The sequence below is a fragment of the Homo sapiens genome, chromosome 22 (assembly GCF_000001405.40).
Source record: "Homo sapiens chromosome 22, GRCh38.p14 Primary Assembly".
Lineage (NCBI taxonomy): Eukaryota > Metazoa > Chordata > Mammalia > Primates > Hominidae > Homo > Homo sapiens.
Window position 1 is genome coordinate 17,016,117 of NC_000022.11, and position 206,723 is coordinate 17,222,839.

Genomic DNA, 206,723 nt, shown 5'->3' on the forward strand with positions numbered 1-206,723 from the left:
CTACAATATCTCCAATTAATATTGATGCAAAAATCCTCAACAAAATGCTAACAAACCTTTAAGCAATACATTAAAAATATCATTCTTCATGATCATGTGTGATTTATCACAAGGATGCAAGAATGGTTGCAAATCAATCCAAATGATACATCACATCAACAAAATGAAGGAAAAGATTATATAATCATTTAAATTAAGACATTAAAAAAAATTTGATAAAATTCAACATCCCATCATGATTAAAAACCCTCAAAAACCTGGGTAGAGAAAGAACATTATTAACATAATGAAAGCCATATATGACATACCCACAGCTAGTATCATACTGACAGGGGAAACACTGAAATCCCCTTCTCTAAGATCTGGAACATGACCAGGATGCCCACTTTCACCACTGTTATTCTCCGTAGTACTGGAAGTCCTAGCAAAAGCAATCAGACAAGAGAGAGAAACAAAGGGCATCTAAAGGGAAGAAGACAAATTATCCTTGTTTTGCAGATGATATAATCTTATATTTGTAAAAAACCTGAAGACTCCACAAAAACTACTAGAACTGATAAATTCAGTAGAGTTTCTGGATACAAATCAATATATAAAAATCAGTAGCATTTTTTTTTTTTTTTGAGACAGAGTCTCGCTCTGTCACCCAGGCTGGAGTGCAGTGGTGCAATCTTGGCTCACTGCAAGCTCCGCCTCCTGGGTTCACACCATTCTCCTGCCTCAGCCTCCCGAGGAGCTGGGGCTACAGGCACCCACCATCACGCCTGGCTAACTTTTTTTGTATTTTTAGTAGAGACGGGGTTTCATCGTGTTAGCCAGTATGGTCTCGATCTCCTGACCTCAGCTTCCCAAAGTGCTGGGATTACAGGCGTGAGCCACTGCGCCCAGCAGGAATCAGTAGCATTTCTATATGCCAAGAGTGAACAATCTGAAAAAGAATTTAAAAAGAAATACCATTTATCATAGCCACAAATAGAACTAAATACATAGAAATCAACCAAAGAAGTAAAGGATTTCTACAACAAAAACTATAACACAATCATAAAATAAATTGAAGACACAAAAATTGAAAGATATTCCATGTTCATGGATTGATAGTGTTAGTATGTTAAAATCTCTATATTACCCAAAGCAATTCACAGATTAAATGCAGGAATCACATTAACTGACTTCAAATTATATTACAAAGCTATAGTAACTGTAGCAGCCTGGTACTGGCATAAAAATAGACACATAAACCAATGGAATTGAACAGATAACCCAGAAAAAAAATTTATACATTTTCACTGAACTCATTTTCAACAAAGGTGCCAAGAACTTAAATTAGGGAAAAGACAATCTCTTCAATAAATCGTGCTTTGAAAACTGGATATCTACATGCAAAAGAATGAAATTATAACCCCAACTCTTGCCTTATACAAAAGTCAAATCAAAATGGATTAAATACTTAAATCTAAGACCTTGAATTAAAAAACTACTGCAAGAAAACATTGGGGAAAGTCTCTCCAGGTCTTGGCAAAAATGTCTTGAGTAATACCCCACAAGCACACGCAACCAAAGCAAATATGGACAAATGAAGTTACATCAAGTTAAAAATCTTCTGCATGTCAAAGGAAATGATCAATAAAGTGAGGAGACAACCCACAGAATAGGAGAACATATTTGCAAACTATTCACCTGACAAAGGATTAATAACTAGAACAGATAAGCAGCTCAAACTACTGTATAGGAAAAAAATCTAGTAATCTGATCTTTAAAATGGGCAAAATATTTCAATAAACATTTCTTAAAAGAAGACATATGAATTGCAAGCAGTTATATTATCAGAAACACGCAAATCAAAACTACAATGAGATATCATCTTATCCCAGTTAAAATGAATTTTGTCCAAAAGTCAGGCAACAGCAAATGCTAGTGAGAATGTGGAGAAATGGGAAGCCTGGTACACTGTTGGTGGAAATGTAAATTAGTACAACCACTATGGAAAACAGCTTGGAGTTTCCTCATAAAACTAAACTAGAGCCTCCATATAATCCAGCAATTTCACTGCTAAGTATATACTCACAAGAAAGGAACTCAGTATGTTGAAGAGATGTCTACATTCCCATGTTTGTTGCAGCATTGTTGAAAATAGCCAAGATTTGGAAGCAACGTAAGTGTCAATCAACAGATGAATGGATAAAGAAAATGTAGTATGTATACACAGTGGAGCCAGAAAAAAAGAATGAGATTCTGTCATTTTTAACAACATGGATGAGGGTTATTATGTTAAATGAAATAAGCCAGGCACAGAAAGACAAACTTTGCATGTTCTCACTTATTTATGGGTGCTAAGGATCCCATTGAGTTGAACTCAACGGAGATAGAGAGTAGAAGGATGGTTACCAGAGGCTGAGAAGCATAGTAGGGGGGCAGTTTGGTAGGGCCATGGAGGGAAGTGAGGATGGCTAATGGGTACAAGAAATAGTTAAAAAGAATGAATAAGAGGTAGAGGTACTATTTGATGGCACAACAGGGTATTTGTGCTGATAGCACAACAGTAGTATTTGTACTGATAACACAGTTTGTACTGGTAGCACAACAGTAGTACTTGATACCACAACACTGCAATTGTCAATAATTGACAATTATTATAATCAATAATAATTTAGTTGTACCTTTTAAAATAACTGAAATCATATAATTCAATTTTTGTAATACAGAGTAAATGCTTGAGGAGATGGATACCCCATTTACCATGCTGTGATTGTTACACGTTGCATGCCTGTATCAAAGTATCTCATGTACCCCATTTATACACACAACTACTGTATACCCACAAAAAATAAAAATAAATGTGATATAATAATCAGGTATGGTTTTGCTGGGGTATATATTACATCGCTGTATTTTGCCTAGTCTATAGGATTAGGGGGAATAGCTGTGGTAAATTCCCACAGAGGCAGTTGCAAAACTCCCTACACTTCTCTCTCCCATTTGCACTTTAGTTTGTTAAAATCTGCTAAAGCTGTTTCTAATTCACCACTTTGTAGCATTCTTTGGCTTTGTTTTGGAGGACTAGTAAATCAGTTAGCTGATACTGGTTTGAAAACCCTGAATCATAGGTCTTAAGCATTATTTGGAATTCCTTGGCAAACCTAAGGTGTCTTGAGTCAGATCAAGAAATCCAAACATCAGAGCACTTAATTCTGACTTGGTGTAAGGTGTATATCTTATGTTTGAACCCACTCTTCCTGTGGGTTTTGTTTTAAAAGAAATGACTACTATTTTGTCTTCTCCTGTAGCTATTTCTGGACCCTTTGTGGTTTAAGAAGGAATACGGGAGGAGAAAGAGAAAAAAAATGAAATCATCCAGGCAAGGAAGTTTAGAAAGCAGAGGTTTAGGAGAAGAAAAAGAAGAGAGTTTCTGGCAGCTTCCTGATTTTAGAAGCTGATTTTGCTACTTTTCTTTAATTCTGAGGTAGTTTCAAGTATTTTGTTGTTACCTTTCTGGAAAGAAATAAGTTTATCGTTTCTACTTTTGGATGTTTTTAGGTGCCAGCTAAAATACAACCCTCATTTATTTTCCTTGATGCAGAAACCTAACTTCTCTAATTTAGCATACGAGAAGACCAGTTTGGGAATATTTAAAGTTCTTCACTTTGGGAACCTTAGATGTTGGTCGTCCTTAGTAAAATCCTCCCTTTACACAAATGTTTGCAAGAAGAGGTGCTATAATTATCAGCTATAAAACCAGCTGGGGTGCCCAAAGGGGGACACTCTCCTTGCCTGTCCTCGATTTTAGAGATTTTTTTTCTCATTTTTCTTTAAAAGGAGTAGTTGAACTGTGGCTTGTCATTTGATTAGAAGATCAGAGTGTGCCGATTGTGGATGAGACTCCATGGTGTCTATCACTGAGTCGTTTCTGTCCTCTTGTATCTCCCAGTTTCTCTGTCTTGGTGTTTATCACCTCCAGGGAGATGCAAATCAAAACAATACCAGACATTACCTTATCTTAACTAGAATGGCCATAATCGAAATGACAGAAGAGAACAAGTGTTGGCAAGGATGTGGAATAAAGGGAACTCTTATAAACTGTTGGTTTGAATACAAATTAATACAGCCACTATGAAAAACAAGTATGGAAGTTTCTCAACCTGAAATGGAACTACTGTATGTTCCAGCAATTCCACAACTGGGCATATAGCCAACAGAAATAAAATCAGTATGTTAAAGAGATAGCTACACTCCCATGTTTATTACAGCACTATTGACAATGGCCAAGATATGGAATCAATCACAGTGCCCATCAAAGAATAAATGGATAAGACAACATGGTATGTAAACACAATGAAATGCTATTTGGCCACAAATATATGGCATAATAAAATAAATGGCAGAATAAAATTCTGCCATTTAAGACAACATAGATGAACCTGAAGGACATTGTGTTAAGTGAAATAAGCCAGACACAGAGAGACAAATAACACAGGAATTTATTAAATGTGGAGTCTAAACAAGCTTATCTCTTAGAAGTAGAGAGTAGAATGGTGGTTACCAGAGCCTGCGGTGGTTAGTGGGGAGGACAGGATGGAAAGATGTTGGTCAAAGGAAACATAATTATTATTAGATAGAAGAAATATATTTTACAAGATCTGTTACGCAGCACGGCAGCCATACTTAATTATGATATATTGCAGTCCTGAAAAATGAAAAGGTAGTTGATGTTAAGTGTTTTCACCACAAAAAATAACTTTTAGATCATGCATTTGTTAATTAGCTAGATTTAATCATTTTATAATCTATATGTAATTCAAAACATACATAATAAACTTACACAATGTTATTTTCAATTAAAAACAAATTTTAAAATTATGCTTAAAAAATTTTTTATTCAAGCTAGAATTTGAATATAGCTAAATATCTTCAATAAACAAGAAAAATTAAAATAATTTCAAAAATTAAAACTAAGAGATTTGCTTGCCAATAGGAGCCGCGTAAGAGTGTACTCAAGAAGAAAATAACATTTTCCTGTATACAGGTTAAAATTAAAATGAAGGGGTGAGAGACAGACCTTGAGAATACAAAATCATAGTGGACATTGAACTGAGGAAAGCACATAGTTCTTGGCACCAAAAAATTAAAAGATATTGAGATATTATAAAAGTACAATTCACATGTTTTATTTAAATCAGAAAGAAAATTATGTGTTTTGTATAATTTAATTGATTACAAGGAAATAATTTTTAGAAAATTTTATCACCAACTTGTTAAAAATAGATGGCACTTCCATTGAAACTTTTGCAGAATATTGATGATTCTTTTATCAGATCTGATTAGCACCAGAGGACTGACAGTGGCATAGGCATTGACCACAAACTTGTGGACACCATAGGTGACAGGGCCAATTACCCATAACAGCATTGTGGATGATGAGAGGATGAAGTCCACTGAGTACATCAGCACAAAGGAATTCACCAGCATCAGGATGGTCTTGGTGGCCATTTTCACTAGAGAGGTCCTTAATATAAGGCTGCTGCTGTGAAAGTGCTGGGAGTGCCTCTGATGCCTGGACAAAAGAATGACCATGTATACACTTGAGAGCAGCGTGATTCCTATGAAGAAGGCATCTCTGGATAATGATAGCATAAGAAATAGCGCCCTGATGAGGACATTCATTGGGAAAAATGTGCAATATTTGCTGATATTCAAAATTATCTGGGTCATTGGAATAACCTACAGTGTAGATTATCATGTCGCTACTGAAAGACAAATTGCTAAACCAAAAAACGAATAAGCCCAGGATATCGTATTTTGTAAATTTATGTTTAAATCTCACCAACCAGGAGGTGCTGGGGCTGATGGTAATGGCCTGGAACATGCTCAGGAGGCAGGTGGTGCAGATGGAGAGGCCCCTCATCACCTTCTGCAAATAGAAGAAAGCTTTAGGCCAGGTGCGGTGGCTCACGCCTGTAATCCCAGCACTTTGGGAGGCCGAGGCGGGTGGATCACGAGGTCAGGAGATCGAGACCATCCTGGCTAACACGGTGAAACCCCGTCTCTACTAAAAAATACAAAAAAAATTAGCCGGGCGTGGTGGCAGGCGCCTGTAGTCCCAGCCACTTGGGAGGCTGAGGCAGGAGAATGGCATGAACCCGGGAGGTGGAGCTTACAGTGAGCTGAGATCGCGCCACTGCACTCCAGCCTGGGCAACAGAGCGAGACTCCGTCTCCAAAAAAAAAAAAAAGAAAGCTTTACATCTAAAGTTATTCTGAAAATTCAGTGACTCAAACATGTCTGGAGACAAAAACTCCATTGCAGTGAAGAGCATTACTAGGTGGAAAAAGGCCAAATGACAGGTGACCAGGTCATGGGTCTTAGGCCTATGATCCTGAAAGAATGTAAAAATGTGGAAGAGAAGATGGAAGATGTTGGCTGAGATTCTAATGCTAGCTTGACAATTAAAGGCATTTTTAAAAGATAACGTAAGTGAAAACTGTGTTCATCCTAATGGCATAGAAGAAACATATTTTGTAGATCTGAAAAAAAATGACTCATATCATCAATGTTCTTTCTTCAGTGTTTGAAATTATTACCATCATTATTATTTTTATTTTACTCACTTATTCTTGATTAACCTTGATGCTAAATTCTTGATAATGTACCCCCTGCACTCTTTTCTAAGCCAAATAATTATATATATATAATTATTACTCTCTATATATAATGAATACATTTACAATCATGCCTGTATAGGGTGCACACTATCTATATTCCTAATGCCCTTTGCCCTCCATCTTTAGAAATCAATTTTTGTTATTTTGTGTTCTCTCATTTTATTTTTAGCACCCAATTCAGTGACAGGCATATAAAATGAATCACATTTGCACAGTCGAATTGAATAAAATGTATGCTAAAGTGGAAAGACTCACTAAAGCAAACAATTAAAAATATATCCAATTGAGTCTTTCTCATGATCTATCACTTTGATACGGTTTATTCTTCACTCTTCCATGGTTTTTGATGCTTATGATTCTACTGGGCCCACCATGATAATTCATAATAGTCTTCTTATTTTTCATCAGCATATCAGCAATTTTGATCCCATTTGCAACCTTATATTCTCTTTGCCATGAATTGTAATGTATTTCCAGTATCTAAGAACTTGGATGTAAATATCTTTTTTAGGGAGTGGGGAACATTATTCTGTTTATCCAAACCCTGATTAACTGTATGTCTTAGAAATGGTCCTGGTGCTTTCCCAGTTTACTTCACATCCCAGAGACTTATCATGTGAACTCTCTTCATCTCAGAACAAAATTTTTAATATTTGCTTCTCAGTTATCAACAAGATAAACACTACTTTTAATCATTTTATTTCAACCAAGAGGTTGCATTAAAATAGTCACACATAGTTCTTTTTCCTGAGACTTTACTTGATACAGGAATATCAGTCTCCAATGAGAAAGATAATGCCTCTCAAGTTTTCTTGGGATATCCTCAATACCATAATACCTTGTAAAATTTTGCAGAACAATTTTGCAGTTGCCATTTCATGTTATTTGGCCAGGATTCAGGTATCATTGTATCATTTTGCTTTAACCCATGGGTAAAAACAATTTAGCTTCATGCATGAAATATAAAAAACAGTAAATTAGCACAGATTTGGGGGGGGATGAAGGTGTGTCTGGTTATATATTCAAAGTCATTTATCATTACACTGTCCCCTAAATAAAAATATGAAAGGCAATGCAAACATCTTGACACTTAGTATTCTTGTCTAATAAACACAAGTGACTGAGGTAAAAAATATTGCTCTAAAACCACCAGATATGTTTGATTTTATAAAGGAAATATCATCTAGGTGATTAAATAGTTATTACTCTCTCTACAAAACTTTAGTAAGTGAATCCATTTATCATAAATGTCAGAATCAAACAATGAAAAGTTCCTACCAACCTGCGTCTGCACCATCAGCATGGTTGAGTTCTGCTGTCAAGTTGAAATCAGAAGAAAAAAAAAACAAGGGGAGGCACAAAGATGGCCAAATAGGAACAGCTCTGGTCTACAGCTCCAGCACTATCAACACAGAAGACAGATGATTTCTGCATTTCCAACTGAAGTACCTGGAACTGGTTGGACAGTGGGTGTAGCCCACGGAGAGGGTGAGCTGAAGCAGGGTGGGGCATCACCTCATCCAGGAAGTACAAGGGGTTGGGGGATTTCCCTTTCCTAGCCAAGGGAAGCCATGAGAGATGGTACCTGGAAAATCGGGACACTTCCACCCTAATAGTGTGCTTTTCCAACAGTCTTAGCAAATGGCACACCAGGAGATTATATCCCGCACATGGCTCGGAGGATCACATGCCCATGGAGGCTTGCTCACTGCTAGCACAGCGGTCTGAGATCGAACTGGGAGGGAGCAGACAGGCTGGGGGAGGGGCATCCGCCATTGCTGAGGCTTGACTAGGTAAACAAAGCCACCAGGAAGCTTGAACTGGGTGGAGCCCACCACAACTCAACCAGGACTGCCTGCCTCTGTAGACTCCACCTCTAGGGGCAGGGCATAGCTGAACAAAAGGCAGCAGAAACTTTCTACAGCAGAAGTTTCTACAGCCTTAAACTTCCCTGTCTGACAGCTCTGAAGAGAGCAGTGGTTCCCACAGAATGGAGTTTAAGCTCTGAGAATGGACAGACTGCCTCCTCAAGTGTGTCCCTGACCCCCAAGTAGCCTAACTGAGAGACACCTCCCAGTAGGGGTCAACTGACACCTCATACAGCCAGGTGCCCCTCTGAGACAAAGCTTCCAGAGGAAAGATCAGGCAGCAACATTTGCTGTTCTGCAATATTTGCTGTTCTGAAGCCTCTGCCAGTGATACCCAGGCAAACAGGGTCTGCAGTAGACCTCCAGCAAACTCCAACAGACCTGCAGCTAAGGAATCTGTTAGAAGGAAAACTAACAAACAAAAGCAATAGCATCAACATCAACAAAAAGGACATCCACACCAAAACCCCATCTGTAGGTCACCATCATCAAAGACCAAAGGTAGATAAAATGACAAAGATGGAGAGAAACCAGAGCAGAGAAGCTGAAAAGTCTAAAAACCACTGCACCTCTTCTCCTCCAAAGTGTCACAGCTCCTCCACAGCAATGGAACAAAGCTGGATAGAGAATGACTTTGATGAGTTGACAGAAGTAGGCTTCAGAAGGTTTGTAATAACAAACTTCTCCAGGCTAAAGGAGGATGTTCGAACCCATCGCAAGGAAGCTAAAAACCTTGAAAAAAGATTAGATGAATGGCTAACTGGAATAAACGGCATAGAGAAGACCTTAAATGACCAGATGGAGGTGAAAACAATGGCACAAGAACTACGTGATGCATGCACAAGCTTCAGTAGCCGATTTGATCAAGTGGAAGAAAGGGGATCAGTGATTGAAGGTCAAATGAATGAAATGAAGTGAGAAGAGAAGTTTAGAGAAAAAAGAGTAAAAAGAAATGGACAAAGCCTCCAAGAAATATGGGGCTATGTGAAAAGACCAAATCTACTTGTGATTGGTGTACCTGAAATTGACGGGGAGAATGGAACTAAGTTGGAAAACACTCTTCAGGATATTATCCAGGAAAACTTCCACAACTTAGCAAGGCAGGCCAACATTCAAATTCAGGAAATACAGAGAACACCACAAAGATACTCTATGAGAAGAGCAACCCTGAGACACAGAATTGTCAGATTCACCAAGGTTGAAATGAAGGAAAAAAGGTTAAGGGCAGCCAGAGGGAAAGGTCGGGTTACCCACAAAGGGAAGCCCATCAGACTAACAGCGGATCTCTCAGCAGAAACTCTACAAGCCAGAAGAGAGTGGGGGCCAATATTCAACATTCTTAATGAAAAGAAGTTTCAACACAGAACTTCATATCCAGCCAAACTAAGCTTCATAAGTGAAGGAGAAAGAAAATCCTTTATAGACAAGCAAATGCTGAGAGATTTTGTCACCACCAGGCCTGCCCTACAAGAGCTCCTGAAGGAAGCAGTAAACACAGAAAGAACAACCAGTACCAGCCACTGCAAAAACATGCCAAATTGTAAAGGCCATCGATGCTAGGAAGAAACTGCATCAACTAATGGGCAAAATAACCAGCTAACATCATAATGACAGGATCAAATTCACATGTAACAATATTAACCTTAAATGTAAATGGGCTAAATGTTCCAATTAAAAGACACAGACTGGCAAATTGGATAAAGAGTCAAGACCCATCAGTGTGCTGTATTCAGGAGACCCATCTGACATGCAGAGACACATATAGGTTCAAAATAAAGGGATGGAGGAAGATCTACCAAGCAAATGGAAAACAAAAAAAAGCAGAGGTTGCAATCCTAGTCTCAGGAAAAACAGACTTTAAGCCAACAAAGATCAAAAGAGACATAGAAGGCCATTACATAATGGTAAAGGGATCAATTCAACAAGAAGAGCTAACTATCCTAAATATATATGCACCCAATACAGGAGCACACAGATTCACAAAGCCAATCCTTAGAGATGTACAAAGAGACTTAGACTCCCACACAATAATAATGGGTGACTTTAACACCCCATTGTCAACATTAGACAGATCAACAAGACAGAAAGTTAACAAGGATATCCAGGATTTGAACTCAGCTCTGCACCAAGTGGACCTAACAGACATCTACAGAACTCTGTACCCCAAATCAACAGAATATACATTCTTCTCAGCACCCCATCTCACTTATACTTAAATTGACCACATAGTTGGAAGTAAAGCACTACTCACCAAATGTAAAAGAACAGAAATCACAACAAACTGTCTCTCAGACAACAGTGCAATCAAATTAGAACTCAGGATTAAGAAACTCACTCAAAACTGCACAACTACATGGAAACTGAACAACCTGCTCCTGAATGACTACTGGGTACATAATGAAATGAAGGCAGAAATAAAGATGTTCTTTGAAACCAAAGAGAGCAAAGACACAACATACCAGAATCTCTGGGACACCTATAAAGCAGTGTGTAGAGGGAAATTTATAGCACTAAATGCCCACAAGAGAGATCAGGAAAGATCTAAAATCGATACCCTAACATCACAATTAAAAGAACTAGAGAAGCAAGAGCAAACACATTCAAAAGCTAGCAGAAGGCAAGAAATAACTAAGATCAGAGCAGAACTGAAGGAAATAGAGACACAAAAAGCCTTCAAAAAATCAATGAATCCAGGAGCTGGTTTTTTGCAAAGACCAACAAAATAGATAGACCGCTAGCAACACTAATAAAGAAGGAAAGAGAGAAGAATCAAATAAACACAATAAAAAATGATAAAGGGGATATCACCACTGATCCCACAGAAATACAAACTACCATCAGAGAATACTATAAACACCTCTATGCAATAAACTAGAAAATCTAGAAGAAATGGATAAATTCCTCGACACATACACCCTCACAAGACTAAACAAGGAAGAATTTGAATCCTTGAATAGACCAATAACAGGCTCTGAAATTGAGGCAATAATTAATAGCCTACCAACCAAAAAATGTCCAGGACCAGATGGATTCACAGCCGAATTTTACCAGAGGTACAAAGAGGAGCTGGTACCATTCCTTCTGAAACTATTCCAATCAATAGAAAAAGAAGGAATCCTCCCTAACTCATTTTATGAGGCCAGCATCATCCTGATACCAAAGCCTGACAGAGACACAACAAAAAAAGAGAATTTTAGACCAATATCCCTGATGAACATTGATGCAAAAATCCTCAATAAAATACTGGCAAACCAAATCCAGCATCACATCAAAAAGCTTATCCACCAAGATCAAGTTGGCTTCATCCCTGGGATGCAAGGCTGGTTCAGCATACGCAAATCAACACACATAATCCAGCATATATACAGAACCAATGAAAAAACCACATGATTATCTCAATAGATTCAGGAAAGACCTTTGACAAAATTCAACAACGCATCATGCCAAAAACTCTCAATAAATTAGGTATTGATGGGACGTATCTCAAAATAATAAGAGCTATCTATGACAAACCCACAGCCAATATCATACTGAATGGACAAAAACTGGAAGCATTCCCTTTGAAAACTGGCACAAGACAGGGATGCCCTCTCTCACCACTCTTATTCAACATAGTGTTGCAAGTTCTGGCCAGGGCAATCAGGCAGGAGAAAGAAATAAAGGGCATTCAATTAGGAAAAGAGGAAGTCAAATTGTCCCTGTTTGCAGATGACATGACTGTATATCTAGAAAACCCCATTGTCTCAGCCCAAAATCTCCTTAAACTGATAAGCAACTTCAGCAGTCTCAGGATACAAAATCAATGTGCAAAAATCACAAGCATTCTTATACACCAATAACAGACAAACAGCGAGCCAAATCATGAGTGAACTCCCATTCACAATTGCTTCAAAGAGAATAAAATACCTAGGAATCCAACTTACAAGGGACGTGAAGGACCTCTTCAAGGAGAACTACGAACTACTGCTCAATGAAATAAAAGAGGATACAAACAAATGGAAGAACATTCCATGCTCATGGGTAGGAAGAATCAATATCATGAAAATGGCAATACTGCCCAAGGTAATTTATAGATTCAATGCCATCCCCATCAAGCTACCAATGACTTTCTTCACAGAATTGGAAAAAATTACTTTAAAGTTCATATGGAACCAAAAAAGAGCCTGCATTGCCAAGTCAATCTTAAGCCAAAAGAACAAAGGTGGAAGCATCACGCTACCTGACTTCAAACTATACTACAAGGCTACAGTAACAAAAACAGCATGGTACTGGTACCAAAACAGAGATATAATCCAATGGAACAGAACAGAGCCCTCAGAATTAATGCCGCATATCTGCAACCATCTGACCTTTGACAAACCTGACAAAAACAAGCAATGGGGAAAGGATTCCCTATTTAATAAATGGTGCAGGGAAAACTGGCTAGCCATACGTAGAAAGCTGAAACTGGATCCCTTCCTTACACCTTACACAAAAATTAATTCAAGATGGATTAAAGACTTACATGTTAGACCTAAAACCATAAAAACCCTAGAAGAAAACCTAGGCAATACCATTCAGGACATAGGCGTGGGAAAGGACTTCACGTCTAAAACACCAAAAGCAATGGCAACAAAAGCCAAAATTGACAAATGGGATCTAATTAAACTAAAGAACTTCTGCACAGCAAAAGAAACCACCATCAGAGTGAACAAGCAACCTACAGAATGGGAGAAAATTTTTGCAACCTACTCGTCTGACAAAAGGCTAATATCCAGAATCTACAATGAACTCCAACAAATTTACAAGAAAAAACAGACAACCCCATCAACAAGTGGGCAAAGGATATGAACAGACACTTCTCAAAAGAAGACATTTATGCAGCCAAAAAACACATGAAAAAATGCTCATCATCACTGGCCATCAGAGAAATGCAAATCAAAACCACAATGAGATACCATCTCACACCAGTTAGAATGGCGATCATTAAAAAGTCAGGAAACAACAGGTGCTAGAGAGGATGTGGAGAAATAGGAACACTTTTACACTGTTGGTGGGACTGTAAACTAGTTCAACCATTGTGGAAGTCAGTGTGGCCATTCCTCAGGGATCTAGAACTAGAAATACCATTTGACCCAGCCATCCCATTACTGGGTATATACCCAAAGGATCATAAATCATGCTGCTATAAAGACACATGCACACGTATATTAATTGTGGCACTATTCACAATAGCAAAGACTTGGAACCAACCCAAATGTCCAACAATGATAGACTGGATGAAGAAAATGTGGCACATATACACCATGGAATACTATGCAGCCATAAAAAATGATGAGTTCATGTCCTTTATAGGGACATGGATGAAGCTGGAAACCATCATTCTCAGCAAACTATAGTAAGGACAAAAAACCAAACACCACATGTTCTCACTCATAGGTGGGAATTGAACAATGAGAACACATGGACACAGGAAGGGGAACATGACACACCGGGGACTGTTGTGGGGTCGGGGGAGGGGGGAGGGATAGCATTAGGAGATATACCTAATGCTAAATGACAAGTTAATGGGTGCAGCACACCAACATGCCACATGTATACATATGTAACAAACCTGCACGTTGTGCACATGTACCCTAAAACTTAAAGTATAATAATAATAATAATAGTAATACATTTTAAAAAGAGAGAATTTCTTTGTTAGTTTTCATCACAATGATTGATCTGTCTAAAGCTGTCAGTGGGATGTTCAAATCCCCCACTATTTTTTTTAAAATATACTTTAAATTTTAGGGTACTTGTGCACAACGTGCAGGTTAGTTACAGGTTAGTTACACGTGCCATGTTGGTGTGCTGCACCCAGTAACTCGCCCCCACTATTATTGTGTGGCTGTCTAAGTCTTTTTGCAGGTTTAGAAGTATTTGTTTTATGAATCAGAGTGCCCTAATGTTGGATGCCTATATTTTCAGGATTTTTAAGTCTTCTTGTTGAACTAAATGCTTCATCACTATGTAATGCTTTTTATTTATTTATTTTTTTTACTGTTGTTGGTTTAAAGTCTGTTCTATATGACATAGCAATAGCAACCTCTGGTCTTTTTGTTTTTCATTTGTATGAGAGATCTTTCTCCAACCCTTTCCTTTAATCCCATGGATGGCATTACATATTAGATAGGTCTCTTGAAGACAGTATATGGTTGAGTCTTCCAACTTACCACTCTGTCCCTCTTAAGTGGGGTGTTTGAACCATTTACATTCAAGGTTAATATCGATATGTGAGATTTGTATCTTGTCATTGTTTTGTTAGCTGGTTGTTTTGTAGATTCAACTGTGTAGCTGCTTTACAGGGTCTTTGGGCTATGTATTTAAGTGTGTTTTATATTAGCAGCTTTTATTTTTCATTTCCCTAAAGAACCTCTTGTAAGGCTAGTGTAATGGTAACAAATTCTCTTAGCATTTGCTTGCCGGGAAAGGATTTTATTTCTTCTTTGCTTATGAAGCTTAGTTTGGCAGGATATGAAATTATTGGTTGGAATTTATTTTCTTTAAGGATGCTGAAAATAGGCTCCTAAGATTTTAAGGATTGTAAGGTTTCTGCTGATAGGTCTACTGTTAGCCTAATAGAGTTCCCTTCGTAAGTGACCTGACCCTTTCCTCTAACTCCTGTTAAGGCTTTTATTTTCATGTTGACCTTGGAGAATCTGATAACTGTGTCTTGGTGATTGTTGTCCTGTATAGTACTTCACAAAGGTACTCTAAATTTCTTGAATTGGCATGTTGGCCACTCTAATGTGATTGAGGATATTTTTGTGTGGATTATATTCCCAACAATTTTCCAATTTTTTTTTTTTTTTAGATGGAGTCTCTCTCTGTCCCCCAGGCTGGAGTTCAATGGCACAACCTTGGCTCACTGCAACCTCCACCTCCCAGGTTCAAGCACTTATGCTGCCTCAGCCTCCCAAGTAGTTGGGACTACAGGCATGCACCACCACACCTGGCTAATTACGTATTTTTAGTGAGACTGGGTTTCTACATGTTGGTCAGGCTGGTCTCGAACTCCCAACCTCAGGTGATCAGCCTGCCTCAGCCTCCCAAAGTGCTGGGATTAGAGGCATGAGCCACCACGCCCAGCCTGTTTTAACTCTTTGATTATCTGAATCTTCCAATTCCCCCCAACCACCAGTGAATTATTTCTGCTAATTTTTTTTTTTTTTGAAAAGAGAATGATGGAAACCCCACCCTGTTCCAGTGGGAGAGTACAGGGATTCCCTGGAAAGACTCTGGCTTGGAGCCCTCAAACCAGAGTTTAGGTCCAGGGGTCCACTTGGTGACTCAGGAGAAACCCTGGACCCCACCTCAAGGAATCTTGGATCCCCCGGTGGGGGTCTCAGAAGTAGGAGGCTGCTGGGCCACGGCAGGGACAAGGCTTTCTCTGGCACCCCCATGCAAGGTTCCTCAATAGAAAGAAATCATGTTGCCCGTTCCGCAGCAGGCATGCCATCCCAGGCCCCTGAGACCCCCAGGGGACATCCCCGCTCTGCCAACTGTGTGAACACACTCCACCTCCCAGCCTCTGCCATGTCACAGATGACTTGAGGCTTCAGATGAGTGACTCCCCAGAGTCACATGGGCCTATGCTTGGGTCCCAGCCTCTTCTATGACCCTTGAGGTGGCTCTCAGCATAGGAGGCTGATTTCTAGGCCTCTATGTGCTGTTCTGTGAATGGGACAGGTAACAGACCTCTATGGCAGGCATGAAATGCCAAGCGCCCACCACAAGGCCTGGCAACAAACTCTCAGGAAATTCAGGTCATTCTCTGGGAGTGGCCACAGATGCTTCTCAGAACCCCAACCCCTGGCACTGCTCCAGCCCATGCTGGACCCTTCATCATCCAGGTGTCCCAGGCCCACAAGTATCTGACACCTCAGGTGGCACTTGTGGCCCACTGTGTGACCCCAAGCATACCTCCATGTTCTCTGGGCTGAGTCTCTGAGCCGCCACAGCTCTGCAGAGCCCAGGCTGTGGGCTCCAGCCCCTGACTTCCAGCTTGACTTACTAAATGTAATCTCCAGGGCTAATTTTAATCCTGGGCAGGAATTGGACACATTCCCATGGCTAGGATGGGTCCCTGGAGGCTGGAGGTGACACCATCCCACAGGACCCAGTGCCAAGATAATCCCCCAAATGACCCCTGTGCCTGTGGTCTCATGAGAGCAGGGACTGGGGCTGAGCTTGGGCCTGAGTCTCTTGAGCATAGAAGGCTCAACTAAGCCCCTTCTCAATCTGTCTCAATTTTAGTTATAGGGACACTATGGCTAGTGCAGAGGTCACGAGACAGGGGAACCCCGAGAGGCAGGAAGTTGGGGGCCTTTCTGGACTGATGTCCTAGAGCTGAGACAGGAAGTGAATTCCATGCAGAAGAAACAGCAGGTACAAGGATCCCAAGGGGGAGAGAAACAGCAGTGAGGTTGGAGTGGGTGGGGAGGGCCAGAGGCCACAGAGGCTGGGCCACACTGGGTCTTCTGAGCTGCAGGAGGCTCTGGGTTTTAGCCTAAGAGCAAAGACGAGCTATGAGAGGGTTTTGAGGAGAGAAGGGATGGGGCTGATTTATCATTTTAACACGCAGCTCATGGCTACCATGGAAAGCAGGACTATCAGGGCTGGGGTGGAGATGGCAGGAGGCTGGAGATGAGGTCAGGGCTGTGTCCATCTGAGCAGAGCCTGGGGCGGTACCCTCTCTGTGCTGGTCTGTACCTCACACTGTAAGTCACTGGATCCCACGGCTTATTTGGCCCTCCAGAACATCAGGAGGTCCCCCACCAACTCTGGTGCGAGGTGACAGGTGCAGATGAGTTGATGCGGGGCTTAACTCTCCTGACCCCCCATGACACTGGAACTCTCCTGATCCCATCACCAAAGAACCAAGCTGTCCCCCACTCTGCCCCTGAGAGATCAAGCTCTAATCATGGCCTCCCTTGCTCACACATTCTCCATGGTTCCACATTGGCCTTGTGAGAAAATTTCTGCATCCAGCCTGACGTTCAAACACCTTGCCCTAATCAGCTCCTGCCTACTTCTCTCTATCTTTGACAAATATTTCTGTCTAGAAGGTCCTTTTTTCCCTTCCTCACCTAGCCAACTCCTATTCACACTTCAGAACTCAGCTCAGGTCAGATGAGGTGGTTCATGCCTGTAATTCCAGCACTCTGAGAGGCCAAGACAGGAGGATTGCTTGAACCCAGGAGTTTGAGACCAGCCTGAACAACATGATGTAACCCCATCTCTACAAAAAATACAAAAATTAGCTGTGTGTGGTGGCATGTGCCTGTAGTCCCACCCTGAAGTAGGAGGATCAATTGAGCACGGAAGGTCAAGGCTGCAGTGAGCAGTGATTGTGCCACTGCATTTCAGACTGAGCTGCAGAGAAAAAAAAACTCAGCTCAAGAACAAGCATTCCTCCAAGAAGCCCTCCCTGTTGTTCCTCTGGAATCCCACAGTCCCCATCCTTCCCCTGTAGTTCTGACCCCATGGGGCTGGCAGTAGATACATCCAACTTTGTCTCCCCTAGACTAGACAGCCCTCTAGATCAGGCCTAGGAGTGGACAGTAAAATTTAGAGAGTGCAACAGGTGAAGAGAGACGTGACTGACTCCCTCCTCTTTAGCTTCCCTTGACAGCTTCCTCTCAGACTGCCCCAGCTGATATCCTGCCCAGAAACACACATGCTTGCAAATCCAGCCACTAACCATTGACCTGTCTTGGACTCAAGTGTGAAGAGCCAGCCAAGGAATGCAGACCCGGAAGCCTAGGGTGTGTGTGTGTATTTGTAGTCAAGTGAAAATCCCACCCAAGCTCCAGACAGACCCTGGCGGCCCATTCTGCAGATGTTGGTGAGGTTGGTATTTCTGCGGAGGTGTCAGCAAAGGTTGAATGTGCCAGGCATGAGGCAAAGGCCAAGGTTTAGGGGGACTTCTACACACACACCTGCCCCCTTGCCTTGTCCAGCCAGAAAGCAGAGAGCAGTGGCATCTGCCCAGCACAGAGGCAGATGGGTGGATCCACTCATCGGAGGATAGAGCAGGGAAGACAGGACAGGAGAAATCCAAGAGGGCTTCTCAGGGGAGGAGGCGTGTAGTTTGGCTTAGATGCAGAGGCTAGACAGGGGCCTGAGCAGATGAGTAGGGGACTGGGCATTTGAAGCCAAGAGTCTTGCACCTCCCTACCCCTTTCTTTGCACCCTCATACTTGAGCATTTATTAGCAACTTGTGCTAACCACTGAGCTAAGCTGACCTCCAAGTAATTAGAAAGCTTAAGTAAACCAACATCTGTAGATGAGAAAGGTGACTGAGGACCTACTGTTACAAAGGCAAGGTAATTTGAGGCTGCAATGAGCTATGAGCAACTGTGTTCCAGCCTGGGAGACAGAATGTAAAAAAAATAGTAATAACAGAAAGTATGCATCAATCTCAATTTTTTTAAAAAAAGGCAGATGATTTTACAGTTGTTTTATCAAAACTCAAAGAACAGGAAAGCCCAAATTATTTCAACAAAGTCAGACCTTTTAAACAGATGATAGCTGCCCAAGTCATTTTTATGAAACTTCTTTATATCAAAACGTAAGTCTAAAAAGAGAAAAGTGTTGACCTTGATACAGGCTGTGTTAGGCAGAGATTTCAAGGAAATCCTCTCTGAAGAGGTGACATTTGATCTGAGACCTGAAGCACCGGAAAGAGGCAGCCAAGCCAGGAAGAGGCAGGAATGGGAAGGTCTAGGGAAAGACTGGTCCTGGCAGGCAGAACTGCGGTGGCAAAGGCCCAGCGGTGATCAGGAGCTTGGCATTTGGAAAAATAAAGAGTGTGTGTGACTGGACAGCGTGATCAAGTGGGCAGAGGAGGAGATGGTGATAGGGTGTGCACTGGTCAGGCCACCTAGCTCCTGGAGCCCACAGTGAGAAGCATGGGCTTGACTCTGAGGGCAAAGGAGAGCCACAGAGAGTTTGGGTAAAGGGGAAAGTTGGCATTTAATTTTATAGCTTTTTGAAGTTTGTTTTGTTTTCTTAGAAACAGGGTCTCAGTCTGTTACCCAAACTGGAGTGCAGCTCAAAATATTTTCCAATTTATCTTGTGATTTTTTTTTGATCCAATGATTTAGAGGTGGGTTGTTAAATTTTCACATATTTTCAGATGTCCAATATTTCTTACTGTTGTTAGTTTCTAATTCTGTTTCAGTCAGATAACTTATTTGTTTTCCCTGTCTCTCCTGTCTTCTGATCCTGTTTTTCCATTGACTACCATTTTTAAAATAAACTTATTTCAGTGTGTCATTTACAATCCTATTTTAATTTTTTGCTCTATCTCTGACGTGGTTGTTCCAGGGATTATAATGTGCTTTTAAATTTTTCCAACGAATGAAGAACGAAGTGATCGACTTCTTGCCTCTGCCGGGGCTCTGAAGCGCTGCCCCGAGGCGGTGGACGGAGGGTGCCAGGCGTGACATCAAGAGCTCTGCAGCCAGGGCCTGGGGCAACCTCCCGCTCCACCTCCCGGGAGCCTCGCAGCCAGCATCCCCAGCGGCTCGTGCTCCCCGGCCAGGCGGGACCTCAGCGCTGTGGCGGCCGCAGACCTCACCTGGGCAGGCCCCGGGCCGCATGCGGACCCTAGAGGCAACCAGCGGGCTGGATCCGCACAGCGGCCCTGGGGAATGGATCGTGTACAGGGGACAAAGCTACACATGTCTTTCATTTTGGAGGGGGGAAAAAAGAAAAAACGGAAATGAAAGATTGAAAATGTGTGGGCTCTCCGTCCTTTCCTTTGCTCCTGCGCGCTCTCTGGGGTGGGGGGCTCAGCGAGCTTCAAGAGGTGGCCGAGATTCCCCCACCCCGCCCCCAGATCCCCGGGAGAGGTCAGCACGGCCCCTCCCGTGGGTGTCACAGAGACCGATACCGGTCCCGCTCCCCGGGAAGGAGTGGGTCTGGGTCCAGTCCGCAGGACCCCCTCGCGGATGCTGACGCAGAATGGAGTTGAGGTGGGGGCAGCGCTGGACCCTAGGGCCCCTGCCTGCCTCCTGGGGAGCCCGGTGACCCAGGCAGCCCTGGTGAGGCCGCAGGAGTCTGGGCCCTAGCGACGCCCCCGGGCTCCCACAGGACGAATGTAGACGGTGAGGCCAAGGACGCCCTGCTGCCCTCGGGACTGTCCCTCCAGCCCCCAGCTTTCCGTGGTTATTGGGCCCCCTCTGCAGAGGGGCAGGGGAGCCCACCCTGGATCCTGAGGCGCCGAGCTTGAGGGACCCCAGAGCTCCAGCCAGGCCGCTTTCTTTGCGGATGGTGAAGCTGAGGTCCCGAGGAGGGCAGGGGCAGGTCCCGGGCGCTCCTCAGGCAAAGGGAGCCGATTTAGGGGCTGGGGTCACAGGAGGCGCTTCTGCGACCTCTAGGGCCCTAGAGCCCGGGAGGATGAGAGACTGGGGGCCTTTCGTCCACCCCTGGGGCTGGGCAGACGCTCAGCCTGTGCAACCCGAAGCTGCTTCTGCCCAGTCCCAGCCGCGGCCCCTTTAAGAGGGGGTGGTGCTTCAGCCTGGCGCCAGGGACGCTGCCAGCATGCAGGCCCCGACGGAAGCCGAGACTGCGCTTCGTGCGAGGCCCGGGCAGCATCGGCGGCGTGGTCAGAGCGAGTCTCGGAGAAGATGTGGTGGCTTCCGTTTGTTGGTGGAGGAGGTGGCAGGCCTCGGCGGTAAGTGGAGGGGGATGAACCCCACCTGGAACCCTCTGGGTCTCCCTACTCCTTCTCGGCCGCTCCCTGCTTTCGGGCCCTGACTTCTAAGTGGGCATCTGGGCCCGAGTCGTCAGCGTCGGGGCGGTTGTGGGATCCTGGCCTCGGCAGCGTCCACACCCCCGCCGGGAAGGCTATGCCCCTGTCCGACCCGCGTCCAGCCTATAGGAGCGCCCTGGCCCAGAGGCGGCGGTGAAGCGCTGGACTGGGTCCCTCCGAGCCCCACGGGCCTCTGAGCTGGGGCCTAGGGTTATTTTTTATGCCTCGGGACCTTTAGAAAGAGACCTCGCTAGAGCAGGGGACATCTGTAGTTTCAGTTCTTTGAGGAGTTTCCAGCTATTTAGCTGTTTTCCATGGTGTGTACCCTAATTTTCATTTCCACCTACAGTGTATGAGTTCCCCTTTCTCCAAAACCAAACCCCCATTCCAATTTGTTTTTGTTTTTTTGAGACGGAGTCTCGCTCTGTCTCCAAGGCTGGAGGGCAGTGGCGCCATCTCGGCTCACTGCAACCTCCACCTCCCGGTTTCAAGCAATTCTCCTGTCTCAGCCTCCTGTGTAGCTGGGACTACAGGCGCCCGCCACCACGCCTGGCTAATTTTTGTATTTTTATTTTTAGTAGAGACGGGGTTTCACGATATTTGTCAGGCTGGTCTGAAACTCGTGACCTCAGGTGATCCGCCCGCCTCGGCCTCCCAAAGTGCTGGGATTACAGGCGTGAGCCACGGCTCCCAGCCCCTCTTATTTTGAAAAATTTTTTCTAGGAATATTCAATAACTGTGAGATTATCTGCGTGTGGTTTTGAATTACAGTATTCTAATGAATAGTTAATTTTGAGGACCTTATCTCTTATCTGTTGTTCGATTTTATATCTGTGCAGAATTGTCCGTTCAGGTTCTTTGCGAAATATTAGATTGGATTCTTTTTCTACTTTGTAGTGTTTTTTGTGTACACGTTAGTTGACAACTCCTCGTGAATTACATGATTGCCTGAAATTTTTGCGTAATCTATAGGATGCTTTTTTATTTGGAAAGTAGTTTTCTTTGCTATGCAGAAACTTTTCACGTTGATGTAGTCCCATATGTTGTTTTTTTTTTTTTGCGTTTTATGCGTGTCATTGTGGTCACCCATATTAGAAAATATGCATCAGTAACAAAGCATTTAATTGTCAATGAGGTTTTTCTTCACAATTATCTAAGGTATTAGTTTTCTATAAGAATTGTTTTAAAATATTTTTGTTACCAGAGCAGTTGTATTATATTTCAAAATGTAAGATGATTTTTAAAAGCCTGAGTACCTAAGATGCAATTATATGAACTCTACTCTGGAGGGAGAGAAGGATGTCAGTGGACATTGTAAGACTTTTATGTTTTTGTGCCATCAAATATAGGTAAAAATATCAATAGTGCAATTCTGCTGTTTAAACAGGAACTATTGGCCTCCCTGGCCCTAAATGGAAGGGCTGATATTTTATGGTTGATTATTTTATGGTAAATTAATCCAACCTAATTCTTTTTAATTTGGTTGAATGTTTTTCTTGTTAAATAATGTTTAAAAAATAAAAACTGGAAGTTCTTGGCTTGATTTAAAAAAAAGAGAGATTCTGGTTGAGCTGAAATGGGAGTAGTCCAAAGCAATTATTATTATTATTCTTTTTAGACAGGGTCTTGCTCTGTCACCCAGGCTAGAGTGCAGTAGTGTGTTTAAAGCTCACTGAAGCCTGGACCTCCTGGGCTCAAGTGATCCTCCCACCTCAGCCTCACAAGTAGCTGGGACCCAGGCGTGCACCACCACACCCAGCTAATTTTTTATTTTTTGTAGAGATGAGGTCTCACTATGTTGCCCAGGCTGGTTTCAAACTCCCGGGCTCAAGCAGTCCCCCTGCCTCAGTCTCTGAAAGTGCTGGGATTACAGGCCTGAGCCACTGCAGCAGCTAATTTTTTTTTTTTCTGATTGAGTATAACATATTTTTTTTCCAAAGATGTCCTAACATATACCCATACCTATGTATCCATGAAATGTTGGCATGCCTCCATTGAGACTTGTTTTGTCTCCTTATTTATGTAAAATATAAAATGTACTATTTTCACCATTTTTGAGTGGTATCAAGTAAAGTCACAGAGCATACGATATTTGGTTTTCCATTCTGGAGTTACTTCACTTAGAATAATGGCCTCTAGCTCCATCCAAGTTGCTGCAAAAGACGTTATTTCATCAGTTTTTATGGCTGAGTAGTATCCCATGGTGTATATATACCACATTTTCTGTATCCACTCATTGGTTGATGGGCACTTAAGTTGTTTCCATATCCTTGCAATTGCAAATTATGCTATAAACATGCATGTGCATGTGTCTTTGTGTCTTTTTCATATAACTACTTCTTTTCCTTTGGGTAGATACCCAGTAATGGGATTGCTGGATAGAATGGTAGTTCTACTTTTAGTTCTTTAAGGACTCTCCATACTGTTTTCCATACTGGTTGTACTAATTTACATTCCCCCCAGCAGCGTAAAAGTGATCCCTCTTCACTACATTCAAGCCAACATCTATTGTCTTTTTACTGTTTAATTGTAGCAATTCTTGCAGGAGTAAGGTCATAGCTCATTGTGGCTTTAATTTGCATTTCCTTGGTGATTAGTGATGTTAGTGCCCTTTAAATAGAGACTCCAATAGTTTCTTTGTTCCATTCTCCATATGAGGCCACAAGACAGGTATCTTTTTATTTTATTTATTTATTTATTTATTTATTTATTTGAGATGGAGTCTCACTCTGTCACCCAGGCTGGAGTGCAGTGGCTCTATCTCGGCTCACTGCAAGCTCCGCCTCCCGGGTTCATGCCACTCTCCTGCCTCAGCCTCCCAAGCAGCTGGGACTACAGGCACCTGCCACCACACCTGGCTAATTTTTTGTATTTTTAGTAGAGACGGGGTTTCACTGTGTTAGCCAGGATGGTCTCGATCTCCTTACCTTGTGATCCGCCCACCTCAGCCTCCCAAAGTGTTTTTCTTTTTTATTTTTTTGAGACGGAGTCTCAAAAATTGAGCACAATTTCAGCTCACTGCAACCTCCGCCTCCTGGGTTCAAGCAATTCTTCTGTCTCAGCCTACGGAGTAGCTGGGACTACAGGTGCCCGCCACCACAGCCGGCTAATTTTTGTATTTTTAGTAGACATGGGGTTTCACCATATTGGTCAGGTCAGTCTCAAACTCCTGATCTCAGGTGATCCACTCACCTCGGCCTCCCAAAGTGCTGGGATTACAGGTGTGAGTCACCGTGCCCGGCCGAGGCCCCAACAAGACAACTATCTATGAACCCTTGCCAGACACCAAATTTGTTGGTGACTTGATGTTAAATTCCCAGCCTCCAGAACTCTAATAATGTCTGTTGTTTATAACCCACCCAGTTTATGGCATTTAGTTACAGCAGCCTGAATGGGCTAAGACAGTATGTGTGTAAATTACTTTCTTAGCACTGTGTTTGCTGCAATCTGTAAGTTTTGGTGTGTTATGTTTTTTATTTCTTTTATCTCAAGATAATTTCTAACTTCCCTTGTGATTTCTTTTTTGATCCATTGGTTAGTTACGAGTATGTCGTTTAATTTTTCTTTTTTTTTTTTTTCTTTTTGAGACAGGGTATCACTCTGTCACCCAGGCTGGAGGGCAGTGGTGCGATTTCTGCTCACTGCAACCTCCCTCTGACTCCCAGGTTCAAGCAATTCTCCTGCCTCAGCCTCCCAAGTAGCTGGGATTACAGGTGCCTGCCACCATGCCCAGCTAATTTTTGTATTTTTAATAGAGACGGGGTTTCACCATGTTGGCCAGGCTGGTCCCGAACTCCCAACCTCAAGTGATCTGCCTGCCTCGGCCTCCCAAAGTGCTGGGATTACAGGTGTGAGCCACCATACCTGGTCTAATTTTTCAAACATTGGAAAAATTTGTGATTTTTTAAAAAGTTTTCTTCTGTTAATTCATTTCATATGACTGGATATATGCCTTATATAATTTCTGTCTTTTAAAGTTGATTAATTCTTCTCCTCTGGCCTAATATATGGTCCATCCTTGAGAATGTTCCATGTGCACTTGAGAAAAATGTGTGTTCTTCTGCCATTGGATGGAGTGTTCTATATATGTCTGCTAAGTCCAATTGGTTTATGATGTTGTTCAAGTTCTTTATTTTCTTGGGGATCTTCAGTCTAGTTTTTCTACTCACTGTTAAAAGTGGCATATTAGAGCCGGGCTCAGTGGCTCACACCTGTAATCCTAGCGCTTTGGGAGGCCAAGGTGGGTGGATCACCTGATATCAGGAGTTCAAGACCAGCCTGGCCAACAAGGCAAAACTCTATCTCTACTAAAAATACAAAAAAAATAGCCAGACATGGTGGCAGGCACCTGTAATCCCAGCTACTTAGGAGGCTGAGGCAGGAGAATCACTTGAACCTGGGAGGCAGAGGTTGCAGTGAGCCAAGATGACACCATCGCACTCCAGCCTGGATGACAGAGCAAGACTTTGTCTCAAAAAAAAAAAAAAAAAGTGCCGTATTAAAGTCTCCAACTATTTTGTAGAACTGTATATTTCTTCCTGAAATTCTGTCAATGTTTGCTTCATGTATTTTGGAGCTCTGAAGTTTATTGCATATATGTTTATGATTATTATATTTCCTTGATGAACTGACCCTTCTATTAATATATAATATCCTTCTTTATCTTTTGCAATTGTTTTTGACGTAAAGTTTATTTTGTCTGATATTAGTATAACAACCCAAGCTCTCTTTTGGTTACTATTTGTGGGGAATATATTTTGCAACCTCTAACTTTCAACCTATTCATGTCTTTAAATCTAAAATGAGGCTCTTGTAGACAGTGCATATTTGGATCATGTTTTATTATTCATTTAGCCAATTCCTGCCTTTGGACTGGAGAGTTTACTCCACTTAACTATTGATAAGAAAGGACCTCTGCCATTTTGTTATTTGTCTTTCGTATGGCTTAATATTTTCTGGCCCTCATTTCCTTTATAACTGCCTTCTTTTATGTTTAGTTTCTTTTTTTTCCCCAAGACCAAGTCTCACTCTGTCACCCAGGCTAGAGTGCAGTGGCACGATCCCAGCTCACTGCAATCTCCGCCTCCTGCGTTCAAGTGATTCTCCTGCCTCAGCCTCCCAAGTAGCTGGGATTACAGACGCACAGTACCATACCCAGCTAATTTTATGTATTTAGTAGAAACAGGGTTTCACCTGTTAGCCAGGCTGATCTCGAACTCTCAACCTCTGGTGATCTGCCCGCCTCGGCCTCCCAAAGTGCTAGGATTACAGGCGTGAGCCACTGCAACTGGCCTATGTTTAGTATTCTGTTTTTTTGTTTGTTTGTTTTTTGTAGTGACATATTTTGTTCCCCTCTCATTTCCTTTTGTTTATATTCTATAAATATTTTCTTCATAGTTACTATGAATATTACATACAACATCCTAAGGTTGTAACAATCTAATTTGAATTAATACCTACTTAACTTCAATTGCATACAAAAACTTATGGTGGCTTATACCTATAATCCCAGCACTTTGGGAGGCCAAGGTGGGCGAATCACCTGAGGTCAAGGGCTCAAGACCAGCCTGGCCAACATGGTGAAACCCCATTGCTATTAAAAATACAAAAATTAGCCAGGCGTGGTGGCATGCGCCTGTAATCCCCGCTACTCAGGAGGCTGGGGCAGGAGAATCACTTGAAACCAGGATTGAACCCAGGATTGAACCCAGGTTTCAGTGAACCAAGATCTCACCACTGCACTCCAGCCTGGGTGACAGAGTGAGACTCTGTCTCAAAAAACAACAAACAAACAAAAAAAAACTCTACTCATGTACAGTCTTCCATTTATATTGTTGATGTAATCTTGTGCCTACCAACTTAGTCCACAAAGGCACTCACGTTGATCTAGTATCACAAGTGGAAAACAGTATTACTTGCCATAAACAGAAGGCAATTATAACTATAGGTTTTTTTAAAAAAACAAACAATTTTCTCATATTCTACCTAAATCCTATTCCCATTGAAAGCTCTGATCCTGAAGTGTATCTTCCTCTTGGGACTTCCAGAGAGTTCAAAGCATGTCAGCACTAAACTAAGAGTCAACCTGATATACTCAGAATAATTGGAAGTGAATCCAAAAAGGGAGGTGATTCAATGTTTTTAAAATGATTTTTCAGATAGCTCTTAAAACCATTTCATGTTCCACAAGAGATATTGCTTATGGTTCAAGTGAATAGGTTGTGAAGCAAGAATTAAATTTAAATACCAACCCTCTCAGTGAGCAGCTGAGTGACTTTGAGGAAGTGAATGTGCCTCTCTGAGCATGAAGTTTTTCTTATTTAAAATGGGCTACAAAAAAGTGCCAGCTTCACACAAAAACATGTATGCAAATGTACATAGCAGCTTTACTCAAAATAACCAAAACCTGGAGACAACCCAGGTTTTGAAAGGCCTAGAGATGCCTTTCAGTAGGTAAATGGTTAAACAAAAACTGAGGTACACCCACAACATGGAATACTGTTCTGCAATAAAAAGGATCAAACCATTGATGCACACAACTTGGATGAGTCTCTAGAGAATTATGCTAAAAAAAACCAACAATCCCAAACAGTTGTACACTATTAAATTATATTTATATAACACGCTTGAAACAACAAAATTATAAAAATAGAGAACAGAGTAGTTGTTAGCAAGGGGTTAGGGATGGGGAGAGGAGAGGAAAAGAGAAGAAAAAGGAGGTGGATATGGTTATAAAAGAGCAACATCAGAGATCTTCCTGATGTGCTGGTGAATGCACAAACCTATATATGTGATAAAACTGCATAAAAATAAATACACCCATACACACACACAGGTACAAGTGAAACGGGAGATCTGAAGATTGGTGGATTGTATCAACATCAGGATTCTGGCTGAGATACTGAACTATAGTTTGCAAGATGTTGCCACTATGGAAAACTACTAAAGAGTACAGGGGCATCAATCTGTATTATTTTTTATAACTGCATGCAAGTCCACAATTATCTTAAAATGAAAAGTTAACTTTAAAAATACCACCCTCATAGGCTCTCTGTGAGGATCAAATGAGATAGTATTTAGGGAAGAAAATTCACTCAGCAAATGTTTATTGACCCCTCTCATCTGTCCAGACACTGTGTGAATGCTGAGCTTACAGCAGGGAACAAAGTTCACACTATAATAGAAATTTTATTCTAGTATAGTGTCACATAAAAGCGAATTGATATTTTTTAATTTGTCATTGAAATTGGTATAATCACGACCACTCATAGAACAGTAGCATGCATCGTGTGCCTACGTGTAATGAAAATAGACTCAGAGAGATGGCAAAATTTGCCCAGGTACCAGGTAGAACCAGAGGCAGAATTGAAACCCAGATTGGAACCCGAGGTTGTGGCTCATCATCTCTAAATTCACTGCCTTCAACAAAGAAGTTCTCTCCCCTTTGTAGGGTAACCCAGAGAACACAGCCGAAGTGGAATGTGGGGACGTCTGCGACACCGGGGACAGAGCAACTGTGGATGAAGAGGGCTACATCTGGTTCCTGGGGAGGAGTCATGACACTATCAATGCCTCTGGGTAGGTGTGACTGATGCCAGGCTGGCTGTTGTCATCCTCATATGCCTCCTGGGATCTTGCTTGCCCAGACAGTCTTTCATGCATTGGTGACAGGACCCTCAGCCCAATTTGAATAGAGCCATGTCTACAATGCCCTGATCCCAGGTTTTGGTGCACCTCCCTAACCCCTGCATACAGAAGAATCAATCAAAATGAAATTCAAGAGTGTCTTGAAGACATAATAAGACACTGTGCAATTTAGAGAAGGGCCTTGGAATGAGACTGAGAAGGAAGACTCTGTTTTGGTCCCCATAGGTTCAGGGAGCTTATTTCATGTGTGTGCTCCTCTAATGCAGCACAGGATGTCACAGAACAAACATAGTAATAATAACAACTAACCTTTAGCTATTGTTTATTTTTTATTTATTATTATTATTAATCTATTATAAATCTATGAATACAACAAATCTATTAAGATAGATTATTATAAATCTATTATTTGTTATAATTATTTAGCTAACCTGGAGTACTTACTATGTGAAAGCACTGTTCTTAATGCTTTATATAACTCACCTCTCAATGCTGGAAGGGAGATGCGATTATTACCCCTATTTTACTGGTGAGGAAACTGGGTGGCTGACCAGTGAAGAAATTTGCCTGAAGTCTCAAAGATAGCACAGGGTGCAATCCAGATTTGAACTGAGGCAGGCTGGCTCTGAGACCCTGTCCGTAACCCCTACATGATTTTTTAAAAAGATACATTACACTACAGTAACAATCTCTCTTGGATATTTTAGAGAAATGGATGTGATTTTTTTAAAATTTCTGAAATGTGATGTACTGGAAATTTGCAGAGAGTAGATTTTAAATGCTCTTACCACAAAAGAAAAAAAAAGAGGTAATTACGTGAGATAATGGATATACGAGAGCCTGAGTGTAGTAATCGTGCTACTATGTATATGTACATCAAAACATCATGTTTTATGCCTTGAATATATTTAATAAATGCCAAAAATCATGCTGATTCAATGGGAAATAGTGTGCAGAATTTGCACAAATGTTTAAGACCAAGTTTGAGGCTTCCAAGAGATTTCGTGTCTGGTGAAGCTGCATGGGCCAAGGGCCCAGGGAACTAAGCATTCGCCCTTCTTTGTCAATAAAGGCAGTGAGGCGAGAAGCCCTGGGAGCACCTACAATGTCCAGGTCTTCAAATTTTGGGCCCGTGGCACAGACAGATCAGGAGTCTCTGGGTCCCTATGACCTCTGCCCTCTGTGCCAAGGGAAGCTGTGACTCTCCAAAGCAGGAGATTTGAGGACTTGGTTCACCCCAGCCCTGGCATCTACCCCAGAACCCTTCATCCTCCAGGTACGGCATTGGGCTACAGAGGTGCAGCGTGCTTTGGTGGACCACCCAGTGGTGGCAGAGTCAGCCACGGTGAGCAGCCCAGACCCGATTCAAGGGGAAGTGAGGAGGGCACAGAGATCATTGTGTCTGTACATGGGCACTAGGAAAGCAAACGCCCGGGAAACTTCCAGGCCTTACCTGGGCAACCTTGGGGGAAGGAGGGCATAGTGTGCCTGTGCACTTACACAGTATAGTGACTTGGGGGCACTGCGGCCTCTCTGTGGCTCTGAAGATAAAGATGACAGATTATATTTAGTGAGCACTTAATACATGCCAAATAATTTAACTCTCACAAAATGGAATAATCTAAGAGCTCTTCTACTCTTTGTAGATGAGGAAAGAGGAGCAGAAGGAAGTTAAGTAATCTGTCCACATCACACAGCTACTAAGGGGTGGAGCCAGAATGGCATTTCAGCAACGTGGCTGAAGAACATACGTGCATTTGTTTATTAAAAAGTGTTTATTGAGCACCTTCTATATGCAAGGCCTTGTACAATAAAATGGGGATAACACTACTAATATATGAATAATAAATTGTCAATAATTATCAAATACCCATTGGGTTACAGGCACAGGGTGGTATATATAATAATAGTAAAAATAATGATGAAAGTACTGATGACAGGGATAATAATGTAAACTACCTGGATGTTTTATATGTATTATCTCATGGAAGCTTTAAAGAAACCAAATGAGGAATGGAATCTTTATTATTCCCATTTCACAGAGAAGGAAACTGAGGTTAAGGAGAGGTCAAGTAACTTTTCAAGGCATGGAGTGGACATTGGAAGTACAGGCATTTGCACCTGGTCCTCTTATTTTCCAAAACTACTGTAGGGTCCAACGTCACCTTGTTTTTCCACTCATTCAATAAATACTGACTTTTTATGCTATGTAATAGGTTGACACTCATCATGAGCCTCTGCCCTCGTTCTGCAGGTGGTGAAGGCATTGATTGTCCTGACCCCACAGTTTCTGTCCCATGACAAGGACCAGCTGACTAAGGAGCTGCAGCAGCATGTAAAGTCAGTGACAGCCCCATGTAAGTACCCGAGGAAGCTAAGTGAGGGCAGATGGAAGGGGTCAGTTCCCAGTACTCCTGCCCCATGTCTCCTAGGGTGGCTGTGCAGGGGGAAGCTTGGAGACTCACAGTAGTGGCTTTTTTTTCTGCATAAGAAGCAATTTGGCTTAGGGATGGGGTGTTCTCTTAAAAATGTATTTAAACTGACAAATTAGAAAATGATCTATTAAAAGCAAGGAGACATAGATAAATCCTAATTCAGGTGATTACAACAAATATTTCTTAAGCACTTTCTATATGCTGGCAATTTATAAGAGTGTTTAAGATAAATCTAGTATAAATGCTGAACTCAGGAGAGTAAGAAAATGACAAATACTTATAGGACAGCCCATGCGATATTACAAGCACATGCAATGTTGTGAAATAACACAGAGGAGGGCATAATTAACTCTGCAAGAGTTAGGAGGAGGTTCAAAGAGGAGGGCCTAGTGAGTAGGCATTTTCAAGATGTAAAGGAATAGAGGGGATGATGTGGAAAGAGGAAGAACCTCTCAAAACAAGACAGGGCTGGGCTTGGTGCCTCACACCTGTAATCCCAGCACTTTGAGAGGCTGAGGCAGGATGATCAGTTGAGCCCAGGAATTTGAGACCAGCCTGAGCAACACAGCAAGAACCCTGTTTCTATTTAAATAAGTTTAATATATTAAAAAAAGACAACAGAGTAAACAAGAAGCACTGAGGCATGAGACAACATGACATGCAAAAGACAGTAAAGTTGAACTAGTAACATAATTTCTAATGTCTCCAAATGACGAAAGTAGCATACAGCTCTTAAAACTGACATGAGAAAGTGCATTTAGTGACTTCAGTCTTTGGTGGAAGTTCCTAGTGTATGAAATGGAACAGATGAGAAAAGGCCTTGGTTCCCATGCTGTGGGAATAGGGAACTGGTGAAGGGCTAAGTATCAGAGGACGTGTAATTCAGATAAATCACTCCGTTGGTTACCTGGAGGGTGAATTTGAGGAGAATGAGACTGGAGGCAGGAGCAAGGCAGTACCAGTGCAGGTGAAGAAAGAACATAGGTAGAACTTGGCCACCAATTAGAAAAGGTGAGAGGAGGAGCCAAGGAGAGGGAAACATGTGGGATCACGGCCAGGTTTCAGGCTGGAACAGGACAAATGGCAGAAGCATCCAATATTGAAAATAGAGTCAGAGGAGCCTTCTTGAGTGGAGAGGGATAACAGGGCATTCTAGGACAGGATGGGTTTGAGATTTCTTGACATATCTGAGTGGAAAAGTCTTGGAAGCATGAGGCCACACCAGAGCTCAGTGAGGGCAAGAAGATAGGGAGTGTGGAGTCATCAGCTTGCAGGTGACAGCTGAAGCCATTCTCCCACTTCAGGAGAGAAGCACATGAGCAAAGAGCTGAGATTCCTGGAGAACACCAACATTCCCAAGTGAGCTGAAAGAGAGAATTCGGAGGAGGGCCAGAGGGAAAATTAAATGGAAGAGTGTGCTGTAGAGATAGCACTGTGATCCAGGGCTTGATCTTTGAAGGCAGACTGCCTGAATGACAGTTTCCTTTTCTGTAAATGAGAGTGAAATTATCTACCCATGCATGGAAAAAAACCCTCAACAAACTAGAAACAGGAGGGAACTTCATCAGCATGATGAAAAGCATCTGTGAAAACCTAACAGTTAACAGATTTAATGGTGCAAGACTGAATGCTTTCCCCTAAGATTGGGAACAAGACAAGGATGGCCATGTTCAGCAGGTCTATGCAGCCTTGGTTCTGACCAGGATGATTAGGCGATTGATATATAAAAGGATCCAGATTAGAAAGGAAAAAGTAAAACTGTCTTACTCCCAAATGTCATGATCTTGTATACAGAAAATCCTAAGGTATCCAGTTTAAAAAAAAAACAAAACTAGAACTAGTTCAGCAAGTTCACAAAATCAGCATACAAAAATCAATTGTATTTCTGTACACTAGCAATGAGAAATCCAAAAATGAAATTCAGAAAATTATTCCATTCACAATAGCATCCCAAAGAATAAAGTACTCACTGTGGAAAGAAACTAAAAAAGAACTAAATAAATGAAAGATATTCCATGTTCATGGATCAGAAGACTAAATATTATTGTCAGTACTCATCAAATTAGTCTACAGGATCAACCTGATTCCTATCAAAATCCCAGCTACCTTTTCTGCAGAAATTGACAAGGTGATCCTAAAATTCATATGGATATGCAAAGGACACAGAATAAGCAAAATAATCCTGAAAAAGAAGAACAAGATTGGAGGACTTATCTTCCTAATTTCAAAACTTGCTACAAAGTAATCAAGAGGGTATGGTACTGTCTTAAGGACAGATGTATAGGTCACTGGAATATAGTTGAAAGCTCAGGCTGGGCACTCATGCCTGTAATTGCAGCACTTTGGGAGGCTGAGGTTGGGGGATCCTTTGAGGTCAGGAATTCAAGACCAGCTTGGGCAACATAGACAGTGAGACCTGTCTAAAAAAATAAAAATTAAAGACAAATTTGATTAGCCAGGCATGGTGGTATAGGCCTGCTGTCCCATCTAGTCAGGAAGCTGAGGTGGGAGGATCTCTTGAGCCTAGGAATCTGAGAATGCAGTGAGCTATGATTGGCTACTACACTCCAACCTGGGGAAGAGAGAGAAAACGTATCTGTAAAAGAAAATAAAGCCAAGTGTGGTGTCTTATGCCTGTAATCCCAAAACTTTAAAGGGCCAAGGAGAGAGGATCCCTTGAAACCAGGAGTTTGACACCAGCCTGGGCAACATAACAAGACTCTGTAACTATGAAAATTAAATTAAATTAAATTTAAAACTATGGCTGGGTGTGGTGTAATCCCAGTACTTTGGGAGGCTGAAGTGGGTGGATCACCTGAGGTCAGGAGTTCGAGACCAGCCTGGCCAACATGGCAAAACCCTGTCTCTACTAAAAATACAAAATTAGCCAGGCGTGGTGGTGTGTGCCTGTAACACCAGCTACTCCAGAGGCTGAGGCAGGAGAATCACTTAGAACCTGGGAGGCAGAGGTTGCAGTGAGCTGAGATCACACCACTGCACTCCAGCCTGGGTGATGGAGGGAGACTCTGTCTCAAAAAGAAAAAAAAAAAATTAGCCAGGTATGGTGGCACACACTTGTCGTCCCAGCTACTTAAGAGACTGAGGCAGGAGGATGAATTGAGCTCAGGAGTTTGAGGCTGCAGTGAGCTATGATCACACCACTGCACTCCAGACTGGGCAACACAATAAGACCCTGTCTCGAAAAAAAATGAATTGATTAACTGAAAAATAATTGAAATCCCGGAAAGAAACCATTACATTTAAAGTCAATTGATTTGACAAAGGGGTCAAGAAACTTCATTTGGAAAGGAATAGTCTTTTCTTTTTTTGTTGTTTTTCATTTTGTAGAGACACATGTCTCACCATGTTGCCCAAGCTTATCTTAAACTCCTGGAGTCAAGCAATACTCCTGCCTTGGTCTCCCAAAGTGCTGGGATTACAGGTATGATCCACTATGTCCAACCATGAATAGTCTTTTCAACAAATGGTGGTGGGGCAATTGGATATTCATGTGCAAATAAATTAATTTGGGTCTCTGCCTAACACCATACACAAAAATTAACTGAAAATGGATCACAGACCTAAATGTAAAAACTAAAACTATAAAACTCTTAGAAAAAAACACAGGAGTAAATCCTTGTGATCTTGTGTAAGGCACTGATGTCTTAGATGCAATGTCAAAAGCACAGTTCAAGACCAGCTGGGGCTAAATAATGAGACCTGGAAAAGGAGGAAAGGGAAAAAGTGAGAAAATGAAAAATGGCAAATTGAACATCAGCCAAATTTAAAACTTTGGCACATCAAAAGATACAATCAAAAAAGGGAAAGACAGCCCACAGAATGAGAGAAAATATTTATAAATCATATGTCTAATAAGTGATATATCCAGAAGAACTCTTACAACTCAATATTAAAAGACAATCCAGCTTAAAAATGGGAAAAGAACATGAATAGACATTTCTCCAAAGATGATATATTAATGTCCAATAAGCACATTAAAAAGTGTTTAACATCAGTCACTAGGAAAATGCAAATCAATCCACAATGGGATGTCGCTTTACACCCACTAGAATGAATACAACCAATCAAGACAGATAACGCCAAGTGCTGGAGAGGAGGTGGAGAAATCGAAACCCTCATACACTGCCAGTGGGAATATAAAATGGTGCAGCCACTTTTTTGGAAGATAGTATGTCAGTTTCTTAAAATGTTAAAAATAAAACTGCTTTAAACCCAGCAACTTTACTTCTAGGTATCTACCCAGGGAAAATAAAAATGTATGTCGACACAAAGACTTGTATGTGAATATTCACAACACCATTCACAAGAATCGAAAGGTGGAGACAACTCAAATGCCCATCTACTGACAAAGGGATTAAAATGTGGGATATACAAAGGAATACTACTCAACAATCAAAAGGAAGTTCTGAGGCACACTACCACAGTGGTCACCCTCAACAACACAATGCTTCATGAAAGAAGCCAGATGCAAAACAACACACATTGCATGATTCAGTTTATATGAAATGTCCAGGACAGCCTCGTATAGGGACAGAAAGCAGATTACTGGTTGTCGAGGGCTGGGAATAAGACTGAAAAGTGACTCTGATAGGCACAAGTTTCTTTCTTGGGATGACAAAATGTTCTAAAACTAGATTTCGGTGATGGTTACATAATTCCATAAATATACTAAATATACTAAAAATCGTTGAATTGGACCAGGCACAGTGGCTCACACCTGTAATCCCAGCACTTTGGGAGGCCAAGGCAAGAGGATCACTTGAGCCCAGGAGTTCAAGACCTGTCTGGGAAACATAGAGACTCCATCTCTACAAATAGTTTTTTTAAAATTAAACAGGTGTGGTGGCACAAGCCTGTAGTCTCAACTACTCAAGAAGCTGAGGCAGGAGGATCACCTGATCCCAGGAGGTTGAGGGTGCAGTGAGCCATGATAGCACCATTATGCTCCAGCCTTGGTATCAGAGTGAGATCTTGTCTCTCACACACACACACAAAAATCATTGAATTGTACACTTAAAATAGGTGAATTTTAGTATGTAAATTAGACCTCTATAAAGCTGTTAATTTTCTTAAGGTTTTTTTTTTTTCTTTTTTCTTTTTTTTTTTTTTGAGACAGAGTTTTGCTCTTATTTCCCAGGCTGGAGTGCAATGGCACGATCTCAGCTCACTGAAACCTTCGCCTCCCAGGTTCAAGCGATTCTCCTGCCTCAGACTCCCAAGTAGCTGGGATTACAGGCTCCTGCCATGAAGCCCAGCTAATTTTTTGTATTTTTAGTACAGACAGGGTTTCACCATGTTAGCCAGGCTGGTCTCGAACTCCTGACCTCAGGTGATCCACACACCTCAGCCTCCCAAAGTGCTGGGATTACAGGCGTGAGCCACTGCACCAGGCAATTTTTTTAAGTTTTAAAATTACAATATTTACCCCTAGCACCAAGATTGTCTCAAAATACCACTAAAAGAAAACAAGCCTTCCTGGAGAGAGTGCTGATTCCAGGTCTAGGCCAGAAATGTATAAGATAAGCCTGGAACACTGTCACTCTGGATAGCAAGGAATCTATCAAAGATTAGGATGCTTTCAACACGTCTGAAGAGCCAATCTGAAGGGACTCCTTCTAACCAAAGATAGGACATTTTATACATTAATAAGGATAATAATTGCAGTGGATTGAAATACATCAAATGTGTTTGAATGTCTGCATTCATAATGATTCTTTATAAAAAATAAAAGTGGGTTGGCCAGCCACAAGGGCTCATGCCTGTAATCCCAGCACTTAGGGAGGCCAAGGCAGGAAGATCACCCGAGGTCAGGAGTTCGCAACCAGCCTGGCCAACCTGGTGAAACCGCATCTCTACTAAAAGTACAAAATTAGCTGGGTGTAATGGTGCATGCCTGTAATCCCAGCTACTCAGGAGGGTGAGGCAGGAGAATCACTTGAACCCAGGAGGTGGAGGTTGCAGTAAGCCGAGACCTCGCCATTGCGCTCCAGCCTGGGCAACAGAGCAAGACTCCATCTCAAAAAAAAAGAATAAATAAATAAATAAATGTGGGCTGGGGACAGTGGCTCATGCCTTTGGGAGGCCGAGGCAGGAGAATCACTTCAGCCCAGGAGTTCAAGACCAGCCTGGACAACACAGGGGGACCCTGTCTCTACAAAAAATGTTTTAAATTACTCAGGCTTAAGGGCCCATGTCTGTGGTCCCAGGTACTCAGGAGGCTGAGATGGGAGGATTGCCTGAGCACAGAAGTTTGAGGCTGTGGTGGCATGATTGTCCCACTGCATGCCAGCCTGAGCAACAGAGCTAGACCGTCCCTGTCTAAATAAATAAACAAATAAAAGTAGTCACCATCAAAGGATATAAATGAAGCAGACCATCATTTTGAAAAATGGTAAACAAAAAGAACAAATCAAGCCACTAACTGGCCTTTTCTATATAAATTGTACAACTGGGTAGCACAATAATTTATAAGAAGCTGCATCTCTTTTTTATATTTACTTTTTTTTCTTCATGGAAGGCCCTTCTCAGGGTAGCAATATTTCTTTCTGGAAGTATGGCAGCTCATAAATGAAGAAGGAATGATATAACAATACCATCATTGTTCAATCCATAATTGATCACTGGCTGTTAACATTATAAAAAAAAAAAGGTGGCCAGAGAGTACACACCTCCTGCTGGAAGAACTTAGCACAGTCTTTTTGCCTTGACCCCTCAAATCCAACATGAATCTGATCAAGCTTTCAGATCAAACTACTAATTTATCAAAACTAGAACAAAGTGAAGAACAAGTTAATCAACATCACAAGGATACAATTAGCCAAATTCAAACTACCAGAAATAGCATAATGAGAATACAGTTAGCATAATCCAAACTATGGGGAAACTGCCTAATTTATTAAATAAACTGCAAGAGACAAAAAAGAGATCAAGTGGGGAAGCTTTCAGGATCAAAAAAAAGCTAAGATACGAATGAAGCAATCCAAAAGAGAGACTTTATTTGGATCCTGATTCAAACAAACAAAAAAAATATGAAATTACTGGAAATTTGGAGCTAGCAGGGGAGTTGACAATATTAAAGAGCAATGGTGTGGGATGGTTGGTTGAACATGGTATTGGGATTATGTTTTTAAAAGAGTTCTTGTCACCAGGAAAGTGGTTCATACCTGTAATCTCAGTATTTTGGGAGGCCGAGGCAGGAAGATCATTTGAAGCTGGGAATTCTAGACCAGCCGGGCAACATAGCAAGACCCTGTCTCTACTAAAATAAAAATTAAAAATTAGCTGGGCATGGGGGTGTGGGTCTATAGTCCCAGCTACTTAGGAAGCTGAGGCAGGAGGGGTCAAGGCCACAGTGAGCCATAATCGTGCCACTGAATTCCAGCCCGGGCGACAGAGGCCTTGTCTTGAAAGAACAAAACAAGAATCCTTATCTTTTACAGACATATACCAAGACATTCAGGGAGGAAATTATATGATATGTGGGATTTGCTATAAAATAACGAGAGGAAGAGGAGAAGCATGCAGGAGTGTACATGAAACAAGATTGGCCACGAGATGACAAATATCTGAATCCGCTGATGAGTAGGTGAAAGCTCACTACGCTAGCCTCTTGTTTAAAATGCTCCAGAATAGAAAGTGTGTCTGAAAATCCACTTCATGGGTTTGTAGCAAGCATTGAATAAGATCATGTATACAGAGTGCTTTATAACCATGGCTTACAGGTAGTCAGTACACATTGTTTTTAGTTTTGTATACTCCCCGTCCATTAATCACATCCAAAAAAGGTATGTTATTCACACTAAGAGCTCTGGCCCATGGACCTTTGTCCACTTGGTGGTAATTTATTGAAATTTGGGGTTTAGAATGAGGAAATGCCAGCCTTCAGAGCCCCAGGCTTACTATGCAACAGCAAAGCCAACAGTCCCAAATGCCTTCCTAGCACACCTAGTAAGTAGGATCACTTTCCTCTCACCTTGTAGGCATACTTGAGTTCATTCACTCATTCATTCACTATTTTTCATTCATTTCTTATGTGCCAGGTATTGGGTGTTAGGAATCCATAATACAGTGAACCCATAATTGACTGCAAGCATCACTTTCAAAGCATCATTTCAGGATGAGAATTTAAGTGCCAAGTGAATTCAAGGAACAGTGCAAAGGATCCATGGCCTCAGTCACCATGAAGACCCTCCCAAGAGCCAGCCCTACTGGGCACATATAAATGAGTGGAGACCTGGAATTCACCCTTACAAAGCCTAGAACCTGACAGAGCACACAAGACAAAAGCCCAAATAACCAAGAACAGGGAGCAGAATGTGAGAGGTGGGCCCCAAAGGATTCAGCCACCAAGGTGGAGAAAGTAATGTGTGCAGAGTGGGGAGTAGTCAGGTTTGGCTGAAGCAAGCAGGCATTTGGGGAGAGGTGGAAACTGAGGCTGGAATGGTCTCCTAGGGCCCTGTATGGAGAAGGTCAGGTTCAGGCATCTGAATCCCATTCAGTAGCAAGAGAGTCACTCCATGGTGCCAAGCAAGGGCTAACAGGCTTAGGACAAGATTCAGGAAGAGGCCTCTTGCAGCAAGTGGTCAAGCCCAGGGACCACTCATGGAAGGCCTATCCCCGCCTGGCACTGCACCTTCAAGTTCACATCACATGGCCATGTGCACATTCATACACAACCATGTGCATGTTCACACACAGTCATATGCATGTTCACACAACCATGTGCATGTTCACACACGACCATGTGCATGTTTACACGTGGCCACATGCATGCTAATGCACAATCATATGCATGTTCACACATCACCATGTGCACATTGAAACATGACCATATGCATTTTCACATGCTCAGTGACTCACAGATTCATAAGACCTGAGACGGACGTGCATTTTGGGAGATCCAACTTTAGGATATGGGCTCACTGTCTCAGCACATGCAGACCAGGCCTGAACTCTATTCAAGAAAGCTGCCTGCCAGTTTATAGCAGGGGTTAGCAAACCTTTTCCATGAAGAGCCAGTTAGGAAATGTTTGAGGCTTTGCAGAACATGTGGTCTCTTGCAACTACTCAACTCACTAAAGCAACAATGGACAACACATCCGTGAAGAAGCATGGCCGTGTTCTGGTAAAACAAAACTTGGCTGCAGTTTGCCCATGCCCAGCCTAGAGTTTGTAGCCTCTTCCCAGAGAGAGGGAATCTGACAGATTCCCAAATCTGTCAGAGACTAGGAAGTCTCCTTCAGAAGGACACCCCTCCAAGCCTGAGGATCCATCCACCCACAGGAGGCCTGGCACAACTCATTCCCCACTCAGCTTGGTGCAAGCTAACCCTATCAGGCCCTGCCACTGTTATCCTTGCTGACCACCCCCAGTGTCCTCTCAAGTGGAGGCTGCCTGCTTCTCATGTCCTCCGCCACAGGGTCAGGCACTGCACCCACCCCTTCCAGCCCCACAGGAGCCCCTCTCCCCAGCCCTGGCCTGCTGCCACCCGACCCCCTCACCAGGGAGCCCCTGCACATCCAGTTGAGCCCAGATGGCATTCCTTTAGGAAACCTCCTCGACACTCCGAAGTCCAGATCGCAGGCCCCACCTGGAATGCTCTCCTTGCAGCCTGTTCGAAGACTCATGAGACCGTGCTGCACACTGGACTTCAACCATGAGCTTCACCGTCTGTCTCTTCCTTCACTACCTTCGCTCTGCACTAGGCCATAAGCTCTGTAGGAGAAGGAACTCATCACAGTGCCTGCCCCAGACAGGTTGTTCATAAGCACGTATTGAAATATAGAATTCCCAGGCACCTCCAACAGAGAGACTGGACCTTGTGAGACCCAACAAGAAGCCAGTATTTCAGAACTGATGAAAAATAGCAAGGATCTAGATTAGGGGGTATAGTGGGAATGAAATGGGGGACTGGGTGATGCCCCATATTTGTCAACGACTCATAGTCTTTCTCCAGAGATGTCTTCCTCCCCTGTGTTCTTTGTCTCATCAGCTGCCACCAGCACTCACTCCAGCCACTAAAGCCAGAAAGTTGAAAGACCTCTGCCCTCATCCGGCCCAGCCCCCATCCAGCCAAAGACCTGTCATTTCAACCTCACGCCCACCCCGCTTTCCACTCCCACTGCTCCTGCCTTAGTTCAGACCACCACCGTCGCTCTCCTACCCAGTTCAAGCCAAGCTGACCTGGCCAGTGGCCTTCAGGCCTTCCCTTCTCCATCCTGCCATGTCCATCCTCCACAGGCAGAACAGGAAGCTGTCATGTAAAAGTGCAGGTCTGCTTTGGTCCTTCTCCTAAACCCTTCAGTGGCTTCCCGGTTCCCTTTGGGTCCTGGTACAGATTCCTTAGCATGGCCAGGGAGGACAGCCCTCCATGATCCTCCCCTCCCTGAGATGTTCCTCCTGCCCCAGCACCCTGTGTTTGAGCCCAAGCCCGCCCTGTGGTGTCACGGGAGGCCCAGCTCCTCTGCCTGGGGTGCCTTGCCTGGCCTAGGAACTGGGAAAACTTACCTGCTTCCAAGACTCAGCTCTAGCACCTCTTCCTGCTGGGTGTTTTCCGATGCCCCCCCTCTCGCCACCTCATGGGGACCCCACAGTCCCCTGAAGAGCCTTCTGCCCCAGTGCCTCACCCCACTCTTTAGACCTGTTTCTGTTTCCATGGCTGCCTTGCCTTCTTAGACCACGGGCTCCTGCAGAGCGGGACCCCATATCTCAGTCGGCTTTGCATTCCCAGTGCCTGGCCGAAACTGAGGCTGGAATGGTCTCCTATTCCATAAGCTCTCAATAACCCTTGAAAAATGACTGGAATCCTGGACAGCGCCAAGGCAGCAACTGGGATGGGAGAGTGATCTGCTGCCCTCTCCTGGCAATGTGAGGAATTGTCCTAAGCACAGACAACTCCCTCCCTGCCTTGCACAAGTGCAGGATGGGGGAAACTGGAAAAGGAGCTGATGGAGGATTGGGGAGGTGGATGCTGTCTAAGGAGACAAACTGAATTGAGGGGTTGCTGGGACTCGGCCGGCTCACATGCTATTCCCATGTCATGGGCCCAGGGGCCAAGTCAGTGCTTCCAAAGGAGGGTGCATCCTGAGAGAGGCTCTGGCTCCCCCAACAAAACCCTAAACTCTTGAAGGACATCTTCCTTCTCAGTATACCCTATTGCTGTGTTGTTGTAACTATCACTGTAACTTTTATTCACTTCAGTGGGCGATCACTGAGTTTTTCCTCCATTGTTGTAAAACATGTGTTTTGCTCTTGTGTGTAAAATGACTGTGAATTTAGCCACTGCCTTCTCCTGATTTTAACTCAGCTTTCTACTGCTAGGAGGTTATCTCTGTTCTGGGTTTCTCAGCTTTCTATCAAAACCCAAATACTGTCATTCCTCGGTATCCGTAGGGGATTGGTTCCAGGAACCTCCCTTGAAGATACCAACATTGCAGGTGCCCAAGCCCCTGATAGAGAACAGCGCAGCATTTGCAGACAACCTATGTACACACTGCATGCACTTTCAATCAGCTCTAGATTACTTCTGATACCTAATTCAATGTAAATGCTGTGTCAGTAGTTGTCTAGGGAATAATGACAAGAAGAAAATTTTGTACATGTTCAGTACGTAGGAAAAAGAAAGAGAGATCAGACTGTCACTGTGTCTATGTAGAAAGGGAAGACATAAGAGATTCCATTTTGAAAAAGACCTGTACTTTAAACAGTTGCTTTGCTGAGATGTTGTTAATTTGTAGCTTTGCCCCAGCCACTTTGCCTTAGCCACTTTGACCCAACCTGGAGCTCACAAAAATATGTGTTGTATAAAATCAAGGTTTAAGGGATCTAGGGCTGTGCAGGATATGCCTTGTTAACAAAATGTTTACAAGCAGTATACTTGGTAAAGGTCATCGCCATTCTCTAGTCTCAATAAAACAGGAGCACAGTGCACTGCGGAAAGCCGCAGGGACCTCTGCCCTTGAAAGTGGGGTATTGTCCAAGGTTTCTCCCCATGTGATAGTCTGAAATATGGCCTCGTGGGATGAGAAAGACCTGACTGTGCCCCAGCCCGACACCCATAAAGGGTCTGTGCTGAGGTGGATTAGTAAAAGAGGAAAGCCTCTTGCAGTTGAGATAGAGGAAGGCCACTGTCTCCTGCCTGCCCCTGGGAACTGAATGTCTCGGTATAAAACCCGATTGTACATTTGTTCAATTCTGAGATAGGAGAAAAACCGCCCTATGGTGGGAGGCGAGACATGTTTGCAGCAATGCTGCCTTGTTATTCTTTACTCCGCTGAGATGTTTGGGTGGAGAGAAACATAAATCTGGCCTACATGCACATCCGGGCATAGTACCTTCCCTTGAACTTAATCATGACACAGATTCTTTTGCTCACATGTTTTTTGCTGACCTTCTCCTTATTATCACCCTGCTGTCCTACTACATTCCTTTTTGCTGAAATAATGAAAATAATAGTCAATAAAAACTGAGGGAACTCAAAGGCCGGTGCCAGTGCAGGTCCTTGGTGTGCTGAATACTGGTCCCCTGGACCCACTGTTGTTTCTCTATACTTTGTCCCTGTGTCTTATTTCTTTTCTCAGTCCCTCATCCCACCCGACTAGAAATACCCACAGGTATTTCTAGGGAGGGGCAGACCACCCCTTCACAGTAAAGCCACAATATTTTTCAAATATTTTTACCCCAGGTGGTTGAATCCCCAGTTGAATCCAGAACCCACAGATGTGAAATCCATGGGTGAGGAGGGCCAGCTGTGCCTGTTAGCATCCCCTGACCCCCACGGTGCCCACTGCTTCAATGGGTCAGGTGATGTCATGCACCCCTCCTGGCAAAGAGAAGCATTACCTCAGCTCCTCTTGGGGCTGCAGGTCTAACCGTCTGCATCTTAACGTTTGCAAAGGTTGCCTAACCCCTAATATAGGAAATAGATTTGGGGAAGGAGCTTGAGTCTGTAGCTGGAGATTTGTGATTGATGTTCACAGAGATAGTTAAAGTCTTGGAGTGGCTAAGATAGCCACCTGCAGAGAAAAATCACCTGTCATTCACCATTGAATCCTCCATCTCTATTGCACAGGGCATTGTATAAACATCAGGTGTCTATGGAACAAATGCAAAGAGAGTACACAAAAGAAGCAAAAGGGACTGTCTTTGCACGATGCAGAAAATTAGACCTGCATGGCACGTTTAGCCCTAAATTTAGGAATCTACCCCACTAGACAGGAAATATCTTTTCAATTAACAAATGGCCTCTCCACTCCTTCTTTCCTTGGAAAGTTTACTGAACAATGATTGGGCACCGTAAACTTTGTTTTCATGTCAAACAGTACCTGCCCTCCAGTGGTTTATCATCTATTTTGTGGGACATGGCACAAAGGAAGAAAAACTGTTTGGTCCTCAGGAAGTCTGTAACCTCACCAGACGAGGCATCCATCTCACACTTGCTTCTCCGGGACCACTAGAGAGCCACATGAGACCATGTGCAATGAAATGCTGAATTCACAACCACTTACCACTGAAAATGAGCAGCACAGAAAATCAGTGTTTTTAGTTAGGTGGCGCTATCAGGGCAGGCTTCCTGAAAGAAGCTGGCTTTGAACTGCCCTAGGCTGGGAAGAAGTAGAAAACAGAACGGAAAATTCATTGTCCCATGGTCTGGAGGCATCCTGAATCCTTGGACCAGCATCAGCCAGAGATCCCAGTGGCGAGACAGGGGAGTGAAGCCATTGACAATCCTGCCCATGTTCTCACTCTTGAGAGTGTGGCACTGGGGCAGAAGCAGCAAAGACGACCACTGCATACTTTGCAGCTCCCAGACAGAGGCGCACTTGGCTTCCAATGCACAAGGCCCCCTTCGATAACACCTTTTCAGGGTGCAGGATAATAGAGTAAAGTGTGGGTGGACTGGAGTGAAGTGCAGCCCAGGATGATAGCACCAGCTCAGAACGTCCTCAGCGAGGCCAGCAACAATTTGGAGAATATTGAGATGGAGCTGTCCAATGAGCCAGAGGGTCCCTGAGAGATGAGATGGCCTTGGCCTGGATTCCCCACCCCTCACTCACAAAAGCAGCTTGGTCCATGGAGCTGGGGAGCACTGTTCAATAATAATGAACAGCCCACCAGGCAGGCCTCCCATCAGAGCCCAGTGAGGGGGCAGGTGAGCGCTGTCTCCCCAGCACCTGCTCCTGCCTGGGCCAGTGGCCCTGACCCTTCTGACAAATCCCTAAGTGCGCCAACTGCTACGTGGTTTCTCACCATCTGCAGCCCAAACTCTGCCTCCAAAGCCTAGTGGATCCACCCAATGGGCCTTACCTCCCACTCTCCCCACACATTCTGCTGTAACTGAGACTCGCCTGCTCCCTGGGCTGCAACGCTCATGTTTACCTGGACTTCCTCACACCGTCCCCACCACCTGAATTATCCTGCTCCTTTCCACCCCGAACAATGGTAGGAACAGAAGCAGCACAGAAGAGATAGCTTCAAGTCCTCCACTAAACAGAGAGTGCCTGCATAATCCCACAAACGAACATAAAGTTAACCATCTTACAGTTACAGAGGCCCGACGTCCACAGTTAGCCTCAGCCAGGCTGAAGTCACAGTGTCAGCACGGCTGGCTCGTTCTGGAGCTCCTGGGAGACGTGGCTCCCTTGCCTTTCCCAGCTCCTAGAGGCATCATGAGTTCCTTGGCTTATGGTCCCATAGCACATGGACTTCTGCTTCTGTGGCCACATCTCCATCTTTGACTCTGGCCCTCCAGAGTCCCTCTTTTGAGGACTCCTGTGATTACATTACCAGAGCCACGTAAGTAATGCAGGATAATCTCCCCCCTCAAGATCCTTAGTTGAATCACATTTGCAAAGTCCCTTTTGCCAGGTAAGGTCAGAAATTCACAGGTTGTGGAGATTAGGATGTGAACATCTTTGGGGGACCATCATTCAGCCTGGCACAGTGAGATACACATGCATTTTTAAATTTTTTGTTTATCTTTTATACACAGAGTCTCACTATGTTGCCCAGGCTGACCTTACACTCCTGAGCTCAAGTTTCAAGCAATCCTCCTGCCTTGGTCTCCCAAGTAGCTGGGACAAGAGGCACACACCACTACAGCTGGCTTATATCTTATAAATCAATAAGAAAACAGTTTAACTTCTTTTTTTAAGACTCAGTTCTGCTCTGTCGCCCAGGCTTGAGTAGAGTGGTGCAATCTTGGCTCACTGCAACCTCCACCTCCTGGGTTCAGGTGATTCTCCTGCCTCAGCCTCCCAAGTAGCTGGGACTACAAGCACGTGCCACCACGACCGGCTAATTTTTGTATTTTTAGTGGAGACAGGGTTTTGCCATGTTGACCAGGCTGGTCTTGATCTCCTGACCTAAAGTGATCCACCTGTCTAGGCCTCCCAAAGTTCTCAGATTACAGCTGTGAGCCACCGCACCCAGCCCAGTTAAACTTTTTTTTTTTTTTTTTTTTTTTTTTTTTTTGAGACAGAGTCTCGCTCTGTTGCCCAGGCTGGAGTGCAATGGTGTGATGTCAGCTCACTGCAACCTCCGCCTCCCAGGTTCAAGCGATTCTCCTGCTTCAGCCTCCGGAGTAGCTGGGATTACAGGCATGCACCACCACACCTGGCTAATTTTGTATTTTTAGTAGAGATGGGGTTTCTCCATGTTGGTCAGGTTGGTCTTGAACTCCCAACCTCAGGTGATCCACCCGCCTCGGCCTCCCAAAGTGCTGGGATTACAGGAGTGAGCCACTGCGCCTGGCCCCAGTTAAACTTTTTTAATGGTAAAAGGTTTGAGCAGACACTTGACCAGAGAAGACAGACAAAATGGCAAAAAAGTTCATGAAAAGATGTGGAACATCGTACTTCATTAAGGAAATGCAAATTGAAACCACGATGATACAATAACTGCATCCCCACTAGAAGAGGTGAAATCAAAAGATTTCTGGTAAGGCTGCAGGGCAGGCGGAACTGTCACGTGCTGCTGGCAGACACACAAAATGGCACAGCTACTGTGGAAAGCAGTTTAACAGTTCCTTATAAAGTCAAACATAGGACGTAGTAATACTTCCCCTAGGTGTTTATCCAAGACAAATGAAAGCAGATTTCTACAATACAATGTGTACAAGAATGTTCCAGCAGCTTCCTGTTGGGAGAAAAGCTGAGTGTTGGGAGAGAAGCTAAGGCAGGGCTTGCATGTCTGCTAGACTTGCTGGCTCCTTGCTTCTAGCACTCCCATTATCTCAAGCAGTCATATGTTTCTCATTCACTTGATATACTGTTTCCTTTCAACCTCCACATTCTCACCACCTGTTTCTTTGTTTGAGCACCAATAAATAGTGTGGGCTCCCAGAGCTCGGGGCCTTTGCAGCTTCCACCCTCACGATGGCTCCCTGGTCCTACTTTCTCTCTCAAACTTTTTCTCATTCCTTTGACTTGATTCAAGATTTCAAAATCTTGAAATCCAGCCCTGCCAAGGGAAGGATGGGGGGACATGTCAATGACAAACAACGCCGGACACTAGTAAATGACAAGGACAGATTTTTGCCAGTAATGCACTATTGCAATCAGGAAAGGAGTCCAGCACGAGCTGATTTTGATTTGTGCAGAGGTGACTGGGTGCTTTCAAGGGAGAATGAGGGGACCAGGTGTGGTGGCTCATGCATGCCTGTAATCCCAGCACTTTGGGAGGCCAATGTGGTCGGATCACTTGAGATCAAGAGTTTGAGACCAGCCTGGCTAACATTTTTTTTCCCATCTCTACCAAAAAAAACAAAAAACAAAAATTAGCCAGCTGCGGTGACACAGCCTGTAGTCCCAGCTACTCAGGAGGCTGAGGTGGGAGAATTGCTTGAACCTGGGAGGCAGAGGTTGCAGTGAGCCGAGATCCCACCACTGCACTCCAGTCTGGGCAACAGAGCAAGACTCCATCTCTAAATAAATAAATAAATAAAGAATGAGGGGATAGGGAGAGGGTAAGCAAGTCATGGAAGTGAGAAATTATAGAATGTGGGGAGAGGGCTTTGTCCATGGGAAACCCATCTGGGTTTGATGACGGGCTTATTGAAGTTAGGCTCCTGTATTCCCAGAGACTGGAAGACAGGGGCCCTGTCTTCAGTTGTTGGCTGGAACAAACAGTAAATTCTTCTGACAGCCTTGAGTTTTCTCAAGTAGGCACTTTAGGCAGGCGGTGACAGGGGCCCTCAGGTCATCACAGGGGTGAGCTGTTAGAGACTATGATAGTGTTTGTTCAAGTCCTTATAAGCCAAGGTTGAGGCCTAATAGAGAAGGGGGCTCAGAGGAGCCCGGCCGAAGTTTGGACAAGGAGAGAATCTTTGGCAGAGGAGATGTCACCAGGCTCTCGGGAGGAGGCAGTAATATTGTTGCACAACCAGAGGGAAGCCTGCAAGCCCAGCCTGTGGAAACAGAGGTCCTGAGAGCACAGCCCAACACTACGGAACTGGCCTGTGGCAGAGACTAGAATGATTAGGTGGGCACCTGCTCCCCTGAATAAGACCACACTTCCCACTCTCTCTCACAGACAGAAACATTCCTCAATGGGATGTGAACATAAGTGCTTCGCACCACTTCCAGGTCACACACTCACAGGGAAAGTGTTCTCCTTCTCTTTTTCTTTCCCCTTCCCACTGGCTGGAATACCACCCCCACACACAGACAAGGACATGACCCTGGAAAGGTGGAATGGAAAGATAGAAGGAGCCTGGCCCACTGATGGCTCTGTGAAGCAGAGCCTCCATACCAACTCAAACTTCTACACACAGAAGAAAACCAGTTCTCTTGTTTTAAACCAATTTATTCTGGGTCTCTTTTGCCCCAGCCAAATTTACATCCAACTAATGTAATGCCTATCCTCACCAAAGGATGGGCAGCCTGACAGGTCATTTCAGAGCATCCAGAGAACAGAGTGGGTGGCAGAAAGAGATCAAGGACAAGGCCAGGCACAGTGCCTCATGCCTCTGATCCCAGCACTTTGGGAGGCTGAGGCAGGCAGATCGCTTGAGGCCAGGAGTTCATGACTAGCCTGTCAGCATGGCAAAACATCATCTCTAAAAATAAAGAGAGGGAGATCAAGGACAATACAAATTGCAATCTAATGAAGATATTGCTGCAAGGGGAGTAGACAGTCATCCGTTGGCCTCTGCAATCAAATATTTCCCCAGAGAATCAGGGAGGGAGGAGTCTCATGCTGGGTGCCGGCCCTGTGCCACTGCTGAAAATCTCACTGCCACAGCGTCCTGAGCTGGCAGTGGCTTCCACGGTATCTGGGAGCCAGGAGAGCGTGAACCTGCGAGCCCCACCCATGAGGGCTGATTAGGAACACTGGAAGAACTGCAAGAGGGGCTGGGCTCGGTGGCTCACACCTGTAATCCCAGCACTTTGGGAGGCCGAGGCGGGTGGATCATCTGAGGTCAGGAGTTCGAGACCAGCCTGACCAACATGGTGAAACCCCATCTCTACTAAATAAAAAATTATTGGATGTGGTGGTGCATGCCTATAGTCCCAGCTACTTGGGAGGCTGAGGCAGGAGAATCGCTTGAACCTGGGAGGCGGAGGTTGCAGTGAGCCAAGATGGTGCCATTGCACTCCAGCCTAGGCAACAAAAGCGAAACCCTGTCAAAAGAAAGAAAGAAAGAAAAAGAACTGCAAGGGGATGAAAAAAAATCTTGCTAAGGGACATGATAAGGAAACTGTCAGTCAGATATAAAGGCAGACCACATAGCTGTCACCCCATAGTCAGACACTCTGAGGGGAACCACACCCATGCATCCCACCCATCTGGAGAGCTGCAGGATGGCATGCATCAGGTTGGGGAAGGTTTGGTCCCCACAGCCCTGACTGAGAAGTACATTCACTAGAGATTTGTACAAAATAGAAGGCTCTGGGTTTCTGGTACCTGTTAGCCTAAAAAAAAGTGTGTGAAAGGCAGCAGGCCTATGCTTCTGGTTCCCTGGCCTGGAAGATTTCTTGCTCTGTACAGACTGCATATAATAATGAATTTCATTCAAGACTGGCCTGGCCAACATGGTGAAAACTCGTCTCTACTAAAAATATTAAAAAATTAACTGGGTGTTGTGGTGGGCACCTGTAACCCCATCTACTCAGGAGGCTGAGGCAGGAGACTCGCTTGAGCCAGGGAGGCAGAGGTTGCAGTGAGCCGAGATCGCGCCACTGCACGCCAGCGTGGGCAACAGAGCGAGACTCCGTCAAAAACAAAAACAAAAACAAAAAAAACAGAAAAGGAGAATGAACTTCAGCTGTGCTTCTGTAAGGAGCAAGGATGCACCAGGTAGCCAGGTCCTATCATGTAGGCCATAGCCTTGATCTCACATATGTCCTTTCCCCATCTTGTTTACTGGTTCCAGAAAGAGAGAGAGAGAGAGAGAGAGAGAGAGAGAGAGAGAGAGGAAGGAAGGAAGGAAGGAAGGAAGGAAGGGAAGGAAGGAGAGAAAGAAGGAAGGAAGGCAAGAAAGAAAAGAAAGAAAACGGGGAAGGGGAAAGGAAGAGGGAAGGAAGGGAGGGAGGGAAGGAAGAAGGAAAGAGCCTTGGCAGGGACCTGGCATACAGGGGCTTAGGCTGTAAACTGAATAACGCCAGGAGATGCCATTCACATGGACTACATCAGTGATGGCATTTCCTGGAATTGTGCACTGTGGAACCCCTGACCCCAAGGGCTCCCAGTGGGCGTTGTCACAGTCCCAAGCCCCAGTCAGCAGAGGTGGTCTGCCTGGTTTGACACTGGTGAGAGTCCCTGTCACCAACCTTGAATTTAGGCTGGGTAGAAAAGGAAAAGAGGCCAAAGCGGGCAGTAAGACTGGGAGGGAAAAAAAAAAAAAGGAAGGTTCAAGGAACTGAAGACCTCCAGGAGATCCAAGAATAGGAGTAGTGCAGGTGTGGGAAAGTGGGAAGAACTTTGCCATCTTCCTCAAAACATGACCTTGGGCAAATTACAGTCCCACTCTGTGTTTTGGTCAATGAGGGACCCATCTGGTGGTCCCAGAAGGTGATAATACCGTATTTTGTTTTTTGTTTTTTGTTTTTTGAGACACAGTCTCACTCTGTCGCCCAGGCTGGAGTGCAGTGACGTTATCTCTGTTCACTGCAACGTCTGCCTCCCGGGTTCAAATGATTCTCCTGCCTCAGCCTCCTGAGTAGCTGGACTACAAGCATGCGCCACCACGCCCAGCTAATTTTTGTAACTTTAGTAGAGATGGGGTTTCGCCATGTTGGCTAGGCTGGTCTCAAACTCCTAACCTCAAGTGATCCACCCGCCTCGGCCTCCCAGAGTGCTGGGAGGCGTGAGCCACTGGCCTAGAACCGTATTTTGACTGTGCCTTTTATATGTTTAGCTATGCTTAGATACCTGAATACTTACCACTGTGTTGCAGCGGCCTACAGTATTCAGCACAGTCCCATACCGTGCAGGTTTGCCACCGGGGAGCAGTAGGCTATGCTGTCTAGCCGGGGTGGAGTAGGCTCTACCATCTAAGTTTGTGAAGTACATGCTGATATTCCCACAACAGCAATGCATTTTTCAGAACCTATCCCTGCCGTTAAGCAATGCGTGACAGCACTTCAACTCCTCTGGCCTGTTTGCTCTTCTATAAAATGCCCACCTCACAGGGGGTTGTAAGGATTAAACAAGACAACCAGGACCTGGCATTTGGTCGGTGCTCAGCAAATACTGGGTTCCTCTCCTCCCCTGTCACCTGGGCTTCAGGTTTCCTGAGCTTATCTGCAAACCTGTGCTGAACAAACAGAGCTACAGCCTGAGTGGCTAAAAAACATGAAGAGAGGACAAGAATGTGATGTGTGGGAGGCAGAGGAAAGGGTCATGGCCACGCAAAACTCTACTCAGAATTGCAAGGGGGTTCCTCTGCTGCCCCTTCGAGCCCCCACACTGAAACTGGCTTTTCTGCTATTTTTAAGATTTGTTAAGTCAGGCCTGCTTTGCATGGGAGCTCCACCTCCACAATAGCCACTTTCTCCTTGGGATCTGACTTGGATCCCCACCTCAGCATTGTCAAAGGCCCCGTGGAGCCTCTGAAGCTCTCCCTCCTGTGGCCTTTTGAGTCTAGTGCCTGTGCTGTGCATGGCTCATCACGCTCCATAAGTATTTGTGAAATCAAAATGTCTCCTTCTTGCCCAACACACACCCATGGCTCCTCACAGCCCAACTCCCCTGCTGTAACCCATCAGCCAATCCAGTCACATTAGACCTCTTGCATCCCCTGAAAAAACTCTATGCCTTTCCTTTGCCTAAAATGCCCTTCTCCCCCTTCACCCACTGTCTCATTCCTCAGGACCCTTCTCAAAAGTCACTCCATCAAAAAGCCTTTCAGATTCCAGCAAACACAAGGGAACTTCCGCTTATCCCCATTCCTCAAATCACTTTGATTGTGAATTAATTAATTAATTAATTAATTTATTTATTTATTTTGAGACGGAGTCTTACTCTGCTGCTCAGGCTGGAGTGCAGTGGCATGATCTCAGCTCACTGCAACCTCCACCTCTAGGGTTCAACAGCTAATTATTGTATTTTTAGTAGAGATGGGATTTCACCATGTTGCCCAGTCTGGTCTCAAACTTCTGACCTCAGGTGATCCAGCCACCTTGGCCTCCCAAAGTGCTGGGATTACAGGCATGAGCCACCACACCCAGCCTGAAAATTTTTAAGTTTTTAACCTTAGCAGCTAACAGCAGAGTTCTTTAAAAGGTATTTAACATCTGTTTTTGGAAGATATGTTAATGAAATTGGATAACTGGGTTTCCTGGGCACGTCAAACCATAGTCATCAACATAATGTACCCTACCTTCTCATCAAAGTCCTAATAAGACAAGCTTTCGTTTCTTTATGACAGAACCACCCTAAGCGTTTAAATTCCTTACCCAGAACTTAAGTCTTAATTTAAAATTTTCATAAATCAAATTATTTGGAAAAATCTCAATACTGATTACAAAATAATCAAATTATTTTACACATTTAAAAATATTCGAATCTATTATCATTCAACTTTTTTAATATTTCAAAATAAGTCACAAGATGAATATCAAATCCTCTTAACTATTTCAAATTAATATCACAATCATAATATGCCAGATTCTCTAACATGACATTCTCCAAAATATTTCAGATGCCTTAAGAAACAAATAATACATACAAATTACCATGATGATTTCAGTTTTTTTCTAAACCTAATGCAAAGTAGTAATATCACGGATTTGGTAGACATTTTTCTTATCACAATGCTTATTTCTACACCTTCACAGCATTTTCCTATGCTTACCACTTTAAGGAGATCAGAATTACTGTCTCAGTTTGGCTGGGGCTGCTCAGTCCAAAATTTGGAACTGAGATGAGTTACAGATTTCAGTTTAGTTAGAGTTTCTGAATTGCATCAGAACAGCTGGGTCTACTTCCAGAGTGGTCCCTCCTGAGGTTTATTTTGACTCATGGTTCTACAGGTTGTAAGGGAAGCATGGCACCAGCATCTGCTTCTGATGAGGGCCTCAGGAAGCTTCCCATCATGGCATATGGCAAAGAGGGAGCAAGCAAATCATGGTGAGAAAGGAAGCAAGAGTGAGCGGGAGGAAATGCCAGGCTCTTTTGATCAGCCGGATCTCGCATGAAGTCATAGAGTGAGAACTCATTCATTACTGCAGGACAACACCAAGTCATTTGTGAAGATTCCATCCCCGTGACCCAAACACCTCCGGGTAGGCCCACCTCCAACACTGGAGGTCACATTTCAACATGAGATTTGGAGGGGACAAACATCTAAACCATATCAAGATTTTTCATTTATTTGTCTAAATTGATTCCTATGTATTTCATATTTTTGTAGCTATTGTAAATGAGATTGCTTTCTTGATTTCTTTTTTCAGATTATTCACCATTGACATATATAAATGCTACTAATTTCTGTATGTTGAGTTTGTATCCAGCAACTTACTGAATTAGTTTACCAGTTCTAGCAGTTTTTTGGTGGAGTCTTTAGGTTTTTCTAAGTGTAAGTTCATGTCATCTGTGAACAAGGCTATGATTTCTTTCTTTCCAATTTTAGTACTCTTTATTTTTTTCCCTTGCCTAATTGCTCTTCCAGGACTTCCAATATTATGTTAAATAAAAGTGGTGAAAAGTGAGCATCCTTGTCTTATTCCAGATGTTAGAAGAAAGGTTTTCAATATACAATGTTAGCTGTGTGTTTGTCATCTACGGCCTATGTTATTTTGAGGTATGTTTCTTCTATACCCAGTTTGCTGAGGATTTTTACTATAAAGGTATGTTGAATTTTATTGGATGATTTTTCAATATCTATTGAAATGGTCATATGGCTTCTGTTCTTGGTTCTGTTAATGTGATGTATCACATTTATTGATTTGCGTATGTTGAATCATCCTTGAATTCCTGGGATGAATTTTACTTGATCATGGTGAATTATTTTTTAACATGTTGTTGAAGTTCACTAGTATTTTGTTGAGAATTTTTGCATCTATGTTTATGCTTGATATTGGCCTGTGGTTTTCTTTTTTGTGTGTATTTATCTGGTTTTGGTATCAGAGTAATGCTGACTTTCTAGAATAAGTTTAGAAGTATTCCCTCCTCTTCAATTTTTTGAAGCACTTTCTTGAATATAATTAGTATTATTTCTTTTTTTTTTTTTTTGAGACAGAGTCTCACTCCATCGCCCAGGCTGGAGTGCAACGGCGCCATCTGGGCTCACTGCAACCTCCACCTCCTGGGTTCTAGGGATTCTCATGCCTCAGCCTCCTGAGTAGCTGGGACTACAGACATCCACCACCACACCCAGCTAATTTTTGCATTTTTAGTAGAGACAGGGTTTCAACATGGTGGCCAGGCTGGCCTTGAACTCCTGACCTGAAGTGATCCACTTGCCTCAGCCTCCCAAAATGCTGGGATTACAGGTGTGAGCCACTGTGCCTGGCAGGATATTATTTCTTCTTTAAATGTTTGGTAGAATTCAGCAGTGAAGCCATCAGGTTCTGGGCTTTATTAATTAATTAATTAATTAATTAATTAGACATAGTCTTGCTCTATCACCCAGGCTGGAGTGCAGTGGGGCAATCTCGGCTCACTGCAACCTCTGCCTCCCAGGTTCAAGTTATTCTTGTGCTCAGCCTCCTGAGTAGCTAGGATTACGGGCATGTGCCACCACGCCCAGCTAATTTTTATATTTTTAGTAGAGATAGGGTTTTGCTATTTGGCCATGCTTGTCTCGAACTCCTGTTCTCAAGTGATCTGCTTACCTCGGCCTCCCAAAGTGCTGGGATTACAGGCGTGAGTCCCCATGCTTACCTGGCTTTTCTTTGGTGAGAGAGTTTTTATTACTGCTTCGATCTCGGTACTCATTATTGATTTGTTGAAGTTTTCTATTTCTTCACGGTTCAATCTTTTTTTTTTTTTGAGATGGAGTCTCGCTCTGTCACCCAGGCTGGAGTGCAGTGGTGTGACCTTGGCTCACTGCAACCTCCGCCTCCTGGGTTCAAATGATTCTCCTGCCTTAGCCACCCGAGTAGCTGGGATTACAGGTGCCCACTACCAAGCTTGGCTAATTTTTGTATTTTTAGTAGAGGTGGGGTTTCATGATGTTGGCCAGGCTGGTCTCTAACTCCTGAACTCAAGTGATCCACCCACTTTGGCCTCCCAGAGTGCTGAGATTACAGGCATAAGCCACTGTGCCCAGCTGTCTTCATGGTTCAATCTTGATGCATTGTATATGTCCGGAAATGTATGCATTTCTTCTAGGTTTTTTAGTTTGTTGGTGTATAGTTGTTTATGTAGTTTCTAATGATTCTTTGTACTTCTATTGTCTCAGTTATGTCTCTTTTTTCATTTCTGATTTTATGTATTTGAATTTTTGCTCTTTTTTTCTTAGTTTAGCTAAAGGTTTATTTTGTTTATCTTTTCAAAAAGCCAACTTTTTGTTTCATTGATTATTTGTAATTTCTTTAGTCTCAATTTCATTTAGTTCCCTGATCTTTATTATTTCTTTCCTCCTAATTCTGGCTTTGGTTTGCTCTTGCTTTTCTAGTGCCTTGAGGTGCATCATTAGGTTGTTTATATGAAGTCTTTCTACCTTTTTTTTTCTTGATTTCACAGTGTTTGGAATCTACTTTTTTCTTATAGGCATTTATTGCTATAAACATCCCTCTTGTTACTGCTTCTGCTGTATCCCATAGATTTTGGCTTGTTGTATTTCCATTTCCATTTGTTTCAACTTTTTAAAATTTCCTTCTTAATTTCTTTATTGACCTATTGATTGTTCAAGAGCATGTTGTTTTGTTTCCATGTGTTGTGTATTGTCCAAGGCTCTATAGTGACCTTCTTTATCTCTTTTTACAGTCTTTTATTTGTAGTCTATTTTATCTGATATAAGAATAACTACTCCTGCTCTTTGTTGGCTTCCAGTTGCATGGAATGTCTTTTGCTATCCCTTCACTTTCAGTCTTGGTGTGTCTTTATAGGTGAGATGGGTTTGTTGTAGGCAGCATATAGTTGGGTCTTGTTTCTTTATCCTGTCAGCCAACCCATGGCTTTTAATTGGAGAATTGAGTCCATTTACATGCAGGGTTATTATTGATATTATTACTACTGCCATTTTGTTGCTTGTTTTCTGATCGTTTTGTAACTCCTTGCTTCCTTTCTTTCTTTCTTCCTATCTTTCTTTAGTCCTGTCTTTCTTTGAGGTTAAGTGATATTCTCTGGTAGTATGTTTTAACTCATTGCTTTTATTTTTAATGAATCTATTTCAGGTTTGTGCATTGTGATTACCATGAGGCTTACCAAAAACATTTTATAGATATAACAGGTTATTTTAAAGAGATAACAGCTTAAAGAAAATAAAAATGAACACGGAAAAAAGAGTTTAACTTTACAATTTAACTCCATCCCCCACATTCTGACTTTATGTTGTCTCAATGTATGTGTATTTCTATAATGTCCATCTCCTAACAGATTGCTGTAGGTATTGTTGTTTTTGATAGATTTGTCTTTTGGGCTGCATACTAGTTATGAGTAGATTGCACATTGAAATTATAGTATTAGAGTATTCTGGGTTTGTTCATGTACTTAATTTTACCAGCAGGTTTCATACCTTTACATATTTTCTTTTTGCATGTTAGTGTTTTTTTTTTCTTTCTTTCTGATTGAAGAATTCTCCTTAGCACTTCTTGTAACACAGGTCTGGTGGTAGTGAACTCTCATCTTTTGTTTGTCCAGAAGAGACTTTATGTCCTCTCCATATTTGAAGGGACACTTTTCCAATACAGTATTCTTAAATGGCAGTTTTTTTCTTTCAGCACTTTGAAAATGCCATCCCATTCCCTTCTGATCTGTATAGTTCCAATTGAGAAATCTGTTGCCAGACAAATTGGAGCTTTTTTATATGTTATTTGCTTCTTTTCTCTTGCTGCTTTTAGAATCCTTTCTTTACCCTTGACCATTGAGCATTTCGTTATTATATGCCTTTTGGTAGTCTTATTTGGGTTGAACCTGTTTGGTGTTCTCTGATCTTCTTGTATGTGGCTATTTGTCTCTTTCTCAAGTTTGGAAAGTTTTTTGAGTGTCCGTGTTTGATTTTGAATAAGCTTTCCACCCTTTGCTCTTGCTCAACTCCCTTTTGAACACCAAGAATTCTTAGATTTGGTCTTTTGAGGTAATTTTCTATATTTAGGAGACAATTTTTATTGCATTTTATTCTTTTTTTGTTTTTGCTCCTCTGTGTATTTTTTAGAAGCCTGTCTTTGAGCTTGCTGGTTTTTTCCCTCTGCTTGATTCATTTCGCTGGTTGAGAGCCTCTAATGATTTTTTTTTTTTTTTTCAGAGACAGAGTCTCACTCTGTCGCCCAGGCTAGAGTGCAGTGGCATGATCTTGACTCACTGCAACCTCCGCCTCCTGGGTTCAAGTAATACGTCTGCCTCAGCCTCCCGAGTAGCTGGGACTACAGGCGCATGCCACCATGCCCAGCTCATTTTTTGTATTTTAGTAGAGACGGGGTTTCACCATGTTGCCCAAGCTGGTCTCGAACTCCTGAGCTCAGGCACCTTGGCCTCCCAAAGTGCTGGGATTACAGGTGTGAGCGACCACGACTGGCCATGAATTTTTTAGTTGAGTGAATTTATTTCTCAGCTCCAAGATTTCTGTTTGATTATTCAAAATTTCAATCTCTGTATTAAATTTCTCTTGTAAATTTCTGAATTACTTTTGTATGTTATCTTGGATATCACTGAGTTTTCTCAAAACAGATATTTTGAATTCTTGGTCAGAGGTTCACAGATTGCTGACTCATTAAGGTCAGTCACTGGTTCCTCACTTTGTCCATTTGGAGTCATGATTCCTTCTTTGCTATTGTTTCCTGTGATGTGAGTCTATGTCTTTGCATTAAAGGATTTGTTATTTATTTCAATCTTCTCTGTCTGGCTTGTTTCAGTTTTTATTTGATATGTTTGCTTGGGGTTTTTATTTTTAATTTACCTGTTGGTTTTATTTATTTATTTATTTATTTTATTTTTCTTTTTTTCCAGCTAGGTCACTGCCTCCTTTTTGACACTAGATGGTGGCATAAGCCCAGGTTTGCCTTGGTTCTGGAAAGCAATTAGTGCCACCCGGCCTGGCGCTGTGGCTCATGCCTGTAATCCTAGCACTTTGGGAGGCTGAGGTGGGCGGATCACGAGGTCAAGGGATCAAGACCATCCTGGCCCACATGGTGAAACCCTGTCTCTACTGAAAATACAAAAATTAGCTGGGCGTGGTGACACGCGCCTGTAGTCCCAGCTACTCGGCAGGCTGAGGCAGGGGAATCGCTTGAACCCGGGAGGCAGAGGTTGCAGTGAGCCAAGATCGTGCCACTGCACTCCAGCCTGGTGACAGGGTGAGACTCCATCTCAAAACAAAAGAGTGCCACCCATCAGGATAAGGGAGGTCTCAAAGGGGACATTTCAGTAGTGTGGGAAGGATGGTTAGGGGTTGTGCCCAGGGGACCTGTGGAACAAACCTACCACATGGTGCTGCTTAACAGCCACGCTGATTTGCTGTCTCCTTTGGCCAAATTAGAGCAGAGTGTCCAGGGCTGGGGATGGTGGTCCTGCCTCCCTACTCTGTCTCTGGCTGTCCTCTGGGATATTTCTTATTCCAGGCACACTTTCTTTCTGTGCCTTTCTGTGGGTTGAGTTTCTGTGGGTTGAGTCAGGGACTCAACCTTTCTGTGGGTTGCTTTCTGTGGGTTGAGTCAGGGACAGGTTTCCTGCCAGTGAACCCACGATGATGGAGAAGCTGGCTGGCCATCTCGATCTCACTTTTTCCAGTGAAGAATGCATGAGTCAGCGAGTTTTCTGCACGCTTGGTGTGGGGCAGATTTGAGGGAGGGGCATGATGGATATAGAAGTCTGAGTCTCAGCCAGGCACAGTGGCTCACACCTGTAATCTCAGCACTTTGGGAGGCCGAGGCAGGCAGATCACCTGAGGTAAGGAGTTCAAGACCAGCCTGGCCAACATGGTGAAATCTGTCTCTACTAAAAATACAAAAATTACCCACGCGTGGTGGCGCACACTTGTAACCCCAGCTACTCAGGAAGCTGAGGCAGGAGAATTGCTTGAACCCGGGAAGTACAGGTTGCAGTGAGCCACTGCACTCCAACCTGGGCAATAGAGCGAGACCCCGTCTTTAAAAAAAATTTTCTTTAAGTCTGATTCTCTTGACAATGTCTCAAAGTTTTTTTCATATGTGGCCCCAGGAACTCTCATCTTCATATTTGAGTTCTGGAACATTGCTGGTGATGATCTTGGTGCTATGTGTTTCTTTTCAGTTTTCTGTTGGGGAAGTAAAGCCAGCTTGCTTCCGCAGCACCATTTTAGAACCCCTAGTAAAATTTTCGATTGAGAAATATTCTGCAAATGTTTTTATATTTTACCTCCTTTTCAGTGATCACCATTCTCTAGCCATGTGATTGACAAGGACTTTCTCATAGTTCTATACCCTTCACCACATCATTCACTCTTCCTCCCGTAACATTATTTCTAGTCAGTCACCTACAACCCTCTCCTCTGTTTCTTCAAATCTCAATGTACCTTTTCTTTTCTTTTCTTTTCTTTTTTCTGAGACGGAATCTCACTCTGTTACCCAGGCTGGAGTGCAGTGGTGTGATCTTGGCTCACTGAAACCTATGCCTCCTGGGTTCAAATGATTCTCCCGCTTCAGCCTCCCGAGTAACTAGGATTACAGGCACCCGCCACCACGCCCGGCTAATTTTTTTGAGATGAAGTCTTGCTGGGTCACCCAGGCTGGAGTGCAGTGGCGCGTTCTCAGCTCACTGCAACTTCTGCATCCCAGGTTCAAGCAATTTTCCTGCCTCAGCCTCCCGACTAGCTGGGATTGCAAGCGCCCGCCACCATGCCACGCGCTCAGCTAATTTTTGTATTTTTAGTAGAGACGGAATTTCATCATGTTGGCCAGGCTGGTCTCAAACTCCTGACTTCCTGATCCGCCCACTTTGGCCTCCCAAAATGCTGGGATTACAGGCGTGAGCCACCATGCCTGGCCAATTTTTACATTTTTAGTAGAGACAGAGTTTCACCATGTTGGCCAGGCTGGTCTCGAACTCCTGACCTCAAGTGATCTGCCCACCTCAGCCTCCCAAAGTGCTGGGATTGCAGGTGTGAGTCACCACACCCCACCAATGTACCTTTTCTTTAAAATATAAATTTAATTGCTATTCCTGCATGTAATTATTCTCAGTCTGGCTTCATGCAACAGGAAGACCCCCTAGCCTGAGAGCTAAAAACTTCTAACTTCTTTACCAAGCACACCATCTGGCTCTCTTTATCCTGGGCTCTGCCACTGACTACCTGTGTGGCATGAGTCACAAAATTTCTCTATCAGAGCCTCAGTGTTGTAGTTTGGTTGTGTAGTGGTGGTGGTTTGGTTTAGTTTTGTTAATGCCAAAACTATTTCAAAAATCTGATGAGACTTATGAACTCTCTTTCCAGAGAAAAGCACACTCACACAAACATTTTTCAAATTATTTCCAAGTGTTTACAAACTTCCTAGAGCCTATCTATGGACTTCAGTTTAACAATCCTTGGACTGGCCTCCCATCCTTTTAATTAAATAGCTCTCTCTGGCTCTAACTCTAATTCCTCTTAGAAATAAAAATAGAAAAGAAACAATTTCTATCTCTGCTAAGAGCTCACCTCTCAGAAAAATGGCGCTGACATCTCTCAGCCACATTCTGAAAATCAGGATTCTGGAAAGTCCTGTGTTCTAAGATAAGTGGTCTAGGCAGGCCGGGCGCGGTGGCTCACGCCTGTAATCCCAGCACTGTGGGAGGCCGAGGCGGGTGGATCAGGAGGTCAGGAGATCGAGACCATCTTGGCTAACACTGTGAAACCCCATCTCTACTAAAAATACAAAAATTAGCCAGGCATGATGGCGTGCGCCTGTAGTCCCAGCTACTCAGGAGGCTGAGGCAGGAGAATTGGTGTGAACAAACTGAGGGCCATTACTTTAATAACTTATTACAACTTGTTAACAGTTTGATTTATTAGCTTTTTCAGGTGTTGTATAGATGCTTAGAAATATTTTTGTATTAAATTTGTAAGTCTAGCAGTCAGCATTTGAAACTTTTAAGAGAAACATGCACATAAAATTTGCGATGTGGTTTGAAATGTCTTAGGAAATGTAATGAATCAAGTTTGAAGTAGTGTTAAGTGTTTAAGGAAGATTTAGTCTCTTACATTTATGAGTTAATAGCACATGAATTAAAGAACAAGTAAAAGTGATTGTTCTTATTTTATACCAATATTACCAGATTAATAAATGGACTGGAGCTGGGCATGGTGGCTCATGCCTGTAATCCCAGTACTTTGGGAAGCTGAGGTGGGAGGATCACTTGAGCCCAGGAGTTTGAGGTCAGCCTGGGCAACATAGTGAGACCCTGTCTCTACAAAAAAAATATAAAATTAGCCAGGCATGGTGGTGCACACCTGGAGTTCCAGCTACTGTGGAGGCTGAGGCTAGAGGATCACTTGAGCCCAGGAGGTTGAGGCTGCAGTGAGTCGTGATTGTGCCACTACACTCCAGCCTGCATAACAGAGCTAGAACCTGTTTCAAATAAATAAGTAAGCAACTAAATAAATAAATAAACTAGCAAGCTTTGTAAGTTGAATTTAAAAGCTTGAAGACTGGATATGGTGGCTAGTGCCTGTAATCCCAGGTATCCAGGAGGCTGAGGCAAGAGGGTAACTTGAGGTCATAGTTTGAGATCAGCTGACCGGCCTGGGCAACATAGTGAGACACTGTCTCTAAAAAAAAAAAAAAAAAAAACAAAGGCCGGGTGCGGTGGCTCACGCCTGTAATCCCAGCACTTTGGGAGGCCGAGGTGGGTGAATCATGAGATAAGGAGTTCAAGACCAGCCTGGCCAACATGGTGAAGCCCCCTCTCTACTAAAAATACAAAAAATTAGCCAGGCGTGGTGGGGGGCACCTGAATCCCAGCTACTCGGGAGACTGAGGCAGGAGAATCGCTTGAACCTGGGAGGTGGAGGTTGCAGTGAGCCAAGATCACGCCAGTGCACTCCAGCCTGGGCGACAGAGTGAAACTCCATCTCAAAAAAATAATAATAATAAATAATGCTTGAGAAGAACTACAATTTAAGTGTTGTAACTCAATGTAAGAATAAAAATAAAAGTTGTCATAAAAAAAATTTCTGAGGCCAGGCGTGAGAGGATCTCTTGACCCCAGGGGTTTGAGGCCAGCCTGGGAAACACAGATATTACATATTACAAGTAATAAAAAAAAAATTAGGCATAGTGGCGCATACCTGTGGTCCCACATACTTGGGAGACTGAGGCAGAAGGATCACCTGAGCCCAGGAGGTTAAGACTGCAGTGAGCTGTGATGGAGCCACCGTACTCCAGCCTGGGTGACAGAGTGAGACTCTGTCTGGGGAAAAAAAAAAAAAAAGGAAAAAAATTCCGCCCACAAAAACCCCTCTTGAACTTAGTAAATCTCAGTTGACACGTTTATTCAACAGTTTATTCAAAACACGTTTATTGATCATCTCCTGTGAGACAGAGGCTGTTCTAAGCACTGGGAATATGGTTGTCTTAGTCTGTTTTCTGTTGCTATAAGAGAATACCATAGATTGCGTAATTTATAAAGAAAAAAAATGTTATTTAGCTCACAATTCTAGAGGCCAGGAAGTCTAAGAGCATGGCACCAGCATTTGGTGAGGGCCTCTTTGCTGTGTCAAAACACGGCAGAGGCGATCATAGGGAGAGAGGGTAAGAGTGTGCAGGTCAGCTCAGGTCTGTTACTCTTTTTTTTTTGAGACAGGATTTCACTCCCATCTCCCAGGCTGGAGTGCAGTGGCACAATGTCAGCAAACCACAACCTCTGCCTCCCTCCCAGGCTCAAGCCTCAGCCTCTCGAGCAGCTAGGACTACAGGCACGTCTGGCTAATTTTTGTATTTTGGGTAGAGACAGGTTTTCACCATGTTGCCCAGGCTGGTCTATGAACTCCTGAGCTCGAGTGATCTGCCTGCCTCGGCCTCCCAAAGTGCTGGGATTACAGGCATGAGCTACCGTGCCCTGCCTATCTTCCTCTTCATATAAAGACACCAGTCCCATTATGGAGGCCCCCACCTTGATGATCTCATTCAAATTACTTCCCAAAGGCCTCACCTCCAATCAACATATGAATTTGGGGATTAAGTTTGTAACATGTGAAATTTGGGGGATACATTCAAAGAATAGCAATGGTGAAAAATGATTTGCAGTCTCTTCTTTCACTGAGATTATATACTAGCAGAGGACACAGAGGAAAAGTCAAATAAACAACATCATTTCAGAGAATGGACACAGAAAGCTCAGTCAATCAGAGACTAGCTCCTAACCCCATCTTTCTCATGGCAAAGGATATTCTGTCCCCTCTCTCACTGTCCTGGAATGAAATCCGTGGCCATTTCCCTTTTCTCATAGCCAAAGACACCACCAAGTTCTCCAATCCCTGACTCTGATTCCTGACATCAATCTATTGCTCCTTGTATAATCAGTCAATGAATCAAAAAAAATTTTTTTGGATATCTACTATCTCCTCAGGATGAGGCTCTGTCAGGGGAAAAGTAAGAACCCAGAGAACAAGCAATAAGCAAAGCAGCCTAATGTTGACATGCGCTTGGCAAGTATTCACAGACCACCTCACACCCAGCCAAGCACTGCAGGTGAGAGCAACACAGGAGTGAGGAAGCCGGGGTACTTACCATCAGTGAGGACCAATCTTACAGATAGGGAAAAACTATATTTCATCCAGTTGAAGACACCCATTTTCTACATTTTAAAATTCCTAAATTAGGCTTTATCTTTCAATGATTTTGGATCATTGGATGAAATACAGTAACAACAGCACAAAGCAGCATTGTGCCCTGAGAGGTGTGCAGAGCCTATAGCAATTAGAACAGTGGTCCAAGGTCAGGCTACACATTAGATGTATCTGGGAAACTCAAAAATACTTATGCCCAGACCCCATCGCAGACCAACAGAATCAGTGTGGAAGGGTGTGGCTGTACACTGGTATTTCAAAAAGCACCTCATGGGATTCTAATACGTAGGCAGAGTTGAGAACCAGGATAGCAATTTCAAATGAGAGTACACATTACCCTGAGGTTACATGAAGACTTTCCAAGGGGCACGCCTTGGAAAGTTTAGGGCACACATCAGTAAACTAGGGCCTATGGCCCAAATCTGTTCTACTGCCTGTTTTTGTACCCTCCGGGGAGCTAAGTTGGTTTTTACAGTTTCAAATGGTCAGGGGAAAAAATCAAAAGGGAAATAATATGTTTGGACAAATGAAAATTATATGAAATTTAAATGTAAGTGTCCATAAATAAAGTTTTATTAGAACACAGACACACTCCTTTGTTTACATATTGTCAATGGCTTCTACAAGGGCAGAGTTGAATAGTTGGGACAGAACTATATGGCTGGCAAAGCCTGAAGTATTTACTATCTGATACTTTCCAGAAAAAAAAAACTTGCTGGCCCTGGCTTGAAGGGAATAGATTTGAAGGGAATGGACCTCCAGAATCTCAACATCCCCATGTCCTCTTCCAGACACTTGCCTGCCAGGAAAGGTACCAGCTGTGAAGATGTCAGGTGTGGGTGGAGGCTCCCTTCCTTCCCCACACTTTTGTTTCCTACTTGTCCTTCTCCCACTTTCAAAAGAAAGGTAGGCCTCTCATCAGTCCTGGGTATTAAGTTTCTAACATGTGAAATTTGGGGGACACATTTTAGAATGTGTAAAAAAGCCCCTGGGGGCCCAGAGCAGTGGCTCACCCCTGTAATCCCAGCACTTTAGGAGGTTGAGGAGGGCAGATCACAAGGTCAGGAGTTCGAGACCAGCCTGGCCAACATGGTGAAACCCCATCTCTACTAAACATACAAAAATTAGCTGGGCGTGGTGGCATGTGCCTGTAATCCCAGCTATTCAGGAGGCTGAGGCAGGAGAATTGCTTGAACCTGGGAGGCGGAGGTTGCCACTACACTCCAGCCTGGGCGACAGAGCAAGACTCCATCTCAGAAAAAAAATAAATAAAATAAAATAAAATTTAAAAAGCCCCTGGGCACTAGACATAGCAACAGTACCAGATACCATTGTGTAATAGGACTCTGATCACAGGATAGGTATATACACATATCGATATACAGAGATAGATAGATAGATAGATAGATAGACATCTATTTTTTTGCAAGTGAGGTAGGTTCCAAATATTGCCTTACTAAAATTGAAGGAGGACCCAATCAAGTTGTCAGTTGCCAAATCAAAAATATTTGACTGGGCACAGTGGTGCAAACCTGTAATCCCAGCTACTTGGGAGGCTGAGATGAGAGGACCTCTTGAGCCCTGGAGTTTGAGTCTAGCCTGGGCCGTTTAGTGAGACCCTATTTAAAAAAAAAAAAAGGTGACAAGATGGCTATGTGATCTTTGCATATGACTGAAAACGGGTTCAAAGAATTGATGAGACAAATATAATTATTTATGTAAGCAATTTTTTAAGGCTTACATCTAAAATATTTTTAGCCTGGGGTGGTAGCTCGTGCCTGTAATCCTAGTACTTTGGGAAGCTGAGGCAGGAGGATGACTTGAGCCCAGGAATTCAAGACCAGCCTGGGTAACATAGTGAGACCCTGTCTCAATGTTTTAAAAAGAAGAAAAATGGTGGCTCACGCCTGTAATCCTAGCACTTTGGGAGGCCGAGGCGGGCGGATCATGAGGTCAGGAGATCAAGACCATCCTGGCTAACACGGTGAAACCCCGTCTCTACTAAAAATACAAAAAATTAGCCGGGCGTGGTGGCAGGTGCCTGTAGTCCCAGCTACTCGGGAGGCTGAGGCAGGAGAATGGACTGAACCCGGGAGGCGGAGCTTGCAGTGAGCCGAGATCACGCCACTGCACTCCGGCCTGGATGACAGAGCAAGACTCCATCTCAAAAAGAAAAAAAAAAAAAGAAGAAAAATAAAATATTTCTTAAATGCTGAATGTTGCTTTGTTCTATGAATAAGCAATATTTGTTCACAGATACATCAACTAATTAGGAATAAAATGAATTTCAAGTAATTCATGTTTAATTACTTATTAACATGTATTATATTTACATTATTTTTTATCAATTATGTACTAATAATGGCAATGATGAAATGAAGATCTCAGTGTCTTGCACTGGGCAGAGGCCTTTCTCATTCTCTGCCACTTGGGCCCCAGCATGGCTTCCCTAAGAGCTAGGAGCTCAGAGGGAGGGGCTGGGCAAGACAGAAGTCAGGATCTTTTTGTAACTTAATCTTGTAAGTGACATCCCATCATTTTTGTCTTCTTCTATTCATATTCTATTGTTAGAACCAAGCCTCTGGGTCCATCCCACACTCCGCGAGGAGGATTCAGAAGGTCGTGACTCCCAGGGGGTGGGATCCTAGAACACATCTTAGAAGCTGCCTACGACAACCGCTGATTTTTAAGTAACAGTTACATCCTCTACATCTATTTAGACTTAGGATGGAGAATTTTAGATGTCATCTTTAAAATGCATGAGAGGATGCAGTTTTCCAAAATTCTTTTAGAAACAGACAATTTGAAGGCCACTGAGCTTCAGGCTTCATTCAGCTGGGTCGTGTCTGCGGGCGGGGCTCATAGAGATGTCGCTGGGGGTCAGCGGGTGCTTCGGGCAGCGAAAAAACCCACCTCTCGAGGGCAGTGGAAAATACAGGGAAAAGCCACTTGAGTGTAGACTCCGTGCGTGTCAAGGCCAGGCAGAGGCGCACTTGATAGGCAAGGAAAAGCGGACGGTGGTGGTCTTGGGAGGAAGAGAGGAGAGGCGAATGGGCAGGAGCGTGTGGATGCACTAGGGCAGGACGGGCTCGAAGCAGGAACCTAGGATAGAGGCAGCGCGGGCCGGCTTGGGAGGGTCCTCCAGGGTCCGGAGAGGAGAGGACGCAGGCTGCACGCGTGCTAAGAAGGAGACTCATGAAATGTGTAATTCGCTGGCGACAGCTTCCGCGGCCGTGGAGTGAGCCTCTGGGAAGTAACGACTCTCTTAGGTGCGGCTGGGACACAGTCTCACAGACCAGGTAAGTTGCCTGCCCTCCAGGAACTCAAGTGTCCCCGAGTCCGAGCCAGGAGGCTGGAAGTGACTGCTGTCCCATCCTCCCTGGAGCCCGGAGCTGTCCTTGTCTTGAGAAAGAGAAAGCAAAGCCAAGGAAAGCAGAGCGAGCAGAACCAGGCAAAGGGGTGGGGACAATAAAATGGGATATGGCCCGCGCTTCCATCTACTCAGGAGGCAGAGGCAGGAGGATCGCTTGAGCCCGGGAGGCCGAAGCTGCAGTGAGCTGCGGTTGCACCACTGCACTCCAGCCTGGGAGACAGAGGGAGACCCTGTCTAAAAATAAAGTAAAATAAAAAACAAAAATAAAAGGGACAGAGACTAAGAAAACGGACTTCCTGAAATCCCAAGTTGGGATTTCACGTCCAGTGACCCACAAGAGAAGCAAGAAGTCTGAACAGGGCCAAGAATCAAGTGAGTGGGGGCGGAGGATTAAAATCGACAGTTGCTGCGGCACGGCCAGGGTGGAGGGTGCATGTGGGGCAGGCGAGGCTCCAGCTGGAGTTGACGCTAGCCCGACGCGGGTGCAACTGGAGGCGCGACGGGCCAGGCCCAGGAGCAGCGGGAGGAGCGCACCTGGGGCGCGCGGGCGGAGGAGGGCCGGGGAGGGACGCCGGAAGGACTGGGTAGGGACGCCCGGAGGACTGAGCGTAGGGCCGAGAGGAGGGGCGCAAGGAGGAACGGGGGGAGGGCCCTGTCTCACCCTAAACCCCTCCCCGTCCCAGACTAAACTCCTCCCCTCGGCCCGGCCCGCCCCTGGGCCCGGGCTGGAAGCCGGAAGCGAGCAAAGTGGAGCCGACTCGAACTCCACCGCGGAAAAGAAAGCCTCAGAACGTTCGTTCGCTGCGTCCCCAGCCGGGGCCGAGCCCTCCGCGACGCCAGCCGGGCCATGGGGGCCGCACGCAGCCCGCCGTCCGCTGTCCCGGGGCCCCTGCTGGGGCTGCTCCTGCTGCTCCTGGGCGTGCTGGCCCCGGGTGGCGCCTCCCTGCGACTCCTGGACCACCGGGCGCTGGTCTGCTCCCAGCCGGTGAGACTCGACGTGGGGAGCGGTAGCCGCCAGGATGCTGCGGACGCGGGGCAAGGTCGCGGAGGGCCGGACGGTCGGGACTACGCGCCCGGGCTGGGGAGGCAGGAAGTCCGCGCCGCGGGCTTAGAGGGGCTCAGAGCCTTGGGCACAGATATCGCGGCGCCTGGGGAGGACCCTCGGAGCGGTGGGAGTTGCGGTGTGGAATACGGGGGGGGTGGGTGGCACATCGCGCGGCGCGTGTTGCACAACCTGGCCCGCCGTCGTGACTGGAGGCGGGAGTGACACCTCCGCCCGGGCCGCGGAGTTCGGGGAAGGAGGGCGCGGCGCTGGGCCAGGCCGGAGGGGCGGCCAGGGCTGATAGAAAGGGGCTGTGGAGAAGGGGCCCGGGGAGGAGCCAGGACGGGTCTGGACCCAGCTCCACGCCTTGCGCCCCTCACGTACCCCGGCGGGGCACGGTCGGCCCTCGGGAGGCCCATCGCGCCCTCGGGAGCTTCCCTCAAGCCGTGCCCTTCATGCCGCCGACGGAGCCGGGCGAGCCCACGTCGTCCGTGCGGAAGGTGGAGTCCCTCACCCGCGGCCCCCAGAGGGACCCCGCTGTCGTAGAGCCACGCGGGGGCCGGAGCGCTGAGACGCGGCACCATGTTTCGGGGAGAGCTCTGCCGAGGGCGGCTGAGGGCCACCTCCCCAGAGGCGCGAAGCCCTGAGGATGGGCAGATGGTTCTTAAGACGGCGCCCTTCCCGCCACTCCCACCCCCGACTACCACCACCTGGGTCTGGGAACCCGGTGAGAGCGCAGTCGGAGGGTCGAACGTTTGTAGCTGTCAAGTCGTAGCCCCGCTGCGCCCACAGGAAGTGACCCACCCGCCTGCCGGGTAGTGGCCTTTCTGTGAGCCAGGACCATCTTAAGGAAAAAAACAAAAAAAGAGCAAAACGCCGTGCCCCTCCACAATATACTCTCCTCTTCCCCGCATCCCCGAGGGGATCTTTCCTCCCCTCCACCTCCACCTCCACCTCCACCGCTGACCCCAAGGAATAATGCTCAGTATCTGAGTCAGAGGATGTAAAACAAAGGGATATTTCTCCTTATGTAGTTTTATGGAGGATTTACCGAAAGAAGGTGGAGGGTGAGTGACTATGTCGCAGAAAAAAAAAAAAAGATGTTTTTATCGTGAATGATGTTGAGAAATGTCCTGTGACTTCCACTATTGGGCAAAGCAGGTCCCTCTGCCCTGCTAGTCCCTCCTGCAGGCTGTGTATGAAGCGTTCTGATATGGAGGGTTGGTGCGCCTGGGTTGACAGCCATTGGTCAGGTGCCTGCAGAGTACAGGGCGCCATACTGGGAACTGGAACTATAAATAAATACTCTGGGGACCCTAATATCCAGAGACCTAACCCATCTACGGGAGGAACAAGGCTTGAAGTTAGGGAACTGTCTAGCAAAGCTGCTTGCACAACTGCTAAGTGTACGGAATTCCAGGAAAAAGAAAAATTGCTTCCAGTTGGGGTGTCCTTCATGGAAAAGGCATTTGGGCAGCCCTGTGGGGGTAGCAGGAGCATTCCAGGTGGTGGAAAGGGCCTGAGCCAAGGTCCTTAAGTGGGACAGGGTACGGTGTGTGGCCGGAATGGAGGGTCTGTGTAATAGGACAGTGAGAAAAGATGCCAGAAGCGGGGATGGGACTCTGCTGTGCGTGGCGTGGGAGCCAAGCTCTGACTTTCACTGCACAGTGAAGCAACTGTAAGTCAGGAGCAGAAGCACGGCCTGGCTCCAGGGAGGGCTGAAGAGAGACACTTGCTGTTCATATTTGTCTGCAGTCTCTCGTTCTCTTCCTTCCTCTCTCTCTCTTCTGTATACACCTGCCTCACAGACAGCTCTTCTCCAGAGATAGACAGCTCTGGGCTCCATTGACTAGTTCTTTTAAAAAGAAAGAAAACACATCCTTCAAATTTCTGTCCCTCACTGGTGTTTTAGTGGATGCAATGTGGTATAGTGAGGGGAGGGAAGGCCACAGAGGTGGCCAGAGGACCTGGATTTGCAGGCAGCATCGCACTTACTGTCTCTGCAGTCGGGCTTTGAGGCTGCCTGGGCCTGGGTTCCCTCATTTCCACAAAGGCAGGACTGGGTGAGCCTTCTCAAAGTAAGTCCATGCCACCTTCCAGAATGTAAGTGTCTGTCCAAAGCCCAGTTCGATTTAGCCTTCCATAACTATCCTCAGACAGGGAGGAGGCTTCTGCACACCTGGCCTGTTCCTAGCTCAGTGCTGGAGCACAGGATGCGGGGGCTATTTGATACATATGTGTTGACTGAACAAAAGAATGCATGAATGAAGGAAAGAACGGTCAGCTCTGCTTGGAAGGTAGTGGCAAGCTGAGACCAACCATAGCAATGGTTCCAGATGCTTGGGGTTAGCACCTCAAAACCCAGATGACTGATTTCCCCACAGAAATCATTACACGAGAAACCATCAATAATTGCATTTCCCTGGGAGTTTCCTTTTGGTTAGCCGTTCTCGCTGCCTAGGCTTCATGCAGGTTTCCCATGACCGCCAGCCTGGAGGAATGCCCATAGGAAAGACAGCAGCAACTTAAGAGTTGGTCAGGGTAAATGTTAACACGTAATTTCATAGACAGGATGTGTATTTCATTACAGAGTCTTTTTTCCTGAGCGTTTGCGGTTTTGACTTGTGGTTGTAGAACAGCTGCTCAGTTTAACCCCTTTATCTTTTGCTTGCCAGAAGCCACTTTCATCATGCCACTCTTCCAGAGGCTACAAAGTTGTGTTCTTTGTGCCAGGCACTGTGCCGGTGGCTCACAAGTATTCCTTCATCCCATACTCAACGACAGCTTACAAGGTTGGCAGGATGAACCTGCTTTTGAGAGGCTGGGTTATTGGCCCAAGGTCGCACAGCTAATGAGTGCTAAGGTGAGATTGAAAGCAGGCTGTGCTTGTAAGTTCAAAGCCCACTTTCTCTGTCAGGCACTCAGTAGTGTTCACTGAGGCACAGAATTGAATACAATCTTCCATTTCTTCCTCTTAACCTTCACCTTGTGGGTAGAGAATAGTGGCCTATTGGAGGTATCCCTTATTTATTTATTTATTTATTTATATTTTGAGAGAGTTTTGCTCTGTCGCCCAGGCTGGAGTGCAGTGGTGCGATCTCAGCTCACTGCAACCTCCGCCTCCCGAGTTCAAGCAATTCTTGTGCCTCAGCCTCCCGAGTCATTGGGATTACAGGCGCCCACCACTACACCCAGCCGATTTTTGTTTTTTGTTTTTTTGACACAGAAAGACACTGTCGCCCAGGCTACAGTGCAGTGGCATGATCTCGGCTCACTGCAACATCCACCTCCCAGGTTTGAGCGATTCTTCTGCCTCAGCCTCCCAAGTAGCTGGGACTAGCAGGCATGCACCATGATGCCCAGCTAATTTTTGTTATTTTTAGTAGAGATGGGGTTTCACCATATTGGCCAGGCTGATCTGGAACTCCTGACCTCAAGTGTTCTGCCCACCTCGGCCTCCCAAAGTGCTGGGATTACAGGTGTGAGCCACCGCACCTGGCCAATTTTTTTATTTTTATTTTTATTTTGAGACAAGGTCTCACTCTGTCATCCAGATTGGAGTGCAGTGGTGCGATCTCAGCTCACTGCAACCTCCACTTCCCAGGCTCAAGCGATTCTCCTGCCTCAACCTCCCAAGTAGCTGGGATTACAGGTGCGCACCACCACTCCCAGCTAATTTTTGTATTTTTAGTAGAGTCGGGGTTTCACCATGTTGGCCAGGCTGGTCTCGAATTCCTGACTTCAAATGATCTACCTGCCTCGGCCTCCCAAAATGCTGGGATTACAAGCGTGAGCCAATGCGCCTGGCCAATTTTTTAATTTTTTTAGTAGAGACAGGGTTTCACCAGGTTGGCCAGACTGGTCTCGAACTCTTTATCTGCCCACCTCGGCCTCCAAAAATGTTGGGATTACAGGTGTGAGCAACCACACCTGGCCCCTTTTGTTATTTAGAGAGACAAGGCAGCAGAGATTAAGATCATGTATTCTGGAGCAAAACTTCGTCATGCAAATGCCAGCTCTGTGGGACCTTGAGCCACTTACCCAACCTCCCTGGGTCTTAGTTTTTTCATCAGTACAATTGGGATAAGGGTGCTTAGCTCATAGGATTGTTGTCAAGATCAAATGAGATATATGTACAAAGTGCTTAGCATGATGCCAGACACAAAAGAGGAGCTCAATAAACATCAGCTGCCATCACCTTCATTGTCATGACAATCCCCCCTCTGATTTCTGCAAGATGCCTCACGTAATGCCATTCACAAGCAGGTAGCTCATAGATAATATTCTGATTCTGCTAGTTTTAAAGAATGGGCAGTGGCCCCACGCCTGTAATCCTAGCATTTTGGGAGGCTGAGGCAAGGGAATCACTTAAGCCCAGGAGTTCAAGACCAGTCTGGGCAACATGGCAAAACCCTGTCTCTACAAAAAATACAAAAATTAGCCAGGTGTGGTGGCGCATGTCTCTAGTCTGAGCTACTGAGGAGGCCGAAGTGGGAGGATCTCTTGCGCCCAAGAGGTCAACACTGCACTGAGCCCTGAGCATGCTGCTGCATGACAGAGTGAGACCCTGTCTCAAAAAACAAACAAACAAAAAAAAAAACGAATGAGAGGTTTGAAATTAGGGATGACTATTGGAGAGGAATTTGTTGGACAAGACAAGATATGTCTTAGTAATATCCTAAGAAGATCCCGAACACTTTTTTTTTTTGCTTTATTTAAAATGTTATGTAATTCTATAAATTTTTTTTTTCTTAGAGACGGAGTCTCGCTCTGTCACCCAGGCTGGAGTGCAGGGGCGCAATCTCTGCTCACTGCAGCTTCTGCCTCCTGGGTTCTAGCAGCTCTCCTGTCTCAGCCTCCCGAGTAGCTGGGACTACAGGCGCACGCCTCCATGCCTGGCTAATTTTTTGTATTTTAGTAGAGATGGGGTTTCACCGTTGTTGGCCAGGCCAGTCTCGAACTCCTGAGCTCAGGCAATCCACCTGCCTCGGCCTCCCAAAGTGCTAGGATTACAGGCGTGAGCCATGAAATTAAATTATAAGGAAAAAAATGTCTACTCTTTCTTCCACTAAACAAATTAATGTTTTCATTCATTTATCTTACTTTTCAGTCCTTTCATTTGTTTGGCATTACATCATAGATAAACTTCTATCTTTTAATTAATTTTTGTCAAGTTACGTATGGTGATCCTCCTTTAAAAATGGTACTAAGATGTTTAAAACAAAAAACAGTAGATCCCTGCGCCACCCCTAAACCTGCTCCCCAAATATGATTCCTTTAGTTAATTCTTCTGAGATATACCTCCATATTTCTAAACATGCTTATAGTGTTAATTCATGATTTGTTAATTTTAGATATTATCTATTGACTTCTAATAGATGAAAATTACATTATCTTTCTGCCACCACTTCTCCCTGTTTTTTATTACAGTTAAATCATGATTTTAGTTAAATTAATAGTCAGCATTTATATAACAATTAAGTAATCTTCACTGCTGAGGCAAGTAAGTGTACTTTGATTATATATTTTTTCTGGTACAATTCCCCTCCCCTCCTGCCCCAGAGATAATAATTGCTTTAATTCTTCACTTGCATAATGTTTCATGTAACTAGTCTTAGTTTTGTTCTATCAGACTTGTCATATCATTTCCCTCCAAATCATCAGATATTCCATCAATTCCATCCCCCGCTTTCCCCAGAGAACTTCCTCCTAGAGCACACTGTTCTCCAGCCCCAGCAAGGTCTGTGCTCTCTAGACCTGTGGCACAACAGGTCTAGACCAGAACAGACATCCTGTCATGGTCTAATCTCCCATGTCCTGGATCCTGTGTCTTCTTCCTCAGGGGTTACTCCCTCATTTTGCTGGAGAATATCATCCTGTAATTTCCTAAGCATATGTATGAGGGATGGATATAGACATATATATCAGGAACATATATGTTAAGTCTTTTCATGTCAACATATCTTTATTCTACCCTCATACCTTTTTCTGATAATTTGGCTGGGTGTGAAAATTATGTGTTAAAGATAATTTTCCCTCAGAATTGTGAAAGCATTGCTTTATTGCCTTCTAGCAAACAGTACAGATGCTAAGAAAGTCAATGTTATTGGCCGGGCGCCGTAGCTTACGCCTATAATCCCAGCACTTTGGGAGGCCGAGGCGGGCGGATCACGAGGTCAGGAGATTGAGACCATCCTGTCTAACGCAGTGAAACCCCGTCTCTACTAAAAATACAAAAAAAAATTAGCCAGGCGTGGTGGTGGCGCCTGTAGTCCCAGCTACTTGGGAGGCTGAGGCAGAAGAATGGGGGGAACCTGGGAGGCGGGGCTTGCAGTGAGCTGAGATCGCACCACTGCACTCCAGCCTGGGTGACAGAGCGAGACTCTGTCTCAAAAAAAAAAAAGTCAATGTTATTATGTGTCTTATTGGTTTATATGACACTTATTTTTTTCTCTCTGGAAACTTTTAGGATCTTCTTTTTATTCCTGATATTACAACAGTTTCAAGATTTGGGGCCTTGGTCTGGGTCTTCGTTGTTGTTTTTGTGCAGGCCATTTAGTAACCTTTTTAATTTGGCAACGTGATACTGTGAAATATGTATTTAGTCTTCAACCCCTTTTTCTGGCATAGAACTCCTAAAATCCTTAGAATCTCCAAAATTGTATCTTTTATATACTAATGATTCATTGGTGGCTGGCAGCCTCTAGGCAGCTTCAGGATGGGGGCTGGTCCCGGGAAGCAAGTTAGGATTAGAGGGCTGGGACGTTTAGCCCCACCCCTTTACCCATCACATCTGGGAAGGGGAGAGGGAACTGAAGGCCCCCTGAAGTTGCAATGGCCAGTGGTTTAATCAGTCATGCTCACATGAAGCCTCCATAAAAACGGGGTTCAGAGAGCTTCCAGGTAGTGGAACATGTGGAGGTTCCTGGAGGGTGGCACACCTGAGGAGGGCATGGAAGCTTTGTACTCCTTCTCCTATACCTCACCTTTTCTTCTGTATTATTTGTGATATCCTTAAAATAAACTGGGAAATGTGTTTCCCTGAGTTCTCTGAGCAGCTTTAGCAAATTAATTGAACTGAAAGAGAGGAGCATGAGAATCTCACGTTGAACCCGGTTGGTCTTAGAAGTTCTGGAGGCCCAGACTTACCACTGGTGTCTAGGGGGTGGGCGGTCTTGGGGACTGAGCACTCAACCTGTGGGATCTGATGCTATCTCCAAATAGTGTCAGAATTAAATTGGAGGATACCCAGCTGGTGTCTGCTGCCGAATTGATTGCTTGCTTGGTGGTGGGAAGAAACCACCCCCCGCCAATATGTAGTCACAGAAGTCTTCTGTGACTTCTGTTGATTGTTGTGGTGATGTGAGGGCAGAGGAAAAATACAGCTTGAGTTTTTCCACACTCTCGGGGAATATGTGTCCTTCTCTTCCAGAATATTTTCTTTCTTTCCTTTTTTAAAAAATAACTTCTTCCTTCTGTTTTTTTGTTAATCTCCTTCTAGAAATCTAGTCAATCATATTTTGTTTCCTAAATTGAATCTCTAATGATCATATATTTTTTCCTATTCTATTTGTGCTTTCAGAGAAATGTCCTCAATTTCATAGACTAACCCTTCTATTGAATTTTTATTTAGTAGAACTTCTATTGAGTTTCAAGGTTCAGTTTTCATTCTCTGCCTGCTCATTTGTCCATGGTGTCCTGCCCCTGTCTTACAGATGCAGTGTTGTATCTCTTCGGGGCTATAATAATTTTACTTGTTTGGTTTAATTGTGTTAACAGCATTGTTTTTTTTTTCCTTCCAGGAGCATTTTTTAATTGTTTTGATCTATTTTTCATACAGAAAACCTATCTCAAATATCTGGTACTCCTTGGCTGTCTGAGAATATTTTAAGAATGAAGTCCTAAAAGCTGATTAAATGCTCTGTGTAGTTAAGGTTTATTGAACATTGGACTTCACTGTATAGGAGGTCAAGCTAATCGTGAACCTGGCCTATTGGGTGACCTCCAAATGCTGAAATCTGGAGGTGTTTTTTTTGGGCCTGGCTGCCAGCATTCTGAGATCAGAGCACGGAAAGAGAGGATAAGGTTCCCAACACTCCATATGTAGACCTTCACTTAATTCTCCCTGCCCCTAAGCCCTGAACGTTATAAGGTTCTGAGGGGCCCCTGGCCTCCTTATCAATAACTCCCTTTTGTAGCATTCAGACAGAAGTTCCTCCACTCAGCACAAGCCAGCTGCCTACTCTGCTGCCACTTGGACAGTTATTTATTTATTCATTCATTTGTTCATTTTTGAGGTTTTATAATTTTATTTGACATCAACAGTTTGTTCTCATCCACAATGTCTGACTGTCAGTTTCTGAAAGTGGTAATGGGTACACAGGTAACCAAAGTATAGAGCTTGCTTGGTGAATCTTCATCCTCATGCTTTCTGGACAGCTGCACATGGACACAGTATGGAACGTTCCTTATTCCTTTGGTCCAGACAGCTTTGTTGAGCCTGGTGTTAGCATATCTGGAGTCCCCATCTCCTTCATGGCAAAGTTCTGGGACTTTTTGAGTGACCAAGGGGCACACTGCTTGACGTCCCCTCCATGGGTGTGCTTGTGGATGCTGATGGCATATTCTGGTGTCACCACCTCATTGGTGGCAGGTGACAGAATAGCCCTTTTATTTTATTTTATCTTACTTTATTTTATTTTATTTTATTTTATTTAGACAGAGTCTCGCTCTGTCGCCCAGGATAGAGTACAGTGGCACAGTCTTGGCTCACTGAAGCCTCTGCCTCCCAGGTTCAAGCAATTCTCCCACCTCAGCCTCTCAAATAGCTGGGACTACAGGCACATGCCACCACACCCAGCTAATTTTTGTATTTTTAGTAGAGACAGGGTTTCACCATCTCTTGGCCAGGCTGGTCTTAAACTCCTGACTTCAGGTGATCCACCTACCTCAGCCTCCCAAAAGTGCTGGGATTACACGCATGAGCCACTGCGCCCAGCCAACACTCTTCTTTACAGGAGCTATGCTGCTGGGGCCAAGTTGGAAAGGACTTTTAAAATTTTGTTCACATCTTTTGTCCACTGAGTTTGGCTCTTTGAGTTTGAGAATTTACAAAAAAAAATGTTCTTTCCTATAATTGTTATATTGTTTGGAGAGAGGGAGAAAATATGTGTATATGGTCAATGCGCTATTACCTCTAATAGAATTGTTATTCTATATTTCACCTATATGTATATTTTTCAGTTTTGATTAAATCTTTTTTCCCCTTATCTTCCCTCATGCCATCTCCTCTGCTTGTGTGCCCTTTGCCCCCAGCAAACTGTGTTAACACCTGTTAACATGTTTCTATTCTCATTTAGTCATACACACACTCTCTCTCTCTCTCTCTCTCTCTCTCTCTCTCTCTATATATATATATATATATATATATATTCAGGGAGATCTTTTTCATGACTTATTTCCATAGAAATTGGGATCATACTATAAAAAGTTATTTGAAACTTATTTTCCTCTCTCATCAACACATTCCAGCCATCTGCAGGTCAACAGATGTCTATGCAACTAATTCTCATTCTCTTTAATATTTGCATAATATTCCATAGTAGATAGCAATCTATTCAACCATTTCTAGTTTGATGGACATTTAGATTTAAACTAGATCTCACCTTAATTCAGCCATTCTCTATTGATGACCATTCAGTACCACAGAAAAAGAGGGAAAGCTGTCCATTTTTTTTAAAGCTAGTATAAGCTTAATTCTAAAACTTGACAAATCTTATACAAAAAGAAAAACTATGGACCAATCTCATTTATGAACATAAATCCATGCAATTCTAAATAAAATATTAGCAAATGTAATCTAGCAGAATATCAAAAGAACAATGCACCATAATCTAGTGGTGCATTAACAAACTTTGTTTGTTAATCAGTGCTGGAGAGGTATATGATGAGGTTCAGAGCTGTTTTGAATGAAAACTATAAACCTAATAGTAACTGAAGGAAAAGACTTATATGCAACCACAACTATCAGAAACCAAGACCAAAAACAGTATTCCATAGGGCATACCAAACTATTTCCCTCCATCTCGGGAATGAGAGGACACCTGCCTGCACCACTGGGAATCAACCAAGTGTGTTGTCAGACCCTTCCACTTTCCTTGTGGTCTTCATGAAGACAAGAGCTTTTCATCATGGGCATCATCCTGCAGTGTTATTGAGTAGCTCCCAGTGGCTAGTAGGAAGTTACTCCAAATGATGTATCTGTTTGCCTTCTCTAGAAGAGTTCCCCATCTCAAGGTGAAATAACCGCTTTTTTTTTATCCTCCACATCCTAGGAATTTTAAGGGAGAGGAAAAATGAGAGGACTCAGGGGAGTTAATCTTCTCGCCATTTAGGAAAGAGTGACATTTATTAGTGTGAGCCTAGGCAGCCAGATGGATTTTGTTGGGAACATGTGCGGAGCCCCCTAGTGGGGTGGTGATGCTAGCCCGGGACCTGTAGGGGAGAATTCAGGAGCTGAACAGGGCGAGAAGCACTTATGAACTGGGGTCCCAGAGAAGGAGGGTCCAGGTGAAATAGCTTGCTAGAGTCAATCCTAGGTGCGTGCAGATGTCATCCTGTGTGTGACCACTCTGTAAATGAACCCTGGTGGCACGGGGTCTTCTCCTGTGCTTAGCCCTACCTCTCTGTTCCCTCTCAAGAGAGAGGAGGGTGTCAGCCCTGGCACCCTACTCACACCAGTCACTTTGTTGGCCTTGAGATTGTGTTTCTGGTCTGCCTCAGCATCTGACTTTCCACCCCGGGATGCGTTTGGTCTGTTTTGCCAGTTAGAGAACTGGAGACACCTGAGCCTGAGCTCCTTCCTAATGGTTACATTTCCCTGGTAGCATTTGTCACTAGGGCTTCTAAATTTGGCCATCAGGATTTCCTCAGGCTTGGAAGGTTAACACATACTGCCCAAGAGGGAGGCAATATAATGTAACATGGGTGCCTCAGCTTCCTCATCTGCAGAATGGGCTGAGGATAATACCTCGTCACGATCACCCGGAACAGGGCCTGGCATACTTTACCTAGCGACTTTGTAGGGACTTAGTGAATGTTCCCCAACAGATCTGTCACAGAAACTGTAAATATTGCCCTTCACCCCTTCCGCACCTCTTGCAGCAGTGTTATCCAGGAAGGTTGGAAACCTTAGGAGATGAAGGGGCCCTTTTCTCAGGGCACTCCAAGAGAACCCTCTCAGTGTCTTTTAAAATTGTCAAGGTCCCAGCTCATAGCAGTTCCTCATAAAATACCATTCCTGTGCCGGGCGCGGTGGCTCACGCTTGTAATCCCAGCACTTTGGGAGGCCGAGGCAGGCGGATCACGAGGTCAGGAGATCGAGATCATCCTGGCTAACACAGTGAAATCCCGTCTCTACTAAAAACACAAAAAAGTAGCCGGGCGTGGTGGCGGGCGCCTGTAGTCCCAGCTACCTGGGAGGCCGAGGCAGGAGAATGGCGTGAACCCGGGAGGCGGAGCTTGCAGTGAGCTGAGATCGCGCCACTGCACTCCAGCCTGGGCGACAGAGCAAGACTCCATCTCAAAAAAAAAAAAAAAAAAGCACCATTCCCTTTGCCATCCCCTGGACTCACTCCTCATCCTATTCCCCAAAAAGTGAGAAGGGCAGGCTGTGTAGATGGCATTCCTGAGAATGAGCCAGTGGAGAGCATCTGGCCCTGGCATGTGAATTCAAGCCTTTTCCCAGCTGTAATAACCACCCTCTTTTTTCCACAGGGGCTAAACTGCACGGTCAAGAATAGTAAGTCATCTTTTTCTGTTCTTCTTCTTGTTGCCTTCTTAATCAAGTGAGAGCCTGCTGCCAACTTCTGACAGAAGTCTTGCCATGCCACTCCAGGTTCAGGCTGTGAGCTACAGCCATCCGCAGGAGGGTTCCCGGAGAATTGTGGATGCGTGCACCTGCGCTTCCTGTCGAGAACATTCATTATGCAAAAGTCAGGAAAGGAGAAACAGAACTGTCATTTGGATTGTGAAAGTATTCTCTGGGGAGCTGCCCTACTGTATCTATAATATAATTTGATTTGCCACAGCTTGTCACTGTAAAGTGAGAGACATCTGTGCTGTTGATTTTGTTTTGTTTTAATTCAAAGAGGCACATATTCAAGTGTCTGAGCCAATTAGAGACCCCTGACATATAACAATAAAGCAGCTCTTACTACAACTGCATCCCTCCTGTGCCCTTATTCCCAATCACAACTTCTTCTCAAAATCAACTTGTGTACTTTGTCTTCTCTCCTAAAATTCCCTTTAGACTTGAGAGGTTTGCAGTGACCCCAGTAAACATTAGAGAAGAGGGAGCAGGGCAGTAAAGCTGAGGACGCGGCCAAGGGCCACAGGCTGGAAGGCCGCGGGCCCCTGAGCTGTTTGCTGTCTAGCTGTCTGTACCTGCTGCTGGGGCATCTCAGGGTCTCGGCTATAAGTCTCTGAATGTTGCTTTTCCCTGGCTGCCAGGTACCTGCCTGGATGACAGCTGGATTCACCCTCGAAACCTGACCCCCTCCTCCCCAAAGGACCTGCAGATCCAGCTGCACTTTGCCCACACCCAACAAGGAGACCTGTTCCCCGTGGCTCACATCGAATGGACACTGCAGACAGACGGTGAGTGGGCATGCCAGCAGGGCCCTGGGGGATTCTCCCTGCCTCCAAGTGGCTCTCCCAGTCAGGCTCAGGATTGGGCTCCCAGTCCTGTGCTCAGACATGGGGGTTCAAATTTAGTGCTATAAGGATCCGTCATTTCATGCAGTCAAATACTTGTTCAGCATTTTAGATATTAACCCACAGTGATACCTTCTCATCACACCATTCTTCATGAAAGGACTTCCTTCAACCTAATATTTTTAGCACCCTGAGGGGAAAAAAAAGCAAGCAGTTAATTTTGTGACTACAGTACCAAAAATGAAGTGGAAAATGGTAACACATTTGTCAACCTGTTCCCTGAATTTAGGGGCCAGCACTTTTAAAACGTCCCCCAAGCCTATTCAGGAATGGAGAGTTTATGTTACAGAATTGGGACGATTGGGGCTTATGAGCACTAGCCCCAGATTTGTGAACGGGGCATGGGGGAAGTTCTTTTTGGAAGTCCCCGCCCTCAGTGCTCCTGCTGACAGCCACAACCTCGTGAGGATGGTGGGGATGGCTGTGTTTGACACCCATGCCAGATTGTCAAAGCCCTCACCACAAGTTTGCAAAGCCTTTACTTCTAGCCCAGTGTAAAGTGTCATTTTTCCTTGCCCAGCTGGGAAATAACTGTCTGCAAGGCGGTAGGCTGAGGCCAGAGAGTGAACTGAAAGGAACAGGATGTGGAGAGTTGGGTAAGACGGCAGATTTTCTTTTAGGAGTGAACAACCGCAACAGATAGGGAAGTGACACACCCAGCACTTGTCTTGGCTGATCTGCATCTGTTTGTCTTCTCTTCTCCCTCTCCTGCAGCCAGCATCCTGTACCTCGAGGGTGCAGAGTTATCTGTCCTGCAGCTGAACACCAATGAACGTTTGTGCGTCAGGTTTGAGTTTCTGTCCAAACTGAGGCATCACCACAGGCGGGTAAGAACACAGCTCCTGAGTGGATTATGTTCCACTGATGACACCAGTACAGACTTCTTGTCCCCAAATTCAGACCCTGATTTAGAGTGGGGGAGACCCAGAGGTGCTGAGGGAGTCTGTGGAATTCAGAATGGCAGCCTGAGATGGGCAGAAGTCAAAAGAGAAGTGGTGTGGCCGCCGTGAGCAATAGTGAGGGACAGAGCGTATTTTTGAAAGCGTCCCTCACCTGCTCACCCCTGGTTTTTCTTCCCACTTTACCTAGCTATTCGTTCGGAAAGGAAGTTGAATTGGAAGGCAGCTTCCACAGCCCTACCTCCTGCCATCTTTGTGTAACTTTGTGTAACATCTTTTATGTGTAACTTGGATTCAGCTGGGGCCTACCTTCAGGAAGAAAAAACCGCCCAGACCAAAGAACTGCTGTAGGTGGGCAAATGAGCACTACAACAGCTTAGTCTCATTTTGCTGCTCACAGCTAAATGGTGAAATGTTGATTCTTGTTTAAGTTTGTTTAAAGCAGTGGGTCTCAAAGTGTGGTCCGTAGACCAGCAGCCTCAGCCTCACCTGGGAACGTGGTAGAGATGTTTGGCCCCACCCCAGACTTCCCAGGCCAGAAACTCTTAGGGTGGGGTCCAGCAACTGGTGCTTAACCCTTAAGTCATCACGATGCGAGCCTTAGTTTGAAGACTACTGGTTTAAATCTGCAAATGGTCACTTGAAAACAAGTTAGATCTCCCACAAACTCAAGCAGCAAAGGCAGAACCCCTCTCCGATGTTAAATTAGGACCCCCAAACTTGACTGCTATGCGAATGGTGAGAACCAGGTTCCTCCGTCCACTTAGAAGCAAAGGACCCCGGCCCCTCCACCAGGGTAACTAGAATGGGGGTTGGAGTCGATGTCTGTAATCTCTAACACCCAGAAAATAACTTAGCACAAATTCAAATATCATTGCAACTGAGGTGCCTGCTGGCCCAGGGTGAGTGGGGGTCTCTAGCTTGTCCTTTGCACCTTTTTACTCCATAATGGTCTCAAGAGGTTCCTGGCTTTTCCGTTTGAGGAGGAAGAATCATTTGACAAATAGTTTTTACCTGCCTGGCGTGTGCCAGATCTCCATAGCCCCAAGTCCCCTGGCTCCGCCCTCTCATACCCATTGTCCTAGAATTTGAGAGGGCAGGTGGGAGGGGTGGGACTACTTCCACTTTCCCCAAATTCTTTTGCCTTATTCACTGTCTACTGATGAGGCCAGATCCAGGTTTAAAAAAAAAAAAAAAAAAAACAGGCAGAAAGGACCAGAGGAAACAAAAAACAAAGATACTGATTTCCCTGACCTTGGATTTTGCTGTGGTTGTTGCTTTGTTCTTATTTTTGGCTGAATATTCGGGAGTGGGTGGGAACGGGGGTCTTTGGGCATAGATGGGTGACAGAGGTGTGTGTAATCCATCCACCTTCCCTTCCTCCCTTCTCTTCAGTGGCGTTTTACCTTCAGCCACTTTGTGGTTGACCCTGACCAGGAATATGAGGTGACCGTTCACCACCTGCCCAAGCCCATCCCTGATGGGGACCCAAACCACCAGTCCAAGAATTTCCTTGTGCCTGGTAAGAGCATCCTCCCAAGACATTCCCTCCCCAATGGCCTCTGTGAGAAGGAAGCACCAGGTGGCACAGATGCCAGCCCCCCTGCTCAGCAAGACATTGGCTGGCATTGCCAGCACCTGGGACCCACAGAACAAACAGAGGCCAAGACTGGGAGTGCTTTGGTGTGTGCTGCAACCTCCATTCCCTGAGGCAGAGGCCATTCTCTGTTGGCACAACAGTGGACGGTGGCCCAAGATCCCAGGAGTTTTATGGGAACCAGAGCACCTCCCTCTATCTAGAGAAGCACCCAGCCTGCCCAGAAAATAGCATAAAGGCAAGCCACAAGCCACTCGTGGGGAAGTTGCAGCCTCTGCCCCCAGCCTGGTCCCAGCCTCCGTGGCTTGCTCTTCTCCTTCCACCTTACATTCTGCCTGCATCATCCAACGTTCATCCCATGCATGGCGCTCTACTCCCCATGCCTATCCACACTGCCTGTGATTACCGCCAGGCTTTTCTTCTCAGGCATCCTTTGATGTACATGTACCTTCTACTTCTCTGTCCTCCCCAGAAGCTCAGCTATTACCTACATTTCTCTCTTTTTGTTTTTAATAGAGATAGGGTCTTGCTTTGTCACCCAGGCTATAGTGCAATTTTGCTATCCTAGCTCAATGCAGCCTCGAACTCCTGGGCTCATGCGATTCTCCTGCCTCAGTCTCTCTACAATTCTCTGTCCATAGCCAGCTATGTCAGGAAGCCCACTTGAAAACAAAGCCTGGGTCTTCTGCCCATTTTTATAATCTCCAGAACCTCACGAATTGCCTTGCATATAGTAGGTTGGTCAAGAAATGCTTGTTAAGGATGGTGTTGACCTTCTTCATCCTGGGACCACCCTGCACACACGCGTGCACACACACTCTGTGCTTACCCTGCTTTATGTCACCGCGTGTGGCTCATCACTCCCTGACTGGTACTGCATGCTGTGTGTTTGCTTTTATTGGTCTCTTCTACTGGGTTGCAATCTCCAGGGGGCAGGGCTTTGTCTTGTTTACCACTGTACCTCCAGTGCCAAGAACAGGGCCTGGTGCATAGTTGGTGCTCAATATGTATTTGTTGAAGGAGTGAATCTCCTCAGTTCTCGCTTCTGTTCCTAAAGTTGACTGACTCAGTCCCTGTCCCTCCATGGTGATTCACACCTGTCACATGTCTTCTCAGCCTGTGCAAAGACAGGGGCAGCCGGGGACAAGAAGCTGTGGGTGGGCAGAGAAGGAACTGGAGGGGACCAAGATTGCTTGGTCACCCACAGCAAGCTCAGGAGGAATGCACTTGCATCAGGAGGGTTCCCCGAGAGATGAGGATCAGACAGGCAGGCTGGCACCCATGCCAAGGTGGGTCCAGCCCTGGAGCTCACTCTGAAGGGGCCACCTGCGGACAGGCTCCCAGTGGGGAAAAGATTGTTGTTCTTGGTGTCAGGAGTCTGGAAGAACAGATTTCTGAAGGCAGAGGCTTAATGAGTTTCCTTTTTTCTGGGTCGACAGACTGTGAGCACGCCAGGATGAAGGTAACCACGCCATGCATGAGCTCAGGTAACAGCTGGCCCGGGAGAGCTTTATTTGGATGCATACACATGCACATGTGCGTGCCCCTCCTCACTCCCAGCCTGCGTGTGTGACCTTGGCAGGCAGCCTGTGGGACCCCAACATCACCGTGGAGACCCTGGAGGCCCACCAGCTGCGTGTGAGCTTCACCCTGTGGAACGAATCTACCCATTACCAGATCCTGCTGACCAGTTTTCCGCACATGGAGAACCACAGTTGCTTTGAGCACATGCACCACATACCTGCGGTAACTCTGCTCTTTTTGACCCCTCTAGCATAGCTCAGGACCACCCCTCCAAGCCCTGAGTCTCTTCTCTGCTGGTCTGACAGAACCGCGTTGCTAGAAGCTCGCGACTCAGGGCTGTGCTTAGTCCATAGTGATCATGGCGCCTTGCCCTTTTTCTTCCCCAGTGATCTTATGCTTGATAGAAAGGCAGTTGACTGTGTCCTGCCCATGACTCAGTCCTTTTTGTTCTTTCCTCCCCCACACGCCCCCTTGTTCTCTTTTTGTTTTGCTTTGTTTATTACAAAAAGGATTTGAGGATTTAAAAAAAAGAAGAAATGTGAAAATAGAGACAAAGGGGAACTAAAGATAAGGAAATAAGGCCAGGTGCAGTGGCTCCCACCTGTAATCCCAATACTTTGGGAGGCCAAGGCAGGAGAATGGCTTGAAGTTGGAGTTCGAGACTACAGTAAGCCATGATGGCACCACTGCACCCACTCTGGGGGACAGAGCGAGACCCTGTCTCTAAAAAAGAAAATAAAAATTGAAAAATAAATAAAGTACATTAATGACATAAAATATGCCAGGCACAGTGGTTCACGCCTATAATCCCAGCAGTTTGGGAGGCCAAGGCAGGTGGATCACTTGAGGTCAGGAGTTCGAGACCAGCCTGACCAACATGATGAAACCCCATCTCTACTAAAAGTACAAAAATTAGCCAGGTGTGCTGGCACACGCCTGTAATCCCAGCAATTTGGGAAACTGAGGCAGAAGAATCACTTGAACCTGGGAGGCAGAGGTTGTAGTGAGCTGAGATTGTGCCACTGCACTCCAGCCTGGGTGACAAGAGTGATACTCCATCTCTAAAAAAAAAGAAATAAAGGTAATACGATGAAGCCAGCTCAGTGCAGGAAACGTGTGCTGTGTGGTTCTGTACAACTGGTGTCCATGAACACAGATTTGTTGCCCCAATTCCCAGCAGCCAAAGCAAAGAGAGACTTACCAGTTACTACACGTACTTAAGGATTTACAATAAACCAGCTTCCATGCAGAAACGGAGTTTTTTTCTGGAATAGAAACCTGAAAAGCATTTCTCCCCTGGCCTTCCTAAGGGGTGCTCTGGACAGCCTCTCCATGGCAGTGCCACAGCGTGTTCTTACCCAACTAGCCTTACCCATCCCAACTAGCCTTACCCATCCTCGCCTCTCTCCTCAGCCCAGACCAGAAGAGTTCCACCAGCGATCCAACGTCACACTCACTCTACGCAACCTTAAAGGGTGCTGTCGCCACCAAGTGCAGGTGGGTGAGTGTGGTGTGGACAGGTGCAGGGAGCAAAACAGGTGGCAATTATAGAGTGGACAGGAGTGAGGAGTGTGCACAGGTGAAGAGTGGTGTGGACGGGAGTGGGGAGTGTGCACAGGTGGAGAGAGTGGTGTGGACGGGAGTGGGGAGCGTGCACAGGTGGAGAGTGTGGTGTGTCTGGGAGTGGGGAGTGTGCACAGGTGGAGAGTGGTGTGGACGGGAGTGGGGAGCGTGCACAGGTGGAGAGAGTGGTGTGGACGGGAGTGGGGAACGTGCACAGGTGGAGAGAGTGGTGTGGCTGGGAGTGGGGAGCGTGCACAGGTGGAGAGAGTGGTGTGGCTGAGAGTGGGGAGCGTGCACAGGTGGAGAGTGTGGTGTGGCTGGGAGTGGGGAGCGTGCACAGGTGGAGAGAGTGGTGTGGCTGGGAGTGGGGAGCGTGCACAGGTGGAGAGTGTGGTGTGGCTGGGAGTGGGGAGCGTGCACAGGTGGGGAGAGTGGTGTGGCTGGGAGTGGGGAGCGTGCACAGGTGGAGAGGTGTGGCTGGGAGTGGGGAGCGTGCACAGGTGGAGAGAGTGGTGTGGCTGGGAGTGGGGAGCGTGCACAGGTGGAGAGAGTGGTGTGGCTGGGAGTGGGGAGCGTGCACAGGTGGAGAGTGTGGTGTGGCTGGGAGTGGGGAGCGTGCACAGGTGGAGAGTGTGGTGTGGCTGGAGTGGGGAGCGTGCACAGGTGGAGAGAGTGGTGTGGCTGGGAGTGGGGAGCGTGCACAGGTGGAGAGAGTGGTGTGGCTGGGAGTGGGGAGCGTGCACAGGTGGAGAGTGTGGTGTGGACGGGAGTGGGGAGCGTGCACAGTCTGGCATTCTTGCTGGTGGACAGGGGAAAGCTTGTCCTCTCTGTGGCACCAAGCACCACTACCAGTCAGGATTCCTTGCCTGGTAAGGCACTGCCCCTGCCTTTCTCCTGTCTGGTTCTCCCACCCTCACCTGGGCAGGGGTTCGCTGACCCGCCCTTGCTGGAGGGAGATGATGGTCACCTGGAGATCGTGGTGTAGCCAGCCAGGATCCCCTCCTCTCACATTGCCGCTGCTGGCTGGAAGGCATGGGCGCTCTACAGTTCTGGAGCCCTTTTCCTGCCCTCTCTGCCCGCAGATCCAGCCCTTCTTCAGCAGCTGCCTCAATGACTGCCTCAGACACTCCGCGACTGTTTCCTGCCCAGAAATGCCAGACACTCCAGGTAGGGGACATGCGGCTGTCCTAGGCCATACTGGGAGAACAAGTGGCTGAAGGCCCCCAGCCTGTGCTGCGTCCTTACCTGGTTCTGAGGGGTGATTAGGGAGGAGAGTTTAGTTTAACTTGGAGTCCTTCAGGCCTGAAGTGTGGAGTGGGGCTTTAGAGTGTCACTCCCTGGGGCTGGACTCCTGGCTGTCTTTCATTAGCTATGTAGCCTTAGGCAAATTACTTAATCTTTTTGATTCTCAACTTCCTTGACTGGAAAATGAGGTGGTTTTTATCCTAGAGCCCTAGTTCTGTGCCATGCACTGAGCGCAGTGCTCCAACATGCCGTCCATTTTTTCATCCTCACTCATTGTGAGTCACGGTACTATGCAGTAGAGGATCCCCCCACCCCAAACCCCAGGTTCCTGGATAAGGAAACTGAGGCACAGAGATGTTGAATAACTTGTCCAAGATCACACAGCAGGGACGCTGTTTTCAAAAGTCGCATGCCCTAATGCACGGGAGGCTGCAGCCACGTGCTCACCAGAAGGCAAGGCGCAGGCATGGAGCCAGGCTGGAAGGAGAACCCAGCCTCCCAAGGAGGAGGCAAGGTGTCTCTTCTTAGACCAGCAACTCAAGTGTCTCTTGTAGATGGTTTCATTAAGTTCAACCTGGATCTAGAGTGCCTGGTGCAGGGCCAACATCATTAAAGCCCTCAAGGGACGTCAGTTGTGTTTCTTGTGATGACTGGGAAGGGTTAAGAATGCTATTTTCCCTTTTTCCTCTGTTCTCATTGCAGAACCAATTCCGGGTAAGCTTGGATCTCTCTCCGACAGCACTGCAGCCCTCAGGGGACATTCCCCAGTGGCCACTTGAGAAGTCCCTGCCTCAGCCAGGCAGACAAGGCTGAACCGAGGCCAGCCCGGGGTGGGGGGTGAGACCATGGTTTGTCGTGGTGGGGCCAGAGAGGACAGAGCCTGGGGCTGGGGAGCAGGGCTGGGGGCCTCAGGGTGGGCAGGGCAGGCCCCGCCGCATCACTCACGCTGTTCTGCTCACCGCAGACTACATGCCCCTGTGGGTGTACTGGTTCATCACGGGCATCTCCATCCTGCTGGTGGGCTCCGTCATCCTGCTCATCGTCTGCATGACCTGGAGGCTAGCTGGTAAGCGCTGGGGCTCTGGCTGTCCTGGAGTCAGGCTCTAATACCAGCACCACCACTCACTACCAAGGCAAATCGCTTTATTCTCAGAGCCTCAGCTTCTTGCTTGAGAACCACGTCATAAAGCTGTTGTAAGGACTGAGTGAAATAAGACACATGAATTCTTAGCACAGAACCTGGCATGTGCTATTTGCACAGTATCTGTTAGCCACGATTATATTTGTTGTTATCAAATGTAGTATTATTAAAATCAATAGTTTGGAAGGAGCCGGAGTAAAGTTTCCCTGTGTCAGGAATGATCATCCAGGCAGGTGGAGCAGCCTGAACAACCCCATCCTGCAGCCGCCAGACGTGGACGCCTGGGGTCAGGGAGAATAGTGAGGGTCAGCATCGGGTGATAGAGAAGGCTCCGGCTGCCCTGAGCCACAGGGGTGGACCCCAGCCCCACCTCATTAGCCTTGTAGTCACAGGCCAGTTACTTAATACACCATGGATTCACTTTTCTGTAAAATGTACTGATAATGCCTCCCTCTAAGGGTGTGACGAAGGTTAAATGAGTAGCTGAGGAAGGTGCTTGCTGGTGGGGATTAGTACATACCAGTGTCTTCTCCCACCTGCAGCCCTCTGCTGGCCAAGTCCTAAGCCGGGAGAACACAGGCCTTCCGGTTGGGGCTTCAGCCCTTGCCTGCCCCACCATGACCCTAGGCTGCTCCTTCCGTCATCTGGGAAGCTGTTTCCACCCTTCCCTAGGCTCGTCAGGATTAGGTGTTAATCATTATTAATTATTATGTGGTAGAAAGAAAACCAGCCAGGCATGGGAGGACCTATGGGAGGTTCCAATAACATTCAGTAGCATCTCGGCCAGTGCTCCACAGGCGGTGCAGCTCTCTAAAGGTTTGGGGCTGGGCGGCGGCGGCGCTTTTGGTTTCCTTTCTGCTGTTGCGCTTCTGTTTTCCGAAGTGTCCTGCACCACAGGGTGAAGGCAAGAGGAGCCTCGCTGTTATTTGGCTGTCTTGTGACAGTTCTGGGGAAGAGCTGAAAGGGTTAGGATTGAGATTAAGGTTCTAAGTCGTTTGCTCAGTCATCTGTGGATCTCAATCCTCCCAGCTGTCACTAAGGAGTTAACCCCCGCAGAGCAGTTTTTTCATCACATCTCTGAGGGGAACAATTGCTTAAGTATGTGGGTTCCCCTTCCTCACCTCAAAAATACCAGGAGGAAATGTTGCAAGCAGCCTGGTGGGGCTGCTTCTGGAAAGAAGTGTGGTAAGATGCATGTCTTCTGTAAAGACACTTCTGGGGAAGAGCTTTTCCTCATGTGGAGTCAGTTTGGGGTGGCCAAATTTCAGGGAGACAGGGCAGACCAGGACCGTAATGAGGAACCAGAATGGACACCACCCCCTGCCCCCCGGCACTGGGGGTCCCAGCTGGATCAGTGCTACAAAATAACTGTGATCCCAATTGATTATGTACAACGTGCCAGGCACGTCACATACACACACTCATTTAATACCCATTAAACAAGAGCAAATACAGACCCACCTCACAGAGGAAGAAGCTGCATTTCAGAGGCACTAGTAACTGCTCCAGGTCATAGTGCTCGTAGTGGCAGACCCAGGACTCATGCCTGTGCGACCACCTAGCACGGCCTCGCTGCTCAGTCTCGGGGCTGCCCCCTTACCCTTCACCCTTTGTCAGGGATGGGGCAGACACCCTGTGAGCTGGTTTCTATTTCTCTTCCCAAAGAACCACTCCAGTGTATTTCTTTTCCTTTCCAGGGCCTGGAAGTGAAAAATACAGTGATGACACCAAATACACCGGTCAGTATTTCCTGGTTTGCATGTTTGCTTATTTTTAAAGCAGTGGAGGGTTCTCCTGGGATAAGTGCGTGGGTCGCCTCCTGTGCTCTAACTCCCAAGTCCCTTCAGGAGACCCCACCTTAGAAACCCCCTTCCAGTACCCCACTCAGAAGGGCCCCCAATAACAAGGCCTGGGTGCCATTTTTTGAATCACTCAGACAAGGAAAGAAAGGTAAGTATTTTGTGAACAGAGGTCCTCCCTGGAGCAGACCAACAGAGCTTGGTGCCTCTTTTTCTTTTCTTAATTAAAGTATAGGCTAAAGACCAGCTAGGAACGTTGAGAGATTCTTTTTCCCACAAGGCAGCAGACTGATTTTTTTCAGGCAGCCAAAGGTGGAATAGTAACATCTGGGTTTTTCCAACAGGCCTCAGTTGGGTTTCTCAGCTTAGGGAGGGAGCCAAGCTCTGTGTCCTGGTCCAGGCCCCTCCTGGGCTGGCAGGCACAGAGCTGCCCTGGGCCCTGGGGTGAGGGTCAGCATGTGTGGTCTTGTTTCCTTAGATGGCCTGCCTGCGGCTGACCTGATCCCCCCACCGCTGAAGCCCAGGAAGGTCTGGATCATCTACTCAGCCGACCACCCCCTCTACGTGGACGTGGTCCTGAAATTCGCCCAGTTCCTGCTCACCGCCTGCGGCACGGAAGTGGCCCTGGACCTGCTGGAAGAGCAGGCCATCTCGGAGGCAGGAGTCATGACCTGGGTGGGCCGTCAGAAGCAGGAGATGGTGGAGAGCAACTCTAAGATCATCGTCCTGTGCTCCCGCGGCACGCGCGCCAAGTGGCAGGCGCTCCTGGGCCGGGGGGCGCCTGTGCGGCTGCGCTGCGACCACGGAAAGCCCGTGGGGGACCTGTTCACTGCAGCCATGAACATGATCCTCCCGGACTTCAAGAGGCCAGCCTGCTTCGGCACCTACGTAGTCTGCTACTTCAGCGAGGTCAGCTGTGACGGCGACGTCCCCGACCTGTTCGGCGCGGCGCCGCGGTACCCGCTCATGGACAGGTTCGAGGAGGTGTACTTCCGCATCCAGGACCTGGAGATGTTCCAGCCGGGCCGCATGCACCGCGTAGGGGAGCTGTCGGGGGACAACTACCTGCGGAGCCCGGGCGGCAGGCAGCTCCGCGCCGCCCTGGACAGGTTCCGGGACTGGCAGGTCCGCTGTCCCGACTGGTTCGAATGTGAGAACCTCTACTCAGCAGATGACCAGGATGCCCCGTCCCTGGACGAAGAGGTGTTTGAGGAGCCACTGCTGCCTCCGGGAACCGGCATCGTGAAGCGGGCGCCCCTGGTGCGCGAGCCTGGCTCCCAGGCCTGCCTGGCCATAGACCCGCTGGTCGGGGAGGAAGGAGGAGCAGCAGTGGCAAAGCTGGAACCTCACCTGCAGCCCCGGGGTCAGCCAGCGCCGCAGCCCCTCCACACCCTGGTGCTCGCCGCAGAGGAGGGGGCCCTGGTGGCCGCGGTGGAGCCTGGGCCCCTGGCTGACGGTGCCGCAGTCCGGCTGGCACTGGCGGGGGAGGGCGAGGCCTGCCCGCTGCTGGGCAGCCCGGGCGCTGGGCGAAATAGCGTCCTCTTCCTCCCCGTGGACCCCGAGGACTCGCCCCTTGGCAGCAGCACCCCCATGGCGTCTCCTGACCTCCTTCCAGAGGACGTGAGGGAGCACCTCGAAGGCTTGATGCTCTCGCTCTTCGAGCAGAGTCTGAGCTGCCAGGCCCAGGGGGGCTGCAGTAGACCCGCCATGGTCCTCACAGACCCACACACGCCCTACGAGGAGGAGCAGCGGCAGTCAGTGCAGTCTGACCAGGGCTACATCTCCAGGAGCTCCCCGCAGCCCCCCGAGGGACTCACGGAAATGGAGGAAGAGGAGGAAGAGGAGCAGGACCCAGGGAAGCCGGCCCTGCCACTCTCTCCCGAGGACCTGGAGAGCCTGAGGAGCCTCCAGCGGCAGCTGCTTTTCCGCCAGCTGCAGAAGAACTCGGGCTGGGACACGATGGGGTCAGAGTCAGAGGGGCCCAGTGCATGAGGGCGGCTCCCCAGGGACCGCCCAGATCCCAGCTTTGAGAGAGGAGTGTGTGTGCACGTATTCATCTGTGTGTACATGTCTGCATGTGTATATGTTCGTGTGTGAAATGTAGGCTTTAAAATGTAAATGTCTGGATTTTAATCCCAGGCATCCCTCCTAACTTTTCTTTGTGCAGCGGTCTGGTTATCGTCTATCCCCAGGGGAATCCACACAGCCCGCTCCCAGGAGCTAATGGTAGAGCGTCCTTGAGGCTCCATTATTCGTTCATTCAGCATTTATTGTGCACCTACTATGTGGCGGGCATTTGGGATACCAAGATAAATTGCATGCGGCATGGCCCCAGCCATGAAGGAACTTAACCGCTAGTGCCGAGGACACGTTAAACGAACAGGATGGGCCGGGCACGGTGGCTCACGCCTGTAATCCCAGCACACTGGGAGGCCGAGGCAGGTGGATCACTCTGAGGTCAGGAGTTTGAGCCAGCCTGGCCAACATGGTGAAACCCCATCTCCACTAAAAATAGAAAAATTAGCCGGGCATGGTGACACATGCCTGTAGTCCTAGCTACTTGGGAGGCTGAGGCAGGAGAATTGCTTGAATCTGGGAGGCAGAGGTTGCAGTGAGCCGAGATTGTGCCATTGCACTGCAGCCTGGATGACAGAGCGAGACTCTATCTCAAAAAAAAAAAAAAAAAAAGATGGTCACGCGGGATGTAAACGCTGAATGGGCCAGGTGCAGTGGCTCATGCTTGTAATCCCAGCACTTTGGGAAGGCGAGGCAGGTGGATTGCTTGAGCTCAGGAGTTCAAGACCAGCCTGGGCGACATAGTGAGACCTCATCTCTACCTAAATTTTTTTTTAGTCAGTCATGGTGGCACATGCCTGTAGTCCCAGCTACTCGGGAGGCTGATGCCAGATGATCACTTGAGCCCAGGAGGTAGAGGCTGCAGTGAGCTATAATGGTACCATTGCAATCCAGCCTGGGCAGCAGAGTGAGACCCTGTCTCAAAAAAAATAAAAAAGTAGAAAGATGGAGTGGAAGCCTGCCCAGGGTTGTGAGCATGCACGGGAAAGGCACCCAGGTCAGGGGGGATCCCCGAGGAGATGCCTGAGCTGAAGGATTGTGGTTGGGGAAAGCGTAGTCCCAGCAAGGAAGCAGTTTGTGGGTAAGTGCTGGGAGGTGAGTGGAGTGAGCTTGTCAGGGAGCTGCTGGTGGAGCCTGGAGGGGAAGGAGGGAGGCAGTGAGAGAGATCGGGGTGGGGGGTGGGGGGATGTCGCCAGAGCTCAGGGGTGGGGACAGCCTTGTGCGCATCAGTCCTGAGGCCTGGGGCACCTTTCGTCTGATGAGCCTCTGCATGGAGAGAGGCTGAGGGCTAAACACAGCTGGATGTCACCTGAGTTCATTTATAGGAAGAGAGAAATGTCGAGGTGAAACGTAAAAGCATCTGGCAGGAAGGTGAGTCTGAAGCCCTGCACCCGCGTTCCGACTATCAGTGGGGAGCTGTTAGCACGTAGGATTCTTCAGAGCAGCTGGGCTGGAGCTCCCCTGAGCTCAGGAAGCCCCAGGGTGCAAGGGCAAGGAAATGAGGGGTGGTGGGTCAGTGAAGATCTGGGCAGACCTTGTGTGGGGAAGGGGTGCTGCTGTGACTTCAGGGTCTGAGGTCCAAAGACAGCATTTGAAAAGAGGCTCTGAAGCCAGTGTTTGAAGAATTTGTTCCTGAAGTACCTCCTGGGGGTAGGCTAGAGGCTTCTGGCTTCAGGGTCCTGAAGAACACATTGAGGTGCCGTCTGACACTGGAATAGGGTGCCCTTCATTCCTATGCCTGAGTCCTTAACTATATTTCCAACCTCCAGTGAGGAGGAGAAGATTCGGAAATGTGACAGGAGAGCAAACAGGACAGTTTGCATGTGTGTGTGCGCACACATACATGTGCGTGAAAGATTATCAATAAAAGTGCATAAATTTGTTGATCTGGTAAGAGTTTCTAGCAGGAAGGTCGAGCCACTTACTGTAGGTCAAGAAGTTGCTAGTTGCGGAGTTTTTTCTTGCAGTTAGACTTTACCTAGTGGTAGCAGGGCCACCAAAGCTCTGTGTCCCAGATGGTGTATGGCCCATAATCCACCCAACAGCAGCAAAGGACCAGGCAAAGGAGAACAGGAGCAGAAGCCTCCCAGCCACTAGCCTTTTGGGCTCAGTCTCTCCAATAATCCTGGAGAGGGGCTTCGTTGGGTCTGGACACCTACCATGCATTCTGTGACCTTTCCCTAGCTTCCAATAAATAACTGTTTGACGCCCAGAGTACAGGATACCACAATGCACTCTTCCTGCGTAGAGCACATGTTCCCATCTGCTCCCATTCCTCAGGAACCTTGAATTCTAGCTCTGCTGGCCTTTGAGCCCATGCCAGTAAATGTCCTGATGGGCATTGCCTACTATCTCCAGGGCAGCTGCCTTTGTCCTCCTAACAGCTTTATTGGAGTACAGTTCACTTACCATACAATCCACAATTGACCCTGCACAATTTGATGCCGGTTTAGTATAGTCACAGTTCAGCAGCCATCAGCACAGTCAGTCTTAGAGTTTACTACCCCCAAAAGAAATCCAGCCCCCCTTAGTCACCACCCCAACCTCCCCATCCCTAGGCACCCCTAGGCTACTTTGATCTCTGTAGACTTGCCTCTTCTGGACATGACATAGAGAAAGGAGTCATAAATTCTCCAAGGTGTCTGTTTCTTCTTTAATGTCATTCCCTGTTTCTCCTCACATTCCCTCCCCATTTCCTGGGCCCAGTCTCACACTGGTCCTTGCTTACCCTAAATGCTATTAATTCCATCACTCTGAGTATGGTGTTTGCTGTCCGCTGAATGCCAAGAGCTTCAAGAGTGTGTGTAAATAAAGCCACACCTTTATTTTTGTATTATTCTGAACCATGGCTAATAAATTGTTTCACCAAGAAATGTCTCTCTAAGAACAGGTGCCCTCCACGCTGTGCCCCTCCCACCTCTTCAGCTCGTCTCCTGAGTGTGCAGAGGTGGTTCCGGTTGGGAAAGAAGCAGCGGAGCATCTAACCATGCCTGTGTCCAGGCCGATTATGCACGCAGCCACCAACAAGCTCCCAACTCCCGCGTAGAGTTTCATGACTTTTTCCTGCCTACTATCTTGATCCTAGTTTTTTTTTTGTTTTTTTTTTTTTTAAGGAATAATTACTTTGATTCAAAACCAGTTTCTCTTTTCTGCATAGGAAGGTCCTTGAAGGTGTTTAGGGTCTAAAAAGGGTGGTGTTCGGTCTCTGAAACATCCATTCAGCAGTTTGAGCTGGGATCTCTGAATGCAAGGGTATGATGGATATACTTCTTTCTTGCTTTTGTTGTGTTTTGGTTTTTTGTTTGTTTTTAAGTCAGGGTCTCTCTGTCACCAGGCTGTATTACAGTGGTGCAATCATGGCTCACTGCAGCCTCGACCTCCCAGGCTCAAGCCATCTTTCCACCTCAGCCTGCCAGTGGCTAGAACTACAGGCGTGCACCACTGTGCCCGGCTAATTTGTGTGTATATATTTTGTAGAAATGGGGTTTCACCATGTTGTCCAGGCTGGTCACGAACTCCTGGGCTCAAGCCATCTGCCCGCCTCATCCTCCCAAAGTGCTGGGATTATAGGCCTGAGCCCACCGTGCCTGGCCTTTCCTGTTTATCTTTGAAAATTAAATAGGGCATAAGAGAGAAGAAGATGTACTTACAATGCAGTGGGTGGTTTTAACTCTATAGCCTTTGGGCTCTGTGGTTGGTGCTCCCCTTCCTAAATAAATGAGGTGTATGCAGGGCCCTCTTCTGCCTTAGCGCCCTGCCAGCTGGGACTCCAGCAAGGCCCGGGGCACCTGAGGACAGAGTGAGATGGAGGGCCGCTGCTCCAGCAGCCGGGCCTGCATCCCACAAGTCAACTGTGTCGGACAGAGGATCCTTACAAAGAAGAGGCAGCAGGGTTGGGGGCTGGCCAGCTGCTCGTCCGCCCTAGGTAGCTTGCTCATCTGTAAAGTGGGTGGGGCAGGAGTTCCCACCTCATGGGGTCCTGGCAAGCCTGCAGTATCCCCGAGTGGCACCAGCCTGCTTCTGGGGCAGAGCAGTTTGTGCCCCCTGAGGTACCACTGATCCTCTTTCCCTGCTATTAGGTATTGCTCTCTTCCTCCGGTGTTTGCCTTTTCAGATTATAGAAGTAATATGTGTTCCCATATTTGGCGTCTCTCAGGAGCTCAGGAAGTACTTGGCTGAGTGAACATGTCCATTGTGGAAAAATGGCAACAATATGGATTCCATGGGTATATTTTATAGAAGAATATGAAGAAAAGCAGCTACCCCTAAACCCATTGCACAAGCTGTTCATGTTAATTCTGTACCCGACGCTTTCCCCACGGGGCCTCCCCTCACTCTGAAATGGCATCCAGGTCCATCTTGCCCTCCACCTCTGCATGGCTCTCCATGCCCCATCGCCTCTCCCAGATCCTAGCACTGGGTCCACACTCTCGCCCTGTCCATTTAGGTTGATGAAAGCAGGCAGTCACCCGGGTGGGCCAGTCTTGCCTGTGGGAGGAACATGCAGTCTCCTGTCTCATGGTTTGAAGTGTGCCAGGAAGCCTGGCCCAGCCCACCTCCCCCTGGAGTCCTTCCCAGGAGGAATAACCCCTTAGGTCATTGACTATAAGATGAGTTCGCTCACTGGATCCTTCCTCTCTGATGAGACAGGAAGAAGGTACACAGTGACCAGGTAGGAGGAGGAGAGGGAGTAGAAAGGAGGGATGCGGGTGGCTGGTCCCTGCATTTGCCTGCTTCCCTGCACGGGTGTCCCACTGGCCGCCTCTGCTCACCAGTGTCATGGGATTCTCTCAGAAGATGAAAACAGCCCCTGCTTTTTTGCTAGAATGGCTGAGCTTTCATGGAAAGGAAGCTGGACCCAAGCAACAGCCGACTACCGAAGGTTGCCTGGAGCAGTGCAGATGTGGGAGGAAGAAGGGCCTTGGTGCACACTGGCTTTTCTTCCTGACTGCAATGTGGCATTGTGCCAGCTACCTCCTCTTTCTCGGCCTCAGGAAAATGGAGAGAAAGCAGCCCTGAAGGTGGCTGTGACGAGGGAAGGGGCAGAGGGCCTGACAGTCAACCACGCGCTATATTTTCCTGTTCTTCCTTAGGGCAAGAACTGCATGGCCAGACTCAGGCAAGGCCTAGGTGTGGGCTGGGCATTGCCTACACGTGAAGAGATCACTCCGCGTCCCTACTGCACCTGTCACAAAGTGCCTTCTGATATGCCTGGCAAACCAAAATCGGTGAGCGCCAGCTTGCTTCCCTAGAAGACATTTCTAAATATTCATAACATGCTTGCTCAAATCAATCACCTTATTTTACATCCGCTCCAGGGAGAAATGAAGACATGGTCCTACGTTGTTCTGTAATTATTTTCTATGTAAATTTTGTTCCTTGTTACAATTATATATGTCTTAGGGGAAAGGACCATTTCACATGTGTCACCTCATGTGATTCTCACCACAGCCCTGTGATTGCTCCTGTTTTATAAATAATGACATAGTTCCAGTTGATGGCCAAAGCCACAGCTAACGAGAGGCAGAGAGAGCTCAGGCTCCCAGGAGCTTCCACTCTCAGACCTTGCCTCCCGGGCTGCCCTGAGTGAAACGCCTGCTTAGCATTTGGCACAGCCAGAAGCAGCAAGCTAGGGTCACAACACAGAGAGGGGCTGTGTAATACTGGCTGCCTCTGTGCTAAGAAAAAAAAAAAATCACTGTGTGTTTGTTTATTTTGGTGCAGGCCCAGTGTTCTTGCTTAGACTTAATACTACCCTTCATGTTAAAATAAAACCAAACAAAAACCCATGGCCTTGTTCTTCTTATTCATACGTAAGAATTTGTGCTTCTGGCTGGGGCAAGAGTGATAGAGGAGGGCACAGTATTTAAAAATTAGTTTCTCAAGATGTTCCCCCTTTGGAAAGCTACTCTTTTAGAAAGAAATGGGAAGCCGGGCGTGGTGGCACACTTCTGTAGTCCCAGCTACTTGGGAGGCTGAGGCAGGAGGATTGTTTGAGCCCAGGAGGTTGAGGCTGCAGTGAACTATGATGGCGCCACTGCACTCCAGCCCAGGTGACAGAGTGAGACCCTGTCTCAAAAACAAAGAAAAAGAAAGAAGGAAGGAAAGAAAAGTGAGAGAGAGCCGAGGGTGATGAGAAAAAATCGTTCTCAGGCTGAGTCCATTAGAGCTGAGCTGGCTGTGCCAACAAAGCATGTCAAGACACTCACCAGCTCCAGGCCACAGCTTCACTGCCTCCCTGAAAAACATGCCAACTGCCTAGAAGGGCCAAGGTGTACCCATAATGTTAACACAAACTTATAAAATAATGGCGAATGTCACAGTGACATTTAAGAATTTTGTAAGGAAACCAGGACAGAAAAGATCTTAAAACAAACCACACAGGAAGCTTGTCACAAGTCTCAAGTTTTTTATTTTCAGAACAGAGTCTGGTTTTATTTTTAAAAAGAGAAGGAAAAAAGTGATAAATGCTAGTGAGGTGCCACTTCCCTCCTTCTTCCAGGCTCTAACCGCCAGCTAGCTCTCTTTCACAAAACCCACGGATGCAGAATCAGGACATGTTAAAATGGAACAGTCTTTAGAGAGGGTCTAGTCTTTTTAAAATAAGTAAGGATTTGGGGACTAACAGAGAGGAAGCCCCTGACTTGCTGAATTGTTAGGAGCAGGCGGTTCTCGAGATTCTGAGCCCAGGATCCTTTTCTGTGAACCATGCACGTGCTGGCACTGGCCTCAGGAGACAGTGCCCTGCCTTGGCTGTCAGGTCCACGGAGAAATCTCAGGTTTGCCCCTTCACTAGGGATGCCCTAGAAAGCAAGGGCAAAGGAAGCTTTAGGGGTCATCGTGACTGGGGCAGGGGAAGTGAGTGCAAGGACTCAAGAAAAACACAGCAGAGGAAGGGACTGACCCTCTGAGCACACAGTGGTTGACCCACATGTGTAAAAGAGGGTGACTGGGGCTGAACTGGGGGCCTGATATCTGCCAGAATTGGCCAAGTTGCCATCAGCTTCTTGACATATCCAGGGAAGTGGCAGCTCATTGGAACTTATCACAGCCTCCCACCAAAAACCTAACAAACAGTACAGAGATTTTACAGTCAGGGAGGCCCAGCAGGAGATGGCCATCCAAACAATAGAAGGGGGGCAGATCAGGGGGCCAGCCAGCGGCTGGCCATGGCTCAGACACAATGTCCTTTCACAGTCACTGAGATTAGGTAGCAGAGAAACACAGCAAAGCTGGAGAGAGGACATGGGAACAGCGAGCAGCTGTTGGTACCCACCCAGGGCCCAGGCCCCAGAACCTTGAGTACAATCAAAGGGAGAGGAGAGGAGTCAGTGGGGGCAGGGGAAGAAGGCAGAAAAAAATACCAATTAAGTGTGAAATCCAGCCAGCTATTGGGCCACATAGGGTGAGGGACTGGAAGCACAGATTGTGCATGGAGTGTAAACATTTTCCCCCGCTGTTCCCTGCTCTGAGAGCATGAGGAGGCTCAAGAGAACTCTGGTCAAGCCTTCTGCCCCTCTTATGTCTGTCTACAAGGGTGTCTTCTGCTCCAAGCCCCCAAAACAGTTGTAAGAGGGGGCTTCAAGTGGGAGGCGGGGGCTTGGCCTGGGTGCTGAGTTAACGGCCAGTGACTTGGCACTTCTGACCCTCCCTGTGCACTCTGCAGCTGTGCCAGGCCCTGCCCCACACCCAGCCCAGGCACCCAAGCCCTCCCTCCGGCCTTCTCTGCTGGGGCTTCACACACCCAGTACAGAGCAGGGAATGTTCTGCAAGTGCAGCCTGGCTGGCTTCTCTCCCAGCCACCTTTACAGGGAGCATCAGGACCAGGGCTTTCAAGAGCCACAAACTCAAAAGAATGTGAGAGCTGAAATTACCTTCAACCTTAGAGATCACTCATCTAACTTCTACTTTTTTAATGTGAGAAAACAGGCCCAGGAAATAAAAATATGTCACTCAAAGCCAATGAGTGACAGAATCAGAACTAGAATCCACATCTTCTGGTAACTCGTCTAGAGTTTGTTACACTACATAAAACTTCCCAAACGTAAGAAGGGAGAAGGGGAAACAAAAATTCTTCAAGTTTCACCCCCACCACATCCTGTTGAGGGTGGAGGGAAGTGAGTATTTCCTGGCCTTGTTAGCTGCTGTCCTCCTGCACCCTTAAAATATGTAAAAATACTTATCCTGCCTCAAAGACTGCAAGAGTGACATTCCACACCGACTGTAAGTGCACAGTCCCCGGATGTCTCTTGTCATCACCCTCAATGAGAGGAAGAGGGAAAGTTCTGCAGCCTGCCTTGGCCCTAGTGAGACTCTTAACCAGACCAGAGGTGGGAGGTCACCACCTCACTTTCTGATCTACACTTCCTAGAGGAAGGACAGGTGGGGAATGGGGCTTCCTACTCCCTTGGGCCCATGGGAGGCCCAACTTCACATCCATCCAGGAAACCCACCAAAGCTATTACTCTAAGCCCAGATCCGACCCAGTCGGCACCAAACCACAGGAAGGATAAGAGTTCTAGGTGCAGAGGGAGGAACAGAGAGAGGCCAAGCCAATGGCTGATACTCCGCAGACCCTGTAATAACACTGGCACCAAACCCCAGCTGGAGCCAGTGGCCATGGCAAATGCAACTTCTGAGTATTTTGTCTTCATTTTTTGCAAGCAGCATCAGTGCATGATGCAACAAAAGTTGAAAGCACGGAGGTAGAAATGCTCACTCACCCAAGAAAGGGTGCAGTTTGGTCCTTAGAGAATGGATCCCCTCCTCTCCCTGAGCTGAGAAGAGAGGAGCAGTATTGAGGAAGATCCTGGGTGAGATTCTCCCTTCAAGGGGAGTACCTGGGCAGCTCCCAGGGGCCCAGCTCTTCCTGGGAATTCATGGTCACAAATCCAGGCAGAAAAGAGGAGGGTGGTGATAAGTATGGTGTAGGGGGCAGGGCCTCCCCAGATCTCCTACCCATTGCAAAGGGCCACAGGGTGGACACGAGAAAACAACACTACACACACAGAGACATACACTTTGTATCTATCACCTGGAAGAAATCCAAGAGACACATCAGTGGAAAGTGGGTTCTGGGTCAATTTCAAGGCATGGGACAATGGCCACTAACCACAGCCTAAAAGAGGCTGGCACTTCTAAGCAAGGGAGAAGGTCCAAGGCCCAGCACCCCTCTCCTCCTAATGGATGGGAATTAGAGTGGAGGTGGGCAAAGCAAGAAGCAGAGGTACCAGCCCCTTGGAGGTCAGGATTGGGGTAGGATAGGAGAAGAGAGGAGAGGGTAAGTGCACCTACCTCCCTCACCGTTAACTGCTGGTCTCCCTCCAAGCCGTCCTCACCCCAGGGTGCAGAAGAACACCCTGGCCCTTAGCCCTGAAAAGGGTTACCTCTTCCAAATAGACCCTGATCAAATCTAGGTGACAGAAGGTAGAAGACAAGGGGGTTGGGGACTCTCAACCCAAAAACAAGGACCCGTGCCCTTCACCCTCAATTCTGAGAGGCCACAGCCAGGGTGTTGACATAGCCATGAGCACCCCCCTCGTTCTCCGAGATGCAGTGGCCCAGCTGGGAGCCTCCCTGAGGTGGTGGCGGAGGTGGTGGAGGGGCGGAGGGCGGAGCACCGTAGCCCCCTCTGGCCCGACTCGGGGAGGCCCGATTGCCCCGGTCCCAGCAGCCCTCCAGGGCCTCCAGGCCCCGGCAGCCGAGGAAGAAGAGGTTCTTGAGCATGAAGATGGAGAGGGGCTGCTGGTAGCTGACCACCAGGAGGCAGCGCAGCGCCAGCAAGGGCACGTCCACCAGGCAGCCGCCCAGCAGGCGCAGAAGGCGGCTGCAGCTGCCAGGCCCGGAGGCCTGGCCCCAGGATGCAGCCGCTGCGGCCGCGGCGTTGAGCTCGTAGAGCCAGAGCACCGGCGAGGCGAGGGTGAGGAAGTAGACGGCGATAAGCAGGTAGCGCAGGTGCGCGGGCAGCGGCACGCGGCCCTCCAGCATCAGCTCCACCAGCGTGAAGCTGTCGAGCAGGTCCAAGCACGTGCCCAGGAAGCATCCGGCCGCGCGGTGCCGCTGGGGCTGCAGCAGCAGGGGTCCTGCCGATCCCGGGGGCGCGCCCGCCTCGCTGATGGCCCGCACCAAGCTGTAGAGCAGGGGCACCGACAGCGCCATGGTGAGACGGAAGCCCGTGGTGCCGAAGGGCGCGCGTAGCTCGATGAGGTCTAGGATGGACGTGCCCAGGATCAGCACCACCTTGGGAGTGAAGGCGATGGAGTAGATAAGCCAGGCCAGGTAGGCGAAGGCGAACTCGCCCGCTGCCGCGGCCGCCCCCAGGCCGCCCCCCGCGCCGCCGGCGCCCCCGCGGGCTCCGCGTGCCTTGGCCCCAGCGGTAGCGGCCGAGGGGGCGGGCAGATGCAGGGGCGGCGCGGCGTGGTGGTGGTGCAGGTGGTGGTTGTGCGCGCCGCTGGCTGCGCCGCCCCGACGGCCCCGGCTGTTCTTGGCGAAGAAGATGGCCCAGCCCACCACCACCACCAGGTCAGTGGCGATCCAGGAGCACCAGTACAGGTCGGTGACGGCGATGAGGTACAGGTCCAGCAGGCCGCCCTGCGCCAGCAGCAGCACCACGGACAGCGCCTGGTAGCCCCAGCGGCACCTGGGACTGGGGGCGCAGCCGCGGCGCCGACCTCTGCGGCCGGGGCGGTCTGGGCAGCCGCAGCAGCAGCAACACGGGCAGCAGGAGGCGCCGCTGCCGGTCCCGGTGCCGCCCGCGCCCCCCGCCGAGCGGCTCCCGGGGCCCCCGACGGCCCCGGCCGCGGCGCCCCCGCCGAAGTCCGCGGCTGTCATGCTGCAGGAGGAGGTGGGCGTGGAGGTGGAGGAGGAGGTGGCCGCTGAGGAGGAGAAGGCGACAGGCGCGGGGCCGGCGGGGGCGCCCACCTGAGCCGGCGGCCCCAGGAGCGCGGCGTTGGGCACCAGCGGCTTGCTGACGCTGAGGCTCTCGTCGTCGTCCTCGCGCTCGGCGCCCGTGCTGCTGCTCGGGGAGCCGCCGCCCCCGCCGCGTCTGCCGCCGCCTCCCCCGCGGCTGGTGCTGGTGCTGGTGCTGCTGTCGCCGGAGCCTCTCCGGCCGCGGAAGGAGCCCCCGCGGAGGAAGAGGGGCTGCAGCCGGGCGGCTGCCGGGGGCGGCGGGAAGGAACCGGACGCGGAGGAGACCGAGCGAGGGTGGCCGAGCGCCGGGCGCATTGTCCTCCGAGGGGCTCTGGGGCCGCCCAGCTGTTCCCTCCCCGCCAACCCCGGGCGGGCGAGGCGGGCTAGGCGGCCGAGGGGAGCCGGGGCCCGCCGCCTCCCCAGCAGTGGGGACTCGCACCTGGGCCGGGCGGCGGCGAGATCCGGACTGGAGCCACTGGACTGGGCGAGCCGGGCCGGGCGGCAGGGAGAGGGGGCAGGCGGTGAACCGAGCGGACCGCGGTGAAGACAGGCGAGGCGGGGGCGGGGCGGGGCGGGGCGGGGAGCGAGTCCCGCCGGGAGGGAGGGAGGCTGGCGGCGGGGAAACCAGGACTGGATTCGAGGGGGAGAGGAAGCAGCGAGACCAGAGGAGGAGAAAGCGCGGCGCGCTGGATCAACGGGAAGAGAAGGGGCGGGGGTGCAGTGCGTCACAGTCGGGTCGGGAGCCCTGTGGCCTGGAGGAAGCGGGAGGAGGCGCGGGCAGCCGCCAGGGCGAGGCGACCCGGTGCGGGGGGACTCCCATGGAGCGCGGACTCCTAAGGAAGTCGCTGGGAATCCCACCGGCTGTACCGCAGGGCGTTAGTACCTAGATGGCTTCGGTGCCCCCAAGCGATGGGCTCAAGCTACAGGGCGGGCTTTGCACCTGGCCTTCTCAGCTCTGAGGCAGGCAGTGGGCAGCTTCGCCTCCACCCTCCGTCCAGCGCCCTTCCCATGGGGCCATCCGCCTCTCCCTAAGGCACTAAAAACCAGTGGAGGAGTCAGGCCATGTTGGCAAAAAGGGCTCGGGCAGCAGCCCCAGACCTATAGTCCTAAATATCCATGTACCCAGCCCTGGGGTCGCGAGCCATCTCAGGGACGACCCGATTCCAGCGGATGGAGAAGTTCCCTGAAAACACCTGCCTGGGAGGAGAGACGAGGGAACGAGATTGGGCAAGTGGCATCCGCCCAGCGGGCTTCTCAAAGGTTTTTAAAGCAGAATGGGACGTAATAGGAAGATGTGTCTAGCAGAGAGTAAAATAAAGGGGCATTTAGAGGTGTGGGCACCTGGATGAAAACAAAGGCTCCAAAGGGATGATGGTGAGGGTTACAGCCCACCACAGTAGACAGAGACACCAAGGAAGGAATGCAGTCAGTGGCCCTGCGTAGACAGTCTCAGGAGAGAGCACACCAGCTCACCCCAGGACTCATCCAAGGCTGGGGATGGATGTCGATGCAGCAACTCTGGAAGGCAGAAGGTAGAGTGCTGCCTTTAGGGGTTTAAGGGAGAAGGAAATGACTAGAGCAGTTGGGGCTCAAAAACAATCTGAGGTTCACCAATAATGGAAACATCCCATTCCCAGCCCCATGAAAACAAGGCAGAAAGCTTGCCTGCCCTATTGGCCTCTGCACCCTTGTGGGGCCTGTGGGCTCCCTGATTTCATGACCTTTGAAGCTGCTGCTGCGGGCTCATCTCCCCTAGGTAACAGCTTGCAGCGTGATAACACCATGCAGTGTGAGGGAGCTGTATGCAGTGGAGCCGCAGGGGTTAGTCAGGCCTCGCCCCTAAATCTGCCTCTTAAATAAGAGTCCGTTTCAGCCAAACCTGCCTTTTCCAGTTCCGTGGAGGTCAGTCTGCACAGCCAATCCCTGGTAAATATACAATTTAGAACCTGCACCATCTCCACCTCCCCCACACACACCACTTTTGGAAAGCTGGCATGGTGGTGAGGGCAGGAGCTCTGGGGCCGCCATCCCACCTGTGCCACTTAACACCTTTGTGGTCTTAGCCTGAATATTTCACCTCAGAATGTTGATCTGTAAACAGGACCCCACCCCAGCCGGGCGCGGTGGCTCACGCCTGTAATCCCAGCACTTTGGGAGGCCGAGGCGGGCGGATCACCTGAGGTCGGGAGTTTGAGACCAGCCTGACCAACATGGAGAAACCCCATCTCCACTAAAAGTACAAAACTAGCCGGGCATGGTGATAATCCCAGCAATTTGGGAGGCAGAGGCGGGCAGATCACCTGAGGTCAGGAGTTTGAGACCAGCCTGGCCAACACAGTGAAACTCCGCCTCTACTAATAATACGAAAATTAGCCAGGGGTGGTGGCACGCACCTGTAATCCCAGCTACTCGGGAGGCTGAGGCAGGAGAATCGCTTGAACCCGGGAGGCAGAGGTTGCAGTGAGCCAAGATTGTGCCATTGCACTCCTGCCTGGGCAACAAGAATAAAACTCCATCTCAAAAAAAAAAAAAAAAGGACCTCACTCCTACCTTAAGGGATTGTTGTGAGTATGAAGAGAGATCATGTGTGTAATCTCTCTTCGATGACAGAGCCAGTCCCTGGCTCAGAGTCCATGCTCAGTTAAAGGTCTCTGTGTTATCATCATTCCATTAGCCCATGCCTTAGCCTCCCAGGGAACATCGACTCATAGCAGGGGCCACCAATGGCTGTTTTCTGCCTGGACTCTTGAGTTCTGCTCCCCAGTAGCGTTGCACTTTGGTAAGTGCCCAGGAACAAAGCTGCCATGGTTAGGAGCACTGATTCTTGGAGCCGGTCTTCTCAGGCTCACAGTGTGAGACATTCAGGGTGCCAGTTGGGGCCAGGGTCCACCCATGTGGGGCAGGGTGAGGTCAGGAGTTCAAGACCAGCCTGATCAATATGGTGTTTCACCAATACTCCGTCTGGGGGGAAAGCAAACAAACAAACACTTCAGTCCTACCTGAGGTGCCCAAAAATAAACAAACAAACAAAAAACCTGGCCGGGCACATTTGAGATCAGCCTGGGCAAGATAGCAAGACCTCATCTCTAAAAATAATTTTTTTTTTCAAGACAGAATCTTGCTCTATCCCCCAGGCTGTAGTGCAGTGGTGCGATCTCGGCTCACTGCAACCTCCGCCTCCCGGGTTCAAGCGATTCTCATGCCTCAGCCTCCCAAGTAGCTGGGAATACAGGCGCCCGCCACCACACCTGGCTCATTTTTGTATTTTTAGTAGAGACAGGGTTTCTCCATGTTGGTCAGGCTGGTCCCGAACTCCCGACCTCAGGTGATCTGCACGCCTCAGCCTCCCAAAGTGCTGGGATTACAGGCATGAGCCACCACACCTGGCCATAAAAATAATTTTTTTTTTAAGTAGCCAGACGTGGTGGCATGTGCCTGTGACTCCTAGCCACCCAGGAGGCTAAAGTGGGAGGGTCATTTGAGGCCAGGAGTTCGAAGTTACAATGAGCTATGATCATGCCACTGTACTCCAGCTTGGGTGACAGAGCAAGACCCTGTCTCAAAGAAAAGAAAAGAAACCTTTAGATTTCAAGTATATAGTAGTCCTCCCTTTATCCATGAGGGATTCATTCCAAGACCTCCAGTGGATGCCTGAAACTGAAGATATACATATACTATGTTTATTTTCCTATACATACCTATGATAAAGTTTAATTTATAAATTAGGTACCATAAGAGATTAAGAATAGTAACTAATAATAGAACAATTATAACAATATATTATAATAAAAGTGTATGTGAATGTGGTGCCTCTCTATCTCAAAATATCTTAATATTTTCAGACAGTGCTTTACCATGGAACTGAAACCATGAAAAGTGAAACTGCAAATGGGAGAGACTGCTGTATAGTCACTGAAAAATTAATGGATGAGCTCAACAGCAAATTAGACACAACTGAAGTGAGTAAATTTAACAATATATATGAAGACATTCTCTAGAATGTAGTACAGAGAGCTAGAGACTGAAAATATCTAGGAGACAAGAGACATGAGAGATAGATTGGAATATCCAAAATATGTCTAACAGAAGCTCCAGAAGGAGAATATAAAACAATAAGGGAAGGACAATACAGAAATTTGAACTGAGAATTTTCCAAAATTGGTGAAAGAACTTCTCCAACCCACAGATTTAGGAATTGCAATGAATCCTAAACAGGATGAATAAAAATAAACATGCTCCGAGATGTTTTCAAGTAAAATTGTAGAACTCTAGACAAGAAAAAGATCTTAAGAGAAATCAAACAGTAAAAAAAAAATTACTTACAACAAACAACAATTAGATTAATGGCAGACTTCTCATCAGAAATAACAGAAGTCAGAATGCAGTGGATGGTAGAAATAAAGCTAAATAATCAGTAATCACAATAGATGTCATATTAAACGACACATGATCAGATGGATTTTTTTTAAATGTCCAGTTATAGGCTTTTATAAGAAATATCCCATGGCCTGGCATGGTGGTTCACGCCTGTAATCCTAGCACTTTGGGAGACTGAGGCAGAAGGAACCCTCAAGCCCAGACTGGGCAACAAAATGAGATGCCATTTCTACCAAAAAAAAAAAAAACCATTTTTTTTTTTGAGGGACGCAGGTTTTGTTTTTGTTTTTGTTTTTTTTAATGGAGTTTCACTCTCGTTGCCCAGGCTGGAGGGCAATGGTGAGATCTCAGCTCACCACAACCTCCTCCTCCCAGGTTCAAGCGATTCTTCTGCCTCAGCCTCCCGAGTAGCTGGGATTACAGGCATGCGCCAACACACCCAGCTAATTTTGTAATTTTAGTAGAGACGGGGTTTCTCCATGTTGGTCAGGCTGATCTCGAACTCCTGACCTCAGGTGATCCTCCCACCTCGGCCTCCCAAAGTGCTGGGATTACAGGCGTGAGCCACCATGCCCGGCCTTCAAAAAATCGTTTTTAATTAGCCAGGTGTAGTGATACATGCCTGTAGTCCCAGCTAGTCAGAAGGCTGAAGTGGGAGGATCCCTTGAGCCCAGGAGTTGGAGGTTGCAGTGAGCTATGATCACGCCATTGCACCCCAGCCTGGGTGACAGAGCAAGACCCTGTCTCAAAAATAAATAAATAAAAGAAAAAGAGAAACATCCCTAAAATATAAAGACAAACAAAGTAAAAAAGGGCTGAAGAAAAAATACACAAATATAATTTAATGCATGTATATAATTAAACTAGGCAAATATCAACTTTAAAAAGTGGGTTTGGCAATATTAATACCAAAAAAATAAACTATATGACAAAGAATATTCTTAGGGATAAAGAAGTTCACTATGTAATGATAGAAGACAGTACACCATAGTAGTGAAGGGCACATACTCTATAGCCAGACTACCTGGATTCAAACCCTGACTCCACCATTTAGTTTTATTTTATTTTTATTTATTTTTTTTATTTTTTGGAGACGGAGCCTCACTTTGTCACCCAGGCTCGAGTGCAGTGGCACGATCTCGGCTCACTGCAACCTCTTCCTCCCAGGTTCAAGCAATTCTCCTGTCTCAGCCTCCCAAGTAGCTGGGATTATAGGCGCCCGTCACCACACCCAGCTAATTTTTTTTTGTATTTTTAGTAGAGACAGAGTTTCACCATGTTGGCCAGGCTGTTCTTGAACTCCTGACCTCAGGTGATCTGCCCACCTCGGCCTCCCAAAGTGCGGGGATTACAGGCATGAGCCACCGCGCCTGGCTGACTCCACCATTTAGAAGCTGAGTGACCTTAGGCAAATTACTTAATCTCTCTTTCCTTGATTTTCCCACTAGAAAATGGGGAAAATAATAGTACCCACTTCACAGAGTTGTTATGAGGAGTAAATGAATTAATAGATAGAAAGTGCTCAGCACAAAGTGCTATATACATATTTGCTGCTGTAAAAGGACCAAGTTCCAGAAAGACCATAGTTCTGAATGTGTGTGTATTCAATAACATTGCCCTAAAATATATAAATAAAAATGGGTAATATTTATGAGACACTGGCAAATAACCTAATGATAGTAAGAAATATAAACACATCTCTCAGTAATTGATAGTTCACACAGATAAAACATTGGTACAGATGTATACAAGTTGAACCATATCATTAACAAGCTTGATCTAAATGGCTGAATTTAGAGCTCTGTACCTCCAAAACTAGATACTACACATTGTTTACAATTTTACATGCAACATTTACAAAGCCTGACCATGTACAGACCAATCCTTTGACCTCACAACAATTAGATTAGAATAAAATAACAAAACAACGACCAACCACCCCCCACATATTTGGAAGTGTAAAGACATACTTCCAAATGAATCATCCAAAAATTAGAAAATATTTAGAACTAAATGAACATGAAAATACCACCTGTCAAAATGGATGGGACATAGCCAAAGCAGAAGAAGAACATTTATAGCTTTAAATGTTTGTGTTACAAAGGAGAAAATTGAACATTTAATAAGGTAAACATCCAACTTAATAAATTGGCTGAGCACAGTGGCTTGTCATTCCAGCACTTTGGGAGGCTAAGGCAGGAGGGTCACTTGAGGCTAGTAGTTTGAGATCAGCCTGGGTAACATAGCAAGACGTTGTCTCTATAAAAAATTAAAATATTAGCCAGGCATGATGGTACATGCCTGTAGACCCAGCTACTTGGGAGGCTGAGGTGAAGACCTCTTGAGCCCAGCAGTTTGAGGCTACAGTGATCCATGATCACACCACTTCCAGCCTAGGCAACAGAGTGAGATCCTGTCTCAAAATAAGTAAATAAAAGTTGGAGAAAGAAAAGCAAGTACAATGAAAACACAAAGAAGGAAATATGGTTGGGCATGGTGGCTCATTCTTGTAATCCTAACACTTTGTTTTTTGTTTGTTTATTTGTTTGTTTTGTTTTGAGATGGAGTCTTACTCTGTCGCCCAGGCTGGAGTGCAGTAGTGCGATCTCAGCTCACTACAACCTCTGCCTCCTGGGTTCAAGCAATTCTCCTGCCTCAGCCTCCTGAGTAGCTGGGACTACAGGCACACGCCATCATGCCCGGCTAATTTTTGTATTTGTAGTAGAGACGGGGTTTCACCATGTTAACCAGGATGGTCTTGATCTCCTAACCTCGTGATCTGCCAGCCTCAGCCTCCCAAAGTGCTGGGATTACAGGCGTGAGCCACCGCACCTGGCAATCCTAGCACTTTGAGAAGCCAAGGCATCAACTTTCAAATTGGGTAACAGGTAGAGGCTGAAAGAGTTTTGAGGTGTATGCTAGAAATGTGGACATTAAGGGTGATCCTGATGAGGACTCAGAAAGAAAAGAGGAGAGCTGTAGCGAAACCTCAATCTTCTTAGAGAATACCTAAGTAATCCTGAACAGAATGCTGGTGGGAATATATAGTAAGGCCATTCTTTATTTTTTTTTAATTTTTTTTTTTTTAACAAAGTCTCACTGTGTCGCCCAGGCTGAAGTGTAGTGGTGTGATCTTGCTGCAACCTCCACTTTCTGGGTTCAAGTGATTCTCCTGCCTCAGCCTCCCGAGTAGTTGGGACTACAGCTGCATGCCACCACACCCGGCTAATTTTTGTATTTTTAGTAAAGACGGGGTTTCACCATGTTGACCAGGCTGGTCTAGAACTCCTGACCTCAAGTGATCCACCCGCCTTGAGCTCCCAAAGTGCTGGGATTACAGGCAGTAAGGCCATTCTGATGGGGCCACAGATGGAAATGAAGAACATTTACTGGAAGCTGGACAAAAGGCCATCCTTGTTAGGAAGAAGCAAAGAGCTTAGCTAAATTGTGTTCATGTTCTATCATTTTGTGGAGGTAACAATTGCAAGCAATGAAACTTGCAATTGGATGTTTGGCTTAGGAAATCTCTAAACAAAGTATTGAAGGAGTTACCTAGCTCCTTCTGACTGCTTCCAATAAAATTCAAGAGAGACATAAATGACTTAAAGACAGAACTGTTAAGCAAAAAGTAATAAGAACTTGAAATTCTGAAAAATGATCAGCCCATCCATATAGAAAAGAACGAGAACCCAGTTTGGAGAGAACACTAACGGTGTTGCTCTGTTGCCAAGCTCCTTTAGTAAGAGTAGTATGGATCAGCCATTGCAACAGAAGCTAGGAGCTGTTCTCCAAGATAATGGAAGAAGGACCCTGAAGGCAATTCAGAGATCATGAGAGTTGGCACTCCCATCACCAGCCCAGAGTGCAAGGACCCACAGTGCAGAGCAGATTCAAAGGCTGGCCACCTCTCTGGTCCAGGCCAACCAAGGAGCAGGAATTAGGCCCTCACCAGACACCAAATCTGCTGATGCCTTGATCTTGGACTGTCCAGTCTCCAAAAGTATGAGAAATAAATTTCTGTTTTCACAGGACACCCAGTCTATGGTCTTCTAATAGCCTGAATGGACTAAGACATAGACCAATTGCACTTATGAACATAGACAAAGAACTCCTGAACAAATTACCAGCAGTAGCGGCCAGCAACATGTAACATAACCAACTTGGTTTTATCCCAGGGATGAAAGAAAGAGTTAAAGATGACAACAGGCTGGGCATAGTGACTCACGCCTGTTATCCCAACATTCTAGAGGCCAAGGTGGGAGGAGCGCTTGAAGCCCAGGAGTTTGAGAGCCGCCTAGGCAACATGGCAAGACCTCACCTCTACAAAAAATTAAACAATAAAATTAGCTGGGGTGTGGTGGCACATACCTGTAGTCCCAGCTACTTGGGAGGCTGAGGCGGGAGAATTGTTTAAGCCCGGGAGGTCGAGGCTGCCGTGAGCCAGGACTGCACAACTGTACTGCAACCTGGGTGACAGAGAGAGACCCTGTCTCCAAAAAAAAAAAAAAAAAAAAAGATAAAAACAAAATATATTAATATGGTTTACCATATTAACAGATTAAAGGAGAAGAACACTTAAGATCAACTCAACAAATACAGAGAAACAAACATTTAATATCTATTCATGAATTTCAACAAAAATTGAGCAAAACAAAATTTTTTGCTCTATTGGTCTTGCTCTGTTGTCCAGACCAGAGTGCAGTGGCACAATCATAGTTCACTGCAGGTTTGAATCCTGGGCTCAAGCAACCCTCCTGCCTCAGCCTTCCAAGTAGCTGTGACTACAAGCATGTGCCACCACGCCCAGCTATTTTTTTGTTTGTTTGTAGAGAGAGGGTCTCCCCATGTTGCCCAGGCTAGTCTCAAACTCCTGGACTCAAGAGATCCTCCTGCTTCTGCCTCCCAGAGTGCTGGGATTATAGGTGTAAGCCACCAAGCCTGGCCAGAATTTCTTTATTCCTAGTAAATAGTAATATGGCAACAGAGACAGACTAGATGCTGTTCAATCCCATTTCCTCTTCCTAGACAGAGAAAGACCACATTTCCCATCCTCTTTGCAGTCACATTAGAACCATGTGGCTAGCCAATAAACATGCACACATGTGGCACCCACCACAGCCTGGTTCGGCCATAAATCCCTTCACAGTTATCCATTCACACTCTCTCCCACAGACCTTGGACCCATGTGTGGAAGATGACAGCATCACCAACTGGAGGGTGCCTGGATCCCTGAGTCACCACTTGAAGCAAAAAGGTCAAGAGTAGCCACCTGACCCATATCAGGCTATGAAATGAGTAAGAAAGAAAGATTTTGTGAGGCCACATTTTCATACATGTGTAGGTCTGTTTCTGGGTACTCTCCTTTGTGCCATTGGTTTGTGTCTCTCCCTCTGCCAGTAGTACAGTGTCTTAATTACTGTAACTTCATAAAAATGTTTGATATCTGATAGGCAAGTCCAGGGTCAAGACAGGATGAATTCCTCTAGAACAAGGGAATTTCTCGTTTCTTTTCTTTCTTTCTTTTTTTTTTTTTTTTTTTGAGATGGAGTCTCACTCTGTCATCCAGGCTGGAGTGCAATGGTGCAATCTCGGCTCACTGCAACCTCCGCCTCTCGGTTTCAAGTGATTCTCCTGCCTCAGCCTCCCGAGTGGCTGGGACTACAGGCACGTGCCACCTGCCTGGCTAATTTTTGTTTTGTTTTGTTTTGTTTTTAGTAGAGATAGGGTTTCACTATGTTGGCCAGGCTGGTTTCAAACTCCTAACCTCAAGTGATTCGCCTGCCTCGGCCTCCCAAAGTGCTGGGATTACAGGCGTGAGCCACCGAGCCCGGCCCTCATTTCTTAACACTGCATTTGGTAGGAGAGCAACAGTCATTTATATGTGAATAAATGAAGCCGAAAGAGGAAGTTAGAAAGACCAAAGGGGCCGGGCGCGGTGGCTCCCGCCTGTAATCCCAGCACTTTGGGAGCCCGAGGCAGGCGGATCACGAGGTCAGGAGATGGAAACCATCCTGGCTAACACAGTGAAACCCCGTCTCTACTAAAAATTAAAAAAATAAAATTAGCCGGGGGTGGTGGCGGGTGCCTGTAGTCCCAGCTACTGGGGAGGCTGAGGCAGGAGAATGGCGTGAACCCGGGGGGCGGAGCTTGCAGTGAGTCGAGATCGTGCCACTGCACTCCAGCCTGAGCAACAGAGCGAGACTCCGTCTCAAGAAAAAAAAAAAAAAGAAAGACCAAAGGAAGAAGCAGACAAGAAAGGAAGAAGGAACACCCCTCCCCTCTCCAAAGAGACAGCTCCAGGAACGCCAAGGCTGCTCGCCTAGGGATGCAGAGCCAGAAAGCTCAAATCAGAGGGGGAGGAGGTAGGGAAGGAGTTTCAAGCTAGACTCCTATTCTCTCTCTCCATCCCCTCTCACCCCAAAAAGAGAGAAAATGACACGAGGCTTTGGAACCAAGAGCTGGAGGAACCTGGAAGCGAAAGCTGAGGCTGTCGGCTGCCCAGCAGTTAACACCCTGAGACCATCTTCCCACTTCCAACACCCACAGAAGCTGCCACCCAAGGGCCCCTGTGTCCCCGCATGGCCCACCTCAGCAGTATGATGCAGCACTGGGGAAGTGACAGAATGTGAAAAAAACTATTATAGCTGAGATATTTTAAAATTCCGCCCTCCAGGCAGCATCTGGTTGCTACAGCAACCCCAGCTCTGCAGGGTGTCCCGATTACCAGCAGGCTCCCTGCACCTGCCTCAGGCTGAGAGCAGGCGGCTGCCGCCAAGGGGAACACCAAGGAAATGCCCATGTTCTGATTCCAAGGTAATGGCTCAGACCCAAGGGGATTTTATCTGTTCAATGTGCAACCTGATGAAGTTTTGTCCCATGTTAATAATTTCATTAAAAATATGGCCTTACATCCTATTCGATGCACTCAGTCTTTTTTTTTTATTCACTCGGCTCCATCAAAACACAAAAAGATAACATTGTCATTCATTTGGGATTGAGCAAATGAAAGCAGCTGGATGAGTTTTGGTTCCAGGGTTTAGACAAAGCCCCTAAGGGACAAAATTGGAATCAGAGCTGAGTGGCTGGCCCTGCTCTCTGGATTTGCATAAGTCATGTGGCAGGACACTTGCTCTTTTGCACCCAGCCTAAAATAGCTTATGATATCTTTAGGAAACCCAAACGAGTAATAAATAGGGGGCTGGGCACTGTGGCTCACACCTGTTATCCCAACACTTTGGAAGGCTGAGGCAGGGGTATCACTTGAGCCCAGGAGTTCCAGACCAGCCTGGGTAACATAGCAAGTTCCTGTTTCAATAAAAAAATTACAGGCTGGGCACGGTGGCTCACGCCTGTAATCCCAGCACTTTGGGAGGCTGAGGCAGGTGGATCACCTGAGGTCAGGAGTTTGAGACCAGCCTGGCCAACATTGTGAGACCCCATCTCTATTAAAAATACAGAAAATTAGCTGGGTGTGGTGGCGGGCGCCTGTAATCCCAGCTACTCGGGAGGCCAAGGTGAGAGAATCACTTGAACTCGGGAGGCAGAGGTTGCAGTGAGCCGAGATTGCACCACTGCACTCCAGCCTGTGCGATAGAGCGAGACTCCGTCTCAAAAAAAAAAAAAAAAAAATTACATTAGCTGGGTGTGGTAGTGCACACCTGTAGTCCCAGCTATTTGGGAGGGTGAGGTGGGAGCATCACTAGAGCCCAAGGAAGTCAAGGCTGCAGTGAGCCATGATCACGCCACTGCACTCCAGCCAGAGTGTGTGGTGTGTGGTGGTACACACCTGTAATCCCAGCACTTCAGGAGGCTGAGGCGGGAGAATTGCTTGAGCCCAGGAGTTCAAGACCAGCTGGGTCAACATAGCGGGACCCCATCTCAAAATATAATAAATAAATAAGTGAAATTAAATGAGAAAGAATGAATGGTTTCTGACTTTGTGCCTTCATTTCTGAAAATGGCATAGATAAGAATTCTCTCTCCATGAGGGGCTTTGTGAGGCTCTAACAAAGTAGGAACGGATGACACCTGTTTCAAAATGCTTTGGAAAATGCTAACCACCATGCAAATGTGAGCCAGCAAGACTGGGTCCTGGCCAGCAGCTCAGATGGCCAACACAAAGGTGCTTCGGAGGCCAGGGCTGGTCTTCAGAGACTCAGAGACTTGCGTCATGTCCTGGAGCAGCTGCTCTGGGTGCAGCCCAGATGAGCTCAGGTCAGATAGGTCAACAGGTCAACCTCACCACCCAGATTGACAGAATAACCCAGCTCAGTGCCTTGGTGCTGTTGGCGCCACGAGGCACCTGCCCAACACGCACCCCATGAGCCTTTCACACACAACCCGAATTTTGTTTGAGCGACAATGTGCCAGTCCCTGCCTGTCACTGGGGGTGTCTGTGTGACCCCCTCGTCATCACCTGCAGAACTGGAGGTCAGAAGGGGGCACTCCTGGGGATGAAGCTCCATGAGCTCTGCTCTGGGCCCTTCCCTCCCTCCCCCTTCTCAGTGGGGCTGAGGGGCTTGCACGTGTAAGGGGGCCACCTTGCCACTGGACAAAGCATGCGTGCTGAGGATGGTGGGGTGGGCACTGAGTCCTCCAGGATAGCCTGGCACTGCTCCCAGCCCTGACATGCCACTTCTGACCTTCCCATCACTTAGAAAAATAACCTCCTGTTGGGTCAAGCCACCAATCAAACTTCTGTTAGAGGCCAGGTGCAGTGGCTCATGCTTGCAATCCCAGCACTTTGGGAAGCCAAGGTGGAAGGATCACTTGATGCCAGTTCAAGACCAGTCTGAGCAACATGGTGAGACCCCATCTCTAAAAAAAAAAAAAAAAAAAAAAAAAATTAATTAGCTGGGTGCAGTGGGGCACACACCTCTACTCCTAGCTACTCAGAAGGCTGAGGTGGGAGAATCACTTGAGCCTGGGAGGTAGAGGCTGCAGTGAGCAGTGATTGTGCCACTGCACTTCAGCCTGGGTGACACAGCAAGACCCCAGACTCTAGAAGAAAAAGACCAAAAAGATTTCTGTTAGGAACAGAACATAATCTGAAATGATACAGAACTGTACTTATAACAGCTCATTTATTTCTCAGATAGTCCTATGAAACAAACATTGCCAATGCCAATTTCACAGGTGAGAAAATGGAAGCTTGGAGGAGTGAAGGAAGTTGCCCAAGGCCCTATAGCTAGTGGATGGCCGGGCTGGGACTCCATCGCCAGGCCTGCAGTCCTTTCACTTCTGCCACGCTCCCTGGGGAGTGAAGGCAGAGGGAGGCGTTTTCATGTCCAAGGGCCCTGTGGAGGACTCACCATAGGAGGGTCTCAGGGGCCATCTACTATCATCTTTTGAAGCCTGCCAAGTGCCAGGCATGCAGGTGTGGGGACAGGGTTATGAACCAATATGGACAGAGTCCATGGAGTAGTAGAAGACATAGAATCAGCAAGTATATGTGGGTCATGGGGCGGTAGGTACCATGAAAACATTAAGTAGGGTAAGGATGATGGTGCTATGTTTACAGAAAGTCAAGGAAATTGGAATGGCACATCCATCCATCAGACCCATAAGTGGGTCTGGGAAAAAAAGAAAGATGCTTGGCCAGGCACAGTGGTTCACACCTGTAATCCCAGTACTTTGGGAGGCCGAGGCGGGCAGATCACGAGGTCAGGAGTTCGAGACCAGCCTGGCCAACATAGTGAAACTCCGTCTCTGCTAAAAACCAAAAAATTAGCCAGGTGTGGTGGTATGCACCTGTAGTCCCAGCTACTTGGGGGGCTGAGGCAGGAGAATCACTTGAACCCAGGAGGCAGAGGTTGCACTGAGCCAAAACCTCGCCATTGCACTCCAGTCTGGGGCACAGATCGAGACTTCATCTCAAAAAAAAAAAAAAAAAAGGAAAAGGAAGGGATGGCATGTGCCACATGGACACCGTGGCCCGGCAGAGGGGCTGCGAGAGGCCCTAGGCAGGAGTGAACGTGGAGAAGGGTGGCGTGTGTGAATGATGATGGGGAAAGCAGCAGGTGAGGTCCCGGGGGTAGCGGTGGGACAGGATGAAGAGGCATTTGTGCCATGGTAAGAAATCACTGCTTTTGCTCTGACTGAGACGTCACTGGAGGGCTTTCATCAGAGAACAGACCACGTGATCTGCCAATGAGTGAGCAGAGCAAGTGGGAAAGAAAAGGGCGGAGGCAGGGAGGCCATGAAGTGTGGCTGTAACAGCTCAGGTGAGGCCAGGGGCCTAGTTGGGGCGGGGCGTGGTGGGTAGCAGAGCTCACTTGGGAAATTAAGAGGAGCTCAGCAGGACGCCAGGCCCTCGGCCTAGACAAGGAGAGGAAGGAGCTGCTGCAGCCACCTAAGCTGGGGAAGACAGTTAAGCAGGAGGTGTGGACTGCGCTCAGTGTCTGGTCGTGGACACAGCAACACTTACACCGAGGGAATGAGCACAGCTCCTCAGCACTCAGCCACTCAGCCTCCAAGACACCGGCTCTCCTGTTTCATAGCCACTCTCTCAACCTCCTTTGCTCCCTAACCTCTAAACACCTCTGAGGCATCCAAGCAAAGGTGTCAAGAAATCAGCTGAGGGCCGGGCGCGGTAGCTCATGCCTGTAATCCCAGCACTTCAGGAGGTCAGGCAGGCGGATCACCTGAGGCCAGGAGTTTGAGACCAGCCTGGCTAACAGTGAAACCCCATTTCTACTAAAAATACAACAAATTAGCTGGGTGTGGTGGCACGTGCCTGTAATGCCAGCTACTCAGGAGGCTGAGGCAGGAGAATCGCTTGAACCCGGGAGGTGGAGGTTGCAGTGAGCCGAGATCACGCCATTGCACTCCAGCTTGGTAAACAAGAGCAAAACTCCCGTCTCAAAAAAAAAAAAAGAAAGAAAGAAATCAGTTAGGCCGGGAGCAGTGGCTCACGCCTGTAATCCCAGCGCTTTGAGGGGCCAAGGAGGGTGGATCACTTGAGGTCAGGAGTTTGAGACCAGCCTGGCCAACATGGCGAAACCCCGTCTCTACCAAAAATACAAAAATTAGCTAGTCAGGCGTGGTGGCGGGCGCCTGTAATCCCAGCTACTCGGGAGGCTGAGGCACAAAAATTGCTTGAACCTGGAGGTGGAGGCTGCAGTGAGCCGAGATCATGCCACTGCACTCCAGCTTGGTAAACAAGAGCAAAACTCCCGTCTCAAAAAAAAAAAAAAAAGAAATCAGTTAGGCCGGGAGCAGTGGCTCACGCCTGTAATCCCAGCGCTTTGAGGGGCCAAGGAGGGTGGATCACTTGAGGTCAGGAGTTTGAGACCAGCCTGGCCAACGTGGCGAAACCCCGTCTCTACCAAAAATACAAAAATTAGCTAGCCAGGCGTGGTGGCGGGCGCCTGTAATCCCAGCTACTCGGGAGGCTGAGGCACAAAAATTGCTTGAACCTGGAGGTGGAGGCTGCAGTGAGCCGAGATCATGCCACTGCACTCCAGCCTGGGTGACAGAGTGAGACTCCATCTCAAAAAAAAAAAAAAAAAAAAAAAAAGAGTAGTCAGGTGGAGAGAGCCAAGAGGGCTTTAAGAATGAGGGAAGGAGGCCGGGCGTGGAGGCTCACACCTGTAATGCCAGCACTTTGGGACACCAAGGCAGGCAGATCATTTGAGGCCAAGAGTTTTAGACAAGCCCGGCCAACATGGTGAAACCCTGTCTCTACCAAAAAAAAAAAAAACATTAGCCAGGCGTGGTGGCATGTGCCTCTAGTGCCAGGTACTCAGGAGGCTGAGGTGGAATTGCTTGAACCCGGGAGGTTCAAGTGAGCCATGATCGTGCCACTGCACTCCAACCTGGGTGACAGAGCAAGACTCCGTCTCTAAAAAATAAAAAAAGAACAAGGGAGGGAGGCATCAGCTATGTCAAACACAAACAGCTACTGGAGTAAAATGAGGACGAGAACTGACTGGGGGATTTGCAGATGCTGAGGCCATGGGTGACACAGACAAATGAAGAAATGAAGTTGGTTACTCCTAGAGGAAGGGATGCAAGAAGCGGCATGTTTTCTAGAATCACTGCAGGAAGAGCTGCTTCCTTTAGAACAAACCAGTAACAAGATCCCTCTTCTTTTCCACACCAGGGAAGTTGCTAAGTATATGCCAAAGCCAGGCATACTCATTCATAGACAGCCTCAGGCTTCACAGCCCAGAATGGGTGTGGACTTGGGGGCGGGAGGTAGGAAAGGAGATGTGGGCACCTCGTGGAGCTGAAATGCCACCCATCTCCCAGACCCTGGGCCGCCCACACCACTCACTCCTCCTTTCCCCACAGGACTTTTAGTGCACTCCAGACAGAGCTTCACAAGAGTCAGCATCATGAACATTTATTATGATTATTTTATTTAAAAAAAAAGCCCCACATCTCCGGGCAATAAACTACAATACAGTAAAAAGTAGCATCTGGTGTTAAGACACTCTGCCGACAGGCTGCATGCCTTCAGTGCCGGCAAAGGCTCTGCACAGACATCCACAGTATTCCACACTGCCTCCCCCATTTCAGAAGTCCCTACTGAAATGAGAAGGACACTGAGGCACACAGGGGAAGAGAATGGCCTGAGGTTAGACTGCCACGAAAGGCACGTGGGAACTGGGCCCAGAAAATTCCAACCGTTCCATACAAAATGCTACCCAGCAGGGAAAAAGAGTCACTGTCTTCTTCCAAGTGACCAGTAATGCCACACTCATGGGGCAGCAAGAAGGGTGGCAAGGGAACCAAGCCCTGACCTGAGCCCAGTGATCAGGCCAGAGCCCAGCCAATGGGACTCGCCCACAGGTCCAGGCTCACCCCCTCACCTCCACCGCACTGCCCTCACTCCAAAGCCCAGCCCTCCTTGCGGAAGACCAGCTGCACAGCCTCATTCACGTCATTCACCACGTGGGAGGCCTCCATGAGCCCTGGACTGAAGCATAAGTCTCGGTGCCCGTGGAATGGAGGCTCCCCTCCTCCAAGGACAGGCTCCGTGGACTGTGGGTTCCTGGGATTGTAGACGCCTGTACACACCAGGATGGAGATGCAGCTCTGGCTTGCTGAGGGCTGTTGCTGCCGTGTGCCCCCGGCCCCTAGTTCTGGCGCCCCATCATGCGTTGCCTTCTGCAGGTACTGGTGGAACAGGTTGGCGCCGTATACGTCAGACATAGGGTTATCACTGGCAGGGGCAGCCACACCGGAAAAGGAAAAAGGAGAAAAAACCCTAAATCAATGTTGCAAAGCAAAGGGAGCAGAGAAGAGTTTCGGGGCAGAAGAGTGAATTAGATATAGGGAAATGGGGGTGAGAGTAGAGGAGGAGGGAGAGAAGGGGATGTCATAAAAGGGACAAAGGAGGGAGAGCAGAGCCTACCCCACAGCATAGAGCTTCCGGATGGGGGCGGCCCAGCCCCGCCTCTCCGCCTGTCGCCTGATCAGGTCCTCGGCATACTGGTAAGTGAGGATGCTGGGTTTGCCCATCAGGCCCTCGTATCTCAGCTCCTTGCCCGTCACTTTCTGGTAAATGGTTTCCAGGCACAGCAGAAAGGTGCCATGTCCAAACCTGCCAGAAACGAGCACGCAGCAGTTCAGTCTTCCTGATCTCCAGGCTCTTCTAGAGAACACGACTGCCACTGTCTAAGCAGCAAACACACAGACCAGCCTTTTCCCCAGGGTAAGAGCTGACATGTAGCAGACACTGTGCAGGCACTGGAGGCAGCATTTCACATTTCCCTCTCAGAAAAACTCTATGAGATGACGCTATTTGTAAAACGAGGAAACCAAGGCACAGCAAGATTAAGTAACTTGTTCAAGAGGGCAGAGCTAGGATTACAACTCAGTCTGACTCCAGAGCTTAAATCCTGCTGTAGAGCTGAGGCAGACTACGGTTGCGCTTCTCCCCTTCTTTGCTGGTGTCCATTTTCAGCTGACCATATTGCCACTAGGTGTGAAAAAGACCTTCGCTTGCCTCCCTGCCAGCGAGGCGTGGCCATGTGACTAAGCTACAGTCAAGGAAAGCAGAAATGCTGGGCTAAATTTTCAATAAGCATCCTTAAAATTGGGGACAGGCGGCCAGGCGCAGTGGCTCATGCCTGTAATCTTAGCACTTTGGGAGGCCAAGGCAGGTGGATCACCTGAGGTCAGGAGTTCAAGACCAGTCTGGCCAACATGGTGAAAGCCTGTCTCTACCAAAAATGCAAAAATTAGCTGGGTGTGGTGGCACATGCCTGTAGTCCCAGCTACTTGGGGGGCTGAGGCAGGAGAATCACTTGAACCCGGGAGGCGGAGGTTGCAGCGGGCCAAGATTGCACCACTGCATTCCAGCCTGGGCAAAAGAGCAAGACTCCATCTAAAAAAAAAAAACAAACAAACTGGGGACGGTATTCTTCTCTGCCCTCTCTGCCCTCCCCAACTCCTTCTTGACACCTGGAATGCTGATATGATGGCTGGCGCTTGGGTACAATCTCAGCTCACTGCAACCTCCACCCCCTGGGTTCAAGTGATTCTCCTGCCTCAGCCTCCGAGTAGCTGGGATTACAGGCACCTGCCACCATGCCCGGCTAATTTTTATATTTTTAGTAGAGACGGGGTTTTGCCATGTTGGCCAGGCTGATCTTGAACTGACCTCAGGTGATCCACCCACCTCGGCCTCCCGAAGTGTTGGGATTACAAGCATGAGCCACCACATCTTTCAGTGTCATTTATGTAAATAATTCTACTTTTAATTAGAAAAGTTCATCTAAAATCTGGTTTGTAAATTGAAATCTGCCCCTTGCTTTTCAGTTCACAGAGACATAACCAACCAAGCCCACTGATCTAGTGTCAGCATACCCGCCTCTAGGAATAATACTTCAGAGACAATGCCAAGCCTCGAGCCACAGACATACACTTTAAAAGTGACAAGAGCATACCATACCCCGTCTCTCTGGGACTACTGAGACGGGCCCTGAGGCAGTACTGGGCCGTGCCCACCCTCTGCTGACGAGCACTGTCGACTGGGGGTCAACAGCAGGCTGAGACTCAAGAGACTGGCCATGCAGATAACAGCAACCGAACAGTACACAGCAGCTGTCAGCTGGCCTTCAAGTAAGCACCCTGAGGCCAAAAAAGGGCTGCCTCTATCTGTGCTAGCCCCAGAATAAGACAGGACACATGACACCAACACAGCTGAGCAGGGAGTATAGGCACCTGCATGCCCCTGAGAAAGCCACTTATCTGCTGGGTCTCAGTTCTCTGGTCTATACGACTATCAGAACAATCCTTGGCCGGCATGATGGAGCACGCCTGTAATCCCGGCACTTTTGGAGGCTGAGGCACGGGGGTCACTTGAGGCCAGGAGTTCAAGGCTGCAGTGAGCTATGACTGCACCACTGCACTCCAGCCTGGATGAGAGAGTGAGACACTGTCCCCGCAAAAAAAACAAAACAAACAAAAAACGACAAATCCTTGCTTCCTCCTGCCTTATGTCTGAAGGGTAAAAGGAAACCAGAAAGTCAAAGAACCAATGCTACAGGATGGAGCCAAGGAAGGAAGAGCAACTGAATAATGTGCACAGATACGGTACAAAAAGTGCCCACGGTTTGGGATCCACCAGACACCAAGAGCATGTTCTGTAAAGATTACAGGGGGCAGGGGTCACGTGTGAAACATCCTCTCAATACATCCTCAGACTCCATAATCTGTAGTTTAGGTTTAGTAACTAATATGTGGAGTGGTCCTTGAAAGCCCTTCCAAAGGCCAGGTTACTGCAGCAACAACAGGGCCTACCTAAGTGAGGTCCCGGCACCTGGGGTGTCAGGACGGATGGGAACTGCCTGCAGGACTGCCCAGGCAGCAGCCAGGAATAGACCACCAGGCCAAGGCTGGGAGCTTTGTGTCCTCACCTGGGCATCTTGGCTTCAGCCATCCACAGGAGATCCATGTTGCTGGCTAGGACGGGGAGGTGGGGGTAGGGGGGTGTTGCCAGGCCAGCCCCAGGGCTCCCATTGCTGAGGAGGACATCCATGATCAGCTGCAGGCTGGTCTCCCAGCGGACCGGCTCCCCTAGGAGGAGCACCCCTTTAAAGAACAGAGGCGCAGGTGAGGGCTGCAGGGCAGATGGCAGGCGGCAGGCCCTCAGGATGCCAGCTAGGGCTACCCATCCACAAGCCCTCCACCCATGGTGCACCCAGCTGGGCAGGGGCACAGCTCCCCAACAAGCCCAGTAGAGCCCCTTACCCATCCACCCTGGGTGCACAAGGCCCAGGGCCCAGGAAGGAGATTCCTGAGGGCTCCCATTCTGACTTCAGTCCACCAGTGCTTCACAGAAGAGGTTACAAAACAAAAGCAGCATGTCTCAGGGCTACTTCTCCTTGCTGGCTGGGACTCTGCCACCACATTCTCCCTCACATGACTTAGCAAGGGCTCCTGTTCCCTCAGTCGCTTCTCTCTGAGCCCCAGGGACTGGCAGAACCTAACAGCCAGGACAGGGGGTGTGGAGTGATAGAGACTTGAAACCCAACCTGGACTCCACCGATTCTCCTGTATGACTGTGGCCAAGTAACTTCTCTTCTCTAAGCCTCAGTTTCCTCAACTGCAACTACATAACAGCAACAGCACTTAGCTATTGTGAGGATAAAAATGAGCTACATCATCGGTAAACAGCCCAGGACTAGACACACAGTAAGCACTAGGCAAAGAACACTGCTGACACTAAGGTACAGGGCCGGTGAACTGCACCAGACCAGTGATTCTCCATGGGGCAGCACCGCCCCTGCTGAGGTGCTTTACAAATCAGAGGCAATTTTAGTTGTCACAATGACTAGAACCTAGCAAGTGAAGGTTGTGGGAGGGGGCCAGGGACGCTACATACTCAGGACAATCCTGTGCAATCAAAAACTATCCCACACTAAAATTAATTTTTAAAAAAACCATCCCATGGCTGCGTGCGGTGGCTTGTGTCTGTAATTCCAGCACTTTGGGAGGCCAAGGTGGTAGGATTGCTTGAGCTCAGGAGTTTGAGACCAGCCTGGGCAACATAGTGAGAGCCCGTCTCTACAAAACAACAAGAAGAAAAAGAAAAAACTTTCCCATGTCCTCATAACATTTGAATGTCCCACCTGATATCCTGGTATCCACACAGGTGAACAACCTTTTCAGAATTACTTGAACGATTCTATTTTACATACAATCACAAAGCATTTTTGTACAGCTTCAATAAACATCAATTTTTCCAAAAATACAACTATCGTGTAAGTCAAGAGAAGACTGTACTTTGCCTTTTCAAAACTCTACCAAGAACTGTTACCTATTTTGGAAAATCACTTGACCAACGGCAATGCTGCCCCTAATTTCTGAGTCACCGGTAAAACACGCCTGTCACACCTATAAACACACATCAGCCTGCATTTGTAGCTGTTAACATTCATGGTGATTCTGTTTAGTGCAACCATTTTACTTCTTGGATAACTACTACATACTGAAATACATTATCTTCTTACTAAAAATGTTTCCTTTTATATCCCCCTATTACAGTTAGGGCTTTATACTGAACTAATTTTTAATATGTGTGTACAGAAGTTATATTACCTAAGAATTTCACTTCAGGATAATAAAGGGGATATTCCAATGTTCTTGGTATAAAAAGGGGAGAACTGGGTTTAAAAGTTGAGAAACACTAGACTAGATCACCTCTAGGTGTCTTTCCACCACTAAAATTCTCTAAGCTTACGGTTTTCCTGGAATAGTGAGTGGCATGGGGAAGGAAAGACTAACAACAGTCTCAGAGGTGGTAAGTGGCAGATCCAGACCAGAGCCCAGGTGTCCTGACTCCAAGGCCCCTTGCTGCTGAACCAGGCTGCAGGCAGTCACACTGAGACAGCCTGAGGGCCAGAGAGGAGACGGAGAAAAGACCTCACAACTCATCAAAGAGGACCTCTCTTACCTTCAATGCGGGGGAAGTCATTCCTCGGGAGGGGCTGCAGAGAGACAAAGGAGAGGCTATCAACACAAGTCGCCTTCCACTCCAGGAGAACCACAACCCCACCTCCAGGGTGCTGGGAGGGGAGGGGAGACACACTCCACAGACCCCACACCCGTGGTCAAGCCCAAGCCAAGGGAAAGCTGGAGAGGACTGAGAAAGATGCAAGAAAGGCGAAAAGACAATGGCCAGGTGGGGCCACAGAACAGGCAGGACACCATGGGTGAAGTCACCAGGAGGAAGGGTGGTCAGCTGTCTTTCTCTGGTGGGAGAGGACACAAGATATAGCCAAGCAAGAGTCTAAAATCAGGCAGCTAAGGTGAGGCCGTGGAGACGAAGGCGGCATCACGCCTGATGGGCCATTTCTCCTCATGTCGGTTCTTGAGCAGGCAGCTTCACTCGACCAGCCTCGAGGGTCCACTCCATCCCCAGGCCATGGTAGTCTTGGCTCTGCCACTAAACAACTATGTGACCCGGGACAGGTCACTCCCCTGTGTGGGGCTGTCTCTGAGCTATTCCGAGATCTGTTCCAACTCTGACATTCTGGTTCTCCACAGAACTTGCACAGGTCAGGGAGAAAGCCCTCACAGGGGAGGAAGTGCTCTGTTCCATCAGAAAGCGCTGGAGGAGGAAGGACTTAAGCTATATCAGCAAATAAAAAGTAAGTTATCTGTTTATAACTGCATGTCGTCAAACTGTGAGAATGGTCTGACTCAAGACCTGGGCTATGTGATACACAGACGGTGCGATGAGGAGAAAGTGAGCCAACGGGCACCTCAAGAGATGGCAGTCATGCTGCAGAGGATCACCAAGGGATCAGATGAGTTAGGGGACAAAGTCAGTGCTCAAAAATGAGCCCAGCGCACAGGGCACCTGGGCAGATGTGCAGACTGACCAGTGCTTCCTCTGCAAGCAAGCTACCTCTCCCGAGGGCAGCTCAGTGCCGGGCCTCAGGATTGCTAACTTCACAATGGCCAGCTCTCCTGGGCAGCACTGGGAAGGCCAGCCAGTAAGTCTGGAACTCCTTGTTGGACGGGATGCTGTGGCTCTGAAACGGGTTCCCAGCTAATTATAAGCAATACAGAGAGGACAGGGCATAAAGCCGTTCGCTTCTCTGGGCTTTTTCCTTTTTTTTTTTTGAGACAGGGTCTCACTCAGCCGCCAAGACTGGAGTGCAGTGATCACAGCTCACTGCAGCCTCCAACGCCTGGGCTCAAGCAACCCTCCTGCCTCAGCCTCCTGAGTAGCTGGGACTATAGGCATGCGCCACCATATGTGGCTTTTTTTTTTTTTTTTTTGAGACGGAGTCTCGCTCTGTTGCCCAGGCTGGAGTGCAATGGTGTGATGTCAGCTCACTGCAACCTCTGCCTCCCAGGTTCAAGTTATTCTCCTGCCTCTGCCTCCCGAGTAGCTGGGATTATAGGCATCCATCACTGTGCCCAGCTAATTTTTGTATTTTTAGTAGAGACGGGGTTTCACCATGTTGGCCAGGCTGGTCTGGAACTCCTGACCTCAGGTGATCCACCCGCCTTGGCCTCCCAAAGTGCTGGAATTACAGGTGTGACCCACCATGCCTGGACAATTTTTTAAATTTTTTTGTAGAGACGGGGTCTCACTATGTTGCCCAGGCTGGTCTTGAACTCCTGGGCTCAAACAGTCCTCCTGTTTCAGCCTCCCAAAGCGTTGGGATTACAGGTGTAAGCCACCGCAGCCAGCCTCTGGGCCATTCTCATAAATTCAGGGAACAAAACCCTTAGCCAGATGTGCCTCCAAAGAAGCATGGACAAATCACAGCTCTGCAGGAGGGCTTGCAAGGTCAGCGACACAGCCAATGCAGGGCACTGGAGGAGTGAAGGATGAAGACACAGCCCAACCCATGCTCCTTATTACCGTGGTCTTTAGCCGCCGCTCCAGGTCCACCATGTCAAGCAGAGGAAAGGCCATCCGCAGCTCATCCACGGTGACGACATTTCGGAAGCCCAGTCTGGAGCAAGCTCAGGAAGTAATGCTGGACAGTTCTTGGGGAAGATGCCTTTCTGAATGCATCAAATCACAAGTGAAGGGAACACAACCCACTCCTGATCAAGCCAGGCAGGAGGGCACCAAGCAGAGCCCAGCAAGGATGGCACAAATCCTGCAGGTGCTGGCAGGCAGGCTGTAACTGCACAGGTAGAGTAGAGAGGGCAGCTCCTGGGTAACCCACCAGCAGTCACCAGGCACATGCCAGCTACCAGGTCCTATGCTGGGCACAGCCTAGGGGGCAAAGGCACATAAGAATCTCTGTCCCCAGCTGGGTGCAGTGGCTCATGCCTGAAATCCCAGCACTTTGGGAGGCTGAGGCAGGAGGATGGCTTGAGCCCAGGAGTTCCAGCCAGCATGGGCAACATAGTGAGACCTTGTCTCTACAAATAAAGTCAGCTAGGCATGGTGGTGCACACCTGTCGTCTACTCAGGAGGCTGGGGCAGGAGGATCATTTGAGCCCAGGAGGTCAAGGCTACAGTGAGCTATGATTGCACCACTGCACTCCAACTTGGGCAACAGAGTGTGACCCTGTCTCAAAAAAAAACAAAAAACTCTGTCCCCAAGGAGCTAGCACATTCAGAGCCCATCAAAACCAGTGTTCTCTGAGAACAGTGCTGCTAGTCAGTGCTGAGTTCAGAAGAGACTCCTCAGTGGGCTGGGGAGTCCAGAGGAGTCATGGAGAAGTAGGGCTGGAGCTAAAATCTTAAAGGATGAACCCAAATCATCAAGGAAGAGGCGGCCTTGGGGAGGGGCAAGCCAGCTTCAGCCTATCTCCTCTAAGATCTGCCTCCATTTTCCTATCCTCAATTCCAACTTGCAATCTTAACTGGACATGGTTTGATTACTCTCAAAATGAATTTCCCCAAAATCCTGATTCTATCAGATTGCCCCATCAGCAATAAAGCGTGCCCTGCTTTCCACTGCCCTGAGAAGTCGGTCAGACTCCTCAAGTTTACTTCCAAGGTTCCCGACAACCTGGCACCACCCTTCCTGTTCTTTCCTTCCTCTCCCTATCCCATTCCCAACCTCCTACTTCCCCTGCTTAGGAGCTTAGCCATCTCCTGGGGCTCCGCTGTACCCCTCCAAGAAGCCACAGGCAACTCCTGCCCCAGGGATACTCCAAGCCCTCCCCTCCACACCTGTGGCGCCCTCCTGTGAGCTTACCGGCCTTCAATCACATGCCATCGCACACGCTCCACACCTGTGACGCCCTCCTGTGAGCTTACCGGCCTTCGATCACACGCCATCGCACACGCTCCACACCTGTGGCACACTCCTGTGAGCTTACAGGCCTTCGATCACACGCCATCGCACACGCTCCACACCTGTGGCGCCCTCCTGTGAGCTTACCGGCCTTCAATCACACGTCATCGCACACGCCCCACACCTGTGACGCCCTCCTGTGAGCTTACCGGCCTTCGATCACACGCCATCGCACACGCTCCACACCTGTGGCACACTCCTGTGAGCTTACAGGCCTTCGATCACACGTCATCGCACACGCCCCACACCTGTGACGCCCTCCTGTGAGCTTACCGGCCTTCAATCACACATCATCGCACACGCCCCACACCTGTGACGCCCTCCTGTGAGCTTACCGGCCTTCAATCACACGTCATCGCACACGCCCCACACCTGTGACGCCCTCCTGTGAGCTTACCGGCCTTCGATCACACGCCATCGCACACGCCCCACACCTGTGACGCCCTCCTGTGAGCTTACCGGCCTTCGATCACACGCCATCGCACACGCCCCACACCTGTGACGCCCTCCTGTGAGCTTACCGGCCTTCGATCACACGCCATCGCACACGCCCCACACCTGTGACGCCCTCCTGTGAGCTTACCGGCATTCGATCACACGCCATCGCACACGCCCCACACCTGTGACGCCCTCCTGTGAGCTTACCGGCCTTCGATCACACGTCATCGCACACGCCCCACACCTGTGACGCCCTCCTGTGAGCTTACCGGCCTTCGATCACACGCCATCGCACACGCCCCACACCTGTGACGCCCTCCTGTGAGCTTACCGGCCTTCGATCACACGCCATCGCACACGCCCCACACCTGTGACGCCCTCCTGTGAGCTTACCGGCCTTCGATCACACGCCATCGCACACGCCCCACACCTGTGACGCACTCCTGTGAGCTTACAGGCCTTCGATCACACGCCATCGCACACGCCCCACACCTGTGGCGCACTCCTGTGAGCTTACCGGCCTTCGATCACATGCCATCGCACACGCCCCACACCTGCGACGCCCTCCTGTGAGCTTACCGGCCTTCACATGCCATCGCACACGCTCCACACCTGTGGCACACTCCTGTGAGCTTACCGGCCTTCGATCACACGCCATCGCACACGCCCCACACCTGTGGCACACTCCTGTGAGCTTACCGGCCTTCGATCACACGCCATCGCACACGCCCCACACCTGTGGCGCCCTCCTGTGAGCTTACCGGCCTTCAATCACACGCCATCGCACACGCCCCACACCTGTGGCACACTCCTGTGAGCTCACAGGCCTTCGATCACATGCCATCGCACACGCTCCACACCTGTGGCGCCCTCCTGTGAGCTTACCGGCCTTCGATCACACGCCATCACACACGCCCCACACCTGTGACGCCCTCCTGTGAGCTTACCGGCCTTCGATCACACGCCATCGCACACGCTCCTTTACTGCTCATGGTGTTATTCTTGCCTCCAGCACAAGCCCTTGATTGATTCATAAGTCCTACGCCCTCATCCTGGTCCTCGTCCCATTCAGAGTGTGCGGCAGACCGCTGGTACACAGGACGTGCTCAGCACAACAGTTGCTTAAAACGGGCCAGGTATTATTCCGCAGGCTCCCAGAGACAGGCTCCCGGTAGCTGCTTCACTACCACTGGCTAATAAACTGACTGGGCACCCCAAGGAAGAGGCTAGAGCAGGGGTTCCCAAACCCAGTTACAGAACCACTAAGAGAGGTGTTTTGTTTTTTAAAAAATACAGATTCCTGAGTTTTACCCGAGACCTAGTGAATTAAGGCTCCAGCGCAGATACCCTGGGATCTGTATTTTAAGCTCCCCAGAGGATTCTGATGCAGGGGTATGAGAACTGGCTTTTGGAAACCACCAGACATGAGGACTGACCACAGTCGGGAGCTGTCCTCCCTCCCCTGAGCCCACAACATCGCCTGTGTACCCCAGCACCCAGCACTCCTCACTACAGTCCCCACTCAGCTAAGGGAGGAAACACCTCAGCCCTGCCCCTTCCCTTCAGCCAGAGTTAAGACCAAAAGGATACCCCTGGGCATTTTCCATCACGGGCCCCTGTCCAGACACCAGCATCCGCTTCTCATGGTACTCGGAGAAGAGCTTCATGGGGCTGTGAGAGAGGATAACTTGGTCTGCATCCACCTGTAGGGACAGCCAAGACAGGGGAGGGCAGAGGAAGACAGAACTGTTGAGGGAAATAATGAGACAGGTGGCAGGTCCTTTAGCCTAGGGAAGGAAAAAACCCGCTCAGAAAAAGAACGGGGAGGAAAGCCCTTTCTAGCACCCAGCAGCACTTCTGAAAGGCACCCAAACAGATCTGAGAAGAACCTGTCTCATTTAGTTCTTGCCACACAAGAGACCAGAAATGCCACAGATGTGGGTTCTGACCACTTGCCACCGCTACCCCGTCAGGTTCAGTTTGGATTTCCCAAGCCCCCACTTGGAAGCCATAGGGTTCATGTGTGCTCCCTGTCACTGTCGCAGAAACTGGTCTTTTACTTTCTATTTTCATTCCTGCTAAGAGTTAGCTGCTTAACATTTATACTAACCCTAACAATGCAGCCTTTACTTGGAAGGTTTTTGGAATTCTCTCTGGAAATCACAGCAAGGAACCAATTTGATTCCGTCACATTTTACATGCAACTTTGAGCAGCATCATCTAATCAATCAGCTATTTTATTTACTCTCCTGGTTCCAAAGGACTCTTTCCAAAAGCTGAATTCACCCTCAACAAACAAGAATGCATCAAAGTTGGGATATGGTGCAGGGCTGCAGGTGGCTGAGGAGGACAGCACTCCTTCAGGTGCACACATCATACCCAGGAAAGCCAAGGTGTGACGCCAGAGCCACACCTGCTATTCCTGCTATGCAAGTTCTAGACATGTGTGTGACCTTTGCTTTCCAGGGACTCACACCCCCAATGCCCAGAAGAAAAGAAACAGATACAAGGACATAATCTACAACTGCCAAATACACAGGCAGGATTTCTGTGTTCAGCTGTGGCCATGACCTAGGACTAGGTGATTCCATATCCCAACCCAGGGGAAAGGGACTTGGAGCTGGGGCAGCGGCTCCATTAGGAACCAGGTCCTTGGGCTTCCATGCCTCTGGCTGCCTTCTCACCTCGCACCCCAGCAGGGCTGACAGCTCCTGGGCTTTGCTGTGTTGTAAGATGTTCCCAGCATTTGTAACAAAAACCACGGGCACCCGCAGCTGCCCCTGGGAGTTCACCAGCCTTCGGAAGGCTTTCAGAGCAGCAGGGATCACTCTGTGGCCCCGCACAAGCACTCCATCGATGTCCAACAGGAACCCAAAGGTGGGTGGGCTCTGCAGAGATGGTAAGATAATTACCAGTACGTGAGTAACAAAGAAACAACCCTTACAAAGAGAGGCTCAACACCATCCTCGGGTCACTCATGTCCCTTGAAAACCTATGTCAGAAAGAACAAAAAAATGAAGATGGGATTCTGATAGGGCAATCTTTAAATAGAAAATAGAGAAATCCAAAGAAAATATAATCCCAACACTTATTTTTAATCATTCGCTTTTACAGAGTCTTCCCGTTGCCCAGACTGGAGTACAGTGGCATGATCACGGCTCACTGCAGCCTTGACCCACTGGGCTCAAGGGATCCTCTCGCCTCAGCTTCCTAAATTTAATGCTAGGATTATTAGGCGTGAGCCACCGAGTCCAGCCTAATCCCAACACTTTAAAACAACCAATTAATAGTTCCCCTTTTTTCTCTATTCTCATATTTGTCTTGTAGCTACAAATGAACTATATGCCATTTTACATCATCTCGTTCTTTTTTGCTTGACATATCATAAATATTTTTATGGATTACAATAGTCTTTATAACCATCTTTTAAGATTTTATTATAGCAAAAAGTTAAAAACAAAATAACCTCAATCACTACAGACAATATAAAAATGTTTCAAAAGTTTCTTGTCTCCAACTTACTTAGTCCTATTCCTGTCCTGCATAATTTCCAGAAGGCTTTTATAAATCTATAGTATACACACCTTTCTAATGTTAACACACACATAGAATCATGTTGACTTTGTTTTCCATCTTACTTTTTTAGTTGGTATCTCTTGGCTGTCTTTTTTTTTTTTTTGAGACAGAGTCTTGCTCTGTCGCCGAGACTGGAGTGCAGCAGCGTTATCTCAGCTCACCGCAACCTCTGCCTCCCACGTTCAAGTGATTCTTCTGCCTCACTCTCCCGAATAGCTGGGATTACAGGTGCACCCCACCATGCCCACCTAATATTTGTATTTTTAGTGGAGACGAGGTTATGCCATGTTGACCAGGCTGGTCTTGAACTCCTGACCTTAGGTGATTCACCCACCTTGGCCTCTCAAAGTGCTAGGATTACAGGCTTGAGCCACTGCACCCTGCCCTATCATTCCATATTAATTATGCATAGCTCTATTTCCTAAACATCATTTCTGGCTACATACTATTCTGAGTGAATAATTCACTAATATTGTTCTCTATATTTTGGACAGTTAGGTTTTTCCACAATTTTGCTATGAAAAATAATGCTACAAGGAACCTCTTCAGGAATACTGATTTTTTTCCCATATTATGGGTATTTCCTTGAGCTAGATTCTTAAAAATAGGAGTAATAAATCAGAGAGAGCAAATGTAATTACATAAACACCAACTGACAAACTGCTGTTCAAAAACATGTCCACTGGCAACGTACTTTACCCTTACAATATTGATTTTCACAACTGTTAATTATCAAACTTTTTTATAATTTAAAGGTAAAAAAATTATCTCTTTTCTATCTGCATTTCCTGGATTTATAAAGCTGAATGCTGTTTTTAAAAATCATTCCATTTCTCATTTTATAAACTGCCTGTTAACATACAAGATGTTCTTCAATCATCAAAAAAACCTAACCTAACTTGTTTGCTATTTTTCTTTGTTGGTGCCAACTAGGTCAAGTCATTCTTACTGACACACCTACTCTACGCACAGAGCTCCCTTTATAGAGCAACCAGAAACAGAAATGGCGCTACAGGCCAGGTGTGGTGGCTCACGCCTGTAATCCCAGCACTTTGGGAGGCTCAAGAGGGTGGATCACTTGAGGTCAGGAGTTCAAGACCAGCCTGGCCAACATGGTGAAACCTCGCCTCTACTAAAAATACAAAAATTAGCTGGGTGTGGTGGTGGGCGCCTGTCATCCCAGCTACTCGGGAGGCTGAGGCAGGAGAATCACTTGAACCTGGGAGGCAGAGGATGCAGTGAGCCGGGATCGTGCCACTGCACTTAAGCCTGGGCGACAAAGCTAGACTCTACTAAAAAAAAAAAAAAAAAAAAAAAAAGAAGAAGAAAGAAAGAAGAGAAGAGAAGAGAAAAGGCGCTCCAGTACCTACTTTTTAGCTAAGGTGACAGAGCAAGCAACCAGCCTAGAAAGCAAACTCTAAAACAGCAGCATTTTTGCAAGTGCAAATCAATTCTAGGTAAGTTCTAAATAAATAAACAGAATTAAACAAAGGCAGTTTCTTCAAAGAGAATTTTGAGCCAGACAATGAAAGTGTTAAATACATCCTGTAACAAAACTCTTTGCACCCCCCAGTCACCCCCAGACTAGATGAGTGGTTCCTGCCTGCCTACCTGGTTCAATGAGAAGACAATTAGACAGGCAGCCCCAGGACAGTCTACAGGGAGCCTTGCACTAAGAGATAGGCCCACACCAGAGGAACCTGACCCACAGGGGTGGGGAAGATTGGCCATCACAGGTCTCCGAGGCCAATTTAAGGAGTTTGAAAATGGAAAGTGGTATCATCAGACCTGAACTATAGAAAAAAATTTGGCTGCAGAGAAAAGACTGCATTGGGTGGACTGAAGGGAGTTAACTGAAAGACCAGGTGGGACCAAATGCAACCCAAGACAGAGAAGATGGAGCATTTACCTGGGAGAGTGGTGGTAAGAATGGAGATCAGGGGGCATTATCAGAGACAGAACAGTCATGACTTGGTAACCATCCAGATACAGGGGTGGAGGGAAGAGGGAGCCACACGGACTCCCATGCTTTTTTATTTTGGTCTGGGAACCCGGGAGGGTGGATGCGGGTATGAGTCACTGAACCAAAGGGCACAGTAGGAGCGGGCAGCGAGAGGTCATTGGAGGATACAAGGTTAAGTCCCACTTTGGACCTGGGAGACAGGCAAGTGGAGACATCAGCACTGGACAGGTCCTGGAGATGAAAATTTTGGAAGGTCTCGCCTCTCAGAGAACCAGGAAGAACAATACTACTTAATAATGGACCACACAAGACCTGCCAGCAAAAGACAGTGCAAGGAGGAAAACCAAGAGCGTGTGGGGTCCAGGAAGCTGAGGTATGTCTCGGGTCCAGTAAAACAGGGACTGGAGTGGCTGTAATGATCCCATCTTCTTTCCACTGAACAGGCAAGACCCCCGGGAGAGGCAATCTTCCAGCTCCTCCTCCATGTTAGCTTGTACATGAGCCCTCCAAGCTTGGACAATGACAGCTACAGAGCCAAGCAGGAGGAGGGCAGGGACCCTGGAAAAACAGGAGGAAGCAACTCGAGCCAACAAGATATCACACCTGAACACCAAAAAACAGCTGCCAAGAGAAAACTGACCAAGCCCCACACGCCACACAGGAAATGCCTGGACAAATGGTGCCTCTAACCCTTGGCTTCACAGGCTTATGCTGTTGCACCCAGACCTGTCACTGTCCCAAGCACTCAGCCAGACATGTAACAAAGGCATTTTTATGTATTCTTTTTGGCAGCCCTTTGAGGAAGTGTCAGCATCTCCAAATGGCCTTGCCTGGCAAAATGTGCCGGTTTATACAAGGTGTTCAATATACAGGCACTAAATTACCTGACTGGACAAATAAGGCATCAACCTCAAAAAGAACTCAGCAAGGGTCACCCAGTTCACAAGTGCTGGATTCAGGATTCAGTCTCAAATTCAGCTGGCAACTCGGCAGCACCTCAGAGAAAACAGGGGACCCCAGGACTGCTTCCCCCACCTCCTGCCAGCTCCCAGCTGTGAGTTCCATTTCTTCTCTCTCCTCAATACACTCATGTACCCTCAAGGATCCCTGGAGCCCCTCCCTATTCCCCAAGAAATCTCACTAGAATGGGGGTCCTAACCTAGGCCCACAGATAGATTTCAGGATGGCCATAAATCCCCTTTAAACACTACAAGCATTTTTCCTGGGAAAAGTAACCATAGCACTTTTCGGATTTCATTTTCTTATTCTTCTCAAGGAGAATCACTACCTGGGCTTAAAGGGAGGAGGGGATGTGATTTGCCCTTTACCCCCATACCTGACACAGTGCTTAGACTCACAGGTGATTGACAAAGGCTGACTGGATGCTGAATGACCCAAAGGATAAATGGTTAGGGAGAAATAGATACTTCCCGACCACCCTATCCCTTTCTGAAGGAAAAGAGTGGCTCTTAGAAAGTAAGTCCCTTAAGGACTGGGTGATTCCAACACTTTTTTGTGGCGTGATCTTGGCTCACCGCAACCTCCATCACCTGGGCTCAAGCGATCCTCCCACCTCAGCCTCCCAAGTAGCTGGGACTATAGGTGCGCACCACCAAACCCACCTAATTTTTGTATTTGGCAGAGATGCGGTTTCCCCAGGTTAGTCTTGTCTCAAAGCTGGTCTCCAACTCCCAACCTCAGGCAATCTGCCCACCTCGGCCTCCCAAAGTGCTGGGATTACAGGCGTGAGCCACCGCGCCCAGCCAACAATTTTTTTAAGAAACAGTGTTTCTTTAAGAAACTTGGCTGGGCACAGTAGCTCACGCCTGTAATCCCAGCACTTTGGCAGGCCGAGGTGGGCAGATCGCCTGAGGTTGGGAGTTCGAGACCAGCCTGACCAACACGGAGAAACCCTGTCTCTATTAAAAATACAAAATTAGCTGGGCGTGGTGGCACATGCCTGTAATCCCAGCTACTCGGAAGGCTGAGGCAGAATTGCTTGAACTCGGGAGATGGTGTTTGCAGTAAGCCAAGATCACATCGTTGCACTCCAGCCTGGGCAACAAGAGGGAAACTCCATCTCAAAAAATAAATAAATAAAAACAAAAAATAAATAAATAAATTTTTAAAAGGCCTAGATTTTAAGTGATATTAAGGAATTACTAATGTTGTTAGGTATGATACTGGCATCGTGGTTATGTTCAGAATGTCCTTATTTTCTTTTTTTTTTTTTTTTGGTTGAGACAAGACAGGGTCGCACTCTGTCACCAAGGCTGGGTGCACTAGTGTCATCTCAGCTCACTGCAACCTCAACCTCCTGAGCTCAAAGGATCCTCCTGCTTCAGCTTCCCAAGTAGCTGGGACTACAAGTATGTGCCACCACATGCCTGGCTAATTTTTTTTTTTTTTTCTTTTGTAGAGACAGGGTCTCCCTATGTTGCCCAGGCTGGTCTGGAACTCCTGGGCTCAAGTAATCCTTCCAACTCCCAAAGTGCTCAGATTACAGGTGTGAGCCATGGCACCCAGCCAGAATGTCCTTATTTTTCTTAGAGGTACACACAGAAGAATTTAGGTTTGAAATGACAAGAAATCAGAGATTTACTTTAAAATCTTAGAGCCACAAAAAAAGGAGGAGGGAGATAAGCAAAGCAGGTGTTGAAAAATGTTAATCATTGCTCAATCTGGGAGATGGGCACAGGGGTTCATATTATTCCCCATTTTTGAATTTTTGAAAACTTACATAGTTAAAAAACAGCTCATTTGTACAATGGTTGCAAAATTTACCATACATAGTTTTAACGGTCATTGCCTAAACAGTCACAAGATTTGCTTTCCTTTTTTTTTTTTTTTTGTTTGGTTGGTTTTTTTTGAGACGGAGTCTCACTGTCACCCAGGCTGGAGTGCAGTGGTGCAATCTCGACTCACTACAACCTCTGCCTCCTGGGTTCAAGTGATTCTCCTGCCTCAGCCTCCCAAGTAGCTGGGACTACAGACGCGCGCCAACACACCTGGCTTATTTTTTATATTTTTAGTAGAGACGGGGTTTCACCATATTGGCCAGGCTGGTCTCAAACTCCTGACCTCGTGATCCGCCCGTCGCGGCCTCCCAAAGTGCTGGGATTACAGGCATGACCCACCGCGCCCGGCCCAAGATCTGCTTTCTTAAAAATAAGAATCCATAGCCCCTGCTACTTAGAACAGCAAAGTTTTCAGGAAAATTGAGCAATATCCATAAGGCTCCCTCACCCATCACTCCAACCCCTCCCCAACCTTCAGGATGTACACAGAGAACCAGGCACCCAGTACCATAAAAAGTGAAGGTGTACATCAATTATAACAAATGTACCACACTAATGCAAGATGGTAATACAGTCACGCACCATAACGATGTTTCAGTCAATGACACACTGCATATACAATGGTCCCTTAAGATTATAATGGAACAGGAACTCATAGCTGAAGAAGAGGCAAGAGAAAAGGTAGCCACAGAAAGAAAAGAACATCCAAGAAAATTCACAGTGAAGGGTTCAGCAGCTTTTACAGACCTCAAGTTCCTTAAAAAGTCTGAAACATGAACTCCAACGCCAAAAGGTTTTCATTACTAGAGAAGAATGTTTATGGTACATTATCTGTTTACAAGCAAACCTATGACAAAAAAAAAGAAACCAAGCAAACCACAATGGACATATTTCTGATAAGAGTGACACCTCAAGAGCCTCAGAGAGGTCCTTCAGAAGATATCCAGAAGAAAGCACTGTTATCGCAGATGACAGTTCCATGCATATGACTGCCCCCTAAAGACCTTCTAATGGGACATGGTGTGAAGGCAGAAGACAGTGATATCAATTACCTGACCCGACCTTATGTAGGCCTGGGCTAGTAGGTGTTTGTGTCTTCATTTTTAACAAAAGTTAAAAAAAAAAATTTTTTTTAAGGTAGGGCACTGTGGCTCACGCCTGTAATCCCAGCACTCTGGGAGGCCAAGGCGGGCGTATCATGAGGTCAGGAGTTCGAGACCAGTCTGGCCAACATGGTGAAACCCCATCTCTACCAAAGATACAAAAAATTAGCCGGGCGTGGTGGTGCACACCTGTAATTTTTTTTAATAGAAAAAAGCTGCCTGTAATCCCAGCATGTTGCAAGGCCAAGGAGGGCAGATCACGAGGTTAGGAGATCGAGACCATCTTGGCTAACACAGTGAAACCCCATCTCTACTAAAAATCCAAAAAATTAGCCAGGCGTGGTGGCAGGCACCTATACTCCCAGTTACTCCGGAGGCTGAGGCAGGAGAATGATGTGAACCCAGGAGGCAGAGCTTGCAGTGAGCCGAGACCACGCCACTCCACTCCAGCCTGGGCAACAGAGCGAGCGAGACTCCGTCTCAAAAAAAAAAAAAAAGCTGGCTGGGCACGGTGGCTCATGCTTCTAATCCCAATACTTTGGGAAACCAAGGCAGGCGGATCATGAGGTCAGGAGTTCGAGACCAGCCTGGCCAACACAGTGAAACCCCGTCTCTACTAAAAATACAAAAATTAGCTGGGCGTGGTGGCAGGCGCCTGTAATCCCACGTACTTGGGAGGCTGAGGCAGGCGAATCACTTGAACCTGGGAGGCAGAGGTTGCAGTGGACCGAGATGGCGCCACTGCACTCCAGCCCGGGCAACAGAGCTAGACACCGTCTCACACACATACACACACACACACACACACACACACACAAAAGAAAAAAGCTATGGAACAATGATATAAATGAAGATATATTTAGTACAGCTGTACAATGTGTTGTGTTTTAAACTAAGTGCTATTACAAAAGAGTAAAAAATTTTAAAAATTAAAAACTTGGTAAAGCAAGAAAGTTAAACTAAGGTTAATTTTCTTTTTTTTTTTTTTTGATAAGAGTCAGGATCTGTTGCCCGGGCTGGAGTGCAATGGCCCGATCTCCGCTCACCGCAACCTCCCTCCCAGGTTCAAGGGCTTCTCCTGCCTCAGCCTCCCGAGTAGCTGGGATTACAAGTAATAGATCCATTACATAGATGGGGAAACTGAGCTTGGAAAGCTATGTAAATTGCCTTAAGTGAAGCCGCTAACAGACTGCACAGGATTCAATTCTAAAGCTCGTGCTCAAACTCTGTCATCCTGCATTCTTCTTTTTCTGCTCTACCGGAAGAGTCACTTGGAGACATTTCGGGACTCTGCAGAGATGCTAGAGCCAATACAACAGTTATAAATAAGGGCGATATTTCCTTATATTTATATCCTGACAGTTTGTAAGTCCTTTTATCAACATATTCTAATTTCAAACTTCCACCTTGGTCACGTCTAGCTATGTGACACTGGCCAAGTCACTCAGCTGCTTTGAACCTTAGCTGCTCCATATTTAAAAATCATAAAAATAATACAGCTGTTAAGAGCTTAGACTCTGGCACCAGACTACCTGAGTTCCAGATTCTGCCACTTACCAGCTGTGTGCCCTTGGGTAAGCTGCTTAACCTCTCTGTGCCTCTGCTCCATCTATAAAATGGGAAGACTAATAATAGTACTTTCCTCGGAGTTGTTATAAAGATTATACGAATAACTGTGAAGTACTTAGAATAGTGCCTGGCACAAAGTAAGCACTATGTGTTTTTTTCATGCAAGTAATTTGGCCGGGTGCACTGGCTCATGCCTGTAATCTCACCACTCTGGGAGGCCAAGATGTGAGGATCATCTGAGGTCAAAAGTTCGAGACCAGCCTGGCCAACATGGTGAAACCCTGTCTCTACTAAAAATACAAAAATTAGCCGGATGTGGTGGCGGGTGCCTGTAATCCCAGCTACTCGGGAGGCTGAGACAGAAGAATCGCTTGAACCCGGGAGGCGGAGGTTGCAGTGAGCAGAGATTGCGCCACTGCACTCCAACCTGGTGACAGAGATGCCGTCTAAAAAAAAAAAATGCAAGGATTACTGTGAAATCCGTATGTTAATGTAAAATATTACTTGTGCGTTTAGAAGACAAAGTGATTCCTTTTTCCAGAAAAGGCAAAACGGCCCAAGGGAGCGTGAGAGCCGTGGATCTGACCAACCTGGTTTAGTGTCCTGTGCCGTCTCCCAGCTGCAGGACCTGAGAAAACGTACTTGAAAACTCGTCAAGCTTCGGCTTCCTGACCACACAAGGTCACACCTTCTCAGAAGTTGCGGGGAGGCTCACACATCACTACCGCGCCGGGCACACAGCAGGCGCCGGCTCCAGCCCTCCTGCTCCCGCCCGCGGAGCCTCCAGCGCTCAGTCGAGGTCACAGCGAGCTGAACTGAACCCAAGGCCCGCACCAAACCCACAGGCACTTGGGGGCGGAGCACCCGCAGGCGCGGCTCCCGGCGCGCGGCCCAGTTTCCTCCACATGCAGATGAAAATCACGACCCAAACGTCCTCATGGTGGAAATCAGAAGACGCGCAGGGAAAACAGGGACGCGGAAACTGCCGGGAAGCGCAGGGGCTGACAAGCAGCCTGGCCCAGGCCGTCCCACGAGCGCTCTCCCGCGGGAGTAGCGTTTCCGAGGCCGCCAGCGAGTCAGAGGAAGGCAGGGCGCATCCGCCCTCCAGCAAGAACGCGATGCACTCGGGCGCGACGACGGTCCAGGCAGTTCCCAGGAGGCTGGGATACCAGCCCGGCCGCCCCTCCTTCCCCGCGGCTCCCCGCCCCGCCTCCGGCCCTGAGTGGCGAGTGGCTCGGCCAGAACCCGGACGTCCTCACCTGAGCGGGGCCCACAGCATAGCACCTGCGGGCGGGGCGGCCCTGGAGCCCCGCAGCCGCGCGCGCCGCCCGCCAGCAAAGCCCACGCGCCGCGCCGAGCGCAGCCACACAGCCCCACGCAGCCATCCGGCCGTCGCCGTGCGCACGTGCACGGCGTGCGGCCCCCCCCCCCCGCGAGTCCGTCCGCTGCACAGCCAATCAGCGGTCGGCGCGCGCGGCATCACGGGAGTTGTAGTCCTGTAAGCGCGCGGAGCCCGTCGGGCGCCTATGGAACTCGACCCGCAGGCCAAAGGGGCTCCGTTGCAAGGAAGAAGTGCGGGGTCCCGCCGCCTCCTAGACCGAGATCGCGGTGAGCTGGCCGCGGCGCACAATGGGCACGGCCTGGGCGGCGGCGTCCGTACTATCGCCCTGTGCCTGCGGATCCCGGTAACATTGCGCGGCAGGCCCCAGGCCGGCCTCCCTCAGCTTCGCGGACTGTCTGGGCCGGGGGTCTCAACCTTGACTTCAGGGCCGGGCCGCTGGGGCAGACCCTTAGTGATGTTCAGGTCCTCTGGGCCCCTGCCAGTCAAGGGACGCTCGTCGCGCGCCAATTGTTAAGTCTTTCATTGTTTCTGTAAACCTGCTGACGCCCTCCCAGCGCATAGGGAGACTGCGCACGTGAGTCCGCCCCCGCGCGCACTGCGGAGAGGTAGAGGCACGAATGTAGTACAAGGTACAAAATGACTACTCCAGAGAGGGCCAGATGACTAAGTCAGCAAACACTTAGGGAACACGACTGTGTCCGCTGCGCGTTTCCCGGAGTAGACACAAGGGTGAATGAACAAAGAATGGATTTCGGTCACTGAAAGTGGAGAGGTAGCCGACTCCGTCCGTGGAGGCCCTTAGCAGAGCTGGATCTGGTAGTCCCCCGGTCATGAGGGGAGATTCTGCTGGAGGAAAGAGGTCTCCATTCCCACCGTTTGAAATGTGTAGGATGCCCTCAGATTCTTTGGCCCATTCATAGGTATAGCTATGCTAAAAACGCGGGACCCTACAATGTACTTAGCACTAGCAGAGAGGGAGTCGAGGATATGGACAGAGACTGCACTAGCTCACACATTAGCAGGCCAGGGTGCGGTGGCTCACCCCTGTAATCCCAGAACTTTGGAAGGTCAAGGTGGGAGGAAAACTTGAGTCCAGGAGTTCCAGACCAGCCTGGGCAACATAGGGAGACCCCTTCTCTATTTTAAAAATAATAAAATAGGGCCGGGTGCGGTGGCTCACACCTGTAATCCCAGCACTTTGGGAGACTGAGGCGAGTGGATCAGGAGGTCAGGGGTTCAAGACCACCTAGCCAAGATGGTGAAACCCCGTCTCTGCTGAAAACTGCAAAAATTAGCCAGGCGCGGTGGCAGGCGCCTCAAGTCCCAGCTACTCGGGAGGCTGAGGCAGGAGAATCGCTTGAACCCAGGCAGCAGAAGTTGCAGTGAGCCGAGATTGCGCCAATGCACTCCAGCCTGGGTGACGGAGTGAGACTCCGTCTTGAAAAAAAAAAAAATAATAATAATAATAATAAAATGAAGAAGTAGTTAGCGGTGTCCTTTGGTCCTCAGCTTTGAAGGGCAAGATCTTAATTCAGTTCAACTACAGCTAATCAGAATTTGGAAGACTAATTCAAGTCAGTCAAACTCACAATAGCCCGACACTTAAACCCTGCCAGGGGACATAGCTCTCTAGGATTGCAATGTTCCTAATCCCTTCCTTCTATTAAACTACCTAGAAACTGATTTAGTCATTAGAAATTTCTTGGTATGATGGCTTTTAAACATGCCCACAGTTTTTTTTGACAATCGGCTCCTCAAAAGCATAGCCAGGCGCGGTGGCTCACACCTGTAATCCCAGCACTTTGGGAGGCCAAGTCAGGCGGATCATCTGAGATCAGGAGTTCAAGACCAGCCTGGCCAACATGGCGAAACCCGTCTCTACTAAAAATACAAAAATTAGCTCGTCATGCACCTGTAATCCCAGCTACTTGGGAAGCTGAGGCAGGAGAATCGCTTGAACCTGGGAGGTGGAGGTTGCAGTGAGCTGAGAGCGTGCCACTGTACTCGAGCCTGGGCAACAGAGTGAGACTCTATCTCAAAAAAAAAAAAAAAAGAAAGAAGAAAAAAAGGCCGGTCACAGTGGCTCATGCCTGTAATCCCAGCACTTTGGGAGGCCGAGGTAGGTGGATCATCTGAGGTCAGGAGTTCGTGACCAGCCTGGCCAACATGGTGAAACTCTGTCTCTACTAAAAATACAAAAATTAGCCAGGCATGGTGGTGTGTGCCTGTAATCCCAGCTACTTGGGAGGCTGAGGCAGGAGAATCACTTGAACCTGGGAAGCAGAGGTTGCAGAGAGCTGAGCTGAGATTGAGCCACTGCACTCCAGCCTGAGCGACAGAGCGGAACTATGTCTCCAAAAAAAAAAAAAGCTGGAGTTGGGTGGGTATGGTGGTTCATGCCTGTAATCCCAACACTTGGGAAGCCGAGGCAGGTGGATCACTTGAGTCCAGGAATGCCAGACCAGCCTGGGCAACGTGACAAAACCTTGTCTCCACAAAATATATATATAAAAAAAAAATTAGCCAGGCATAGTGACACACACCTGTAGTCCCAGCTATTCTAGGAGGCTAAGGTGGGAGGATCGCTTGAGCTCAGGAGGCAGAGGTTGCAGTGAGCCAAGATTGTGCCACTACAGCCTGAGCAACAGAGTGAGACTCTGTCTCAAAAAAAAAAAAAGAAAAAAAAAAAACCTGGAGTCTAATTCTAATTCCCCTCCCATTGAGTGTGGGCTGGACTTCACTGACTTTTTAATAAATAACATGGGACAGAAGTGAGTGTAGTTGATTTCCAAGGCTAGGTCATAAAAGATACTGTGACTTCCACCTTGCCCTCATTTAGATAACTCATTCTAGGAAAGCTAGACGCATAGTAGAGTTGTCATGTGGTGAGGCCATTCAAGCAGCCCTATAGAAAGGCCCACATGGTGAGGATCTGAGGCATCCTACCAGTAGTCAGGAGAGAGAATCTTCTTGGAGGTGGAGCTTCCATTCCTGGCGGAACCCTTGACCAAAACCTCATGAACCACCCTGAGGCAAAACCACCCAGCTAAGTCACTCCTGAATTCCTAACCCTCAGAAACAGGGAGATACTGAAGGTTTGTTGTTTTAAGTCATTACACTTTGGGATAATTCGTTATACAGCAAAAGATAACTAATATTCTTGGTGATCAGGACTGTGTCATACTTAGTGTTATTAATCTTCAGGAGTTTCAGCCTAAGTCAGCAGTGTTCCCCACATGGGCCTGCCTTGCTTTCATTCTTCCTCCATTGTGGACTGAATGCCATAAGACCATTCCAGCCCATCCAAAGCAGGAACCAGAAATGGGCTGGGTTTTGCTGTTGTTTTAGTTGGTTTGGTTTGTTTGTCTGTTTGTTTCGGGGAAAGATGACAGAAGGTGCACTGTGGGAGATTCCAACATGATTATTGAATCAAAGACTGTGTGTGTACGTGATAAGTCTTTATTAGATTCTCTGGGTTCATAAGCCAGTAAAAGGTAAGAACCATCCTCTAAGGAGAAATCTCACAGCTAAGGCTTGCCATGTTAAAGAGTTTGCACTTCCAGGAACAAGGGCACTCACGTCTACCCTGTGCTATTCTAGGTGTCTTCCCATCCTGCCGGATGCACGGAGCACATATTCTGCCACCCCTAGCTCTATCCTTTGGGCAGTGCTGAATAAACACTAACAAACTCAGGCTCTGTGGCTGACATTGTAAGCAGAACCCCTGCCCTGCTGTTGCTTAACGCATCTTTATTTTGATTCCCAGTCATGTTACGACACAATCACATTAAGATGTTCTTTCGTATTCAGGTTCAGAATATTTGCTCTGCTCACTTGATTGAATTTGGAGACTTCCCAAATCTTTATATGAGCACGTCTTCTGAGTTTATCCAGATTATGTTTTGTACCGTCTGTTGTACAAATGGACCGTGGATGTTAATTAGAAGGGCCTCGCCAGTCTTCAATCACATGTTACTCGTGGGGTTTGTTAAATCAGCTTTTGTCTCAGAGAGGGCTTCGGTGCTTGGATTACACTATATTTGGAATTTGTAGCCTTCTATGCGCTGACTTGCCCCACCTTGCTACCTGGCTTCAGAGGTCCAGGATTCTCTAACTTGAGCATCCATCAGAATCACCTGGAGGTCTCCTAAAAACCCAGATTGATGGCGCTCCCTTTGGAGTTTGGATGTGCATATCTGATCAGCTCCCCAGGATGCTCATGCTGCTGACCCACTTTAGGAAGCTCTCCTTTAGGAGTTAGCATGTCTCTGAGCAGACGCTGGACCAGTATGTTCTGGAGACCATACACTTCCCATCCCAGAACAGATGCTGCTCCCTGTTCTCTATCCCCAGCCCCCAGCCACACCTATATGACCACAGTTCTGTTCAACTGGTGCCCCAGCACTGATATCTGTGGGCCCTGCTCATCTCAAGTGAGCCACATTTTTCTCCCAGGCCTGCCTTGCTTTCGGTCATCCTCAGTTGTGGCCCAAACCCCATAAAACAGCAGCCATTCCTGGCAGGAATCCGAGGTGAGCCAGTTCTTTTCAGGAAAGGTAGCAGAACAGAAGATACACTGTGGGAAGTTCCGGCCTCACACGTGTACAAGCTCGATGCCCTGGACTCTAAGCTGCTTGAGGGCAGTGTCTCTCTGATTCACCTGTCTCCCTCACAGTCCTGTCATGCAGGATGCCTTGCACATGATGGGTGCTCAGTTTACATTAATAGGCAGGTGAGGCCAGGCACGGTGGCCTGTAATCCCAGCACTTTGGGAGGTGGAGGCGGGCAGATCACCTGAGGTCAGGAGTTCGAGACCAGCCTGGCCAACAAGGTGAAACCACGTCTCTACTAAAAATCCGAAAATTAGCTGGGCATGGTGGCACGCATCTGTAATCCCAGCTACTCGGTAGTCCGAGGCTGGGGAATCGCTTGAATCCGGGAGATGGAGGTTGCAGTGAGCTGAGACCGTGCCACTGCACTCCAGCCTAGGCGACAGAGTGAGACTCCATCTCAGAAAAAAAAAAAAAAAAAAAAAAGCAATAGGTGAATGACTGTTCATACTCCTACTTTCTCCACAAACTTGCACAAATGTGTCTGCATCTAGATGTCTGTAAACCTGCTAACACCCACACACATTTTCTATTAGTTAGGATTAGGTTTGGCTGTAAGACACAGAAACCTCCAAAGAGCAGTGGCTTAGATAAGAAAGAAATGTGTTTCTCTCACATAAACGAAGTAGTTGGGAGAGAACAACACAGCCTTGGTATTGTGGTTCCACAAACTTGTTAGGTACCCAGGCTCCTATTTTGCTCCCTCACGGCCTTCACTGCACAGCTGCCACTTCATGGTCTAAGATAGCTGCTCAGGCTCCAGCCCTTATGTTCACATTCCAGCCACCAGGAAAGAGACAAAAAGGGGTATCCCATTTCCCTACAGGTGCACTTCCAAGGAGTCTCTTATACCACTTCTGCTTACACCTCATTGGCCAAAACTTAACCACATGGTCATGCCTAGCAGCAAAGAAGGCTAGAAAATATAGCCTTATGACTGGCTAAAAGTCATGGTTGCTTTTCCACATGAGAAGGAATAAAGGATAAAAGGAGGGAAACTGGCATATCCTACCTCACACCAGTAGGAGGCAGACGAAAGAAAAGAGAAGTTGGTTCCCAGTACAGGAATGGCAGGGAAGCTGTGGCTGGAAGAACAGGGGTGGAGGATGGCCAACAGGCCACAGAGAGATGGGCAGGTCCCCCTGGCTGGGGTCAGGAAGGGCTTGCAGGAGGGTTTACTGCTCACTGTCTCTCTCTCTTTCTATCTCTCTCCATCTCTCTCATCACACACATACACACTCAGTCTTGCTGAGGGAGAATTCTGAGAAGGTGGAGTTCTCTGTAGGGAAGGGATACATATTTCCTACTAGTCATGTTTCCCTGAAAATGGGACTTCTGTTAATAATACTCCTGGCCTCTCTCTACCTGGGGAAGAGGAAACGTGAGTTACCTGAGAGAAGCTGGGAAGAAAGAACCAAGCATACATGATTTAGTCCCCTCTCCTCTTTAGGAGCCAGCTGGTCCACCAGAAGTCTGTGTTCTGCCTGTCCCTGCAGCACGGAGGGCTGGGCTTTATACCTGTGCCAAGGACACCAACGGCAGCATCAGCAAGTCCGTGTTGTCTCCCAAATAAGTGGTGTTCTCCAACAAGCTTTTAGCAGTAATAAAGCTGACATTTTTATTCTCATATGTCCCTTGTCTCTTTTTCAATGATTTAGATTTAAGCAGGAAAGCCTGGGTTCCTTTTGTGTGTGTGTGACAGGGTCTCTGTCGCTCAGGATGGAGTGCAGTGGCGCGATCAAAGTTCACTGCAGCCTTGACCTCAAGCAATCCTCCCACCTCAGCCTCCAAGTAGCTGGGATCACAGGCTTGCATCACCATGCCCAGCGAATTTTTTTTTTCTAGACACGGTCTCACTATGTCACTCAGGCTGGTCTAGAACTCCTGGCCTCAAGTAATTCTTCTGCCTCCACCTCCCAAAGTGCTGGGATTACAGGTATGAGCCACCATACCTTGCCTTTTTTTTGACATGGAGTCTGACTCTGTCACCCAGGCTGGAGTGCAGTGGCACGATCTCAACTCACTGCAACCTCCACCTCCTGGGTTCAAGCGATTCTCCTGCCTCAGCCTCCAGAGTAGCTGGGATTACAGACGTGCGCCACCACACCTGGCTAATTTTTGCATTTTTAGTAGAGACAAGTTTTCACCATGGGCTCCAGTTTTACCATGTTGGCCAGGCTGGTCTTGAACACCTGACCTCAAGTGATCCGCCCACCTTGGCCTCCCAAAGTGCTGGGATTACAGGCACGAGCCACTGCACCTGGCCTCTTTTTTTTTTTTTTTTTAAGAGACAAGTTCTCACTGTCGCCCAGGCTGGAGTGCACTGGTGCAATCCTTCCACATTAGTTTCCTGAGTAGCTGGGACTACAGGCACACGCCACTGTGCCAGGCTAATATTTTTTGGAAATGGGGTCTCCTTATGTTGCCCAGGCTGGTCTCAACTCCTGGCCTTAAACAATCCTCCCGCCTTGGCCTCCGAAAGTGATTTATTCCTAAAACTCCAACAGCCTCTTTCCCCACCAGCCCCATACTAGAGACCCCTACTGCACCTTCCCATCCCCCGCAGATGAGCAGAATAACTGGCGCCTCTGTTGTAATGAGAGTTCAGGTGCCCATGCCATCTCGGGACCGTTCCTCCCTGACTCCCCAGGTCCCTTCTGAAGGCAAGAACCACAGGGAGAACAGAGAATGCTAAAAGGTGAGCTCATTCCCTCTGTGGCATCAATACCTGACACTTGGTCCTATCCTGAACATAAACTCTGCACGTGGCAAGGAAGGCAAAGGCAAGGGGCACTATGAGAATGACAAGGCGAAGCGACAGGCAGAGACAGGCCCGAGGGCTCCAGTGGCAAGCTTACACACTGCACGGATTTTGGGACAAGTTCTTTCATGTTATCAAGCCCACCTGTCTCTCCTGCTTAGAAAAAGTCAGGTGCAGGACATGGCCATGTTAATTCTGGGCTGAGGGTAACAAGATTTTGACTCCCAAACTCTCAGGCCCCTTTATGGCTGTGCCCAGGCATTGGGAAAAAGAGGTGATGAATGAGGTGCTTCCAAGGCTTGCCAGAGATATGTGTGCTAGGGCTGCAGTGGACTGGGGCTGGGGTCCTGGTCAGTAAGCTGGGATGGTGACCCAGTCTGAGATGGAATGTGTGGCCCTGATTCATAGGCAGGTGACATTTATAGAAAAGATTAGGCACCTCCCAGGCTGAACACTCTGTCACTGAGCCCATCCACCCTCACCCTCGGCCTCAACGCTCCTTGCCATAGCTGGGGGGCAGGGGTGGAAGGGTGACCTTCCAACATCCTGACCCATGTATAGAAGAAAGTAACTCAGGGAGGCCGGGCACGGTGGCTCACGCCTGTAATCCCAGCACTTTGGGAGGCCGAGGCGGGCAGATCACAAGGTCAGGAGATCGAGACCATCCTGGCTAACACGGTGAAACCCCGTCTCTACTAAAAATACAAAAAATTAGCCGGGCGTGGTGGCAGGCACCTGTAGTCCCAACTACTCGGGAGGCTGAGGCAGGAGAATGGTGTGAACCCGGGAGGTGGAGCTTGCAGTGAGCCGAGGTCGCGCCACTGCACTCCAGCCTGGGCAACAGAGTGAGACTCCGTCTCAACAGAAAAAAAAAAAGGAAAAAGTAACTCAGGGAGCTTCCTGGCCAAACAGACACCGCTCCTCAGCCCAGTGCTCCTGATGGGGTGCTCCCATCCCCAGTCCTGCCCAGCTTCTGCCTTTGCCATGTCCCCCTGTTCCCTTCCTGTGTCAGTACCATCCTCTCCCCGCCCATCGTCACTTGCTCCAGGGAACTCTGGCCCAAAAGAGGCCAGCTGGCCCAAAGCGCCTGAAATGCTGGCAAGGGACAGAGCCCTTGGCACGGTCCCTGTGGAGGGTCAGGCTGGGTCATGGCTCCAAGTGCAGGCAGAGGAGAGAGCACTAGAGATTCAGGCTCTGAGTTGCCCCCAGGGCCAGTTGCGCCAGGCTGGCTCCTTCTGCCCAGTCCACTGTATCCACGTTGAAGACAGGCTGGTTTCTTGTGGGAAAGGGGCAATAAAAAGGAGAGGAGAGGAGGGAATAGGAGAAAGGAGAAGCTAGAAAGAAAGAAAGAAAAGGAAAGGCAAGAGAAGCTTGATCAAGGAAATTTTAAAACCCAACAGAGATGAAGAGGAGGGAGGAAGGAAACATCAGAAACATCAGTAGACAGAGTTCTTTTTCTTTTCTTTTTCTTTCTTTCTTTTTTTTTTTTTTTAGAGACTGGGTCTCCTTCTGTTGCCCAGGCTGGAGTGCAGTCACTCAGTCTCGACTCACTGCAGCCCCGACCTCCTGGGCTCAAGCAATCCTCCTACCTCAGCCTCCCCACCACACCCAGCTAAATTTTGTATTTTTTGGCAGATATGGGGTTTCGACGTGTTGCCCAAGCTGGTCTCAAACTCCTGAGCACAAGCAATCCACCCGCCTTGGCTTCCCAAAGTGCTGGGATTACAAGAGTATGAACCACTGCACCCAGTCTGACAGAGTTCTTTTTTTGTTTGTTTTGTGTTTTGTTTTGTTCTGTTTTTTTTTTGAGACGGAGTCTCACTCTGTTGCCCAGGCTGGAGTGCAATGGCACAATCTCGCCTCAGAGCAACCTCCGCCTCCCGGGTTCAAGTGATTCTCCCCCTTCAGCCTCTGGAGTAGCTGGGATTACAGTCTCCCACCATCATGCCTGGCTAATTTTTGTAGAGATGGGGTTTCACCAAGTTGGCCAAGCTGGTCTTGAACTCCTAACCTCAGGTGATCCACCTGCTTTGGCCTCCCAAACTGCTGGGATTACAGGCTGGAGCCAGCGTGCCTGGCCCCTGACAGAGTTCTAAGCATGTGGGAAGCATGCGAAGTCCACGCAAGTCCCTGGGCTGGGCTGCTAGCCTCCCTGCTTGGTACCTGGTGGCTGTTCCCCAGGAGGGCAGATAGACTCCCTGCTCTCTGCCCTCTTGTCATTGTGAGCTCCCTGGCCCATCCCTAGGCTGCACTGCACTTCCCAGTCAGGGCAGTGCCTGGACCCTCCAAATACAGCTCCTGCCATGGCCTCTTCCGAATCCTAGGGGCAAACGGGGCATTGATGCACTTAGCTCAGCCCTCACACTCTCCTGCCACCGACCCTGAGAAGGGGCAGCTGGCACCAGAGAGTCTCTGAGCTGAACCTGGGCTCATTCTGCAAGATCCTTCCTAGGGAGACTGGCATGCAGGCAAGGGGATCAGCTCCTGAAGGCCCCCAGACTCCCATAGGAGGGGAGGGAACTCCAGGGATAGGCAGAGGGAAGGCTCCTGGGGGAGTCAGTTGCCCTCCAGAGCCCAGGCTTACGGGTGGGCTGAGCAGATGGAGCCACTGCCTGATGCTGTCTCCCCATGCCCTGACTCCAAGTGACCCCACTGGCTGCTGCCCCTGTGGCTCCAGCCATGGATGGGTCCCAGCCTTTGACTGGCTGCACTTCATTGTATTTGATGGTTACTTTTTGGAGTCAACTTGACTGGATTGAGGGACACCTAGATAGCTGGTAAAGCAGTGTCTTGTGAGGCTGCTTCCAGAGGAGACTGGCGTATGAGTTGGTAGGCTGAGTGGGGAAGACGCCCTGTCAATATGGGAGGGTACCATCCAATCAGCTGGGAGCCTCGGTAGGACAAAAAGGCAGAGGAAGGGCAAATTTGCTGTCTCTCTCCTGGAGCTGGGACAGCCTTCTTCTCCTGCCCTTGGACATCAGAAGTCTAAGGGTCTTGACCTTTAGATGCTGGGACTTGCACCAGCAGCCCCCCAGGTTCTCAGGCCTTCAGTCTCAGACTGAGTCACACCTTCAGCTCCCCTGGTTCAGAGGCTTTCAGATTTGAACTGAGCCATGCTCCCAGCAGCCCCAGGTCTCCAGGCGGCCTGTCGTAGGACTTCTCAGGCCTCCATAATCACGTGGAGCCAATTCACCTAATAAATCCCTTCTCATCTATCTGTCTGTCTCCTATCTCTATCTATCTATCTATCTATCTATCTATCTATCTATCTATCTATCTATCTATCTACCTACCTACCTACCTGCATGCTATAGGTTCTGTCTCTCTGGAGAACCCTAATACGGTTGGGATGCAAATTGGAAGGCACACCACCTGTTAAGTAGTCCTGCTGAAAGAATCAATCCTAAATCTTATCAAGACTTGAGATCCAGGCGGGGCGCAGTGGCTCAGGCCTGTAATCCCGGCACTTTGGGAGGCTGAGGCAGGCAGATCACTTGAGGTCAGGAGTTCAAGACCAGCCTGGACAACATGGTGAGACCCCGTCTCTACTAAAATACAAAAATTCGCTGGGCACGTTGGCTCATGCCTATAATCCCAGCACTTTGGGAGGTGGCTGGATCACCTGAGGTCAGGAGTTCGAGACCAGCCTGGCCTACTAAAAATACAAAAATTAGCCGGGCGTGGTGGTGTGCATTTGTAATCCCAGCTACTTGGGAGGCTGAGGCAGGAGAATTGCTTGAACCTGGAAGGCAGAGGTTGCAGTGAGCCAAGATGGTGCCATTGCACTCCAGCCTGGGTGACAAGAGCAAAGACTTCATCTCAAAAAAATAAAAAATAAAAATAAAAAAATTAGGGAGGGCGTGGTGGCTCACGCCTGTAATCCCAGCACTTTGGGAGGCCGAGGTGGGCAGATCATGAGGTCAGGAGTTCAAGACCAGCCTAGTCAACATGGTGAAACCCCGTCCCTACTAAAAATACAAAAATTAGCCAGGTGTGGTGGCGCACACCTGTAATCCCAGCTACTCGGGGGGCTGAGGCAGGATAATTGCTTGAACCCGGGAGGCAGGGGTTGCAGTGAGCCGAGATCGCACCATTGCACTCCATCTGTGGGCGACAGAGCAAGACTCCATCTCGAAAAAAATAATAATACAAAATTAGCCGGGCATGGTGGTGTGCGCCTGTGGTCCAGATGAGGCAGGAGAATAGCCTGAACCCAGGAGGTGGAGGCTGCAGTGAGTTGAGATTGTGCCACTGCACTCCAGTCTGGGGAACAGAGTGAGACCCTGTCTCAAAAAAAAAAAAAAAGAGTTCAGAACAGTGTGGATACTGTGCTGCCTTTTATATGAGAGCAGGAAAAAATATATATATTTGCTTTTGTTTATTTTGCATAAAGAAACACAAGAAACTAAGCCTGGTGGGAGAATGGGTGGGATGGGAAAGAGGACAGTGGAAAACAGAGGTGGATAGAAGCCTTTCGAATGTGTTCCTTTTCATACTTTTTGAATTTTTGAAATGTGATTGTATATAGATTCATTTTAATTTTAAATGTAATTAAAATTTAAAATTCATTACGGCACTACTCTCTCATCCTGTACTATGGGCTCTACCCTTTTTTGTTTGTTTGTTTTTGTTTTGTTTTGAAGAGACAGAGTCTCGCTGTTTTCCCCAGGCTGGTCTAGAACTCCTGGGCTCTAGCGCCCCGCCTGGGCCTCCCAGAATGCGGGACTACAGGCGCCGCCACCACCCGGCGTCTACTCTAAATGCATAGAGGCCAGGATGACCCAAGGTCACCAGCGGCCGATGCTGCCTGGCAGGGGCTTGAGGCCGGGAGGGGACCCTGCGGACAGGCGAGACCATGTGTGATCTGTGGGAAGCAACTAAACCGGCGTATTCGCGGCAGGGGAGCTCTGTGCCGTCCCGCGGCCCCACCCCGCTCTGCCATGGGAAGCCGTAGCTTGGCGCTGCCCACAGTGACGCGAGGGACTCCGAGGGCACCCGGGCCGGGGTGGACACGGGAGTGGGCCCGGGCGCGGCCGGCAGGGGGCAGCAGCGCCGCGCCGCCCGCGCAGTTCCACAGGTGCGCCGAGCCTGGGGCCATCGCCTCCCTCCGGCCGCCGTCCCCAGCGAATCGCCGCCTGCGTTCTGCCGTTTCCCCGCCACCGCAGCCACCCGGGGCCCGGGGGGCCGCAGCCATCCGCAAGCCGCGGGGCGGCGGGACCGGGCGGGCCGCTAGGGACGCCGGACGAAGGGAGCCCGCGGGCGGGGTCTGGGCGCCTACATCCTTGCTCCCAGGGAGGAAGGGACAGGAAACTGAAGCTGTTTCCGGGGCTGACCCCGGCCAGAGAGAGCAGGGCTCGGGAGAGTCGGCGCGTCCCGGAGGCGGCGCCCCCTGGAGGCCGGTGTGCTTTGGCTCTGCAGCGGGGGAGATTAGGGGTGGAGGCCGACCGATCCCACTCAGCCAGGACTGGCAGGCGCCGGGAGCTCACTGGGAGGCAAGTGCCGACCCCCGAAACCCACTCCAGACAAGCGAAGAAAACAGCTCTGTGTCCCAGGACGAGCACATACCTACTGTCACCCACTGTGCGACCTGGAAGAGTTACTGACCCTCTCTGGGCCTTAATCAGTCATCAGAAACACAAACGCGTAGATAAGATGGTCTTTAGGCCTCTCCCAGCTCTGCTATTCTGTGAATCTAAGAAACTCTAGTCCCTCCACCAGTCCCCACCCCGGGCTGGCTTCGCTTCAGGGAGGCCTGGCTGAGCTGGGGCCCTCATCCAAGGTCTTTGCACGGTTCCTCAGCAAAGGTGTTTTGGAAGGCTGGGTCCCACCCCTTCCCGGCGGAGGAAGAGGCTATTGGCTAAAAAGCCTGGACAAATTCAAAACCAGCAGCTCGGCCCCGGTTTTTTCGGAGCACAGCCAAACCCAAATCACACCTCTGCACCTACCTAGCTCCAGAGATCTAGACAGCATTTACAGCCCCCAAATGTTATTTTTACACCCTTTCCAGGCAGGGAAGGACAGAGGAGGGTAAGCTATTTTTAGGATGACTGCTATTTAAAGTAACATACTGGCCTGGCAAGGTGGCTCTGGCCTGTAATCCCAGTGCCTTGGGAGATACAGGCAGGAGAATCACGTGAGGCCATGAGTTCAATACTATCCTGGGCAACAAAAGGAGACCCCCATCTCTATTAAACAGCCGGGCGTGGTGGTGCGCGTCTGTCGTCCCAACTACTGGAGAGGCAGGCTGAGGCGGGAGGGTCCCTTGAGCCCAGGAGTTCAAGATTATAGTGAGCTATGATCACAGCACTGCCCTCCAGGCTGGGCAGTGAGACCCTGTCTCAAAACAATAAATTAAGTAACCTAGACTATGTATGTGAAAATAATATTTCCAACCCTAGCATGCTGACTTCATCTGAGCTTACAGATGCATTTTCATACAGTCCTCCCCAAGGGATCAGTTCCTGTGAGAGCCAAGGATGGCACCACTCATTGAAATCCTGACCATGGGAAGGCGTCATTTGGGATTCCGGAATGGGTGGCTGAAGCAGTTTACAGAATCGCGTTCTGGTGAGCTTTAAGAATGGAACAGGCGCCGGGTGCGGTGGCTCACGGCTGTAATCCCAGCACTTTGGGAGGCCGAGGCAGCCAGATCACTTGAGGTCAGGAGGTCGAGATCAGCCTGGCCAACATGGTGAAGCCCCGACTTTACTAAAAATACAAAAATTAGCCAGGTGTGATGGCGCGTGCCTGTAATCCCAGCTACTAGGGAGGCTGAGGCAGGAGAATCACTTGAACTGGGATGGTGGAGGTTGCAGTGAGCCGAGATCATGCTACTACACTCCAGCCTGGGCGACAGAGTGAGACTCAGTCTCAAAAAAAAAGAAAATAAAAAGAAACAGGGACATCTTCCTGAGGAAGTCTCGGGCTGCTCTTCCTGAAGGTGAGGCTGGTTGCATAGTCTTTCAAGGTCCCTCACAAGCTGAGGCTCCTGTAAGTTTTCTCTTTTCAGCTAGTCTTTTCAAACGAACACACCTCCACCTCGCTTTCCTCCTTCCAAATGAAGAGCTGATCTAGAGCAGGCGCAGATCCAGATTTTGGGGCAGTCCTGAGGTTTATACATATTTGAAGGGTCTTCTTAAGGAAAAAAGAATAAAATCTGACTAACACACATTTCCTCTGAAATGGCAGCTTCGGGAGCACTGCTAAGGTAGCCGAGCCCTCCATTCCAGTGGCCACTTCCAGTCTAACAATTCCACCGTTTTCTCTTCTTTTTTCAACTCTTTCCATTCCAGTGGCCACTTCCAGTCTAACAATTCCATCGTTTTCTCTTCTTTTTTCAACTCTTTCCATTCCAGTGGCCACTTCCAGTCTAACAATTCCATCGTTTTCTCTTCTTTTTTCAACTCTTTCCCTCTTCCTGCCCATTTTTTTTATTTGTTTTGTTTTGGATGCTTGTTTGTTTGTTTTTGAGACAGAGTCTCGCCCAGGCTGGAGTGCAGTGGCATGATCTTGGCTCACTGCAACCTCCGCCTCCTGTGTTTAAGCGATTCTCCTGCCTCAGCCTCTTGAGTAGCTGGGATTACAGGTGCCCACCACCATGTCTGGCTAATTTTTTTTATTTTTAGTAGGGACGGGGTTTCACCATGTTGGCCAGGCTGGTTTCGAACTCTTGACCTCAAGTGATCCACCCGCCTCAGCCTCTCAAAGTGCTAGGATTGCAGGGATGAGCTACCATGCCTGGCCATAATATTCCCATTTTAATATGCATAAATTGTATTTCTGTGTCTACACACACACACACACACACACACACACACTCCAGTAACAATGAGCACATCTAGTGCCTAGATCAGGGCTACTAAATATTATTCTCTACTGAAAGGAACAGAGCTCCCTGGAGAAATGGCTGAGCTCAGGCATGACACAGGGAAAGTACAAAATGAAGGTAGAACATTTTATTGCGTAAGGAAGAATGGCCAGATGCAGTGGTTCACACCTATAATCCCAGCACTTTGGGAGGCTGAGGTGGGCAGATTGCTTGAGCTCAGGAGTTTGAGACCAGCCTGGGCAACATGGCAAAACCCCATCTCTACAAAAAATACAAAAATTAGCCAGACGTGGTGGTACGTGCTTGTAGTCCCAACTACTAGGGAGGGTGAGGTAGGAGGATCTCTTGAGCCTGTGGGGTCAAGGCTGCAATAAGCTGTGATGGTGCCACTGTACTCCAGCCTGGGGGATGGAGCAAGACCCTGTCACAAAAAAAAAAAAAAAAAGGAAAAAGTAAGAAAGTTCTCAATTATAGAACTTTATCAGCAGCCAACTTAACAGGGCTCCCATGGCCAGATCTGGAATAGTGTAAGCATCACAATAAATAGTGCTAGTAATGGATTATAGCTCATTGAATACAACCTGAATCCCTGAGTCGTACAGCTAGAAGGAAAAAAGGGGCCGGGCACAGTGGCTCACGCCTATAATCCCAGCACTTTGGGAGGCCGAGGCGTGCGGATCGCCTGAGGTCAGGAGTTCGAGACCAGCCTGGCCAACATGGTGAAACCCTATCTCTACCAAAAATACAAAAATTAGCTAGGCGTGGTGGTAGGCGCCTGAAGTCTCAGCTACTTGGGAGGCTGACGCAGGAGAATCACTTGAACCTGGGAGGTGGAGGTTGCAGTGAGCCGAGACTGCACCATTGCACTCTAGCTTGGGCAACAAGAGCAAAACTCTGTCTCAAAAAAAAAAAAAAGGAAAAAAGGAAGCTGGGAGGGAAGGAATTGTTCTTCCTTGCAGCAAAATGGCAACTAATATGGAAGAAATGGTAGAATTAGAAAATCACCATTTTGGCCAGGCACAGTGGATCACGCCTATAATCCCAATGCTTTGGGAGGCTGAGGTGAGAGGATTGCTTGAGCCCAGGTGTTTGAGCCATATTGGGCAACATAGTGAGACTTTGTTTGTATCAAAAAAAAAGTTTTAATTAGCTGGTTGCGGTGATGCATACCTGTAGTCCCAGCTACTTGAGACGCTGAGGCTGGAGGATTTCTTGAGCCCAACAGGTCAAAGCTGCAGTGAGTCGTGATCATACCACTGCACTCTAGCCTGGGTGACAGAGCGAGACCCAGAAAAAGAAAAAAAAAAAAAAAAAAAGAAGGAAGGAAGGAAAAAAAAATCACCATTTGATGGTTGTATTTTCCAAAATATTTTCCAACGACTTCTCTTATCCTATATATTCTTTTTTATAATGTGACTTTGACAATCTTCTATCAAAAGTTGGGATCTCTGTCTCCTCCGCTTAAAACCAGGAGGTGTTTTTTGTTACTGTTGGGACCAACGAAGTATGGCAGAAATAATGCCATGTGACTTCCAGAATCTTCCATTTATTCCGTGGAATACTTACCCCAGAAGTTGAGGCCAATGGGAAGAAGCCCAAACTAGCCATAGGAGAGCACCAGCTGAGCCCTGGGGCTGTGCAGAGAGGTGACCCCTGGCGGCCCGTCAGCTCCAGCTCTGCCTCCACTGTGACAAGGACCTCATGAGAGACCCAGAGCAGAACTGTCCAGCTGGGCTCTGCCCAAACCCCTGACCCACAGACACTGGGAGAGATCATAAATTTGTTTGTTTGTTTTGGGTTTGGTTTTGAAATGGAGTTTCACTCTTGTTGTCCAGGCTGGAGTGCAATGGCACCATCTCGGCTCACTGCAACCTCCGCCTCCCGGGTTCAAGCTATTCTCCTGCCTCAGCCTCCCAAGTAGCTAGGATTACAGGCGTGCGCCACCATGCCTGGCTAATCTTGTATTTTTAGTAGAGACGGGGTTTCCCCATGTTGGTCAGGCTGGTCTCAAACTTCTGACCTCAGGTGATCCGCCCGCCTCGGCCTCCCAAAGTGCTGGGATTAAAGATGTGAGCCACCACGCCTGGCCCCATAAATTTTTATTTTTGTTTCAAACCACTACGTTTTGGGATAATTTGCTACACAGCAATAAACGGAACAGCAACCATGATAGTAATAGCAGATTTAGACAAAAGTCCTCAGTGGATGCAAGCACTAATGGGTAAAGTTTTAAGGAGGAGTGAAGACTTTTACATAAAGTGTCTCCTCTCCAAATATGTGTTAATTACTAAGGGAAAAATGGTAACTTCGCAATGGCAAATTCTGGCAGAAATCAACTTAAGCGATCAAAGTCAGTATCATATTGAGACAAATTAACATTGTATGCATCAGTATGCTGGCAAATGTGTAACAGCTGGCTGGTGGGGACATGGATTTGTAACATTTGCTGATTTTTGTGGCACAAAAACTCCCACAAGCCTGGTGTCGTGGCTCATGCCTGTAATCCCAGCACTTTGGGAAGCCGAGGCGGGAGGATGGATTGAGGCCAGGAGTTTGAGACAGGCTAGACAGTATAGCATGATCCCATCTCTACAAAAAGTAAAAAGAAAGAAAACTTAGCCGAGGTGGCGGTGCACGCCTGTAGTCCCAACTACTTTGGATGCTGGGCAGGAGGATTGCTTGAGCCCAGGAGGTAGTGGCTACAATGAACAGCGATCCTGCCACTGCACTCTAGCCTAGGCAATGGAGTGAGACCCCTGTCTCAAAAAAAAAAAAAAAAAAATTCCCATCAAGACCAATTCCAGACTCCTAAAGGTTTAACAACAAGCTGGAAGTATAACACTTGGCCCCATTCATGTGCCCCTGGTGTGTACACTGAGAAGGACAAAGCCTCGCTGCCAAGGTGCTCCTCTCAAAAAGGTATCCCCTGAGCCTCTTCCTAGGGAAACATTAGATGAACCTGAAATGAGGGATAGTCTATGAAGTAACTGGCCTGTACTCTTCAAAAATGAGGTTCCAAAACACAAAGGAAGACTAAGAAGCTATTTCAGACTGAAAGAGACTAGAGAGTTGACAGCTAAATGTAACTTGTGATCCTGGATTGGGTTCTGGACCAAGAACAAAACAAAACAAAGCTCAGCAGGGCCAGAGCCAGATACTAGCGTCTTTTCAATGTTAATACTTTTCTGATTTGATTGGATGTACTGTGGCTCCATAGGAGAATGTCACTGTCTTTAGGAAATGTGCACTGGAGAATCTAGGAATAAAAGGCATAATATCTGCAACTTAGTCTCGAGTGGTTAAAAAAAATAGGATATATAGAGAGAGCAATTAGAAACAGAGAAAGAATGATATATGGAATCAAATGTTGTAAAATGTTAATAACTGGGGGAACCTGGGCAAAGAGAATGTTAGAGGTTTGTGTTGTTGTTGTTGTTATTTTTGTTTGTTTTTTTGAGACAGGGTCTCGCTTTATTGGCCAGGCTGGAGTGGAGTGGTGTGATCTCAGTTCACTACAACCTCCTCTTCCTGGGCTCAAGCAATCCTCCCACCTCAGCCTTCTGAATAGCTAGGACCACAGGCACACCCCACCATGCCCAGCTAATTTTTGTATTTTTAGTAGAGATGAGGTCTGGCCATGTTGCCCAAGCTGGTCTCAAACTCCTGGGCTCAAGCAATCCACTCGCCTCGGCCTCTCAAAGTGCTGGGATGACAGGCGTGACCCCCTGTGCCTGGCCTGGTAAGAGTTTTTTGTACTATTCTTGCAACTTTTTGAAATTATTTCAAAATGATCAGATAAATGCTCCATGGACATTTAGTTCAATAGGACTAGGCCTATGCAATGAGGAATAAAGTCAAGAAGGAAGAACTAACAAGCTTTGTAAGTTGAATTTAAAAGCTTAAAGACTGGATGTGGTGGCTAGTGCCTGTAATCCCAGGTATCCAGGAGGCTGAGGCAGGAGGATAACTTGAGGCCATAGTTTGAGATCAGTTGATCAGCCTGAGCAACATAGTGAGACACTGTCTCCAAAAAAAAAAAAAAAAAAAAAAAAGGCCGGGTGTGGCAGCTCACACCTGTAATCCCAGCACTTTGGGAGGCCGAGGCGGGCAGATCATGAGGTCAGGAGTTCAAGACCAGCCTAGCCAACACAGTGAAACCCCGTCTCTACTAAAAATACAAAAATTAGCCAGGCGTGATGGCAGGTGCCTGTAAACCCAGCTACTCGAGAGGCTGAGGCAGAAGAATTGCTTGAACCCGGGAGGCAGAGGTTGCAGTTAGCCAAGGTCGCGCCACTGCCCTCCAGCCTGGGCAACAGACACTCTGTCTCAAAAAAAAAAAAAAAAAAAAAAAAAGAAGGAAGAACTGGACACAAAGCACAAAGGCAAGACTATTGCTGGTTCATTTTGCCAAATCAGAGATCACAGCAAGTCCAGGCCAGAGGCTGTTTGCGTCTGCCTGTGTTGGAGGTCCCCTGCGCAGTTGGGACCTAAAAGATCTTCAGGGATTGGGTAAGGCACTGAATCACCTGCAGAGTTAGACAGGACCCTAGAGGTTGTCTTCTTCCATCCAGGCACAGCTTATGGTTGCTGTTTTTTCCCAGTTCCAGGAACCAAATGGTGATAAACTAGGAATGGAGAGAGGGCTTGCTGCTGTCTGAGAGCTCAGGTACAGGTCATGGAAGATGGATGAGAGGACATTCGCCTGGGGCTTTTGAGGAATTCTTTGATTCCCTGCCATCCTTGAGTTGGGTGAGGACAGAGGTGGCTTCTTGCATCCTTCTTCCAAGGCCAGGTGAGGAGCTGGACTCTGATCACATGAGGTCTTTTATTTGGGGCGGCTCTGCTCTACTCCCCTCTGCCTTGGCAGCTGGCTGAACAGACACAGTGACAGCCACTCATTCAATGCATTGTTTATTGAGTACTAACTAGCTTTGGGCCCAGGCTCTGGGTTAGCAGCATGCGTGAAACAATCAGAAACAATCATGAGCGCCTGCCCACATGGGGCATACAGTCTGGCAGGGCAAGACTGTAGACACAGAAATAAATATCCGATTATAAGCTGTGATTAGAGGCATGATGGAAAAGAGCAAGGCTTCCTGAGAGAAACAGGGCGAGCACAGGAAAACCTCTCTGAGACAGTGACATGAACTTGAAACTTGAAGGGTAAACAGGAGTGGGCAAGACAAAAGGGGAAAGAAGGAATCTTCCAGGCAGAGAGAAAGAGAAAAGACCCAGGCACGGTATAGAGCCGAGGACATTTGAGGAAGAAAGGGCCGCCGGGGTTGGGGCCCTCTGGGTGACTGGGAGAGGAAGGCGCCGGAATGGATCCAGATTAAATCGGATGCTGTATGCCCTGTGGAGACATGGGGTGTACCTCTAAACGCACTGCGTTGTAAGCAAAGGAGTGACCTGATTTAATTTGATCTTTTAAAAGTCATTCTAGGCCAGGCCGGGTGGCTCACGCCTGTAATCCCAGTGCTTTGGGAGGCCGAGGCGGGTGGACCACGAGGTCAGGTGTTCGAGACCAGCCTGGCCAACATAGTGAAACCCCATCTCTACTAAAAATACAAAAATTATCCGGGCATGGTGGTGCATGCCTGTAATCCCAGCTACTCAGGAGGCTGAGGCACGAGAATCCGCTTGAACCCGGGAGGTGGAGGTTGCAGTGAGCCGAGATCGCACCGCTGCACTCCACCCTGGGCAACAGAGCGAGACTCCATCTCAAACAAAACAAAACAAACAAACAAAATGTCATTCTACACTGTGAAAAATGAGCTGGAGGAGGCAAAGGGAAGAAAGGGGAGATCAGTGAGGAGGCTGTTGTCATAGCTCAGGCAGGAGTATGGTAGCTTGGACTTGGCAACAGCGTGCAGGTAGAGCACCACCGCTGGAGTCTGGATGCGGGATGCATTCTGATGTAGGGAGTGGGGGACCGCGCAGCATCAAGAAGCCACCGCTGGAGTCCAGATGAGGGATGCGTTCTGATGTAGGGAGTGGGGGACGGCGCAGCATCAAGACTTGCACTGAAAATTTCTGCTTTGAGCAACTGCGTGGAATGGATGGAGGTGTCCTTCACCAGCTATGGGAAAGGCCAGGGAAAGGTTTAAAGGGCTGAGTGTGGTGGCTCATGTCAGTAATCCCAGCACTTCGGGAGACTGCGGCAGGAGGATCACTTGAGTTGGAGACCAGCCTGGGCAACATAGCAAGACACTCTTTAGAAAAATTAAAGTAGAGAAAAAGAAAGGTTTAAAGGGAAGAGACTGAGGGTTCAGAATTGTACCTCATCAGTTTCTGAGATTCCTGTGAGCTCTCCAAGTGCATAAATAAATGTGGGAATCATTAACAAATAAATGGTATGAAAAAGCAAAGGAATGGATGAGACCACCCAGGAAAAGTGTACAGAGAGAGAAGAGAAATAAAGAGGAGAGAGTTAAAGAGACCAGAATAGGCCAGGCATGGTGGCTAATGCCTGTAATTCCAGCACTTTGGGAGCCAAGGGGCGAGTGGATCACCTGAGGTCAAGAGTTGGATACCAGCCTCGCCAACATGGTGAAAACCTGTCTCTACTAAAAATGCAAAAATCAGCTGGGTGTGGTGGCACATGCCTATAATTCCAACTACTCGCGAGGCTGATGCAAGAGAATTGCCTGAACCCGGGTGGCGGAGGTTGCACTGAGCTGAGATCGCACCATTGTACTCCAGCCTGGGCAACAAGAGCAAAACTCCATCTCGAAAAAATACAAAAATAAAAAAATAAAGAGACCAGAATAGAAGAGAGCCCAGGACTGAGTCCTGAGGAAACAGCACAGAGATCAGAGAGAGGAGAAGACTCTGAAATAGGGAAACTGGAAGAAATGGCCAGAGACAGGAGAAAACCAAGAGGGTCAATGTCACTGTGGCTGAGAGAGAATATTTCCAGAGGATGAATTTGCTCAGCCAGCCAAGTGCTTCTCACAGGGTCGCTCCATACAGAGGCCATTGATTTCATGGGCACATGGAGCTGATTCAAGAACGAGTGAGAGGAAGTGACAGCGTGTGCAAGAAGACAGCTTGTAGAGGGCTGGCTAGCTTCTCCTCACTTTGTAGCCACATCTGCTATGAACTTATCCCATCTCTTCTTCCAGATTTCCATGAAAGTATTTTTCTCACTCTCCAACAGGGTACTGTACCTGCAGGAAGAGGAGGAGCCCAGGTCAGCCTCAGGGCAGGGGTTGGGGAACGGGGCAGGGAGCCTGAGAGGACATTAGAGCCTTGCAGAGCACTCTCCCCAGGCCAGCAGCAAGGACTAAACAGCCATGATGAGAAGGAACCCACAGGAACCATCGAGGCATCTGCCTCAAGCCTCCAGAGAGGCAAACACAAGCTGCGGGCTGGAAGGAGGCGGGGGACCTGGGAGGACACAGGACACTCACTTGATAGAGTTCATGGCCAGCTGTTTGAGGGTCCTCAGGTCAGCCTTCATCCCCCCAATGCCCATGAAGACCTCATAGAAATCATAGGACAAGCCTTTGGCACCAAACATAGCTGGGTCATCAGAGCTGATCACCATGGGGTGCCCAGTGGCCATCAGAGTGGCTACAGGGTGGTTCCTCAAGTCAGACACCAGTTTCAGCACCTGCGCAATAGGAGGGAAGGGAGAAAGATGAACTCTGATCCCTAAAAAGAGTAGTCACAAGTGAGGTGAGACCTTGAGCCCCATCAGCTCCCTTCATCTTCCCATCACTATCTCCCCAGTATGGGGATGACTTCTGGGCAGAGTCACAAGGAGACATAAGGAACAGAGCCAGTCCTTATGCTCCTCCTCATGTTTCATCAGCACTGCAAACATCGGGTCACTTCTGTTCCTGCTCAGAGAAGCGCTAACTGAACACAGACACAAAGGACCCCAAGAAACCATGGGGAGCAGCATCCCATGGTCCGTCCCACTTCACTGGCCTCCCCCCATGTCCTTTTTGCTTTGTCTACAGTCTTGCCCAAAATTCCACCCCACTGGGGACCCTCACTGCTGCCTCATTCTTATTGGTGGCTTAGGCAAAAGGCCCCTCCTGAATAACTTTACTAACAGGGGTAGGAGAGTGGAGGGATGTAGGTAACAAGAGAGTTAAGGAGAGATAAGTTATACAGCAAAAAGTTTAAGAGAGCAGAGGTTGTGGTTAGGGGAGATCATATGGGATTAGCCACATGGGTCACACATACCTGGTTAGAGATGGGACAGACTTCTATGGGGATGTCCTTTTTCCAGGAGTAAGTCCTGACTGCGGGGTGTTTGCTCAAAGCAAATCCATGGCCGATTCTGGTAGTGTTCAGCATCAGAGCATCCAGAATGTTCCTGTCTATGGAAGTACCCTGCCAGTCTGAACACACGGGAATGGTCTTCCATGGGGGATGGATGGGTCTGGTCTTCCATGGGGGATGGATGGGTCTGACCCACCCGCCCCCCGACCATCCTCAAATAAACAGCCCCCCAAGCACAAAAATGAAGAGAAATTAACATTAACACAAATACACACACACAGTTTCCTTTTAACAATGCTAAAGAGAGGTATGATATGGCTTTATTAAATTAATCATCTAATTTATTAATTTATCATTCTAATGAGAAAGTTGAAACTTAATAGCTTCTATAAATTGACCAAGGATGTTCACACAGTAAGTAGCAAAACCGAGTTTTTTGTTGTTGTTGTTGTTGTTTTTTGAGACACAGTCTTGCTCTGTCGCCAGGCTGGAGTACAGTGGCACGATCTCAGCTCACTGCAACCTCCACCTCCCAGGTTCAAACAATTTTCCTGCCTCAGCCTCCTGAGTAGCTGGGACTACGGGCACACGCCACCACGCCCAGATAATTTTTTGTATTTTTAGTAGAGACAGGGTTTCACCATGTTGGCCAGGATGGTCTTGATTTCTTGACCTCGTGATCCACCTGCCTCAGCCTCCCAAAGTGCTGGGATTACAGGCGTGAGCCGCCGCACCTGGCCTGCAAAACTGAGTTTTAAACCTTCGTCTCTCTGACCCCACAGTCCGCTTTCCTTCTTCCTCTTTTGTGGCACTCTTTTTTTTTTTTTTTTTTTTTTGAGACGGAGTCTTGCTCTGTCGCCCAGGCTGGAATGCAGTGGCGTAATCTTGGCTCACTGCAACCTCCGCCTCCCGGGTTCAAGCGGATTCTCCTGCCTCAGCCTCCTGAGTAGCTGGGATTACAGGTGCCCACCACCATGCCCGGCTATTTTTTGTATTTTTAGTAGAGACGGGGTTTCACCATGTCGGCCAGGCCGGTCTCAAACTCCTGACCTCAGGGGATCCACCCGCCTAGGCCTCCCAAAGTGCTGTGATTATAGGCATGAGCCACCGCACCGGGCTCTGGGACTCTTATGCTTATGATCTTTACAACAATATGTTACAGGTTCTCTTATTGACAACATCAGTATAACTACCTGTATGTGCTCACTTTAATTTATATATTTAATAGTACTGTCAAGATGTTATCACTCGCTAGATGACCGCAGACAGTCTTGTGGCCTCCCTTCTCCCCTGCCATCCCCATCACACCTTTCTTTTTTTTTTTTTTTTTTTTTGAGATGGAGTCTCGCTCTGTCACCCAGGCTGGAGTGCAGTGGTGCAGTCTCGGCTCACTGCAAGCTCCACTTCCCGGGGTTCATGCCATTCTCCTGCCTCAGCCTCCCAAGTAGCTGGGACTACAGGCGCCCGCCACCACACCCAGCTGATTTTTTTTTTTGTATTTTTAGTAGAGACAGGGTTTCACTGTGTTAGCCAGGATGGTCTCGATCACCTGACCTTGTGATCCACCTGCCTCAGCCTCCCAAAGTGCTGGGATTACAGGCGTGAGCCACCACGCCCGGCCCCATCACACCTTTCTTGCAGCTAGGGCCCTCGGTAGAGGATGAAAGGTCAGATGTGCCTTTCTCAGTCTCCCTTACAGCTAAAATAGCCTTAACGCTGGACTGGGAGGTTATTTGTTGGGGAGCTTTGGGGGATTCCTCCCTGATAAAAGGGGATCCACTGGGAGGCTGTCTCCTATTTTGCTTCACTGGATGTGGTCACCCCAAATGTGATTCACCATCCGACAACCAAGTGGGGCAGAATCACCCACACAATGGGCATAGCACAGATTGCTTCTTACGTGAGATAACAAATGTCCTTATTGTAAAATCGGTGGGATGCATGTACTCTATTCTTGCAGCCATAAGCATTCTAATGGATTCACATATAAAATATGAACATCTGGCTGGGTGCGGTGGCTCACACCTGTAATCGCAGCACTTTGGGAGGCTGAGGCAGGAGGATTGCTTGAGCCCAGGAGTTCAAGGCCAGCCATGGGCAACATAGAGACACCCTGTCTCTACAAAAAATACAAAAATTAGCCAGGCATGGTGGCATGTGGCTGCAGTCCCAGCTACTTAGGAGGCTGAGGTGGAAGGATAACCTGAACCCAGGAGGTGGAGGCTGTAGTGAGCTGTGATCACGCCACCACACTCTAGCCTGGGTGACAGAGGTGGAGGCTGTAGTGAGCTGTCATCACACCACCGCACTCTAGCCTGGGTGACAGAGTGCCCATGTCAAAATATATATATATATATATATATATGAAAACTCCACTTTCCTGATAGAAATAAAACTCAAGAATTTCCATTGCTATGTAGCACATGTGTTTTGGTGGATTTTCACTGGTTTTTAAAGATTTCTTTTTCTTTTTAAAAATAAGGATATTGGCCGGGTGTGGTGGCTCACACCTGTAATCCCACCACTTTGGGAGGCCGAGGTGGGCGGATCACGAGGTTAGGAGTTCCGGACCAGCATGACCAACATGGTGAAACCCCGTCTCTACTAAAAATACAAAAAATATTAGCCGGGCGTGGTGGCAGGCGCCCGAGTAGTCCCAGCTACTCGGGAGGCTGAGGCAGGAGAATGGCGTGAACCTGGGAGGCGGAGCTTGCAGTGAGTTGAGATCGTGCCACTGCACTCCAGCCTGGGGACAGAGCGAGACTCCGTCTCAAAAAATAAAATAAAATAAAATAAAATAAAATAAAAAAATAAAAATAAGGACATTACTTTTAGGTATTAGATACCCAAGTCCTGGCAAAATCATCTCCAAGGACCATACATCTTGGAACCTGTTAGGTCCTGAGCTGCAATGTTTTGTAGGGCCAGAATTATTTCACACACATAAGTATGATTTTCCCCAACCAGACCACAAGCTCTTCAAGGTTAACAACACCCTCGCCCAACCCCCTCCCCCTCAAACAATTCTTCTGCTCTCCTAGAGCAGACTTTGATCTAAATTGGATCTAAATTGACTCGAAATGTCAGGAAAAAGAGATTAATGCACAAGGTCCCTTTCTCTGAGAGAAGGTGTGATAGAGCAGAGCTTAAGCCTGGGTGGGAAATGAAATTGCCCACCACTCTCTCCACCCCTCTTTGGTCTTCCGAGGGTGACAGGTGGGATGCTGAAGAGAGCTGCCCTCCTGGTCCCGGCCTCCATGTGAACAGCCTCCTCCCAAATCTTCCTTTGGATCTGAAATTGCAGCCGTGATCTTTCTTAGTTAGGGTTTACACATTTTAAGGACTGGAATACGGGAGGGGCTGAGATGACTGAGCGAGCCCAAGGATGGAGTTCTGGGAAAGAAAGATGTGGCTGGGCTGATGGCGTTTCAGGAGGAACAGCAGCCAGGGCCTGCATGGGGCAGGGCAGGGTTTCCTCTCCTACGATAATGCGGGACAGAACATCCTAAAGACAAGGAGCAGACCTGGTTCTCCTCCCTCTTCTGCCAATTTCCAGCTGTGTGGCTTTAGGCAGATCAGTTAACCTCTCAAGCACAATTCACTCGGAGGATGGAGAGCGTCAGAAAGTGTTCCAATTCATACACATTATATACAGGCATCAAAATATCACATGAGGCCGGGTAATCCCAGCACTTTGGGAGGCCAAGGCGGGTGGATTGTTTGAGGTTGGGAGTTCAAGACCAGCCTGGGCCAACATGGTGAAACCCTATCCCTATTAAAAATACAAAAATTAGCCGGGTGTGTTGGTGGGCGCCTGTAATCCCAGCTACTCGGGAGGCTGAGGCACGAGAATCACTTGAACCTGGCAGCCAGAGGTTGCAGTGAGCCGAGATCGCACCACTGCACTCCAGCCTGGGCGATACAGTAAGACTCTGTCTCAAAAGAATTTTTTTCCGTGGCTCAAGCCTGTAATCCCAGCATTTTGGGAGGCTGAGGTGGGTGGATCACTTGAGGTCAGGAGTTCAAGACCAGCCTAACCAACATGGTGAAACCCCATCTCTACTAAAAATACAAAAATTAGCTAGGCATGGTGGTGCATGCCCGTAATCCCAGCTTCTCCAGAGGCTGAGGCAGAAGAATCACTTGAACCCGGGAGGCAGAGGTTGCAGTGAGCCAAGATCGCACCACTGCACTCCAGCCTGGGTGACAGAGTGAGACTCCATCTCAAAAAACAAAAAAATTGACCAGGTGCAGTGGCTCACACCTGTAATCCCAGCACTTTGGGAGGCCTAGACGGGTGGATCACAAGGTCAGGCGATCGAGACCATCCTGGCTAACACAGTGAAACCTCGTCTCTACTAAAAATACAAAAAATTAGCCGGGCGTGGTGGCGGGCACCTGTAGTCCCAGCTACTTGGGAGGCTGAGGCAGGAGAATGGCATGAACCCAGGAAGCCGAGCTTGCAAGTGAGCCGAGATCATACCACTGCACTCCAGCCTGGGCCACAGAGCGAGACTCCATCTCAAAAAAAAAAAAAAAAAATTTGTTTTCCTTTTTGTGTAGAATGGAATCTTACTATGTTGCCCAGACTGGTCTCAAACTCCTGGGCTCAAGTGATCCTCCTGCCTCTGCCTCCCTAAGTGCTAGAATTACAGATGTGAGCCACTGTACCTGGCTAAAACACTTTTTTTTTTGAGACAGGGTCTAGCTCTGTCACCCAGGCTGGAGTTCAGTGAGCCTGGGCTCAGGCAATCCTCCCACCTCAGCCTCTAAGTAGGTGGGACCACAGGTGTGTACCATCATGCCTGGCTAATTTTTGTATTTTTTTGTAGAGACAAAGTTTTGCCATGTTGCCCTGGCTGGCCTCAAACTCCTGGGTTTAAAGAGATCCACCCACATCAGCCTCCAAAGTGCTAGGATTACAGGCATGAGCCACTGTGCCTGTGCCCAGCCTAAAACGAATTTTTATAGCCAAAGTAGGATGATGTGAGTTTGCAGGATTATGCCCCTACCACGAAAAATTAAAAAAAAAAAAAAAAAGAAGAAGAAGAAGGATTCAAATTCAGACTCCACTGCGCACCAGCTCTTTAACCCTGGACCACTGTGTTTGGAGCCTTGGGCTCTTCATCTATCAAATGGAGATTAAAAACTGGGGAAACAATCAGAAATCAATTAGAAAAGGCCAGGCGCAGTGGCTCACCCTTGTAATTCCAGCACTTTGGGAGGCCGAGGAGGGCAGATCATGAGGTCAGGAGATCAAGACCATCCTGGCTAACACGGTGAAACCCCGTCTCTACTAAAAATACAAAAAATTAGCCAGGCGTGGTGGCAGGTGCCTGTAGTACCAGCTACTTGGAAGGCTGAGGCAGGAGACTCTCTTGAACCTGGGAAGCCGAGGTTGCAGTGAGCTGGGCGACAGAGGGAGACTCCGTAAAAAAAAGAAAAAAAAAGAAGAAGAAGAAAAGAAAACAGGAAGGAAAGAAGAAAGAGAAACTAGAAATAATACATGTAAAGTGGCTGATTCTATTATCCTTGTTATTCCTTCTCCATGGGGCTGTTGTCAGGATTAAGTGAGATAGAGCACAGGAAAGGGCTCTGGAAACGCCTGTAGGCTCTAACCCTGAGGCATGGGCCTGTGGCCAGGAGCTCTCCCATTGACCACCTCCGCTGCCTCTGCTCGCATCCCGCAGGCTCACCTGTTTCTCCGGCGTGGAAGAAGTAAGGCAGCTTAACGCCATCCTTGGCGGGGATCATCAGAGCTTCCTTGTAGTCATGCAAGGAGTGGCCAGTGTCCTCATGCCCCACCTGCAGGACAGAGAGGGACAGGGAGGTGTCTGCAGGGCGCATGCCTCACTTGCTGATGGCGCGCCCTGGAGCCTGTGCACACCCTTCCTTGTACCCTGCCACCACTGCCGGGACCTTTGTCACACAGCCTTTTAAGAATGACCAGGAGCAGGCCAGGCGTGGTGGCTCACACCTGTAATCCCAGCACTTTGGGAGGCCGAGGCAGGCAGATCACGAAGTCAGGAGATCGAGACCATCCTGGCTAACACAGTGAAACCCCATCTCTACTAAAAATACAAAAAATTATCCAGGTGTGGTAGCGGGTGCCTGTAGTCCCAGCTACTTGGGAGGCTGAGGCAGGAGAATGGCATGAACCCAGGAGGCAGAACTTGCAGTGAGCTGAGATCACACCAATGCACTACAGCCTGGCCAAGAGCAAAAAATATATATATATATATATTTTGTAAAGACGGGGTCTCACCGATTTGCTCAGGCTGGTCTAGAACTCCTGGACTCAGGTGACCCTCCCACCTTGGCCCCCCAAGGTGCTGGGATTACAGGAGTGAGCCACTGCCCTGGACTAATCTAGATTCTTTTTTTTTTTTTTTTTTGAGATGGAGTCTTGCTCTGTCGCCCAGGCTGGAGTGCAATGGTGCAATCTCAGCTCACTGCAACCTCTGCCTCCTGAGTTCAAGTGATTCTGCCTCAGCCTCCCAAGTAGCTGGGATTACAGGTGCAGGCCACCAAGGCTGGCTAATTTTTGTGTTTTTAGTAGAGATGCGGTTTCTCCATGTTGGCCAGGCTGGTCTTGAACTTCAGACCTCAGGTGATCCACCTGTCTCGCCCTCCCAAAGTGCTGAGGGCATGAGCCACTGCACCCGGCCTAGATTCTTTATGAGATTGCCGAGCTGTCACCTAAGAAATGTCCTGGTTGTGCTTCGATTTGGTGGGGAGGTGTGGGACAATGACAACACCTATGAATGTGTAGCTTCAAAAACTGGTGTGGCCAGGCATGATGGCTGGAGAGGGAGGGACAAATATCACTACCTTGAGGATTTGCAAAGGCCTGGCTCCATCCTGGACTCTGTTTCCAGACATTACCCCCCAGTCCCCACCCCGCGTGCTACAGGGGCTGGTGAGGGTTTTAAGACCCACACCTAGGTGAGCAGTGTGGGATAGAAAAAAGGGCACAGGCAGGGCCATGGGGAATGAGCCCATAACTGTGGTCCAAACTCCCTGAATGCCATCCTTATTCTGGAACTTTCCTTGTTAGCTTGTTAGAACTGGCTGTCTGCTCTCCCTTCTCCAGTGACAGCCGTCCCCTGTAGGCCTCTGAAGAGGGTCAGCGCTGAGCTCTGAGCAGCCCTGCTGTGTCAGCAGCCTGAGCCTGCCCTGGGATGTCAGGGTACCAACAGGCACATTGCGCTCCCTTCCCAGGGAGTTGCCGCTCCACCCAGACAGGCATCCTCGCATGCCCCCTTAACAGGCAGCCCTTCTGTTCACAGCATGGGTTACCAGGTCAAACCCTGCCACCACCGTGGGGAACTTGATTCGGAGCCCCATGGCCATTCGGATGGATTCTGCGATGACAGCCACATCTTTGGATCTGTGAGACAGACAGAGAAGCCAGGAGACAGTGCCCAGCACCGACAGAGCACAAACCCCAGAGCACACCCTCCGTGCAGGGCTGGGCCAGCCCCAAGTGTGCAGGTCCCGTTTCCCAAACCTGAGGCACCCCTGCCCTCCTGACCCCACCCTGACCAGGCCATTGTGATCCCTGAGAGATATGTAGCCCAAATCCATTCTTATCAAAGACCCTTGCTGGCTCTGGGGGCACCTGTAGTCTCTGAAAAGTAGATGGGGTCAGAGGACCCACGGGAACAGTTTTATTTGTCTGCGTTTAGAGGAGGCCAGGTGGCCTTGTTCCCAGCTCTCCCTGCATCTCTGTCGGGGGTGTAGACATGGATGCAGCTCAGGGGCAGCTCTCTGTCCACTGCACACCTGCAAAGGGCCACAGGTCACCCAAGTCCCTGATGGGTCGGCTGGACCCAGTAACCATATGGCCTCTTGCTGATTAAGTCAGCAAGATCCTGGGTACTGCAGAACCCTACAGGGGCAAGGCAGGCAGCATGACAACAAAAGCCCCAAAACACAGGGTCTGGCGCAAGCCCACGACAGGCTCAAGGTCTTTGCCCTGCCACTGGCTCTCCTGCTCCAATCCTCGGCTCTGTGGGGATAAAGCCTTCCTGGCCTGCCCCACCCATGGCCTCTCCCCAGAGCCTAGGCAAACCTGGGGGCACTGATGCACTCAGCTCAGCCCTCACACCCTCCTGCCACTGGCCCTGGGAAGGGGCACCTGGCACCAGGGAGCCTCTGAGCAGAACGTGGGCCCATCCTGCAAGCTCCCTCCTAGGGGGACCGGCACAAAGCCAGAGCTTAGCTCCTCCAGGCCCCAGGCCCCATGGAAGGGAAGGGGACTCAGGAAGACTGGGCATGGGAGGAGGCTCCTGGGGAGTCAGTGCCCTCCAGAGCCCAGGCTCGTGGGTGAGCTGAGCAGAGGGAGCCGCTGCCGGATCCCTTCGGTGCCCGCCCCGTGCCTGACTCCGAGGGACCCCACTGGCTGCTGCCCTTGCAGCTGCGACCATGGACAGGTCCCAGCCTTAGACTGGCTGCTCTTTAAAGTGAGGGGAGGGGTCTTGTCTGGTAAAGTCAGAAGGACAATTAAGCTGCAAAGCTTTCTGTGCTTCCCTGGGAAAAAGAGTGGGTCTTTCACCCACGTGCCAGGCCACGCACATGGTACTACTGGAGGTCCCCACACGCAGACTTGAGCCAGTGCCACTCAGGGTGTCTCCGTGATCAAGGACTCACACACAACCACACACAGAACCCAGAGGCAAATTGAAACCAAAAACGGGCCAATTATCCAAACATTCAGGCAAAACCATTATGCTCATAAATGAGTCACCAGGCCAATGTGGGGTCACAGCCGAGAATTATCTGGGAAATTCACACATTCTTCATTTCAGTTTGGGGGTGAAGACCTGAACTAGAAGTGGCTTCAGGCAGCAATTCATTGTTGGGTCACCGCACTTACCTAGGACTGTGCTCTCACACAGGCACAGCACAGCTCCTTGGCACCAGTGCTGGGCCTCTCCCGGCCTCCCAGCCCCGCTTCTCACCCCTCCCCTCCCAGCCTAGTAGCTCTGCCTGCATCCCAGCCTCCCAACCCGAGCTTTTCAGCAATATTCTCTCTCACCTGTGATCCGAATAAATGATTTTGATTCCAATAAACTCAGGGTGAGTTTCCACAAACTTCTGAGCTACTTCCTGGTAAGTCTTCACTGACCACTCTTCGTCATGGTGCTCTCCACTGAGCTCATACACCTGGGAAGAAAGCACAACCAGGAGCCGTCAGGTGAGCAGTGAGAGACGCCACCCCCTTCCCAGCCACCCCTGCCCAGCCACCCCTGGCCAGCCACCCCTGCCCAACCACCCCCTTCCCAGCCACCCCTTCCCAGCCACCCTTGCCCAGCCACCCCTGCCCAGCCACCCTTGCCCAGCCACCTCCTTCCCAGTCAACTCCTTCCCAGCCATCAACGAGCTCTGGGAAAAGTAGATGGGGTCAGGGGACCCACAAAACAGTTTTATTTGTGTTTGGATTAGGCCAAGTGGCCTTGTTCCCAAAAGTCCAGCCAGGCTGGACTTGTGCTTCCCTTGTTCAGGTCCTCTACGGCCTTGGGCATTGTCTCTGCTGCTGCATGGGGAATTCCTAGCTGGCTCTGGGATAACCCTGATGCTGATGCCCACCTGTCTCCTTCATTGCTGGGTCACTGCACTTAAAACAGCACATGGCACACGCGAGGGTAGGTGCCCATTAAGCATCTGCATAATGGTTGAAGAGCAGGTCACGGGGGGAGAGGATGAAAGCTAGAAAGAGTGATCTGAGAATGACGTCATTCCCCACTACCTGCTCACCTCCCCACTGCTTCCCTAACTCCAGGTGCAGCAGCTGCAAGGCGGCCACTGCCACCAGGGACAGCAAGGGGGACACAGTGAGAGCAGAGTGGGGAGAGTTGGGAGTGGGCAGGTGACAAGGAAGCTAAGGGAAGGGAGGTGTGTAATGGGGAAAGGTGGCTCACACCTGTAATCATAGCACTTTGGGAGGCCGAGGCAGGGGGATCACTTGAGGTCAGGAGTTCAAGACCAGCCTGGCCAACATGGTGAAACCCCCATCTCTACCAAAAATACAAGATTAGCTGGGCATGGTGGCACATGCCTGTTAATCTCAGCTACTGGGGAGGCTGAGGCAGGAGAATCGCTTGAACCCGGGAGGCAGAGGTTGCAGTGAGCCAAGATCATACCACTGCACTCCAGCCTGGGCGACAAAGCAAGACTCTGTCTCGAAAAAAAAAAAGGGGGGGCCCTCTCTCTTCCTCGGCGCTGCCTACAGAAGTGGCAGCCATCTCCTCTTTGGCATCATGGCCACCCTCAGACCCCTTGTGAAGCCTGATTGTCAAAAAGAGAACCAAAAAGTTCATCTGGCACCGGTCTGACCAATACGTCAAAATTAACCGTAACTGGCGGAAACCCAGAGGTATTCACAACGGGGTTCATAGAAGGTTCAAGGGCCAGATCTCGATGCCCAACAGTGGTTATGGGAGCAACAAAAAAAAACAAAGAACACGCTGCCCAGTGGCTTCCAGAAGTTCCTGGTCCACAACATCAAGGAGCTGGAAGTGCTGCTGATGTGCAACAATCTCCCTGTGCTGACATCGCTCACAACGTTTCCTCTAAGAACCACGAAGCCATCGTGGAAAGAGCTGCCCAGCTGGTCATCAGAGTCACCAACCCCAATGCCAGGCTGCGCAGCAAAGAAAATGAGTAGACAGCTCATGTCCCCTTTTTGTGTTTAAATAAAACCGTAAAAACTGCAAAAAAAAAAAAAAAAAAAAAAAAAAAGGACAGCGCGGTGGCTCACGCCTGTAATCCCAGCACTTTGGGCGGTCGAGGTGGGTGGATCACGAGGTCATGAGTTCGAGACCAGCCTGGCCAATATGGTGAAACCTCGTCTCTACTAAAAATACAAAAATTAGCCGGGTGTGGTGGTGCGTGCCTGTAGTAGTCCCAGCCACTCGGGAGGCTGAGGCAGGATAATCGCTTGAACCCAGGAGGCAGAGGTTGCTGTGAGCCAAGATCGCGCCATTGCACTCCAGCCTGGGTGACAGAGCGAGACTCCACCTTAAAAAAAAACTAAAAAAAAAAAAAAAAGATGTGGGAATTTCTGCAGAGACTGTGGGGTGAAGGAGACAGGGAGCAATAATATGGAGATGTCGATTACTTCCATGGCATCAGTTAAGCCCTTATGATATAAAAGGAACAGGGCTGGGCATTGGAAGGGATGAAAAAATGCTAATAGACAAGATAGCTGCCCTCAGGAGTGACAATAGGGTCAGAGAGATAGACCTGACCCACTAAAAAGAGCTCACGCCTGTAATCCCAGCACTTTGGGAGGCCGAGGCAGGAGGATCACTTGAGCCCAGGAGGTCAAGACCAGCCTGGGCAATGAGTGAGTTCCTGTCTGTAAAAAGGAATGAAAAAAAAAAAAAAAAGAAACAATAGAATAAGTGCTAAAGAGAAGCACATGACCTCTCAAAAGAAGAAGCAGTTTGTTGTGACTGGATGGGTCAGAGAAGGTTGCTAGTCCTGACCAAGGGAATGGTGGCTCCACACAGAGTCAAGAGCTGCCTGGGGGCGGGGGTTCAAGGAGCCGAGGTTGAGAGCTGCAGTGGGAGCCAGGAGCTGTCCCCTCACTAAGGGAGAAATGCCCTTCCTCCTCCCGGGAGTCGGCTCTTGCCTCTGTGGCATCTCAGGAAATGGGCCCTTGGGAGTCCACCTCCTCTGCTCATTTCCCACCAGCCCCTTGCCTCACTCCTGTCTCCCCAGCCTAGGGGCCTCCCACACCCCTCCAGGCTGCGGCCATTGTGTGTCCTTTGTCTCTGGGCAGTCCCTCAGATCCCCGCATTCCCCCAGGCCTGCAGAACAGTACTGCTGCTCTCTCATCTCCAGGGTGCTGCCCCGCTGCCTGGGCAGGCGCAGTGGGGGAGCAGGCAGTGAGGCTCTCCACTGGTCTTTGCTCTTCTGTTTCCTCTGCTGCCCCCATGAAGCCTGGCACGTCACACAGCCCCCCACAACCTGCACCTGGCCAGGCCACTCACTCTGCTCGGGCAGTTTCCCTGACTGCCTGACCTGGCACAGCCATGCTCAGGGGCTACTGAACTTTAAGGCTGCCAGAGCGTGCCAGAAGGAAGAACCTTAGGTACTGTTCATTCAGGATCTAGTATTGTCTATTATTATTATTATTTACTGAAGAGGGTCAGAATATGTCACCCAATAGGCCACTTTAGCAGAAGAAATATTTTTAGCTGAAGGCAATTAAGAAGCAGCAAATGAAGAAAGAGCTCTTTGCCCACCTCATCTGCCTAAATTTCCCTTTGTGAAGGTGTCGCCCTCCCCTCTCCCGTACCAGGAGAATCACCCTTACCACCGGAAACAGAAAGTTGTTACCAAGATGGGTCTGCACAAACCAGCCTTATAAAATTGCCCTTATCTTCCATTAGTTTCCCCCATATGTTTGCCTGCCCACAATTTACTGTCCCTAGAAGCCCAAACCCCTTTTCCTTCATCTTGTCACTTCTTCACAATTTATTACCAGTTGTTAAAATGGAATATAAGCCCTCACTCTAACTTCTTTGGTGCTTCACGTCTTTTCAAGGAAGGCCTGCATCTATCTGTGCACATAGCAAATTCTTAGGCCGGGTGTGATGGCTCATGCCTGTAATCCCAGCACTTTGGGAGGCGGAGGCAGATCACCTCGGGCAAATCACCTGAGGTCAGGAGTTGGAGACTATCCTGGCCAACATGGTGAAACCTCATCTCTACTAAAAATACAACAATTAGCCGGGCGTGGTGGTGGGCGCCTGTAATCCCAGCTACTGGGGAGGCTGAGGCAGGAGAATCGCTTGAACCCGGGAGTTGGAGGTTGCAGTGAGCTGAGATCGCGCCACTGCACTCCAGCCTGGGCGACAGAGCAAGACTCCGTCTCAAAAAAAAACAAAACAAAACAAAAAAATTTTTTTAAACTTTTATTTTGCAACAGTCTTGCCGTGTCGTCCAGGCTGGAGTGTGGTGGTGCAATCTTGGTTCACTGTCTGTTTCACTCTTATTCTCTCATGGATGTACAGTAGAATTTTCCTGAAGCTGCATCATGTGTCATATCATTCTGACCGATAATGCCAATCATGGATTATGTGTTTGTATTTAGAATAATTTCTTTCCTTTTTTTTTTTTTTTTTGAGACGGAGTCTCGCTCTGTCACCCAGGCTGGAGTGCAGTGGTGCGATCTCGGCTCACTTTAACCTCCACCTCCTGGGTTCAAGCACGACTCCCGAGTAGCTGGGATTACAGGCACATGCCACCACGCCTGGCTATTTTTTTGTATTTCTGGTAGAGACGGGGTTTCGCCATGCTGGTCAGGCTGGTCTTGAACTCCTGACCTCATGATCTGCTCGCCTCAGCCTCCCAAAGCGCTGGGATTACAGGCATGAGCCACTGCGCCCGGCAAGAAAATTTCTTAATTTTGGCTGGGTGCAATAGCTCACACCTGTAATCCCAGCACTTTGGGGGGCCAAGGCGAGTGGATCACCTGATGTCAGTTGACCAGCCTGGCCAACATGGTGAAACCCCTTCTCTACTAAAAATACAAAAATTTGCTGTAATCCCAGCTACTCGGGAGGCTGATGCAGGAGAATCACTTGAACCCAGGAAGCGGAGGTTGCAGTGAGCCAAGATTGTGTGCCATTGTACTCCAGCCTAGGCAACAAAAGTGAAACTCCATCCCAAAAAAAAAAAAAAAAAGGAAAATTTCTTAATTTTAACATCTAATACAGGATATATCAATAGATATAATCCACATAAATAAAAGGCGTTTGAAATTAACAAAAATTTTTAAGAATATAAAGAGGTTCTGGGACCAGAAAGTTGGAGAACCACTGTGTTAACCCAACCCACAATTGTTACCTGCAGTTGTCTTGGACTCATCCAGCTGGTTCACAGCAGGGAAGAATAGGGTTCTGTCCTGACCTTGACCACCCTGTCATTACTGAGTCTCCTGCCCACACCCCCCAGCTAGATTGGAGGCTCCTCCAGGGTAGAGTCCTTGCAGTTTTACTCTCCCCACCTCCTCTCCTATGGCACCAGAGCAGGAGCTCCATAAATAAATATTAATTCAAGGAGAGTGCTGTCCACAGGAGTTTTAAAAGTACTAAGGCCCAGGCAGCAAGGGCAAATAGACAGTTGTTGGCGGAGTGGTAGGTGGAGTCATGCCAGCAGAATAGAAGGGAGACCAAAGAAATAACCTTTAAAAAATATTAACAAATGACAACTCTGCTTAAAAGAAGATCTCTGAGGCCTGGCATGGTGGCTTATGCCTGTAATCCCAGCACTTTAGGAGGCCGAGGCAGGCGAATCACCTGAGGTCAGGAGTTCAAGAGCAGCCTGGCCAACATGGCGAAACCCCGTCTCTACTAAAAATACAAAAATTAGCCGGGCATGGTGATGGGCACCTGTAATCCCAACTACTCGGGAGGCTGAGGCAGGAGAATCACTTGAACCCAGGAGGCAGAGGTTGCAGTGAGCCAAGATCGCACCACTGCACTCCAGCCTGGACGACAGATTGGTTCATGGGGAAATTTGGGAGCAGAGTGCTGTAAAGGTCATACAACTGGTTTGTATCAGAACAGAAACAAGGACTCGCAATTTCTTTTTTTCTTTCTTTCTTTTTTTTCTTTTTTTTTTTTGTCTGAGACAGGGTCTCACTCTGCGGCCCAGGCTGCAGTGCAGTGGCATGATCTTGAACAGCCTTGAATTTCCAGGCTCAGGTGATCCTCCCACCTCAGCCTCTTGAGTAACTGGGACCACAGGTGCATACCACCATACCTGGCTAATTATTTTGTTTTGTCCTGTTTTGTAGAGACAAGGGTTTTGCCATGTTGCCTAGGCTGGTCTCGAACTCCTGAGCTCAAGGGATTCACCTGCCACCATCTCCCAAAGTGCTGGGACTACAGGCATGAGCCACTGCACCTGGCCAGTACTGGCAGTTTCACTCAGCTTTCACTACCAGAGTATCATTCACTTAAGAAGTGTTGAGCTTCTACTACATGCCAGGCATATGCAGGGGGCTTTATGCCATAATCTCATTTAACCCTCAAAACTACACTATGAGGTAGGTCTCATTTTACAGATAAGGATTTTGAGGCTTTAAAAGTTTGAGAAGGCTGAGCACGGTGGCTCACGCCTATAATCCTAGCACTTTGGGAGGCCAAGGCGGGCGGATCACCTGAGGTCACGAATTCGAGACCAGCCTGACCAACATGGAGAAACCCCGTCTCTACTAAAAATAGAAAATTAGCCGGGTGTGGTGGCACATGCCTGTATTCCCAGCTACTCGGGAGGCTGAGGCAGGAGAATCGCTTGAACCCGGGAGGCGGAGGTTGCGGTGAGCCAAGATTGCACCATTGCACTCCAGTCTGGGCAACAAGAACGAAACTCCGTCTCAAAAAAAAAAAAAACAAAAAAATTGAGAAACTCAGTACCCCTGCATAATTAGTGGGGCTGGAGGCCGACCACATTTCAGAATTTTGCTTGCCCTGAGTTGTCTCCTGTCATCAGGAGGCCCCTGCCCCCTCCTGTAGAAAGGTGACAGTCACTAGAGTGACATCTCAGCCCTGGCGGCACATTGGCATCACTCAAGGAGAGGAAAAATGCCTGTGTCCCACCCCAGAGCAACCAAATCAGAATCTGTGGGGTAGAAGCTTGGTGTTTGTAATCTCCCAGGTGGTGCTAGGGTGCGATATACAGCTGGGCTGAAGATCTGCCACTGTTCCAATCGACAGACAAGTAAATAGCACAATGACAGCATAGTCGGATGAGTCCTGTCAAAAAGGGAGCAGTTAAGAGGGTGCGTGTTCTCGTAAAGCGACACCAGCAACATGACACAGGGTTCGCTTCATTCAGCAAGGAGCCAAATGGAATTTTGAATGAAAGGTCTGCTAAGAATCCAGGCAAAAGCATGGGGGCTGGGGAGCGCGGGTACAGGGAGCACTAGAAATGCTTACTGTATGAACGACAACGTCTTAGAAAACGTCTGGGAACGACTGTCACAGGTTCTCTGCCACCGACGTGTCTCCCATAAGCTCTCCCCTCCATAAGTGCCAGCAGGGCCATCCCCTGTGGATAACCCTCCGGGGTCTTGGAAGAGCCCCATGCTAAAGACTCAGGGGACCCAGTCTGGGCCTCAGACTCTGCCGTGGGGGAAGGGGCCGGAGCCCAGGAGATAAGACCCGCCTAGCGACCGTTGCTACCGGCGAGCAGCCTTTGTTACTGAGCATTAGGAACACAATGGGAGGCTCAGCGGCCAGGATAGTCCGTCCACAGCAGCCCAGGCCGGAATTAGCCTGCGACCAGGCAGGGGGAGGCGAGGGGGCTCAGCAAAAGGATTCTAGTGAAGACTGTTTTTAGTTGTTAATGTGTTGGTGGCCCCCCAACTCTGGCTAATGGGGGGCATTAAGACCTAGACTCTCCGTGGCAAAAGCCTTTGTTCCAGGGTCAGACCCGAACAAATGGGCACATCCCCTCCCCCTCCCCCTCCACCAGAATCCCAAATCCTAGCAGCCCAGCACCTTCTCCAAAGGTTGGCTGGGGGACGGGCGGAGACGGGCAGAGTGAGGACAGAGGACTGGAGCTGGGCAGGCCCCCAAGTCTCTCCACCTCCGGCTCTGGAAGGAGAAAATGGCCACCTGCAGAACAAGGGGGAAGATGGAACAGGAAGCCAGTGCTCTGGCCCTTCTCTTCCTCCCTCCGATCCAACCGCTCAGCAACTTCTCCCACATGCCTCCCCACCAGGCTCAAGATGAAAGCCTCTGTCTCAGCGTCTCCTCCCTCCCCTCCTCTATCCTCTTCCCCTCCACCCACGAAGATCCCAGGGTTCTGCGAGGGTCGGAGTTCCCTATGCACTCCCACACCAAGACAGTTGTCAGGATTTGCCCAACAGGAAGTTCTCCCCTACCAGAGCCCAGTTCCATTCCAGGGAATCCATCTCCCCTCCGGAAAAAGGAAAATTGAAGCCAGATGCTCTCTGGGATCGCCATTTGAGGTGGGCGTGGCTATTAGGACGCTCAGAGAGCCCAGCGCGGTGAGGAAAGCGACGAACTTAGGAGCCCTGGTCTGGGTCCAGCCACCCCTTACTACCTATTTGACCTTCATCAAGCTCTTTGACCTTTCCAGGCTTTAGTTTCGACATCAATAAGATGAATTAATAGCTGGGCATGGCTCGCGTCTGTAATCCTAGTACTTTGGGAGGCCGACGTGGGTGTATTTGCCTGAGCTCAGGAGTTCCAGACCAGCCTGGGCAATATGGTAAAACCCCATCTCGCCAGGCGCGGTGGCTCACGCCTGTAATCCCAGCACTTTGGGATGCCAAGGTGGGTGGATCACTTGAGGTCGTGAGTTCGAAACCAGCCTGGCCAATATGGTGAAATCTCATCTCTTCTAAAAATACAAAAATTAGCTGAGTGCGGTGGTGTACACCTGTAATCCCAGCTACTCGGGAGGCTGAGGCAGGAGAATCACTTGAATCCGGGAGGCGGAGGTTACAATGCGCCAAGATCACGCCACTTTACTCCAGCCTGGGCAACACAGAATGTCTCAAAAACAACAAACAAACAAACACAAGAATCACCTGCTCTGGGAAGTGCAGTTTCTTCCAGCCTACCTAGGCCAGGAGCAAAGTCAGCTCATCAATTTTTGCCAGCGCCTCCCTTTTCAGAAATTCTTTTCTCAATAAAAGATGAGACCCTCTCTTTTCTTTTAAAAGGATGATTTGTGTCCTGTGTCTTGTCTGTCTGCTCTGTCCACAAAACTGATGAAAGCTCCACTGCAAGGCAAAGTTAATGTTCCCCTCCCACTTCTCAAGAACTCAGAAATGGAAATATAACTCTGCACTCAGAGAGTTAAAATAGAAAACAAGCAACAGATCCAAGTGGAGACATGCAGATCACACAAGAGATCGGACTCTCCAGGATCCAGCCTTGCCGCTAAACTCACCAAGGGTATTAACATATCTAAGGAAAAGGCCGGGCATGGTGGCTCGTAATCTTTGGGAGGCCGAGGTGGGTGGATCACCTGAGGTCAGGAGTGCAAGACCAGCCTAGCCAACATGGTAAAACCCTGTCTCTACTAATAATACAAAAATTAGCTGGGTGTGGTGGTGCACGCCTGTAATCCCAGCTATTCCAGAGGCTGAGGCAGGAGGTTCCCTTGAACCCAGGAGGCGGAGGTTGCAGTAAACCAAGATGGTGCCATTGCACTCCAGCCTGGGCAACAAGAGCGAAACTCTGCCTCAAAAAAAAAAAAAACATATCTAAGGAAAAAGGTGGGTCAGTCCAGGATGCCAAGCAAAGGGAGAGTTGAGACCCACAAACTGGAATAACTTGAATAACGAGTGGATCAGCTGAGGTCAGGAGTTCAAGACTAACCTGGCCAACATGGTGAAACCCCATTTACTGAAAATACAAAAAATTAGCCAGGCATGGTGGTGTGCATCTGTAGTCCCAGCTACTCGGGAGGCTGAGGCACGAGAATCGCTTGAACCTGGGAGGTGGAGGTTGCAGTGAGGCAAGATCATACCACTACACTCCAGCCTGGGCGACAGAAATTCTGTCAAAAAAAAAAAAGAAGAAGAAGAAAGAAAAGAAAAGAGGAGAATTTCCTGATGAAGCATAAGTGTCTGGTCCGAATGATAACAGCATTCTGACTTTCTTGTTTACACATCTATCCCTTATGAATTTGTTCAGTGTGTATTGATCCTGCGGAGTCCTATCACTTCTGGGTCTACAAACAGTAAACTTCGGAGCGTATAAAAGCCTACAGAATATGCTAACAAAACTAAAATACTGCCACCATGTGGGCCTTTCCACAAGCTTAACTGTCAGTCCCCAAGGCATTTGTGTATCCGATCAATATGTAAATGAACGAGCAGACTCTCTTGGATACAATGTGGAGAAGACTCTACCAAAGGTCACTTTCCCCAAGCCACTGATAACCTTTAACCAGCTCAAACCCGTCTGAGCTCACCACATAAAACACCCAAGGATCCTGCCCACTCCCACAATACCCCATCTCCCTCAGCCCAACAAAAACATCCTCAGGAAAGTTCTCTCCAATAAACTCACTGAAATAAAACTCTAGCAGTATTTGAGCACCTAGGGCTGCTCTCCTCGAAAGATCCCTCCCCTACCAACACGGAGCCTGGTGTCAGTCCATCTCAGAGTACCTAACCTCAGTTATCCTTTGCTTCTGGCCAAAATGCAAGACCCAAAAATCAGATTTTTTTGATGATGCTCCCTTCTTTTGGACTCTTTCTACTCCTTTCCATTTCACTCTCTCCAAACTTCCTTCCTTAAAATCAAATTTTTTTTTCTTTTTTCTTTTTTTTTTTTTTTTTTTTTTGAGACGGAGTCTCGCTCTGTCATCCAGGCTGAAGAGCAATGGCGGTATCTCTGCTCACTGCAAGCTCCTCCCCCTGGGTTCAAGTGATTCTCCCGCCTCAGCCTCCCGAGTAGCTGATTACAGGTGCGCACCACCATGCCAGCTAATTTTTTTTTTTTTTGAGACAGTCTCACTCTGTCACTCAGGCTAGAGTGCAATGACACAATCTCTGCTCACTGCAACCTCCACCTCCCAGGTTCAAGCAATTCTCCTGCCTCAGCCTCCCAAGTAGCTAGAAGTACAGGCATGCGCCATCGCGCCCAGCTAATTTTTGTATTTTTAGTAGAGACAGGGTTTCACCATGTTGGCCAGGATGGTCTCGATCTCGACCTCGTGATCCGCCTGCCTCAGCCTCCCGAGTGCTGAGATTACAGGCATGAGCCACCTCGCCCGGCCAACAGCTAATTTTTGTATTTTTAGTAGAGATGGAATTTCGCCATGTTGACCAGGCTGGTTTCAAACTCCTGGCCTCAAGTGATCCACCAGCCTTAGCCTCCCAAAGTGCTGGGATTATAGGCATGAGCCAATGCACCTGGCCTCCCCTCTCTTTTTAACCTCTCCACACTTCTTCCTTCTGTGTGCAAAACAAGTCTCTCCATCCTAAAAAGAAACCTGTGGCCCCTGTGGTTCCCTCCAGCTATCTCGATGTTCTTTTTCTCAAATCACACTCAGAGCCTTTAATCAGCCAAACCTGGCTCCAATTCATCACCTGTATTTCATTTTTCTTTCTCTTTTCCTTTCTTTCTTTTTTTTTTTGTGTGTGTGTGTTTTTTGAGACAACATCTAACTCTGTCACCCAGGCTGGAGTGCAGTGGTGCGATCTTGGCTCAGTGCAATCTCTGCTTCCCAGGTTCAAGTGTTCTCCTGCCTCAGCCTCCCGAGTAGCTGGGACTACAGGCTCATGCCCGGCTAATTTTTTGTATTTTTAGTAGAGACAGTGTTTCACCATATTGGCCAGGCTGGTCTCAAACTCTTGACCTTGTGATCTGCCTGCCTCGGCCTCCCAAAGTGCTGGGATTACAGGTGTGAGCCACCATGCCCGGCCGTCTATTTCATTTTTCTACTCCCAGAAATGGGGTTTCTCTTCTCAGCATGTTACTGAAACTGCTCAAAGGTGACCTTGTAATTTCCAAATCCCATGGACGATTATGCATCTGCATGTCTCTTGCCCTCACCCTGCCATGTGGCTCCTTTTATTTTTCAAACCCCTTGTTTTGGCCCCTAAGATGGCTCTATCCCAATTCTCCTTCTCAGCTTATGTCACGAGGCCCTGAGTATCATGGCAGAGGGGAGAACGGGGAACCATGAGAAACAGGGGGGCAAAGGGCAGCACGGAATGTGTTCCCAGTTTTGCTGGAGGCTGCCCAGTCCATTTCAGGTTTCCTTGCTCATGTTGGCCCCTGGAAAGGCACATGATCCCTTGCACCAGAGACCTGAGTGGTCAATTCATGAGCATTCAGTCTTCTACCAGCTAAGATCTGAGTCAGGCCAGAGCAAAGGAGGTGGGAGGAACAGAGAGGAGAGCTGGGCTCACCGGCAGCAGCCTGGCTCTGATCTCCATGTAGAGCACGTTGTCCTCGTAGAACTCCTGCATGCTCCGGAAGACATAGTCTCTGAACACTGGTGCGTAATGGATGAGACCAGAGATGGTGAAGAAGATGGTTTCAAATTTCGACCAGACAACATTTTGGTTTGTGTAAATCACCTCCGGGTGCTGGGTCACCAGAGTGAAATTCCTCAGCAAGCTGTCCAAGACACGAAGTGGGGAGTGGCAGAGGCATGATCCAGGACACTGCCCCCGGGCGCCCATAGGACTGCTACCCACCTTGCATATCCCAGCTAGCAGCTCACAGGATTCACCCTAGAGTGGAGATAAGGAAGGGGCAAAGGGGAGCATTCCCACGCTCACGATATAAGCATGGGTCCTGTGGCCAGGCAGCCCACTGCCTGCTTAAACCCAAACCCCAAACGCAGGAGACTGCTTAAGATGAGAGCTCACCAGTCAGTCTCTCCTGGCTCCTGTCCTCCCTCTGTATGCTTGGCCAGTCTGACCCCACTGTACTTTCTAGACCAAAAAGCTCTCTCTCTCTCTCTTTTTTTCTTCCTATACCCACTGACAGGAAACTAGACCAAGCTCTTTTTGGGGAATGTTATGGACTAACTTGTGTCCCCAAACCCCCAAATTCAAATATTGAAGCCCTAGCCCTCATTTGGAGAAGGGAATTTTAAAGAGATGATTAAGACTAAATGAGGTTGTAAGGATGGGGCTCTACCCTAATAAGATGGGTGTCCTTGTAAGAAGAGGAGGCCAGGCGTGGTGGCTCACGCCTGTAATCCCAACACTTTGGGAGGCCAAGATGGGTGGATCATTTGAGGTCAGGAGTTCGAGATCAGCCTGGCCAACATAGTGAAACCCCATCTCTACTAAAATACAAAAATCAGCCAGGCGTGGTGGTTTGTCCCTGTAATCCCAGTTACTAGGGAGGCAAGAGAATTGTTTGAACCCTGGAAGTGGAGGTTGTAGTGAGCTGAGATCGCACCACTGTACTCCAGCCTGGGCGACACAGCAAGACTCATCTCAAAAAAAAAAAAAGAAGAAGAAGAAGAGACCGCAGGAGTGCACATACAGAGGAAAGGCCATGTGAGTACACAGCCAGAGGCGCCTTCTGCACGCCAAGGACAGAGGTCTCAGGAGGAACCACCCCTGCCCTGGCACCTTGATCTTAGACTTCCAGCCTCCAGAACCATGAGAAAATCAATTCCTTCTTTTTTTTTTTTTTTTTTGAAACAGGGTCTCACTCTGTTGCCCAGGCTGGAGTGCAGTGTCACAATCACAGCTCGCTGCAGCCTCAATCTCCCAGGCTCAAGCAATCCTCTTATGTCAGCCCCCTGGGGTAGCTGAGACTATAGGTGTACACCACCACATCTGGTTAATTTTTTATTTTTTGTTGAGATGGGGATCTCACTATGTTGCCCAGACTGGTCTTTCTTTCTTTCTTTTTTTTTTTAAACAGAATCTTGCTCTGTCGCCCAGGCTGGAGTGCAGTAGCATGATCTCAGCTCTCTGCAACCTCCGCCTCCCAGGTTCAAGTGATTCTCCTGCCTTGGCCTCCCGAGTAGCTGGGATTACAGGTGGCTGCCAGCATGCACGGCTAATTTTTTTGTATTTTTAGTAGAGACAGGGTTTCACCATGTTGGCCTGGCTGGTTTTGAACTCCTGACCTCAAGTGATCCGCCCACCTCGGTCTCCCAAAGTGTTAGGATTACAAGCATGAGCCACCACACCCGGCCACCAGGCTGGTCTTGAACTCCTGGGTGCAAGTGATCCTCCCACCTCAGCCTCCCGAAGTGCTAGGATTACAGGCATGACCCAGTGTGCCCGGCTTGAGAAAATCAGTTCCTATTGTTTAAGCTCCCCAGCCTGTGGTATTCTGTTATGGCAGCTCGAGCAGGTTAATGAAGGGAGTGGAATGGAAATAACTCGAATCAGCACCCAGGTTTGTATCCCCAACTGGCCATTTACCAGCTGTGTGTCCTTGCATAAGCTAATTAACCTTGCTCAGCTTCACGTTTCTCATTTCATAAAGGGAAGTAACCTCAGGGGGGCACTCTGTAGACATTTCTGTGACCAAATTAATTGTCACTTATAATATTACTATACAATGCCAGGCACAATGGCTCGGCTCATGCCTGTAGTCCTAGCACTTTGGGAGGCCAAGGTGAGAGGACGGCTTGAGCCGCAGAGTTCAAGACCAGCCTGGGCAACACGGCAAAACCCCATCTCACAAAAAATACAAAAATTAGCTGGGCATGATGGTGCACACCTCTAGTGTGCTGACACAGGAGGATTGCTTCAGCTGACACAGGAGGCTGACACAGGAGGATTGCTTCAGCCTGGGAGGTTGAGTCTGAAGTGAGCCGAGATTGTGCCACTGCACTCCAGCCTAGATGATAGAATGAGACCCTGTCTTAAATAGTAATAATAATAATGATACTATACAAGTCTGTTAGGAAGTTGCTGCATCAGATTTTCAAGAAGATTTATCTTCCAGCTAGATTGTCATCACTTCAGAGCTAGGAACTTTTATTCTCTCTGGTTTTATTGAGCATCAGACAAATCTCATTTGCTACAGCAATAGTGTTGCTGACTAGGCATGGTCACTCATGCCTGTAATCTCAGCACTTTGGGAGGCCAAGATGGGCAGATCTCCTGAGGTCAGGAGTTCAAGACCAGCCTGGCCAACATGGTGAAACCCTGTCTCTACTAAAAATACAAAAATTAGCCAGGCATGGTGGCACATGTCTGTAATCCCAGCTACTCAGAAAGCTGAGGCAGGAAAATCACTTGAACCCGGGAGGCAGAGGCTGCTGTGAGCCAAGATCAGGCTGCTGTGAGCCAAGATCACGCCACTACACTCCAACCTGGGTGACAGAGCAAGACCCTGTCTCAAATAATAATAATAATAAATAACAATAATAATAACAAACAAAAATAGTGTTGCTGATAATGCTTTTTGTAGATTTTAAATGCACCAGAAAAACTACTATGGATAGAAAAGGTGTTGAATGCTTTTGTGGAGCAAAGTATCCTGCAAGGTTAAAAGAAAAAGGTGCTCATGCTTTTTTTTTGAGATAGGGTTTTATTTTGTCACTCAGGCTGGAGTACAGTGGCTCCATCTCAGTTCACTGTGGCCTCAACCTCCTGGGTTAAAGTGATCCTCCTGGGTTAAAGTGATCCTCCTGCCTCAGCCTCCCAAGTACCTGGGACTACAGGTGCAGCACCACACCTGGCTAATTTTTTGTATTTTTGGTAGAGATGGGCTTTCACCATGTTGACCAGACTGGCAACTCCTGGGCTCAAGTGATCCGCTCGCCTTGGCCTCCCAAAGTGCTGGGATTATAGGCGTGAACCACCGCACTCAGCCTTGCCTCATGTTTTATTAAAGCCAGATTTTTATCTATAGGTTTGTACCAAGGGAGACACCTACCCACTGCCACCCCATGACAGGCCTGGGACATGTGCTTTCTGAACTACTACTCACCTGTCATCAAACTCAGTGACGTTCTGCACCCGCTTCCGATAATCCTCCAGCAGAATCCACTTGGAACATTTTTCTGATGGACGGGGAGTTGGGTGAGCAAATCTGAACTGCATGATCCCCCTTGGGGTGAAACAGATGTGGCAGTGAGGCCTGTAGGTGACATTCCTCACCAGCCAGTCCATAGTCACGATGCCAATGTCATGGAGGTGCAAGGCAGCCCCTGGAGAGGGAAGAAGAATGGTGAAGACAAAGGGGTGAAGTCCCATCCCAGGACTCCAGGGCTTGGGGACAAAGGAGGGGGTGAAGTCCCATCCCAGGACTCTGGGGCTGTGGGGACAAAGGGGTGAAGTCCCATCCCAGGGCTCCGGGGCTTGGGGACAAAGGGGTGAAGTCCCATCCCAGGGCTCCGGGGCTTGGGGACAGTGTGGATCACAAGAAGACGTGCAAGCAGAAGGATTTCTGTCCAGACATGTTTCTCGGAACTTGTTTAAGGCTCTAGTTTAAGGATGGGGCTTCCATGTCTCACTAATCAGGAGCCAGGGGTGATCTTGTCCAAGAGGGGCAGCATGGGAGAGTGAGAGGGCATCAGGCTTGGAACCAGAGAACTGAGGTTCAAGTCAGGGCTCCATTGGCTTCTAGCTCTCCAATGGGAGCCCAGGCCTTTCAATGAGGCCACCCAACACTGCATGACGGGATACACTGGGATGAGCCCCAGGGCCACGGTCCTTTTCACACACTTGTCCTCCATCCTCTCATCCTGCCCCTCAACTCCTCTCCCACTGGCTTTTCATCCCCTGCGCTGGGCCTGTGTCTGTACAGCTTCTGGCCTGCAGGCTTTGCCAGTTGAATCCCCATGCTTGTCCTCCCCACCAGACACCAGCTGTGCCCCTTGCTCCCCTAGGCACAGTGCATGCTGTCCCTCTGCGCTTCTTGTGCCCATCCAGCCCCTGGCCCTGACACGAGCCCCCAGACACCCTCTTATGCCTCCCAGCAACTGGGGATGCTACTTTACTGACCTCACGATTATTATTATTTTTTAAATCTCTATTTATAACATTAAAAGAAAAAAAAACAGCTGGGCACAGTGGCTCACTCCTGTAACCCCAGCACTTTGGGAGGCCGAGGCAGGCAGATCACGAGGTCAGGAGTTCGAGACCAGCCTGACTAACATGGTGAAACCCCATCTCTACTAAAAATACAAAAATTAGCCAGGCATGGTGGCATGTGCCTGTAATCCCAGCTACTCGGGAGGCTGAGGCAGGAGAATTGCTTGAACCTGGAAGAAGGATGTTGCAGTGAGCTGAGATCACGCCACCGCACTCCAGCCTGGGCGACAGAACAAGACTCCGTCTCAAAAAAAAAAAGAAAAAAAAAGAAAAAAAAAAAACAGGTGTTAAGTCTTTGTAAACTGCAAGCTGCTATTATTTTTACATTTTAAATTAACATTTTTGGCCAGGTGCAGTGGCTCACACCTGTAATCCCAGCACTTTGGGAGGCCGAGGAGTGTGGATTGCCTGAGCTCAGGTGTTCGAGATCAGCCTGGCCAACATGGTGAAACCCCGTCTCTACTAAAAGTACAAAAATTATCCAGGTGTGGTGGTTCATGCATGTAATCCCAGCTACTCAGGAGGCTGAGGCAGGAGAATCACTTGAACCTGGGAGGCAGAGGTTGCAGTGAGCCAAGATCACACCAGTGCACTTCAGCCTGGGCAACAGAGTGAGACTCTGTCTCAAAAAAAATTTTTTTTAATAAAAAAAAAAATTAACATTTTTTGGGGAACAGGGTCTTGCTCTGTCGCCCAGGCTGGAGTGCAGAGGTGCCATCATAGCTCCCTGCAAACTCCACCTCCTGGGCTCAAGCGATACTCTCCACTCAGCCTCCAGAGTAGCTCGGATTACAGGTGCACCACCACCCCTGGCTATTTATATGTGCGGGATGCTAATTATTTCATGTTTCATGGAGGTGTGTTTATACTACTCCAGGATGCTATATCACATTGTATCCTATGTGGTAGCTTAGCCCCTGGGAAAACTAAAAAGGGAATAGCAAAGTCTCAGGGCTGGATGCTTTTCCAATCCTGACTGTCTGCGAGTCCCCCAGGAAGCAGGGGTTTTGGTTTTCAACACCCTTTTCCTAGTCTACCCATAAGGACAGAGGAGCAGAACAGCTGAGTGAGGCTTTCTCTGCTCCATCTAGAATAGCAACAGCCACAAGCACAGTAATAGCCCCAAGATGAGTCCCTCTACCTTCCCAGCACCCCAAGCCACCCCTTTCCAAACCTTACCTTTTGGCATCATCCTTAGAATATTAAACACTTGACTTCTCTCAATGAGATGCTTGGCCTGGAAAAAGTGCATGCTGGGTGGGAATATCAGGGTCCTCATGGCCTCCTTCATCTCAGCGATTTTGAGCGTCATGAGCCTCTCATTGGCCAGCTCCTCCTTGGTGTTCAGCACCAGCCGCCCCCCCAGCCGCATCATCTTTTCTTTCAACAACAGATGCGCCCGTGTTTCATCTATGGATAGAGCTGAGCCGAAGAAAGACATTGCCACAGCCAACAGCAAGAAGCACAGGGCTGGCCGCTCAGATGGGCCATCCACCAACATCGGGATGCCTGGACTAGGAAAGGGCTCAGATGGAGACTCCACGGGACTGCAAAGGAGAGTGGGGGAGTGAAAACCTACAGATTTAAGGGTGGAACTCTGATCTTCCTTTTCTCGCCCTGCTCTCAGATTACCAGAAGGCAAGATATTGAAGGATTCTTCTTCCAGACCCCAGAGAAAAGACCTACAGGTACAGACAGGTAGGGGTTTCCCAATTTTTTTTTTTTTTTTTTTGAGACGGAGTCTCGCTCTGCTGCCCAGGCTGGAGCACGGTGGTGCAATCTCGGCTCACTGCGAGCTCCGCCTCCTGGGTTCACACCATTCTCCTGCCTCAGCCTCCCGAGTAGCTGGGACTACAGGTGCCCGCCACCATGCCCGGCTAATTTTTTGTATTTTTAGTAGAGACGGGGTTTCACTGTGTTAGACAGGATGGTCACGATCTCCTGACCTCGTGATCTGCCCGCCTGGGCCTCCCAAAGTGCTGGGATTACAGGCGTGAGCCACTGCACCACCTGGCATTTTTTTTTTTTTTTGAGATGGAGTTTCACTCTTGTTGCCTAGGCTGGAGTGTAATGGTGTGATCTCGGCTCACTGCAACCTCCGCCTCCCGGGTTCAAGTGCTTCTCCTGCCTCAGCCTCCCAAATAGCTGGGATTACAGGCATGCATCACCACGCCCGGCTAATTTTGTATTTTTAGTAGAGACGGGGTTTCTCCATGTTGGTCAGGCTGGTCTCGAACTCCTGACCTCAGGTGATCCGCCAGCCTCAGTCTCCCAAAGTGCTGGGATTACAGGCATGAGTCACCGCGCCCGGCAGGTTTTCCCAAATTAAAGGTCACCATGAGGTCAAACAAGCCCTGGCTCATGCATAAAGACACTGCAATCTGATTTTTAGTGGTTCACTTTTATTTTATTTTATTTATTTTAATTTTTGTTTTTTTTAAGACAGAGTCTTGCTCTGTCACCCAGGCTGGACTGCAGTGACGTGATCTTGGCCCTCTACAACCTCCGCCTCCAGGGTTTAAGCGATTCTCGTGCCTCAGCCTCCCAAGTGGCTGGGACTACAGGCACGCGTCACCATACCCAGCTAATTTTTGTATTTTTAATAGAGACCATATTGGCCAGGCTGGTCTTGAACTCCTAGCCTCAAGTGATCCACTCATCTCAGCCTCCCAAAGTGCTGGGACTACAGGCATGAGCCAACATGTCCAGCCAGTGTTTTACTTTTAAATATAACCAGCATGCCTGTGGTCCCAGCTATTCAGGAGGCTGAAGCGGGAGCATCACTTGAGCCCAGTACTTTGAGGCTGCAATGAGCTTTGACCTCACCACTGCACTCCAGCCTTGGCAACAGATCAAGACCTTGTCTCTAAAAAAAATATTTTTTTATTAAAAAATAAAAATACGGCTGGGCGCGGTGGCTCACGCCTGTAATCCCAACACTTCAGGAGGCCGAGGCGGGTGGATCACGAGGTCAGGAGTTTGAGACCAGCCTGGCCAATATGATGAAAACCCGTCCTACTAAAAATACAAAAATTAGCTGGGCATGGTGACGCATGCCTGTAGTCCCAGCTGTTTGGGAGGCTGAGACAGGAGAATCACTTGAACCCAGGAGGCAGAGGTTAGAATAAGCTGAGTTCGCGCCACTGCACTCCAGCCTGGGCGACAGAGCAAGACTCAATCTCAAAATAAATAAATAAAATTAAAATAAGACCAGGTGCTGGCACAGCAGGTGGATTGCTCAAGCCCAGGAATTCAAGACCATTCTCAGCAACATGTTGAAACTCCATCTCTACAAAAGATACAAAAATTAGCTGGGCGTGGTTGTGCACACCTATAGTCCCAGCTACTGGGGAGGCTGAGGTGGGAAGTTCACCTGAGCCTGGGAAATCGAGGATGCAATGAGCCAAAATTGCGCCACTGCAATCCAACCTGGGTAACAATGTCATATCCTCTCTAATAAATAAATGAATTGGCCAGGCGCAGTGGCTCACCCCTGTAATCCCAGCACTTTGGGAGGCTGAGGTGGACGGATCACGAGGTCAAGAGATCGAGAGCATCCTGGCCAACATGGTGAAACCCCGTCTCTACTGAAAATACAAAAATTAGCTGGGCGTGGTGGCATGCACCTGTAGTCCCAGCTACTCAGGAGCCTGAGGCAGGAGAATTGCTTGAATCCGGGAGGCGGAGGTTGCAGTGAGCCAAGATCGTGCCACTGCACTCCAGCCTGCCAACAGAGTGAGACTCCGTCTCAAAAAAAGAGGAAAAAAAAATTAATTAATTAATTAATTAAATAGCAAAGAAACAATTAACAGAATGAAGAGACAACCTATTTTTTTCTTTTCTTTTCTTTTCTTTTCTTTTGTGGGGGACGGAGTTTCGCTCTTGTCAACCAGGCTGGAGTACAATGGCGCGATCTCGGCTCACCGTAACCTCCTCCTCCCAGGTTCAAGCGATTCTCCTGCCTCAGCCTCCAGACTAGCTGGGATTACAGACACGTGCCACCACGCCCGGCTAATTTTTTTATATTTTTAATAGAGATGGGGTTTCACCACGTTGGTTAGGCTGGTCTCGAACTCCTGACCTCAGGTGATCCACCAGACTCGGACTCCTAAAGTACTGGCATTACAGACATGAGCCACCGTGCCCAGCCTTTTCTTGGCTCACTGCAATCTCCGTCTCCCTGGTCCAAGTAGTTCTTCTGCCTGAGCCTCCCAGCTCCTGAGTAGCTGGGACTACAGGCATGTGCCACCAGGCCCGGCTAATTTTTTTGTATTTGTAGTAGAGACGGAGTTTCACTATGTTGCCCAGGCTGGTCTTGAACTCCTGACCTCAGGTGATCCTCCTGCCTTGGCCTCCCAAAGTGCTGGGATTACAGGCGTGAGTCACCATGCCCGGCCAATCTCTTGAATAGGAGAAAATATTTACAAATTAGTTATCTGATGGAGAGCTAATATCCAGACTATATAAGGAAATCAAACAACTCAACAGTAAAAGGACAAATAATCTCACTTAAAAAATGGCCAAAGACCCAAAGACATACAAAATGGCCAATACGTATACGAATAAATGCCCAAATTTTTTTCTTTGCTTTGCTTTCTTTCTTTCTTTTTTTTTTTTCCTTGAGACAGGGTCTTACTCTGTTGCCCAGGCTGGAATGCAGTAGCGTGAGTCCACTTGGTTGGACTCCAAAGCTCGCTGCAGCGGCAACCTCCCGGCTTCAAGGAATCCTCCCACCCTAGCCTCCTGAGTAGCTGAGTGTAGTACCACTACACTCAGCTAATTTTTTTTTTTTCTTTAGAGACAGGGTCTCACTATGTTGCCATGGCTGGTCTCAAACTCCTGGGCTCAAGCGATCCTCCTGCCTCTACCTCCCGACATTCTGGGATTATAGATCTGAGCCACCAGGCCCAGCCAACATTTTTTCTAATCACTGGGGGAGTGCAAATCAAAACTACAATGAGATCGTCTCACCCCATCTCAAAAAATGGCTATTACTTAAAAGGCAAAAAATAACAGATGCTGGTGAGGATGTAGAGAAAAGGGAGCTCCTTACACCACTGGTGGGAGTGTAAACTAGTACAGCCACTATGGAGAACAGTATGGATATTTCTTGAAAAACTAAAAATAGAACTACCATACGATCCAGCAATCCCATTACTGGGTATCTATCCAAAGGGAAGGAAATCAGTATGTCAAAGGGATACCTGTACTCGGATGCTTATTGCAGCACTATTCACAATAGCAAAGTTATGGAAACAACCCAAGTGTCCACCAACAGATCAACGGATAAAGAAAACGTGGCAAGTCCATCTACCGAAGCACCGGGGAGTGTCGTGGATGCCTACGAGCAGGTACAAAAAGGACTTCTAAAGCTGAAAGGCGTCGCAGAGCTCAGAGTGACCAAGCGGAAGAAGAAAAAGAAGGACAAAGACAAAGCTAAACTCCCGGAATCAATGGGAATGAACAAAAAGAATGAGGAGGAGAAGCAGCACGGCCTGGACAAGTGGACCCCGGCCCGCGCAGCCTTTGAGAAAATGCAGGAGAAGCGGCAATGGAAAGGATCCTCAAGAAAGCATCCAGGCCAGGCTTGGTGACTCACGCCTGTAATCCCAGCACTTCAGGAGGCTGAGGCGGGTGGATCACCTGAAGTCAGGAGTTCAAGACCAGTCTGGCCAACACGGTGAAACCCCGTCTCTATTAAAAATACAAAAAATTAGCTGGGCGTGGTGGTGTGTGCCTGTAATTCCAGCTACTCAGGAGGCTGAGGCAGGAGAATCGCTTGAACCCGGTAGGGAGAGGTTGCAGTGAGCCAAGATTGTTCCATTGCACTCCAGCCTGAGCAACAAGAGCGAAACTCTGTCTCAAAAAAAAAAAAAAAAAAAAATAGCATCCAAAACCCACAAGCAGAGAGTGGAGGACTTCAACAGACACCTGGACACACTCACGGAGCATTACATTCCCAGAGTCAGCTGGACGAAATAGCCGCCTGCCCCCAGTAGGGAGCAGCATCGAGGGTTGGCAAAAGGCCATGCTGGGGTTGTGTGTGTTTCCTTTGGTATATTCTAGAAACATGGCTTTACACACACCCTCGCATCTTCTGCTACAAACTGCTTTTCGAAGCTGTGTACCCTCATTCTGTAACTTGATTAAAGTAAAATTGTCCTTGTACTCAGTTTAGGTTTCTTGGCAACATATAGAAGATACACCCTTTTAGTTCGGATGGAAAGTTTCTAAGTTTATTCAGAGGTAAAGCCCATTTCTGTGTCCGTACCATGTAAAAATGTTTTTATCCCCGAGTTGCATCTAACGCTCTGAGGCCAGCCAGCTGTCTTCTCCAGGATCAGATGGACTCCAGAGGATAAGGAGCTAATGCCAGGGTGGCCTGTAGTATGCAGAGCTCCGCAGGACCCAGCATGGGTGCCCCTCCAAGCTTCCTCTAGCTTGGGGCCTATGCTGGTCCTGCAGGCCCCAGGGAAGCCATTTGCAACTCTGTGGCCTTCAGACTTCCTCCTCAGCCACTGGCCACTGAGACAGCACAGCCTGGGTGGCAGAACAGCCACCTAAGGCAAGAATGGAAGGAAACACTTTGTTCCTTTCTGAGCCCATTCCCCAAAACCCTCCTTCCAGGTACTCCTAATGGGTATTGCCATGGCAGACATTGCTAATGGATCACAGCATTCTTTGAAATGGAGCCCAGATATAGCCTGCCTGTCAATCCTCAGCTGGGGGCTCCTAGCAGCCTCTTGTATTTATTCAGAGTTGACACATCACACGGAGCCTGTCTGGCATTCCTACCCTAAGGACACCTCAGGGGTGACAGGACCAGGGCAGAGCCCCAGTACAAACAGACATGGGTGCAGTCAAATGGGAGGGCCCAGGCATCCGTCTTGGAGGGCTGGGATTTTGTAGGGCCTGTGTGTCCTGGTTGAGGATCAAACCGCATATGCTATTGGGAGAAACAATCTCTGTGGACATACATACTGAAAGAATAACAAAGGCAGAAGAGAAAAACAAAGTGTGGAATTTGGGGTTCTCCTGTGTAAATTACACAAGAAAGCAGAAGCCAGTTATTTAAAAAAGAAAGAAAATGTGGCATATATACACAATGGAATACTACTCAGCCATTAAAAAATGAAATCACGGGCTGGGCACGGTGGCTTACGCCTGTAATCCCAGCACTTTGGGAGGCCGAGGCAGGAGGCAGGTGGATCACGAGGTCAGGGGTTTGAGACCAGCCTGACCAACATGGTGAAACCCCGTCTCTACTAAAAATACAAAAATTAGCTGAGCGTGGTGGCGGATGCCTGTAATCCCAGCTACTCAGGAGGCTGAGGCAGGAGAATTGCTTGAACCCAGGAGGCGGAGGTTGCAGTGAGCCGAGATCATGCCATTGCACTCCAGCCTGGGCGACAGAGCAAGACTCCGTCTCAAAAAAAAAAAAAGAAAAAAGAAATCACGTCATTTGCACCAACATGCACGGAACTAGAAGACATAATGTTAAATGAAATAAGCCAGACACAGAAGGACAAACACCGTATGTTCCCACTCATGTGTGAGAGCTAAGGAAGTTGATCTCATAGATATAGAGAATAGAAAGATAGACACCAGAGACTATGAAGGGTTGGGGTAGACATGGGGGATGAAGAGAAGTTGGTTATGGGTACAAATAGACAAGCACTTCAAGAGGCTGAGGCAGGAGAATCACTTGAGCCTAGAAGTTGAAGACTGGCCTGGGCAACAAAGCGAGACCCCCATCTCTACAAAAAATTTAAAAATTATCGGCAGGCAGATCACGAGGTCAGGAGTTCGAGACCAGCCTGACCAACATGGTGAAACCCCATCTCTACTAAAAATACAAAAATTAGTCAGGCGTGGTGGCGTGCACCTGTAATCCCAACTACACAGGAGGCTGAGGCAGGAGAATCGCTTGAACCTGAGAGGCGGAGGTTGCAGTGAGCCGATATCGCACCACTGCACTCCAGCCTGGGGAAGAAGCAAGACTTCATCTCAAAATAAATAAATAAATATAATAATAAAAATTATCCATGTGTAGTGGTACACACCTGTACTCCCAGCTACTCAGCAGGCTGAGGTGGGAGGATCACTTGAGTCTGGGAGGTCAAGGCTGCAGTGAGCCATGATGGTGCCATTGCACTCCTGCCTGGGTGACAGAGTGAAACCCTATCTGCCCCACTCCCAGGAAAAAAAAAAACCTACAGTTAGATAGAAGAAATAAGTTCTAATGTTTCATAGTAGACTAGGGTGACTATACTTAGCAATAATATTATGTATATTTCAGAGTAACTAAGACCGGGCATGGTGGCTCATGCCTGTAATCCCAGCACTTAGGGAGGCCGAGGCAGGTGGATCACAAGGTCAGGAGTTCAAGACCAGCCTGGCCAACATGGCAAAACCCTGTCTCTACTAAAAATACAAAAACTAGCCATGTGGCGTGTGCCTGTAATCCCAGCTACTTGGGAGGCTGAGGCAGGAAACTTGCTTGAACCCAGAGGGCAGAGGTTGCAGTGAGCCGAGTTCGTGCCACTGCACTCCAGCCCGGCAACAGAGCAAGACTCCACCTCAAAAAAAAAAAAAACACACACACACACACACATATATATAGAGAGAGAGACTCAAATAAAATGGATTAAAGTTAAAATAAATAAATAAATAACAAATATAACCAGAGCACAAGATCATAAGACATGCTTCAAACTGAGAAAGAAACCAAAACAAAACACACAGAGATAAGGAACTGAGAGGAAACAAAGCAACACAGGAAATAAAAGAAAAACCTGAAAGAACTGTAATTAACATCCTTAAAGACATAAAACATTGTGTGTGTAAAACAGGAACAGGAGGTGATTAAAAAAATGAGAATTAGAAAGAACTTTCAGAAATTAAAAACAGCAAAGCCGAATGTTTAAAAATTTACTAGCAATATTAAAAATGAAGTTAAAGAAAATATTTTTAAAAGTAAAGCAAAATAGGAGAAAAGAAAATGAGATGATTATTGGTTGAAGAAATCCAACACCCAAATAACAGACATTTCAGAAGGAAAAAGAAAAAAAAAACAGGTGAAGGAAATAAGCCAATAAGGAATACAAGAAATTGCCCCAGAACTGACAGTCTTTAGATTGAGTACCTTGCACAGCACAGTCAATCATTCTGTGGCCACACCAAGGTACAGCATCTTGGTATTTCAGAGCATTAGCATTAGAAAGGATTATCAAAACTTGCAGAGAGCAGCCAGTTCAGGGTGGCAACGAGCAGGGACTGAAGGAAGGAAATGTATTCAGCATCTCCTCACACAAGGCTCTATGCTGCTCCTTTACCTGGGTTATCTATTTGAATTACATTTAAGAAGGGGCAGTGGCTCATGCCTATAATCCCAGCACTTTGGGAGGCTGAGGTGGGCAGATCACTGGTGCCCAGGAGTTCGATACCAGCCTGGGCAACATAGCAAAACCAAAATACAAAAATTAGCCAGGCGTGGTGTATTGAACCTGTAGTCCCAGCTATTCATGAGGCTGAGGCATGAGAAGTTCTTGAACCTGGGAGGCGGAGGTTTCAGTGAGCCTAGATTGCACCACTGCACTCCAGCCTGGGTGACAGAGCAAGACTCTGTCTCAAAAATAAATACGTAAATAAAATTTTTAAAATGAAAATAAAACGATTGTTTCTCTACACTTGAAAGTATGATACAGCATACTGGAACATGTCAAGACTGTAAATTAGGAGACCTTAGGAACAGCCTCAAATTAGTATCATTCTAACTGTGCAACCTTGGGCAAATCACTAACGTCTCCAGATCTCAGTGTCCTCACCTACAAAAAAGGTAACTTGGACAAGATCAGTGGTTTTCCAAGTGCAGCATGAATATCATCAGTGGCATAAATACAATCTTAGGTGGCTCACAAATGGATAGGGGTTATGTTGACAGATAGGTAATTTTAAAACATGTATTAGCACATCAAACCCATGATATCGTAACTATTATTGTTTTTGTTGAAAAATTTTTAAGTTAAAGAAAAATATTAAGTAAATAGAGGTGCAAGGATATGACAAAAATGGAAAGTTTGCTACTCATTAAATCATTTTAATATCCAAGATTCTTCCCAGCTCAGTTATTCTGTAGTACATCAGATAGCAAAGAAAATTTTAAGAAGGAACTAGTATCAGCAATATGCAGTTATGGCAGAAGCTGTACCCCCAAAATCAGAGTGCTGGACGTCAGCAGAACCCCTTTAACTTCATTAAGTCCTTGACTCTCTTTTTTGACCACGGTGTTTGCCTGCTACTAAAATCTCTAGGGCAGGAGCACGGTGACTTCTATGTCACCATCCCACCTACCCCATGCCACATTCTCCATCAACAGCCCCGCCCCTTGTCCCTGTCTCCCTGGTGACACATAACAAAGGCCATCAAGCTCCCAAATCTTCAACTCCATCCTCTCCAAGAAGGACCCCAAAAGCATTTGTGTCCCAGCAACTGTGAACTTTTCCAGGCTGCCAGACAGAAGTTTATCTAATGGTGGTCAAGACCTGCCTGGTTGAATACTAGTAAAAACAATCCTTATTCACAATTTATTGCTATATCTACTTCATCTTCTCTCCTCCACAAGATTTTCCTTTTACTTTTAAAAGAGGATGCATGAAAACTTCATAAAGTAGTTTGCTTCCAGACTAAGAAGAAAGGAGGCTGGGTGTGGTGGCTCTGCCTGTGATCCCAGCCCTTTGGAAGGCCGAGGCAGGCAGATCACCTGACGTCAGTCGTTCAAGACCAGCCTGGCCAACACGGTGAAACCCCGTCTCTACTAAAAATACAAAAATTAGCCGGGCGTGGTGGTGGGTGCCTGTAATCACAGCTATTAGGGAGGCTGAGGCACAAGAATGGCTTGAACTCGAGAGGCAGAAGTTGCAGAGAGCCGAGATCGTGCCACCACACTCCAGCCTGGTGACAGTGGAGTAGGCCACATGCATCTGTGGTCCTGAGTAAATGCCCTTGGGCCCATTTTCAAAAGCCTGTTGGGAGAAAGCCTGTTACTCCTCCACTGAGAGTCTCAGACCCAGCTCAGATGGAGACAGGGAGAGGTGCAGGTGGATCAAGCCCAAGCTCCGGACTTCCCAGCTACCTCCTGAACCTCATCATCCCACAGCTCCCAAAGGACCCCAGTTACCTCGGAACAGCTCCAGAAACTGAGGGCTGTTTGCTCAGCGCCCCAGCATCTGTGCAGAGCACCGGAAAAGCTCACCAACTGTTTCACTTCCTGTTGGGGTAGGTTTTATTTCCCTCCAGTGTGCACCAGGGATCCAACTAGAGGCCGGGGAGAGGGGCTCTGCAGTGCTGAGGCAGCCAGAGTGGCAAGTGTGTGGCTTACATGCATGCTTGCTGTGTGCATCTGAGTTTGATGTGGGGGGCTTGTGCGCATGTTCATGTGGGTGTTTGTGTGTTCGTGTGTGTTTCGGTTTATGTGCATGTGGGGTTTGTTTTTTTTTTTTTTTTTTTTTTTTTGTAGACAGAGTTTCACTCTTGTTGCCCAAGCTGGAGTGCAATGGCGCAATCTCAGCTCACTGCAGCCTCCGCCTCCCGGGTTCAAGCAGTTCTCCTGCCTCAGCCTCCCGAGTAGCTGGGATTGCAGGCGTGCGCCACCATGCCCCACTGATTTTTTGTATTTTTAGTAGAAATGGGGTTTCACCATGTTGGTCAGGCTGCTCTCGAACTCCTGACCTCAGGTGATCCGCCCACCTCGGCCTCCCAAAGTGCTGGAATTACAGGCGTGAGCCACCATGCCCGGCCGCATGTGGGTTTATTTGTGTTGGAGGGAGGGTGTGTGTGTGTTTGTGTGTACTGTGTCTTTGAAAGGTCCACAGCATGTTGGTTTTGGAAACAAGCACCGCAAAGAGGCACTCCAAAATCTGTTCATGAACTCTGGGAAGTTCTCCTTCCTCAAAATGTGATTGTGGACTGTGGGGCAACCCATTAGACAGAGAGTAAAAAGTAGCTATAATAAAATATATGTTTTAGGGGGGAAATCAGGGATGCGGGGACAGGACAGTAGAGGGGGCAGGAGGTAGGAGACAAGAGCTGGGGTGTGAAGAGGACCAGCAAGAACAACGCTCCAAGGGACAAGTGGAGCAGACAAGGCTCCTGTACCCAGGACGGTCAGAGTCAGACCTCGCTTTGTAGCTGGCCTTAGCACTGTAGCAGTGGGGCCTCGACCAAGTTGTTTCAACTCTCTATACTTCAGTTTCCTCATCTGAAAATGTGGATAATAAAAGCACCCACCACAGAGGGTCCATTGTCAGAATTAAAGGAAAAACACATGCAAAGTACCTGCCACATAGAAAGCTCTTGATAAATATTAGCCATGACTATTCTTAGAAGTAACTATTGGGATGCCTCATCCAAGCCAATTAGAAATGCAGACATGGGAGGCTACACCAGGGACCTCCATGTCACATGCATGGTCTAAAGACTCGATTGCACCCCACTCCTCCCCAGTCCCACTCAAATCTACCCCCAAGACCCCAAATCTACCCCCAAAAGCCCACGGCAGTTTCAGTTCTGCAGCTCCCATACATCTGGAGCCTTGATGCTCCTTTTTGTCATTTTCTCCAAAAAGTACCAAGGTCATTCATTTAATAAACAGGAAGAAATCCCAAAGTGAAAACACAGAGGGGTCAGGGATTCCCTCATCAAGAGTTCAAGACTAGGCTGGGCTCAGTGGTGCATGCCTGTAATCCCAGCACTTTGGGAGGCCGAGGCAGGTGGATCACAATGGAAGGGGTTCGAGACCAGCCCCTACTAAAATACAAAAATTAGGTGTGGTGGTGCGCACCTGTAATCCCAGCTACTTGGGAGGCTGAGGCAGGAGAATTGCTTGAACCCTGGAGGTGGAGGTTGCAGTGAGCTGAGATTGCACCATTGCACTCCAGTCTGGATGACAGAGTGAGATTTTGTCTCAAAAAAAAAAAAAAGAGTTTAACACTAATTTTTTGAAAGTTAGAGGAAGCAGAATGCACCGCAAGTAATAAGGAGAAACAAGATTGATTCCAGCGCCGCACAAAGGGAAACCACCAATTCTGAAAGTAAATCATGTGAAGGGTTTTTTGTGGGTTTTTTTTATACTTTAAGTTCTAGGGTACATGTGCACAATGTGCAGGTTTGATACATAGGTATACCTGTGCCATGTTGGTTTGCTGCACCCATCAACACATCATTTACATTAGGTATTTCTCCTAATGCTATCCCTCCCCCAGCCCCGACCCCCCCGACAGGCCCTGGTGTGTGATGTTCCCCTTGAAGGGTTTTTTTAAAGACCAGGTCAAAGCTAAAGATCAAGCTTTTCTTTCCAAACGCTTTAGCTAAAAGTAGGAGCTAATTTTCACATCTCCGAAGGTGGCTCCAGGACTCCAAGTCACACCTTGGCAAGGGTGTGGCAGCTGGCAGAGGACTGCAGGTCCTTGTCAGGCAGAACCTGCCGGGTTCTGGGGAGTGGAGACTCAGATCTTGAGGTGGAAGCAGAGACAAGAGCTGGGCACACTTACCTGGATGTGGGGTTGGGAGCGGTGAATCAGAGCCCAGTTAGATCCTGGAGGCTGGCAGCAGGCTCTGCAGAGGTGCAGGGGCACCTCATTCAGAAGGGGCCATTTATTGGCCCTCTGTGGCTAAAACCAGCTCCAAGCAGGACTTTTTATGGCTGGAGTCGCCTCCAAAGGGGCGTCGGCCTCCACTCAGGTGTGACTCTGAGCGTTGCCTAGCTGAAAAGGCGTGATGATAGGGAGCACACGTGAGGCCATTCGGGAAGAATATTTTGCCAAGTGCAGAGGCCGTAAAAACGTGGAACATGGCTCTGTTTTTTATGCTCTATTGAAAATGATCATCAGAAGCAGAAACTGGGCTTGTGTTCAGAACCTGAAAATCTGCAGGGCAGAAAAACAGGACAAAGGCATCTTTTAGTGACTGCAAAACTAAACCTCAACAGAAAGATGCCTGAAGAGACAGGTGGATTATGACCTCAGAATTGGAGACAGGAGAGGTTTTCAGAATTAAAGATCATCTATGGCTACACAAACATTTGAGAGGTATTTTCATTAAAACATCCCTTTCTTCACACCAATATCATGAATTATATGCTATGCACAACCTATAACAGAGTATAGCAGAGTTACCAGTGGTTTAAAGTGCTGCATATATGATTGTTATATGAGGTAAATAAGATTCTCTGACCCAGAGTTAAGAAAATGGAAATAATAATTGCTAAGGCATATTAAGAATTATATATGTATGTGTGTGTGTATATATATATATATATATATATATATATATATATATATATATATATAACATTTAATCCCTACAGCAATACATACCTATAAATGAGTATATACAAATATGTGTGTGTATGTGTGTGTGTGTATATATACTCATTTAATCCTTGCAGCAATCTTATAAGGTAGGGACTATTGCAATCCCCACTTGAGAGAGGCGTACCCTGAAGCACCTGGCAGTAAGGTAACTTGCCCAAGGTCACACAGCTAGTAACAAGCATAGCACGGCCTTGCAGGCCCAGGTGGGTTCCACCACACCGCTTTCCCTGGCAGCAAGAAAATGGAAGGTTTTTGAAGTAGTGGGGGAGTCACCGGGCACAAGGAAGCAGA

At 48.0% G+C, this 206,723-nt stretch overlaps 4 protein-coding genes, 4 long non-coding RNA genes and 4 pseudogenes across 28 annotated transcripts, besides 38 other annotated features; 6 read left to right on the top strand and 6 right to left on the bottom strand.

Moving 5' to 3' along the window:
- On the bottom strand, positions 5,239-6,154 carry VN1R9P (vomeronasal 1 receptor 9 pseudogene; annotated as a pseudogene).
- Positions 19,993-20,102: a silencer, noted in NCBI's record as "silent region_13427". NCBI's record gives its function as "represses an Ori minimal core promoter by ATAC-STARR-seq in GM12878 lymphoblastoid cells {active_cell/tissue: GM12878}" and the evidence as "EXISTENCE:reporter gene assay evidence [ECO:0000049][PMID:35858748]".
- On the top strand, positions 20,454-43,954 carry CECR7 (cat eye syndrome chromosome region, candidate 7). Of its 3 annotated transcripts, none has more exons than NR_015352.2 (4): positions 20,454-21,228; positions 28,757-28,884; positions 31,208-31,310; positions 40,957-43,954. It is a non-coding gene; the product is annotated as a cat eye syndrome chromosome region, candidate 7 (long non-coding RNA). The 3 variants fall into 3 exon arrangements; NR_152825.1 differs by having other exon boundaries at positions 41,019-43,954; NR_152826.1 differs by having other exon boundaries at positions 41,401-43,954.
- Positions 21,766-21,815: an enhancer, noted in NCBI's record as "active region_18609". NCBI's record gives its function as "activates an Ori minimal core promoter by ATAC-STARR-seq in GM12878 lymphoblastoid cells {active_cell/tissue: GM12878}" and the evidence as "EXISTENCE:reporter gene assay evidence [ECO:0000049][PMID:35858748]".
- Positions 21,826-21,985: an enhancer, noted in NCBI's record as "active region_18610". NCBI's record gives its function as "activates an Ori minimal core promoter by ATAC-STARR-seq in GM12878 lymphoblastoid cells {active_cell/tissue: GM12878}" and the evidence as "EXISTENCE:reporter gene assay evidence [ECO:0000049][PMID:35858748]".
- Positions 39,464-39,633: an enhancer, noted in NCBI's record as "experimental_62188 CRE fragment used in MPRA reporter constructs". NCBI's record gives its function as "activates a minimal promoter by MPRAs in K562 erythroleukemia cells, with activity observed for both the introgressed and non-introgressed 22:17536555 variant alleles {active_cell/tissue: K562}" and the evidence as "EXISTENCE:reporter gene assay evidence [ECO:0000049][PMID:34662402]".
- Positions 40,739-40,908: an enhancer, noted in NCBI's record as "experimental_62204 CRE fragment used in MPRA reporter constructs". NCBI's record gives its function as "activates a minimal promoter by MPRAs in K562 erythroleukemia cells, with activity observed for both the introgressed and non-introgressed 22:17537830 variant alleles {active_cell/tissue: K562}" and the evidence as "EXISTENCE:reporter gene assay evidence [ECO:0000049][PMID:34662402]".
- Positions 41,913-42,413: an enhancer, noted in NCBI's record as "H3K4me1 hESC enhancer chr22:17538919-17539419 (GRCh37/hg19 assembly coordinates)". NCBI's record gives its function as "activates a minimal SCP1, AML or CMV promoter by ChIP-STARR-seq in naive H9 embryonic stem cells {active_cell/tissue: H9 hESC(naive)}" and the evidence as "EXISTENCE:reporter gene assay evidence [ECO:0000049][PMID:30033119]".
- Positions 47,623-47,917: a silencer, noted in NCBI's record as "tiled region #13635; K562 Repressive DNase matched - State 19:H4K20". NCBI's record gives its function as "represses a minimal TATA promoter and a strong SV40 promoter by Sharpr-MPRA in K562 cells {active_cell/tissue: K562}" and the evidence as "EXISTENCE:reporter gene assay evidence [ECO:0000049][PMID:27701403]".
- Positions 58,997-59,056: a silencer, noted in NCBI's record as "silent region_13428". NCBI's record gives its function as "represses an Ori minimal core promoter by ATAC-STARR-seq in GM12878 lymphoblastoid cells {active_cell/tissue: GM12878}" and the evidence as "EXISTENCE:reporter gene assay evidence [ECO:0000049][PMID:35858748]".
- Positions 60,217-60,386: an enhancer, noted in NCBI's record as "experimental_62270 CRE fragment used in MPRA reporter constructs". NCBI's record gives its function as "activates a minimal promoter by MPRAs in K562 erythroleukemia cells, with activity observed for the introgressed 22:17557308 variant allele {active_cell/tissue: K562}" and the evidence as "EXISTENCE:reporter gene assay evidence [ECO:0000049][PMID:34662402]".
- Positions 67,944-68,113: an enhancer, noted in NCBI's record as "experimental_62296 CRE fragment used in MPRA reporter constructs". NCBI's record gives its function as "activates a minimal promoter by MPRAs in K562 erythroleukemia cells, with activity observed for both the introgressed and non-introgressed 22:17565035 variant alleles {active_cell/tissue: K562}" and the evidence as "EXISTENCE:reporter gene assay evidence [ECO:0000049][PMID:34662402]".
- Positions 68,667-68,886: a silencer, noted in NCBI's record as "silent region_13429". NCBI's record gives its function as "represses an Ori minimal core promoter by ATAC-STARR-seq in GM12878 lymphoblastoid cells {active_cell/tissue: GM12878}" and the evidence as "EXISTENCE:reporter gene assay evidence [ECO:0000049][PMID:35858748]".
- On the top strand, positions 68,884-99,577 carry IL17RA (interleukin 17 receptor A). Of its 2 annotated transcripts, NM_014339.7 has the most exons (13): positions 68,884-69,113; positions 80,946-80,970; positions 81,681-81,827; positions 82,659-82,771; positions 84,239-84,365; positions 85,880-85,927; positions 86,023-86,186; positions 87,378-87,461; positions 88,610-88,694; positions 89,475-89,486; positions 89,737-89,838; positions 91,611-91,652; positions 92,191-99,577. In NM_014339.7, exons 1-13 carry the CDS (start codon positions 68,976-68,978, stop codon positions 93,702-93,704), a joined length of 2,601 nt encoding a protein of 866 aa, NP_055154.3. In that variant the 5' UTR covers positions 68,884-68,975; the 3' UTR covers positions 93,705-99,577. The 2 variants fall into 2 exon arrangements, with proteins under 2 accessions (NP_055154.3, NP_001276834.1); NM_001289905.2 differs by lacking the exon at positions 89,737-89,838.
- Positions 68,907-69,026: a silencer, noted in NCBI's record as "silent region_13430". NCBI's record gives its function as "represses an Ori minimal core promoter by ATAC-STARR-seq in GM12878 lymphoblastoid cells {active_cell/tissue: GM12878}" and the evidence as "EXISTENCE:reporter gene assay evidence [ECO:0000049][PMID:35858748]".
- Positions 69,277-69,376: a silencer, noted in NCBI's record as "silent region_13431". NCBI's record gives its function as "represses an Ori minimal core promoter by ATAC-STARR-seq in GM12878 lymphoblastoid cells {active_cell/tissue: GM12878}" and the evidence as "EXISTENCE:reporter gene assay evidence [ECO:0000049][PMID:35858748]".
- Positions 69,417-69,666: a silencer, noted in NCBI's record as "silent region_13432". NCBI's record gives its function as "represses an Ori minimal core promoter by ATAC-STARR-seq in GM12878 lymphoblastoid cells {active_cell/tissue: GM12878}" and the evidence as "EXISTENCE:reporter gene assay evidence [ECO:0000049][PMID:35858748]".
- RPL31P62 (ribosomal protein L31 pseudogene 62) lies at positions 77,499-77,821 on the bottom strand (annotated as a pseudogene).
- Positions 89,694-89,894: a silencer, noted in NCBI's record as "peak4440 fragment used in MPRA reporter construct". NCBI's record gives its function as "represses an SCP1 promoter by STARR-seq MPRAs in K562 erythroleukemia cells {active_cell/tissue: K562}" and the evidence as "EXISTENCE:reporter gene assay evidence [ECO:0000049][PMID:32103011]".
- Positions 90,664-90,883: an enhancer, noted in NCBI's record as "active region_18611". NCBI's record gives its function as "activates an Ori minimal core promoter by ATAC-STARR-seq in GM12878 lymphoblastoid cells {active_cell/tissue: GM12878}" and the evidence as "EXISTENCE:reporter gene assay evidence [ECO:0000049][PMID:35858748]".
- Positions 90,841-92,040: an enhancer, noted in NCBI's record as "MED14-independent group 3 enhancer chr22:17587847-17589046 (GRCh37/hg19 assembly coordinates)". NCBI's record gives its function as "activates an origin of replication core promoter dependent on BRD2, BRD4, P300/CBP and CDK7 cofactors, and independent of MED14, by STARR-seq in HCT116 cells {active_cell/tissue: HCT116}" and the evidence as "EXISTENCE:reporter gene assay evidence [ECO:0000049][PMID:35650434]".
- Positions 100,181-105,244, bottom strand: TMEM121B (transmembrane protein 121B). 3 transcript variants are annotated; one of them, NM_001163079.2, is made up of 2 exons: positions 105,136-105,244; positions 100,181-104,027 (listed from the first exon to the last, which is right to left on the bottom strand). In NM_001163079.2, exon 2 carries the CDS (start codon positions 103,944-103,946, stop codon positions 103,275-103,277), a length of 672 nt encoding a protein of 223 aa, NP_001156551.1. In that variant the 5' UTR covers positions 103,947-104,027; positions 105,136-105,244; the 3' UTR covers positions 100,181-103,274. The 3 variants fall into 3 exon arrangements, with proteins under 3 accessions (NP_001156551.1, XP_011544426.1, NP_114096.1); XM_011546124.3 differs by lacking the exon at positions 105,136-105,244 and having other exon boundaries at positions 100,181-100,591; positions 103,083-105,129; NM_031890.4 differs by having other exon boundaries at positions 100,181-105,244.
- Positions 104,956-105,085: a silencer, noted in NCBI's record as "silent region_13433". NCBI's record gives its function as "represses an Ori minimal core promoter by ATAC-STARR-seq in GM12878 lymphoblastoid cells {active_cell/tissue: GM12878}" and the evidence as "EXISTENCE:reporter gene assay evidence [ECO:0000049][PMID:35858748]".
- Positions 105,245-105,478: 234 nt separating the features above from the next.
- LINC01664 (long intergenic non-protein coding RNA 1664) lies at positions 105,479-115,988 on the top strand. Its single transcript, NR_103793.1, has 4 exons — positions 105,479-105,923; positions 108,539-108,655; positions 114,246-114,368; positions 115,499-115,988. It is a non-coding gene; the product is annotated as a long intergenic non-protein coding RNA 1664 (long non-coding RNA).
- Positions 105,671-106,202: an enhancer, noted in NCBI's record as "H3K4me1 hESC enhancer chr22:17602677-17603208 (GRCh37/hg19 assembly coordinates)". NCBI's record gives its function as "activates a minimal SCP1, AML or CMV promoter by ChIP-STARR-seq in naive H9 embryonic stem cells {active_cell/tissue: H9 hESC(naive)}" and the evidence as "EXISTENCE:reporter gene assay evidence [ECO:0000049][PMID:30033119]".
- Positions 115,989-121,403: 5,415 nt separating the features above from the next.
- Positions 121,404-149,171, bottom strand: HDHD5 (haloacid dehalogenase like hydrolase domain containing 5). Of its 7 annotated transcripts, none has more exons than NM_017829.6 (8): positions 149,093-149,171; positions 133,426-133,629; positions 132,332-132,444; positions 128,908-129,001; positions 126,982-127,015; positions 124,943-125,117; positions 122,434-122,622; positions 121,404-122,241 (listed from the first exon to the last, which is right to left on the bottom strand). In NM_017829.6, the coding sequence occupies exons 1-8, from the start codon at positions 149,126-149,128 to the stop codon at positions 121,905-121,907; spliced, it is 1,182 nt and encodes a 393-aa protein (NP_060299.4). In that variant the 5' UTR covers positions 149,129-149,171; the 3' UTR covers positions 121,404-121,904. The 7 variants fall into 7 exon arrangements, with proteins under 7 accessions (NP_060299.4, NP_149061.1, XP_011544429.1 ...); NM_033070.3 differs by lacking the exon at positions 149,093-149,171 and adding an exon at positions 143,010-143,161; XM_011546127.2 differs by lacking the exon at positions 149,093-149,171 and adding an exon at positions 142,341-142,876.
- Positions 121,522-122,229: an enhancer, noted in NCBI's record as "H3K4me1 hESC enhancer chr22:17618528-17619235 (GRCh37/hg19 assembly coordinates)". NCBI's record gives its function as "activates a minimal SCP1, AML or CMV promoter by ChIP-STARR-seq in primed H9 embryonic stem cells {active_cell/tissue: H9 hESC(primed)}" and the evidence as "EXISTENCE:reporter gene assay evidence [ECO:0000049][PMID:30033119]".
- Positions 122,230-122,936: an enhancer, noted in NCBI's record as "H3K4me1 hESC enhancer chr22:17619236-17619942 (GRCh37/hg19 assembly coordinates)". NCBI's record gives its function as "activates a minimal SCP1, AML or CMV promoter by ChIP-STARR-seq in primed H9 embryonic stem cells {active_cell/tissue: H9 hESC(primed)}" and the evidence as "EXISTENCE:reporter gene assay evidence [ECO:0000049][PMID:30033119]".
- Positions 127,255-127,755: an enhancer, noted in NCBI's record as "H3K4me1 hESC enhancer chr22:17624261-17624761 (GRCh37/hg19 assembly coordinates)". NCBI's record gives its function as "activates a minimal SCP1, AML or CMV promoter by ChIP-STARR-seq in primed H9 embryonic stem cells {active_cell/tissue: H9 hESC(primed)}" and the evidence as "EXISTENCE:reporter gene assay evidence [ECO:0000049][PMID:30033119]".
- Positions 142,843-143,172: a silencer, noted in NCBI's record as "silent region_13434". NCBI's record gives its function as "represses an Ori minimal core promoter by ATAC-STARR-seq in GM12878 lymphoblastoid cells {active_cell/tissue: GM12878}" and the evidence as "EXISTENCE:reporter gene assay evidence [ECO:0000049][PMID:35858748]".
- On the top strand, positions 143,273-149,329 carry HDHD5-AS1 (HDHD5 antisense RNA 1). 2 transcript variants are annotated; one of them, NR_024483.1, is made up of 2 exons: positions 143,273-143,721; positions 149,153-149,329. It is a non-coding gene; the product is annotated as an HDHD5 antisense RNA 1 (long non-coding RNA). The 2 variants fall into 2 exon arrangements; NR_024482.1 differs by having other exon boundaries at positions 143,273-143,435.
- Positions 155,049-155,550: an enhancer, noted in NCBI's record as "H3K27ac hESC enhancer chr22:17652055-17652556 (GRCh37/hg19 assembly coordinates)". NCBI's record gives its function as "activates a minimal SCP1, AML or CMV promoter by ChIP-STARR-seq in naive H9 embryonic stem cells {active_cell/tissue: H9 hESC(naive)}" and the evidence as "EXISTENCE:reporter gene assay evidence [ECO:0000049][PMID:30033119]".
- Positions 155,049-155,830: a biological region, named in NCBI's record as "H3K27ac hESC enhancer GRCh37_chr22:17652055-17652556".
- Positions 155,401-155,830: a silencer, noted in NCBI's record as "silent region_13435". NCBI's record gives its function as "represses an Ori minimal core promoter by ATAC-STARR-seq in GM12878 lymphoblastoid cells {active_cell/tissue: GM12878}" and the evidence as "EXISTENCE:reporter gene assay evidence [ECO:0000049][PMID:35858748]".
- On the bottom strand, positions 162,674-205,732 carry ADA2 (adenosine deaminase 2). 9 transcript variants are annotated; one of them, NM_001282227.2, is made up of 10 exons: positions 205,611-205,732; positions 193,240-193,482; positions 190,955-191,174; positions 187,447-187,657; positions 175,567-175,694; positions 173,826-173,916; positions 172,223-172,331; positions 166,488-166,645; positions 165,704-165,906; positions 162,674-165,460 (listed from the first exon to the last, which is right to left on the bottom strand). In NM_001282227.2, exons 2-10 carry the CDS (start codon positions 193,433-193,435, stop codon positions 165,367-165,369), a joined length of 1,410 nt encoding a protein of 469 aa, NP_001269156.1. In that variant the 5' UTR covers positions 193,436-193,482; positions 205,611-205,732; the 3' UTR covers positions 162,674-165,366. The 9 variants fall into 9 exon arrangements, with proteins under 9 accessions (NP_001269156.1, XP_011544435.1, NP_001269157.1 ...); XM_011546133.3 differs by having other exon boundaries at positions 193,240-193,607; NM_001282228.2 differs by lacking the exon at positions 205,611-205,732 and adding an exon at positions 203,240-203,319.
- Positions 171,829-172,330: an enhancer, noted in NCBI's record as "H3K4me1 hESC enhancer chr22:17668835-17669336 (GRCh37/hg19 assembly coordinates)". NCBI's record gives its function as "activates a minimal SCP1, AML or CMV promoter by ChIP-STARR-seq in primed H9 embryonic stem cells {active_cell/tissue: H9 hESC(primed)}" and the evidence as "EXISTENCE:reporter gene assay evidence [ECO:0000049][PMID:30033119]".
- Positions 172,331-172,830: an enhancer, noted in NCBI's record as "H3K4me1 hESC enhancer chr22:17669337-17669836 (GRCh37/hg19 assembly coordinates)". NCBI's record gives its function as "activates a minimal SCP1, AML or CMV promoter by ChIP-STARR-seq in primed H9 embryonic stem cells {active_cell/tissue: H9 hESC(primed)}" and the evidence as "EXISTENCE:reporter gene assay evidence [ECO:0000049][PMID:30033119]".
- Positions 173,719-174,219: an enhancer, noted in NCBI's record as "H3K4me1 hESC enhancer chr22:17670725-17671225 (GRCh37/hg19 assembly coordinates)". NCBI's record gives its function as "activates a minimal SCP1, AML or CMV promoter by ChIP-STARR-seq in naive H9 embryonic stem cells {active_cell/tissue: H9 hESC(naive)}" and the evidence as "EXISTENCE:reporter gene assay evidence [ECO:0000049][PMID:30033119]".
- Positions 176,732-177,242, top strand: RPL32P5 (ribosomal protein L32 pseudogene 5; annotated as a pseudogene).
- Positions 179,204-179,719: an enhancer, noted in NCBI's record as "H3K4me1 hESC enhancer chr22:17676210-17676725 (GRCh37/hg19 assembly coordinates)". NCBI's record gives its function as "activates a minimal SCP1, AML or CMV promoter by ChIP-STARR-seq in naive H9 embryonic stem cells {active_cell/tissue: H9 hESC(naive)}" and the evidence as "EXISTENCE:reporter gene assay evidence [ECO:0000049][PMID:30033119]".
- Positions 181,945-182,673, bottom strand: LOC107985573 (uncharacterized). The gene is made up of 2 exons (XR_001755419.2): positions 182,483-182,673; positions 181,945-182,299 (listed from the first exon to the last, which is right to left on the bottom strand). It is a non-coding gene; the product is annotated as an uncharacterized LOC107985573 (long non-coding RNA).
- Positions 182,270-182,774: an enhancer, noted in NCBI's record as "OCT4-NANOG-H3K27ac-H3K4me1 hESC enhancer chr22:17679276-17679780 (GRCh37/hg19 assembly coordinates)". NCBI's record gives its function as "activates a minimal SCP1, AML or CMV promoter by ChIP-STARR-seq in naive H9 embryonic stem cells {active_cell/tissue: H9 hESC(naive)}" and the evidence as "EXISTENCE:reporter gene assay evidence [ECO:0000049][PMID:30033119]".
- Positions 182,775-183,278: an enhancer, noted in NCBI's record as "OCT4-NANOG-H3K27ac hESC enhancer chr22:17679781-17680284 (GRCh37/hg19 assembly coordinates)". NCBI's record gives its function as "activates a minimal SCP1, AML or CMV promoter by ChIP-STARR-seq in naive H9 embryonic stem cells {active_cell/tissue: H9 hESC(naive)}" and the evidence as "EXISTENCE:reporter gene assay evidence [ECO:0000049][PMID:30033119]".
- Positions 183,279-183,784: an enhancer, noted in NCBI's record as "H3K27ac-H3K4me1 hESC enhancer chr22:17680285-17680790 (GRCh37/hg19 assembly coordinates)". NCBI's record gives its function as "activates a minimal SCP1, AML or CMV promoter by ChIP-STARR-seq in naive H9 embryonic stem cells {active_cell/tissue: H9 hESC(naive)}" and the evidence as "EXISTENCE:reporter gene assay evidence [ECO:0000049][PMID:30033119]".
- Positions 186,063-186,563: an enhancer, noted in NCBI's record as "H3K4me1 hESC enhancer chr22:17683069-17683569 (GRCh37/hg19 assembly coordinates)". NCBI's record gives its function as "activates a minimal SCP1, AML or CMV promoter by ChIP-STARR-seq in primed H9 embryonic stem cells {active_cell/tissue: H9 hESC(primed)}" and the evidence as "EXISTENCE:reporter gene assay evidence [ECO:0000049][PMID:30033119]".
- FAM32BP (family with sequence similarity 32 member B, pseudogene) lies at positions 197,366-199,132 on the top strand (annotated as a pseudogene).
- Positions 202,696-203,056: an enhancer, noted in NCBI's record as "nonconserved acetylation island sequence 73". NCBI's record gives its function as "activates a minimal heat-shock promoter by reporter assays in Jurkat T cells {active_cell/tissue: Jurkat}" and the evidence as "EXISTENCE:reporter gene assay evidence [ECO:0000049][PMID:17135569]".
- Positions 202,696-203,106: a biological region, named in NCBI's record as "nonconserved acetylation island sequence 73 enhancer".
- Positions 202,897-202,966: an enhancer, noted in NCBI's record as "active region_18612". NCBI's record gives its function as "activates an Ori minimal core promoter by ATAC-STARR-seq in GM12878 lymphoblastoid cells {active_cell/tissue: GM12878}" and the evidence as "EXISTENCE:reporter gene assay evidence [ECO:0000049][PMID:35858748]".
- Positions 202,977-203,106: an enhancer, noted in NCBI's record as "active region_18613". NCBI's record gives its function as "activates an Ori minimal core promoter by ATAC-STARR-seq in GM12878 lymphoblastoid cells {active_cell/tissue: GM12878}" and the evidence as "EXISTENCE:reporter gene assay evidence [ECO:0000049][PMID:35858748]".

Coding starts and splice junctions, on each gene's coding strand:
- IL17RA (NM_014339.7), top strand. CDS start 68,976: ATGGGGGCCGCACGCAGCCCGCCGTCCGCTGTCCCGGGGCCCCTGCTG. Junction 86,187..87,377: donor ACATGCACCACATACCTGCG/GTAACTCTGCTC, acceptor CTCTCTCCTCAG/CCCAGACCAGAAGAGTTCCA. Junction 91,653..92,190: donor TGATGACACCAAATACACCG/GTCAGTATTTCC, acceptor TTGTTTCCTTAG/ATGGCCTGCCTGCGGCTGAC.
- TMEM121B (NM_031890.4), bottom strand. CDS start 105,011: ATGCGCCCGGCGCTCGGCCACCCTCGCTCGGTCTCCTCCGCGTCCGGT.
- HDHD5 (NM_033070.3), bottom strand. CDS start 143,135: ATGGCTGCGTGGGGCTGTGTGGCTGCGCTCGGCGCGGCGCGTGGGCTT. Junction 133,630..143,009: donor ATGCTGTGGGCCCCGCTCAG/GTGAGGACGTCC, acceptor CCATCTCTGCAG/AGCCCACCCACCTTTGGGTT. Junction 122,623..124,942: donor GCTGAAGCCAAGATGCCCAG/GTGAGGACACAA, acceptor CGTTTCTGGCAG/GTTTGGACATGGCACCTTTC.
- ADA2 (XM_011546133.3), bottom strand. CDS start 193,561: ATGTTGGTGGATGGCCCATCTGAGCGGCCAGCCCTGTGCTTCTTGCTG. Junction 173,917..175,566: donor ATCATTTATTCGGATCACAG/GTGAGAGAGAAT, acceptor TCTGTCTCACAG/ATCCAAAGATGTGGCTGTCA. Junction 166,646..172,222: donor CTTCCACGCCGGAGAAACAG/GTGAGCCTGCGG, acceptor CCGTGTGTTCAG/ACTGGCAGGGTACTTCCATA.